The following is a 264,906-nucleotide window of genomic DNA, read 5'->3' as shown; positions in this document are numbered from 1 at the left end:
CTACATATTCTTATACGATTTCTAGGGTCACTATATTTATAATAATACTCGTGACTTCCGGTAACAATGAAAGTGAAAGTAACGTACAATTAATCAAAAGATGCCGGTAAGAAAACAGACGTTTTCTATCGTTCTGGAACATACAATATTAAAACGATTAAACAATATATAGGTAATAATGAAACAGAATACACACATTAACTGCTTTAATAAAATAATACAAAGTACGGTTGGCAGAAATATAGAGAAAACTATGTAGACAATATCAATAAAAATCCAGGCACTGCTATTTGTCAAAAACGTCACATTACCCCCTCCTTACAAACAGAGGTCGCCCCGACCGCGGGTTATACACAACCAAATACGGTAACTGTCGCTACCTGATTTCACATAGACAAGTGGTTCCAAGTTATACATACATTATTATTAGTACTTATAACTATTAAATGACAATATCCATTATAGATAATAAAACAACACTATTTGAGCTTTAAAGTTGTAATGGTGTCCAAAATAAATTATACCCACACATTTACCCGTAATCATTTTAACAACCCATATACATGTAAACTACAATTTTCTTTCTTATTCCCTCCCCTGTTTTAAATTTAGTTTTACAATTCCGAACAATAAATAATAGGTATACACAGAGACATATAATACTAGTATACATTAAGTCCATAGTGGTTTCATGATAACATATCACTACTAGAGAGTCCACTAAATATCTTCTTCGTTGCCGGTCATCAGGATTATTTATGTAGACGAGATCTTGAAAGTTCTTGTGACTGACTTACATACATTAAACATGATGTACTAGTATACAAATAAAATATTACATGTACCTATACTGTTCCACTTGCATATTTTCAAATTTGGATATAAAGTTAATACTTAAACAATTACAATTTTATAATATGAACTATACTTAAAAGAAAAACATTTGAATTCTAAATTCTAAACATCTATTTTAAAAATACCATTTAAAAAAACGTACTACCTATCGTTGCTATCTTACCAAATGTTACTAGATAATTGTAAGCTTGGCATACAACCAACACCAATATCACACGTACAGGTGAGCAAGATACAGACCAAACGGGAGACATGACAGGAACTAAACAGGATACAGTCGGCACTAGAGATGACAGGAACAAAACAGGATACAGTCGACACGAGAGAAATGCCAGGAACTTGACAAGATACATACATGACAGGAACTAAACAGGATACAGACGGAACATCGTCAAAATAACAAATTTTATTTATTTCATCCTCGTGAGAGTAAATAGAACCTACATACTCGTACACGGCTGCAAGCACATTGTATTCTGTAAAACTTGCTAACTTATATATCAATAAGTCTTAGAGGAACAAAAACCTTTTTTTTTCGACTTAGCTATATAAAAATAGTACAAGCCAAAAAGAGACCTTGTTCCATGAGAACGAGACAATTAATAAATGAATCCGTCTCTTAAAAAGATTTAATAACAATCTTGTTCAGAATCCGCTGGAACAAAAACATATTCAGCAACTCCGATTCTGCAAACCTACTGCTCTGCACTTTCGCTATTAGATTTAATTTACTTGCTTCCAACAGGTAAAACTTCCCTTTCCAAGTCTAAACTACATTTATACTTGGACAAAATAAAATAAAAATCAAATCTTAATATTACTTGTGACTCAATATCAGCCACAATCATCTCATGCTTTATAATTTAAAACCAATATCAAAAATAAATTCAGCATTTCCCAGGGGCGGAAAATACTACTATCGGTCATGTTTCACCGACTTGTAAATTCAGGTCTATCTGTCTCAGGAATCTGATGAAATTTCCAAGAGTTACAATTAATATAGTAGATCCTGTATCGATCACACAAGTAGGAGGAATACTTGCCGCCTGAGCATATAAAAATAGAAAACATTATAAAATTTATTACTTTTCTATGAGAAATTATTGTTAAAGTGGTTATATTCATTAAAATGAGGAGGAGGTTCACAATTCGGCACTGATGTAAATTTCACTGCCACTATCTGACAAAATCTGGTACCTGCCCCGTAGCCCCGCCGGCTCCTGCAGAAGCGCGGTCGAAGTCTCACCCCTTGGATGCACAGGCCCAGGTACACTCCCGGGTTACTGGAACTCCTCTGTGGACCCCTCAGCAGCATTAGCACAACCCTGATCTGAGTAGGGTCCAAAGATCAGTACTACTAATGTGGTGTAGCCCCTTGTTGCCCGATGCCGCCAGTTCGCGATTACTCCGCCCCTGCACCTGCCTAGGATGTGAAGGCGGATATAGAATATCCACAGAGTCCGAACCATCTGTCTCTACCCTAAACTCCTCGCTCAGCATTTAAATATCTGACGTAAGTCTGCATTGTCCCTTAATTGAATATCCCCTTAATCTCATGAGAGGGGTTGAGTTCCAGTCGTCCCTACCACCAGCACCGGTATAACGTTAAAGCCGCTGAGGTGTTCTGCTAGTCATCTCTCTACCGCACTGTCACTGCCCTCTCACCAATTAAATCATAAAAATAAAAATAAAACAACATATTTATAAAGGATCTTTTAATTCCACTTTGAAACTGTAGAATCCTGTCGACGACGCCAAATGTAACGTTTTCGCTAACCGGTGAGAGAACCTTTCTAACCAACCAAACCAAACCAACCAACAGACCAGACAGACACCAACAACAAACCAAAAGAAATAAACAGGAAATATGAATGCTCAGAATTACTACTGCTACCGCTACTGCATACTGCATATCACACAAATATAGTTTCTAGGTCGGCAAACGGTCTCCTTTTTATGTGTGTGTGTAAAACGATGGTATTTTTATATGTATTGTAATTAAGTATCAGATCAGTCTTAGTTTGATGTTCTGAATGTAAACACAAAGTCGCTTCAAATGTATAACAAGTTTTATTCACCAGACATAATATAAAAAAACAACAGGAACAAGAATGGACAGATATAAATCTCTTAAAGCAGCGATCAATAATTAACAATATTTCGTATAGATTAGACAAACAGAGAATTCTTTAAAACAGCTACACCAAAATCAGCATTCAACAAACACAGATACTATCAGCAACTCTCTATGTAAAACAAGTAAAATACTACGCAAATAAATAAGTCACAATGTTCCTAACCCCTTAACAACAACCCTGACTATTTAAAACAAACGGACACTATTGCCGACTTTACGCACCTTTCTCCTATTTAAAGTTAAAATTCATTATCAAACTTTATTCTCTTTAAAACTATTAAATTTCTGCCTCCGTTAAAAACTGGAAACTGGAACAATTAAATGAACTGCATAAATAATTATATTGCATAAATATTGCAATATTCTGGAACTTAAAAGATATTAAAACTTCTGCTTTAGAAAGACAACTGTACCTTGAAATTTATGAGAAAGTAAATAAAGCTGCTAACCGGCGGCAGGGACAAGCTGGAACTGACGTAAAATATTATAAATCTTACGCTAGTGTTGTTATTTCGCGTGAGAAATATTCCAAATATGGGATGAAATCAATGACCTAATAAGGAGACTTCCTTATAAGGTACATATCTTTGCACTTAACGTCTGATCAAATGACGTCGATACAGCCCAATAACTACGAAAAGGTGCGCAACGTCGGTGCAAAAATAGTTCATAAGAACTTATTACAATAATCGAAATAAAGCTCTCTTCTAAATAAACTTTACATAAAATACTCTAACATGTGTCCGTAATTTGAAAAACATACAAAAATATAACTACAACATGTTCAGGACAGTCTACATATTCTTATACGATTTCTAGGGTCACTATATTTATAATAATACTCGTGACTTCCGGTAACAATGAAAGTGAAAGTAACGTACAATTAATCAAAAGATGCCGGTAAGAAAACAGACGTTTTCTATCGTTCTGGAACATACAATATTAAAACGATTAAACAATATATAGGTAATAATGAAACAGAATACACACATTAACTGCTTTAATAAAATAATACAAAGTACGGTTGGCAGAAATGAGGGCCCTCATGGGGTTTTTGATTATGTGATTACTTGGCCGTTTTTTTAATGATTATTTGATTATTAAGCCAAATATTTCATGATTATTTGATTACCTAGGACTGTATTTTTAGTTTATGATTATTTGATTACTAAAGATAAGCAAATATTTAATGATTATGTGATTATATTGGCAAAAAAATGGTGATTATGTGATTACTAGGACCCCCCCCCATGAGGGGCCTCACAACACAAAAACTTAACTATAACCACTGAACCATGAAAATGAGGTCAAGGTCAGATGTTACCTGCCAGTTGGACATGTACACCTTACAGTCCTTTCATACACTGAATATGCTAGACCTATTGCTTATAGTATATGAGATATGGACTTGACCATCAAAACTTCATTGTTAACTGAACCATGAAATGAGGTCAAGGTCAAGTGAAAACTGTCTGACGGACATGAAAACCTTGCAAGGTACTCACATGCCAAATATAATTATCCTATTACTTATAATAAGAGAGAATTATTTAACATTACAAAAAATCTTAATTTTTTTTTCAAGTAGTTACTGAACCATAAGGCAACAACCATTTTCTTATCTGGGGGGGGGGGGGGCTGGGATTTTTTTGAAAAAAATATTTTGATGGCCTAGCTGACCGAAAAAAAAATTATATTTTTCACTGAAGCTGAAAAAAAATTTATGCTGTCACCTGCTTGAAATTTTTTTTTTGCACTGCTGAATTTGAGAATGGTGAAACTAACATCAGACGAGACAGTGAAACAGCAGATTATAAACATATGTCCAGTATACAAATTAAGCTAAGATTTCTATTTATAGATCTTTATACCTTATAACTTTTTGTATGTTCCTATACTGTGTTTTATAAGAATTCCAAATCTCCCGCATATATATGTTACTACTGTAAGCATGGTAAGACCATACTTAAAACTGCAACTATTATAAACATGAAATGGTCATTTTATAACAGGAATAGATATGGTATCATAAGCAGTCTTTTAAGATAGCCCTGATTGTGTATGACAGACTTGTATACTGGTAGTATTTTCCGTTTGTATCATTCTTTATACCACTTTTTTCAATGGAATGTCAATTATCATAGTTGGAAACAGTGGATTTTATAAGTTGGAGCTACTCACTATTTGCCATTACATATGGCAATGGTGGCCACTTCAATAGCAGTATTAAAATTTAAGGATAGTTTACCTGTATGACGGACTCCGAGAATATCATAATATAGAAAGTGGGCTAAAAAAAACAACTGAGACAACAGCCAATGCAAGGATATAGACAGAGCCATGCACTTTACATTTTACATCAATTAAAAAATTAAAATGAATTTTATGTTAATTTTATGGTTTTGTGAAAAAAAAATTGTATTTCTGTGTTCCACATTATAGGGAAAAAAATTTTGCTTTCCTTCTCATAAGAAAAAAAATATTTTGTCGGAGGAAGGTTCTGAAAAAAAAATTATGAACACAATAAAAATCCCAGGCCCCCCCCCCCCCAGATAAGAAAATGGTTGTTGCCTAAACATAAACAGGTCAAAGACATTGGACATGTGACTGACAGAAACTTTGTAACACATTAGACATCCATCTACAAAGTATGAAGCATCCAGGTCTTCCACCTTCTAAAACATAAAGCTTTAAAGAAGTTAGCTAACATGGCCGCCAGATCACTATCCCTATGACGAGCTTTGTGCAACAAAAGTCGCAGGCTCGACAAAAACAAGAATGTGTCCAAAGTACACAGATGCCCCACTCGTACTATCATTTTCCATCTTCAGTGGACGGTGAACTAGGGATCAAAACTTTAATTTGGCATTAAATATAATATCAAAGGGAACATGTGTAGTAAGTTTCATTAGTTGATTGGACTTCAAATCCATCAAAAACTACCTTGACCAAAACTTTAACCTGACAGATGGACGGATGAACGGATGGACAAATAGACCGACAAGCGAACAGACGGATGAACAATCTGACAAGACTAATAAACGAACAATCGGACGAACTAAAACGGAGGCACAGACTAGAAATCATAATGCCCCTCTTTTATTGTAGGTGGCGCATAAAATAATTAACAAATATAATTATATTTATCAAAGTTGTACATATATCGATGCTAGTTTGTTTTGTTTGGTAAGGAGCATGTGTTTATGCTATTTATAGAAAGTTCTGTTTGATTGGATATATAAAGTATGCAGGAAGAATTTCATGCACGGGTGGTTTGATAGTAGTTAAATTTAGTCATTCGAGTCATTGCAGTGCTCTAGATGCTTTTTTCCAAATAAATAATTAGGAAAATTATTTATTTACAGGTTGATAGTCCAAGAAGAGTCGCAAATATTGATGTTGCAGTGCTAGTTAGAGACAAGACAATTTTCATAATTCTCATTGATATAAAATGAATTTCGTGTACTTATTACCTGAATAAAAATGCACTTGACTTTTGCAAGTGGCTACTCCCATGTGAGAGTTTTGTATTATATTGATAAATGTTTTATGTTCGGTTGAGGTTACCAATTAGAACATAATAGTATCATTGCGGTACCACTCCAATGCATTGCACTGCCATCATTGGGATTCGCTCTTCATCCATGTTAAATTGTCATCAAGACATTGAAAAATCTACCAAATTATTGGGAGGTGTCAGTGCTTATTGTGCCAAATTGTGGTCTTCCACAAAGCACTTTAAAGATATCACATTATCAGTCTGATTAAAATTTTGGTTTTATAATTTGAGGACGCAGGTTTCTTTTATAAAAAAAAGTACTTTTTTTCTGCACAGAAACTCCAGCTGTGTAAATAAGTTTACTCTATTATTGAAATTCAAGAGGTTTATATTATCAGACAAAAAGACTTTTTTTTTCGGGAAAGTGTTTACTTTTGTTAAATATAAAATAATTTGAGTTTTAATAAGGCAAGAATTTTTAACTTATTGGTTTATTGACAGACTTAATTCTTTGAAATTTTCATGCTGAAATTTAATTCTTTTTTTATTTTCCAGTGTGGATTAGCTGAAGTAAAAGATGAAATACACTTGGTCTTCCATTGCACCAAATTAAACAAGGAAAATGTTTAAAACTTTCTCTCATGAAGTCATGTAAAATAAACTTATCTAGTTCTCCTGAAAAGTTATTTTTTTTGATGACCTGTGCCTTGACATTTTAGTAATTAATGTTCCTTTTCATTAGTTAAATTTATAATTTAATAACTATAGCTTGCTTGACATTTTTACAGAGAGAGCATATAAGGGAAAAAAAACATGCCAATTTTATTAATTCAAAATAATTCTTAGCTTACCTTACATATTGTGCATGTAGCACATTTCCATAGTGACCATAAAATATGATTTTGTTGTATCATTCATGTTTTTGGCAGGACCTACACAAATGTATATACAGGTTGCAACCCCCAGGTGGAGATATCCTTAAATTAGGGACTGTCCATCAGTCAATGGGGTGACATTTTACTGTTGTAGAAAAACTGTTTTTTTAACTTAAAAGGGGAAAAAATCTTGGACATGTTTTGACCACATACTACCAGATAGATGTAGAGTTCTTAGTGGCAGATCCAGAACTTTTCATAAGGGGGGCCCGCTGATTGTCCTAAGGGGGATCTTGCTTCAGTGACTATATAATCAACCTATCTTTTCCAAAGAAATGCCCCCCCCCCCCCCTTTGGATCCACCTATGGTTCTTTGGGTATAGTTTCCTCAAATAATATAATAATATAAATATGTGCTCATTTGTACTTAGTGGTTTTTACAAAACAAATTTTTTTTTTATATCACTTGAAGTGTACCTCTCATAATAGGGATAGTCATTACATTGAGAGGTTATCCCTCATTTGAGGGGTTGTTGGGGTTGTTCCCGACCTGAAATGATGTCAGTACAACAAAAATGATAGACTCAACTATACAATCCTGTAAAGCATTACATATGGTTTATACTACATAATACTTTATAGACCTTTCTTTCATTTCTATTTATTAATATTATGGTATGTTATTTTAAATTGATTTACACAAAAAAAAAGCATGCATGCGGCGTGCGGTCGAGTAGACCCGCCGGGGAAAATATAGTAGTGTAACATATTCAAAGCAGATTACTGAATTATGAAATTTGAATGTTCTTTTTGGATTGTCTTTTTATAAATACTTTTTCGACAGCCACCAAAATAAACTTGACATTCATTTTGTGCAACTCCATTAATTATTTGCTATCATGTTATCATTAAAGAAAGAATAAAAGCTACCTTCTGCAAGAGACTTTCCAACCAAAGTGATATTTAACCTAAGTGAACAGGCAGTTCAGTGAAACTAGTTATTCGAAATAAATTCCCTCTTGATAAAAGTGTTCACAAATTAGAACAAAAGAAATCATAGTGCCCAATAAATAGCCGTGAGGTATTTTGTCCAATGAACCATGAAGCCTAAATACAGTGTTGTAAAATCTGTTCAAGTTCAAAACACAAGTTTAACCTTTCTAAAGCCATATGAAAAAAATACGCCAACTTCTGTTTTATTGTGATTTTCTAGGTGCAAAGACACTAGAAAAATTAAATGAGGATTTTTTTTTTCATCATTATCAATTTGTTTTTTAGTTTGCAGAACAATAGCATTTTGCATGGGCGGGTCCAGGTAAGGGCGTAAGTGACGTACGCCCCCCTTTTCAAACAATTTAAATAAAAAATAATATTGGCATCTGCTATTGAATTTGACAATACATCATCTATACTATTAAACGAGAAGACCCAGTGGCGGATCCAGAGCCCTCTACGCCCCCCTTTGCTTGGACTTTTTTCTTTTTTTTTTGAAAAATGATTTATCAGAAAAGATTTCGTGAACTTTGCCATTTCCGAGGGCCCTCATGGGGTTTTTGATTATGTGATTACTTGGCCGTTTTTTTAATGATTATTTGATTATTAAGCCAAATATTTCATGATTATTTGATTACCTAGGACTGTATTTTTAGTTTATGATTATTTGATTACTAAAGATAAGCAAATATTTAATGATTATGTGATTATATTGGCAAAAAAATGGTGATTATGTGATTACTAGGACCCCCCCATGAGGGGCCTCAGAAATATAGAGAAAACTATGTAGACAATATCAATAAAAATCCAGGCACTGCTATTTGTCAAAAACGTCACAATATTTTCAATATATTCCAGGCGCTTATTTATTGAAATATTATATAAATTTAACAACAGGTGAATTCTGGGGAAGTACATTGCATTTTCTGCATAAAAAGGTCCACAAAATTTTTCGCCTCGCTCCGCTCGGCAAACCTCAACTGCCTCCCCTTAAAGGGAAGGCAATTTACGGCCCTGACTGGGTCTCATTTGGCTTGATTATAAAATAAATTTCTAGTATGTGCAGGTCTCGAGGTGCAAGTAAATAACTTTAATTAAGCTTGATTGCATATAGTGTTCATTATTCTCTCTCTAAAAAAAAGATGAATTCGTTTACGCTACAAACTTTACCTTTGTTGACGACCGTTTTGAATTTCCTATCTCTTCAAAAAGTGAAAAGTTAAACTCTAAGGTTGTCGTTATCATAGCGGTCCAAGTCTGTAATTCGGTGGTTGTCGTTTGTTGCTATGTTACATATTTGTTTTTCGATCTTTGTTTGTACATTATTAAAACCGTTATTTTTCTGGTTTGAATTAAATTGTTAAACATCTGTCATTTTGGGGACTCTCCCTCTGGTATATTTCGTCCCTCTTTTATAGCTGACTATGCGGGGGGGGGGGGTGTCTTATTATTGAAGGCATTATGATGACCTATAGCTCTTACGACATAGTTTTTTTGGAATGGCCCTTATCGGCTTCCGTATGTGTGTATCCTGTGGGTTGAATTCGAATAGGAAAATAAAATTGGACGTAATTAAGAGTTATCTTTCGGTTATTCCTGGGCAAACAGCTTCATGTAAACTAAAACGCACAACTATTAGTACTCCAGAAGGCGATTGGAAGAAGTTCTGTCTGGCGCGTATGGTGGGCTTATGTCCGGGCGAATATGCATGTACATGAATTGAGGAGATTATTTTTTTCAAATCTCTCTATATATATATATATAATTTTTTTTTTTTTAAAGTTGGGTCGATTAAAAGCGCGTGATCATTATAATTCTTTCTTCACTGACTTGTAATATGTCATATATTTGTTCCTTTTTTGTCAAAGTCTGAATCTACCGTCAAATTCACGCAAAAACAGGTAACTGCTGTACTTTTACTGACTATTATTATGTGCTTCAAATACATTCAGGTTTTTTTTCTTAATTATTGACTGTCGATTTTCATGTTCTTTGGGATCTAACATTACAATATATACATGCAGAGAATTATACAATTCTGGTAGCTTTTATTCACAGTCCTTCACAATGGGAATGGTTGTAGTGCATTGGCGGATCCAGGGGTTGGGGGGGTCGGGGTTGGACCCCCTTTTTTTGGCCGATCAATGCATTCGAATGGGACATATAGTTGGAACCCCCCCCCCTTTTTTGGTCCTGGGTTGGGAACCCCCTTTTTAAAATGGCTGATTCCGCCCATATAGTGTACAACCCTTTCCTTTTGATTATTTGATGAATAAAAATATTTGGACTGAAGTTTTCTTTAATATATAAATTTGGACGCTGAGATATGATATACATGTATGTTGTTTTAATTTTTATGTTACATCTGAACATCTCTGAAAATCAATAAGTTCATATGTCCATTAAAAAATTTGCGCAGAAATAGGGGAGTAGATAATAGATACATTTAATATGGTTAATAGAACAACACTAAAATTATATTACTAAAGTTTGCATTTTTTGTCGACAGATTATTTACCCCACATTATTAAACATATTTTACTAGTAGTAAGATAACTGGTTTCGGCATTTTCTTTAAAACAAATTGCCAATTCAACACAATGAGTGAATCAAACATAAAAATGAACAAATTAGTATGTTGCTGTTTTAATTTGTATTGATGTTATTAATTTACAGAAATGGTATCTATATTCAATAAAGCCGTGGTCAACTCCCAGGAACAATTAAGACGGTCGACCTAAGCGAAAAATGTGAAACTCAGTACAAGTGGACGTCGTTAGCCTATATATATATATAAGAAGATGTGATATGTCGAGTGCCTATATGACACAACTCTCCATCCAAGTCACAATTAGCCCATTTTAGAGAACCGATGATTATTTCGCTCTCCTGCATTTTTTCATAGTCCATTTAAGGACCAAAAACAAAAAATGCGCTATCGGCTTAAAGTATAAAAAAAATTAACGCCAGGTTTTATTTAATAAGTCCATTTTAATAGCGAAAAGCAAAAACGTCAATGCCCATTTAAAAATAGCGCTATTTTTTTAAACGTCGATCCAATAAATTTCTAATTTATGATTTCTTTTATGCCTTAAATTCCCATCAATGGCATCATCCGGAGGGCTTCGGTCGCCTTCTACAATCCTCTACCTCAAAAAAAGAATGTAAAAAAACACACAACAAAGACTTAAAATATTCCTTTTTTTAAAATTATATCAGATATATGAGATTATGTTTAAAAATAGAACATATTATTGCGCGAAGTCTAACTTTAGTATAATTATAATAATTATGACGTAATGTCCAGAACTTTCCAATCACAAAGGATGAAAATAGTCACATGACCCATACCTATAAATACCTAAATCCCGCCATCTTGCTGCCTAGACGCAACTAACGACAAAGAGAAAACAGAACTTATTACACAAGAAATAACTCAATTATAAGAATTGGTAAGTGTAAATTAAAACAATATATTTAATTTATTAACCAAGATGTGTATAGGTAAGGCAATACCATTATTATTCCTATTTGTTTTATTATCGCAGAACTTTGTTTGGAAAAAAAATATTCATTCTGACATTCAGTCGCCATATTGAAAATTTTTCATAATTTTATATTTCTTCTGGGTTCTTTTCTCTAAACAAAACCAAATCCATTAATTTCGCCTGGATCCTGTCACATTTAATTCATGTTCCAAACAATTTCATTTCGTTTTGATGAACTAGAGGATGGTTTCTTCGTCATCATCTTTGTTTACCCGTTGAACTTGAACTCCCCTTTTTGTTTTGAAATATAATGAGAATATATAAGAAATATTTTTCAACCATTCAATTTTAAACGGGTTGGAAACGGGAAATGTTTTCTTAGTCATGCTTTTTCCTATTTTGTAAAATAATGATGGTTCTGTTGATGTGTTTAAACCGGATCTCAGTGTTTAGGTTTAACCAGTTGAAATCTTTCCTGGTCTGCTTCAAGAAGGAATGATTACTATGACAAATCAATATATATTTATACACACCCTGGAAATGTTGTCTTGGGAACAAGTCAATTTGGCACCCTATTTTATCATATTTACATTTCTAAAAATCACAAGTCTTGAAACTATTATTTTGACTGGGTATTATATATTTCTAGGATATAAAAAAGCAGGATACAACTACTTGAAGGAATTTTTTATTGCGTCTTTATTCACAACAAAAATCTACAACTGGAAACGCAAAACTTGAGCATTTTATATCCAACCAACACAACAATTTAAAGTTGTTTTGTATGATTATGGTACACCAGGTGACCTGAAGTCTATTAGCTTGATAGACCTGATTTGACAATCTTCCCGTTTTATTGGCTTAATTTTGTCAAAATACCTTTTCCATGATTTTTAATAAGAAAATCCTTATGCAATCAGCATCTGTACAGTTGGTATTTTTGAGAGCTTTTTCTGATCTTTATCATACTTCCTGAATTCCAACTTCATAGAAGAGCATACTGGGGGTTCTGATCCTGGATCCCGCTTGCTGTTTTGCCTGAATCCTGTATCCTGCTTACACTATGTATGAAAGTAATTCTCATTTTTTGTAATTTCCTGTTTTCTCGACAAAAATTCAAAATTTTTACAAAATTACATCTAAAAGTTGTATTGTTTGTACAGAAATGTGTAATAAATAAATTTGGTGTATTTACTGTCTTCTGATTGGTTAAAATTACTAGTTTTATTTTCAATGTTGTCAATTTTTATGGCGAGGCACCTACTCTGACGTTGTGTATCCGTATATGTGTGTGCGTTGTTATTGTTGATATAAATAATATAAAAAGTTCTTTGAGCTTTATTTTTGATAGAATTTTATAATGAATGGCAAAAATTTATTTTGAATTTATTGAACCATAAAAGTGGATTATTCAATGTGAAGAGTCAAAAATTAATTAAAGATGGTTCCTTGCTTAAAAATCAAACCTTAATGATGCTTTATCAATTGACAATTTTCTTAAATCATTAAATTTTATTTTTCAGACAATGCAGATCTTCGTTAAAACACTAACTGGTAAAACCATCACCCTAGAGGTTGAACCATCAGATACCATTGAGAATGTCAAAGCTAAGATTCAAGACAAAGAAGGTATCCCACCAGATCAACAGAGATTAATCTTTGCAGGAAAGCAACTTGAAGATGGCAGAACCCTATCAGACTACAACATTCAAAAGGAGTCAACACTCCATCTTGTACTCCGTCTGAGAGGAGGTATGCAGATCTTTGTCAAAACATTAACTGGCAAAACAATCACTCTAGAGGTTGAACCATCAGATACCATTGAGAATGTCAAAGCTAAGATTCAAGACAAAGAAGGTATCCCACCAGATCAACAAAGATTGATCTTTGCCGGAAAACAACTTGAAGATGGCAGGACACTATCCGACTACAACATTCAAAAGGAATCAACACTCCATCTTGTGCTCCGTCTGAGAGGAGGTATGCAAATTTTTGTCAAAACATTAACTGGTAAAACCATCACCCTAGAGGTTGAACCATCAGATACCATTGAGAATGTCAAAGCTAAAATCCAAGATAAAGAAGGTATTCCACCAGATCAACAGAGATTAATCTTCGCAGGAAAGCAACTTGAAGATGGCAGAACCCTGTCAGACTACAACATTCAAAAGGAGTCAACACTCCATCTTGTGCTCCGTCTGAGAGGAGGTATGCAGATCTTTGTCAAAACATTAACTGGTAAAACCATCACCCTAGAGGTTGAACCATCAGATACAATTGAGAATGTCAAAGCTAAGATCCAAGATAAAGAAGGTATTCCACCAGATCAACAGAGATTAATCTTCGCAGGAAAGCAACTTGAAGATGGCAGAACCCTGTCGGACTACAACATTCAAAAGGAATCAACACTCCATCTTGTGCTCCGTCTGAGAGGAGGTATGCAGATCTTTGTCAAAACACTTACTGGCAAAACAATCACTCTAGAAGTTGAACCATCAGATACTATTGAGAATGTCAAAGCTAAGATTCAAGACAAAGAAGGTATCCCACCAGATCAACAGAGATTGATCTTTGCTGGAAAACAACTTGAAGATGGCAGGACACTATCCGACTACAACATTCAAAAGGAATCAACACTCCATCTTGTGCTCCGTCTGAGAGGAGGTATGCAGATCTTTGTCAAAACATTAACTGGTAAAACCATCACCTTAGAGGTTGAACCATCAGATACCATTGAGAATGTCAAAGCTAAGATCCAAGATAAAGAAGGTATCCCACCAGATCAACAGAGATTAATCTTCGCAGGAAAGCAACTTGAAGATGGCAGAACCCTGTCAGACTACAACATTCAAAAAGAGTCAACACTCCATCTTGTGCTCCGTCTGAGAGGAGGTATGCAGATCTTTGTCAAAACACTTACTGGCAAAACAATCACTCTAGAGGTTGAACCATCGGATACCATTGAGAATGTTAAAGCTAAGATCCAAGACAAGGAAGGTATTCCACCAGATCAACAGAGATTAATCTTCGCAGGAAAACAACTTGAAGATGGCAGGACTCTTTCAGATTACAACATTCAAAAGGAATCCACACTCCATCTGGTTTTGCGTCTACGTGGTGGAAATTAAACTGAACAAACATTTTACCTTTTAAACACAACACTTACAAGAACGAAACTTTTGTGCAATTGATCAATAAAGTTAACTACACTTAATCTTCCTCCATTGCAATTTACAAAAAAAAGTATTCCGAAAAATTTGCCAACACAGGTATATATTTGGTTTGATATAACTTGTCCATGACCTTTTCCAATGATCGTCAATGAGACAACTCTCCACAAGAGACCAAAGACATATAAATTAACATCTATAGGGCAACATACCAAATTTTGTTAATAATTATCCAATGGCAGCTGCAGGAATACCAAAACATTGTATTTTGGAAGGTAGACCTGGATGTTTCATACTTTGTTTATAGATGCCTTATGTTATTAAGTTTCTGTCTGTCATTTGTCCATTGTCCTTGACCTCATTTTCATGGTTCAGTGACTACTTGAGAAAAAGTTCAGATTTTTTTGTGATGTTAATTTCTAGTAATGGGTAACTATATTTGGTATGTGCGTACCTTGCAAGGTCCTCATGACAGTTTTCACATGACCTCAACCGTATTTCATGAATTAAGAAGTTTTGGTGGTCATTATTAAAAAGACGTATGATCGCCAATGAGAACTCAACAAGAGACCATATGACAAAGAAATTAATAACTAATGGTTGCTGTTTGGCCTTGACAATGAGCAAAGCCCATACTGCTTAGTTGGCTATAAAAGGCCATTAAATAAATGTAAATCAATTCTAACAAGAATACTAACAGCCTAATTAATATTCAATATCAAAACAAATATCAAACATGACAACCACTGAATTATAGGCTCCTGACTTGGGGACAGGCACATGCATACATACATACATAATGTGGCAGGATTAAACATATTAGAAGGATCCTCACCTTGGACAGATCAAGAGGTGTAACCGTACAACATATTAAAGAACGAGCTATAAAAATCAGTTTTAAAAGGCTAGATACAATACAGTACTTGGGTCAGTTACTTATATATCACAAAGTACAGATCTGAGAGTACTTGCAGTTACTGTAACTAACAGCTGGTCCAAAGCCACGAACTAATTCAATATAACTATAAAATATAAGTCCATATATCTGATACTATAACAATATGTCTTGTAAATTTGGTTTATGGAAGGATTGTAAGGTGTCATCTGACCTTCACCTCATTTTCATGGTTCAGCGATTATAGTTAAGTTTTTATACGACCGCAAAAAATTGTGGGTTCCGACGTACATTAATATCATGTTGGTGTCATCCGAAGACTTTAGTTTCCGGACAATAATTTAGTTAAAGTGAATGGATCTCTATGAAATTTAAAACAAGGTTTGAAACCACAAAAGTAAGGTTTTGCATTTGGCAGTTATGGTCCCTGCAGTTTAGGAACAAGGGGATAAAATAAGTATTTTTCTAGTTTCCAGACAATAACTTGTGTGTATGAATCTTTTGGAAATTGTACAAGGTTCCATACCAAAAAAGAAAGGTTGTGATTGATTTTTATACGACCGCAAAAATTGAGTATGATGTTGGCGTCGTCATCATCCGAACACTTTTAGTTTTCGCACTCCTAACTTTAGTAAAAGTGAATAGAAATTTTAACACCAGGTTTATGACCACAAAAGGAAGTTTGGGATTGATTTTGGGAGTTTTGGTCCCAACATTTTAGGAATTGGGGGCCAAAAAGGGCCCAAATAAGCATTTTCTTGGTTTTCGCACTATAACTTTTAGTTTAAGCGAATAGAAATCTATGAAATTTTGACACAAGGTTTATGACCATAAAAGAAAGGTTGGGATTGATTTTGGGAGTTTTGGTTCCAATAGTTTAGGAATTAGGGACCAAAAAAGGTCCCAAATAAGCATTATTCTTGGTTTTTGCACAATAACTTTAGTAAAAGTAAAAAGAAGTCAATGAAATTTAAACACAAGGTTTATGACCACAAAAGGAAGGTTGGGATTGATTTTGGTATTTGAGGTCCCAACAGTTTAGGAATTAGGGGCCCAAATAAGCATTATTCTTGGTTTTCGCACCATAACTTTAGTATAAGTAAATAGAAATCTATGAAATTTAAACACAAGGTTTATGACCATAAAAAGAAGGTTGGGTTTGATTTTGGGAGTTTTGGTCCCAACAGTTTAGGAATAAGGTGCCCAAAGGGTCCAAAATTGAACTTTGTTTGATTTCATCAATAATTGAATAACTGGGGTTCTTTGATATGCCGCTTCTAACTGTGTGTGTAGATTCTTAATTTTTGGTCCCGTTTTCAAATTGGTCTACATTAAGGTCCAAAGGGTCCAAAATTAAACGTAGTTTGATTTTAACAAAAATTGAATCCTTAGGGTTCTTTGATATGCTGAATCTAAAAATAAACTTAGATTTTTGATTATTGGCCCAGTTTTCAAGTTGGTCCAAATCAGGGTCCAAAATTAAACTGTTTGATTTCATCAAAAATTGAATAATTGGGGTTCTTTGATATGCCAAATCTAACTGTGTATGTAGATTCTTAATTTTTGGTCCTGTTTTCAAATTGGTCTACAAAGTCCAAAGGGTCCAAAATTTTTGATCCTGTTTTCAAATTGGTCTACAAAGTCCAAAGGGTCCAAAATTAAACTAAGTTTGATTTTAACAAAAATTGAATTCTTGGGCTTTTTTTATATGCTGAATCTAAACATGTACTTAGATTTTTATACGACCCCAAAAAAAACTTGGGTTCGTATAATGGTATGATGTCGTCGTCTGCGTCGCCGTCATTGAAGAGACTTTGGTTTCCGGATAATAACTTTAGTTTAAGTGAATAATTCTTAATGAAATTTTTTCAGAAGGTTCAATACCACTAAAGGAAGGTTGGGATTTATTTTGGGGATGATGGTCCGAACCGTTTAGGAATTAGGGGCCAAAACAAGCATTTTTCTAGATTCAGGATAATAACTTGTTTACCAGTATTTCAATTGCTCTGAAAGTATACTGCAATGTTTAAAATCACAAGTAGAAGGTTTGGATTCATTTAAGGGGTTATGGGGCCAAAGTTTAGGAATTAAGGGCCAAAACAAGCATTTTTCTAGTTTCCAGACAATAACTTGTGTGTAATTGCATGGATCTCTCTGAAATTGTACCACAATGTACCATATAACAAAGGGGGGCTGGGATTAAGTTTTGGGTTAATTGCTCAAAATATGTAGGAAAAAAGGGCCAAAAAGAAGCATGTTTCTAGTTTCCAAACAATTATGACAATAACTTGTGTTAAAGTGTATGGATCTCTCTGAAATCGTACTTCAAGGTTCAATATTACAATGAAAGCATGGGATTGAGTTTAAGGTTTATTGCTCTAAGGGGGGGGTTTCAATAAATCGGGGGGGGGGGGGGGATCTCAGTTTACCATTTTTTAAGGGATTTTTTTTTTTTCAAATTTCAAATTTTGAAAAGTTTCAATAAGAAATATTCAATTGCATAATATTGTGCAATAGATGTGTTAGGTCTTGAACCACATTAATTTTGTGGCAAAAACCTATATTATGTCAAAAGTTTGATCACAATCAAAATTCAGACGGTATGAAGCTTGAATATTGTGACCAAATTTGCCCCAACTGTTCAGGGTTCGACCACTGGGGTCGTATAAAGCTGCGCCCTGCGGAGCACCTGGTTGATTATGGGCCCAGTTTTCAAGTTGGTTCAAATCAGGATCCAAAATTAATATATTAAGTATTGTGCAATAGCAAGAAATTTTCAATTACAGAGTATTCAGCAATAGCAAGAAATCTTCAATTGCACAGTATTGTGCAATAGCAAGAAATTTTCAATTGCACAGTATTGCGCAATAGCAAGAAATCTTCAATTGCACAATATTGTGTAATAGCAAATATTTTCAATTGCACAGTATTGCACAATAGCAAGAAATATCTAATTGCACAATATTGTGCAATAGCAAGAAATTTTCAATTGGAGTTATCTTTCTTTGTCCAGAATAGTAGTTGAATCAACTTAAACCATTGTTTTATACAATATACAATGTATATTCACTTTTACTACCAACTGATAAATTAAAACAATCTTTACCATTCAGTGATAACAAGCACTTTATTTTACATTTTAATATTTTATGATGTATTTAAATGAGTAGTTATTGTTGCAAACTCCATTAGAAATTTGAATTGAGATCAGTTTTGGAAAAAGGGAAAGGGGGATGTGAAAAAAAATTGGGGGGGGGGGGGGGGTGAGAGGTAAACTTGTCTCATTTCAGATTTCATAAAAAAAAGAAAATTTCTTCAAACATTTTTTTGAGAGGATTAATATTCAACAGCATAGTGAATTGCTCAAAGGCAAAAAAAATATTTTAGACCACATTCATTCTGTGTCAGAAATCTATGCTGTGTCAACTATTTAATCACAATCCAAATTTAGAGCTGAATCCAGCTTGAATGTTGTGTCCATACTTGCCCCAACCGTTCAGGGTTCAACCTTTGCGGTCGTATAAAGCTGCGCCCTGCGGAGCATCTGGTTAGGGTTATGGCCTAAACTGTTTACGAATAAGGGACTAAAAACCATTCTCTTCTAATACTCTGTATATTTTTTTATTTCTTGACCAATTTCAATGGGGTCTTAATTATTTGTGTTCTTTGATATGCTGAATCTAACCGTGTATGTAGATTTTTAATTTTGGGTCCTGTATTCAAATTGGTCTACATTCAGGGCCAAAGGGTCCAAAATGATTGAAGTTCATTGAAATACTGAATCTAAGCATGTACTAGTATTTAGATTTTTGTTGAGCCTGCGACTTTTGGCTTAGAAAGCTCGACATAGCGATAGTGATCCGGTGACGGCGTTAGCAATATTTATCAGATAGATGAAGCAGGGCTAGCACGTTTTAGCTCACCTGGCCTAAAAGGCCAAGTGAGCTTTTTTCATCACTTGGCGTCCGTTAACTGTCGTTAACTTTTACAAAAATCTTCTCCTCGGAAACTACCGTGCCAAATTTAACCAAACTTGGCCACAATCATCATTGTGGTATCTAGTTTAAAAAATGTGTGCAGCCGCGGTGACCCAGACAACCAACCAAATGGCCACCATGGCTAAAAATAGAACATAGGGGGTAAAATTATAACTATGAAACCAACGCATTAAGAGCAAATCTGACATGTTTAATTTTTATACGACCACAAAAATTGAAAATTTTTTGATAGTATATTGGTATAACGTTGGCGTCAGCGTCGTCGTCGTCCGAATACTTTTGGTTTTCGCACTATAACTTTAAGTAAATAAAAATGTATGAAATTAAAACACAAGGTTTGTGACCATGAAAGGAAGGTTGGGATTGATTTTGGAAGTTTTGGTCCCAACAGTTTAGGAATTAGGGGCCAAAAAGGGCCCAAATAAACATTTTCTAGGTTTTCGCACTATAACTTTAGTTTAAGTATATAGAAATCAATGATATTTTGACACAAAGTTTATGACCACAAAAGGAAGGTTGGGATTGATTTTGGGTGTTTTGGTTCCAACTGTTAAGGAATTAGGGATCAAAAAGGGCCCAAATAAGCATTATTCTTTGTTTTTGCACAATAACTTAAGTATAAGTAAATAGAAATCAATGAAATTTAAATACAAGGTTTATGACCACAAAAGGAAGGTTGGGATTGATTTTGGAATTAGAGGTCCCAAACGTTTAGGAATTAGGGGCCAAAAAGGGGTCCAAATAAGCATTTTTCTTGGTTTTCGCACCATAACTTTACTATAAGTAAATAGAAATCTATGAAATTTAAACACAAGGTTTATGACCATACAAGGAAGGTTGGGATTGATTTTGGGAGTTTTGGTCCCAACAGTTCAGAAATAAGGGACCCAAAGGGTCCAAAATGAAACTTTGTTTGATTTCATCAAAAATTGAATAATTGGGGTTCTTTGATATGCCGAATCTAACTGTGTATGTAGATTCTTAATTTTTGGTCCAGTTTTCAAACTGGTCTACATTAAGGTCCAAAGGGTCCAAACTTAAACTTAGTTTGATTTTAACAAAAATTGAATCCTTGGGATTCTTTGATATGCTGAATCTAAAAATGAACTTAGATTTTTATACGACCGCAAAAATTGAAAATTTTTTGGTCCTATATTGGTATCACGGCGTCGTCGTTGTCATCCGAATAATTTTAGTTTTCGCACTCTAACTTTAGTAAAAGTGAATAGAAATCTATGAAATTTTAACACAAGGTTTATGACTACAAAAGGAAGGTTGGGATTTGAAGTCCCTACAGTTTAGGAATTAGGGGCCAAAAAGGGGCCCAAATAAGCATTTTTCTTGGTTTTCGCACAATAACTTTAGTATAAGTCAATAGAAATCAATGAAATTTAAACACATGGTTTATGACCATAAAAGGAAGGTTGGGTTTGATTTTGGGAGTTTTGGTCCCTACAGTTTAGGAATAAGGGGTCCAAAGGGTCCAAAATTGAACTTTGTTTGATTTCATCAAAAATTGAATAATTGGGGTTCTTTGATATGCCGAATCTAACTGTGTATGTAGATTCTTAATTTTTGGTCCCATTTTCAAATTGGTCTACATTAAGGTCCAAAGGGTCCAAAATTAAACTTAGTTTGATTTTAACAAAAATTGAATCCTTGGGGTTCTTTGATATGCTGAATCTAAAAATGTACTTAGATTTTTGATTATTGGCCCAGTTTTCAAGTTGGTCCAAACCTGGGTCCAAAATTAAACTTTGTTTGATTTCATCAAAAATTGAATAATTGGGGTTCTTTGATATGCCAAATCTAACTGTGTATGTAGATTCTTAATTTTTGGTCCCGTTTTCAAATTGGTCTACAATAAAGTCCAAAGGGTCCAAAATTAAACTAAGTTTGATTTTAACAAAAATTGAATCCTTGGGCTTTTTTGGTATGCTTAATCTAAACATGTACTTAGATTTTTGATTATGGGCCCAGTTTTCAAGTTGGTTCAAATCAGGATCCAAAATTATTATATTAAGTATTGTGCAATAGCAAGAAATTTTCAATTACAGAGTATTCAGCAATAGCCAGAAATTTTCAATTGCACAGTATTGTGCAATAGCAAAAAATTTTCAATTGCAGAGTATTGCGCAATAGCAAGAAATCTTCAATTGCACTGTATTGTGCAATAGCAAATATTTTCAATTGTAAGTATTGCACAATAGCAAGAAATATCTAATTGCACAATATTGCGCATAGCAAGAAATTTTCAATTGGAGTTATCTTTCTTTGTCCAGAATAGTAGTTGAATCAACTTAAATCATTGTTTTATACAATATAAAATGTATATTCACTTTTACTACCAACTGATAAAGTACAACAATCTTTACCATTCAGTGATAATAAGCACCTTATTTTATATTTTAATATTTTATGATGTATTTAAATGAGTAGTTATTGTTGCAAACTCCATTAGAAATTTGAATTGAGATCAGTTTTGGAAAAAGGGAAAGAGGGATGTGATAAAGGGAGGGGGGGGGTTAAATTTTTCTCATTTCAGATTTCAAAATAAAAAAGAAAATTTCTTCAAACATTTTTTTGAGAGGATTAATAATATTCAACAGCATAGTGAATTGCTCAAAGGCAAAAAAAATATTTTAAGTTCATGAGACAACATTCATTCTGTGTCAGAAACCTATGCTGTGTCAACTATTTAATCACAATCCAAATTTAGAGCTGAATCCAGCTTGAATGGTGTGTCCATACTTGCCCCAACCGTTCAGGGTTCAACCTCTGCGGTCGTATAAAGCTGCGCCCTGCGGAGCATCTGGTTGATTAATAGCCCAGTTTTCAAGTTGGTCCAAATCGGGGTCCAAAATTAAACTTTGTTTGATTTCATCAAAAATTGAATAATTGGGGTTCTTTGATATGCCAAATCTAACTGTGTATGTAGATTCTTAATATTTGGTCCCGTTTTTAAATTGGTCTACATTAAAAGCCAAAGGGTCCAAAATTAAACTTAGTTTGATTTTAACAAAAATTGAATCCTTGGGGTTCTTTGATATGCTGAATCTAAAAATGTACTTAGATTTTTGATTATTGGCCCAGATTTCAAGTTGGTCCAAATCTGGGTCCAAAATTAAACTTTGTTTGATTTCATCAAAAATTGAATAATTGGGGTTCTTTGATATGCCAAATCTAACTGTGTATGTAGATTCTTAATTTTTGGTCCCGTTTTCAAATTGGTCTACAATAAAGTCCAAAGGGTCCAAAATTAAACTAAGTTTGATTTTAACAAAAATTGAATCCTTGGGCTTTTTTGGTATGCTGAATCTAAACATGTACTTAGATTTTTGATTATGGGCCCAGTTTTCAAGTTGGTTCAAATCAGGATCCAAAATTATTATATTAAGTATTGTGCAATAGCAAGAAATTTTCAATTACAGAGTATTCAGCAATAGCCAGAAATTTTCAATTGCACAGTATTGTGCAATAGCAAAAAAATTTCAATTGCAGAGTATTGCGCAATAGCAAGAAATCTTCAATTGCACAGTATTGTGCAATAGCAAATATTTTCAATTGTAAGTATTGCACAATAGCAAGAAATATCTAATTGCACAATATTGTGCATAGCAAGAATTTTTCAATTGGGGTTATCTTTCTTTGTCCAGAATAGTAGTTGAATCAACTTAAATCATTGTTTTATACAATATACAATGTATATTCACTTTTACTACCAACTGATAAAGTACAACAATCTTTACCATTCAGTGATAATAAGCACTTTATTTTATATTTTAATATTTTATGATGTATTTAAATGAGTAGTTATTGTTGCAAACTCCATTAGAAATGTGAATTGAGATCAGTTTTGGAAAAAGGGAAAGAGGGATGTGATAAAGGGGGGGGGGGTAAATTTTTCTCATTTCAGATTTCAAAATAAAAAAGAAAATTTCTTCAAACATTTTTTTGAGAGGATTAATAATATTCAACAGCATAGTGAATTGCTCAAAGGCAAAAAAAATATTTTAAGTTCATGAGACAACATTCATTCTGTGTCAGAAACCTATGCTGTGTCAACTATTTAATCACAATCCAAATTTAGAGCTGAATCCAGCTTGAATGGTGTGTCCATACTTGCCCCAACCGTTCAGGGTTCAACCTCTGCGGTCGTATAAAGCTGCGCCCTGCGGAGCATCTGGTTGATTAATAGCCCAGTTTTCAAGTTGGTCCAAATCGGGGTCCAAAATTAAACTTTGTTTGATTTCATCAAAAATTGAATAATTGGGGTTCTTTGATATGCCAAATCTAACTGTGTATGTAGATTCTTAATATTTGGTCCCGTTTTTAAATTGGTCTACATTAAAAGCCAAAGGATCCAAAATTAAACTAAGTTTGAATTTAACAAAAATTGAATTTTTGGGCTTCTTTGATATGCTGAATCTAAACATGTACTTAGATTTTTGATTATGGGCCCAGTTTTCAAGTTGGTCCAAATCAGGATCCAAAATTATTATATTAAGCATTGTGCAATAGCAAGAAATTTTCAATTGCAGAGTATTCAGCAATAGCTAGAAATCTTCAATTGCACAGTATTGTGCAATAGCAAGTATTTTCAATTGCACAGTATTGCGCAATAGCAAGAAATATCTAATTACACAATATTGCGCAATAGCAAGGAATTTTCAATTGGAGTTATCTTTCTTTGTCCAGAATAGTAGTCGAATCAACTTAAATCATTGTTTTACACAATATACAATGTATATTCACTTTTACTACCAACTGATATATTTAAAACAATCTTTACCATTCAGTGATAACAAGCACTTCTTTTACATTTTAATATTTTATGATGTATTTAAATGAGTAGTTATTGTTGCAAACTCCATTAGAAATTTGAATTGAGATCAGTTTTGGAATAAGGGAAAGGGGGATGTAAAAAAAAATTGGGAGGAGGGGGTTAAATTTTTCTCATTTCAGATTTCATAAATAAAAAGAAAATTTCTTCAAACATTTTTTTGAGAGGATTTATATTCAACAGCATAGTGAATTGCTCAAAGGCAAAAAACAAATTTTATAAGTTTATTAGACCACATTCATTCTGTGTCAGAAACCTATGCTGTGTCAACTATTTAATCACAATCCAAATTTAGAGCTGAATCCAGCTTGAATGTTGTGTCTATACTTGCCCCAACCGTTTAGGGTTCAACCTCTGCGGTCGTATAAAGCTGCGCCCTGCAGAGCATCTGGTTGATTATTGGCCCAGTTTTCAAGTTGGTCCAAATCGGGGTCCAAAATTAAACTTTGTTTGATTTCATCAAAAATTGAATAATTGGGGTTATTTGATATGCCAAATCTAACTGTGTATGTAGATTCTTAATATTTGGTCCCGTTTTTAAATACTTTAGTTCAGGGAAACAAGGCGCATGTGCAAGATCGATCGTGATTTTGCGTTATCGAATAATTAGATACGAGATTTGATAAACTGGGGGCATTATCAGTTTATTGATTTATCAGATCGGCATCGTTATTACTGTAGTCAGATCAATGCATACTTTATTTTCACATGCTATGGCAAACGAAAATATATACAACATATGACAAACAAAAGGCAGCAGGTAACAGAAGTTACAGAGTATACAATAATATTATGACATTATATGTGATCTAATTTTCCAAGCGGCTGCATTTGAATAAATGCATAGTTTTACTGTCAGAGATTTAGAATAAATTATCTAACTTGTGCCGATTTGGCCAAGAATAGTAGAATAGATATAAAATTCTATACGCACAGATCTATACGTTGGACATGATAAAACAAAATGATATTCGTCCTCCAAAACATTCATATTGCAACATATACAAATTCTATTTTCTCTTTGAATATTCAGATAACGACCAACTTCAACATTTAATCTAAGTGTGCCGCTACGCAACTTTTTAATATAGATACATTACAATGAAAATCTAAGTATCGTTCAAAACCAAATACTACTTTATATCGTTTATAAATACAAAGTTTGTTACATTCTTCTAAAGCTGAAGATTCCACTGACATATTAAAACAGGCTATTTTGACCGTTATGTTAATTAATCTTAATTACAAAAGGAACAGTTTGATAAATGTCACCTGACTTTGAGTGTTACCTTCACGCAAAAATGGAGAGATTCATGCTGTGATGTTCACTTACAGATCGTCTGTATATTCAAGAAGGTACTGGTGCTATTTCATTACCATATCTGAGGAACTGATCTTAGGTCATAAAAATAAAAGTCAATCAACACCTAGACCATATGGTATAAAGTTTTACCTTAAACTATTAATCTCACCAGGCGACAGTTAGAGACAATTAATATACCCTTAATAATCGTAATCATGTTCTCATATCCATGCAGGTCAAGATCATGATAATGATATATGAATGTTGAAACTATTTTGTTCTACATTGCGCTGGACTTTCACTCGTTTGTTCAAAATGCAACAGTCAGAGTAAAGACATTGTATATATCTTATAAGTGGGTGCGGCTTTTTTGCTAAGATTTTAATTCCATCTGACGATCTGTAGCTGTCTGATTTTATGGGAACTTAACTTATTATGGTTTGAACAAGGAACGTATATATACTGTACCAAGGTTTAACGGTCAGATTATTTATACAATATTGAAAACATAACATTTATGAAGCAATGATGTTTATTTTTTATTGAATACATCGCATAATATCATTCATTACGACTATGTGTTATGACCAGCAACAACTTTTCAAAAAGCTCCGTCTTACATGACAATCATATATGGTTTAGGTTGTTTATCTATATTCTCCCGAAAAAAAGCTAAAGAGAATAAATTATGTAGTGTCACCATTGTATGATATACTGTTTTGGCAATTAATGCCATTACGCCAGCATGTTTCTGGAAATTATTCTCAATCGACAAAAAATTATATTTCTGCACATAAACTTCTTCAAAGTTCTTAACAGCTTCCAGGGACTTGAAGGACCTCGTTCCTTCTTTATCAAACATTTCGTTTTGGCTGTTTGCAAGCAGTAATTTCAAATTTCTTTTCCAATTTTTTCCCGTAATTTTTAAACACTATGTCCCGAAATTTTTCAAAATATTATTTATTTTACTTTATTACACATAAACATAAACAAACAAAAAACAGATGACACTCAACGACTTCACAGGTAAACGGGAAAGTGGCAGGCGTCCTAATAAACGCCTATTAAACACCGAATATTGATGTGTACCATATATGACTTTGCTCCCAGTTCATCCAGATCTCGCATAGTCTCGCATGAATTTTAATTAAACGCTTGACCCACTCAGAATTCTAGGTCGCGAACAAGCTTTCCCTGAACTAGAGTATTGGTCTACATTAAAAGCCAAAGGGTCCAAAATTAAACTAAGTTTGAATTTAACAAAAATTGAATTCTTGGGCTTCTTTGATATGCTGAATCTAAACATGTACTTAGATTTTTTTATTATGGGCCCAGTTTTCAAGTTGGTCCAAATCAGGATCCAAAATTATTATATTAAGTATTGTACAATAGCAAGAAATTTTCAATTGCACAGTAATGCACAATAGCAAGAAATCTTCAATTGCACAGTATTGTGCAATAGCAAGTATTTTCAATTGCACAGTATTGCGCAATAGCAAGAAATATCTAATTGCACAATATTGCGCAATAGCAAGAAATTTTCAATTGGAGTTATCTTTCTTTGTCCAGAATAGTAGTTGAATCAACTTAAATCATTGTTTTACACAATATACAATGTATATTCACTTTTACTACCAACTGATATATTTAAAACAATCTTTACCATTCAGTGATAACAAGAACTTCTTTTACATTTTAATATTTTATGATGTATTTAAATGAGTAGAAATTTGAATTGAGATCAGTTTTGGAATAAGGGAAAGGGGGATGTAAAAAAAAATTGGGGGAGGGGGTTAAATTTTTCTCATTTCAGATTTCATAAATAAAAAGAAAATTTCTTCAAACATTTTTTTGAGAGGATTTATATTCAACAGCATAGTGAATTGCTCAAAGGCAAAAAACAAATTTTATAAGTTTATTAGACCACATTCATTCTGTGTCAGAAACCTATGCTGTGTTAACTATTTAATCACAATTCAAATTTAGAGATGAATCCAGCTTGAATGTTGTGTCTATACTTGCCCCAACCGTTCAGGGTTCAACCTCTGCGGTCGTATAAAGCTGCGCCCTGCGGAGCATCTAGTTTATCAAGTCAAGATCTATCTGCCCTGAAATTTTCAGATGAATTGGACAACTAGTTGTTGTGTTGCTTCCCCTGAATTGGTAATTTTTAAGGAAATTTTGCCGTTTTTGGTTAGTATTTTGAATATTATTATAGATAGAGATAAACTGTAAACAGCAATAATGTTCAGCAAAGTAAGATCTCTAAAGAAGTCAATATGACCAAATTGGTCAGTTGACCCCTTAAGGAGTTATTGCTCTTCACAGTCAATTTTTAACAATTTTCCTGAATACAGTATTGTAAATTTTACAAAAAAAAATTCCTCTGTAACTAATGGGCCAAGTTCATTATAGATAGATATAATTATAAGTAGCAAGAATGTTCAGTAATTATAGATTATCGTTGATCATCTCAACGAGATTGATTTTCTCGCTTGAGCTGGTACAGCGAAAGTGAGAAAAGCAATCGAGTTGAGATGACCAATGATAATCTGTTTATCGCTATTTTACCTATGACGACGTTGTCAATTTCATGTCAATTTCGTTAGCAACGCCACGTGGCCTCCTTAGTTTCTAGCGATAATTTTTCCATCTCAAGCGAGAAGCATGATATGAAAATTATCACAAAAAAAGATCAAAAGAAAAATGCACAAAATAGCGATAAAGTAAGATCTACAAACAGGTCACCATCATCAAAACACAATGTTGTCATTAATCCATCTATGTCTTTTGTTTAATATGCACATAGACCAAGATGAGCGACACAGGCTCTTAAAAGCCTCTAGTTTTGTAGAAATATTTGGATGGGCCAGAAAATATTTTATAGGAAATTTTGCTATCAACTTTATCGGTGTTCAGGCACTCAAAACGGGTGATGCTAAACGGCTGAAACGGAACGGAAACGGAAAGAAATACTTATATGGACAGAATTTAAGGGGGGAATTGGAGGAAATACGAAAATCAATAACGACTGATGAAGTAACGAAATTACACAACAATTATGTTGACAATAGTAACCCACTCAAAACATTAGTCTCAACAATATTTTTTAGCTAAGGCTACATCCAGATAGTCATCTTTAATTTTTGTCATAACTTTTTCAAATTAACTTGGATTTTCATAAAACTCTACATCTATCTCATTGATATATTTAACTTACAAAATTCAAGATTGTTTAGAACATTGGTTTATTAAACTTTGCGTAAAACTTTACTTTAAGAAGCGTTCAAGAGAGGGACATATAATGGATTCCTCTCAGTAAAAATACGTTGTTACTGTTTCAAAAAGTTATTTTTTTACAGTTACGTAGGATCAATAGATTAGCACAAAATACAATGATATAGGAAATGAGAAAAAAAAGTCAGAAAACTTTATTACTCCGAGCACTGGCTTGTTGTACCTTTTTCATGCACTTATATTTATGGAATTAAGAGGCGTCATGGAAAAACCCTATTCCAAGTTAATTTTCCCTTAAATATGTTTTTGAATTAAATTCACTGAGAACATTTCATTTTCAATATTTTCGTAATGTTTTGAAGGATAAAATTTTGTTTAATAGAGGGCCGGGGATTAAATTTGTTTAATGATTTTAGTGGGGGGATCAAATAAAAATAGTGAAACATTATGGGGGATCAAAAAATTTCGTATGTTTGATTTCAAAATGACCAGTCAGTGTTTCACTTTGGATCTCTCTGACATTGTACCACAAGGTTTCATATCTCAGTATAAAAAGGAAGATTTCAATTGATTTTGGGGTTATTTCCCCAAACACGCAGGAAAAGGGGTGAAAAACAAGCAAATTTCTAGTCCAGAGAGTTTAGTAACTTGTGTTTTCGTGTATGGATCTCTCTAAGATTGTAATACAAGGTTCCGTATTACAAAGGAAAAGCTGCGATGAATTTTGGGAGTAATTGCTCCAAGGGGGGATTCAAAACGTTGCCGTTTTTATTGAGGGGTTCATATTTTTTTCAACTGAATTAAATTTTTTCGGAAAGTTTCAAGAAGCACAGTATTGCACAATAAATTTGTAAGATCCTTGGTCACGTTTATCTTGTGTCAGACACATACTATCATCTTCGCTAGCCAAGGGTTACGATCCACTCCCACTCTCGCGAGAGTGGATCGTAACCCTTGGCTAGCGAAGATGCCTATATATAGATACCGGTATTATGTCAAAAATGTATCACAATTAAGTTCAGACAGTATCAAGCTTGAAAATTGTGTCCAAATTTGCCCCTTTGTTCATTGTTCGACCTCTGTGGTCGTATCAGGCTGCGCTCATTGAAGCACTTGATCTTATACTGTATGCAATAGGTTTACTATATTGGTTTATGAAATGTTTGTAGGGTGTATTTTATAGTCACTCGCATATATTATTAACTTCCTTAAATCAAACTTTTTATTCGCTAAGATATACCCAAATATTCATTTCGGGTTTGAAATTATTGTAAGCTTTGGGTGTATCAAATTGGTCCGATTTATGATGGTTTTATGGTTCACGTAAACTTTGAGTACGTTAGTATCTTTTATTTTTCGGTTCTAAGCTGCAAGGCGGAAGTAAGTGCAAGATCAACTTCCGGGGAAACAAAAAGTAGCGTGAAAATCTTGCGTTTCAAAATCGACGTTTAAAATGTCAAGTCGTAGACGACACGACTCTTATAGTGACGAAGAAGATGGTGAGTAATATATCTTTCCATATGTAGTTGTCTTTACGTGCACGAAATAAAACTTAAAACAAATACGACCAAATAATGTGAGAGCAGAGCGGTTTTTATTAGGCAATGGCTATTTGACCGGCACCGGCTAAACTGCTAAATAGCAAATTTGCTATTTGACCGGCACCGGCATAATAGCAAATTTGCTATTTAGCCGTCACTGAAAAAAATTGTTCATTGATGTGATTAGTCATGTTAATAGAGAATAAAAAGCTTAAAGGGGCTCTAGCTACGAGGTATATAAAAAATCTAAAGTTTGATTTTTTTCTGTTCAATCAATAATGAAAGTGAAATAGTGAAATAACAATTCACTTTTTGCAGCCAAAAAGGTTCAATTTTGTCAAATTACGCTAAGTAAAATTGATAATTAGTTATTCACTTGCAAGTGAATGAGTCGACCTCTTTAAATCTGTATTCATGTGAACTTCAAGTTAACCCCTAGCTAGAGATTGACAACTATGCATTGTACGTGTACTGGTTATTCAAAGAAAAAGAATGTCAACAATGAAAGTGTAACTACGGTAAATCATTTGATTACTAATTTGATGCACATAAAATCATTCTTATATGGTTAAAAACAATGAGAAACATCTATTTTTAATCTTATAAAATAAAATCAAACAGACCTATATAAATCCAATTGCATGTGTTGGTTTAACTATTCATATCTTTATTTTTGTTTACATCGCTTATATGGTCATCTGAGGTCAAATCGATAGTTAATTAGATGGCGTCTGGACTAAAATACACACGAAACGAACCTGTATATTATTTAGCCCATGCTCTGTAAACTGTTTATTTTAGACTTTTGATAGTTTGGATAAATGTTTTACATTGTTATAAACCAAATATGAGAATTTGAGTCAAATCGGTTACCATGAATTTGACAGCTAGTGCCCCTTTAGTAATAATTTAAAATCATTTTATCACAATATCAAGCATTAAAAATACAGTACAATCAAAACTTAAATATTGAATGATTGACGATGTTCATATAAATAAATAATTTATAACTTAATAATATTAATTACAAGCATGGAAACACCATCAAAAGATCAAAGAACTAGCTGCAAACTGCAGTTCAACCGAGGAGCTCTGGTTAGCCTTTAAGACCAACTTAAACCAGAGTGTGGCAAATCACATCCCGCACAAAACCGCAAAACAAAAAGACAGCCTGCCTTGGCTCACACCATCAGTGCGCAAACTAATAAAACGCCGTGACAGATTGTACAAAAAACATAAAAAGTCAGCTGATCTTACAATAACATCCAAACTTAAAGAAACAAAGAGAATGGTACAAAGAGAGCTCCATCGTGATGAGAAAAGCTCACTTGACCTTTCAAGTAGATGTCTAAATCTGTGTAAAATCTATGGTTTAAATATCCTGCCATGCGATTAAAATAGTGTTATGTTAAACTACGCACATCATAAAAAAGACAATATTAAAAGTTGTTTGCTACGAATTTCAAAAGGACACATGATTTAACATTTGCAATTGTTAAAAAAAACAATTCTTTGCCTTAAGAAGTTGTTTTAATCTAGCACAAGATAAATTTTGCCACTCCAAACAGGAACTACACATAACACTGGCTTCCTTTGAATCTGCACCATATGTTGCATATGAAGATAGGGTTCTTCTCTTTATATAGTTTTACGCTCTTAATAGCTTCCCATGCATCTTTTTGCGATACTTTTTGATTAAATCAATGTTTACAATTGAGTCCAAACAAGAGGCAGTTAAAAGTTCAGATCTTGCTCCAACTTGTTCCTCAGATGTATTTGTATTTTAATTTTTAAAATATATTTAATTTGATATTTAAAAGTTAAAGTGTTTATATGAGTAACAGTTACAAAAGTTTTTAAATATAAAATTTTGATATTTAATTATTATTCTTACATTTTAATTCCATTGAGATATAAATTATTAAGTGCCGGCTAAATAGCAAATTTGCTATTTTGCCGGTGCCGGTCAAATAGCAAATTTGCTATTTTGCTGGTGCCGGTCAAATAGCCACTGCCTTTTATTTATATTTAAATTATCCACCCCTGCTTCGCATAAAGAACGGGTTATGGTGCAAATTGAAATTTATTTATCAATTAGAATAAGAATTAGGAAAATTGTTATCTGCACTTGAGGATTTAATATTGTGAAATCAGAATTATACAGTGCACCTTTTTGGTTGAAATGAATGTTTTAAATACAAACCACTCTGCTCTCAACTTATTTCTTCGTACTTGTTATTCCCACAGTTGGTTTCTGTTCTCTACCTTTAATTTGCTTCAACCAAATGTTATGAAACTTATACAAAATGCTTATTAACACAAAACACAGATCAAGTTTGGTGGTGTTACATTTACCTTTGTTGAGTTATGCCCATTTACAAATGAAAAAAAATGATGATTTTTTTATTTCCGTTCTCTAACTGTAGTTTGCCTCAACCAAATGTTATTAAACTTATACATAATGATAAGAATTCCAAAATACAGATCAAGTTTGAATTTTTGTGAGGTCACTTCATCCTTCTAGATTCATGCTCCTTTACAAATGGAAAAATAGGAATTTAATTTTAACCAACTACAATTACGGAAACAGGAAATAACTTCCAATTTGCAAAATTTATTTTAACAATTACATCAACTACAACCAATGCTAATATACAACGCAATGTTCAATGAAAAAAATAAATCAATCTTTGCCTTCGGTGCTTACAAGCACTTTGAATAATGTTGTTCAGTTTTGTCCCTTTATAACCTTACTTGATATTTTTTTTCCGTTCTCTTACTTAAGTTTGTCTAAACTAAATTGAATGAAATGTTTATATTTATAATGCTTATTACCACTTATCTCAGTTTAGGTTCAAATTTTGGAAGCGTCACTTTTACAGTTTTTGAGTTATGTTCCTTTATAATGTTATATGCAAGCTGGGGCATCATTCTCCATTTATTTTAAGTGTTTTTTGTTAAAATGTAGTGGCTCAAAAATAAGACTACACTGCAGTGTTCATGCAAGGATTTCAAAAGGGCAGGGATCCAATCATGAATAGATACTTAAGAATGCTGATTGATAATTCAAAAAGGGCATGCCAAACATTGTATTTTACCCCCAAATTGAAAGGCTATGCAGAAATACAGAAAATTGCTAATGAAAAGCAATGACAATCATTATTTTTGGGACAAGATTAATTTGATTGATAATTTTCTTTCTGGAAATTAGCTTTCTCAAGTCTGCATCTCTACTTTTATCATCTTTCGGTTCAAGCAACTGTACTTTTCAATCTGCAGGTGTACATAGTACTTACCCATGTTGACAGTTATAATAAGTGTTCAGACATTTGTTTTTGTGTAAAAAATAAAGTTATGTGATTTTATGTTTAGGTTCTTCCTCAGCAAGAAAGAGAAGACGAGTATCAGAAAATGTTGACATTGAAGACAGACTTGAATCACTTATAACTAGAGTTGGAGAAAAGGTAAACAAGAATAAAACAAAAATAAATCAAAAAGCACAACTTAAATCTATTTAAATCATGGTAGATATAGAAAGTAATAACTGAAAAATAATTCTTTTCATGCCATGTCCTTTACTCATTTTAACATGGGTAGTCATTTTATTTGTAAATATTTACATTGAGTGTTATTCTAATTTGGTTTATTCTCATGAAACTATAGCAGTGGAATAGAATGATGGCGATGTTTATACTAAGTTATAAAATGGATAAGTTAACCATAACTACCATAAACATAGAATAGCATAATCATGATAATAGGCCACACCAACATTTGACTCATCCAAAATTCAGTTATACAACTAATAGACAAAAACAACCAATACCACATGGTCCAGGGAGACAGACTTGGTTCAAATGTAAAATGTGGTGGTGTTACATGCTTGCAAACTGTACCCAAATGTCTTAAGGAAACACAAAAAAAAAAACTTCCATGCTCTAGCTAAAATGTTTACTAAGCTTAAAACTTTATCATGTTTATAATATTATCTTTTGAATGATATTCAATACTTTTGTCTTGCAGAGTACATCCTCTTTAGAAAGTAACCTTGAAGGCTTAGCTAGTGTCCTGGAGGCAGACTTGCAGAATTACAAGACAAAAATCCTAAAAATTTTAGTAGAATGGTAAGTGATGAAGTTAACTTGAATCATGTTTGATGCAACTCTGAATAATTGTGTATTTATAAAATTTGATAGATTCCTTGTAAAAAATATTTAAAAATGTAAGTTATTGAAAAGGATCTTGACAAACACAAACGGAATTCTTTATTAGTAATAAACAATGTGTTTACACTTACAGGATTCTCTTTGGATAGGAATATACCAGTGGGACATTATTATAGAACTAAATTAATGAATGTAAAATATTCATATCTTATAAACATGATAAAGCACCTGATTTCTTAAAGCTCTTCTATAAAAGCATGCAAAAACTAACCTTTGATCAACTTGCTTGTTTCATTATGTTTGCTTGGATGTTAGCAAACAATAGATACATGTAGGCGTAGTTTCAATCTGTTTAATATATACTTGGATTTGATTGGACAAGAAAAATTGACATGAAATGAAGTTAAGGTTTGTTGTCCAATTAAATTCCAGTATATAGTAAACAGACTGAAACAGACTACCTACCTGTTGTTTACAAACATCCAAACAAAAGGACGCCTCTGGGTGCGGGAATTTCTCGCTACATTGAAGACCTGTTGGTGACCTTCTGCTGTTGTTTTTTTCTATGGTCGGGTTGTTGTTGAAAATAGGTTTTGGAACAAGGTTTTATTTTTTTACATTAAATAAGAAAGTCTATTTGAATTTTAACGAGAAATGTCCTGTTTAAAGCATAAGTGTAAAACGATGGGAGGTCCATTTTGTAAATTGTTACCACCCAGTAAAAGATAGGGACTGGACTTGGATCCACACTAATCTAACCCTGGTGTTACACCAACTACATTGAATATACTGATGCCTGAATTAAGACAAAATTGTGATACGAAACAATTTGTTTTATTACTTGTTGGATTTTAATGAGAATTGATTGCCTCCAATTTAAGAAATGTCCAGCTAAATACCTAGTGGTATGATTTAAACAAAACTTTGTAGTTATTGAGAGTTCTGAACATTCTGAATGCATTTTTGGTGTCCAAATTCATGAAAATGACAAAGAACTCTAAGAATTTGCTTATACATCAGTTTTTCTGTATTACACAAAAATCAACAATCAGAGCCAGTGCTAACATGTCAGTTTTTTGTAGAGCCTGCGACTTTTGTCGCAGAAAGCTCGACATAGGGATATTGATCAGGCGGTGTTAGCTTACTTCTTAAAAGCTTTATAGTTTAGAAGGTGGAAGACCTGTATGCTTCATACTTTGTATATGGATGCCTCATGTTATGAAGTTTTCCATCAGTCACATGTCCAATGTCATTGACCTCATTTTCATGGTTCAGTGACTACTTGAAAAAAAAAATTTGTAATGTTAAAATTCTCTCCTATGATAAGTAATAGGATAACTATATTTGGTATGTGCATACCTTGCAAGGTCCTCATGCCCTTCAGACAGTTTTCACCTGACCTTGACCTCACTTCATTGATCAGTGAACAAGGTTAAGTTTTGGTGGTCAAGTCCATATCTCAGATACTATAAGCAATAGGTCTAGTATATTCGGTGTATGGAAGAACTGTAAGGTGTACATGTCCAACTGGCAGGTGTCATCTGGCCTTGAACTCATTTTCATGGTTCAGTGGTTATAGTTAAGTTTTTATACGACCGCAAAAATTTTAATTTTTTGGTCGTATATTGCTATCACGTTGGCGTCGTCGTCGTCGTCCGAATACTTTTAGTTTTCGCACTCTAACTTAAGTAAAAGTGAATAGAAATCAATGAAATTTTAACACAAGGTTTATGACCACCAAAGGAAGGTTGGGATTGATTTTGGGAGTTTTGGTCCCAACATTTTAGGAATTAGGGGCCAAAAAGGGCCCAAATAAGCATTTTCTTGGTTTTTGCACTATAACTTTAGTTTAAGTGAATAGAAATCTATAAAATTTTGACACAAGGTTTATGACCACAAAAGGAAGGTTGGGATTGATTTTGGGAGTTTTGGTTCCAACAGTTTAGGAATTAAGGGCCAAAAAAGGGCCCAAATAAGCATTATTCTTGGTTTTCGCACAATAACTTTAGTATAAGTAAATAGAAATCAATGAAATTTTAACACAAGGTTTATGACCACAAAAGGAAGGTTGGGATTGATTTTTGGAGTTGAGGTCACAACAGTTTATGAATTAGGGGCCAAAAAGGGGCCCAAATAAGCATTATTTTTGGTTTTTGCACCATAACTTTAGTATAAGTAAATAGAAATCTATGAAATTTAAACACAAGGTTTATGACCATAAAAGGAAGGTTGGGTTTGATTTTGGGAGTTTTGGTCCTAACAGTTTAGGAATAAGGGGCCCAAAGGGTCCAAAATTGAACTTTGTGTGATTTCATCAAAAATTGAATAATTGGGGTTCTTTGATATGCCGAATCTAACTATGTATGTAGATTCTTAATTTTTGGTCCCGTTTTCAAATTGGTCTACATTAAGGTCCAAAGGGTCCAAAATTAAACTTAGTTTGATTTTAACAAAAATTGAATCCTTGGGGTTCTTTGATATGCTGAATTTAAAAATGTATTTAGATTTTTAATTATTGGCCTAGTTTTCAAGTTGGTCCAAATGGGGGTCCAAAATTAAACTTTGTTTGATTTCATCAAAAATTGAATAAATTGGTTCTTTGATATGCCAAATCTAACTGTGTATGTAGATTCTTAATTTTTGGTCCAGTTTTCAAATTGGTCTACATTAAGGTCCAAAGGGTCCAAAATTAAACTAAGTTTGATTTTAACAAAAATTAAATTCTTGGGCTTATTTGATATGCTTTATCTAAATATGTACTTTGATTTTTGATTATGGGCCCAGTTTTCAAGTTGGTCCAAATCAGGATTCCATATCAAGTATTGTGCGATAGCAAGAAATTTTCAATTTGCACAGTATTGCACAATAGCAAGAAATATCTAATTGCACAATATTGTGCAATAGCAATTAATTTTCAATTGGAGTTATCTTTCTTTGTATAGAATAGTAATTGATAATATATGTTGGAAATTTGCCAGACATGACTATGATGTCATTTTCTATTTTTATTTGCCAATAACTTTATGTAAATAACTTCATTGGAAATTTGCCAATATAAAATGTTGCTGATGAAGCTTTTTTTCCTTATCTTATCTAAAATGTTTTTAGATAATGTATGTTGGACATTTGCCAGACATGACTATGATGTCATTTTCTATTTTTATTTGCCAATAACTTTATGTAAATAACTTCAATTTGCCAATATAAAATGTTGCTGATGAAGTTTTTTTTTTATTGTTTTATACAATGTATATTCACTTTTACTACCACCCAATCTTTACCATTCAGTGATAACAAGCACTTTATTTTACATTTTAATATTTTATGATGTATTTAAAAGAGTAGTTAATGTTGCAAACTCCATTAGAAATTTGAATTGATATCAGTTTTGGAAAAAGGGAAACGGGGATGTGAAAAAAAGAGGATTAATATTCAACAGCATAGTGAATTGCTCAAAGGCAAAAAAAAACTTTTAAGTTCATTAGACCACATTCATTCTGTGTCAGAAACCTATGCTGTGTCAAATATTTAATTTTAGATTTAAAAAGTTTGAAGAAATCTTTAATTGATTTGTAAAATCTTGACATTTGTTTTGTGTAAAAAAAACCCATGTAATGTCAAAAATTTGATCACAATCCAAATTCAGAGCTGTATCACGCTTGAATGTTTTGTCCATACTTGCCCCAACTGTTCAGGGTTCGACCTCTGCGGTCGTATAAAGCTGCGCCCTGCGGAGCACCTGGTTGTGTTTTGGTCTGTTTTTCTTATACTGTATACAATAGGTCTACTATATTTGGTGTATGGAATGAATGTAAGGTGTACATGTCTAGCTGGCAGGTGTCTGACATTGACCTCATTTTCATGGTTCAGTGATCAAAGTTAAGTTTTTGAGTTTTGGTCTTTTTTTTTTTAATACTATATGCAATAGGTCAACTATATTTGGTGTATGGAAATATTTTATGATCTATATGTCAGACCAGATGGTTTTATTTGACCTTGACCTCATTTTCATGGTTCATTGCTCAGTGTTAAGTGTTTGTGTTTTGGTCTGTTTTTATACGACCGCAAAAATTTTAATTTTTCGTCGTATATTGCTATCACGTTGGCGTCGTCGTCCGAATACTTTTAGTTTTCGCACTCTAACTTTAGTAAAAGTGAATAGAAATCTATGAAATTTTAACACAAGGTTTATGACCACAAAAGGAAGGTTGGGATTGATTTGGGGAGTTTTGATCCCAACATTTTAGGAATTAGGGGCCAAAAAGGGCCCAAATAAGCATTTTCTTGGTTTTCGCACAATAATAGGTACTTATATGTTATATAAGTTATGTTTATACATAATTTGATTTTAATTACTCAGTAGTTATTATTTTAGGATTTTCCCAGGATGTGTATTTTCTTTGCTGTTGAGAAGAAAATTTGAGACTTTTATGTTATTGAATGGTTTTCAATTTTCTAATTTACCTCCTATTTCTGAGGATATTTTAATTTATTTCATAGCCCACTGCTTTAAAATTCTGAGTTTACATTCTCTACCATTAAATTATATTTATGTGGAATTAGGTATAAATATGTACAGGGTAATCAAAATGATCCCTTACAATCTGCTCATAATACACCTTTAATCAGACTTGATTATGTTTTAAATTCTGTAAAAAGACTGCAAAAAACAAAAAATCACATAAGATTACCAATAACTTTCGAAATTTTGGAAAAAATTGTAAATTGTTTGAGAAAAGGTTTTTGTTCCAAGTTTACTGATTTAATGTTAAGAACTGCATGCATTGTCGCATTTTATGGATTTTTGAGATGTGGCAAGTTTACAGTGTCAAAGGCCTCACAGTTTGATCCACATATTAATTTATGTATTGAAGATGTTGTATTTCACTCAGACTTAGTAGTTTTGAAATTAAAACAATCAAAAACAGATCCTTTTAGAAAAGGCATAAATATACAGCTACATAAATTAGGTCAGCTTATCTGCCCTTACACAATTTTGTTAGAATATATACAAATAAGGAAAGAATTTTCTCCTACTAAGCAAACTGATCCACTTTTCATAACCATTGATAAGAAACCTTTGGAGAGACAATATTTCATCACTTGTATCAAAAAAGTACTGGATATATGTGGTTTCAACTCAAGTCATTATAAGGGTCATAGTTTTAGAATTGGGGCAGCTACAAGTGCTGGTAAGGCAAAAATAGAAGATCACTTGATAAAAACATTAGGGCGCTGGACTTCAGATAGTTACATCAGATACATTAGGGTAACGCCAGCATCTATTAAAACAGCTCAAAGTAGGTTAGGTAGAATTTAAGGGCATGCTCATTTTCAAATATTCCATACGCATGTTTTTTACAGAGATTCTAGATGATATTGTTTTTGTTTGACAATTGATTTTGATATTGTGTATTATTATGTGATAACATTTATTATTTTTATTATTTTTTTATTTTTTTTTTATTTCATGGCTTTATTGAAGGTACCCCCTCCCTAACCTCACAAATCCTTGGGGACACTCAGCTGTTACCATCTGTGTTATGGCCATTTATGAAATTTTATCACTGGTTGTTTCAAAAATTTCACTCATCCCCCAAGAATTTCTGGGGATAAACTGTCAAATTTCATACAAATTCATTCCAACACCAATTCAACATCAACACTACTAGGCTTCCTCATAGCCTCCTTACAGGCTTCCTCATTGTCTCATTATAGGCTTCCTCATAGCCTCATAGGCATGATAGCCTCTAGGAATGATAGCCTCATAGGCTTCCTGATAGCCTCATGCATTTATTTTGAACCATCGTTCCAATTGGATTGGTGTGATGTCAAGCCAGGGGTCTATACTTTGCTACTTTTCAGTATGCACATAGCTAGGCTCTTGGTTTAGGCATGGAGCAAAAAATTAAATTTTTTAGCTGAGTAGTTTCCCCAAGGGCCAAATTATAATTGTGATGTATATATATAAAATAAAAGTTGCAATTAAATTATGATTTATGTTTAATTCAAACATGGATACCAATGGCATTGCTACACAGTATTTCCCAGGAGTTTATTTACAAGATAGGTGATAGCAGGAAAAATTAGGTTGATAATAATGTGAGCACTAAATCCTTAATTTTACATATCATGAGTTCAAACAGTGTGTTCTGAAAGAAATCAGGGGTAATTAAATTATTTAAATTACTATGAAATTAATATGAACTCATTATGTGTGACTTTGAGGATTTTGTTCACTGACACATTTATTAGCAAAATTAAAATATAGGGCCGAAAGTTAGATCAGGATGGTTTAATTGTCAGGTCAAAGAATTTGCAAGAAGATATGAGGTTGGATGTTTGCTCAGGTGTTAACACACATTTCCCTATTACATAACAGATTACCACAGAAAAGATACAGTATAAACAAAAGACAATTAAAATAAGATTAGAACAGCATCACATCAAACAGAAATAAATTTACCCTAAAAAATATTTACAAAGAATCAGAACACAATGCAAACATGGAACAAATGACAATTAAACATATTCAGGATCATTTCTGAGAATTTTGTATAAATAGGTACTTATATGTTATATAAGTTATGTTTATACATAATTTGATTTTAATTACTCAGTAGTTATTATTTTAGGATTTTCCCAGGATGTGTATTTTCTTTGCTGTTGAGATGAAACAGATTTATTATCATATGTCAATCAGTTAGATATGAAGTTTATCACATGTTCTTAGCAGGAGGTCTAATTTCATCAGTTCCAATACAAATATACATGTCTTGTTAATTAGTGACCACTTGTGGCATTTGGCTTCCTTTGTCCTTTGTTTCTTGATACATTAATCTGGGTGCAGTTTTAACTCCTCCCACTTAGGAGTATCCCATTAAGAAGTTATGTATTAAAAACCTGTGTATGCTGCCTTGAGTATTCATTTATCTAAATGCAGATTAAGCAGTTATAGAATAATCTTGGCTAATAGTGCTAATAGTGTTTTAGCTAAAAACTTGCCTCCCACCGACCCCTCCTTTCACCTTCAATATTGCCATGACAGGGGAAGCAATCTCAGCATTATGTTTATTGATTTCATTTATGAAATTTTATCACTGGTTGTTTCAAAAATTTCACTCATCCCCCAAGAATTTCTGGGGATAAACTGTCAAATTTCATACAAATTCATTCCAACACCAATTCAACATCAACACTACTAGGCTTCCTCATAGCCTCCTTACAGGCTTCCTCATTGTCTCATTATAGGCTTCCTCATAGCCTCATAGGCATGATAGCCTCTAGGAATGATAGCCTCATAGGCTTCCTGATAGCCTCATGCATTTATTTTGAACCATCGTTCCAATTGGATTGGTGTGATGTCAAGCCAGGGGTCTATACTTTGCTACTTTTCAGTATGCACATAGCTAGGCTCTTGGTTTAGGCATGGAGCAAAAAATTAAATTTTTTAGCTGAGTAGTTTCCCCAAGGGCCAAATTATAATTGTGATGTATATATATAAAATAAAAGTTGCAATTAAATTATGATTTATGTTTAATTCAAACATGGATACCAATGGCATTGCTACACAGTATTTCCCAGGAGTTTATTTACAAGATAGGTGATAGCAGGAAAAATTAGGTTGATAATAATGTGAGCACTAAATCCTTAATTTTACATATCATGAGTTCAAACAGTGTGTTCTGAAAGAAATCAGGGGTAATTAAATTATTTAAATTACTATGAAATTAATATGAACTCATTATGTGTGACTTTGAGGATTTTGTTCACTGACACATTTATTAGCAAAATTAAAATATAGGGCCGAAAGTTAGATCAGGATGGTTTAATTGTCAGGTCAAAGAATTTGCAAGAAGATATGAGGTTGGATGTTTGCTCAGGTGTTAACACACATTTCCCTATTACATAACAGATTACCACAGAAAAGATACAGTATAAACAAAAGACAATTAAAATAAGATTAGAACAGCATCACATCAAACAGAAATAAATTTACCCTAAAAAATATTTACAAAGAATCAGAACACAATGCAAACATGGAACAAATGACAATTAAACATATTCAGGATCATTTCTGAGAATTTTGTATAAACTTAAGTTTAAGTAAATAGAAATCTATGAAATTTTGACACAAGGTTTATGACCACAAAAGGAAGGTTGGGATTGATTTTGGGAGTTTTGGTTCTAACAGTTTAGGAATTAGGGCCCAAATAAGCATTATTCTTGGTTTTCGCACAATAACTTTAGTTTAAGTAAATAGAAATCAATGAAATTTAAACACAGGGTTTATGACCACAAAAGGAAGATTGGTATTGATTTTGGGAGTTGAGGTCTGAACAGTTTAGGAATTAGGGGCCAAAAAGGGGCCCAAGTAAGCATTATTCTTGGTTTTTGCACTATAACTTTAGTTTAAGTAAATAGAAATCTATGAAATTTAAACACAAGGTTTATTACCACTAAAGGAAGGTTGGGTTTGATTTTGGGAGTTTTGGTCCCAACAGTTTAGGAATAAGGGGCCCAAAGGGTCCAAAATTGAACTTAGTTTGATTTCATCAAAAATTGAATAATTTCTTATAGAAGTTCTTTGATATGCCGAATCTAACTGTGTATGTAGATTCTTAATTTTTGGTCCCGTTTTCAAATTGGTCTACATTAAGGTCCAAAGGGTCCAAAATTAAACTTAGTTTGATTTTGACAAAAATTGAATCCTTGGGGTTCTTTGATATGCTGAATCTAAAAATGTACTTAGATTTTTGATTTTTGGCTCAGTTTTCAAGTTGGTCCAAAACGGGTCCAAATTAAACTTTGTTTGATTTCATCAAAAATTGAATAATTGGGGTTCTTTGATATGCCAAATCTTACTGTGTAAGTAGATTCTTAATTTTTAGTCCCGTTTTCAAATTGGTCTACATTAAAGTCCAAAGGGTCCAAAATTAAACTAAGTTTGATTTTAACAAAAATTGAATTCTTGGGCTTTTTTGATATGCTGAATCTAAACATGTTCTTAGATTTTTGATTATGGGCCCAGTTTTCAAGTTGGTTCAAATCAGGATCCAAAATTATTATATTAAGTATTGTGCAATAGCAAGAAATCTTCAATTGCACAGTATTGTGCAAAAGCAAGTAATTTTCAATTGCACAGTATTGTGCAATAGCAAGAAATCTTCAATTGCACAGTATTGTGCAATAGCAAATATTTTCAATTGCACAGTATTGCGCAATAGCAAGAAATATCTAATTGCACAATATTGTGCAATAGCAAGAAATTTTCAATTGATTGGAGTTATCTTTCTTTGTCCAGAATAGTAGTTGAATCAACTTAAATCATTGTTTTATACAATATACAATGTATATTCACTTTTACTACCAACTGATAAATTAAAACAATCCTTACCATTCAGTGATAACAAGCACCTTTTGTTACATTTTGATATTTTATGATGTATTTAAATGAGTAGTTATTGTTGCAAACTCCATTAGAAATTTGAATTGAGATCAGTTTTGGAAAAAGGGAAAGGGGATGTAAAAAAAAAAATGGGGGGGGGGGTTAAATTTTTCAGATTTCATCAATAAAAAGAAAATTTCTTCAAACATTTTTTTGAGAGGATTAATATTCAACAGCATAGTGAATTGCTCAAAGGAAAAAAAAGTATTTTAAGTTCATTAGACCACATTCATTCTGTGTCAGAAACCTATGCTGTGTCAACTATTTAATCACAATCCAAATTTAGAGCTGAATCCAGCTTGAATGTTGTGTCCATACTTGCCCCAACCGTTCAGGGTTCAACCTCTGCTGTCGTATAAAGCTGTGTCCTGCGGAACATCTGGTTCTTATACTATAAGCAATAGGTCAAATTTATTTATTGTATGAAAGAATTGTTAGCTGTACATGCCTGTCTGGCATGGTTCATCTGACCTTGACCTCATTTTCATGGTTCGTTGGATATTGTTTAGTTTTCTTGGTTAATGTTAAGTTTATATGACAGTTGTTATAAAACTTTATATTTAGGACTATCAACATAATATCAATGATTAATAAAGACGGTGAGACATTTCAGCATGTGCATTTTTGTTTTCTGTAGTTGTTGACATCCTTTTCCTTTTGTGTTTAATTGGTAATTGTCTTTTTGGCAATCACAAAACATCCATTTGTTACTCTAGTTGTTGTCATTCTTGTCCTTTGTGCTGTGTTAATATAGGTTTCATTAGCAATCATCAGACATCTTTTTATTTTGATATTAATTATGTGATAACATTTTCAGTGTAGCAGCTTTACCAGAGAAGATGGCTGTGTATACCACATTAGTGGGTCTTCTTAATGCCAAAAACTACAACTGTGGAGGAGAGGTACGTTTAAATTTTTATCATATAAAAATGACATAAGTAATTACAAGTTAATGGGTTGAACTGGTTAAATTTGGCTTAGAATAATATACCGCACAGAAAAGATCTAACAAGTCGTTTCAAACTTCACCAATTTAGGAATTTTTTAATTAAATTTTAGCACCACTGTCAAAAATTATACATTGTGGTAAAATTCATTGTGGTAAAATTATACATTGTGGTAAAATTCATTGACAGTTGATAACTGATAGCACCACCCCAAAAAAAAATTATACAGCACGGTTCTTCAATGGCCTGGAAAGAACACTTGATTATTAAAAAAAAATCAGTTAAAAATCTACTAGAACAGATATAGGCCATTCATCCATCATCCATGACACAAAATCAGTACATGCACAGCAAAAAAAAAAGCAAAAGAATAATGCATGTATTGCTGTTCATCATATCAAGTCACAGTTAGGCCTTTAACACTGAGTAAAACCTCTCTCCTCACTACAAGTTTAAGATTACTCCTGACATTGGTTGGAACCAAATTCTTTGCAAATTGACAATCATGCCATGACTGTGAATTAAAGAACAAGGCCATAGATTAATATCAATAAAAGAAATTATTAAACATTTACTGTCATATAATATAGCCAGACAATTTCATTGAAAAACAATACAAACATTACAACAACCATGCTTGGGTATTGAGATATGTGTTAGATAACTTAGCAGGAACAAATATGTGTATAAGTTAAATAATTTGAGTAGACTTTGTAAGGGTTAACGCCACTAACTTGGGGCTGGTAAAAAAGATCATTCCAAAAAAAAGTACATATTTAAAACAATGCAGAATAGTTTAATTATGGTAAAGTATAAGAAATATGGAGATATTAATGATTTTGAATAATTTGAGTCTCTTTTCCATTTTTTATGCAACAAAAATGAAAATCTGGATTTTTTTGCAAGAACTTTTGTCCAATTTTTGCATTGCATACTGAATTTGGCAGGAGAAGTGATTGGTAACATTTTATGTATGCATGAAATGCAATGTGTTGGGTGTTGTTTCTTGAAAATATAAATAAACAAAGTTATGTTTTTGTCTTTCAGTTCACCGAACTATTAGTAAGACATTTAAAAGAAGCTCTGAAGACAGGAGAATTTGATAATGCTTTGTTAATTGTGAGTAAAATAAACATACCAAGGTAGTAATGTGTAATTATACTAACAAGTGTTTGGATATTCTCTTTCATTTTATGATGTTTTCTGAATAAATGACTTTTATTGATAATACTGTAGAATTTCACTATTAAGTTTGTATATGTTCCAGACCATACAAGTATCTGGACCGTACACATACACATACTGGTATGAAATTTACAGTACAGTGAGCCGGTTTATTCAGGTTTCCGTTTTGACCGGAAGTTAATGACTTCTGAAGTCCGATATTTTGCATGTAAAAGTTCTCTCTGTCAGATTGTAAATTATATCTGATAAATTAAAATACTTTCACTTCGTTTTTCATTGTTTGCATTTGCATCATAATACTTGCGTTGTTTGGATTGTGAGACGAGAATTTCGATTTTCCTCCATGATCGTTAATACGAAACGTTGGAATGCCATGGCCGATTAAAAAGCCAGAATTTTGTCAAACGTAATTTCATCACTATCGAAACGTTGTCGTACAGTGTACAATGCCCATTGATTGTTGCCATCCGGGTGTTTTTTCATTATCAAGGTCATGTGTTTAGGGGTTCACAACAGGGAACCCAGGATTTCGAAATCACGATGTAAATTTCTTACTCCGCGATTTTTAAAATTTGTTCATCCAAGTTACAACGTAAGTTCAATCCGAGATATATTCAGTGTGTCTTTTCGCTTAATTGACAGGTTTATAATGTTTTAATAAATAATACAGCTTACTTCTGTACGATTGTCAGTTCACAGTTTAACACCTGACTAATTGATTATCCTGAAAAGCCATATTGTATAAATAAATATGTTTTGATTGCATATCGATTTTGAAATTAATTAGACAAACCGGTTTTTACAGGTAATAATTAATGTAATTAAGAGTATTGGGACTGCATAATAAGACCGGAATTCGGAATTCACAGGGTCCTGTTTACAAAGGGTATTTTAACAAAGCCTTTGAAGGGGAAAATATGGGACTTTCATTTTCAGCCGGAATGGACAGGAAACCGGTTTATTCAGGGTCCAGTTTAATCAGGTTTGACTGTAGTTAACTAAAAAAGCATACAAAATAAAAAGAAATAAATAAAAATATTGTTCTTTTGATGTCTCGTGTATTTTTTTGAGTTTTTTTGTTTGTTTTAGCTGTGAAGTTGTGACTTTTATTGTGTTTTAATTTTTTCAGGTACGATTTTTATCTGACCTAGTCAACTGTCATGTGATTGTTGCTGGTTCACTGATTGCAATGTTTGATAACTTTATAGAAGTGACATTGGAAGACAACATACCTCAGGTACTTTAACAGGAAAAAATGGGTGTGGCTATTATGTGGGATCTGTTCTATAATAGTTAGTTAACATGATGTAAAGTGTACAAATAACTCATAAAACATGTGTCAAAAACAGGTTTTGAAACACTTAAAATGTTAGACTTGGCAGAGCTATATTAACTTGTAACCAAATACCAATAAAAAATTTGTTCTTTGCCTTTTACAAGAGGAGTAACATTGGAAAAAGACCCAACAAAATCGGGACAAAACTGCAAAAAGATCTAATTTTTTTTTTAAGTGATTGTGCTACCAACTATATGCAATCTAGAGCATATTCGAAAACCGTGATTCACTGTCGGAAAAGCTATTAATTTTAGATAGGATAATCTGAGGAAACTGTTTTAATGCATCAACTTATATATTTCATGTGAAAATTTTTGAAGTTTTTTATAGTAATGTTCTGAATTATCCCATGTTCATACCAAATGAAAAATGTTAGTTTGTTCATATCACATGTAAAATGTTAATTGCTCGTTACAGGTTAGGTCAGATTTTTATGTATATGCTGTCATGGCGTCATTACCGTGGGTAAGTAGCAATAAAGGTTATTACAATAAAAAAATGAATGCTGAATAAATTACTGCATCTAATGGCATAATTACTTGGGATTTTTTACTATTTTATTTCTATATAGATGTGGTTATGGCTTCATTCAAATGAATAAATTAGTTGTTATATAATTATATTAGAATTAAGTGTGTTTTCATCCTCCATTTCTATGAAACTTTACAATTCCTATGTTGACCTTTTCTTTGTTTTGTTTTAGGTTGGTAAGGAACTCCAAGAAAAGAAAGAGCAGGAATTTAATAAGCTATTGATGTCAATAGATAATTATATAAGGTAGATTGACTTTTCTATTGATGGGTTGAAGTGAAAACTGAGCAAATCGTGTTTGTTCAAGCTATATTCAATGCTGACAATAGTTCAGTTGACATTAATTTGGGACAATTTCAGACACAGCAGTAGTTTTGGATACTGTAAAATCAGAAATTTTTGCAATGTTTTTATTATTGCGAAAAATGTGACAGGTTTATAATTGCAATAATTTAAAGTCTCATTTTGAATTTTGGTATATGAATTCAACATGATTTATCTAAATCTCACAAAAATTTATCTAAAATGACAAAATTGCAATAATAAATGCCTGCAATAATTCTGAATTTACCGTAATCATTTATATACCATTGTTGTTTTGCCTAAATAAGAGATTTAGCATGCTGTTACAGGCAGCAATGTCAACAATGTTGTGAAATTTGTGATTTGAGTCAGTTTAATAAGAACCAATAATGGTAAGATGGCAAGTCAATATAAATTTGATATGCAGTTGTATTAGCATTGGCACATCCTATTGACATGGAGAGTATTTGGTCTGTCTCCTTCTGTCATGGCTCCTTACCTTTTAAAGTTTTGCATAGGTTTCATTTAAATTATTGTCATCTTAGAATCTAGAATTGGCATTTTACTATCAAAATAACATATAGACGAGACATATCTCTGTGTCAACAGTTCTATTTTGAAAATTTATTGTTATGATTCATGTTTGAATTTTTTTTTATGTTACTTGAATTTTTTTTAAATACTTATAATAATTTGAATGTTATCTTTGTAGCAAGAGACAGAAAATTCATGCCCCTACACTAAGAGTATGGACTTCAGATGATCCTCATCCACAAGAAGAGGTAATAGCTTTCATCTCAGAATGCAGATAGCAACAAAGGTTGCTAAAAAATGTTAATGCATCAACAAACAGCAGATCTAGATTTAATATGTGATTTTGCATAATATGAAATTTAGTATTTGGGCTTTTTTTTTAATGAAGTTTCAAAAAGTTTTAATCATTCATAATGAAAATTGATTACTATTCTCACTTTGGTATTTTTTTTATATCTTGATGGTATTAGAAGTATTTTTTCTGTATTTAAAGTATTATAATAAATTAATATATCCTAGAATTATTACTGAAGTTAATTAACATTAAATTCTAATTCGTAAACTCAAACGAACATAAAATATTTATCAAATAACCACAAACTCTTACATGGGAGACGCCACCTGCAGAGACAAGCGCACATTTTATTATAAATATGAGTATAATATTGTGGAAAGTTTATATAAATACACAGGTATAAAGCAGCTTGTACTGGTTTCTCCATGCTTGTGGTCAACAAATCTCAAAATAAATAATATAATTAATAATATTATTTATTTGGCAAAATGCTACTGTACACTTTGACTGCAATGCTCGAATGACTTTAAACCACCTGAGATCACTCGTGCATGAACTCAATTGAACCGACCTTACTATAATTAATCAAACACGTGTCAACTATGAAAAACAACATTTTACATGTTCAATTTTGTACAACTTTGATTAATACATGTGACTTGACTGTCAGTGTTGCTCTCCAACTATTGCAAACCATTCAAAATTCTGACCGTATTGCAATTTGTTTTATCAAACCAAACTGTTCAACTGGTCAGAATTTTAAACAAACTGTTGAATCAAAATGTGAAAGTGCAAGGTGGTATAAAATAAAACATACTTACAGTCCTATATGATTTTCATTCTCTTGAATGTGGTGAAAATCAGTCTAACAGTTTGTATAGATATTTTATAATCATTGTCATGCTAAGGGTGAACTGTTGTAATTTTGAATTGCTATAAAAATGTCGTAACTAAGCCTTCATACAGTTTTTCTTTTGATGAGTCTTCTATATTCATAAGAATCAAATATCATTTGAATTAAAACATCATATATTCAGTAAAATATGTGTGAAATAACAATACGTTATTGATATGTTTCCATGGGGAGATAACCTAAAACTTTATTCTTTTAGATAAAGACTTTTTTTGAAAGAAAAAATAATTATCCCCCCCCATGGAAACTTCTTACAAACATGTTGTAATTTCACGCATATTTTTCTGAATATGAAATGTTTTAATTCACATAATGTCTGATTCTATGAATATCGTTATTGGTTTTGTTACAGATATTTTATATTTTTATACAACCGCAAAAATTGAAAATTTTTTGGTCGTATATTGGTATCACGTTGGCGTCGTCGTCCGAATACTTTTAGTTTTCGCACTCTTACTTTAGTAAAAGTGGGAGTTTTGGTCCCAACATTTTAGGAATTCGAGACCAAAAAGTGCCCAAATAAGCATTTTCTTGGTTTTCGCACTATAACTTTAGTTTAAGTAAATAGAAATCTATGAAATTTTGACACAAGGTTTATGACCACAAAAGGAAGGTTGGGATTGATTTTGGGAGTTGAGGTCCCAACAGTTTAAGAATGAGGGGCCAAAAAGGGGCCCAAATAAGCATTATTCTTGGTTTTCGCACCATAACTTTAGTATAAGTATATAGAAATCTATGAAATTTAAACACAAGGTTTATGACCATAAAAGGAAGGTTGGGATTTTGGGAGTTTTGGTCCCAACAGTTTAGGAATAAGGGGCCCAAAGGGTCCAAAATTGAACTTTTTTAGCTCACCTGGCCTAAAAGGCCATGTGAGCTTTTCTCATCACTTGGCGTCCGTCGTCGTCGTCGTCGTCTGTCGTCGTTAACAATTTTTCAAACATCTTCTCCTCTGAAACTACTGAATAGATTTGAATGAAACTTAAAATGATTGTTCCTTAGATTATCCTGCACAAAGTGTACTTCGATTTTTGATCCGTCAAAAAACATGGCCGCCGTTACTTAAAATAGAACATAGGGGTCAAATGCAGTTTTTGGCTTATATCTCAAAAACGGAAGCATTTAGAGCAAATCTGACATGGGGTAAAAATGTTCATTAGGTCAAGATCTATCAGCCCAGAAATTTTCAGATGAATCAAACAAACCATTGTTGGGTTGCTGCCACTTAATTGGTAATTTTAAGGAAATTTTGCAGTTTTTGGTCATTATCTTGAATATTATTATAGATGAAGATAAACTGTAAACAGCAAAAATGATCAACAAAGTAAGATCTACAAATAGGTTAATATGACCAAAATTGTCAATTGACCCCTTAAGGGGTAAATGTCCTTTAATGACAATTTTTCACAATTTGTTCATCATATTTGCTAACTTTAAAAAATCTTCCCCTCTGAAACTACTGAATGGATTTGGATGAAACTTAGCATGATAGTTCCTTAGATTATCCTGCACAAAGTGTGTGCTTCGATTTTTGATCCGTCAAAAAACATGGCCGCCCTTACTTTAAATAGAACATAGGGGTCAAATGCAGTTTTTGGCTTATATCTCAAAAACGAAAGCATTTAGAGCAAATCTGACATGGTGTAAAAATGTTCATTAGGTCAAGATCTATCAGCCCTGAAATTTTCAGACGAATCAAACAAACCATTGTTGGGTTGCTGCCACTTAATTGGTAATTTTAAGGAAATTTTGCTGTTTTTGGTCATTATCTTGAATATCATTATAGATAAAGATAAACTGTAAACAGCAAAAATGATCAGCAAAGTAAGATCTACAAATAGGTTAATATGACCAAAATTGTCAATTGACCCCTTAAGGGGTAAATGTCCTTTAATGACAATTTTTCACAATTTGTTCATCATATTTGCTAACTTTAAAAAATCTTCTCCTCTGAAACTACTGAATGGATTTGGATGAAACTTAGCATGATAGTTCCTTAGATTATCCTGCACAAAGTGTGTGCTTCAATTTTTGATCCGTCAAAAAACATGGCCGCCCTTACTTTAAATAGAACATAGGGGTCAAATGCAGTTTTTGGCTTATATCTCAAAAACGAAAGCATTTAGAGCAAATCTGACATGGTGTAAAAATGTTCATTAGGTCAAGATCTATCAGCCCTGAAATTTTCAGACGAATCAAACAAACCATTGTTGGGTTGCTGCCACTTAATTGGTAATTTAAGGAAATTTTGCAGTTTTTGGTCATTATGTTGAATATCATTATAGATAAAGATAAACTGTAAACAGCAAAAATGATCAGCAAAGTAAGATCTACAAATAAGTTAAATATGACCAAAATTGTCAATTGACCCCTTAAGGGGTTATTGTCCTTTAATGACAATTTTTTCACAATTTGTTCATCATATTTGCTAACTTTAAAAAATCTTCTCCTCTAAAACTACTCAACCAAATTCAACCAAACTTCAACTGAATGATCAGTAGGGTGTATAAAATAAAGTTTGTGTTTTATTTTCTATTTTGGTCTATTTTTTTAATACTTTATGCAACAGGTCAACTATATTTGGTGTATGAAAATATTTTATGATCTATATGTCGGTTACGCAGGTTTTATTTGAACTTGACCTCATTTTCACAGTCCATTGCTAAGTTTTAAGTGTTTTGGTCTCATTTTCTTTATTTATAAACAGTAAGTCATATATATTTGTAATATTGAAGAATTGTTAGCTGTACATGTTTGCCTGGCATTGTTCAATATGTTCAATAAGGCATTGTTTACCAGGTGAGCGATTCAGGCTCTTGAGAGCCTCTTGTTTTGTTTGATTTCATCAAAAATTGAATAATTGGGGTTCTTTGATATGCCAAATCTAATTAGATTCTTAATTTTTGGTCCCGTTTTTAAATTGGTCTGCATTAAGGTCCAAAGGGTCCAAAATTAAACTTAGTTTGATTTTAACAAAAAATGAATCCTTGGGGTTCTTTGATATGCTGAATCTAAAAATGTACTTAGATTTTTGATCAAGTTGATCCAAATCGGGTCCAAAATTTAACTTTGTTTGATTTCATCAAAAATTGAATAATTGGGGGTTCTTTGATATGCCAAATCTAACTGTGTATGTAGATTCTTAATTTTTAGTCCCGTTTTCAAATTGGTCTACATTAAAGTCCAAAAAATTGAATTCTTGGGCTTTTTGATATGCTGAATCTTAACATGTACTTAGATTTTTGATTATGGGCCCAGTTTTCAAGTTGGTTCAAATCAGGATCCAAAATTATTATATTAAGTATTGTACAATAGCAAGAAATTTTCAATTGCACAGTATTCAGCAATAGCAAGAAATCTTCAATTGCACAGTATTGTGCAATAGCAAGAAATTTTCAATTGCACAGTATTGGGCAATAGCAAGAAATCTTCAATTGCACAGTATTGTGCAATAGCAAATATTTTCAATTGCACAGTATTGCACAATAGCAAGAAATATCTAATTGCACAATATTGTGCAATAGCAAGAAATTTTCAATTGGAGTTATCTTTCTTTGTCCAAAATAGTAGTTGAATCAACTTAAATCATTGTTTTATACAATATACAATGTATATTCACTTTTACTACCAACTGATAAATTAAAACAATCTTTACCATTCAGTGATAACAAGCACTTTATTTTACATTTTAATATTTTATGATGTATTTAAATGAGTAGTTATTGTTGCAAACTCCATTAGAAATTTGAATTGAGATCAGTTTTGGAAAAAGGGAAAGGGGGATGTGAAAAAAAATGGGGGGGGGGGGGGTAAATTTTTCTCATTTCAGATTTCATAAATAAAAAGAAAATTTCTTCAAACATTTTTTTGAGAGGATTAATATTCAACAGCATACTTGCCCCATCCGTTCAGGGTTCAACCTCTGCGGTTGTATAAAGCTGCGCCCTGTGGGGCATCTGGTTAATCATAAAATATTTTCAGTATTTGGACTGTTTGTGGTCACAGATAAAGAATCTCCGAGCCAATAAATGGGTAGAGAAACAGATAACGAGACCATACCTGGCTTTTGATGGTGTTTTATGTGAAGCATTACAACATACTTTACCACAGATTATACCACCATCACACAATGATGAAATGAGCTATCCATTGCCAAGAGTTATTTTTAGAATGTTTGATTATACTGATGTACCAGAGGTATGTGATTTATAACAGATATAGTAAAACAGCTGAACTCAAAGATTAACTCAAAAAGGCAAAATTTAATTTTGTATACAAAGAAAATGAATCCTAGGTTTTTGTTCATCATCTCTATAAAAGTTGTTAAGAAAGTATTTTACATACTTGAATATAGTTGTCACTTAAAATATTTGTAAAGAGGAATTAATGTAAATGAGATAATATCCCAGTAATATACAGACAAACAAAGCTGAGTTTTAAGTATTGAATGTTAACTCACAAGTAAAGTTGGTGTACACTTCAAGATCTGCTATCAATCAAGTGACAAATTCTATTATTGTAGTTGAAATATATATTTTTTAACCATATTTTTGTGACAAAAATGTCGGTTGTTGATTTTGGGATGTAGGGTGAGCTGCTGGGTGGCTAGGAAGCCGAGCGGCTGGGCAGCCAGGCAGTCAGTAGGATGGGCAACAACCAAATGTCAGCCATGCATTTACTCATGAACCTTTCAACCAAAGCTTTTAAAATTTTAATATGTTGTTACTGACAACAAAATGAAGGTCAAGTTCAATAATGACGATTTTGACTTTTACAGTTCAGGAGTTATGGTTTTTGAAAGATCGAAAAATGGCGTTTCCATTCATGTTGTTTTATTTACTCATGAACCATTCAACCTAAGCTTTTCAAATTTTAATATGTTGATGACAAAATGGAGGTCAAATTTGATATTGATGATTTTCACTTTCACCGTTCATCAGTTATGGTTCTTGTGATATTGCCAGGACAGAAATAAATGTTAATAAATCTGGTTTGCTGTCGTTGTGACAGCCTCTTGTTCTGAAGATTTTTTTGATAGGTAACAAAACTTGTAATAGATAAGTAAAAGGAGATGTGGATTTAGCATCAATGGGACAGCAAACCAACAACTTAAAGGTCAACATACAATACATTGAAAATTTCCCGAGTGTGAAAAGTCATGAATAAATTCAGAGACTACAATTCATGATTTATCAGACAAATCAAGTATTTAAAGTTAAAACCCTAAATACTAAAGTTGACAAGGGAATTTTAGAATACACAGTCATTTAAACTGAAGTTGTTACAGGATGATTTACTAATTTTAGGGACCAGTTTTACCAGGAAGTCATGCAATTGAAAGATACCTTATAGAAGAACAACTGAGAAGAATCATATTCAAACATGCATTTGATCGTAAAGACTGGTATGTAATTTACATAGAAGTTATTGACTGAAATAAGCTTTCAATATTGAAGACAGATATTTCACTGTTACTGAGTTGCTGTCCCGCTCTTTGACATTCATATTGTTTTCTTTTTTTGAAAGTTGTTATTTTATAATGAGAACATGTTAATATGATCTAAATATTAACCCTACTTGGTAAATGACTGACTGGATTTTAAAGTCTTTGGATTGACCTTGCTGTGGATTTAGCTTATGATTCCCTGTTCTAGAGACAAGCATACTGTCTTAAGACCAAAAAGGTGTTTCAATTGGAAATTTAAATGGACGGACTACTAAAAAGTTTGGAATTATAGTCGCCGTCACGTTAAATTGGCACAAAAAAAAATTAACTATCAGTTGCGTTTACTCGAGATGATGTTTTTCAATTAGTGGAAAAAAAGATACTATCCAAATATCCACTACTGTCCTACCTTTTATTGTGTTTGCACTGTATAATCCTGACCTTCACATTTTTCAAGATTATTTACATTGTAAAACTGCCATCTTGGTTTCTATGAGGATCTCTTATTTCATAACATTTGTTACTCTCCGATAATATCCTTGTGATTGATGATATATTTTCCCGCGCTTTTTTGAGTGAAGGAAGAACAGCTCAGAGAGACATGAGAAAATAGAAGGCATATGGAACTCCACCGCAACACTTTCGATAATAACAATGTGGGATTCCACCATTCAAACTAATTTTGAATTATGTGAAGGTCAGGATTATACAATGCAAACACAATAAAAGGTAGGACAGTTGTGGATTTTTGGAATGAATTTTTCTTCCGCTATTTGAAAAACATCATCTCTAGTGAATGCGACTGATATTTATTTTAAAAACACTAAAATCATGGTGCCAATTTTACGTGACGGCGACTATAGTCAATTGTAATCAGTTATACAAAGATTTTTATTTTTAAGACCTGAAATACTTTTACTGAAAATCACCTGAATATAATTTATCTTGTATAACCAAGTGAATTATACACAAGGGGCCTTTACATGTAAATACTATTCCTCAAAGCACAATATCAATATTATTGAATGGTGAGACATCAAGGGTTGATTTTTAAAGTAAATTTTTGATGCTCTTATTACAGTGCTGCTTCATTACTGAGTTATCCAATGAAGAACAAAGTGCCACTCAATTATATGATTGTAGAGGTTAGTGTTATATATAAATTACTATGTTCTTGTACTTATTACTATGTTCTTGTGATTATTGCTGTGTTCTTGTGTTTTTATACGACCGCAAAAATTGAAAATTTTTTGGTCATATATTGGTATCACGTTGGCGTTGGCGTCGTCGTCTGCGTCGTCGTCGTCCAAATACTTTTAGTTTTCGCATTCTAACTTTAGTAAAAGTGAATAGAAATCTATGAAATTTTAACACAAGGTTTATGACCACAAAAGGAAGGTTGGGATTGATTTTGGATGTTTTGGTTCCAACAGTTTAGGAATTAGGGGCCAAAAAAGGGCCCAAATAAGCATTATTCTTGGTTTTCGCACAATAACTTTAGTATAAGTAAATAGAAATCAATGAAAATTAAACACAAGGTTTATGACCACAACAGGAAGGTTGGGATTGATTTTGGAAGTTGAGGTCCCAACAGTTTAGGAATTAGGGGCCAAAAAGGAGCCCAAATAAGCATTATTCTTTGTTTTCCCACCATAACTTTAGTATAAGTGAATAGAAATTTATGAAATTTAAACACAAGGTTTATGACCATAAAAGGAAGGTTGGTTTTGATTTTGGGAGTTTTGGTTCCAACAGTTTAGGAATTAGGGGCCAAAAAAGGGACCAAATAAGCATTATTCTTGGTTTTCGCACAATAACTTTAGTATAAGTAAATAGAAATCAATGAAATTTAAACACATGGTTTATGACCTCAACAGGAAGGTTGGGGTTGATTTTGGGAGTTGAGGTCCCAACAGTTTAGGAATTAGGGGCCAAAAAAGGGACCAAATAAGCATTATTCTTGGTTTTTGCACCATACCTTTAGTATAAGTAAATAGAAATCTATGAAATTTAAACACAAGGTTTATGACCATAAAAGGAAGGTTGGGTTTGATTTTGGGAGTTTTGGTCCCAACAGTTTAGGAATAAGGGGCCTAAAAGGTCCAAAATTGAACTTTGTTTGATTTCATCAAAAATTGAATAATTCGGGTTCTTTGATATGCCGAATCTAACTGTGTATGTAGATTCTTAATTTTTGGTCCCGTTTTCAAATTGGTCTACATTAAGGTCCAAAGGGTCCAAAATTAAACTTAGTTTGATTTTAACAAAAATTGAATCCTTGGGGTTCTTTGATATGCTGAATCTAAAAATGTACTTAGATTTTTATACGACCGCCAAAATTTTAAGTTTTCGTCGTATATTGCTATCACCTTGGCGTCGTCGTCGTCGTCCGAATACTTTTAGTTTTCGCACTCTAACTTTAGTAAAAGTAAATAAAAATCTATGAAATTTTAACACAAGGTTTATGACCACAAAAGAAAGGTTGGGATTGGTTTTGGGAGTTTTGATCCCAACATTTTAGGAATTAGGGGCCAAAAAGGGCCCAAATAAGCATTTTCTTGGTTTTCGCACTATAACTTTAGTTTAAGTAAATGGAAATTTATGAAATTTTGACACAAGGTTTATGACCACAAAAGGAAGGTTGGGATTGATTTTGGGAGTTTTGGTTCCAACAGTTTAGGAATTAGGGGCCAAAAAAAGGCCCAAATAAGCATTATTCTTGGTTTTCGCACAATAACTTTAGTATTAGTAAATAGAAATCAATAAAATTTAAACACAAGGTTTATGACCACAAAAGGAAGGTTGGGATTGATTTTGGGGGTTGAGGTCCGAACAGTTTAGGAATTAGGGGCCAAAAAGGGGCCCAAATAAGCCTTTTTTTTGGTTTTTGCACCATAACTTTAGTATAAGTAAATAGAAATCTATGAAATTTAAACACAAGGTTTATGACCATAAAAGGAAGGTTGGGATTGATTTTGGAAGTTTTGGTCCCAACAGTTTAGGAATAAATGGCCCAAAGGGTCCAAAATTAAACTTTGTTTGATTTCATCAAAAATTGAATAATTGGGGTTCTTTGGTATGCCGAATCTAACTGTGTATGTAGATTCTTAATTTTTGGTCCCGTTTACAAATTGGTCTACATTAAGGTCGAAAGGGTCCAAAATTAAACTTTGTTTGATTTTGACAAAAATTGAATCCTTGGGGTTCTTTGATATGCTGAATCTAAAAATGTACTTAGATTTTTGATTATTGGCCCAGTTTTCAAGTTGGTCCATATCGGGGTCCAAAATTAAACTTTGTTTGATTTCATCAAAAATTGAATAATTGGGTTTCTTTGGTATGTAGATTCTTAATTTTTGGTCTCGTTTTCAAATTGGTCAACATAAAGGCTAAAGGGTCCAAAATTAAACTTAGCTTGATTTTAACAAAAATTGAATTCTTGGGCTTCTTTGATATGCTGAATCTAAACATGTACTTGGATTTTTTATTATGGGCCCAGTTTTCAAGTTGGTCCAAATCAGGATCCAAAATTATTATATTAAGTATTGTGCAATAGCAAGAAATTTTCAATTGCAGAGTATTCAGCAATAACAAGAAATCTTCAATTGCACAGTATTGTGCAATAGCAAGAAATTTTCAATTACACAGTATTGAGCAATAGCAAGAAATCTTCAATTGCACAGTATTGTGCAATAGCAAATATTTTCAATTGCACAGTATTGCGCAATAGCAAGAAATATCTAATTGCACAATATTGTGCAATAGCAAGACATTTTCAATTGGAGTTATCTTTCTTTGTCCAGAATAGTAGTTGAATCAACTTAAATCATTGTTTTATACAATATACAATGTATATTCACTTTTACTACCAACTGATAAATTAAAACAATCTTTACCATTCAGTGATAACAAGCACTTTATTTTACATTTTAATATTTTATGATGTATTTAAATAAGTAGTTATTGTTGCAAACTCCATTAGAAATTTGAATTGAGATCAGTTTTGGAAAAAGGGAAAAGGGGATGTGAAAAAAAAGGGGGGGGGTAAATTTTTCTCATTTCAGATTTCATAAATAAAAAGAAAATTTCTTCAAACATTTTTTTGAGAGGATTAATATTCAACAGAATAGTAAATTGCTCAAAGGCAAAAAAAGTATTTTAAGTTCATAAGACCACATTCATTCTGTGTCAGAAACCTATGCTGTGTCAACTATTTAATCACAATCCAAATTTAGAGCTGAATCCAGCTTGAATGTTGTGTCCATACTTGCCCCAACCGTTCAAGCTGTGCCCTGCGGAGCATCTGGTTTTTTTGTGTTGTTGGAATACTACCTCATTAATTTATGCCCTTCTTCTCCTTACATATTGTGACATATCAAATGTCCAAAAAACATTAGAATTGAGAAAAAATAATGATCAAGCATTTGTTTCTCATGTAACCATTAGTTGGAATTTTACTGATCATATTCAGTTTTGAATTTAAATTGGGAGGGGTTCAAAAGATTTACTGTTTTATGTGTTAATACTTGTATCGCAAATGTCACTCCTCGACACCATCCATCTGATTGACCTTTGGTAGAAAACGTTTGCCAAAGTTTTCTTGGCTTCTATAAAAAGGAATCATTTTATATTTGGTCTGCAGCTTGCTAATGTTGAGTTGAAGCTTGAAAGTAATTTTAAGATCTTCCCTCCTGTTTGGGAATGGTTTAAGATTTCAATGATGCACAAGAAAGCAGATCTAGACCCTGTATTGGTCTGGCATACTATTAATCTGATGAATCTTAGTAGCTAAATTTTACAGTCTTTGATAATTGCATTTGAGTAAGGACTTTAAAAGCCATTAGAGAATTTAAATTAAAATATTACGAGTAAATGTATTTTAAAAGGACTTACAAGAATCAGCCAGGATTTACCACTGAAAAAAGTGATGAGTCCAGAATCACCCTTGAATTATTTGAATGAAAAACCTGAAAGCAGTATTTAAAGAGATGTAGTGAAGGATAATTTTAAACTTGGAATTATATTTTATAACCTATCCCTACCACTTTAAATGATGTTTATTTTCATTATTTTATTACTAACATTGTACATTTCAGGTGATGTTTGGAGAGTTGTTTTTGTTACCACGGTGTCCGAGACTAGAGATTTATTATGGTTCTACATTTATAGAGTTATGTAAATTACAGCCTGGATCAATGCCCCAAGTTGTATCCTTATTGTCTGGATGATGATCATCATGTTTTTAAGTCGATATTTTATGCCAGTCCTTTTTGTCTGGCATTGTAATATGATTATAATAGGCTATTTTAAAACTGAAACTATTCAATTTATAGCTCTTAAAGGTTGTTAACTTCTACGTCATTTTATTTCTGGTAGAGAGTTCTCTATTTCGCAATCATACCATGTCTTCTCATTTTATATAAAGAAAACTTGTTATAATTGATTAATTAGGGGGAAAGAAAAGCAGTAGGTCTAGAATGCTCATTTAGCAAATTAACTCTTCATATACACTAAGATCTCGAGAAATTAGGTAAAAAGTCATCATTTCTTTGAGTTAAAATTAAATTGATATTTCTTCTAAATTATTACATATGTATCAAATACCCATAGCTTCTTTAGTTGTTGGCTTTGTTTTACTGTATTGAATAGTAGCTGCAATTGTACTATTTATTGAACCTTAACATTGATCAGTTAGCTCAAGCCACAGAACTTTTATTTGAAAGACTTGATTCAATGAATCTTTCCTGTATTGAAAGGTAAGAAGTAAACAATATGAAAAAAATAGCTGAAGTTAAATTACAATTTGGTTTTTGTATGTGAAAGAAGAAATAGTTTAGCCACAGATTAGGATTGCACAATGCTTCATTGTATTCAGTTTTTTTTTGTGTTAGATAAATGTTTCATGGGAATTATTTAGTATTCATTTAGACTTAAATAATGTTTCTAGTTAAAAAAAAAAAAAAAAAACCAGCTAATGTTTCTAGTTAAAAAAAAAAAAATAGCATTTAATCATATCTTCTGTATGTAGATATATATAAATTGTATAAGGAAATTATTTCTCATGAGAAATCTATTCTAAATCTTAAATATTACAAATGGCGTTAAAGTAAAGAATTTAATTTTGTATGATTCTATGTGTTTTCGCTTGTTACACATTTGTAACACAGATTTACCATAATATTGCATTGTTTTGTTTGTAACCCAGATTAACCAACTGGTTTGCCTATCACTTGAGTAATTTCCAGTTTCGATGGAGTTGGGATGATTGGAGTTCATGTTTACAAATGGATCCAGAATTACCCAAACCAAAGTTTATTAAAGAAGTTCTCATCAAATGTATGAGGTATGTATACAAATAAATTTATTGTTATCAACTTCTTTCCAGGTTAATAGTGAAATCGACCAGCCCTTAATTTTGGAATTAAAAGGTTATGTTAATAACAATACATTGAACTACATGACTGTAAATTAACTATGTGTAAATATCTGTTTTGATTGTATTGTAATTTGTATGTGAGGGCCTCAGGGAAGATTAGTTTATTGTAACTAACTGAGTGTACCCTCTTTAAGTAAAGAATTTATTATAATTATTAACAAAACAGGATTTATTGAAGGTAATTTCAAGTATATATATAATGAAGGAATATGAAAAGAACAACTCAAACATGATATTGTTTGAAAACAAATGTTCTTGGAATTTTAGAAATACATGTACAACACCTTTATATTTAAGACTGAACAGATATGAAAGAGCGGCTAAAGATACTGACAATGCCATTATACTTAAAAGATAACAAATAGCAGTACACGAAACCCAACATAGAAAACTAAAAACTGAACAACAAACACCCCACACTATTGTTTGATGTTGTAATAAAATACAAGTTGTTATTATACTGTACATTCAGGTTATCCTACCATCAAAGAATTGTGGAGACTTGTACTGAAGATTTTGCACCATTGATACCAGAGAAACCACTGTCTCATTTTAAATATGAGAAGGAAGGGTCAGGGTCATTACCAGGGACTATGACAGCTCATCAGCTGATCCAAGCCATCAAATCAAAATGTACTCCAGAGGAAACCATGGGGATATTAAAAGATTTACCCAACCCCCTGAAAGAAGATGATGAAAGTAAGTATAATGTGTTATCAGCTTATCCTATCCCAAGGTTTATTAACGGTATTCTATATATCTTTTGTTCTGACAGTCAATACAATCCTTTTTTCAAACATTTTTGTCAATGATAAATGTTGTATTTGTTATTACTCATCTGTTTTATTTTTTCAAGACCAAATGTATTTTTAACCCATACAAAAGAGGAAGAAAGATTTGAAAACAATAAGCTCATGTTTTATTTAAAATTTATATAACATCTTTTTTCAGCTGATCCAACATACCATCCTCTGAGAATTGATGTCTTTGTGTCTACATTGCTACATTTAGGAAACAAATCATTCAGTCACTCTTTTGCAGCTATTGCCAAGTATGTATTATTCTGTTAATTGCCATGAAAGATTTACCCTGTTAATAGCCATGTGTGTATTAAGATCTCTGGTGCGGACAATTTCACATAAATGTACATGTATAACATAGTCAGTAAAACAAGGATACCTTTCTATTTTGCGGTCGGATATTGGTATCACATAGGTGGCGTCGTCCGAAAACAGATGGTTTCTGGATAATAACTTTAGTATTAGGAAATAGAAATCAATAAAATTTTAACACAATGTTTATAACCACATAATGAAGGTTGGGATTGATTTTGGGGGTTATGGTTTCATCAGTTTAGAAATTTGGGGCACAAAAGGGCCCAAAACATACATTTATCTAGTTTCAGGACAATAAGTTGTGTATAAGTATTTCATTTACACTGCAATTGTACCACAATGTTCATACCATTAAGCAGATGGTTGGGATTTATTTTAAGGGTTATGGGGAAAACAATCTAGGAATTAAGGGCCAAAAAGGGGCCAAAAACAAGCATTTTTGAAGTTTCGGGACAATAACTTTTGTGTAACTGTATGGATCTCTCTGACATTTTACCACAAGGTTCCATATAATGAAGGGAAGGCTTGATGTCAGTTTGGGGTTAATATCCCTGAACAGATAGGAATAAGGGGCCAAAAAAGGGCCAAAAGAAGCATTTTTCTAGTTTAGGCCAACTAAAATTAATTAGTAGATTTTCATCCAAATTTTTGAAAAAAATGGGGCGGGTGGGAGGAATTTATTTTTTAATTTTTATTTCTTATGAAACCCTCTTGTGACGTGTTCTTCGAATATGCAAGTGTAATAATAAGCTTATATTATGTATATACATATATAAGGAATCGTACATAATATTTCAAATCTTAACATGAATAACAAGAATGTGTCCATAGTACACGGATGCCCCACTCGCACTATCATTTTCTATGTTCAGTGGACCGTGAAATTGGGGTCAAAATTATAATTTGGAATTATAATTAGAAAGATCATATCATAGGGAACATGTGTACTACGTTTCAAGTTGATGTAACTTTAACGTCATCAAAAACAACCTTGACCAAAAACTTTAACCTGAACTTCGCACTATTATTTTCTATGTTCAGTGGACCATGAAATTGGGGTCAAAACTATAATTTGTCATTAAAATCAGAAAGATCATATCATGGGGAACATGTGTACTAAGTTTCAAGTTGATTGGACTTCAACTTCTTCAAAAACTACCTTGACCAAAAACTTTAACCTGAAGCGAACGGACGGACGCACAGACGGACGCACGGACGAACGGAGGCACAGACCAGAAAACATAATGCCCCTCTACTATCGTAGGTGGGGCATAAAAATCTCTAATTGGCAACCACTGTTCTACATGTAATTGCTGCTTTAGAAACCTAATCAGCAAAAAGATAAAAGAAGAATGCTCTCTTCAGTTGGACTACCTTCACCAAATTTAGTGTCTTTTTAAGCGACCATTCTTTTGTCTCCATAAAATGAAACAAATATGCAACTAAAGAATTACGAGTTCAGAATAAAATGAAACCGTTTTGAAAACGAAAGGGTTGGCGCTTTTATGATTCTTCTTATAGATGCAAATATAATTAATATGTAAAACGTGAACTTAACCAAAAAGAAGAAGATGTTTAATGGCTCTATTGAGGTTATTGGGACAGAAGGTGTTTGTGCTGTTTGTCAACAAAAAAAGCCATGGGTAAATCTAAGTGTATGTTTGCCGACTTTTTGAACTCAATTATACTGTCATAAATCTAACAAATTCGTCCTTGCGTCATTTTATTTATACAGTTAAGGTTTTGTACGAATGTGTTCCACGATTCGTGCTCTTTGGGTATAATTCACAGTCCAAAATTCCTGCCACAAAGTCATTTTATCAATAAAAAAATCAACGGTTTTCTAAATCACAGAAATTTGTGTCATGCCGCGATTTGCCATCTTGGACACAGCCTATTACTTGTAACCCGATTATTTCATGCCCTTCTTGAAATCAATCTCTTTTCTCGGTAGACGATTTTGTCATCATAGAGCTGCAGAATCTCTTTTAATTACTCGAAGTAATACGAAAACCAAAATTTGAAACAGGAAGTTTGGAAGGAAACAAAATTTTTGACGGTTACCGGAAACGGAGATGAACAAATCCGGAAATCGAAAATTTTTCAAAATAAAAAAAATCAGGGCGGGACGATTTCAGAGGGGCGGGCGGGGATGAAAATCTATCAATTAATTTTAATTGGCCTTACAGACAATAACTTGTGTTTAAGTGTATTGGTCTCTCTAAAATTATACAACAAGGTTTCCTAATACAAAGGAAAGGCTGGATTTGAGTTTTGGGGTTCTTGCTCCAAGGGGGGGCTTCAATAAGTGAGGGGCCAAAAAAGGGGCCCAAATAAGCATTTATGTATTTTTCAGTCAATAACTTGTGTTTAAGTGTATAAATCTCTCGGAAATTATACCACAAGTTTCCATACATTTACTTCAAAGGGATTGTTATAGGGACCTCTGCGGTAGTATAAAGCTGTGCCCTGCAGAACATCTGGTTTTAAGTATTTTGATAAAAAGTTTCAATTTTACACCAGAATTGGTGATCGTCTTGGCTGAGAAGATTAAATAATGAAGTGATAATATTTATATCCCTGCTTTAAAAAGATGGGGTTATACTGTTTTACCTCTGATTGTCTGTCCATGAATATTTTATGTCACATCTTTCTCAGGAAATACATCAGAAGGGTTTTTGAAATTTTGCTGATGAATTTACAGGCTTAAATAACTCAAATTAATCAATTTTGTTTATAGATTCCACCACATTTTAAAGTTACTAGCAGACACAGAAGAAGGACAGATTTGGGTGTTACGGACAATGTTTGAAGTTTGGAGATCTCACCAACAAGTAAGCAACTGTCAGATTTAGAAGTAAAGATAAATTGGATGTTAGGGATGAATATTTCAGATTATTTTAATTCTAGTTAAACATGTCTCCTAGTAAATATAGGATGCGTTAAAAGGCTTGGAACTATGTGCTTGGTTGTATAAAATCTGATTTAGATGCAGCAGATCTTATGTCCAAGCTTTTCTTACAAAGATGAAAGATCTCACAATACTTTGATTTACTTTCTGTTAAGGTAATCAGCCAATGAAATTTCAGCCTTCTAATTTTTGAAGGTGTAAATTAATTTGATAAAATCAGAGGATCCTGTAAGGTCTTTCTAAACAGAAAGTGGAACTGAGCATTTTCAAACCCATGTAAACAAAGCTTGAACACAGGACTTGTACTTTAATCAGATTCGATTGTATAGTTCATATTCAGAATTTCTACAAGGCCAAAAATAAAATATTGTTTGTTTCCCCTCCCACTACCGACCCGGTAAAATCGCCGCGACTCGAAAAATTTTATTGGCCATTCTTGTCCAAATTTTTTTTTTTTTTGCTATGTTGGTTTTTGGTGATATCTTTCCGATGCTGTAGTAAACGTGCACATTTGTCTCAACTCGGCCGATTCCGTACCCTCATCTAACGGATAGAAAGAGATTAGCGGATTCTACCGAGGATTGCCGAATGTAAACGTGCATTGGTTTTTTGTCATACCTTTCCGATGCTGTAGTCAACAAGCGTTTTAAATCGAGGCATTTTTGCATTGAAGCGTCTATATGATTCGGAATCAAGGAAAACAAACATAATGCCTGCCCACACGATTTGTGTTGCATGCAAATGTGATATTTGAAAATAAAAATCTGAAGCATCTTTCAACCACTGAGTGCACCTTGATTTGCTTTGTCTTTTACCTCTGTTCCTGTTTAAAGGATAAAATCTTTAGTAAAAATGGTCTGAATCGTGCTTTGAAATCAATTTACTTTTGTCTTCGACTTCGAACATGTTTGGCACAAGTCAGAAAATGTTGGATACGTGAATTCCCTGCTTTCAGGGAACATCCCTGATTTCTGGTGTAAAAAAATCCAGTTAAATGTGTTTTTTTTTCTCCAATTTATGGCATGTCATTTACAAAAGGGCACGTTTTACGTTATAACTGCATCAGTTGAATTTGTAAATACTCATCAGTATTCTAGGTCTAGGAACAACAAAACATGAATAAGTGAAGCCTGTTTTTTTCTAGAACTCGAAAAAACATACAAATCTTTTGTTTAGAAATCAATTGACCAAGCTGCATGATCCAGGTGTAACTGAACATTACTGAATTATGTTCACTTCTACTGAGAATTTGTATTCATTGAATTTTAATTCCCAAGTCATTAACATATCTTTTTGTCATCTCATAATTGATGATCAAGGTATGAATTGGTGAACACAGGAATTGTTTTGTTCTGAGTTATGCATCAAGTTAGACTTGAAATAAGCTTGATTTTTAACTAATGAAACACTTGCTTTCATTAAATATTGTTATCACATGATGAATGTGTGCTTTTGTAGATTTCATACCATAAAATGAATAGAAAAAAGGAGGTCCCTGTATACTGTTTTTAACACCAGAAGACTGGGGTTTACAATGAATACAGGGAATACCCCACTTTTCTTGACTTATCTTACCTGTTGAATTTTATAAAAATTCATTATAGAAAAATTATATCAAGAAATAAAATAAAATAATTTGCCTACCTACCTACCCATACCCTGATAACCTCAGTCGGGGAGGGGAAACAAAGATATTTTTAATGTTGGCCCAATGCATAATTTTAAACATAAAATCTCTGTCAGAAGACTTTTAAAGTATTTTCATCTCTCTGCATGGTCTTCCTACTTTTAACAAAGGGAAAAAAGTGAATAATTTGAAACATATTTTGTGAGTTTGAATGACATGCAGCTTTATTTATTTCAGATGATGGTAGTTTTAGTGGATAAATTATTAAAGACACAAATCATTGAACCATCAGCTGTGGCTAACTGGTTGTTCTCAAGTGAAATGCAACCAGAATTTACTAAGTAAGTATTTAGGAAATAACCTAGTCTCAGGGCATTTGTATGTGGCATTTTGATGTTTTGTTGTAAGGGGTATGTGTCCATCTAACTTCACTAGATAGGGGGAAATCAGTCAAGTTTTAGACTACTACTTTCTGGCTGATGTTTGTGTGAGATTGTAAAAAAATGTAAGCTTTCCATATTTAAATAAATTTCATTACACTAAACTGTATATTTGTTGATCATGTTTTCAACTGGCTTTAAGTAAGTGTGTCTTGTGATGGTATGGAAATTTCTTGATGTATTATTTATTGAACATTTGATGTCTCAATTCCTTTAAAGTGGTCCCATTTAATTCATTGAGCATATAAGATACACTGCTGGTATTTTAATATATGTTGAAAGGATATCCTACAGCTCTTTTCACATATTCTACTCTGTTTATAATATCTAAATTATACAGGTCTTTAACTGTGACGGACATAGATCAACCTGAGCAGTTTTGGTTTCAGCATCTGCTATTTCCTAAAACTATAAATAGAATTGACTACTAATGGAAGACAATAATAAGTTGTAAATAAAATAAACAATTTGTTTGCAGATTTTATGTTTGGGAGATAATGCACAGTACAATAACAAAGATGAGTAAACATGTTGATAAACTACAGAAAGAAGTTGATGATGCTAAAGACAAATTGGATGCTTACAAAAGAAGGGTAGGTGGTTTTAAGGCAGATAATAATATTTTTTCAGTTAAAGGACTCCAAATGGGGTACTTTAGCCTGTAAATATTGAATCATCAATATGTCTGCTGTTGCTGAATGATATGTGACTAGGATTACTGTAAATTAGAGGGAACAATTATGATTTTCGCAAGAATAAAACACATGTTTTATATTTCGATAGCATTATTTTATTCAGTATTTCCTGAAATTGTAATAATTGATCTCACTTTTGTCCATTTATAATCAATAATAAATGCACACAGAAATTGCTGAAGTATATGAGTGTTGAGGTTTAAAGTATTACAACAGTAAACTGAATGACTATATACCTCCCCTGTTAATTGGTATGTAACTTGTATTTTTAGATAAATGATGGTTTAGAAGATGATGATGATGACGAAGTACCTACAGAATCTCTGATAGAGAGAATGGAGGAAAGATTAGATCTGGCACAAAATCAACAAAAGAGACTTTTTCTTATCATATTTCAGGTAATGTCTATGAAGGTTTGTCCTTCCTAAATCCAGTTATAATTTGTCTGACAATATTATATGAACACCATTGGTTTAAGATTGTATATTTGGTTAATTAGATATGTTGAGTTTTCTAAGAGGTGTAGGTGGGCAGTTGATTTTAACATATATATTTGTGAATTGAGGTTTAATATTTTTTCCAACTTTTTGACCAACTATAATTTTCATAACAGGGTTATCCTTTATTTATATATATAACATTGCCAGCTATGACGTTTTTATGTTTCAGAGATTTATAATGGTTTTATCTGACCATCTTGCCAACTGTGAATCGAATGGCATTGATTACAGCACACCCTGGTATAAATGGTGTATAGAAAGATTACAGCAAATATTCCTTTTAGTAAGTCATTAAAATCAATGGTCACATGACTTGTACTGCTAGAGATAATTTCCTAATGCTTGTAGAGTAAAATTGTGGTTGGCTTGCTTGATTTGTTTGTATAAATGTTTATTCATGCTTTGTAATTAAGATTGACACCTTCAAATAATATATATAGGCATAGTTAAACCTGTATATATTATATTTAAATTTGATTGGACATTATCTCAATTACAATAGTAAAATATACAAACAAAGCAAGCAAGTTAACCAAAGTTTTGCTCTGCATGCATTAGGAAATTATCTCTTAGGTCATATATAGTTTCTTTCAAGGTCATGCCATATATATGTGCCAGATATGTAACCTTGTAATAACCTGAAATGATATGCCAATTGTAAATAAAACCATACTGATCTATTACTATTTACCAGTAGAAAATCATATTTTTATGCTGCAGCTGCCACGGCTGAAGGGGAATTAAGATTTACCATTGTTTTCTTGACAGTCATGCTATATGTTGGTATTGTGAAAAAGATGAAAAGAAAATATGTGGAACAAACCATACACATTGTTGTTTCCTTGACCCAAAAAAAAGACAAATATTAACTGTCAAAATTTCCAATGAAAACAACAGCAATTTAACAAAACAAACTCAACTCAAACTGAGGGTTAATTTTTTTGAAGGGTAAACAAGTTCTGTTTCCACAGTGACACCCATAGTGTGGCTTATGGCATATATTTATTAAACTTTTATTTGTTTATACAGGTTATTGTGGCTTAAGAAATGTTTATCAATTTTTACAATTCAAAGATTTTTTTTTTATTTTAATCCACAAAATGGAATTAATTCACTGTTTGAAGAAAGTTAATGTTTATTTTTTATATGTAGATATATCATTGGTTGGTTTATACTATAATTTATGCAATATATTTTTTCTGTCTATAATTAGCATTATTTTGTTCTATTTCAGCACCATGAATTGGTTTACAGATACATCAGTACATTAGAGACATTGTTATTCACAAGTGACATTGATTTCCATATCTTGGAAATATTCCAACAGTTCTGTGCATTACGATCCTGAAGTTTATGTTCTCATTATCATCATTGTTATAGACAAGTCATTGAGTCATAGGATTTTTTTCTGTCATCATTAATTTTGTTTAAACTTGAGGTAATGTGTTGTTGTAATACATGATGAAATAAATGTATAACCATGTTATTTATGAGAACAAATGAAATAGTATGAAGACTGTACATATTTCATTTAGAAAAAAATCATTTTTTTTTTAAATAGGGAATGCAAAGATACAGTTACTGTATAACAACTTATTTTCGCAAACAATTTATTTTCATGAATTTCACGATCAGAAAAAATAGCACAAATATAAACCGTCACATATATGTAAAACTTAGATTTTTCCCTTTTTATCTCCATCACGTTGGTTTTGGAGGTGCAAAATTAAATCGCCACAAATTGGGCTAGATAGGGCTAAATACGAGATAAAGTACCCACGAAAATAAGTTGGTTTACAGTATGTAAGTAGTCATTGATGTTACCTTGTTAATGGTTATAGTCACAGATATAGAAGATAGGCAAAACATAAGGAAAGTTAGAACTAGATACATATGGCTTCAACATTTTACTGATTTTCTTGCAAGTACCAATTGTCAAATATATTTTTATTTTACTGAAAGCTTTTTATACGACTGCAAAATTAAAAAAGAATTTGGTTGTAAATTGGTATCACGTCATCGTCATCGTCAGCCTTGTCCAAAGACGGATGATTTCCAGATAATAACTTTAGTATAAGTATAAATCAACATTCATTCTGTGTCAGAAACCTATTCTGTGTCAACTATTTAATCACAATCCAAATTCAGAGCTGTATCAAGCTTGAATGTTGTGTCCATACTTGCCCCAACTGTTCAGGGTTTGACCTCTGCGGTCGTATTAAGCTGTGCCCTGGGGAGCATCTGGTTTAGTATTAAAACATTCTGAATGAAAAGTAAGTAAAACAACTACCTTATTTCTGAAGCATAATATATCAAAGATATTAAGTGATTCAGAAAGTTGCAGTGCTCATTTATTGAATCCATGCAACTTCAAGTTATGTATACTTTCAAAAAACTATTTTTTATGAAGAATATTCAGTTTGTACACCATGTCATTGTTACTGATTTTGATAAAATTGTAAATTAAAATATCAAATGTGAATTTTGTGTTAATTTGTCAACACTGTGAGGACATTGTTTTAGATAGGTGATATGAAATGTTCTATTATTCTTAAGGAATATCCTCCTTATTGAAATGTATGTATAGTGTCAATGGGCACAATCCTCATGTTATTATATAGAATCTCATAGATCTAATGGCATAGAAGTCAAAGTCACCTAGCATTTCAGTCATCATAGGTATGCTGTTGTCGGCGACGGTGGCGTCAACAATGTATTAGTTTGTGATTAGGTCTAGTTTATGGTGAACCACAAGTGGTAGGTCAATCATATTTGGTATGCAGTTGTGTAAGCATCGGCATACCTCATTTCCATGGAGATAATTTAGCTCCGCCCCCTTAGTCATGGTCTATTGACTTCGAAAAATTTTCTGAGTTATCATGTATTAGTTTATGATTAGGTCAATTCAAGGGGATCCATTAGTGGTACGCCAATGTTAATTGGTATTCATTTGTATAAGCATTGGCACATCTCATTTCCATGGAGAATTTTTAACCTTACCCTCAGTCAAAGTCTAATGACTGAAACTTATCTTAGTTTACATGTATTAGTTTGTGATTAGATCAGTTTAAAATGAACTGCTAATGTTAAGTCAATGATATTTGGTATGCAAATTTATTGGGGTTTGCAAGTATCGTTTCCATGGAGATTATATAGCCCCAACCCTTCTTATTGACTTTGAAACTTTTCTATAGTTTACTAGTTAATGTTTGTATTTAGATTTGGGAACAACTTGTGATAAGTCAATGGTCATGATGGTATTTGGTATGCAGTTGTATAAGCATTGGCACATCTCATTTACATGGAGATTGTTTAGCCATTGAAATAGACTTAATGCCACATAGGCGAGTTGGGCGTCAAGTTCATATGGAGAACGCAGCAACTGCCTCTACTGCAAAGCTGCATTGGCGAATTAAGTGAGCTTTTCTCATTACTTGGAATCGGTCGTCCGTCGTCGTTAACATTTACTAAAATCTTCTCTTCTGAAACTACTGGGCCAAATTAAACCAAACTTGGCCACAATCATTATTGGTGTATCTAGTTCAAAAAATGAGTCCGGTGACCTGGCCAACCAAGATGGCCGCCATGTTTAAAAATAGAACATAGGGGTAAAATGTAAATTTTGGCTTATATCTCTGAAACCAAAGCATTTAGAGCAAATCTGACATGGGGTACAATTGTGCATCAGGTCAAGATCTATTTGACCTGCAATTTTCAGACGAATCGGCGAACCCGTTGTTGGGTTGCTGCCCCTAAATTGGTAATTTTAAGGAAATTTTGCCATTTGTGTTTATTATCTTGAATATTATTATAGATAGAGATAAACTGTAAACAGCATTTATGTTCAGCAAAGTAAGATATACAAATAAGTCAACATGACCAAAATTGTCAGTTGACCCCTTAAGGAGTAATTGCCCTTTATAGTCAATGTTTAACAATTTTTTGTAAATTTCTGTTATCTTCTAAAAAAATCTTCTCCTCTGAAACTACTTAGACAAATTTATCCAAACTTGTCCACAATTAAGATAAAGCGAAACCCAACGTCCACGGCTTCCCTCTTCATCTTCACACAATTACTATCATTGTTTTCATAGAACATTGCAAGGTTCATGTTCGGAACCATATCGAAATATATTGGTTTTACTTATGTCCTGCAATAATTATATCACATGATCTATAATTATGTTTATAAAGAGATATATTCCTTCTGATAAGAAATTATCAAGTTTGTATTATATATGCTATTTATAAATTTTATATGTTTGCAATCAATCCTACACTAATATAGCGTTTCGGCGGTATTTTTTATGATAAATAAAATATTGTTATATAGGTCCGCCATCATCAGGGATTGTCCTATATATTTCAAAAATTATGTTTTTTTTTTTTTTTTTATAAGCATTTATCCGGGGAGAAGTAATTCGTTACAGAAGATCAACAAACAATGATAATGACCTTAGAGAAATTCTCTTAAAGTTCAAACAGAATTTGATAAATAGGGGTTACACTGACCATGAAATCATGACGTCTAGCTTCAATGAAGCCTTAACCAAAGAGAGAAAACATTTGTTTTCAACTAAGGAAGGGAAACGTAAAGAGGAAATTCCTCTTGTAATGGCTACTAAATATAATCCTTGCATAAGCAAATTACGAAAACACCTTTTAAAACATTGGCATCTCATAAGAGATAATGTGGTTTGCAATGAAGTATTCACAAAAACACCGATAATTGCTTATAAAAGGCACAGAAATTTATCAGATATTCTGACATCGACCAAGGTAAAGAAACCATAATTTTTGAAATATATAGGACAATCCCTGATGATGGCGGACCTATATAACAATATTTTATTTATCATAAAAAATACCGCCGAAACGCTATATTAGTGTAGGATTGATTGCAAACACATAAAATTTATAAATAGCATATATAATACAAACTTGATAATTTCTTATCAGAAGGAATATATCTCTTTATAAACATAATTATAGATCATGTGATATAATTATTGCAGGACATTAGTAAAACAAATATATTTCGATATGGTTCCAAACATGAACCTTGCAATGTTCTATTAAAACAATGATAGTAATTGTGTGAAGATGAAGAGGGAAGCCGTGGACGTTGGGTTTCGCTTTATCTTAAATGTTTTCATAATATTACAAGTACTTTTAACACTGCCTGTCACATCAGTCTGTTGTGAGAGATCGTTTTCACAATTAAGGCATTTGAAAACCTGGGAACGGGCTACAATGGGTGGTGACAGGCTTTGTGGGCTAGCCATGCTCCATGTGCATAGGAATGATACAGTTGACAAAGAACGTGTGTTGAAGCTTTTCGATAGTACAGGTCACAGGAGAATCGGAAAGCTTTGACAAATAGAGATTAACTTTAATATTAAACTTGTTTTGCTACTTACTAGGCTAGCTAATAAAAAAAAAACGCGTTTCCGTTATATTTTTTTTGTTTTTTTTTATTATGAATACATTGACCTCGCCCATAGTAATGCTGAAATAAGCTTCTCCCGTTTCAGGCTCGTTACGCTCGGCGAATTGCCTCAGTTGATTTGACATGCGCTACGGCCTTGAGATTACTATATTTGGTATGCGTGTACCTTGCAAGGTCTTCGTGCTAGTAATACAGTTTTCACTTGACTTTGACCTCAATTCATGGATCAGTGAATAAGGTTAAGTTTTTTGGTTAAGCCTATATCTAAGATACTATACACAATAGGTTTACTATATTTGAAGTATGGAATGATTATGAGGGGTACATGTCCAACTGGCAGGCTTCATCTGTCCGTGACCTACTTTTCATGGCTCAGTAGTCATAGTTAAGTTTTTATACGACCGCATAAAAAATTGTGGTCGTATATTGGTATCATGTCGACGTCGTCTGTGTCGTGAGAAGACAGTTTGTTTCCGGGAAATAACTTTAGTATAAGTAAATAGAAATGTATGAAATAAAATACAAGGTTTATAACCACAAAAGGAAGGTTGGGATTAATTTTGGGGGTTGTCGGGGCTGATCCAGCCATTTTAAAAAGGGGGTTTCCTTAACCCAGGACAAAAGGGGGGGGGGGGTGTTGCAACTACATGTCCCATTTCAAATGCATTGATCGTTCAAAAAAGGGGGTGTTCCAACCCCTGGAATCGCCACTGGTTATGGTTCTAACAGTTTAGGAATAAGGGACAAAAAAGAGGCCCAAAAAGGCATTTTTCTAGTTTTCAGACAAAACTTGTGTTTAAATTAGTGTTGTCAAATCGTACACTTTTGCCTAACCGGTTACTCGGATAATCGTTCGACCGATTAACCGGTTAACCGGTAGTTTAAATTCATTGGAATGCCTTACTATAGTACCCTACATATAGATATAAGAAGATGTGGTATGAGTGTCAATGTGACAACCTTCCATCCAAGTCTTACATTTACGTTTTTATGATACGATGAATTGAAGTTTGTCTTTTGGTATTATAAGGCTTGTCTGTGAAGATTCCACAGGCACTTGTCTAAAAAAAAAATTCCTATATACCTTAATATAACACTTATAGGTATATAGGGGAAAAAAATTGAGACAAGTGCCTGTGGAAGATTCCTTGGGAAATTTGACTTTTAATAATCAAATACACCGTATCAGCTATGGCGTTTGTACTAACTTCAGATTGAAAAAAAAAACCTTCTTGATCTCGTAGAATTTAATATATCTGAAACCAATTTTTTCATTTTCTCTTGTTGTCTCCAAAAATAATGTGGAGTGTTTCAAATTGAAATAATTAAGCCTGTTACTCGTACTATAGTTTCATAGTGTATTAAAGAAAACTCAGGCGAAGAAGACTGCGTAATAGGAGCATATTATACACAATATAAATTACAACATAGTTCATAATACATACAGTATACATAGTTCATAATACATACAGTATACATTTTTAAATTATACATCTTCAGAAATAAATCTTTGTTTATTGCAATTAAATCCGACAAGCATCTTTTCTACCTTTTGAATAAAAATTGACAGCTTAGACAGCACATAACTCAGTGGCGGAACCAGCCATTTTAAAAAGGGGGTTCCTAACCCAGGACAAAGGGGGCTTCCAACTACATGTCCCCATTCAAATGCATTGATCGTCCAAAAAAAGGGGGGTTCCAACCCTGGATCCGCCACTGTAACTATTACAATATTTAAGCATGCCCAGTGCTTTTTTAACATTTGGATATTTTAAATAATATGGAGGTATGAACTTCCCACTTAAATCCTTAACTTCACAATTGGTACATTTACATATATAGTGGTATACGTCCCCAAGACCAGCTTTACAAAGTGGACAAATTCTCTCGTTTCGTGGTACATTTCTCCATCTTTCTGTTTCGATGGGAAACTTTGTATTACATACCCTTGATTTACATATATTTACTCTATGACAATACTATCAATATACATTGGTTTGCATTTCACAACTTTTGAGTAATTACCACGACGACAATTTTTAAAGAAAACCTAACTATTTAATGATTATCAAGTCTATCAAAATTGAAAAAAAAGTCCGATTAACCGGTTAGCGTTTTTGGTATTCGGTATTCGGTCGTTCAAACGGTTAACCGGTTAAATTTTAACCCTTTATTATGAATGGGGTGATTTTTTTTTTAAAGTTGGGCAATTTGGAGTGAAGCGAGTTATAGTCCAAATTACTATATGATATCTTGGAAGGCTATTTTAAATTTTTGATTGGAGCCTAACGCCTTCCTGCGTAAGGCGTCAAAGTAAAAAAATATAAAAGCCTTTCAAGACATCATAATCATGTGGACTAGGGCGAGTTCAACTTGGTGAAAAAGTGGAACAATTTGGTGTGGGCGAGTTGTCTTTGTACATGGTACATAGCGGGCAAGTACAGTTTTTGTGTTAAATTATTGGTTTTTAGTTCTTCTATCAATTAATTTACACTTCTATTGTAATTTCATGGGCTATTTATTTTGGATCTTTATTTTATATATCGGAAGTTAAAACTGAGGCTTTGTAATCTTAAGGATCAGTTGGAAATAATGATATGTCTTTCTCTTATGAATTTGTATTTCAAAAGCAAAATTAACATTATACTTTTTTGCATCTTGCAAGTTCACAAAATAATCATAAATCTCTGTTTGTTGATGTTCTTTAGTAGATATGGCACAAAATGTGTACCTGAATAAAGGTATCTTGTTTTAAACTTTAAATGTATGGACCTCTTTGAAATTTTACCAAAAGTTTCCATACCACAAAGGGATGGTAAGGATTGGCTTTGGGGGTTGTGGCTCAACCCGTTTAGGTATTAGGGGAACAACGAGGGCTTCTTGGTTAATGGACAATTAAGATTATTTTAAAGCAGTGTAAGGGATGTAATCCAATCACAAAATTATACTTTAAGTAGAACATTGAATTACCTACCTTACACTGCTTTAAAATTATGTATAAAGACATTTTGTATCGTCTTCAGGTGATTAGCTGTCAATTTACTTTAAGAATTTACTATTAAACTTTTATGATGTATTTAAATGGTTAATTATGTTTGAATCTCCAATGGAAATTTGAATTTGGTTTATGACCATATCTTGAGGGAAAGAATTTTATTTTTGGAAAAAAGGGGGGGGGGGGGGTAAAAAAGATTTTTTTTCAGAAATTAAGACAATTTCTTCATATATTTTTTTTTTTTGCAAAACAAAGGGGGATACAATTTTCTTTTTTCGGGTAGGGAACAAAAATTAAAAGTGGGGTGTAGTTTTTTGTTATTTTTCGGTCAGGGGGTGGGGGCGGGCATTTCGCAACAGCAGTGTATTGCACAAAAGCAAAAAATTGAGTATAGACGATGATAGTGCGAGTAGGCCGTCTGTGTACTTGGGACACATTCTTGTTTTCAAATATTCAGAAAATGGCAGTTAGTTGGACTTGGTCATTACTTTTTTGGTTCTCGCTGCTTAAAGAGATTTATATGATTTGTCTGGCTATCTCCTCCTACAGTTACCACATCATAGATATAAGAAGATATTGTACGAGTGCCAATGAGACAACTCTCCATCCAAATCACAATTTGTAAAAGAAATCATTATAGGTCAAAGTAGGGTCTTCAACACGGCTCACACGGTCACCGAACAGCAAGCTATAAAGGGCTCCTAAAATGGCTAGTGTTAAACCAGTCAAATGGGAAAACCAACGAGCTAGTCTATATAAAAAATGAGAAACTTATGAACCACATCAACAAACGAAAAAATGCAGAGGGTTTCATAGTATTTAATTTATGATTTCCTATGGTCAGGGTGGGGACATCATTTGTGTCTTACAGATAGTGCAATAATTTCAAGTTGGTTGTCAACACAACTCCTTGTCAATCTAAAATATGTAGAACTATACTCAAGATATGATTTTGAAAAAGAGACTCATCAACAAGACAACATACGCATATAAACGATGCCCCCCCCCCCCCAAAAAAAAATAAAAAAAGAAGAAAAAAGGATTGATGTTCCTGTGGTAATAGGTATCGGGTTACTTGGACAGACAGACGGTATGCATTGATCACTATATATATATGTCCCTGTATAAATAAGCACATAGATGCGCAAACTATCCACACACAAGACACTATATAGTTTACGCTAAAAGAAATTCTCGGATTTGAATAGAGCCATTGTTATACATATTCATGTCATACATTATTTGTATATATCCTAACACGAAAGCTTACGGCTGGTGCATATTTTGTTTGAAAAGGAACAGTTAACTTTTTATGACGGAGTAGTGTTATCTAATGATATATCAGCAATAGTGATGTCTGGAAAAACTCTCTAAAAAAACTGTACCTCAAGAAGCGAGTTTTATAAATTTACAAAAGACTCATCAGTGACGCTCATTTCATAAAAGGCGAAATCATGAGCATTGCAAATCATTTAAAAGTTTTTGATTACAATTCTTTGATTGAAGTTGGGACTATCCCTTCCGAACATCATGCATACTCCGCTCTGAACATCGGGTGACTGAGAAATGAATTAGGATCGTGTTGCAAAAATAATGATCAATGATATCATGTTTTAAATATTCTGTTCAGAATCAGAAGCAAATATCAATGGACGAACCAAAGTGGACGTACGGAGCCGAGGACTAACGGACGGACATGTACCCCATCATCATACCACCGGTTATAAATGCAGAATCTCACATGTTAATAAATTGCTCTCAAATGGATTTCCTTAATGAATTCCCCGCATATAAGCACATTGAAATATTTTGTTCATAGCAAACTGAAAAGCCTGCCGACACTAATTAAATACAGCTACATAAAATAACAAAACTTCTATGTAAAAATAAATCGTTTATAATATTAAAAATTTGTAATTTTTCTCTTTACTGGTCGACGACCAGTTACCGTCAGTTTGCATTTTTTCCGCGAAACGTCGTGGTCAATCCGCTGACGTCATCGTGTTTTTTTAACGAACAACATCAAGAAGATGTTGACAAAGTTTAGTCCAGTAAGTATCAGTTTTTGGTTATTTATTTGTTAAAAAAACACTTTTTTTATAACCCCCGCATCTCATGTTCAGACGGGGGAATCCTTTGTAGCAAAAATAAATAGAAACTGACCTAAAAAAAGGTTTGTTACATATTTTCGAAAACCCTGTTCGTCATTTGGGAATCATTTTAGCCATTCATTTCACGATTTTGAATACTAAGTAATATATTTTATAAAAATTGTTGTCATCTCAGACTCTCATTGGGTGCCATTTTAGCCGATTTTCACCTGGTATGCAAACATGATGAATATCGTTGTATATTTGCTTTTTGTTGCTATATTTTCTGGTTGTCCCTACTTGTTATTGACATTGGAAGTATTATTTCGTATATTTATACCCATAATATAACATTCAGATTGAAAACATTAAAGAGATACCTGCTATATCCTATATTCTACATATTTCATTCATTGCATAACATAATTTGAAACACCATTACGCTTTCCGGCCATTCCAGAATACTGAGAGGTTTTTAAAATAATAAAATATAAATAACTTACATTTTGGAATTCACAAATTTTATTCCTAAATCGATAATCCAGACTGCCTTTGCAGGTCGTACAACACATGCACATTTGAGAATAAAAGCTTGCATTCCCAGCATTGTTTACAAAAGAGGGACGAAAGATACCAGAGGGACAGTCAAACTCATAAATCGAAAATAAACTGCATGACAACGCCATGGCTAAAAATGAAAAAGACACACAGACAAACAATAGTTCACATGACACACCATAGAAAACTAAAGAATAAGCAACACGAACCCCACCAAAAACCAAACTGCAACGCTTAATTTGCAAGCAAGCACTTGTAACTTTTAAGACCCCCCCCTCTTTTTTTAAGGAGTATGTAAATCAGACACTCAATAAATATTATTCTTGACAATGTGTGGCAACAAGGGAAGAACAATCGAGTATACTTATTTCTAGGAAGGAAGGTGCGTAATCCTCCATAACATCCAATAATCGCTATATATACGGATAACTGGATGCGATTTTTTTTTCAAAACGATTTTATTCCTAAATAAATATTTAAAAGATTTTTATCAAATGGAGGGATAATTGCATAAAATTTGGCTTCAATAAAAGCTTTTAATAATAAAGTATTAATGTAATATTATTGTCACAGTATAAATTCATCTATTTAATGTGTTTGGTTTTTTGTAGGAAATTATACCGTGATTGATCATGATGGTTGTTTCAGACTGAGTATGATATATCAGTATTATATATTTTAAATCCATGTGTAATTGTCTATACCATGGTTATAACTATTGATATTCTAACAAAGATATCATCTATCATGACCAAAACAGAGACATATACAACTAAAGTAAATATTTAAAATAGTATTTATAACGCTCATCTATGAGCATCTATGAATAAAGATCAATAACAAAGATCATCGAAAGCTAATTTACCGATTAGTGCTTGATTTTGTTACAGAAAGTTATATTAGTAAGTAACCTTGATATCTATAGGTGTAATACAACGCCCTACAGACATTTTGACAGAAGATCGTTTGAAAAGTGGTCCAAGAAAAATAACAAAAAAGTCAATACCTATCATGGACATGTAGTTTACTTATTCACGTGCTAATCGATCATTGAAGAAAGACGCGCAGGTGTTTTTAACAAAACTTTTATACAACAAAAATAATTTTAAAATGTCAACTTGATTTAGGGCGATTATTATCATTTTGTAATCGGCTTTCTTCATACACACTTGTTGATAATATAAAGGTCATGTACACATGTGATAAATCAATGACACAATAAGCCTCAGGTAATCGTACACATATCGAACTGTGTGATTAAATGCCGATCTACTTTCAGTGCAAAGCGTGTTTGTTGTGAGATAAGTCATACAGGCGAATCGATAAGGGTTTGTTTGTGCAGACGTGTATTTCCGATATATCGTCATCTGCGCATGTTCATGCCATTTTCAAAGAATGATGTCGATGAAACAAGAACAAGAAGTCGATATCCTGACATTAGACCCACAAATATATAAGTTTCCTGGACGATCCAAAAGCTCAGTGTGGAATCATTTTGGATTTCAGAAAGGCAGTGACGGAGAATTAGATAAATCTCGAGCCGTATGTAAAATATGTCGACAGGGGATCAGATACTCAGGTAATACAACGAACCTTCATTGTCATTTAACCAAACATCGTCGTGAAAATACTGGATTATTTGAAGATTTAGATGAAAGTTGGATGCACGCTTCACCGGACTTCAAATTTAAGTATGTGGATTCCGTTGTTCAGTCTACTGTGGAGGATATTAAAGCTGCAGGTAATATTCAAACTACTTCTAGTACTACCGATGATAATAAATCAGGTCAGCGATCAAAACATCAACAACTAAATGATACCATTGTTAACTTTTTTATTGAACATTTATTGCCTCTTTCGGTGGTAGAGAGCACTTCATTTTATTCCATGATAGCAGTAGCAGATCCTATGTATGTGGTCCCAGATAAGGAATATTTATTTGGCAATTTAATTCATCAGTTTTACATTGAAACAAAGAAATCGATCGCCTCGGAAATATCAGGGAATGAAGTGATTACGGTAGCAGAAGTCTGGGAATCGATTACCGGCGAGAAGTTTGTCTCGATATCAGTTCAGCTCATTAACACGCAATGGCAAATGAAAACATTCCTTTTGAAAACAGTCTCATTGAACAGTGTCATTAACGAAGATGTGTTTCTGAGACTATTTAAGGCTACGTGTGAGGAATGGGAGATTAAAAGTTCCACAACATTACTAAATGATGGGTCAAACGTAATACAGAAAGCTATTACATCGTTACGTCTGGTCAACATGCCGAGTTGTACTACTGGTCTCCTAACAGCTGGCGAAAATTTAATGAAAAACCAAACCGTGACCAAATCTGTCATCGAGCAGGTTATCTTGATAATAGGTCAAATTTTACAAGATAAATCTCCCGCTGATTTGTATGGGAAAATGTTCGAGATAATCAAGGATTACAAGGAAATTGAAGCAAAAACTTTCTCTTGGACAGCATTTAACTCCGTTATATCATGCATCATCGAAAATAAACAATCGTTTAAGACAACAGATATGGACTCAAAATTGAACCTTACAGATGAGAGATGGCAAGAGATTTCTGACATGGAAGCCGTGTTGTCGCCGATACAGAAAGCATACAAGTTACTTAGTGACAATTCGAGCGTAATATCTTCCATGATCTTACCAATACTGAGAAAGTTAGAAATGGCACTTGCTTCAAAGAAATCAGATTCAGAGTTCATTAAAGTTTTAAAGAAAGCAACGTGGTCATCTATTTCAACACCTTTTAATTCGACAGCTGTCAGAAAATTCCTCCTTATTAGCTCTTTGTTAGATCCCCGCTATAAGGACTTACAATTTGTAGAAACAACTGAGAAGACACAGGCAAGAGAGCTTCTCGGCACGGTAGCAACAGAAATGTACCGCGAACGAAATCGGACAAATGGTTCATATGACGGCGAAATCATCGTCGTGGAAGAATCTGGAGATGTGATCCGGATCGAACCGATGGAAAAGAGGCAAAAGCTGGACCATCAGGAAAATCGGAATGGGACAGATGATTGGCTAGCTGATGTCGTCTGCAAAGACAATCCGGTGGATAAAGGCAGCGACAAAGAAGAGAAAGTTTTGGTTGAAATAGACCATTACATATCCACACAACAAGTCTCTACACCTCCCCTACAGTGGTGGTCCAGCAGAGAAAATTTATATCCGACATTATCCCGCTTAGCCCGACGTTATCTTTGCATGAACAATTTCAGTGTTAGTGAAAACAATACAGTGAAAAATGCCAAATTATCTCCAGAAACGGTCGATAAACTATTGTTTCTCCATCACAATTATTACGGCCGGTAATCATGTTTAAGAAGTTCCTTACAGCAGTCGAATTTGACTCTCAGTACGCAATGTTTGGGTTCGGTTTATGAGTTTGAATTGTTATGTTGATTATGCATTTATTATTCACGTTATAAAAAAAATCTAAGAATCACACATTTTTGTTGTATTTTCCCATGTCAAAATGCATGTAGTGTTCGAACATAATTTAATTGTGTATAAATCTAATCAGATTATTTCATGTCAAGAAATACATACGTGTTCGGTAATTAAATACAATGTATATGTAAGTGTTGCTCGGTCGAAAATAATTTTTTAAGGACCAGGTGAGCTATTGACATTATTTGGTGTCTGTCGTCATCGTCCGTCATAAATTCTTTTCTCTAATATCTCGGGAACCAATGGACAAATTTAAATTAAACTTGAACGGGATGAGTATTCAGATATTTGAAATAAAATGTTTTTGATTTTTGTTCCTGCACTTAAAGCAACCAAAATGGCCCCATGGCTAAAAATAGTTCATATGGATAACATGTAATAGGCTTATGAATTGGAAACCATAGAAGATAACACTATGATCCGAATGTCGAGATCTAACTACTTAGTATCGGACGACTCATTGTTGCTTCTAAACGCCGATGTTTAGACTTTAACGTGTTGTTTTCATTTTTGTTTACCTTGGATAAATTGGCTTTATTATGGTCCCTTTAGGTTATATAGCTCATGTGTTTTAGTTTTATATATTCATGGCTTTCAAATGTTGTGGTTTGAGCTTCCCTGATAAAGGTTAATCTAATTTTGTTTGATTATCAAAGATAGGAGGAAACTATAAAAAAAGACAAATATCATCAAGAAATGATCTACGACGACCAAAATGTTCAGTCGACTCTTATAGTCATGATAGTAGCTATCGTCACTGAATAAAGAAATTTACCAATTTCATTGCGAGGAGGGAATAATGTTGAAACGAAGAATTGATATGCATAATATGGGAAACGGTAAGCAGCACACAAGTCAACATAACGGTAATCAAGATTGTCAAACGAATTCTGAAAGGAGTTATTGCCTTTGAATTACAAGATTAGAAATATTTTTGTTGATTGGTATTTTCTTGCATCTACAAAGAATCAAATGATTTCTTTTAAAAAAACTATACTAGATCGTGTAGATCGAGGCATCTGCAAACAATCAACATGATAAAAATTGTTAGTCGAATCCTTGCAGTAAATATTGACCTATACCTAAAATTGTTCTTTCATCCGTTTGGTACTAGCGTTTTAAGTTAGACAATTTTGACTTATTTGTATAAATCTATCTTGTCAATTAATTTTGCTGCTTTCAATATCTCGCTATTTAAAAAAAAAGCTGCCACGACTTGCTTGTATAAGTCAATACACCAGACATACAATAATAATAAGATGTGGTATAATAACCAATGAGACAACTCTCCACAAGAGACCAAATGACACAGAAATTTTCAACTATATATAAAAAAGAAGATGTGGTATGATTGCCAATGAGACAACTGTCCACAAGAGACCAAAATGACACAGACATTAACAACTATAGGTCACCATACAGCATTCAACAATGAGCAAAGCCCATATCATACAGTTATGATATGGGCTACAAAGATGAAAGGACCCTGTAATGACCAATGTTAAACTTGTGATAATTCAAGAAAACTAATGGCCCAATATATGTTCAAAATAATGATCGAAAAACAAATAGGTTACACGGCAACAAACGACAACTATTGAATTACAGGCTCCTGACTTGGGACAGTGGCAAACCGAATGTGGTGGCGCGAAAACCTTCATATTATCTGGAACAGTGGTGTAACGGTTCAACATAAAAATAAACTATGCAGAACAATAAAAGAAAAACAAATATTAGAAACAGCAAAAACTCGACAACCATCCAACTACATCCTTATCTGAACAGGCACACATAGATTGTGATGGGGTTAAAATAATTTGAAGGCGCCTACCCTCCCCTAACCTGGAACAGTGGTTTAGCAGTACACCATAAGAACAAACTATAAAAATCAGTCGAAAAGGGCTTAGCTCATCAGATGCTCGATACAAAGAAGAAACACACAGATTGTTGACCTACATTTTATAGTATCAGAAAAACAGCAAATCAAACCATGAAAATAATACCAATTAACACGCAGTGATCTGTGAACTGCAATTCACAGTTGTATCCTAATATTTGTCAAATAGTCCCGCACAACACAGTGCTGGGGCCGTCTTGAACACACAATGAGGTAAGATTATATGTTTGGTATTGAAGGTATCACTGTGACGTCCAAATTAGAACAGCTCCTTTACATTTTGTTTTTTCCTCAAGGCATTTTTATGGGTATCACTTGCGCTCCTTTAAAAACAAACTTGTTCCTGTATTGTTATACATCACACTTTATTACCAAACTCAGTAAAGATCCGTCTAAACTACATTTACTTGATAAACGACAACACAGACCGTTTTCTTGCTGTTTAGCTTTAAACAATTAAGAATTTTCCAATTGTACCCTGAAAATTCACGCAAGGAAACTTAAATTAAATACATCTAATACAAACACCAATAATTGTTCTTTTCTAGATTTCTATACATGTATTCCAATTTTACATATGAAATTGTATTCAAGAATTTTCGACAAGAGACGATTTTTCCGTCCTTAGAAATATCCAAAATCAAGAAAAGGACATTATTTCTGTATTATGAGACTTAATTAAAACGTTCCTTGTGATACATTTCCGCAGTATAATTGCAAGCACTTGTCTCTGAAACAAAAATTATCCATAAATTTTAATATGTTATTTATTGGGCTCACAAAGATTAGGCTGGCATAGGTAATTTGTTTCCAGAACTATTGTTCTTCTAGGAATTGTATACAAAAGATAAAAAATATATATATATTTTAATACTTTATTTTTCCCGAATAAGTTAATTTACCCTTTCTTCCATTTTATCTTAACTATACAGGATTAAGTTAGTTATTGGAATGTCTTAGCTTCTTTAGACAATCATGAATCCAGAAAATGCTGATCTACCGAATTCATCACTTTTTATCGCACCTTGTCCCGGTGAAGTCAGATGAGTCCGAATGAAAACAGCTTCACCTTGGGTAGCAGAGATGACAGCATGTCCAGTCACGGTATTGTAGCCACAGAAAACGTATGTACTGCCAAGAATCCTCGTGTTGATTACTAATTCAGTTGTGTGTGCCTTATGACATGCGACTCTAGTAGACCAGGTAAACGAGTAGAGACCTGAACGAGGAACTGTGAATATACCAGTAAAATTGTTATACGCATTTCCTACATTAGTCTTGACATTGTCGTATACGAGAAGATGGTGTCCTCCAGGTTCCGGTTCGTCACGTGACATAAACGCATAGAAAGCATACTGTCCATTTGATGGTCCATCTGCAACATATAAAAAGTAAATAGATGTACAAGTGAGTCAAATGTCTGTTCGAATGTTAAAATATCTTGAACTTTTAACGGAAAGCTAGAATACGGGATAATTCATGACACATAAAATTTCAAAATTGCACAGAAACCCTAAAGCACAGTGCGTTCACTGCTTTATCTTACCATTACTACATTTATTATTTTGCTTTGGAAATTCATAATTTTTCTGTAACACATTTGAAATTTTGTTATGATTTTACAAGATACAAGATAGTTTCTGTACCAATCTATCAGAGGGAAAAAAAGCATAAAGGGTCATTGATTACGCTGAATCAATAGTTTGTTGTATGAATAAGTCTTATAGATGCATGCTTTACATATTAGTATTTTTTTTTTGCGTGTGCTAGCTGTCAGTAGCTACGAGTACTCTCAGATCTGCACGTCGTCTTTTTCTTTTGGGGTGTATAAATACCCTCCTACGTCCGGTCTGAGTTGTTGTTAGATGTTTTTCTGCTTTGTATCGATGAGTTAAGGCCAGTTTTTTAACAGATTTTTATAGTTTGTTCTTGTGTTATACTGAAAAAACAATGTCCCAGGTAAGGGGGGATATGGCACCAGCAAACTTGTTTAACCCCACCATATTTTGTATGTGCCTGTCCTAAGTCCGAAGACTGTTATTCAGTAGTTGTTGTTTGATGCTGTATTTCATTTTTTGTTTCTTCCTGGTTATGTATCTTAGTCAGGCAGTTAGTTTTCTCGTTTGAATTGTTTTAAAAACTGCTATTTCGGGGTCTTTTATAGCTGACTTTGCGGTATACGTTTTGCTCATGGTTAAAGGCTTAGCCATACGATGACCCATAGTTGTTAACTTCTTTAACATATGGTCTCTTGTGGAATGTTGTTTCATTAGCAATCGTTTATCACATTTTCCTGTTTAAATATTAACTACGATTTTGACAAAAAAATGTTTCAAACATTAATTAAAGCGGAATATTGCATTACAAGAGTCTGCATTTAACGTCGAACTGATCCTGGTGTATATCCTCTTCTTGTTACAATAGTAGCGTTAATTTTGTTTGTACCGGTTTTCAATATTTTGTGGTTTTTTTTGTTAATGTTTTAGTGTTTATGTGTTATTAAATGGCATGAACTCCTACGTTGTATTCTCCCTTTTCTATTATATCACCGACAGAAAATTCCAACTTACCTAACAAGAGTCTCCGTGCATCTTTCGCATTTAACTGATCCCGAGCCCTTCTTTTAGTTAATAGGTGCGTGTTTTGGACCGACTGCAATTCACTGTTTTCTTTTTCAAGGTGTCTGACGGTATTTTCTAGGTGCCTGATGATATTTTCCAATGAAGTGGTCTTTTCGTTTTGAGAAGCTGCATATTGTTCTAGTTTCTGCAGCCTAGCCACTATGGTGTCTGAGTAAGTCGCATGTAATATCAAAATTAGAAGAAAAAGCTTATAATACACATACGAAGTGTCCATTTCTATAGGTAGTTTTGAATATGTAAGATTCTTAGTGCATTCAAGATAAAACACGTACTATTTGACAAATCTTATCTTCGAATCGAGATGGGAAAACATCCAAGCTTCATATGGGACCTTGCACAATTGTATTTCAAATTATGATCACCACTTAGAAAACTTTTCACAGGATACCTAATGACACAGAATTCAACAATTATAGGTCACCGTAAGGTGGCCTTCAACAATGTGCAAAGCCAATATCGCAATGACAGCTATAAAAGGCCCCGAAATGTCAAATGTAAAACCATTCAAACAAGAGAACTAACGGCCTAACTAATATACAAAATAATGAACGAAAAACAAATATATAAAACAGCAACAAATTACACCCTTGAGTGGTGGATGGAGCCTATATATACATTATATAGGGAAACAATAGTTAAAATTAAAACTTAATTTTCCTCAAGTGTCTCAAAGATAAGTATTCTATATTATGTAAAATGTTGTAGAATTTACGAACAGATTTTTTTTTGAAAGTTTTGTAAACATAGGTTGAAGTGACTAAATTTTTTTATGAATTGTTTCATTTTCTATTTATCATCGGCTTTAGTTGTCAACAATTATCTTTGGACGGTTGACAGAAGAAAGTTCCCATTCGATTTTGAAAATTGTGTTAATAGATAAGAAAGACGATTTTTTTTCTCAGATCCCAAACTAACGTGTGTTTGCTCTGATCTATTTACTTAGACTGTTTGCTATTTGTTGGGGTTGATAGACACTCTCTTGATTTTCTAAAACTTATTTTGAATACCGTTCCAGAGTAATGCGACTTTAGCCGTCATATATGTAGCCCTGATGTATACTGTGATGTTTTTAATTGTAACTGATTTATGCCCTTCGTGGGCCCTGCAATTTCGGGAAATAACAATATTCTATTCTATTCTGTAAGACTAGTTTTCACGTATTGCACATTTTTAGAGTATGCATACTATAAGTTTTCTCTAAACTTTACTAGCTCATTGGAATTTATTTTATTCCAGAGTTATGGGACTTTACCTTCAAATTTAAGATTTATGTTTTTTTTTTATAAATCACACGTCAAGTAAAATAGCTCCAGTATGTTTGGATGAACCATCTGCCCCTTCGTTTTGCGCTAACATATCTTTTTTGATACATTGCGATCGCGTTATTAAAACTATATAAACTGACATATTTTCTGCTCCAAGGCATGAATATGTCAGTTTATTTTTTATTTAAAGCGTTTGATTTTGTCATTTTCTTTTTATAAATTTCACCTTTTTAATTTTTCTTGGAGTTCGGTATTATTGTTATACTTTATTAAACAACTAGAACACACCCGCGAAATCGCGGGCATTCAGAGCGTAGTTTAAAGTATGTAAAGTGTTGTTGGAAGAATTTTGTAAAAAATTGAATGACTGGGGAATTTCAGCAAAAGTGTCATAATTAAGTCATAGCTTATTGGGGACAGAAAAATGTTTTTTTTTTATCCCTCCTCCTTTATTTCCAAATTCCCAATTTTTGGTTTTCTATCAATTTCAATATGAACATACATTTAGTATGTTATGGACATTTAAGTAAGGAGCCTGTAATTCAGTACTGGTTGTCGTTTGTTTATGTGTAACTTATTTGTTTTTCGTTCATTTTTTGTACATAAATAAGGCCGCTAGTTTTCTTTACATTGTCAGTTCATGGCCTTTTAAAGCTGAGTATGCGGTATGTGCTTTGCTCGTTGTTGAAGGTCGTACGGTGACCTATAATAGTTGTTAATTTCTGTGTCATATTGGTCTCTTGTGGAGAATTGTCTCGACATGGCAATCATACCACATCTTCTTTTTTTTGTAAAAGATTTAATGACTGGAGAATTTCAGAAAAGGTATCAAAAGTTCACATGAATATTTTTAGCGCTTATCTGTATATTATGAAAATTCATTCCTTGTAAATATAGTGTATTTACTTTCAATTCTAAGTTTACTAATCGATCCATGGTGGTGATTGATATAGTATACAGACCCTCTCTATTTAATAAACTCTGTGACCGCCGTTGATAGTAAACTTGAAAATGATAGCAGATAGAATTCTGAAAATACACTTTATTCTTTGTATATGTATGTTCAAAGTATATAGAAAAACGCAAACCGGAAGTCTAATCTGACTTAAAATTTCGTCCAATGGCGGGACAATATCCGGATACTTTTTCTCGTTTTTCTCCCGAAATAACTCAATTTGAATAATCATATGAATTTATGACAAATGCGACTATGCACTATACCTATAGGACACAGAGGCGTGTTGATTAATTTATTGTGGAAAGAGGAGAAGCGACACCCAAAATGAGGTCTTCTCGTTTAATAGTATAGAAGCGGTGTGCAATCTAAACGAAAACTGCTCCAACATATTTACGAGGAAGTTTGGCTTATATCTATCGACACTACAAAAGTGTTACCATCACGAATTGGTTGACAGTCACGATAAGTCTGTTTCAACTTACCAGCGACACATAGTCTTTGATCTCTACATAATATAATATTCGTCGGATCAGTAATTTCATTGAGTTTGTCTAAACAACTACAAACTTTACACTGTTGTTTGAATTGGTGAATGTTGTCTCACTTTCGATTTTGCAATATCAGTCTGGACTGATGTTTCAGAGTAATGGGACAATATATGTATATGAATATTCCAATGCTTATTTTATAAACAGTCACTTTACTGAATTCTGATTAAAATTGTGAAAACAACACTATAATGTAATGCGACCAAAGCACCTTTCTGGATTTAACTTCATAAGAAATACTTGTGTAAAACCGACTATTGTTTGGTCTATTTTGAAGCAATGTGTACATTTGTCCGTCTTGCAGGATTCATCTAACCTTGATCTCATTTCATGGTTCATTGGTCTACGTTATGATTTTATGTTTTTTTCTGTAATTTACCAAAAACTATCAGCAATATTTCAAATATGTTTGATGCATGGAACGATTGTGATGTGTACTTGTCAGTCTGACAGGGTTAATCTGACCCTAATATCATTTTCATGATTCATTGGTCTATGTTTTGTTTTCGTGGTTTTGTCTATTTACTATATAAATACTATAAGCAAGGATTTGTATAGTACTATACCTTGTTATAAGCAATATTTCAAAAATATTTGGTATTTGGAACGATTGTGATGTGCACTTGTCAGACTGACAGGGTTAATCTGACCCTGATCTCATTTTCATGATTCATTAGTGAATGTAAACTTTCACGGTTATGTCTGGTGTTTTTTCTCCGGATACTGTAAGCAATAGGTCAGCTTATTTGGTTATGGAATGATTGCATGGTGTATATGTTGTCTGGCAGGGTTCATCTGACATTGGCTTCAATTTTATGGTTCATTGATCAATGTTTAATTTTCATAATTGGGTATGTTTCTGGGATACCATAAGCAACCTATATTTGGTGTAAGGTGTACATGTTTGTCAGTCGGGGTCCAAGACTAATAGACCTTGACCTCATTTACAATGATAATTGATAATTCTAATTCTATTTGAAATTTAGTGTAAAACTTTATATTACAAAATTTCAACACAAATTTAATCATGATAAGTAAAGCAGGAGAGACATTTCAACGTGTGCATTCGTTTATCATTGAAATGAATAATATATATATAATATGTATAAAAAAAATATATCGCTAATCGAAATTTAGGGTAAAAAATTACCCAATCAAAAATCCTGAAAATGCAGACCGGCCTGAGTTATTACTCTTTATTGCCCCTTTACCTGGCGAAGAGTGGGTTCGAACAAACACAGCCTCGCCTTGTGAAGCATAAGTGACGACATGACCAGTCACTGTATTATAACCACACCAGATGTAAGTACTCCCAAGAACTCTCGTATTGAGAACAAGTTCTGTTGTATGTGCCTTGGAACACTGGACTCGAGTGGACCAGGTAAAAGAGTAGATTCCATTACGAGGGACTGTAAATGTCCCTGTGATGTTGTTATATGCATTTCCAATATTTGTCTTGACAGTGTCGTAAATTAAATGACGATTCCCTCCAGGCTCTGGTAAGTCATGTGACAAATACGCATAAAATGCATAATGAGAACTACTGGCTCCTGAAAATATTCATTGATAAATAATTTGTGAAATTTGCAATGTTAACAAGAGATTGGATTTAGGAATTCAATATTTTTTTGTCATTGTTTAGACTGAAAGACATCTTTGCTAGCCAAGGGTTAGAGGGAAGTGGGTCGTAACCCTTGGCTAGCGAAGATGACTGAAAGATAAATTAATGTCAACATACTTAACACTACGGTGCATTTTTTACCTAGTTTTGACTGAATTTATTAACTTTGATAAAATCCATTGTTTTACTATGCTTGTTGAAGTAAGTCCTCATATCTCAGGAGGAAGGAACTGACTCAACTTTGTTACACAGCTACTTTAGCATAGGTACAACTTCTGTACCAAAAATCTGTAGTACTGGAAATCTCCTTTTAATATTCAGTACTATTTTGTTCCTTTAAAATTCACGGTGTAGAATGGTAACGGACTTGTCGGTTTTTTTCGGTGTTTCCGCACTAATCGGGTTCAGCAACGGACTTATTCGCGTTTCGTTTTCAGACTGTGTGACACAAAATGAGCCAAATAGACGAAAATAAGTCGTTAGTGTTTATGTTTATATGATCACAGAAGGCACCGATGATCTAACTTTGCAAAATTTTTCATTTTGCTTCTGTTCCACTCTTGGCTTTTTCATAAAGCTCCACACTAAACAGGACAACTGGCCGAACACAGCTATTAATGGTGTGTTTCCGTTCAAATACACAGTATATTAATTAGAATGTGGACTTTTTGTGCTCCTTTATTTCATACAAAATACATATTAGAACCACTTGTGTGCATTCAAAAACTTAAAATATCGTATATAAAAGCTTTATCAAAATTGCTTGGCAGCGGACTAATCAGGTTTCCCTTAAAAGAGGTTTTTTGGCACCATACTGTTGAGGTTTATTTAGTACAGGACTTATTGTGTTTTTATTGTTTTATAAGGGTAAAAAATTATGTTTACGTATTGTTTGTTTGTTTGGGAAATGAAATATAAAAGATTTTTATAACCCCATGTATTTGACATCGTGTGCTAGAATTATACAAGTCTGGAACTTCTCACTGACAAGTGTTTTTCCGCAATCTTGATTTTTTTTCTTTGAGTAAATGTACATCGGTATGGGGCAAAATCACATGCAATGCCAAACAAAACACAAATGGTATATTTCTGCTCTATCCCAGATTAACACGTGAAGGTCTTTTGGCGGATGTTTCGAAAAGACACGTTCATTCCGGCGTAATAGAAATATTCACAATGATAAATAAAATTGAGAATGGAAATGGGGAATGTGTCAAAGAGACAACAAATGATGCATGTATGAGTGAAGCTTTATGTGTCAGTCCTGAAAAACAATTGTTGATGGAGCAGGTGAATAACTATGAAACCTTAATTATGAACCCATTTAGTGCATGTTAGATGCATGATTTTGTAATAGTTGTTAGTGACTTTAAACGAGTTGTCAAATAACTGCGAGTACTCGCAGATCTGTTCATTGTGTCTTTTGTTGTTGGGATGTACAAGTACCCAGCCACGTCCACTTGTATTTTTGTCCATCTGATGTGTTAATATAAAAAAGAAGATGTGGTATGATTGACAATGAGACAACTATCCACAAAAGACCAAAATGACACAGACATTAACAACTAGAGGTCACCGTACGGCCATCAACAATGAGCAAAGGCCATACCGCATAGTCAGCTATAATAGGCCCCAATAAGACAATGTAAAACAATTGAAACGAGAAAACCAACGGCCTTATTTATGTAAAAAAAAAATGAACGAAAAACAAATATGTAACACATAAACAAACGACAACCACTGAATTACAGGCTCCTGACTTGGGACAGGCACATACATAAATAATGTGGCGGGGTTAAACATGTTAGCGGGATCGCCACCCTCCCCCTAAGCCTTTTTCAACAGAAATGTAAAGTTTTTTCTTATGGTGTACTATTATACCACTGTCCCAACTAACATGTTTAACCCTGTCAGATTATGTATGTATGTATGTGCCTGTCCCAAGCCTGTAATTCAGATGTTGTCGTTTGTTTATGTGTCACACATTTGTGTTTTGTTCATTTTTTTATTTATAAATAAGGCCGTTTGTTATCTCGTTTCAATTGTTTTACATTGTCATTTCGGGGCCTTTTATAGCTGACTTTGCGGTATGGGCCTTGCTCATTGTTGAAGACCGTACGGTGACCTATAATTGATAATTACTGTGTCATTTCGGTCTCTTGTGGAGAGTTGTCTTATTGGCAATCATACCACATCTTCTTTTTATATACCTAATAGTTCAAATAAATATCACGTCTTGAAAGGCTTTCTTTGACGCCTTACATCGTCGCAGAAGGGCGTTAAAGCAAGCATTTAGAATAGCCTTCCCAGATGTCATAATTATTCGGACTAGAACCCTCCCTGCTATGAGGCCGAGATACTGATAGAATCCCACACATTTGCTTGTGGATAAATAAAGTATATCATTGTGTGATGTGTGATTAATGTATAAAGTAAGACTTGAAGTGTTGAACAACCATGCAGGCGGAGTAAACACTTAGACTGACTGAGAAGATATGAGTTTCCAGATTCATTTGCGAACAAAAAGTCCGGTGCCAAAAACGCAAAGAGTCCGGTGCCACAAGTTTTCCAAATTAACCATCATTTAAGACCTTAATAGTGCATGAAACAGTTCCGAAAGGGAAAATGTCTACATTTAATGAATGATAACCAAATATTTACTTGGAGAAGAAAACAACAAGCTTAAAACACGCTTGGACATCTTTCCATGAAAAATATTTGTTTTCAAGTTGGGGTACCACATTGGTGGAAACAATTTAAAATAAATCGTAGCTTCCCATGAATATATGACTATATATCCAGCAAAATAAATAATGTCCCCATTCCGTGACATCAAGCTTATTTGTAAATATCAATTCTGCTTTAATACAAATTGAAAGAAATAACCACTTAGTTATAGTTATTGACCAAGTAAGTCGGTATATGGGATTTAATCTGCACGGCTCGTGTGATCCTAATTAACCCGAACGACGTAGGAGTTCGGGTTAAAGGGTCACACGAGGTGTGCAAATGAAATCCAATATACCGATTTGATTGGTCAATAACTGTTTTAACCCATGACGCAATCAATTTACGTGAACATTTTAGAAATGTGGACGATATTCCGCAATCTACGAACCTAGGAAAGTTTCTTGTGGGGTAAAGATAGGGGGAAAATGCGACTTTGGTAAGTTTTAAATTAATAACTTTTTTTTAAATTTTAGACTTATTCTAAAATTGCGATATAATGGTAGTTTTTTTTTTATCGTTTCTGTTAAATTTATTCACAGTTTAATTTAATTAATGACGATTAAAACTTTGACAAAATTTATTACATGGGCGGATCCAGCCATTTTAAAAGGGGGTCCCAACCCAGAGTAACTATATGTTCCCATTCAAATAAAATTGAGAATGGAAATGGGGAATGTGTCAAAGAGACAACAACTCGACCATAAAACCGACAACAGCAGAAGGTCACCAACAGGTCTTCAATGCAATGAGAAATTCCCGCACCCGGAGGCGTCCATCAGCTGGCCACTAAACATATATATATACTAGATCTGTGATAATGAACGCCATACTAAACTGCATTGGTCGTCCAAACCCACCTTTGCTGTGCATTATCCAGATTATAGCACAGTAAGAACAAAGAGATTTTACCCTTGTCATGTGTTAACGCCAAATGTTGTCACCTGAAAACACGATAAACCCGTTGCTGAACCCGATTAGTGCGGAAACGTCGAAAAAAAACCGATAAGTCCGTTACCATTCTACACCGTGAAATTATTGTAATATTTAGGTATCTGTATTTTACAGTACTTGATTTGTAATTTGAAAATTAAGTACTACAGATTTTTGGTTACACTGTTACATTTGATTTTCAGCATTTTTATTACAAATACAGTACTGTAAAAGAAAAGGTACCTAAATATTACAATAATTTTAAAGTAAAGAAATAGTACTAAATATTAAAAGTAAATTTCCAGTACTACATGTTTTAGTACAGAAAAAGTACCTACACAAAAGTAGCAGTGTATCATATGAATTATGATCATCGATATTCAGAGATCTATAAATGAAGAATACTAAGAAAACTACCAATACTAGTATAAGTCAGTAAAGATTGTGCTAGTGACCAAATGTGATATATGGGGCCATTAATTGGACATGGGGTTCGAGCGACCTAATACGATATATATGGGGTCGGGAAATTGCATATGGGGTTCGAGCGACCTCATATACGGTACAAATGGGTCAGTAAATTTTAAATGAGGTTCGAGCGGCCTTATACGATATTTATGGGGTCAGTAAATTGCATATGGGGTTCGAGCGACCTAATACGATATAAATGGGGTCAGAAAATTTATAATGGGATTCGAGCGACCTCATATACGGTACATATGGGTCAGTAAATTTTAAATGAGGTTCGAGCGGCCTTATACGATATTTATGGGTATCATTATATTCCATGTTTGGTGAGAGCAAATCGTGACCCCATAAGCAATATTAACTGACTCCATATATAGAATCATTGTTATAACAGCGTGGACATCCGCAATAGTTGATCATAGTTATGTTGTTAACTTGTTTGTCATCTGCTATCGATAACAGAGATGTTACGCTCATTCAGTGGCAGATTCCAGATGGGAGGTTAATAGAATAAAAGAGTAAAGTACATGCAAATTTAATTATAAAATTATTGAACATTTAAATCAACACAAACTTTTACCTCAGCTGACCCAGTCAATTGATAACCGGAGCGCGATAAGAAATGGTCTTGTCCACGCTGTTATGTAAATGATCCTATAGTACTATGTCGCTAGCGCATTGTGTACCGAATGTATCTTACCGACTATCTTAGCACATGGCATTAAGACAAGTGGCCTATCAAAGTGATCAAGTCTTCAACACAAAAGAACCTACATCCATCTGTCTATACAAAACGATCGCCAGCAATAACAACTTGTAAACTGTAGAGTTTTTTTTGCATTTATTCCAATTGTTCAATATCAATTTCTTCATCTGTTGTTCGGGCAAAACGTTTCAAATTTTGCTTTGACGCCGTATTGTTTTTATAAAGGGACATAACACCACTACCAACAGTGTACTAACCACCCAACCACCAAGTACGGAGGCTGTATGTTTGATCACTATCCGGTTCAAAACAAAGACTCATACTTATTGGTATTTGTCAATTCTTTGATAAGCACACGACATTTAGGAGTATGAGCAAAGACGGGTCGGCTCGGAGTCACAATGAGATGTCCTAACAGTGTGACATATTAAATATGTCTTCCTGTTAACCTTTTGAACTAGCACGTAAATAAACCAATCAGTGGTTCTAATACATAAACAGTTTATTATTCATACCACATTGGCATTTTCTCGTCCGTATGCGCCACTGGACTTCAAATAGCCAACTGTTCATCCACCCTACACATTAATCTTAATATTCAATGAATATAAAGCAGTACAGTGAGCGAGTAAGATTCTTCAGCAATGTCAACACTATATCATTTTTGTCGAACTTTCGACTTTAGTCGAAAAAGCGAGACATAGCGATCCTACATTCCGTCTGCGTCGTCGTCGTCCACAAATATTCACTCTGGTAAAAGTTTTTTAAATTTTAATAACTTTCTTAAACTAAACTGGATTTCTACCAAACTTAGACAGAAGCTTGTTTATAATCATAAGAAAGTATCCTGAAGTAAATTTTGTAAAAATAAAATTCCCTTTTTCTGTATCCATCTACAGGGGCGGATGCAGGAATTTTCGAAAGGGGGGTGTGTCGTGGGCCTCAATCCTTTTTGTTGTCTGGGGGGACTATGGGATTGAAGTCACGCTTTTCGTTTTCCAAATTTTATTTTACTGCCATCTAACAAAACACATGGGTGACAGACGACACTAACTGTTCGCCGCCGACAAGCATAAAAAAGGTATACAGTCCCGTAAAATACAGTAAACAGTATAAATTATGTCCTACATTTCCGGTAACCAGAAATACCAAATAGAGGTATATAACATCCCCCGCCCAAATATAAAATTTGAAAAATTTTGGTCTGGTCACTGGAAATGCAGACATCAATAAAACAATACAATAAACAAAACAAAAATATATTTCAAATTTGTATACACCATTTCTCACTCTGGCATCACCAACTCCGTCTCAGACTCCGTACATGGACCCAGTTTTGTTTGTACTTGCATATATAATAAAAGATTAATAAACATTTTATACAGTTGACTTCACTCTTAAGTTTGCTATATATTGGTGACAATTTGTGCTCTAATCACAGTGCTGCTAGCAGAGACCAGAAACTCTTAATATAATTATTTTAAATAACACAATCTAGTATAACACTATCACACGCACACTTATAAAGTAGCCAAAAGTTTCATGAAAATAATTTTGATAGACATATATACATACACTCTCAGCCTCAATAAACAATGTTATAGAAAATATACAGGTTTTCACTCCAGCAGACACTAACACTCTGTACACCGTTATATATTCAACTGAGAAAAACTTTCGCAAGTATTTGAAAAACTTTTCAATTCTGTTGCATGTAACACATCTTGTTCAATTAATGCCTTATCTAGCTTTATGATATATATACCTTTTGAATGAAACATATGATAGAAATGCATATCTTTAAGAAAAAATCAAAACAATCAATCGTAATATCATACGAAAATAACAGTAAATAAAAGTACATTTACATTAGTACAATGCAATAATAGCGATGCTATCATCACCAAAAAACGTCACAAATTAAGAAGATTATATCCTTCTGTAGTCCATAGCTGAAAATCAGGGTATGGCTGTAACTGCTCACATCTCGCGATCTAAGGTATGTAAGTTTAGCGATGCAATCATCACCAAAACAGCAGAACAAAAGTCCAACCATAGGTATTGCTTAACGGAGTGTAAATAAATTGAGCGATGCAATCATCACCAAAAAAAAAGGTCACAAATCAAGAAGATTATGTCCTTCTGCATAGTTCATATAAACTGTGTAAATCCCGCAATCGAATGTTATGTTAGTTTAGCGATGCAATCATCACCAAAACAACAATATACATATATATTTATCTTCCTCAAAAGTCCAAACATAGGTATTGCTTAACGAAGTGTAAATAAATTGAGCGATGCAATCATCACTTTAAAAAGGTCGCAACTAAATTTTGTAAGACATCCAATCAATGCTATTTTTAAACGAAGTGTATAATTTCAGTTAAGCGATGCAATCATCACTTTACAACGCACGCATTTTCTGTTTAGCGATGCAATCATCACCAAAACAAGGAATTAAACCGATTTCTGAAATTTCATCTACGGCACTCTGATTGTTTCATTGGAATAACTTTTCAATATATGACATATTTGACTTGAGCTAATCGTTTGGCGATGCAATCATCACCATGCGAAATTTTACTAAAAATATAACTACTGAATCAACGGCGGTGGTCTTGAAAGTAGCAAGGTTTGTGCTTTGGGTGGTAATTTTGATAAAGGGAGCCAAATTGCATTCTGTGCTGGTTCTCCTACTTTCTGAATCAAGTAAACGAAATTTGCACCGTCTTTTCGCTTGGCAAGAATACGTTTTACTTTCAATTGATTGTTTTCGCATGAATCCACTATTTTATCGGGGTCTATATAGTTATCATCACGGTACCGCACAGGCTTCTGAATATTCCTTCTTGGTCTATTTAAATTTGTAGTATCATGTTGAGAAACCACATCTGTATCCGGGGCGTCACTTTCTGTCGTAACATTTGTAGAAATAGACTTAGAATTCTCCGAGGTGTCCCTGTCAACGGAGCTAGAACTATTATCCGACTTACTGCTAGTATTTTCACTTTCGTCGGTTTGTTGGTTAAAATAAGGTGCTGGTAAGGGCACCCGTATATGTGCAAGCTTTAATCTATTGATGTGCACGGGACGGCGAAAATTTCTCTTTCCTGTTGGATCTCTTAAAATAACTAGATGTGCACTCGGAAGACATGTTACAGTAAACGGTCCATCATAAATATGCTGAAATTTCCTGCCTTGTCCAACGGGCTCTCTGGATAAATAAACATTGTCGCCTACGGTCAAATCTAGTTCATGTGCATTTTTATTTTCGGTTTCTACCATTTTCCGTTGAGCAACAAGGGTATTCAATTTTACATGCTCTCGAATAATGTTCAAACGGGCATTCAAATTCTCAACATAGGTTTTTACATCTTTCGGAATATCTTTAAAATCAACTATGTAAGAAGGCGATAACGGAAAATTTGGCCTTTTTCCGTAGACAATTTCAAAAGCAGAGTATTTTGATCCTGAATTTACACAACTATTGATTGAGAATACTATTCCAGGAAGCATTTCTTCCCATTGTTTATTGTCTAAAACATAAGGCGTTAAACGCTCCGCTAAGGTACGATGTGTACGTTCACAGCGACCCAAACAGTGATGCATCATACTAGGTGTAAATTCTTGCTCTACATTCAACATTTTGCAAACTTCCATTGTACATTTGGCAATAAATTCTGATCCTTGGTCTGAAATAACCGTGCTACACACACCAAAATTACAGAAAAAATTGAAAATTGCCTGAGAAACTGATATTGCATCGTTATTTCTTAATGGCACAGCAAACAAGAAATTACTGAAAGCATCAACTGCTGTAAAAACGTATGTATTGGCATTATTTGATGAAACAAGTGGTCCAAAAATGTCCATTTGCCATACTTGAAATGGTTCACTAGGAGTAGGATATGCTACTATTTTTGCTTTCGTTTTTAAATTGCTAACTTTACGTGACTGGCACTCATGACAAGATTGCACGTATTCACTGATTATTTTACCCATTCGCGCAAAATAATAACGCTCTCTAACAGAGTCTAAAGTATTCTGAATTCCACTATGTCCACCTAATGGGGAGTCATGAGTAATTTTTAAAATTTGCGAAATCAATTGCTTAGGAATAACAAGTTGAAATTCACTCATGTTCTTTGTCCTTTCTGATTTTGCCTTTCTACAGTGATATAACACATCGTCAACTAAAATGAAATCACACGACTCCAATAAAATACGGCGAGATTCTTTTTGTGAATCTGGCAAAACATCATCTTCTAAATATGCAATGATTTTCTTTAAATCGCTATCTTTCCGTTGTAACTTTTTGATGTTAGAGGTATTTGCACCAACTTGAAAATCGCGCAAAGTATTAGCAAGTTGTTCAACGTTCTGATTATTTCTGCCAAATTTCTTTTTGCGATTATGTACATAAGAGTCTGACTCGTCCGTATCGGCATCATATGGATCATTTAGCGAGTCATGCTCGTCAGTTTCTACACTGTATAAATCGATGTGCTTGTCAGCTACTATGTCTATAGCCTGTACAACAACGTCGGTATTGTCATTCGATTCAAATAAATCAACAAATTTCACTCCACCGGGTAAACGTATTTCTCCTGTATTTTCTGTTACCAAGGGGAAAAACGGATCATCTTCTGCAGGGCTTTCGATCGGAATGTTTTGGGGATTTTCACATCTTGAGAGCGCATCAGCGACTTTCATTTGTTCTGCAGGCTTATATTGAATTTCAAATGTAAATTGCTGGAGAATGGCAAGCCAACGCTCATAAATAGCTCCTTTGAATTGCTTCATAAACAATGGTTGGAGTGCTTGGTGGTCGCACTCCACGATAAATTGTGTACCCCTTAAATAGTCCGCACAGTCAAGAATACTAGTGACCATTCCCAACAACTCTAATTTCGTAGGACCATACGACTGCTGCCATCGTGATAAAGACTTTGATCCGAAACGAATGATATTTGGTTTTTCCTTTGTTGGGTCCTTCTGATAAAGCATGTACCCTATTCCTTTTGATGAAGTATCCACAGCCAATATAAACGGTAAATCGAAACGGGGGAAACTGAGATTATCGGTATTTACAAGATGAGTTTTAAGATTTTGAAATGCTGTAGATTGTTCAATTTTCCATTCAAATTTTTGATTTTTCTTCAGAAGTTTAGTGAGTGGACTAATTATAGCACTGAAATTTGGTATAAACTTTTTAAACCAGTTAAATAATCCAATTGTGCGACGAAGTTGTTTTATATTCTGTGGTGCTGGAAAGTCGACAATAGCCTTCACTCGATCTTTTGGGGGTCTTATCCCATGTTTAGAAATCTCGTGTCCAAGAAAAATACACGTCTCACTTGCAAAATGGCATTTTTTCTGTCCAAGTTTTAGTCCTGCATCTCGAAATCGTTTAAAGATTTCTTTTATATCGTCTTAATGCTTTTCAAAGGTTTCAGAGCAGATCAATACGTCATCTAAATAGCACAAACAAGTTCTGAATTTTAGACCACGCAGTACCTTGTCCATTAGAAGCTGAAATGTGTTAGGTGCCGTCTTTAACCCCATTGGCAGCCTTAAAAACTTGTACGTTCCAAAACATGTGTTGAAAGCGGTATATCTTGAAGATTCGGCGGATATGCCCATCTGAAAAAATCCGGAAGATAAATCTATCGAAGTTATATAATTTGGTACTATTTCAGCAAAGGATTCCGTCAGTTCCTGTAAGTTTGGTATAACATATTTAAAATCTTCTGTTTGCGCGTTTAAATGTCTAAAATCACAAACAAACCTATAACTTTGAGTTGAAGTCTTACTATTCGACGTTTCATTTCGCTTTGTGACTAATACTATCGGACTTGTAATGGGTAGCTCCTCTTGTTCACTAACTGGCACAACTATTCCTTGTTCAAGCAAGTTATCCAGTTGCTCACGCAAAACCTCACGTTTGTAAGGGGGTAACCTGTACGGCTTATGATGTTTACCAACAGCATTCGGCTTCAGATGTATTTTATGCTCCACTAAATGTGTATATCCAAGGTTTGGATTTTCTTTCGTCACAAATAAATCAAGATTATCCAACAAACATTCAGCTAATTCTGATTTTTGATCGTGTGTTAAATGATCGGATAAATCAAAATCTGTCTTAATCTTGGTCAAAATTTCTTGCCTGTCGGGACTGTCTGTAATGTCACATTGCTGTTCGGAATTATCGGTCCGCAGTCCATTTTCATTAGCAACCAACTGAATATTCTGCACTTCGGGTATCTCGGGTTTTTCAGACATTGCAACATAGGTGTACTCATTCGATAATGTTGAAAATTCGGCAATATTTTTGCCTTTTGGAATCGTTATTTTCACATTACTAGCATTCAATAATTTAATCGGAACTTTGCGATTGACAGGAACGACAACTAAAGATTTGGCAACTAAAAACTTGTGGTTAACTGAAAATTTGCTGTTTACGCATATCCCTTGCAATCCGACTGTAACGTAATTTGGTAACTTCCCAAAAGTCAAGTATTCTGTATTCGGTTCAAGTTCTATCCTCTTAACTGTTTTAACTGGCACAGTCTTCTGATTACAACTAAAATCACTAAAATCTAAAACAATTTTATTTTCTCGTAAATATTCAGTACCGAGAATCAAAGGATGAGATGTTTTGGGAATGATATATGTTTCAATAATTTCATTTTTCTGATGAATTGTGGCTTGAAGTTTGGATATTCCGTTAATTCTGATTTTATCGTTGTTGGCTAATCGAATTTCCGATTCACTTAGTTGTTCAAAATAAAGTTTATGACGATCGGATATCGAATCATACAAAGATTTAGAAATGACATTGATAGAGCTCCCTGTATCAACTAATGCAGCTATTCTTAGATCACCAAATAAAACAGTTATGTACAAAAATTTATCTTTAGTTGAATTTTTATCAAAATCGGCACCAATAGACGAAGTTAACCCGGACGATTGTGCCCCACACCCGGGTTGGTTCTGTTTCCCTGTGCATAAAACTCCAGTTTGGTACAAGATTGAGCAATGTGGCCATTCTGATTACACAGTTGGCATTGATCAGACGGTTGAAATTGACCATACCCGTTCCAGTTACAAACTCTTTGAAAATGACCGAGACCTTTGCATCTCCTACATTCAGCTGAGTCAAAACGAGACGTATTTGCATTATTCGTGCTTGTATTTTCAGGTCTTTGTGGTTCTTTGTGGGGTACTTCCCTGACTGCCATACTAGTTATCAGACCGCTTAACTGTCCGATTTGATCCCTAATGTCATGAACATCAGAACGTGATGGTTCACTCTGAACATGCTCCTTGCGTTTACCCTGAACTAAGTCGGTAAGAATAGCAACCTGATTTTTTAAATCACGGATAACCTCGCTCTGGTTGGAATCAGTACTGTTTGATTTTCCTGGCAACTGCCGAGGTGCATGTTTATTTTCATGTTTAAGAGCATTTATAGAGTCTCCGTGTTGTCTATACCCACAGGCTTCCGCCATTTTTGCAGAAGTTAAGGCATGGTGTGCATCGACTGGTTGACCAGCACGTACAAAAAACGACATTTTTTCGGGCAACCCACTTATAAATTTTGCTACTAACTCGTGGTCATGCTTTCTTAATATTTGAGCTTTTTCCGACAGCTGACTGAAATAATCTTCTAACGACTGACCCGGAGATAATACCATGTTTTGGAAAATTTCACTTTCCATTATAACTGTTGCGCTTTGCCAACTAAAATTTATATATTTTTCCTTGAACAAAACACAAATTGTTATCCACGAACTTTTAGACTCGTCACTCAAAGAATTGTACCAAGTTAACGCAGGCCCCTTTAGATGTAAATGAAATGCTGCAATGCGTCTTTTGTCTGTTTCTGGCAATTCATGGAGAAGTGCGTAAGATTCAAATTCACTGAAAAATCCTTTCGCATTATCTTGGGGGTATCCTGAAAATTCACGACACCTGACTAATTTGCTCATTATTGAAGTAGTCTGAATCTTAATAGGTAGATCAACCGATTCTGTGGGGATTTCTGTTACATTTAACGGTTGTGGGGTAGATGTAATTGGACTTGCCTCGGCTAATAACACATTTATTTCTGGTTCAAAATTTGCAGTGTTGTCTGGAGAATTAACATCACCTACATTTTGTAAATCAAACTCTGTTAGTCCTACAATTTCGTTATCCTCAAGGAATCCGTCACTTAATAATGATCTAGAAGATAAACTTTGTATGTTACTGTCCGTTTCTGAATCGCTTTGATATTCGTTGTGTTCTATAGAAGGCTCGGAATTTTCATCTGACATAATCACCATTTACCGGTACAAAACTTTGTGTTCATGTTAATAGAATGGATACAATAGGCACTACTTGAAACTCATTGGCGATACAAATATCACCAAACAAGTATTAATTGGAACATCGAAAATATTATATGTCTACACACGTATTCAAAACTGTTTACTGCACATTTATTTAATTTGGAATGCAATATTATAATACTGGCGATACTATTATCACCCTGTCTATGCATGCATCATTTTTCCTTCCTAAATAAACGAAAACGGATAATATCGGATTGCTGAGTTGTTGAGACATGCACTGGCGATACTTTATCACCAAATAATTATGAGATACTAATCAAAATATGTAGCTGACTTGTCGCTGACAAAATTGTCCACTTCCACGTGTTCGCAAAGATAATGTTCACCAAAAATTATATCACAAATAAAAGCAATATTTACGCTAATAAGAGCCTTTTAAGTCCTCCACCATGTCGTGGGCCTCAATCCTTTTTGTTGTCTGGGGGGACTATGGGATTGAAGTCACGCTTTTCGTTTTCCAAATTTTATTTTACTGCCATCTAACAAAACACATGGGTGACAGACGACACTAACTGTTCGCCGCCGACAAGCATAAAAAAGGTATACAGTCCCGTAAAATACAGTAAACAGTATAAATTATGTCCTACATTTCCGGTAACCAGAAATACCAAATAGAGGTATATAACAGGTGCTAACCCAGGGCACCCAGGGCAAAAGGGGGGGGGGGTGCAAAACATATGTCCCGATACAAATGCATTGATCGGCAAAAATAAAGGGGGGGTGCGCACCCCCGGAACCCCCCCCCCCCCCCTGGATCCGCCACTGATCTATATATTACAAAATAACGAGGTCCAATTTGTCAGCCGTCATGAGTTAAAAACGACAAATCAAAGAATTCAACTTTATTTATAGCTAATATAGGACAATGCTGTTGATTAAAAAATACTCTATTCCAGGACCTTTTGTTTTCCAAATAATTGATATTACCAATTATTGATAAGTTCCAGGTCGACGGGTTCAAACAGAAAGATTTGAAAGCAAAGAAACTCTGTCTCTTATAATCGGCATGACTTTATCAGATGACAATACCAATACTAAAATAAGGCTTACGCAAAGTTATATACTTTAATTCAGTCACGGACACGCGATATCACGGGTGTGTTCTAGTTTTACTTATAAATGGACTTAGATTTTCTGCCAGGAAACAACACATTCACTCTGTGGTTAAAGTTTTTAAAATTTTAATAACTTTCTTATTCTATTTTGGTTTTGTTTCAAAATTGACAGAAGCTTGTTTATGATCAAAAGCTAGTATCCAGAAGGAAATTGTGTTTAAATTTTGTGCCTGTGTATCTAGATTTTACTTATAAATGGACTTAGTTTTTCTTCCATTTAATTAACATTACATACAGTCTGCAGTTAAAACATTTATTTTAGATTCATAAACTATCCTGAATTTTTAACGAAATTTGACAGAAGCTTCTTACAATTAAAAGATAGTACCAAGAGGAATAATTTTATTGATTTTTTTCCTCATTTTTGTTGAGCCTTCGATTAACAGCAAAAGTAGGCGAGACACTGGGTTCACTGACATGAATACATATTCAATGAGGTCGAATTATCCACTTGCAAGTGAATAATTAATAATCAATGTTTTTTTTTAGCTTATTTTGACAAAATTCTACCATATTGGCTGCGAAAAGCGAATGTTTATTTCACTATTTGCATTTCATTAATGATTGAGAAAAAAACAATTATTTACATTTGTATTAGATTTTTTTTATATATCTCGTAGCTAGTGCCCCTTTAAAACTTTAGTTATATTAATCTAAAGATCTGTATACTTTTTGATGATGATTCAAATTTTTATTTAAGAGTTATTGAGTTTTTTGTAAAAGAAAAAAGAGGGGGGTCACATGTCGCGCTGTATCTCAAAAACGATTTAGGATTATTCAATATTGCTTAAAACTTTACACACTACTTTTTTCTTTCATTTTATGTCTTTTCTATAGATTGAATGTATATTTTCTTTTGCATATGTTTATAATCATATTACGTGTTTGCTATATATATGCTCTAATGTAGCCTTAATTTGTTGGAGAAAAAATAAAAATCAGTAGCCGGTAAAAATGACAAGACTTCTTTCCGTTTTGTCGTTCATACACAACATATTTTGGTATAACAGGAAACTTGAATTGAAAATATTTTGATTTTCCTATACATGTTACCAGTTTACAGCATATACATTTGTAGATTATTAATCTGTTATCTATTAAATTTTTTACACAAAAATGAACTTTAAAGGAAAAAAGTCAGCCATACAAAAAAAATAGATTCATGATATTTCTCTCGTAACAACTCGTAATCTCCAATTGTGTATATGGGTTCAAACATCTTCTTTTTACAGCGGATTACCATTCAAGAGTTTTTCCGGTGTTATGTTGCCGCAGACATTTTTGCTGCGGAACCGTAGCTCTGAGGTCCTTATGTTATTTTTTTACTGTTTGCGGATGGTCCGCAAATTAAATAGTCAAAGACCTAAGAGCTACGGTTCCGCAGCTACAGACATTTCTACTTACTTCATACGTGACTTACGTTTTTGAATGATAACAGAACGTATTTCGTATAACTACGCAGATATTATCGATTGCAAAATAATATCAGATTATTACATGGCATTTTTCATATCGCATGTATTATCAGCCCTAGGTTCAATATCAGCCCAAGAGCCGCATGGCTCGAGGGCTGATATTGACCGAGGGCTGATAATACATGCGATATGAAAAATGACATGTTATGATCTTTTTATCATATGCTTCAACAGTAGAGAAAAATAACAGATTCATATATTGATCCTTCTACGTGGTTCCCGAAAAGAAGTTGAAAGAGTAAAAAGTTCACGGACGTCGAACCCAAAATTTGATTCATTCAATATGAAATTTTTCTATCATATGCCTCAATAGAGAAAAGAAAAACACATTTTAATATGGACAAATCGACAAAAAAATAATTCAACAATATACATAATGAACATTGTTTAGAAAAGTCAACTTTTTAGCTCACCTGTCCCGAAGGGACAAGTGAGCTTATGCCATCACTTGGCGTCCGTCGTCGTCCGTCGTCTGTCGTCCGTCGTCGTCTGTCGTCGTAAACTATTTCAAGAATCTTCTCCTCTGAAACTACTGGGCCAAATACTTTCAAACTTTAACTGAATGTTCCTTAGGGTATCTAATTTATAAATTGTATCCGAAGTTTTGATCTATCAACAAACATGGTCGTCATTGCTAAAAATAGAACATAGGGGTCAAATGCAGTTTTTGGCTTATAACTCAAAAACCAAAGCATTTAGAGCAAATCTGACATGGGGTAATATTGTTTATCAGGTCAAGATCTATCTGCCCTGAAATTTTGAGATGAATCAGACAACCCGTTGTTGGGTTGCTGCCCCTGAATTGGTAATTTTAAGGAAATTTTACTGTTTTTGGTTATTATCTTGAATATTATTATAGATAGAGATAAACTGTAAACAGGAATAATGTTCAGCAAAGTAAGATTTACAAATAAGTCAACATGACGGAAATGGTCAGTTGACCCCTTTAGGAGTTATTGCCCTTTATAGTCAATTTTTAACCATTTTTCGTAAATCTTAGTAATCTTTTACAAAAATCTTCTCCTCTGAAACTACTGGACCAAATACTTCCAAACTTTAACTGAATGTTCCTTAGGGTATCTAGTTTGTAAATTGTATCTGAAGTTGTGATCTATCAACAAACATGGTCGCCATTGCTAAAAATAGAACATAGGGGTCAAATGCAGTTTTTGGCTTATAACTCAAAAACCAAAGCATTTAGAGCAAATCTGACATGGGATAATATTGTTTATCAGGTCAAGATCTATCTGCCCTGAAATTTTCAGATGAATCAGACAACCTGTTGTTGGGTTACTGCCCCTGAATTGGTAATTTTAAAGAAATTTTGCTGTTTTTGGTTATTATCTTGAATATTATTATAGATAGAGATAAACTGTAAACAGCAATAATGTTCAGCAAAGTAAGATTTACAAATAAGTCAACATGACGGAAATGGTCAGTTGACCCCTTTAGGAGTTATTGCCCTTTATAGTCAATTTTTAACCATTTTTCGTAAATCTTAGTAATCTTTTACAAAAATCTTCTCCTCTGAAACTACTGGGCCAAATACTTCCAAACTTTAACTGAATGTTCCTTAGGGTATCTTGTTTGTAAATTGTATCCGAAGTTATGATCTATCAACAAACATGGTCGCCATTGCTAAAAATAGAACATAGGGGTCAAATGCAGTTTTTGGCTTATAACTCAAAAACCAAAGCATTTAGAGCAAATCTGACGTTTGGTAATATTGTTTATCAGGTCAAGATCTATCTGCCCTGAAATTTTCAGATGAATCAGACAACCTGTTGTTGGGTTGCTGCCCCTGAATTGATAATTTTAAGGAAATTTTGCTGTTTTTGTTTATTATCTTGAATATAATTATAGATAGAAATAAACTGTAAACAGCAATAATGTTCAGCAAAGTAAGATCTTCAATTAAGTCAAATTGACCAAAATTGTCAATTGACCACTTAAGGAGTTATTGCCCTTTAAAGACTTTTTTCACAATTTGTTCATCATGTTGACTTACTTTAAAAAATCTTCTCCTTTGAAACTGCTGTATCAATTTCAGCCAAACTTAGGCTAAATGAGTTTCAGAGTATCTAGTATAAATTTTATATTTTATTTCCTTGTATGTCAAGAAACATAGCTCCTATGGCTAAAATAGAACATAGGAGAAAATGATTATTTTTTTTGGCTTTTGAAGAAAATAGGACGATCCAAAAAACATTTAAATAAATTGAAAAGCCAAAATAATCATTGATGAGAGATTTAACCAAAAGAATTAAGGTGAGCGATTCAGGCTCTTGAGAGCCTCTTGTTTAAAGTAACTTTCTAAATAATGTTTCAGAAAAACTTCAAAATGCATTTATTCAATATTTTTTTTTCTTTTTTTTTTAATTTAATTTAATTATTTTACACAACATACTTTCCAGTATTCAAATAATTGTTTTGTACACTACTTTGTAATGTTTTTCACTGAAAACGTAGCATTGAGGTGTAGTTTCCGGAATTAGCCGAGTATCACCGGAATGCCATGTGATAACGTTACGGAAAGGCATGTGATAACAATAGAAGCATGTGATAAACTTTTCATATCAGCCCGCTAAGCACCAATTCGAAAAATATGGAAAATACTTTAATTTAATGCTATTATCATACGGTAAAAATCATATGTTATTTAGTCTAAGTATATGATAACATTCCTTATCACATACTTAGACTTGATAACATATTAATTTTATCGTATGATAATAGCATTAAATTGACGTAAATTCCATATTTTTCGAATTGGTGCTTAGCGGGCTGATATGAAAAGTTTATCACATGCTTCGATTGTTATCACATGCCTTTCCGTAACGTTATCACATGGCATTCCGGTAATACTCGGCCAATTCCGGAAAATACACCTCAATGCTACGTTTTCAGTGAAAAACATTACAAAGTAGTGTACAAAACAATTTTTTGAATACTGGAAAGTATATTGTTTAAAATAATAAAAAAATAAAAATGAAAAAAAAACAAACAAATTATTTAATAAATGCATTTTTTGAGTTTTTCTGAAACATAATTTAGAAAGTTTCTTTAAAAAGTTGACTTTTCCAAACAATGATCATTATGTATATTGTTGAATTATTTTTTTGTCGATTCGTCCATATTAAAATGTTTTTTTTCTCTCTCTGTTGAGGCATATGATAGAAAAATTTCATATTGAATGTATCAAATTTTGGGCCCGACGGCCGTGAACTTTTTTACTCTTTAAACTTCGGGAACCACGTAAAAGGATCAATATATGAATCTGTTATTTTTCTCTACTGTTGAAGCATATGATAAAAAGATCATAACATGTCATTGTTCATATCGCATGTATTATCAGCCCTCGGTCAATATCAGCCCTCGAGCCATGCGGCTCTTGGGCTGATATTGAACCTAGGGCTGATAATACATGCGATATGAAAAATGCCATGTAATAATCTGATATTATCGCTTGTAATATATATTAATTTCATCAGTAAATATTCATGAAAATAATTGATTGTGACCCTCCAGAACTTGCGGTCAACCGATTTCAGTACCTCAGTAAAAGAACGAAGGGTTTTTATGCAGTTTTTTTTCTCCTTTTGTTTTTTGTAAGTTAATTCTGTAATGAGCATCTTTTAAAAATGGTTATAACATAACGTTAATATCAATGCATTATATAGTATGTATGAAGTAAATATCTTTGATCATATGAGAAATAAGATATACAAAAAATATTAATCTGACTTATGAAATTATTCATTATAAGAATAGATTAAAAAAAGTGGAATGAAACATGTCCGACATTGAATTACCGATTTATAAAGATGTTCTTTGTTTTTATAATTCCTGCCCCCCCCCCCCCAAAAAAAAAAAAAAACAAACTAAAATTTATCAGATATAAAAAAAGAAAATATGATATGGCCTTTTCAATATATCAACCATATAAAAAGAGAGCCGAGAGATACAAAATAGATATTCAAACACAGAAACCAATAACAAACTGACAATGCCACGGCGAAAATAGAAAAATCAAATCAAGACACCAATATAAAAAAAGAGCTGTGTGATATTGAAAAAGTCATATAATATACCCGTTATTATATATCACTAATGGCTGATACGGAACGATTGCCATTGATTGTATCACATATTTGGAACGGTCCAAACAACTGCAAGTTCATATAAAAGGTCGGCAGGCGTCAGAGAATCTCGGACCATTTATATAAAATGTATATTATATATTTATCTTACCTCCTATGTATTTCTATGATTGAATATGATTTGTTAAAAGCAACTGCGTGGAGATTAAGTTTATTTCATTTTAGGTTAGTAGGATTTCATATTAGGTAAGTAGTTGGTGTTTATTTCAATATGAAAACAACACGGTGTTGAGGAAAATCTTAAAGGAGGGGCGTTTTAAAGGTACAGACGAAGGAATTGATGATGAACGATTGAAATAAAATTCATACGGCCTGAAACTATCAAGTTGTTATTGTTCTTAATACTAATGATATCGAAGACTTGTTCACTTTGATGGACATCGCTATCACCCCATATGAAACTTACTGACCCCATACCAATGATATCCGCCGTATTATGTCACTAGCACACTATGTAACTAATAATATTTACCATTTTAAAAGTGTATGATTAGAATTTGTAAGGTATTAAATATCTTTAAAATGAGACCAATTTTCTCATTTACAAGACGAAAACTTTTTTTTACTGTAATGTTATTCACTTTCGTTTTTGTTGTATCATTTTTTGTGTCTGTCTGATTTGTTTGCTGTTAAACAATAAGTTAGATATGAATAATTACCAGTGTCACATGACCTATTCATCACCAATAATGCACGAAGAACATCCTCTTGGATCGATACCAGCTTTCCTATTTATTGAAAATGAAATGAATTATATTCAGTTGATATCAGAATTGCTAATTAATTTAAAGTCTATGTACTATGAACAAGTAGACAGGGCCTGAGACTCGAAACGGTCTATTCATCCATGTATCATATCCATCAAATAAACCAAGAACTACACAATTTAAGAAATGGAAGATGACAATACCTCAATTCAATGAGAGAAAAATATCTATATAAAGCAAGTCACTTTTCTCGAGAGAAGCTTTTCTGCCTGACAAAAGACATGCTAAAAAATAATCTTGTTTAAATCCCCCTCCCCCGCCACCCCCCCCCCCCCTTTCAACTCAACAGAACCGGTGTTTAGCATTTGTACCGATAAGCATTTCATTTTCGCCGATTTTGACACTCCTCGGCTCGTTTCAGTGTGCAATATGTCCATCGTTTTACAATAAAATTAAACGTAAGTGATCACCGTTTATAACCAGATTTTACTAATATACCTTTTTAAAAGTAGATATAAGAAGATGTGGTATGAGGTCTAGTTAGTCCTATAATATGACTTTGGAGTTGTTTTTACTGTCAATGTTGAAACCCTGATAGCAAAAAAATTATGATAAATTGAATGTAAATGATATGAAACTCCAAAGTCACATATTATAGGACTTGAGGTATAGTACATGTACAAGTATTTACTCACCTGTGTCAAACTGTGCAATTAATAGAAAATATGAAATCGGCGCAAATGAAAAAATGAAATCGGCGCAAATAAAAGATTGACAATTTTAAAAATCGGCGCAAATATCATACGCCCAACAGAACACCCCCCTTTTCCCCAAAAAAATACATAAACAAAGTATTTACTATACCAGTAAATAAATGCAATAAAGACTGACTTACCGTAAGTCACAGGAAAATTTGCACATGCAATAACTAGTGTAACAAATACTGCAGAGTGTAAAATATTCATTGTGACCTTATGAGACTACTTAATTTATGTAAACCATGGTAGGCTATAAACTTGTACTTCCTGAATGAATTTGTATAATATGTGCGTAGTTAGTTAACTATTTGCCAATACAAATCGAAATGATAATCATATTGATCCAGTTATAAGCGTATGCACATGCATATGCATGTTAAAGTAACTTTTTATTCTTATTTATTTTTTTTTTATCTCATATTAGAATTACAATTTCCGATAATACATCAATGTTACATCACAGCTTAAACCGGTCCTTAATAGTTATTATTGTCAGACAGACATATTCAACTTACAATCATTCCATACAACAAATATAGTTGAGCTATTGCTATTATTATAAGAAAAACAGAAAAAAAATAAATAACATGAAGCAATAAACCGTAAAAATGAGGTCAAGGTCAAATAAAACATGCCAGACTGACACTGAACCATGAAAATTAGGTCAAGGTCAGAGAACACCGGCAAGATTGAAATGTACATCTTATAATCATTCCATACACCAAATAGAGTAGACCTATTGCTTATAGTACCTGAGATATGGACTTAACCATGAAAACTAACAGGCATGAGGCCCTTGCAAGGTACGCACATACCAAATATAGTTGTCCTGTTTCTCATAAGAGAGGAATTAAGCAAACCAGTACTAAAAATATCAACTTTTTTCAAGTAGTCACTGAACCATGAAAATGAGGTCAAGGACAATGGACATATGACAGACGGAAACTTCATAACAAGGCATCTATATACAAAGTACGAAGGATCCATGCAGGTATTCTACCTTCCTAAATATTAGCTTTTAATAGGTAAGCTAACGCCGCCGCCGGATTAATATCTCTATGTCGAGCTTTCTGTGACAGTAGTCGCAATCTTTACAAATAATTTAGGCATATAAAAATAAAACTGTAATTTGTGATTGGTGTTAGTTTTGGGAGTTATTTTTTTGCACAATCATTCTTGAACCAGTTGCTCTTTTCTTTCCATTTATCATAATTTTAAGTTGTTAATAGCGGTGTTCGTCGGACAAAGAGGCATAACTCTGAACTTAATAAACGAACGGTTGTGATGTTGACACATACAATTCAGTGCTGTTTAAGGCAGCTGTTAAACCGTATAAATTGAGTCAAGAACAAATGACATATTTTAGACGTCATCTCCAGAACACATGATATAATTTGTATACAAGAAATAATTAGCAAGGTCTACTACCTTTTGAAATAAAATGATTTATACAATAAATGGATACATTTAAATAAGAGCATTGCTCTTGTTTCCTAGTCCCATTTTTAGCTCATTGGCCCTGGCATCGTCCGTCGTCGTGAACTTTTACAAAAATCTTCTCCTCTGAAACTATTGGAACAAATTAAACCAAACTTGGCCACAATCATCATTGGGGTATCTAGTTTGAAAAATGTGTCCGGTAACCCGGCCAACCAACCAAGATGACCGCCATGTCTAAAAATAGAACATAGGGGTAAAATGTAGATTTTGGCTTATATCTCTGAAATCAAAGCATTCAGAGCAAATCTGACATGGGGGTTAAATTGTTTATCAGGTCAATATTTATTTGCCCTGAAATTTTCAGATGAATCGGACAACTCGTTGTTGGGTTGCTGCCCCTAAATTGGTAATTTTAAGGACATTTTGCTGTTTTTGGTTATAATCTTGAATATTATTATAGATAGAGATAAACTGTAAACAGCAATAATGTTCAGCAAAGTAAGCTCTACAAATAAGTTAAATGACCAAAATGTTCAGTTGACCCCTTAAGGAGTAATAGCCCTTTGTAGTCAATTTTGAACAATTTTTTTTAAATTTTTGTAATCTTTTACAAAAATCTTCTTCTCTGAAGCTACTAAGACAAATTTAACCAAACTTGTCCACAATCATCATTAGGGTATCTAGTTTAAAAAATGTGTCCAATGACCCTGCCCGTGAACCAAGATGGCCGACATGGCTGAAAATAGTACACAGGGTAAAATGCAGTTTTTGGCTCATATCTCTGAAACCATTTACAGTAAACCTGCTGTGGATAAATTGTTCATTGGGTCAAGATCTGTCTGCCCTGAAATTTTGTTGTTGGGCTGCTGCCTCTGAATTGGTAATTTAAAGAATATTTTGCAGCTTTTGGTTATTATCTTGAATATTAATACTATTATAGATAGAACTCTGCTTGAAACCTTCAGACCGGAACACAATTTAAATTTGGTCTGTAACTAGTCATGATAAAGCTATACACTAATTATCAAATCGATATCTTCAAGCAAAAAAAGTGTGTAAAACTGATTATTTAAGTGGACTTTTCTTTTCTAAGTCCAAGGACCGTATCTGTGCACAAAATCATCAGACCGGAACAAAAATCAAAAATTAAAATATCTTCAAGCATGAACGAAAAAAAGTATGGAAAACTGATATGCCGGACTGACTAATGAACTGACAGACGGACAGAGTGCAAACGTATAGTCCCCTTCTATTTCGTCTGAAGCGGGTGCCGTCATATTATTCAAAATCTCCGCAAGAGAAAATATTTCTAGTAGAATAGTCATTTACTAGTAATCTATTGATGCAGATATCTATTCCACACACTGTTTTATGCTATATTCATTTTTGAACTTTTGTAAAATAAGTTGAGCAGTAACTGGTAAAAGGTTCCATCGGATGATTGTCCTTTGATAGAATGAAAATTTATAGGCCTGGAGTCTTTTTTTGTCTGTATGTGCCTAAATGAGTGACTGTGAGTGTATTGTCTTGTTGTGTGAACCCCTGAGGATTCACGCATATTTATTAGTTAGCAATGATGGTCTAATGGAGGAATATTCGGAAACTTTCTTTTTATTCATTCGGAACATTTGTTCTTCTTATCTGTATTAGCTTCCTGCAATTAAGAGCACCTCCATACGGTGTATTCAATATATTTAAAACATGGCAATAAAGAACTTTACACTGATCGCTAACTCACTTAGGCCGTGTTCACATTGACCTAAACTCGGTGTTGTGTTACTGTAACTCACACATAAACTAAACATAATTACGTTCCCATTGATAAAACTCAATGTTTACATGTAGTTTAAAAATCATGTTTTGTCTACACGCAGTCGATAGTCGATGTAGGCCTTGCATAGGTTAAGTGTACACAAAACTAGGCATTCAGAACTTTAATTTTCCCATGTATATTTAAAAAGGAAACGATTTTTATATAAAATTGATACTTATAACACTTATTAATAAGGTTCTTTACAGAAATATTTGTCTAAACTTGATATATTTATTTGTTATAAAAACACTTTACGTGGCCTTATTAACCCCTTACAAAGACGCATCCATCATCATTGCCGAACACATAATTCATTTGAAAATGTCTTCCCGAATCGACTGGACGTACACATGGACAGAAATGTTTGCCACTGGTCTTTACTCAAACAACGATTCACTCATAAATGCATTACTGAAAAAGGGTGAGGTTAATTGTTTGTTTGTGTAGTATCTACAGGGCCGTAACTAAGGTTCGAATTCAGGGGAGGCAGGGGTTTGGGGGCCGCCGATTGAGGACCCCTTGAGAGGGGGGTTGGGGGCGCAGCTCCCCGCCGATTTTTTTCTCTCGGTAAAATGGCTAAAAATGACCCGTTTTCCTTCGATTTCCTTACTTTAAGAAACACCAGTATTGCTTTAACCTGAAAGCAATTTTTATGCAAAACAAGCTGAGATTGCTGTTCGGGTGAGTTAAGGCTCCGTCTTGAAGGCCGTACTTTGACCTATAATTATTAACATTAAATACATTGGGAGCGCTGATTTTTTTTCTGAATATAGCTAAAAATGACCCGTTTTCCTTCGATTTTCTTAATTTTAAGAAACATCAGCTCATTGCTGGATCCTGGAAGCGGTTTTTTATGCAAACAATTATTATCTGTATTTAAAGATATTTTTGTTAGAAATCAAACAGGTAAGTTAAAAAAACATATAAAGCAAAATCATAGAATGCAACATTTTGTTTTATATATATCTAGGACCTTGAATTAACGTAATTTTAAGTGTACTTTTTTTGTATATAACGACATGTATATAACTACAACCAGGGACCTATATATAATAGTATATACTTAGTATAGAAAGTCCCTGCTACAACGAATGGGAGTGTTTAACTACTAAGGCATTGACCAGATTGTTCTCGTACGATCGGGAGACGTTAAAACAAATTTAATAACCCAACAGCTCATTTAGCCGGTAACGAATTTCCGATATCATAAAAGATTCACAATACAATGGAAACTTCCTCTGCTTAATTGAGCACCTAAATAAAAATGAATAGTTAAGTTTTATTCAAAATTGTCGAAAGCAAAGTTTCATATGTGTTCTCGTACGAATACTGAATAAAAGACGGACGGCCACACGAAAAAAAATAAATAAAAATACTGAAACGGTTCACTTTCGATCAAAAATCCGGAAAATGACAGATATATCACGTATCATGATAACACTGTTAAAACTGTACAAACTTGTGTTGTTTTTTATATAAATTCAAGTTCTTCGTGTACATATTGTCAATATTTCATTATAAATAACTTAAAAAAAAAATGTTGTAGAAAATTCAGGGGAGGCATTTGCCTCCCCTGCCTCATAGGTAGTTACGGCCCTGATCTAGGATCCGTTAAAATACAATTAGCAATAAAAAAAAAAAACATTACCCCCTCCCTTTGCCAAATACTCCTTGGAGAAAAAATACCATTTGAAACATTTTTACAAACAGAAAAGATAGAAATGTAGTGATCCTTAACATTGCAATTATTTTTCTTCGTCTGTAAGCACGCTGATGCAGCCTACGTTTTTAATGCGTAATCGAGACATCTTTAAACTACTGCAAATCATCCAAAATTACTTTCTTTAAGGAGCAACCACTTTACTTAAAAAAAAAAGTGGGGGAGGGGGTTCTGAATTTTTTCTCGCGCGAAAGTTTATATTTATATTTTTGTTTCGATGGTACCAATTCAATATTTAACACTATAATGTATTGGGAAACTTTGGATTCAGAATATTTGTTTATTCTAATCATCTGTATGACCCGATTTTTTTTAATCAAATTGTGGAAAAATCCATCCCCCCCTTTTTTTTTTTTAAAGTCAAATGGTCGTTCCCTAACTGCTAGAAAAGTTGTCCGAAAATTTGAATTTGGTTCTACGTAATGAACATTTAAATGACATATAGTTTACAAGTGGAAACAAATCTTATGTACAGGTAACTAAACAAGGTGTATAGATGTGAACAAATTCAATGTGAAACTAGTGTACATTACATTATAAAACCAAATGTAAACATGTTTACTGTACACGGCGGTTGGTGTGAACACGGCCTTATATGCATATGATGTAACGTAAATGTACACAAATATGATCATTGTTAATTTAATAGAAACAGTTATCAATGCAATAGAATTAATTGATACACAAGAATACCCTTCAAAGATTTCCAACAAAAAAGGTTTAACTGCATTTGTAAAATTATTTCTAAGAAACAATGAATTTGGGCTTAATGGACAGTTATACAAACAAGTTATAAGAGCGCCCATGGGTGGTATATTTTCACCATTATGCACATATCTGCATCAAATTAATGGCAATTTTTTTATACTAAACAACGAAAAACAGACACTAAAATAAGCAACAACAAAAACAGGCTCCTGATTTCGGACAGGTATATTAAGTATACATGTGTAAGCAGCAAATTGAATGTATTAGCTTGATCCAACCCCATTTCTAATGTGGAACAGGGTTTTACGGCATGCACAAAACAAATGATTAGCAAGTAGCTTTTGTCTTATTGGTAGGAATAAACATTCCACAGTCTATGAAACAAAATAATCGTACTTAAACGTTTAATCCCGCTGTAAATGTTTGCACCTATCCTTAGTCAGGAATCTAATGTACAGTAGTTGTCGTCTGTTTATGTAGTTCATACGTGTTTCTCGTTTCTATATAGACCGGAGTTTCCCATTAGAATGGTTTTATACTAGTATTTTTTTGGGCCCTTTATAGCTTGCTGTTCACTGTGAGCCAAGGCTCTGTGTTTAATGCCATACCTTGATCTATAATGGTTTACTTTTATAAAGTGTTACTTGGATGGAAAATTGTCTCATTGGCACTCATACCACATCTTCCTATATCTATTTAATATGTTTTTTTTAACAGAAAAGTAAATAAAATGGCTGTTGGACTTAGGTGAAATATTACCTCTACCAATAAGAACCCTAGAAGTGTCATCCATTGGTAGCTAGTAGTTTGAACTTTCACGTTGGTAAAAATTAATATCGAAATAAAAACATTAATTATCTCCTCTTTATATTTAACACCACTCTCAACATACCCAAAGTGTCCTGATTTACAATAAAGAGAAAATATTATCCTCCACACACATGATAATGAAAACACTGAGATATAATTTACAATTCAGTTGAAATAAGATTTGCATAAAAAAAAGTTCTAAGGTTCACATATTGATTTTTTTTTTAAAAGCAACTTGTTCGACTGTCTAATGGTATTTTAAAACAATGTCGTACGGTATATTACTACTTGGTGGTGTATAATTTTAAGCAAAATATAAGTCTTGTTCTAATTCTTCTAAGTTCAAGCGTTGGCCAGTTGAGATGGTTAAGCATGTTTGTCACAGAGCTGGTGTTATGGTATCGATTGCATGTATACCTGGCTGCTCGTCTTTGAACCCGATTTCTATTTGTGATTTTTGTGATTTTGTGTGTGGGTCCCAGATGCAGCTGCCATACTCTTTCACATGTGAGATATAGGCTTTTTCTTTAACTGACTGTGAGCTGACTTGAAGGTTCGAAACTTCCTTTTGATTAAATTAAGCTGAAAGTCTTGCATTGAAAGAATGCACGAGTTTTATTTAAGTCTTTTTTAAAACGCCTTCTTATATTGAGCTGATTTTTAGTATGTGTATCGGAGGGTAAGAAATTGTGATGTAAAAAGAAGGATACAGGAGGTGCAGTCTGTTTGAGTTGTCAATTGTGTGTCTTGAATAAAAAAACACGGCAAGACGTATATATATATATATATCTAATATGTTAAACATACTTTTGATTAAAATATCATTTGATGATACAACATACACAATATTACAACATATATTCTTTTAACGTTTAAACGTTTGGTAAAACAACCAACAATATTCCTCATCCATTAGTATAGGTCAATACAACATGATTGTGTTATTACAAGAAAAAAACTTGAAATCCGTCTAGTAATTTGAAATTTAAAAGATATAAAAGTTTTTGCGGAAACCCGTGTCCTACTTTCGATAGCTGCTGTCGGTGTAAAGTATAATGTTGACTGTAATGATGACTTTTCATTAAAAGACAGAATGTTTTCTAAAAAATCATTTTTTTCTTCAGATTCTTTTTCTTGATCTCGAATATAAGATATATTGTCTCATTGGCACGCATACCAAATCTTCTTATATCTATGAAGTTTAAGTTTCATAACCATCAAAATGGTTTACAAATGTATCATGTCAAAAGAAATAAATCCTATCCAGATTACAGATATAAGAAGATGTGGTATGAGCCAGACTGTCTGTAAATGTGAACAGGATTAAATTAATCTGTTAGTAAAATACAAAAAAAAAAAGATCAAGAAAAACAAATTTTGCTCTGGTATAAAAAAATAAAAAAAGCTTTGAATAGAATTAATAAAATCCTTTGGAGGTTTGACAAATTAATTGATGTCTAAAAACAAATACAGACAAATCCTAAAAGATGACGGAATGATAGACCGCTATGTTTCGCTTCCTCAACAAAAACTGTTATACACCAAAATCAAAAGCCTTGCCAGTCACTCATAGCGTCAGAATCATATTCAGGGTCCACTTTAAAACATTTGATGCCATTCTTTAAAGCTGGTGTTCCCTTACCCCTACCTACAAATACAGTATAATGCAAAAATAGCAAGTATTCTTATAACAAATACAACATTATAAATGATTGCAGTAATTTTAATTTCTATTGTCAACAAAAATAGATTATCATCATTCATCTTTTTCGTAATTTGACTGGCGCAAAGAAATCAACATGTTTCAAGATTGTTTACCTCCAGTGGCTAATGTTTCACTTGTATTCAGGACACTGGACTAAACGGTAAAATTATTTATGTCACTTGAACATCGATCTTTAAAATATATATTATCTGCCTCTATGACGAAACTATGATTGATTAAATGTAGGTTACCTAACGTCCAGTGATAAATATTTCATGCATGTTCAGGATGAGACTTTGAAGCCTTTGTTGACCATGTCCTCTTTGTCACGTATGTGTCATGCTCTCTTTAAAATTACTTTTTAGCATCTTATATATGTATGAAATATTTGCAATTGAACGTAAACGTTGAAATAATTTTTAAATGCTCTATTATAAAGTCAACCAACATTAATTTACAATTTTCCTTTGACAAGTTTAGCAATGAACAAAGTAGATTAAACGACCTTTCGTATCGCCATAAATCTCCATTAAAGTTATACAGCGCTTTCTTATTCTCAATAGACAATGATTTTCCATAGATCTCGTTTCTCTCGAGAAACACCGCCATCTCCTTGTAATCTCTATGTCACCACATATCGACATTAGCCATTATCTCTATAATCCCTTATTACAAAGCTATAATTTATCATGACAATATTACTATACCTCGAGGTTATTCATTCAATATTCATATACGAAGCACCCACATCTATTGGAATGATAATGTTAACTTCGATACCAATATATTTTTCAATCATGATGTCTTCGTGAAGAAATAAAAATTCAAATGCTGTGTACTAGTATTTCATTTCACAAAAGAAGATAATAAAGATAAAATTAATGTAGGCGAAGTATCCATTAGCCTTTTATGGCAAAAAGACGTAGTAAGCAAAGGTCATGTTGAATATATTCTTATACATTCTGCCATCAGCATCAAATGGTTTTTTTTTATACCAAGATTATATAAAGACATTTTAATAAAGCTAATTTATTTTACGTCAAGAGTTACAACACTATAAATGAATAATATATACTGTCTGGTCTACATACCTAGTACCCTAGCGTGTAAAATCAATTTCACAGTCTTTTCTGGTTCACTACAACTTTTAAGGAATAGTATCTCCTTTAATAGCTTTTCTTTATGAGCATAAAAATGTAGCATGAGCGAATGACCATTTCCTGAAATATAAGAAACTGTTACAGTTGTTCCTTCAAAAAACCTACATATCATATTTTAGATCTTGCTATAAAAGGTTTTGCGAGTTGGGAAACTTTTCGGTCAGGTTTTTTAATACCTATCGGTTTGCATGGAGAACATTAAATATGAAAAAAATATGCATAATAAATTTGGCATAATATCATAAAAAACAATAATAGATAGATAAAAAGATAAATAAACAACAATGACTCCTTATTGGGGTTATTTTTCTTTAATGACAATCCTTACCACTGATTTTATGTCTTTTTGCCTGTAGCTTTATTGTAGAACTTTATCTTTCTATACACTTTTTTGTATTTACAAGTTTTACTTCAGGTGACGGACGATGTTTGTGGTGTCAAAAGCTTAGTCTATGTAAGATTATAACGGAAAAAGACTAAAAGACAAACAACGATCTATAAAACACAGCATATGGAAAACCAAAGACTGAGCAACAAGACCCTAAACTAGAGGATCCAAGGAGCCTGTGTCGCTCACATGATATTTTTATTTACAATTGATGCTTAATTATAATGCAACCGTCATACTACTTTTGCCCTAGTTTTAGAGAAAAAAAGTCAAAAACTGCATTTTCCCCCATTGTTCTATTTTTAGCGATGTTGGCCATGTTGGTTGGCAGGCAGGGTTATCGGACACATTTTTAAAAACTAAATACCGTTATGCTTATTTGTGACTAAGTTTATTTAAATTTGTCTCAGTTGTTCCAGGAGAAGACTTTTGTAAAGATTTAATTTACAAAAATTTATGAAAAATTGTCAAATTTGACTTTAAAGGGCAATAACTCCTTACGAGGTCAATAGATCATTTTGATCATGTTGACTTATTTGTAAATCTTACTTTGCTGAACATTATTGCTGTTTACAGTTTATCTTTATTTATACCAAAATTCGAAATAATAACCAAAAACAATAAATATTCCTTAAAATTACTAATTCAGGGGCCTAACAACAGTTTGTCTGATTCGTCAGAAAATTTTAGAACAAATATATCCTAGCCTGATGAACATTTTTATCTATGTAAAATTTGCTCTAAATGCTTTAGTCTCAGAGATATAAGCCAAAAAACTGCATTTTACCCACTATGTTCTATGTTTAGCTATGTCGACCATGTTGGTTGGCTAGTGGGTTCATCGGACACATTTTTAAACTAGATACCCTTATAATGATTTTGACCAAGTATGGCTTAATTTGTCTCAGTAGTTTCAGAGGAGAAGATTTTTGTAAGATAACAAAAATTTACCAAAAAATTGGTAAAAATTTACAACAACGGACAATCACACAATTGACCATTTTGGTCATGTTGACCTATTTGTAGATCTTACTTTGCTAAACATTATTGCTGTTTACAGTTTATCTCTATCTATAATAATATTCAAGATAATAACCAAAAACTGCAAAATTTCGTTAAGTTAACCAATTCAGGGACAGCAACCCAACAACGGATTGTCCGATTCGTCTGAAAATTTCAGGACAGATAGATCTTGACCTGATGAACAATTGTACCCCCATGTCAGATTTGCTCTTAATGCTTTGGTTTCAGAGATATAAGCCAAAATCTACATGTTACCCCTATGTTCTATTTTTAGCCATGGCGGCCATCTTGGTTGATTGGCCGGGTCATCGAACACTTCTTTTAAACTAGATACCCCAAAGATGATTGTGGCCAAGTTTGGATAAATTTGGTCTAGTGGTTTCAGAGGAGAAGATTTTTGTAAAAGTTAACAGACGACGACGGACGACGGACGCCAAGTGATAAGAAAAGCCCACTTGGCCCTTTGGGCCATGTGAGCTAATAAAAACGGGAGATTCGCCGGACCGGTAAGTACATTCTGCTCCACATGTGGCACCGTCTAGTTGTGTTACTTGTGTCAACAAATTTGAGGAAGGGAGGACGGGATTGTGGGTAATTCAGTTATAACAATTGAAAAAATATGTGAATTAGATGTTCCATAACAATCAACCAATTCGTAATAGTAATGTTGAATTTCGCTTCACCCCTTGGAACTCTTGGTTTCATAGTCTCTTTGTAAGTAACAACTTTTATCAAGGAAAACATGATCGGAAATGAGAAGTTCTGGAATATCATACCACCTTTGATATATTTACTTGTCATAATTCATACACATACAGGTGCTGCTTTTTGATCTACTTAATTTTACAATTCTTTTAAATGGTTATATTATTGCCATTTCGCTTTTTCTTCTTTGGAATGCTGTTTTGTTTTCTGTTTCAATAGTTTTGTATATCATTTTTATGTTTGCACAAAAAAGATAGATTTATTGTCAAATTTTTCCAGTTGTGTGCAAAAGAGACAACAGTTTAATTGTTCTTTAAAAGAAATACAGAAAACATGCGCCAAATGATTTTTCTAACTCCCAAATGGAAAACAAAACTCCATCAATGCCGGTTGTTTTATTTTTCTGTTGTTCTGGAAACTAGAGAGGATACTCCCAAACTGCTGATTATAAAACCTTCATTTCATCCCCATATGTTCTAAGTGAATGCAAGTTATCATTGAGTTACTGTTATGATATTTCTGTCTTTTTATTGTGTTTTAAAACGTAATTGTAAATGTTCTGTTTGCTGTATTGACCGATTTTTTGTTACTAATCCTAATACCCAACGGCGAATAAACAGATTAGATACAGGTAGTCACGTAATGGTTTTCTTTATCTCGTTTTTTTTTCATAATATAACGAAAACAACCGAGTTCACAAAATTGTTTGGCTTTGAATGGAATTAATAAGCTTAGAAGCTACAGTACTGGATTTATACCAAACGTTGCCTAATTTCTCTTCACTTGGACTCGTCTCTCATAATCAACAATACAACATCTCCTTATTGGTTACTATATATATTGGCATTAATCTAGACTCAAGAAGCTTTTAATATTACATCAATGCTCCAGAAGATTTAAATGTAGGCAGAGTATTTTCTTCTCTTTTGGGAGTACTATAAAGATGACGATAATGTTGAAAGAAAATAAAAATTCGAAAGATTAACACAAAGTGACGCACTAAAAGTGTAATGAAAAATTCGAAATATAACATATCATGTTGGTGTAATCTGTTGTATGGCTGCAACGACAGTTTACCTCCAATCTTCTGTTTGTGTAATATGTTGGGTGGTTTCAATTACATTTTACCTACCATCTTCTGTTTGTGTAATCTGTTGTGTGGTTTCAATTACATTTTACCTACCATCTTCTGTTTGTGTTCTGTTTGTGTAATCTGTTGTGTGGTTTCAATTACATTTTACCTACCATCTTCTGTTGGTGTAATCTGTTGTATAGCTACGACGACATTTTACTAACTATCTTCTATTGTTGTAATATATTGGGTGGTTTCAATTACATTTTACATACCACCTGTTGTTGGTGTAATCTGTAAGGCAGTGTCAATTTCATTTGACCTACCATCTCCTGTTGGTGTAATATGTTGTGTGGTTTATATTACATTTAACCTACCACTTCTGTTGATGGAATCTGTTGTATGGCTATAACGCAATTTTACTTATACTATCTTCTATTGGTGTAATATGTTGGGTGGTTTTAATTACATTTTACATACCACCTTTCGTTGGTGTAATCTGGTGTATGGCTACAACAACATTTTACTTACTTTTTTTTTATATTGGTGACGTGTATTATGTTGGGTGGTTTCAATTACATTTTACATACCATCTTTTGTTGATATAATCTGTTGCATGGCTACAACAACATTTTACTTACTATCTTCTATTGGTGTAATCTGTTGGGTGGTTTCAATTACATTTTACCTACCAGCTTCTGTTTGTGTAATCTATTGTATGGCTACGCTGACATTTTACCTACCATCTTCTGTTGGTGTGATATGTTGGGTGGTTTCAATTACATTTTACCTACCAGTTTCAGTTTAGATATGTTGGGTGGTTTCAATTACATTTTACCTACCAGCTTCTGTTTGTGTAATCTGTTGGGTAGTAACATGATATTTTACCTACCAGTTTCTGTCGGGGTTGTCTGTTGTATAGTCACATGGACATTTTGTAATGGATCCGTTTCAACATCTTCTCCCAACTTATCCTGAACACAGAAGGACACTTCATAGTAATGATGGACTTTTAGAAAACCTAAATGTATGTCTATTGTATCGTCGTTTATATTTTTCACTTGGATTTCCATGTTATGAGATTCCACTTGTTCTGGAGCGAAGTGGACATGTCCTTCGTGGCCACCATCAGTTGCTACAATTAAAATTTACAACTATATCAGTTTTTAATAAGATGTTTCAAATATATAAGTTTAGACGTCACACGTCTATCAGCATATTCACTAAAAGTGTTATTGCCTTTCAGACAAATAACGTCGTCTTGTAAAAAGAATAGATCAATGAAAATAAACAAATAAAACGGACGGACCGACGGATAAGGATAAAATTAAATGCCCTCTCTGCTGCGGCTACAATTATTTACGCCTACACCACATGCGACACCCGTCGTGCCGCTCATGTAAGTCTTAGTCAGTAGGCCACATTAGAAGGAAAGAAGAGTATTGCTGTCATGATAATTCGTCATATGTGACGAAAATATTTAAATATTTAATAGCGGTCAACCAACTCGTGATTTCGGCCGTAACATTTTCGAAGGGGTTTTGTTTAATAGCTTCCTTGTAAAGCAGCAACCCGCTATCAAAGAAATCTTTATAAGATATGCAAGTTATGGAATATCTTATCAACTTGGAGATATATATTTCATATGCAGGAATTGCTTAAATGTTGCTATACATGATAATTAAACTGAGATTATTGGGAAGATGAATCGTTTCTTTTGTCGTTAACTTTTGTTTTCAATCGTCCATCAATGCAATTTCTAGATGTAGGTCAAAATGTGAGACAAAAGCTGCATCTGTATCTTTCATTTTAAGTTCAATGGAATATATGCGTTCAACATAGTCACCTAACATTGAACTATTAAGTGATACGACACCATCTTTATTGTGGTACGTGAAGTTAAAGGAAAATGCTCAAATTCTATGAATTCTTCATAAGAGGCTCCGATATGAAGTCAACCTCATGTGGAAAATATTGACAAGAAGAGGAGCACATTTGGTTCCGTTGAGAATGCCGATTGTTTTTTGAAAAAAAAGACATGTGCTTCATCTATATAGCTAGGTACATGATTGTCTATCCGGGAAGTAAACTTGATTGGTCCACATTTAGCAATTCAAAATCAGTGTTATATTCTCCTTCAGATTTATTACATATAAATAAAAGATATATATATATATATATATACAACTCGTCTAAACATCAACCCAACAATGTTAGATCTGTAAATTTGCTTTCGCAAATTTTTTTTGGTTCTTCCCTCGCCGGGATTCGAACCCATGCTACTGTGATATCGTGACACCAAATCGCCTGCACTGCAGCCGTCCCGCTAGACCACACGACCACCTGGGCTCTCAATAAAAGAGCTTTCGCTGGCCGTGTGTTACCTTTCCCGGCGAGGGAAGAACCAAAAAAAATTTGCGAAAGCAAATTTACAGATCAAACATTGTTGGGTTGATGTTTAGACGAGTTGTATATACATTATGTACACAGCCATGTATCACCATCATTGATGGCGATCCGATGGATACATCTGTTGTAGAGTTGTCACTGACTCAGACGTACTTATATATATATATATATATATATATATATATATATATATATATATATATATATATATATATATATATATTATGTTATTTTACTACTAGTATCTTATTTAATGTTGCCTCTATTTTTTTCATCTTCGTTTTTCGTAATTGTAAACTACTAGTATATGTTTAGTCATCAAGTAACTTAGATAGCACATGTAAATTTATATACTAGTAATCACGGTGTAAAGTCGGGGACCTACGTCAAACAAAAATGAACTGCATGTAAAGGTTCGAGTGATCTATTTTTTGCTGCTACAATGTACGCTCTCCTATATAGACTCATCCGCCAAGCAGGGTACGCAACGGTGAGTCAACTATAATCCTAAATCCTAGCTCTCGGACCTTCTTTTAAGTTCACAGAGGCGGATTTAGGGGGGGGGGGGGGGCGGGCCCCCCCCTTTTTGAAAAAAAAAATGGTTGCTTATATAGGGAATCACTGAAGCGTGACTGGAGCGGGCCCCTTCTTAGGTCAGTCAGTGGGCCCCCACTTATGAAAATTTCTGGATCCGCCACTGGTTCATCAAAGTTGCACTCGCGACACATCATTACACTTGTAAATCACATATATAGTATATACTATAGTATATAACCAGATGCTCCGCAGGACGCAGCTTTATACGACCACAGAGGTCGAACCCTGAACAGTTGGGGAAGTATGGACACAATATTCAAGCTTGATACAGCTCTGAATTTTGATTGTGATTAAATAGTTGACACAGCATAGGTTTCTGAAACAGAATGAGTGTGGTCTAATGAACTTAAAATTATTTTTTTTTTGCTTTTGAGACTAAGCTGTTGAATATTAAATATTAATCCCCTCAACAACAAAATATTTGAAGAAATTTTATTTTAATCAAACATATGTATATAAACGTATTCTTTAAAAGGAATTGGATTACCTCCCTTAAACTGCTTTTAAAATGTCTAATTTGTCCTTTAACCAGAAAAACCCATGTTTTTCCACCAATTTTTGCCCCCAATTGCTAAATGATTTGAGCCAGAACCCCCCCCCCCTTCCTTTAAACCATCCCTTTGTAGTATGGAAACTTATTGTATAATTTCAGAGAGCTTTATACACTTAACTAGAGGCTCTCAAGAGCCTGTGTCGCTCACCTGTTACTGTATTTACTGATGTCGGCCATCTTGGTTGGTAGGCGAGGTCATTAGACACTTTTTTAAATAGATACCCTAGTAATGATTGTGGCCAAGTTTGGTTAAATTTGGCCCATAGTTTTAGAAAAGAAGATTTTTGTACAAGTTACAAAAATGATGAAAAGTTGTTCAATATTGACTATAAAGGGCAATAACTCCTTAAGGGGTCCTCTAACAATTTTGATCATGTTGACTTACTTGTAGATCTTACTTTGCTGAACATTATTGCTGTTTACAGTTTATCTCTATCTATAATAGTATTCAAGACAATAACCAAAAACTGCAAAATTTCCTTAAAATTACCAATTTTAGGGCAGCAACCCAACAACGGGTTGTCCGATTCGTCTGAAAATTTGTGAGGGGATAGATCTTATTCTGATGGACATTTAAATCTTGAAAGATTTGCCCTAAATGTCTTAGTTTCAAAGATATAAAGCAAAAACTGCAGTTTACCACTATGTTCTAAATTTAGCCATTTCGGCCATTTTGTTTGGTAGGCGGGGCATCGGACACATTTTTTAAACTTTATACCACAATGATAATTGTGGACAAGTTTGGTTAAATTTGGCCAAGTAGTTTCAGAGAAGAAGATTTTTTAAAAGAATACTAAAAATGACGAAAAGTTGTTAACAAGAGGCTGTCACAACGACATCAAACCGGATTTATTTATATTTATTTGTGTCCTGGCAATATCACAAGAACCATTACTGAAGAATGGTGAAAGTGAAAATCGTCAATATCAAATTTGACCTCCATTTTGTCATCAGTATCAACATATTAAAATTTGAAAAGCTTAGATTGAATGGTTCATGAGTAAATGCAACAACGTGAATGGAAATGCCATTTTACAATCTTTCAAGAACCATAACTCCTGAACGGTAAAAGTCAAAATCGTCATTATTAAACTTGACCTCTATTTTGTCATCAGTAACAACATATTAAAATTTGGGAAGCTTTGGTAGAACAGTTCATGAGTAAATGCACGGACACGACTGGAAACTCCATTTTTCAATCTTTCAAGAACCATAACTCCTGAACGGTAAAAGTCAAAATCGTCATTATTGAACTTGACCTCCACTTTGTCATCAGTAACAACATATTAAAATTTGGGAAGCTTTGGTAGAACAGTTCATTTGTAAATGCACGGACACGACTGGAAACTCCATTTTTCAATCTTTCAAGAACCATAACTCCTGATCGGTAAAAGTCAAAATCGTCATTATTGAACTTGACCTCTATTTTGTCATCAGTAACAACATATTAAAATTTGGGAAGCTTTGGTAGAACAGTTCATGAGTAAATGCACGGACACGACTGGAAACTCCATTTTTCAATGTTTCAAGAACCATAACTCCTGAACGGTAAAAGTCAAAATCGCCATTATTGAACCTTCATTTAGTTGTCAGTAACAACATATTAAAATTTTAAAAGCTTTGGTTGAACGGTTCATGAGTTAATGCACGGACAACATTTGATTGCCGCCCGCCCGACCGACCGACCGCCCGACCGGCCGCCCGCCGTACATCCCCAAATCAATAACCGACATTTTTGCCACAAAAATCCGGTTAAAAATTGACTATAAAGGGCAATAACTCCTTAAGGGGTTGATTGACAATTTTGGTCATGTTGACTTATTTGTAGATCTTACTTTGCTGAACATTATTGCTGTTTACAGTTTATCTCTATCTATAATAGTATTCAAGATAATAACCAAAAACTGCAAAATTTCCTTAAAATAACCAATTCAGGGGCAGCAACCCAACAACATGTTGTCCGATTCGTCTGAAAATTTCAGGGCAGATAGATCTTGACCTGATCAACAATTTTACCCCTATCAGATTTGCTCTAAATGATTTGGTTTCAAAGATATAAGCCAAAATATACATTTTACCCCCGTGTTCTATTTTTAGCCATGGCGGCCATCTTGGTTGGATGGCCAGGTCATCGGACACAATTTTAAACATAGATACCCCAAGGATGATTGTGGCCAAGTTTGGTTAAATTTGGCCCAGTAGTTTAAGAGGAGAAGATTTTTGTAAAAGTTTACGGACGACAGACGACGGACGCAGGACGCCGGACGACGGACGCCAAGTGATGAGAAAAGCTCACTTGACCTTTCAGGTCAGGTGAGCTAAAAACAAGTTATTGACTAGAAACTACAAAAAATGCTTATTTGGGCCCCTAATTCCTAAACTGTTGGGACCATAACCCCAAAAATCAATCCTAACATTTCTTTTGTGGTTATAAAAATTGTGTTAAAATTTTATTGATTTCTATTCATTTATACTAAATTTATTATCCGGAAACCATGTTTTCGGACGATGCTGACGACGACGACGACGTGATACAATATTTGACCAAATTTTTTTTAACTTTTGTGTTAGTTTAAAAACTAGTAAAGAAAATCAAATTTAATTTCAGTAAATGAAGCAGAGTCTTATATGTCGGTATCGAAGTTACATTTGGTGGAGGAATGCAGTTTTGCTTCTCGAGGTACATTTTTACAACTAGTTACACGGTGGTAGGTCTCTAAGCGTCTTGAGAATGTCCCTTTGTTGTGTTTAATCTCAGTAACTGTTATACTCGTCGAGTTGCATTATTTCACCGGTCTATCTAATAGTAGTTTAATAAGAATCGGAGGACTCTTTGCACCAAGTCATTTGATATTTCCAGGACATAAATCGGAAACTTAAAAAATATAGATCTGAGCCATCTTCAAACAATACAATGTTTTTGTGAGGTGATTCTCCTTTAGATACATCTGAACATCTTTATAGTCGTTTTCTAATCGTAGTGCATTTTTTCAAATTTTACATTAGTTTTTATTTATAAAAGCTATACAAATAAGAAGTTTGCAATCAGACAACTTTCCAACAAAGTCTAAGTGACATGGAAGTAATTTGCGTACTGATTTTTATGTTGGAAACTCGGTATCTTAGTAACGAAAATGTTATATCAGAGCCTTATATATATTGCTATGCTATATGTTTTGCTCATTATTGAAGACCGTATGGTCTACATCATGTTATTTGGTCCCTGGTGAATAGTTCTCTCGTTGGTTATATCAACTAAATAAAGTTGTTTTATTCCCCTCTCCCATTCGGTACTTTGCAACTCAACATTCACATTTTATAAAAGCCGAAACACAGGCACTTGTCTCAGAAATGTTTTTCCTGTATACCTTAAGTTATATTGGAATTTATTTTTCTGAGACCAACGCCTGTGGCCGAGACATTTAAAAGTGGGTCGATAGACACCAGAGGAACAGTTACACTAATAGATCAAAAATAAAGTTAAACTGACAAATTCATATATCTAAAAAATAAAAAGCCAAGGGACAAATAATAGTACATAAGACACAACACATAGAATGTCGATATTTTTAAGCTGCACGTACACTAAATAATGACTGTACTAATTCAAGTATACTGTTTGAAAACTGGCAGAAGACTAAAAATCAAAGCTTGAAAACTTATTATGGGTATACTTTATTTAGACTTGCTACATGCTCATTCCTCATTTTCTTTTCTTTTAATCCTTTAAATTAAATAGCAAATTCAGCGTCTTGGTGTCATCAGTATTATGAAAGTTTTCATGCAGCGTATTAGTTTGTGGGAAGATTATTTAATAATACCAAGGAATTGTATATTTTAATATACAATTCCCTGATAATACACTGAGGGGAAATCGACAAGAAAAAGAAATGTAGCAAGTCTTACTTTTACACATAGATATAATAGCTATTATATCTATGGTTTACATTTCTATCGGGATGTTATGTAATAAAGTCGATTGAAAAAGAACCGATATGATCGTTTACGAACAGTTTCTGGAGTGGTTTGATTAATTTGATTAGGACGTGTTTTGTAAAGATAAATAAGCACTATTCAGAAAAGATGAAGACAGTTCCTGAAACCTAACCATGTATAATTTTCGTGTTATCAGAGTTTAAATACTGATAACGAATTACTTCAATGAAAATTGTCATTTGTACTTCTCGTTTAACAGATATATGATATATATATATATATAATCCATCTCACGTTGACATCTTCCGCCAAAGGCATTCGTAATGTTAGATACAGCTGTATAAATAGTTACATTTCGCTACCAATTACCTTTATATAGAGAACTGTAAGCTTGAAATAATATATCTGTATACAAAATGTAACAAAATCGCAAACCCTGTGTCTCGCCGGTGATTGCTGCTGTAAGTGTAAAAGTGTTGTGGTGACTTAAAAAGTGAGTCCATTTATAAGTAAAATACAAAATTTAAAAAAAGGTATAGATGCTATTTCATCGTCTTGAAGATTCGCTTCTGTCCAAGTTTCATAACAATTCATGATGGTTTACTAAATTATCATGTCAAAAAAGTGTAATCCCAGACACTGTCGGTAAATGTTAAATGTAAAAAGTCCATCTATATCAGAAAACTACAGAAAACTGAGAAACATATAAATAAATATCAAAAGTTAGCTTCAGACATTATCTCTTAATTATAACTATAAATGTTCTGCCAAAGTTTAATAAAATTCTATATAGATTTGACAAAGGAATGGATGTGTAACAAACCGTTCAACATCAGACTGTATCTACTTGTTAAATGTTAAAAAAAAAGTCCTTTGATCAGTTAAATACGGACAATATGAAAATAAATATTTTCTAATTTTGGTGTGATTACTGTATCAATGTTCATAAACAAGCTTCTGTCTAAATTTCCTAACAACCGAAGGTTTCACCAAGTTATTGATGTATAAAAATATTAAACCTAAATGAGTCCGACGGAATCTAAGATAAATATGTCATGCTTTGCGACATAAATGTTACAGGCTCGGGAAAAATCACGTATTGTAAATTTAATATATATAGTAATGTTCTTACACATGTTCTATATATTTGTGAAATCACAATAATTTCCCGCGACAATATACCTACACATGAATAATTAATATTAATATGTTGAACTAAGGTCAAGTTTAGGTGAGATTTATAATCGTCTCAGTCTGTGCCAAACTGTTTTAGGGTTTTGTCTAACTTCAAAAGAAATTTGACGTTTTCGGCACACTATATATTCACATAAAAATACGAAAATTTCTATCTGACCAAATTAACTTTTGTCAGACATTTTGTCGGTCAGACAGAGTTTGGGATGCACTGTCGTCTGTTGTCTTTATTGCATCCTACTTTTTTTTACATAACGTGACAGTAATTATTCTGTATAAACATCTACCGGACGTTAAGCAACCAACAATCAACTTAACAGTATAAAAATCGAAATTGTACTTTGTAAATAAATGCATGTGCCATGTTACATTTCAAAATCATTACACCAGAGAAACATAAAATTTAGTTAGAAATTCTTAAATTTCGCAGGTATCGTTTCATAGGGTATCTCAATTTTCCTCTTAACTGAACTGGTTCAAAGTGAAAAGCCGGTCTGTTAACTTGTTCATATCTCTTTACGTTTGTCACTCGTTGAGTTTATTACAATTTCTTCTTGGTGATTGTGATTACTTGAGTAGTGTATAAAAAGTCTTGGAATACGGGAAATTTATACAAAATACTTTAATGCGAAAATAATGTATGAAAAGTCCCAGGGCCCTTAAATTCCTAATTGCTTCTATGCAAAGGCAAACCTAGCCAACAGTAAGCTATGAACCAGAGACATATATTTATATGTCCTTGTATGAACATACAATATATTTCTAACCTGTATAGGAGTAATCATTATAAGACTAAATCGGTCTTCTAGATAACCATTCCGGAAACTAAAAAACTAAAAAACTAAGACTTGGCAATTCATGTGAGAAATAATGATGAGATTGTTGTTTCATTTTTGTTTAGCTTTTGAATTAATGAAAAAATAGTTAAATCTACAGAGAGATATGAAATCAATTTACTTCCTCATCAAAGGTCATATCAATTAATACACACAAATCAAATGTATATATGTGAGGCTTGTTTAGGGGGGTATCAATATCCCATATCCCATTAAGTTTTTATCCCAATATCCCGTATCCCTATAATGTTTACCCGTAATATCCCAATAATTATTTTTTACAAATATCCCATATCCCTAAAACTATTTTGAAATATCCTAAAAAATCATTATAAATTCATTCCCAAGCCCATTATTTTCCTCATCATCACAACGTCAACAATTTTGACTCTGGGAAAACAAACTGTGTTAAAAGAGATTTAGTGCATACTTCTAGTGTTAAATAAGAATATACAATGAGGGCCCTCATGGGGTTTTTGATTATGTGATTACTTGGCCATTTTTTTAATGATTATTTGATTATTAAGCCAAATATTTCATGATTATTTGATTACCTAGGACTGTATTTTTAGTTTATGATTATTTGATTACTAAAGATAAGCAAATATTTAATGATTATGTGATTATATTGGCAAAAAAATGGTGATTATGTGATTACTAGGACCCCCCCATGAGGGGCCTCTACAATGTATGTGTCCAAAAGAAAAAGTGTTCCATCTTAGAGCCTTGTATTACAATCTCTTTTATGTGATGTTAAACGATAAAAGTGTAAGGGGTCTAATTTCAGACTTTTTTTTTAATTGTTCAAACCGTGATGCATATGACTGTAAAATATAATTTTGATAGCATTCTTCTTTCATTGATAAGAAACTTCATCCTACACGTTAACCTATGTTGGAAAGAACAGAAAGGCGCAACCCTGTCTCTTGTCCAAGGTTGCTCTGACATCCAACGGCTGTTTTGCCAGACAAGCTGAGACTGTGGGACGTCAGAGCACGTCCATATCAAAAAGTGGATATTTAGCATGCAAGTTCAATAACTCAAAATTTAACACAAGAAAGCTTTCTTCTAATGTACCTACATTACACTTAATTGTTGCAATATTTTTACAGCAGGCAAAATTTGCACAGCCCTTGTTTTGCAAAGAAATAACACAACATTTGACTCTGTGATCTTGAACTTTATGAATTACATAGATCCCAATATTTTTGTTACTTTTTTTTAATTTCCTTCCTCACAACACCAGTAATAGAAAGAAAATATATTAATTTACATTGATTATTTGTAATTATTCGTTATTAACATAGTTTATACAGCGAAATATCTACTTTTTGATATGGGACGTGCTCTGACGTCCCCCGGCCCAGCTTGTCTGGCAAAACAGCCGTTGCACATCAGAACAATCTGTAAAACGTGGAGACCTCTGAAGATCCTCGCCACGCCACGTAAAAAATAAGAGGTAAAACACTATAAAATATCCTGTAATCATATAAAGCATTAAAACAAATGAAAACATTGACAACAATAAGGCTTAACTCATCAGATGGATACATCTAACAAAAATCTATGATTATTTCAAGAAAATTATCAATGCATATGAGCATATAATATAAAAAAAAGATGTGGTATGATTGCCAATGAGACAACTCTTCACAAGAGACCACGAGACACAGAAATTAACAACTATAGGTCACCGTACGACCTTCAACAATGAGCAAAGCCCATACCTCATAGTTAGCTATAAAAAGACCTGAAATGACAAATGTAGAAGAAAACTAACGGCCTAATTTATGTATAAAAAAAATGAACAAAAACAAATATGTAACACAGCAACAAACGACAACCACTGAATTAAAGACTCCTGAATTTGGACAGGCACATACATACAGAATGTGGCGAGGCTAAACATGTTAGCGGGATCCCAACCCTCCCCTTAACCTGGGACAGTGGTGCAACATAAGAACGAACTATACAAATCAGTTGAAAAAGGCTTAACTCATCAGATGGATACAAATAGAAATACATCTAACAAAAACAGAGAGTGGACGTGACCGAGTACTTGTACATCCCATCAACAAAAAGACACTAAGTACATATCTGAGAGTACTTGCAGTTATTGACAGCTAGTTCAAAGCCAATTACAACTAATAAAAAGTAATGCATCTGAGACTAAATTATCAATCATTACACATCCAACATCCAATGGCACGGTAAACAACATCTCCGTAAAAATGAGGATGTGCTATCCCGTTTGAAATAAAAAATTTTACAGGTAGAACCAAACTTCAAAACCAAATCTAGAATTTAGTAAAGATTTTAAGTGATTTGTGGTAACTAAATCCCTGACTTAATATTATTTACCAGTAATACATAGATTTCGTTCATTAAAATCCAAAACGTTACAACAGACACGGGCATAGCGGAGGTGTTGTGATATACAAACACTGTAAGATAGTGCCAAAGGAACATCACCATCCAAAAAAGGAAAATTAACAATAAGGAACGAAGTATGGAAAGCAAAACAAATACTTTTAAAATTATCAGTACACATAAACATATAAATATCGAAAATAAATCAATACTTTTCGCTTGGGTTTGGATGACTTTTAAATAAAACGACCATTAACTCAATTAAAATCAACAAAGCACTAAAATGACCTTTAATATTAAACTTTTTGGGGCAATTTTATCAAGTGAGATGTAAATATTTCTGTACTTAACTTTTAAATTCAACTTATTTTTGTTCATGTTAAAAAATCAATATCCTTATAAATGCACCAATATCCCATATCCAATTTACTTTTAGGACAAATATCCCGTATCCCTAAAATTAAAATGGCAAATATCCCGTATCCCAATATACCCTATACAAGCCTCATATGTGTAGCATCACATCAAAGTGGTCTGTTAAGTCCTCACTAAGATGTATATGTGTAGCATCACATCAAAGTGGTCTGTTAAGTCCTCACTAAGATGTATATGTGTAGCATCACATCAAAGTGGTCTGTTAAGTCCTCACTAAGATGTATATGTGTGGCATCACATCAAAGTGGTCTGTTAAGCCCTCACTAAGATGTATATGTGTAGCATCACATCAAAGTGGTCTGTTAAGTCCTCACTAAGATGTATATGTGTAGCATCACATCAAAGTGGTCTGTTAAGTCCTCACTAAGATGTATATGTTAGCATCACATCAAAGTGGTCTGTTAAGCCCTCACTAAGATGTATATGTGTAGCATCACATCAAAGTGGTCTGTTAAGTCCTCACTAAGATGTATATGTTAGCATCACATCAAAGTGGTCTGTTAAGTCCTCACTAAGATGTATATGTGTAGCATCACATCAAAGTGGTCTGTTAAGCCCTCACTAAGATGTATATGTTAGCATCACATCAAAGTGGTCTGTTAAGTCCTCACTAAGATGTATATGTGTGGCATCACATCAAAGTGGTCTGTTAAGTCCTCACTAAGATGTATATGTTAGCATCACATCAAAGTGGTCTGTTAAGTCCTCACTAAGATGGTTATGTGTGGCATCACATCAAAGTGGTCTGTTAAGTCCTCACTAAGATGTATATGAGTAGCATCACATCAAAGTGGTCTGTTAAGTCCTCACTAAGATGTATATGTGTAGCATCACATCAAAGTGGTCTGTTAAGTCCTCACTAAGATTGTTTTTTTTACCAATATGTTGATCTTTAAATATGTCATCATAGGGTTGTCATCAATTTATGGTTTATATATGCACCCTTGGCATAAGCTATGATCATATATATGACAGAAGGCCAAGATGTGCATTTAATCATGAAGTTGTGACAACGGGAATGGATATGGTGGTTTCAGTCCTTTTCCAACCCATGACAAGGATAAGCTTCTCACATTTAACAAGGCCATAAAAAAAGAATAGGTTTGTTTGCCCAAACCCTACCTACCCAGAAAAAAGCTGCCTACTCTAATTCTTTTATTGTCCTGATTTGAAGAAGTATTTTAATCAGATAGGCATGAAGACTATTAAATAAACACCTGATACTTCAATTTTTTTTTTTGAAAAAAAGAAAAGAAAATGCCTACCTACCTACCTTCCCACTGTCTCAACCTTTGGGCAAACCAAAATATTTTTAATTGTGGCCCAGTTCAACATGTTAATATGTAAAACAGAAACAACTAGCATGTGACATGTAGTAAACTGTAAAAATGATCTTCAATTTGTATAACTGGAACTTATACATCTACTGTCTTAATTATCATTTAAGCCTGTCCTATATTCATTCTTATCCTGGTATCTGGGACATAAACACAAATTTACTAGTATACGTCATATTTACATAAAATGTATTTTTATACAGTTGGTATAATTCAGATATTTAGTTTCATAATTGGTTTACATTGGGCAAGTTTTTTAATTTTTATAACTGAAGCTAGTTTTTGTGTTGCTAAATAACATGCAAAATTCTGACTTTTTAAATTTGCATAAAATTTGACATACGGTTATATCGCTGATGGCCAAGCCGGATCCAATGAATGGACCTACCAACATACTACTGGCACTGCATGTATATGGTTATGTACGGAAGCCGATAAGGGCCATTAAAAAAAAAAATTTTATGTCGTAATTACGACATAGCATGTCGTAATTTCGACATAACATGTCGTTATTACGACATCGCGATGTCGTTATTTCGACATAACATGTCGTTATAACGACATCGCTATGTCGTAATTACGACATAACATGTCGTTATTAACATGTCGTAATAACGACATCAGTATGTCGTAATAACGACATCGCCATATATGTAAAAGAATATGTATTATGATTGCCAAGAGACTAAATGACACAGAAATTAACAACTATAGGTCATCATAATGCCCTCAATAATTAGAAAAAGCCCCCGCATAGTCAGCTATAAAAGAGGGACGAAAGATACCAGAGGGAGAGTCCCCGAAATGCTGTGTGGCAGACAGTGTTATTTATAAATTATTAGCTCCCTTGGTAAAACTCCAAATTTCATATTTAATGTATTTCATTGTTAAATAATTTACATGAAGCTTAATAAGTATATATTTGTTAATTGCATAGCTTTTACTATTTGAATCCATTGGTTAAAGATATTTATTTATATTGTAAAATTTAATATTTGCATCGTCGCAAAATCTTTGGTTACCTTCTTTGGTTTCCTTCTGTGAGAAACTTATATATTTTATAGAACCCATTAAAGTTCATTAAACTACCGACGTATCGTGAAAGGCTACATAGCCAGTCAAGGACGTTAAAAACTTCAACTTTGTGGAAGAATAATAAGTAGAACTATACGTTGACTGATATTCAGTCCTACCAAGGCAAACTAAGCCTTCCACATCCCAATCAATAAGCGCAAACTACATGGATTCTTGTAATAAGGGTGAATTGAAGTATTGATTGCTCTATTTCTACTTTCAAACGTTGGGCACGATGTTCCTACAACACCACGTTACACTTAAAATGCGGCGTCGAAGAGGGTTTTTGAGTTCGATTAATTTTTGCAAGTTTTATTCGGTTTTTTATATGTTGGTTGATTCTGGTTCTGTTCGTTTTGTGATATCATTTTATCATAAGTTACCTCAAGTTGTGGAAATGATTCGATTTAAGAATGTTTATCCTTTAAGTTATTTCAACAAAAAATGCAGAACTGTCGCAAGTAATGTAGGAAGGAAAGATGGGAGGAAGTACATGTATACGGTTTTCAATAAAAAAAATTTTTTTTAGATGTACAAAACTTTTATCATAGGATGTTTAACTTTCAAGGTGCATATCATCTGTCATTGTAAAATTTCTATATCTTAATTCAACTCCAATTCAAATATATCTGACACTGCAAGTAAATCGGACATTTTTACCCTTGGTTAAATTTGAATAGAATTGTATTTTCCCTGGCACACAAGTTGTCGAAATACACCCCTTCAATTACTTGAACCTTGGCTTGAGAATTATTTCCCAAGTCATCTATAGTGTTCAACTTCTGATATACATTTTAAAATATAGTAATCTACTCCTGGATCGTCCGCGAAAACGGCTAATATAATCCCGGGTTTTTATTAATTCGATGAAACAGTTTTCGTCGCTGTTTGGGATTCGTCTTTCAATTACCTCCATTTCATGCACAAGTTTATATTGACGAAAAGTTCCGGCTTCGATAGTACAGGAATTACTTTCATCACGACAGTTATAACATGAATAGCAGGACAAATCACGAATTAAAACATTCCGTGAACTGGTATTAAGTCTTTTATTATTGGTGATTGCACCTTACTGAAGTGACGACTTTAAATTGTCTATTTCAGAGTACTTCCGCAACATAAATTTCAATTCGCATTTTACATTTAGAGGACTGTCTTGGTGTCTCCAATTTGTCTTTGAAAAAGTTGGACGATGATCATGTGATTTTTCCCCCATTTCCCCATTCTATTAAATAAATCGTTAAAAGCTATAAACGATTAATAAAAATTGCAAAATTTAACCTGTGTCGAACATATGTCCCCGGGCGGAGTCTATAGCAACATGTACTATTCTTTTTTTCGGCAGCAATCATCAACCTCTTTTTCCAAATTTCATAACACGATTTGTTGTTAATTATCATGAACATTTAATTGAAACTTTAGCACATGTAGCGTCGGAAATTAGCGTCTTTCGGATTTTAGACGTTTTCAGACGTTTGGACAAATTGGCTACCGTTTTGTAATGCGTGGAATCATTTTATTCCTTGAAGACCCAAATATGTAGTTAATAAGAAAAGAATCTTGGCATTTTTTACTCTTCGTGTATCTAACTTTTGTTTTGATCAATTACAAAAAATACGCGTTAACTGCTTTGAAAATGAAATATCAACTTGGACAAAATGGCTACCGTTAGAAAAACGACTGTGAAGAGAAGATTTTATTGAATCAGCAATATTTGAACTCACGAACAATGAGGCAAATATTTGTACTTTTGTTAGATATTATTAGTGTCTTACTCTTTTTATTCATTTTCTGCTATATCTACTTATAAAATTCACTTTCAGTCGTTGAGTTAACGAAATACGTCGTTGGACATTTTTAGCTCACCTGGCCCAAAGGGCCAAGTGAGCTTTTCTCATCACTTGGCGTCCGGCGTCCGTCGTCGTCGTCGTCCGTCGTCGTCGTCCTGCGTCCGGCGTTAACTTTTACAAAAATCTTCTCCTCTGAAACTACTAGGCCAAATTTAACCAAACTTGGCCACAATCATCATTGGGGTATCTAGTTTAAAAATTGTGTCCGGTGACCCCGCCAACTAACCAAGATGGCCGCCATGGCTATAAATAGAACATAGGGGTAAAATGCAGTTTTTGGCTTATAACTCAAAAACCAAAGCATTTAGGGCAAATCTGACATGGGGTAATATTGTTAATCAGGTTAAGATCTATCTGCCCTGAAATTTTCAGATGAATCTGACATTCCGTTGTTAGGTTGCTGCCCCTGAATTGGTAATTTTAAGGAAATTTTGTTGTTTTTGGTTATTATCTTGAATATTATTTCAGATAGAGATAAACTGTAAAAGGCAATAATGTTCAGCAAAGTAAGATCTACAAATAAGTCAACATGACCAAAATGATCAGTTGACCACTTTAGGAGTTATTGCCCTTTATAGTCAATTTTTAACCATTTTTCGTAAATCTTAGTAATCTTTTAGAAAAATCTTCTCCTCTGAAACTGCTGGGCCAAATTATTTGAAACTTGGCCACAATCATCATTGGGGTATCTAGTTTAAAAATTGTGTCCGGTGACCCCGCCAACTAACCGAGATGACCGCCATGGCTATAAATAGAACATAGGGGTAAAATGCAGTTTTTGGCTTATAACTCAAAAACCAAAGCATTTAGAGCAAATCTGACATGGGTAAAATTGTTAATCAGGTGAAGATCTATCTGCCCTGAAATTTTCAGATGAATTGGACAACCTGTTTTTGGGTTGCGGCCCCTGAATTGGTAATTTTAAGGAAATTTTGCTGTTTTTGGTTATTATATTGAATATTATTATAGATATAGGTAAACTGTAAACAGCAATAATGTTCAGCAAGGTCAGATTTACAAATAAGTCAGCATGACCAAAATGGTCAGTTGACCTCTTTAGGAGTTATTGCCCTTTAAAGTCAATTTTTAACCATTTTTCGTAAATTTTATATATCTTTTACTAAAATCTTCTTCTCTGAAACTGCTGTGCCAAATTGATTCAAACTATGCCACAATCATCTTTGGGGTTTCTTGTTTAAAAAATGTGTCCAGTGACCTGGCCATCAAACCAAGATGGCTGCCACGGCTAAAAATAGAACATAGGGGTAAAATGCAGTTTTTGGCTTATAACTCAAAAACCAAATAATTTAGAGAAAATCTGACATAAAGTAAAATTGTTAATCAGGTGAAGATCTATCTGCCCTGAAATTTTCAGATGAATTGGACAACCTGTTTTTGGGTTGCGGCCCCTGAATTGGTAATTTTAGGGAAATTTTGCTGTTTTTGGTTATTATATTGAATATTATTATAAATATAGGTAAACTGTAAACAGCAATAATGTTCAGCAAAGTAAGATCTACAAATAAGTCAACATGAACGAAATGGTCAATTGACCCCTGTAGGAGTTATTGACCTTTGTAGTCAATTTTCAATCTGCTTCCTTTGTTTAATATTCACATAGACCAAGGTGAGCGACACAGGCTCTTTAGAGCCTCTAGTTCTTATTCCAGCTTAATATGCAGCCACCGAGTCAATGAAATTTGGCAAAATAACGGCTTTAACGCCACAAAGAACCGACACATGTCGCTGTTCCTGCCAAGAATAAAAAAGATCAGAGAATAAGAAATAGGATCACTTTACATAAGAGTTAAAACAGTTTTTCATAAATGTAACGTTGGACATCCGTTTTTTTTCACATAGCTTTGTTATTTTAATCTTTAAAATAAACTAGGTATTAGTTACTAAATGATGAAGAGCTGTAAAAACATAATTTAAAACATATATTGATTTTGTTTTAATATTGGTTCGTGTTTTCTAACATTTTTATTTTGTTTTGCGGATGAAATTTTGAAGATTCTGTTTTAAATCCTAGGGGATGTAGGAACATCGTGCCCACCGTTTGAAAGTAGATATAGAGCAATCAATACTTCAGTTCACCCTTATTACAAGAAGCCATGTAGTTTGCGCTTATTTACAGGGAGGTGGACAGCTTGGCTTGCCTTGGTAGGACTGAAACAAATAGAAGTATATATTGATCTTGACAGGCTATATAGCCCTTCCACGATTGGATATTTGTTTAACTTCAATGGGATCTATAAAATATATAATTTTATTACAGAAGGTAACCAAAGAAAGTACCAGAGATTTTGCGACGATGCAAAAATTAAACTTTACAATATAAATAAATATCTTTAACCAATGAATTCAAATAGCAAAAGCTATGCAATTAACAAATATATACTTATTACGCTTCATGTAATTATTTAAAAATGAAATACATTAAATATGAAATTTGGAGTTTTACCAAGGGAGCTAATAATTTATAAATAACACTGTCTGTCACACAGCATTTCGTGGACTCTCCCTCTGGTATCTTTCGACCGTCCATCTTTTATAGCTGACTATGCGGGGGCTTTTCTAATTATTGGGGGCATTATGATGACCTATAGTTGTTAATTTCTGTGTCATTTAGTCTCTTGGCAATCATAATACATATTCTTTTAAATATATAGCGATGTCGTTATTACGACATAGCTATGTCGTTAAAACGACATAGTGTATGTCGTTATTACGACATGTTATGTCGAAATTACGACATAGCGATGTCGTTATAACGACATGTTATGTCGAAATTACGACATAGCGATGTCGTAATAACGACATGTTATGTCGAAATTACGACATAATTTATTTTTTTTGAATGGCCCTTATCGGCTTCCGTAGTTATGATATCATAAACCAGCATTCACACAAAAATTATAAAGCAGCATACATGCATATGTACGTGCTTGACATATTTTATATATATATATATATAGTCCCTAGTATATAGAGTATCAACACTAATTCTAAAAATACAGTACAACATTTCAAGACCTCGTTGTCGTATCCTATTATATGATTCATTGTGTATAAATCAATAAGACAGTAACCCAACAGCATAAAAATCAAAAGATCTTTAACAGTTTATAGTTCATAAAATGATGATTTAGATGATACAAGTGACCTCAACAATAATATAGATCACAGGTACTTACTGTTGGAATTCTCCGATATTGTTTCCATTCTCTAACGTTGTCAGATCGATGAATAACCTGAGTTTATACCCCAAGATCACTTTGTTCTGAACATGGCAAATATGTTATCGTTAGTACAACAAACGGGAGGCAACTCTTCCTAATAAAATATTTTAAAATTAAGCTAGACAATCCCGTGCAAACACCCGTTCTCGTTAAAACTATTTTTAAAAAGTCAAAAGAAATGGAACTTATATAAAAATAAAATATTAAAAACGTTCAAAACAAAAACTTAGACTGAGTGTGTATTATATAAGGATAGGTGTTTTGTTGTTTTACTTGGACTTGATGTACACTTGAGATTTCCCAATTACATTCCACTATGAACTGCTTATTCAAAAATATAAACTAGTCAACAAAAGAAACAATACACAATAGATATAGGAAGATGTGGTATGAGTGTCAATGAGACAACTTTCAATCCAAATAACAATTTATAAAAGTAAACCATTATAGGTCAAGGTATACAGCCTTCAACACGGAGCCTTGGCTTTCACCGAACAGCAAGCTATAAAGGGCCCCAAAAAAATTAGTAATGTCAAACCATTAAACTTTCGGGAAAACCAACGGTCTAATCTATATAAAAACGAGAAACGAGAAACACGTATGAACTACATAAACAAACGACAACTACTGTACATCAGATTCCTGACTTAGGACAGGTGCAAACATTTGCAGCGGGATTAAACGTTTTAATGGTACCAAACCTTCTCCCTTTTCTGAAACTATAGTATAACATCACAACATAGAAAAACACACTATAAAATATCAATTGGAAGGCTTAACTCAACCAAAAAAACGCAAATTAACACACAATGAACGAATAATTTGATCTTTTAAAAGTTTAAATTAAAATTAATCATAAAATATAATGAATAGGAAAAACTGTTTAAATATCCAATGCAACACATTCATTAACAAAGCAAACTCATGTGATTTAAAGAATTTTACTAAATTGGAAAGTTAGAAAATTCCGAGTTATTGAAAACTGGGGTCAAATTTATTTTGCGGAATAAGAAAAAGTATTCAAATATCTGCAAAGGCTTTCAAAATTTTCAGCAGACCATGTTTAAATTTAAAAGTGTTTTAAGTTCTGATATCAATTTTTCAATAATATTTTTCTTGGCTTTTTTCCCCTTAAATCAATGGTTTTGATGAGAAAATAACACTCTGTAAAAATTATACCAATAGGACAATTATTAACCTTGGTACAGTTTATCCAATTTCATTATATATAGAAAATACATGGCCTTGCATCGTTTCTTTTGTTGACTAGTATATTTTATCACCAAATGCCTTTTTAAATAGAACATCATCATATAAGCTTAATGCCGGGAGCATACTGTTTTACCCGTGTCCATTTGACTCCCCGATTCTCACTTCGTATATAGCTAAGGGTTTATACGTCAACTTATTTCTTAGTGTTATATTTCTTTTTTTAGCTTCAACTTTTTATTATGTACCTGGTTTTAGTATATATATATATGGCTGCATTAAAAATGTGTCTTAGACACAACTCTTTTCAGATTGTATTGTTTCGTCCTGAACATGCCTGAAATATTTGCCACCAGACATTTTGCAGCCTCAAATCAATCAATACAAATTGTACATGAAAATGACTGTTTACTTAATCAAATTTTTAAAGCAATTCACCGCATGGCAGGTGTGGTGGCATTATCTTTGTCTAGTTTGGTAGGATTAAGTTTAGATATGTTTTTTTTTCTAGTAGAATAAATAGGAAATTTAGGAAACCAGACAGGGGAAATGAAAACAAAATAACAAACACCATACAGATCCCGAACTACATATTGTTCAATGCCTCCGAGTAAAAATAACGTTTCTCTATATTCAGTAACGTCAGCTTTTTTTTGCCAAATTCTATGCATATCGGTCAACTTTGAAGCATTTTATTTAAGAAACAAGGATGGTGATATGTGTCTATGAGTGGCCGTTCATGTCAAAATAGTGATGGTTCCATCTAGATACTTTGCATAACCATCTAGTATCTAGATAGTTCGTGTTAATACCTAGATGTTTCGTTGAAGTATCTAGATGGTCAAGAACTCTAGATATTTTTAAGCAAATGGAAAAGTATTTGTATTCAGTTTAACTATTTCCATCTAGATAGTTAGTCATATTAACTAGATGCTTATTAAAACTATCAAGATACTTGTGCGAAGCATCAAGATACTTTTGCGTAGCATCGATATACTTGAGGAAGCATCTAGTTACTTGTGCGAAGCATCTAGATACTTGTGCGAAGCATCTAGATACTTGTGCGAAGCATCTAGATACTTGTACGAAGCATCTAGATACTTATACGAAGCATCCAGATACTTGTACGAACCATCTTCTACACAATAAAATGCCTGTACAAAGTCAGGAATATAAATGTTTGCAGCAGGACTGCAGCAAACAATCATTTGCATGATAAATTGTTTGCAGCAGACCTGCAGCTTATTTGCAGCAAACATGTCGCAACTACAGACTCTGTGTTCACTGCAAGTCTGCAGAAAGTTTGCTGCAAACATGCAGCAACTATTTGCAGGAGGCTGATTTTATCAGTAAGGGTATGACAGTTGTTATCCATTTGTTTGATTTGTATGTGCTTTTTATTTTGCCATTTGACTTTCTTTTTTAAATTTTCCTCGGAGTTATTATTTTTTGTAAATTAACGTTTTATTAACACTTTCTTGAAGCTTTTTGTAACTAATTTAATAAAATAATTTTTTTCCAGCTAAATTAAAAAAAAATATATATATATACATTTGTGTCTCTCTTTCCTCCTTTCTTCTGTCCCTTCTCTCCTTTCTCCCGCCCCTCTCTCTCCTTTCTCCCACCCCTCTCTCCCTGTCACCCTTTACCCTGTTCCCTCTCCGATTTGGGCGCAAATGTTAACCGTAGTTTACTTTCGACAAAACCTCGACCGATTATGGACCATTACGATACCCTACATCTAGATCTGTCATGGTGACCCGATTTCAAGAATGTCATTGAATAAGCGTACTTTTCCGGATACTATTGGATTGGAGTTATTGACTGATTGGTCGGTGATATCTTAACTTTACGCCGCATTATTATAAAAAGATTCTTAAAAAGCTATAGCGCGGAGATGTATGCATTAGCTAAATATATACATGCAGATCTATTAGTTGTTTCCTAAAGGTACACACACGCTTCTTAACCACAATTAACATGATTTATAATATATCAATCTTTCAGTTTTTATGCCCCCCCCCCCCTTACGATAGTAGAGGAGCATTATGTTTTCCGGTCTGTGCGTCCGTTCGTCCGTCCGTCTTGCTTCAGGTTAAAGTTTTTGGTCAAGGCAGTTTTTGATGAAGATGAAGTCCAACCAACTTAAAACATAGTACACTATGATATGATCTTTCTAATTTTGATGCCAACTTAGAGTTTTTATCCCAATTTCATGGTCCACTGAACATAGAAAATGATAGTGCGAGATCCGTGTTCTGGGGACACATTCTTGTTTAAAGTAGAGTCGAGTGCTCTAGTTACTTATAAGATGAATTAAGGTTATATTTGCTTGAGTGACTGTGTTTTAATATAAGCTTGTAATCTTATGTCTGTACATAACGCTAAGAAGATATATATTTTTTTACCGCAGGTTATTTCAGCCCATATTTTTAAAGACGGTGTGTTGAACCGGTGAAGGTGGGCGCGGAAACTGTCTTAATTGTACCCTTATGATCCTTAATCGTACATGCCTGTGAAAATAAAAAAAAAGTAATTATATAGTAAAAACAATATTTTATTGTGAAAATAATTTCATAAAAATTACAATATGACAGTTTAATTATGATAGGAAAACAAGTGAATTTTCACTTTTGACAAATTAAAGGTTTTGTTAGCTTTTGATGTGAATGTCGACATTTTTGTGCTTTGTAAATAATATTACCATAAAAAAATTGGATGTGACTGAAATACCTGAACGTATAAGATGGTTGCATGTTAAATTATATTTACGAATGATGTCCTTGTACCGATGAGAAAATAAGTAAATGTTTTGACTAGTTTGTGATATCGAAAACCCTGGTGTAATAATTTTTTCAGTAATACACAAATTTCTCTCGCTGAAATCTAATAGGTTGTTATACGCACGAGCAAATCTTCCAAGTTCAGATATATAAACACAACACCATAAGATGGCGACAAGGGAAGGGTAGTGTTCATTATTAGTATTAGCTTTATTTAAAGTTAGTTCAACAGGATAAATTTCTTTAGTATATACATACTGACGTAGTCATAATTGAGAGCCAATATATCATCCAAATAGTATTGTTAAATATTTGTATCAGATGTTGTTTCGATAGGTCTTTGCTGATTTTAGTCTTAAATTGTAACTCATAACAATACAGAAACAGGTCCGCAATAAGTGGTGCACAGTTAGTCCCCATTGGAATTCTGATAACTTGACCACAAACGGGATCTCCAAAGCGAACAAAAAATAGCAAAATTTTCCTAGTCTACTACCATTGTAAAAATATTTATGGCTTCACGAATTTTCTAAAAATAAAAGGAAAGGTATAATTTCTAATATGAATCGGTAGCGTGTCTGCGACAAAGAGGGGCAGTAGTAGGAAGAACACTGTCATACTATGTTATTTTTTCGTTCGTGCAGGTATATATGAGGTAACTTTCTTGGCAGGTGGTCGGCCATATTTGGGATAAAATTTGAAAAATAGGCTGGGGAGTTATTGTTAACTAACTGCAGTGATGAAGCAAAATAAGAAGTTTGGTTATAGTTATTGATCAAGCAAGTCGGTATATGTCATTTAATCTGCACAGCACGAGATGACCCAATAACCCGAACGACGTAGGAGTTCGGGTTATTGGGTCATCTCGTGCTGTGCAGATTAAATTACATATACCGATTTGATTGGCCAATAACTGTTTTAACACATGACGCAATCAATTTACGTGAACGTTTTAGAAATGTGGACGTTATTCTCCAATCCACGGGTCCTAGGAAAGTTTCTTGTAGGGTAAAGAAAGGGGGAAATACGACTTTGGTAAGTTTTAAATTAATCTTTTTTTATATTTAGACTCATTCTAAAATAGCGATTTAATGGTATATGTTTTTAAATCGTTTCCGTTAATTTATTCCCCATTTTTATTTAATTGGTGACGATTAAGACTTTGATAAATTGTGTACTTTCAAATCGGTGTATGAAAAAAAAACATAACTGCAAGGGTTGTTGAGTTTGAATAAGATTAATTTCTTTTGAATATCTTTCCCTCAATGATATGCTTAAAAGAACCGAGGAAGATGTTGTAATACCTAAATTTAAAAGGTTAAATAAACAGAAAATATGTTTCTCTTTCAAAACCTTTTACTCCCCGCAATCCCCCCCCCCCCCCCCCCCATTTTTTTTAATCTACTGTATTACTTTTTAAGACACGTCCATCTAAATGAAGTCTGATTGATCTCCAGCTAATCACCCAGTTTTAAAACAAACTTTAATATGGTCCTCATTAAATCCGATCCAAATATAGTCTCTTTATAGGAATAATTATTCAAAAAGTCGTTCAGATGGCGGATTCGGGGGTGGGGGCGAACGGGTCGTTTACCCTTGGATTGGACAAAGTACGGTGTTTTAGCTTAAAATCGTCAATATTGTCTTTAGTCTCGCTACACTCGGTGATATTTATGCCCCACCTACGATAGTAGAGGGGAATTATGTTTTCTGGTCTGTGCCTCCGTTCTTCCGTCCGTCCGTCCGTCCGTCCGTCTGTGCCTCCGTTTGTCCGTCCGCTTCAGGTTAAAGTTTTTGGTCAAGGTAGTTTTTAAAGAAGTTGAAGTCCAATCAACTTGAAACTTAGTACACATGTTCCCCATGATATTATCTTTCTAATTTTACTGCCAAATTATAGTTTTGACCCCAATTTCATGGTCCACTGAATATAGAAAATAATAGTGCGAAGTTCAGGTTAAAGTTTTTGGTCAAGGTAGTTTTTGATGAAGTTAAAGTTACATCAACTTGAAACTTAGTACACATGTTCCCTATGATATGATCTTTCTAATTTTAATTCCAAATTAAAGTTTTGACTCCAATTTCACGGTCCACTTAACATAGAAAATGATAGTGCGAGTGGGGCATTCGTGTACTATGGACACATTCTTGTTTTTTTTTTAATTTGATAGAATAACGCCCCTTTCAAAATCCGGGAACCGCCCCTAAAGGTAAAAATAGATTTGAACTATGCGGTATATCTGAGGTAGTTAATGCACACCTTTGCTGTGCATTATCTAGATTATAGCACAGTAAGAACAAAGAAATTTTACTCTTGCCATGTGTTAATGATTTTTTTTGCCTTTTCCTGAAGTTTTCCACCGGTCTCTATCAGAAGAATCGGTAGACTTCAGCTGCTAACTCATTAGCCCCAGTATACATACTTCTTTTTTGTATTTGCATGGATCTTTATTCGGCTAATGGATAGAAAATCACACTGGTTGGGATAAAAAGCCGTTTCCATGTGTTTCCAAATCCCTGATAGATAAATTATATTACAAAATATGAAATGGTGTCATCTGCAAATAGACGTATAGTGGAATTCAAGCCAACTGGTATGTCATTAGCAACCTCTCCATATACATGTATAAGTTTATTCCGAGGAAAAATAAGTCTTTCAATCTAGTAAGTTTAAGTTTTATAAATCCGAAAATCCGTCTTTTTAAAGATTAATGAAAGTAAGCAAACTTTCAAACCAAATTAGTATCTATAAAACAATTGAACAATCGATAAATATTTTTTAAAGTGGTTGGTTTTCCGATATTTACAATCGAGAAATGTTCCCCCGTATTCGAATTAGTTCATCTACTTTCTTCAAGGGTTTCGATACAGTCCCCTTTCGGAGGAACCTAATGATGTTGGTTGGTCTGGTCTGGTCTGGTGTACCGTCTAATATTTATGTTTCGGAGGAATTGAATGAAGTTGGTTGGTTTTGTCTGATGTACCGTCCAATATTTATGTTTCGGAGGAATTGCATGATGTTGGTTGGTCTGGTTTGCTGTACCGTCCAATATTTATGTTTCGGAGGAATTGAATGATGTTGGTTGGTTTTGTCTGGTGTACCGTCCAATATTTATGTTTCGGAGGAATTGAATGATGTTGGTTGGTTTTGTCTGATGTACCGTCCAATATTTATTGAATGATGTTGGTTGGTTTTGGTATGGTGTATCATCGGAATAATTGAGTGTTGGTTGGTTGGTTCGGTTTGGTGTATCATCGGAATAATTGAATGATATTGGTTGGTTTGGTATGGTGAACCATCGGAAGAATTGAGTGTTGTTGGTTGGTTGGATCTGGTGTACCGTGGGAAGAGATTGGATTGTGCTGGTTTGTTTGGACTGGTGTACAGTCCAAAATTTTTCTGATTCTAGTTATCCTTGACGTATTTTTCCAACATGAATTTCTTTTCCTCGAATAACCTCTTCAGTTGAGAGATGGTATTTAAATAAATAAAAAATAGAAATAGATCAGTAAAGGTTTTTATGCCCCACCTACGATAGTAGAGGGGCATTATGTTTTCTGGTCTTTGCGTCCGTTCGTTCGTTCGTCCGTTCGTTAGTTCGTTCGTCCGTCTGTCCCGCTTCAGGTTAAAGTTTTTGGTCGAGGTAGTTTTTGATGAAGTTGAAGTCCAATCGACTTCAAACTTGGTACACATGTTCCCTATGATATGATCTTTCTAATTTTAATACCAAATTAGAGATTTTACCCCAATTTCACGGTCCACTGAACATAGAAAATTATAGTGCGAGTGGGGCATTCGTGTACTGAGGACACATTCTTGTTTTTTATTATTATTTATGATTGGCACCAATTCTGTCTGACAATGTTCAGTAATTCTTGTGGTTGGTTCTTCTTCCACCTGGAATGAACAAAAAGAAACATTTTAAAAAAATGAGACATAAAATTTGTATGATTACACGAAACAATAAAAAAAAGTACGGATACACAAGATGAATAACCTCATATCTATTTAATATACCAGTGACCGCTGTGGATAGTCAAATTTGGAATTGATAGTAAATACAAAATACACAAAATAGAGAATGGAATTGGGGAATGTGTCATGATCAATGAGACAACAATCGCACCAAAGAGTAGAAAACAGCCAAAAGCCACTAACGAGTCTTCAAAGCAGCGATAAAACTCCACAATCAGAGGCGGGCTTTAGCTGGCCCCTAAAAAAATGGGTACTAAAGATCATTTCTAGTATATTTATGTTCATATGACAGAGAGCTCTCCATGCATATATAGTATATCAGTGACCATATATATCATACAGAAACACGCGTAAATAATTGAAATTAATAGAAAAAAAATAAAAATAATACGGATTTTAGAAAAGAAAAAAAAATGCTTCGCTGAGCGCAGCCTGATACGAGCGCAGTGGTCGAACCCTGATTCCTAAATGGTTTGAGCCATAACCCCCCAAATTCAATCATAACCACTTCTTTGAATAATGGAAACTTGTGGTATTATTTCAGAGAGATTCATACACTTTAACACAAGTTCTTGTCTGGAAACTACAAAAAATGCTTATTTGGGCCCCTTTTTTGGCCCCTAATTCCTAAACCCCCAAAATCAATTCTAACCTTCCTTTATTGGTTATAAACCTTGTGTTTAAATTTTCTTGATTTCTCTTCACTTATACTAAAGTTATTATCCGGAAATCATCTGTCTTCGGACGACGCTGACGACGACGACGACGACGACATGATACCAATATATACGACCAATTTATTTTTTAAATTTTTGCGGTCGAATAAAAAGGGGATTAAAAAATTGTTTTGCCAGCAAGTACCTGTGGTAGCATCGAAATATACAAATTAGAAACAGGTTAATTGACATTCAATCATAGAAAACAGTGGCGGATCCAGAAATTCTCATAAGTGGGGGCCCACTGACTGACCTAAGAGGGGGCCCGCTCCAGTCACGCTTCAGTGATTCCCTATATAAGCAACCAAATGTTTTCCCAAAAAGGGGGGGCCAGGGCCCCCTGCCCCCCCCCTAAATCCGCCTCTGGAAAATCCTCCTGCGTTTACTATAAGAAATGGAAGCATTCTTAAATTCTGTACGTTTAAAGACTGGTCTAACCCCACCGCATTGTGTGGCTGTACCAAGTCTGTCTGTATGAAAACATATATACTGTTCGGTGTTAACACGACTATTCAAGTTTCTCTCGGAAAAGTTGAATGTTCTAGTACTAGTGGTTGTACTTTTATACTATGATTCAATATGTATGTTGACTTTTGTTACCCTTTTGACGTATTATATGTAAATTTATAAAACTTACATAAATTTGTATTTAAAGCCTCGTTGACTTTATTATATACAAGGTGATGGATTATATGAATCTTTACCTAGTTTTTTTTACTCTCTTGACATACACCTATTTAAAATATGATACACTGCGTGCTTCTGAGATGCATGCAGGAAAGTCAATACATTATATGAGCATCAAACACCTCAAAATATGTAACGTTTAAAGACGAACGCACCGCAAAAGTGTTTGCATATAGTTTGTGTAATACTCTAATGTTATATATAGTACCATAATTTAATTTTTTTGTGACATTTTCACTTTTACTCCTATGCGGTGCAATCAATCAAAAACTACATATATATAATATCGTAAAAAACGTCAAAAGTAACGTCGAGCTTAAAAAATGCATGGAGCGGATAAACATTTTTTTTTAGTATGAATGACGACATCCTTTCCTAGAAAGTTATAGAACTTTATTTTTTACTACAACTAATTTTTCAATCATGAATAAAAGTGGCGAAACAATAATACTTAAAAATCAAATACAGACATTCTATAGCAATTATATATTATATATCTTTGAAAGTCAATTTGTCTGCAAAAACCAGGAATTAGTTTGTTTGACTATATTTCCAGATGTGTTCAGTACTTCATAAAATATGTATCATAGCAATATGTTGCACAGTTGTATACACCAGCTTTCGATGCTGAAATAGTTTTGATAATACGTATGTATTACAAAATGTTTCCAACAAAGGAGTAAGTTCAGTAAGACCCCTTTTTGGCCCCAAAATATTGCAGTTTTACAAAATTGTGAAAATGTAATCTTTTAGCTATTTATTGGGAAGTAGAATACTTCTGCTACACAAATATGGGCTGTTTTTTGACAATATAATTCACATATATCGGGTACTAACATCATTAAGTCGTGCTAAATTACTGAAATCTTCAAAATTTTAGCATTTTAGTTGAACTTGAGACGGTTTCCGTCTTAAGTGAAAGTGTTCGCATTCGTGTTCATTCATAATATTGAAATGTAAGTTGTATTTAATGATAATACATATCATATATAAAGGTTAAGGATGAACTTTCATTTTTGACAAAAACCATCTCAAAAGTGACGTTTGTTTGCATATTTTGATAGATTTTTCATATTTAAGCTTGAATCGGAGAGTGTTTAATGACTTAATCAGTTAAAATCTTTCACATTAACTAATTAAATCAATTGAAATAGACATTTAAGTGCTTAAAAAAGTGTCCAAAATATTTCGTTAGATGAACCTGAAATTTGAGGCTAAAATCGGCCCTTACCGGACCTACTCCTTTTCAATTGAAGTAATCCAAAGCAAAAATGAAACAAATATTTGAAATCTGGAAATTTTCTTTGATTTGAAATGTTCTGTTGTTTCCAATAGAGATAATTACTATGCCAAACTGAATTGATCAAAAGTGCAGTTTAAACACAGAGAGTCAAATACATGTATTGAATAATCATGTCACTACCACAGCTGTGTTTAAGACCTCCTCGATAAATTTTAAAGTTCCTAACATGTAGTATGTAACTACACAAACACTCGTTCAAATTTAGTTTCAACTCAGCTTCTATTTACTGTTCTACTTCTTATCTGTGTGTTGTTAAGTTCCCTTACTCCCATTAACTACAAAATGTACCTCGTTAATAATTGTTGTAATTAAGCATATGAAAATAATGCTATTTTTGGAGTGCCGAAACTCTGGATGTTTTTGAGGTGTAATACCACCATTGATTTTCCCATTTTAGTCTTTCTTTATTTAATTGTGGCACCCTCAACGGAGTTGGGGTGACATATTGTTATTGTTCGTTTCTTTAACATTGGCCCTATGGGAAAACACATTGAAGCTGTATTTCTTGCAAGAATATTAGATCAAACCTTGTACAACTTAATAGATGTGTAACGTGACATGTCGCAAAGTGACATCTGTCTTTGGAATTTTGGAAATGGTACCCGTTACCATGGAAATAACAAACTAGAGGCTCTTAAGAGCCTGTGTCGCTCACCTTGGTCTAAGTGCACAAATGTATTAAACAAAGGACACATGCAGATAGATTCATGACAAAATTGTGTTTTGATGATGGTGATGTGTTTGTAGATCTTATATACTTTACTGAACATTCTTGCTACTTGCAATTTTCTCTATCTATAATAAACTTGGCCCTTTAGTTACACAGAGGAAAATATTTTGTAAAAATTTACAAAAATTTATAAAATTAATGAAAATTATTAAAAAATTGACTATAAAGGGCAATAACTCTTTGAGAGGGATCAACTGACCATTTGGGTCAACTGACCATTTAGGTCATGTTGACTTATTTGTAGATCTTACTTTTCTGAACATTATTGCTGTTGACAGTTTATCTCTATCTATAGGCCTACCAATATTCAAGATAATAACAAAAACCAGCAAAATTTCTTTAAAAATTACCAATTGAGGGGCAGCAACCTAACAACCTATTGTCCAATTCATCTGAAAATTTCAGAGCAGATAAATATTGGCTAGATAAACAATGTAACCCCTTTTGAGATTTGCTCTAAATGCTTTGGTTTCAGAGTTTTAAGCCAAAATCTACATTTTACCCCTATGTTCTATTTTTAGCCTTGGCGGCCATCTTGGTTGGTAGGCCGGGTCACCGGACATAATTTTTAAACTAGATACTCCAATGATAATTGTTGCTAAGTTTGGTAAAATTTGGCTTAGCTGTTTCAGAGGAGAAGATTTTTGTAAAAGATTACAACATTTACGAAAAATTGGTGAAAAATAACTATAACGGGCAATAACTTCTTAAGGGGTCAACTGATCATTTTGATCATGTTGACTTATTTGTAGATCTTACTTTGCTGAACATTATTGCTGTTTACAGTTTATCTCTATCTATAATAGTATTCAAGATAATAACCCAAAACGACAAAATTTCCTTAAAATTACCAATTCATGGGCAGCAACCCAACAAGCAACCCAACAACGAGTTGTCCGATTCATCTGAAAATTTCAGGGCAGATAGACATTGACCTGATGAACAATTTTTCCATGTCAGATTTGCTCTAAATGCTTTGGTTTCAGAGTTATAAGCCAAAATCTACATTTTGCCCGATGTTCTATTTTTAGCCATGGCGGCCATCTTGGTTGGTTGGCCGGGTCACCGGACACATTTTTTGAACTAGATACTCCAATGATGATTGTGGCTAAGTTTGGTAAAATTTGGCTTAGTAGTTTCAGAGGAGAAGATTTTTGTAAGAGTTAACAGACGACGCCGGACGACGACGACGGACGACGGACGCAAAGTGATGAGAAAAGCTCAATTGGCCCTACGGGCCAGGTGAGCTAAAAATTAAAAAAATTCAAAATGCTCAAAAATTCATGAAACTTTACAAAAATGTTAATAGACATCTGTTGATGCGGTCTTTGACTTTGGAATTTTCAAAATGGCTGCCGCTCACCTGGCAATGAGTAAGTAAGCCAATCAAATGTTCACTTTTTTTTTCTTTGTACAAGCTTTAAAAACCATGTAACCTCAAGTTTTCAAAATGTTCTAAAGAAACACAAAATAAAAAAATATTAGTGCTTTGAAACACCTAAGATATATGTTTATGACTTATATATGACCGTTTTTTTTATACAATTAAATGTAGGATTAATTTCCTAATCTATCAATTTCAAGAGAATATTTTTCAACCCTTTTACACTTTAACGAAGTCGTGACATTTAAAATACTGTTTTTATTGGTATTAACATTGATTTTGCTTTTGAAAAACTAAAATCATATCTAAATATCCTTCATTTATTCGATAATGTTAACGTTTACTTATATTTTTTGGCATTGCACAAAGACGTGTATTTTGCTGTCTCTTAATTAAACAAGAGACATATATACGTCTCTGTTTAAACTAAACCCGATGGTTTTTGGATGTAAACTTGATGATTGATACTTAAGTTTGCAAGAACATGATCTATTTGTTAATTGTTATTGGCCTTGAATAAGCTATCAGAATCTGCGGTGAGTACTGTCTATTATACTTACGAATTAGGCCGTTGGTTTTCTCAATTGAATTGTTTCAGTGTCGGGGCATCTTACAACCAACTGTACATATTCTGTATGTTCACAATGTTGAAGGCCATACGGTTACCTTTAATTGCTTACACCGCTATGTAATTTGAAGTTTGGTGGATAAATGCCTCGTTTGCAAACAATCCATATCTCTTTTTTCTTTATACAGAAGCAAAAAGACATGATCGTAACTTGAGACAAAGGGCCAGGACCGGTCTTATGACAGAAATGATGTTTTTTTCAGTCAAAATTCTGATATTTTTCAGCAGTAAGACAAAGTTTGAAGTAGAGCAGGTAAACAGTTTGAATTAACTATAGTTTAGCTCTATATGAGGGCATCCCCGCCCCCTTAATCCGGTATGTTGCAAAATGGTCCACAGACTTATTTTCGAACTTTTTGTGTACTTTTAAAATGGTATTCAGAAGATATTTTTTACACAAAGAGTGGCTGTACAATATACCTGTCTTTAACCGTTATATTGTACATAACCTGTCTTTAACCGTTATATTGTATATGCAAACTTTGTAAAAAAAGTCTATAAAATAACACTCTTGAAAGTCAATACTGCGTATTAAACTACGATTTCAATATATATTTATATTACGGACGATTCCCGTCACACAAAATCACAGTTGATAAATACTATTATATATCTGAGATCACTGAATAGTCTCAGTATATTTCTTAAATCCAAACTCTAAAATCAAATCTATAATAACTCGCGTGCTCGTTTGTATGTGTTGAAAAAGGCCGTACTTTTACCTATAATTGTTCACTTTTAACACATTAGAAATTGGATTGAGAGTTGTCTCATTTGCAATCGTCTCATTTGCAATCATGCATACCATATCTTCTTATTTCTATATACGAGGATAACGAAATCAGAGATCTATATTATAATTAGATTGACCTTAAATTATTATTTTAAATTCATTAATTAAATCTTACCGAAAAAACTTCCAAATTTGTACACGTGATTTGGTTCACTCAATACAGAATATCCGAAGTATGGTGCCAAGTGAAAGATATCCCCAGTGCCGTCAGGTTTTCCAGGTTTTACGTGTCTAATAAGGCTGCCATAGGCCGTCAAAGGTGGGTGATGTACTATGTCCAACCCAGAATTAATATTTCCATTCAACACTTGTCCAGTCTCAACATGGTGATTAACAGTCAGATAATGACCATATGCAGTCGACAAGAGACTAGCAAATATTAGCAGTGGGTGCATCCTGTTCAAAGAAGTTTACATAAATAATGATTTTATTTTTAGCATATAATTATTTCGTTTCTATTTGTCACTTCAGAAGTTCAGTACACTACATCAACTACCTAATCCGTCAAAATATACAGAAAAAAAATATGAAATACTCTATTACTTTTTTATACGACCGCAAAAATTTTAATTTTTCGTCGTATATTGCTATCACGTTGGCGTCGTCGTCGTCGTCTTGTGTCTTGCGTCGTCGTCGTCTTGTGTCTTGCGTCGTCGTCTTGCGTCGTCGTCGTCCGAATACTTTTAGTTTTCGCACTCTAACTTTAGTAAAAGTGAATAGAAATCTATGAAATTTTAACACAAGGTTTATGACCACAAAAGGAAGGTTGGGATTGATTTTGGGAGTTTTGGTCCCAACAGTTTAGGAATTAGGGGCCAAAAAGGGCCCAAATAAGCATTTTCTTGGTTTTCGCACTATAACTTTAGTTTAAGAAAATTGAAATCTATGAAATTTTGACACAAGGTTTATGACCACAAAAGGAAGGTTGGGATTGATTTTGGGAGTTTTGGTGCTAACAGTTTAAAATTAGAGGCTAAAAAGGGGCCCAAAATAAGCATTATTCTTGGTTTTCGTACAATAACTTTAGTATAAGTAAATAGAAATCAATGAAATTTAAACACAAGGTTTATGAACACAAAAGGTAGGTTGGGATTGATTTTGGGAGTTTTGGTCCCAACAGTTTAGGAATTAGGGGCTAAAAAGGGGCCCAAATAAGCATTATTCTTGGGTTTCGCACCATAACTTTAGTATAAGTAAAAAGAAATCTATGAATTTTAAACACAAGGTTTATGACCATAAAAGGAAGGTTAGGTTTGATTTTGGGAGGTTTGGTCCCAACAGTTTAGGAATAAGGGGCCCAAAGGATCCAAAATTGAACTTTGTTTGATTTCATCAAAAATTGAATAATTGAGGTTCTTTGATATGCCGAATCTAACTGTGTATGTAGATTCTTAATTTTTGATCCCGTTTTCAAATTGGTCTACATTAAGGCCAAATTAAACTTAGTTTGATTTTAACAAAAATTGAATCCTTGGGGTTCTTTGATATGCTGAATCTAAAAATGTACTTAGATTTTTGATTATTGGCCCAGTTTTCAAGTTGGTCCAAATCGGGGTCCAAAATTAAACTTTGTTTGATTTCATAAAAAATTGAATAATTGGGGTGTTTTGATATGCCAAATCTAACTGTGCATGTAGATTCTTAATTTTTGGTCCGGTTTTCAAATTGGTCTACATTAAAGTCCAAAGGGTCCAAAATTAAACTAAGTTCGATTTTAACAAAAATTGAATTCTTGGGCTTTTTTGATATACTGAATCTAAACATATACTTAGATTTTTGATTATGGGCCCAGTTTTCAAGTTGGTTCAAATCAGGATCCAAAATTATTATATTAAGTATTGTGCAATAGCAAGACATTTTCAATTGCACAGTATTCAGCAATAGCAAGAAATCTTCAATTGCACACAGTATTGTGCAATAGCAAGCAATTTTCAATTGTACAGTATTGTGCAATAGCAAGAAATCTTCAATTGCACAGTATTGTGCAATAGCAAATATTTTCAATTGCACAGTATTGCGCAATAGCAAGAAATATCTAATTGCACAATATTGTGCAATAGCAAGAAATTTTCAATTGGAGTTATCTTTCTTTGTCCAGAATAGTCGTTGAGTCAACTTAAATCATTGTTTTATACAATATACAATGTATATTCACTTTTACTACCAACTGATAAATTAAAACAATCTTTACCATTCAGTGATAACAAGCACTTTATTTTACATTTTAATATTTTATGATGTATTTAAATGAGTAGTTATTGTTGCAAACTCCATTAGGAATTTGAATTGAGATCAGTTTGGGAAAAAGGGAAAGGGGGATGTGAAAAAAAATGGGGGGGGGGGGTTAAATTTTTCTCATTTCAGATTTCATAAATAAAAAGAAAATTTCTTCAAACATTTTTTTGAGAGGATTAATATTCAACAGCATAGTGAATTGCTCAAAGGCAAAAAAAAATATTTTAAGTTCATTAGACCACATTCATTCTGTGTCAGAAACCTATGATGTGTCAACTATTTAATCACAATCCAAATTTAGAGCTGAATCCAGCTTAAATGTTGTGTCCATACTTGCCCCAACTGTTCAGGGTTCAACCACTGCGGTCGTATATAGCTGCGCCCTGTGGAGCATCTGGTTTAACCTTTAAACTTCCTATTTATGTGGAAATTATAAATGTAGAAAAATACACGTGAATGTCATTCTTTATCGTAAACATATTCCAAATTCTATGAAAAAAATATTTTTTTTATTTTGTAATTAAGTAATAAATTATAAAAAAAGTGAAATTGTTTGGTTTGTTTTATCGTTATTTTATGTAATATATTCTTCTGTGTTCCATTTGGTAATACACTGATTGAAAAGGGAGGTTGAAATAATTAAAAAAAAAAAGTTTTAGATAATAAAAGTCCATCATTAAACACACACACACACACACAAAAATATAATAAGAAATCTGTTAAGAAAGATATTGACATAAACTTTGAGTAATTTAAGAGACAGTTGTGGCATTTCAGCTGCTATAATGCACTTTTATGTTAAAGTTTATATAGCTTAGATAAAGTAGAGAGGGAAGACAGACACGACACTTATTTGTTGACTGATATGTCTTCATTATAAATAAAACAAGACTACAATAGACTAAAGAATATCTTTCTTTTTGCAAATCATAACTACATGATTTATTATCTTGATTTATACATCTTAATGTTTCGTCTCTGACAATAAAAAACACACATGTAATACGATGGCCGAAGTAAGCCGACAAAAATACTATTTAAACTTTATATAGTACTGTACAGAAAGTTTGTACATAGTACTTTCTTGTTGTTTTACTTCCTGGTTAAAAGATAGTACTCTGTACAGAAAGTTGGTACATAGTACTATCTTGTCGTTTTACTTCCTGGTTAAAAGATAGTACTCTGTACAGAAAGTTTGTACATAGTACTATCTTGTTGTTTTACTTCCGGGTAAAAAGATAGTACTCTGTACAGAAAGTTGGTACAGTGTACTATCTCGTGTTTTACTTCCGGGTAAAAAGATAGTACTCTGTACAGACAAGTTTGTACAGTGTACTATCTTTTTATGGACTCAGGAAGTACATAACCACCATTTTTACATTAGTTGAACTTCCTTTTAAAAATGTCTTGAACTGTACAGAATGTTTGTGTTCCTAGTTATCATTGTTTTTTTTATGAATGAAACCAAAAGCATTTGATTTATTATTAAAAACAAAAAGAAATGATATGTGTAATTGGAAAAAATATGTATAAATTGAAAAAAGTCAATGTTTTTTCTCCGGAAAGTGACAAATAACATTTATACATATGCTATTTGTTTTTAAATAGCCCATCCGAGCTCACCCATGAGCATGAATGTTAGGCCCGGTGTTTCTGCCGTGTTTTGGGAAAAGATCCCTGAGTCCGGCTTCATCAGTGGTCGACTCAATAAGTTGTATATTGGCGTATTATTTATGTTTTTTGTTTTATTTCGTATATTATATTGGACCATACACCGGTTGTCTTTGAATAACATATTAGTTAATTATGATTTATTTTTTGTGAGATCAGTATCATATTGTGTTGTGAAAGGTTAAGCAAACTATACCCACTAATGCTTTGATAATAGTTCTTGTAAATTTGTATGTCTTTTATAAGCTATAATAGGCTGGCGATTAAATATGTTCAAACAATTAGGTTTTAATGAAATAAGGTTCCAGTGTTTTGTAATTATATTTTTCAGTTTCTGTATAGATGGGTTGAATTTTGTTTACATAACTAGTGGTTGTTCCCGTTTCGTTTGGCGTTGTATAAGCAGGTTTTTCCTTTCTATATTTTGTGTTTGATTAAAAATTTCGTTGATTTCAGATATTTTATATCCTCGTTTGAGGAGACGTGTTTTAAAAGATTCTAACTGTTTTTTAAGTTCCGTTTTGCTACTGGTGTTTCTGATGTATCTCAATACTTCACCCTTGATAAATCCTTTGAAAACACTTTTCGGGTGTGAGCTGTATCTGTGTAGATATTGAAATGTTTCAGTTGGTTTGAAATAGGTTTGAATGTCTAGTACGCCTTCGTTAAAGAATCTTTCTCCTTTATATATGACAGTGTCCAAGAATATTGTTTCATTACGGGAAAATTCGTAGGTGAACTTCAAGTGCGGGTGTGCAGTATTAGCTATTGTAAATAGTTCGTGTATTTCTTCTATAGGTCTAGAATATATAATCCAGCCATCATCCCTAAATCTGGAAGTCATTATCATTTTGTTTCTGTGCTTAAAGCGTTGTAAAACGTTTTCAAGAATGACGAACATTGTAAGATCTGCCAATTCAGCAGACGCCGATCCGCCCATCGGCACGCCCAAGGTTTCACGGTAAAGTTTATTGTTAAAAATAAATTCATTGTTTTCTAGAATAAGCATTAATAGGCGAAGTATATACTGTCCTTTGGTGGAACTTTGATTTCATACTCACTTGGATCAATATTGGTCAGTGCCGCGTTAGTGGCTTCTAGTATTTCATTAAATGTAAAGCAAGTGTACATGTTTTTTGCATCGAATGTTACTAGATAGCAGTCTCTTTGGGGTTTTATATTTTCAATCGAATTAATAAAACTTGACGTATCTTTTATATATGTATATTGTTTTTTAACGAGTGGAACAAGAAAATAATCGATATAGTGCCCAATATTGTGTAGGGGCGTACCACACAGTGATACAATTGGTCTGCCTGGGATTAAATTTTCTCGTCTAGCTGTTTCATTTCTCTCCATTTCTGATAGTATATTTTGGGATAGTTTATGTATTTTAGGCAACAGATAGAATTTTCCTACTTTAGTTGTATTGATGTTTTCTTTCAAATATTTGAATGTTATATTATCAATATAATTATCATTATGTAGGTCTCTGATTATACTAAATTCCGTTTCAGCTACCTCCTTTACGTTGGATTCAACAATTTCTTCGTAATATATATTATGTAATTGTCTTAACCTTTCACGTAAATAGTTGTCTTTGTCAAGAAAACATAGTGTTGAGTTTTTGTCTGCTTTACGTATTATAATGTTATTATTTTTCTTTAGATTCCGAATAGCTGACAATTTCTCGGCGGATATATTTCTGGGGCATAATGTATTGTATGGAGTGGAGTGTTAGAGTGGAGTATTGGAGTGGAGTGTTGGAGTGAACTTTTGGAGTGAGATTTTGGAGTGAAATTTTTGGAGTGAGATTTTGGAGTGAAATTTTTGGAGTGAGATTTTGGAGTGAAATTTGATGAAAAATTTTGTAGTGAATAATTTAAAAACAAACTATACTGAAATAGAAATAAAAAAATGCATGCAGTGAAGTATTCGAATAATAATGTGAACGACCTCATATCAACAGTCCTTTATAAACAATTTCAAATTACCCTGATCTACTGATGCATAACTAAGAGTTATATAATTATTTAGTATTGTGATTTCCCAATCTCTTAAGAATCTTGCAGCATCCTCATTAGGAGAATTTTACATGCTCGTGTATTAGGTTTAGTCCCCATTTCCATTCTTTATCATATTATATTATTTTGTAAAATGAACAAAAAATCTTCACATTATCATGTTTAAAAGTATCATATTTATTGTTTTTGCACTGTTGTTTTTAGTTTTTTAAATGATTTACAAATTAATTGACTTGAGCTTCAATCTGTTTAAATAAAAAAGAATGTTTAAATGTTTTCAACAATGATGAAAGTATTTTCATTTTCTGAATTTAATTTAGATGAAATTTGGATTGATGAAAAAATAAGTTATTAATTGGTATTACCTAGCTATCATTTCGGTATCAATAGAACACAATAATAAAAGATGAACTGCAATTACAGTGTTATTTCCTGGATTTACATTGAGAAAATATTGTTACACCTGGGGTGTGTGGTTAAACCTTCATAGCAGGCTGAGCTATAAATATAAATATAAAACATAGGTAATATGGTAATTTTTAATACAGGCACTGGTATAGATACATCAATAGTAATATAATATCATATATATATATGATAAATCTCCAATATGTGGATACATATTAACAAGAGAGATTGGTCAAATTTCAACATTTACAAAACTATTTAGTTGTAGTTATAAGGCATATAATAATTATGGTCTCAATATAATATATAAGTCTTGAGATTCATTACGTATGTTGGTTGAAGGAACCGCATTTAATAAAAGTTGAAAATAAATGAACCTTGTTGTCAAATCTATAAAAGATATTGTTGAAAATCTATATAGGAAAAAAGAAATAGATTCACAAACTTATAATTTATTGAGGAATAATAATGAATCAAAACACGGACACATGTACCTTCTTCCAAAAGTTCATAAAATTAATCTAGAAATAATTAATGAGGCATTCCGAACTGGTCAAATAGTTAGAAACATAAACATTCCTTACCGACCAATCATCAATAAGTGTAACTCTCCCACCAGACGCATTGAAAGATTACTGGGTCTAATCTTAAAACCATTATTGAAGAGGCATAACTTTTACATTCAAGATACAAAAGACTTCATTAATAAAATAGAGTCACACGAGGTCACAAAAGAATGCATCCTTATTGCCTATGATGTAACGTCGATGTACACAACTATGAACATTGATAACTTAGAAGAAACAGTTATCTTTTTACTTTTTTTTTGTGATTTTACTTTTCATTAGAATCAATTGACACACAAGAAGTGTTCTTCATCGTCTATTTTATTTAAAAAACAATGTTGACATAAACGTTCCTCTTTTTTTATATTTCTGTATCTGCCCCTTTCGATTTCCAAAATATGGTCACTTACCCTTAATTTAGTAAAACATTTCCTGATTTCAGAGTTATTTTTTATTAAATAAGGCTCAATTTAATATTTCTTTTTAACTTTACTATAAATAAATAATTTATTATTTTCTGTTAACGAATTCAATATAATATAGTTTCAGCAGATTTTACTATAGTCTTGAACTGGGTTATCACAGGTTTCAGGTTATAATATATCATGCAAATCATTTGCGGGTTGTACCAATATAAAAAATAATTTAAAAATATGTGATATTGAAAATTTTTACTTTTTAAAAGAAAAAAAAGAAATTGAATATACAGATAAAAGAAATTATGCAAGAAAATTATAAAAAACTGTTTTTAAAAAAATTGAATTCGTTAACAGAAAATAATAAATTATTTATTTATAGTAAAGTTAAAAAGAAATATGAAATTGAGCCTTATTTAATAAAAAATAACTCTGAAATCAGGAAATGTTTTACTAAATAAAGGGTAAGTGACCATATTTTGGAAATCGAAAGGGGCAGATACAGAAATATAAGAAAGAGGAACGTTTATGTCAACATTTTTTTTTTAAATAAAATAGACGATGAAGAACACGTTCTGTTTGTATGTAAAAAAAAAATGAAAAATTGAGACTTGAATTTTTACAGAAAGTTAAAAATACTAATTCTTATATAGATAATATGGAGAATTTTGATAAATTGATTTTATGTCTTTCGTGTCCGTTAATTATGCAGTATGCTGCTCCATTTGTTAAAAAGTCATGGTCACTGAGGAGGGTGGACTCGACAGCTGCATGATATGTACATATGTATATAATGTCTTATTAATTTGTTCTTCTTTGTTTTTTATGATGTACTGTTTTAGTAATTGTTAATTTGTATGTCATGCCTACAACCCCATTGGGGTATAACTGCATTTTTTTGTTTAATAAAGTTAAATATATCTTTAGGTAAGGTGTTGAGTCAATGGGGGCTGGTTTCATTCAGTATCTGAAAATAGGGTTAGAAAGGTTCATATGCCCTTGTCTCGGGCCCACAATCTAACAGACACTTCGTGAAAAGCCCTTTATATACTAAAGGTCCCACCAAAATCGTTGAGATTCCAAGGGCAATGATTGGTCCCACCGTTACGATTGGTCCGCTCCAGTTTCAGAAGGTCGTCTTTTATGCTTCTATACACAATTGGGTCAAAATTCATAATCGGGCCCACACCATAGCCCACTGGGCAGTTACAAAATATATCCCTTAGTTGAACGGCAAATTACAAAATATGAGAAGGGGTTTATGACAATGTTTTTATCCAACTAAAGACTGGCACTCTTACATCTGGGGAAAAACAATGAGAACGAACTCTGTATTACCCTTAAAATCCCAAAATACGGCATAATAACAATTCAATGTGCACTTTGTCACCACAAGTCAAATGACACTCCCACAAGGTGAGTTAATGAGAGGAGCATATTTCATACTTTTAAATGAACATGACCAAATAATTATTCATGATTATCTGTGATCAAAATTTTAATCAATACATGTATTTAGTACTGTAATTTTATTTCTTTTTTTTTAATGAATACTTGTTCAAAATTAAACAAAACATTTAACCCCCTGACATTCTACTAATAATATACTATATATTCTAAAATTTCACCAAAAAAAAATCACTCCAAAATCTCACTCCAAAAATTTCACTCCAAAATCTCACTCCAAAATCTCACTCCAACACTCCACTCCAATACTCCACTCCAACACTCCACTCCATAAAATACATTATGCCTATTTCTGGTGTGTTTGTTTATTTTCATTCTACTAAGTTCAGTCCTACACACAGCCCTCAAATTGAAAAGTTTTACAAAACTACTGTTTAGATAAAAACAACATAAAACCTAAGTGGCTGTCAACATTCATTAAATGAAATTTGTCAAATTTGTAATATTATCAATAAAATTAACATTACACAGGTTGGGTCGGTTCAAATATCTTGCTAGCTACAGTGATAATTTCTACCTCCTTTTGCATGTTTGTGATAAAACTGGTGTACACATAAATGGCATTATTTTTGTGCAAAACATGAAATATAATTTCAAGGAATAAACAATTTCATGACTCTTTGTATGGATGAAAAAAAATCAACAGAAAGAAGCTGTTTAGTATAAACATTTCAACAAGTTATAATAAATAAGAACATTTTAAATAGATAGAATTTTACATTAAAAAATGCATGACAATTGGCATTTTCAAAGTTCATCTTATCAGTTAATTTGCACTTTACATGTATCACACAATTCAAGTTAATAAAATAAAGAACAAAAAAGAGGGGTTGAAAAATTAGAATAAAATTTTCATTTAAATTTTACTAATGAAAAATCAATAAATGAGGATTCACAATTTATTCTTTTAGTAAATTTCACTAAGGCTCTAGCAGAATCCAGAGGTGGATTTAGTCGGGGGCCAGGGGAAACCCCCCCCCCTATTTTTTTGGGAAAAAATGGTTGCTTATTTAGGGAATCACTGAAGCATGACTGGAGCGGGAGCCCCTCTTAGACAATCAGTGGGGCCCCCACTTATGAAAATTTCTGGATCCGCCACTGGAATCTCCTCCCACTCCACACACACATCCCTGAATAATGATCAATAATATTTCAGGAAAAATGTAACTTATTTTATCATTTAGTCATCTGAGAAACAACATTCCAATTCTAAGCTGACCACACTTTGCAGTTACTCTTTAAGGATTTGTGCTTCACCATTCTTGTTTTGCATGTCTTAAGCACCTCCTACGCTATTTAAAGTCACAACGTCCAGACTATAAAATTCATAGGGTTCCGTGGAACCCAGTGTCTCGCCTACTTTTGCTGTTTATCACAGACTCAACAAAAATGACGAAAAAAATCAATAAAAATATTCCTCTCAATACTATCTGTTAATTTTTAGAAGCTTCTGTCCAACATGTCCAAGTTTGGTAAAATTCCTGGATATTGTCTCGCCTACTTTTGCTGTTTATCACAGACTCAACAAAAATGACGAAAAAAATCAATAAAATATTCCTCTCAATACTATCTGTTAATTTTAAGAAGCTTCTGTCCAACATGTCCAAGTTTGGTAAAATTCCTGGATAGTGTATGAATCTAATAAATGTTTTAAAAACTGCAGACTGTGTGTAATGTTAACTTGAAGAAAATCTAAGTCCATTTATAAATATCATACAGAAAAACAGGTACAATTTTTTTCTTAAATTTACTTCTAGATACTAGCTTTTGATCATAAACAAGCTTCTGTCCAAGTTTGGTGCAAATCCAGGATAGTATTAGAAAGTTATCAAAATATTTAAAACTTCAACCTCAGAGTGAATATTTTGTACTTGGTTTTGGTGTTGTTTGGGGTTAGACTTTACTCAGCTTGGTTTAGAGAGAGGTTGGATGAAACTTGTATGTCACGTATGCAGATGACAAGTAATTTGTATGCTGTTCGTGTTTTAGGACTTTATCCTACCGCTAGGGTTTCGGAATTGTCCGGTTACCTTTAAATAAAAGCACAAAGTTCTGTCCAGTTGGAATACACAGATAGTACACCAACTGAACAAACTTGTTTATATAGTACCTGGAGAAAGTATCCAATTAATCAATAAGGTAATAAACGTCGGTATTAAACTTTTGCATCTTTGACGTGACCGTGACCGTTGAATTACTCTTATTTAAACTCTTAACTTCCCCAATTTTTATGCACGGTTATTTATCTGGACAAATGCAACTAAACTTTGAATACAGTAAGTAAAATATGGAATTTCATTTTTACAAAATTTACTTCTAGTCTAGATACTATCTTATGATCAGAAACAAGCTTCTGTCCAAGTTTGGTACAAATCCAGAATAGTTTTATAAGAAAGTTATTAAAATTTTAAAAACTTTAACCACAGAGTGAATGTTATGTTTCCTGGCAGAAAAACTAAGTCCATTAATAAGTAAAATACAGAAAAATGGAATTTCAATTTTACAAAATTTACTTCTGGATACTATATGATCATAAACAAGCTCCTGTCCAAGTTTGGTACAAATCCAGGATAGTTTAAGAAAGTTATTAAAATTTCAAAAAAATTAACCACAAAATGAATATTTGTGGCCGCCCCTGCCGACAAACCCCCCCCCCCCTTTTTGCCGCCGCCGACGGAATGTAGGGTCACTATGTCCCTATTTTTCGACTAAAGTCGAAAGGCTCGACTAAAATCAATGATTTTAAAAAATGATTAAAAAGGGGGATTTTCCAGTTTTCGGACAGTTACTCAAAAATGCCTTCAGCAATTCTCATGAAACTTTGGTAAATTGTTAATATCCATTGATGTAAGCTCCCTTTTGATTTTCATAAATTTCTTATATGACATTGAAAAGCAATTGAACTTTACTCAATGAAAATGTGAAGGGCGTATCATGTGCTCATGGCGCAGCTATTTATTCATAATGTAAAATCTTCATTTATGACAAAACTGTAGTCAGGTAGTGTTTACATTGTTGGGAATCATATTACCCCATCTTGTACATAGTTAAACTTTTTACAGATAAAAATTGAAACAATAATATATTTAATTGAAAGTGACAAGTACTTAGATAATACTAGCTTATCTGACATTTAATACCAGATGAAAGAGCGCTCAAGAAGAGCGAAAAATAGAGGGCTGTGTGGTGGACTGAGTTCTATTTTTGTTGAGAATATGTAATTTTCAATTGCTGGACAAGAATCCAGCGGTTTATATCCCGAATTTATGTAAAAAGGGTGTCTCTTGTAAATTCTACCATCATTACAGAGATATCGACATCTAAGTTTTCTTGAGAATTCGTCGAAGTCGTCCATAACGTTTCGTATGGCATTTTTGTTCGAAGGATTAATTATGAACTTTACACCTTTTGCAAGTAATAAGGTTTCATGATCCGTGAAATTATGTCCCGACAAATTTTTTACAAATAATTTGGCATTTTTTACTAACTTGGTATGTAATTTACTCCTTTTATTGTTGTTATTTTCTACAAGTTTATGTCGTACTTTTTTGTTTTTAATAGTTCGTTTAAAGCGTCTGGCCATGTTGATTGTAAAGTAGTGAACTGATTCTGTGCACGTGCTATGTTAACCTCATTTCTCGTGTTACATAGCGATCACCTGCAGATAATGTTTGGGTCAGATTTGTGATAAAAATAGAATGACTTGCAGAAGGTTAATTAGCTGAATAGTTATGAATGGAATATATGACCTCCTAAAATCTTCCCATAGCGTAAATAATTGTAGTTTGTGGTTTTGTTCAATGTTTTTTTTTTTTTTTTTTTTTTTTTTTTTTTTTTTTTTTTTTTTTTATGAATTTTACATTTTTCTGTACATCCCTGAATATTAGATTATAATACAATTGATATCGTTGATTTTGTTACATTGTATAGTGTATAGATATTTGATTGTTTTAATCGATACTGTTTATCTGTCCTAACTGGTATACTCTGCATTTAATTTAATGTGTGCCGGGTTGAGAGATATTATATCCTTATCGTTTCGTTTTAGGGGTAATAAATAAGGTTTAATTATAATATGTACAGTGGTAGTTGATATGGCCAATATTAATATAATTTTCATCGTAAGTTTACTAACCAGTCGTAGAAAATTTAAAATAGAAATAAATAAATACCAACATCTATCATAACATACAAGTTTAATGCTTTAATCTTAGGTAGACTTACATTTGTATAGTAATATAATTGTCCAAAAATTAAGTAGGAAAATAGCGTTATTAATATATTCAGATGCGCAGTTTATCTTCTTCTATTTAATTTGCCGGTAGAATCGTGCCTGCTGTAATAAGGGCGATTTCGATCCCTATTAAACTTGTTGGTGTTTACCGATGTTGAGTTCATTCTGTTCACACTTGTTCTATATTCTTCCGTCCACTTGTTTTTAAGTTTAAGCAGTTCATCATTGAACTCACTTATAGCCTTGTTACCACTTTCGGAAGGTGCTGAACTGTTCGACGGTGGTCGCCTAGATGCTAAAATACAACAAAAAAAAATTAACAAATTGTCAATCCAAACTAGCCTACTATGAAGCTATGCAAGCTCAAGATCAGTGAATTACAACAATAATGTATGCTTGACCATTTGAAGCTTATTTTATGCATTTAGCATCGGTCATCCTTTTATAATGACCCCTGCGGATCACATAGAGCGTTCCAAATTTGTAGATTTTTCGTGTCATAAATCTTGTACAAAAGTAAGCAAATTCATACTTTTGTTATAAACATGTATATTCGATTGCATATATACACTGTGAATATAGTGTAAGCAAGTTCTGCTCCGCTTTTAGTGTGACTGTCGTATTACGTTACCATGCACACAGGAAAATAAGACCGGGTGTCAATTCCGGATATATTTGGAATATGAATAGAATTCTTATTTTTGATGTTTCGTCATATATATTTGAGAAGATAAAATCATCACAATAATCGTTATAAGTAAAACTATAGATCCCCCCCCCCCCCCCCCGAATTACCTTTTATATATGTTGTACTTCTTCCTCACAATCAAGGAAATATCTTTAAATGGTACATCTGTATAACGAAATTCTTCTAGAAAATCCATTCTACAATAAAAAATGTTTTGAACTCTTTATGTGAATCTTTATTACCAAAGTCTATATGCTACTGAGATATCGTGGCACCAATATATATATATAAGTACGTCTGAGTCAGTGACAACTCTACAACAAATTTATCCATCGGAGCACCAGCAATGATGGTGATACATGGCTGTGTACATTACTAGTATGTATATACAACTCGTCTAAACATCAACCCAACAATGTTAGATCTGTAAATTGTTCGAATCCCGGAGAGGGAAGAACAAAAAATTTGCGAAAGCAAATTTACAGATCTAACATTGTTGTGTTGATATATAGACTGAAGGTACACATTTGATTTACATCAACATCAATAACACATTCAATACATGTATACATACATAGAGTTGTCTCATTGGCACTCATACCACATGTGCATCTTCCTAGTTTATCTATAAACACAAACTATGTGACAGAATAGCAGAAGTTGTTGTAGTAACACATAAACATTATATGGTTCGATTTGATGTATCCAATCTACATCCAAAATTGATGGTGTACACAATGAAAGATTTCAATATTCTATCTTATATATGTTCCATTCCATTTATACGAAATGACATCTAAGTTAACGTTTATAAAGAAATAATTTTAGAATTTAATATAAAAACATATTATATTATAATATATTATATTATTATGTTGAAAAAAACGAGTGTGGAAATAAGGTACTTACATGTCTAGTTTTTACAATATATCCATTCCTACTTCAAAATAATGCGTCCCAGCGTTTTCAAGCTAATAAACCTGCGTATATTATTATGTTTGTTTCAAGTACATAAAAGTTATCAGTTTCATTTCTACGTGTGTGACTTTCAACACAAAACGCTGAAGAATTTGACATTATTTATTTGCAGACTGTTTTATATCTAACATTCCCTTTCAATTTATCATGAAAGTCAATGAACATGATAAAAAAAAAACCAGATAAAAATACGTCGATAAATCAAATAGCTAGTCTCCACAAACTCTGCTCTTGTACTTTCTGATCCCATAAAAAGATAGTACACTGTACCAACTTTCTGTACAGAGTACTATCTTTTTACCCGGAAGTAAAACAACAAGATAGTACAATGTACAAACTTGCCTGTACAGAGTACTATCTTTTTACCCGGAAGTAAAACAACAAGATAGTACAATGTACAAACTTTCTGTACAGAGTACTATCTTTTAACCAGGAAGTAAAACGACAAGATAGTACTATGTACCAACTTTCTGTACAGAGGACTATCTTTTAACCAGGAAGTAAAACGACAAGAAAGTACTATGTGCAAACTTTCTGTACAGTACTATACAAAGTTAAAATTGTATTTTTGTCGGCTTACTTCGGCCATCGTATTACAATACAGGAGCGGAGTAACTCAGGCCATGGGTACATATATATGCGGTTCACGTCGGCCAAATCGAGACAGTCTCTACCTACAGTATTTGATTGTTAATTTGTTCTATAGTCATGTACCTGAATGCAATGTTTGCCACTGGGCATTAAGCAAAACATTATTGAACGTATCAAGTTGATCTGTAGAAATTATATGAAAATTTAAAAGATCTACTAAAGATAATTCAAAATCCAAGGAAAGTTGAGGAGCACCTGTTGTATTAAAAAGCAATATATTTAAAATACCAAACTCCAAGGAAAATTCGGAAAGTTCCCTATTATATGGCAAAATCAAAAGCCTTAACCTATCAAACGAATGGAAAACAACTGTCATATTCCTGACTTTGTACAAACATTTTCTTATGTAGAAAATGATTGGTTGAACATCGTTTTATATCTAGCTTATAAACCTCTTACCTGTATGACAGTTGGATCGGACCCCTTTTGAAGATAGCTAGATCCGCCCCTGGTATAAGCAAATTCTTTGGTCGTGAATCAAGTTTGTTCATAGTGATAGGTATATCGTAAACGGTTTCTCTTCCAGTTCTCTCTCCATTGTATCTGCTCTCTGCATGATTGTTTTATATCCTATTGGTCTGCTTACTATACAGCAACATGTGTCACAAGGTACTGTTTGGTTAGCCTAGTATTCTGGCTCACTGTTTGACACTGACGTGAAGAAGAGATTGGGCCAGGATGTCAGGCTATTATTTGGTAAAATAAAATGGAAAAGTCCGTGGGAGTCACTCACTGGTCAGTAAATCATTTGATTCGGTTTTATTCGGAAATAGAAATAGTTCACAAGTTGTAAAGATATAATATATAAAATAGTTTCATATTGGCAACTTTAAAATCGACATCCAGCCCTTTTGCTACATGTATAACACAGTAAATTTACAAAGGGCAAGCAGATCCTGCTCCACCAGTTTTTGCTCAAGCAGGTTAGTACAAACTCAGTAACAAGTCTCATTCAGGGTACATCCATTCAGTGATGTCACAATCGAAGAAAAGAGACAGGATAGTGGATATCACAATTGGGGCATATCCGTAGTCATATCCCATTAAAGTCAAACAACTCGTGATGGCATCCGTAAAACTTTGAAAAAGGTGTATTTAACTTTACCACTCAGATCACTTGGTTCACTGGATAGCTCCATTGTAAGCAGAAACCCGCTATCAAAGAAACAATGACAGATCATGCAATCTCTGGAATATTGTATCAACGGGGGATAAATACTTTAAATGTGCATGTTTGAACTGTTTTTTTGAAAAACAATTAGGTTCTTTACATCATAGTATGAGAGAAAGGCCTTCTCACTCTCTCATAATGTTAAGAGAATAAGGCACAAAGGCACTTGTTTCTGTCAATAGGAGGTTTACTATCCACATCCATACGAAAAATCAAGTTTGGATAGTAAACCCTCCATTGACAAAAACAAGTCACTTTAGTGCTTGTGCTTTATAGGTGACATTTTTTGGTGTACTTTACCATGACTAGAGGAGGCTCTCAAGTGCATGTGTTGCTAACCTGTATTATCTACAAGGGTTTTGGAAATGTGTTTGGTATGAAAACCTTTAGATCCTGATAGTGATAGTTATCTTTACTTGTTCTTTCTCATTATTTTATTATGAATTTTAGAGACAGTTCAGTGGTAAAATCTATTTCTAGTAAAAGTGTAGTGGTAATATTGAGTTCTAGCGACAGTGCAGTGGTAAAATCAATTTCTAGTGAAAGCGTAGTGGTAAAATTGAGTTCAAGTGACAGTGCAGTGGTAAAATCAATTTCTAGTGAAAGTGTAGTGCTAAAATTGAGTTCGAGTGACAGTACAGTGGTATAATAAATTTCTAGTAAAAGTGAAGAGGTAAAATTGAGTTCAAGTGACAGTGCAGTGGTAAAATCAATTTCTAGTGAAAGTGTAGCGCTAAAATTGAGTTCGAGTGACAGTACAGTGGTAAAATAAATTTTATTAAATCTTGTATTATTTTAATTTTAGTTTCTTGTGTACAATTTGGAAATTAGTATGGCGTTCATTATCACTGGACTAGTATATATTTGTTTAGGGGCCAGCTGAAGGACGCCTCCGGGTGCGGGAATTTCTCGCTACATTGAAGACCTGTTGGTGACCCTCTGCTGTTGTTTTTTATTTGGTCGGGTTGTTGTCTCTTTGACACATTCCCCATTTCCATTCTCAATTTTATTCTAGTGAAAGCGTAGTGGTAAAATCAATTTCTGGTGAAAGTGTGGTGCTAAAATTGAGTTTGAGTGACAGTACAGTGGTAAAATAAATTTCTAGTGAAAGTGTAGAGGTAAAATTGAGTTCTAGCGAGTGCAGTGGTATCTGAATCTGAATCTGAATTAATACGTTGCAGGGCCAGGATATGGCATCAATGGCAACGGGAGAGAGGCGCTGGAAAATTAGTCCAACGTTGTGAGAGCAACCGAAGTTTTAAAGCTCTCAATTGTCTTAGCACACACGAGATTGTCTGGTAGTCTTTTCCAATCAGGTATTGTTCTTACAAAGAATGACTGTTTGTATTGTTCTGATTTGCTAGGTGGAATTTTGAAGCAACGGCTGTTGTTTTGAGCAAATTTGTCTACAATGTTTATTGTTTTAAAGTCACTAAATTGTTTTGGTTTAACTTGTCGTTTTGGTCTCTCTTTGACTAATACTGAGTCTTGTGGTATGGCTGGTACCAACTCCCCGGCCACCTTGTAGAGAAAAGTAAGTCTACTGTGACGACGTCTGTTTTCCAGTGTTGGAAGTTTTAATTCAATCATTAGTCTCCTTATGCTACCTTCCTCTCTGAGTTGAGTTGGCTTTCTTCACGGTTTTGGCGATGTGGGCGCCCCACCTCAGATCATCTGAGATAATTACACCTAGATACGGATTTTGTTGTACCTGTTGCAGTATGTGATTGTCCAGTTTATAAAAATGAGATGATTTGTTGTTGACACTCATCACGTAACATTTTTTGGCATTAAATCTCATACCCCATTTTGTAGCCCATTCTTCCAACGATACAAGGTCGTTTTGTAGTAGTTGGTGGTCCTGTTGTGTTTGGACTTTCCTATACAGTAGGCAATCATCTGCGAATAATCTGACTTGAGATTTAACAGTTTCGGGTAAGTCATTAATATAATATAGGAACAGCAGCGGTCCTAATACCGTGCCTTGAGGTACTCCTGATGCTACCCCTACAGAGTCAGAATTTTTGCCATCCACCAAGACTCTCATGGATCGTTTTGTCAGGAACATGTTGAGCCAATCTAGTATTGGACTATGGAAAGCCATGCTGGAGTGATGTAAGTATGTTGTTCCTTTCAAGGTGTGTCAGGATGTGTTTACATATAATATGCTCAAGCAGCTTGCAGGTAACGCAGGTAAGAGAAACCGGTCTATAGTTCTCTGGTGTGTTTATATTTCCTTTTTTAAATACAGGAGTGATATTTGCATTTAACCAGTTATAATATAGTAGGTAGAGTGCCAGAGTTTATGGATTGCTGGAAGATGTGTCGCAGCCCAGGTGCTAGTTGTTTAGAGCAGTTTTTAAGGACAATGTTTGGTAGATTGTCTGGCCCAATGGCTTTAAATGGCTTTATGTTTTTCAAAAGTTTTTCGACTCCGTCTGTTGTTATTTTCAGTGGTGGTATTGATTTTCCAACTTTCTTATCTAACTTTGGTGTTGCATTTAAAGTGTCTTTTGTAAAAACCGATTCAAATTGGTTTAAAAGTATATTGGCTTTCTCCTTGTTGTCGTTTACAAGTGCTCCATTCTGTTTCATTGCAGGTATGCCAATGTTTTCCTGTCGTCTGGATTTGACATAACGCCAGAATGGTTTGGTGTTGTTATCTTGTAGACCTTGGTAAATGGTGTTATTGATATAGTTGATCTCTGCTTTCTTAAATTCTTTTTTGCACTTTTTCTGGAAGCTCTTGTAGTCATTCCACTGCTTAGATCTCTTAGCATGCTTGTAGTCTTATTTTGCGTTTTAACATCCGGCTTAGATTTCTGTTGAGCCACGGCAGCGATTTTCTAGATGTGCATACATGTACCTTTGACGGGGTGTATTTGTCAATAATTGTGAATACTGTGGTGGTGAAGGTTGACCATAGTTCCTCTACTGGAGTGGCAGTTTGGGATTCCATAGTTGTTGACAGTTGTTCCATTTCTTTGTAGATTGAGTCCCAGTCGGCTTTGTTGAACATGCATTTCTTACGCTTTGACTGTTTTACCATAGCATGATCACTGATGCCAGGAATGCTGGTTGAAGATTTACATAGTGATGGGTTATTTGTGAAAACAAGGTCTAGTAAGTTATTCAATCTAGTTGGTTCTCTCTGTACTTGAGTAAGCCCCAGATCTATGGCGGTGTCTAAAAGTGCTTGTTGTACTTCACGATCTTGAGCACCTGGTTTAACTACGAGGGTGTCCCAATCAATGTCAGGGCAGTTGAAGTCCCCTGCTATGATCATTTGTTTATATTTATTACCGTCAGCAAGTTTGTTTATTGACTCTTTGAGTTTGATGATGTCTTTGATATTACGGTGTGGCATATAAAATGATGCCAAGTATAAGTCCTTCATACTCTGTAGTTTTACTTTTGTCCAAATAATTTCACATTCAGTGACAAGCTCAACTTTTTCATCGGATACCAAGTTTGATTTAATACCTGTAAATACGCCTCCTCCAAGGGAGTCTCGGTCATTACGGTGAAATATGTAATTCTCTGGAAAAACTTCACAAGATTTAATACAGTTTTTCTCTGGGTCCCTACCCGGTTTAATGCCTTTCAGCCATGATTCAGTGCCACATATTAGATCTGGTTTTACATATTCAACAGCTGCCTTAAATTCAGATTTGTTAGTGTTTATGCTGCAACAGTTCACTGTTAATAGCCTAAAGTTTGTACTTTTAGTAAATACTGTGGACTTGGAGCTAGTTCTAGTACTATTTGTGTTTGCCTTATCACTGTTTCCTATACTTGACTTTTGGCTGTGTGTTGATTTTGTTGACAAGCGTTTTCTCGTTTTGGGGCTACTGGTATGCAGTGGACTAAAGTGATCGCATGACGTGAACGAGTCAAAAGACTGAGTCAGTGCCTGATAGAGGTGCATACATGTTTGTTGTATGTAGTATAAAACTATTGTATGTAAAGCTGTCTACGTTAATACTGTTGCATTTACAGCAATGCCAGACGACGTGACTTCTCAAGATATGACATATTCCTAGAACTGATGTCACCACATGTTTTGTGGTACCATATGCTACAATTGTTACAACAGACTCCTACCTGACTCCATGATACAAGTACTTCACATACTCCGCAAGGAAAAACTGATCTATTTCCAGGTCCTGGGTTTTGTTGGATGTCGTTTGCTAACAGGATGAGCAGTATTAGTAGAGTTTTATGCTTTGTTGACATTATTTGTTTGGATTTTTCTGCATTGTTCCTTCTAAGTTGAAACGTACTCGAGCACCCTAATATGCTGGTTCTCGCGAGATTCGCACTCAATTAAGTTAAAGTTATGTTGTAAAATAAATTTCTAGTAAAAGTGTTGTGATAAAATTGAGTTCAAGTGATAGTGCAGTGGAAAAATAAATTTCTAGTGAAAGTGTAGTGGTAAAAATGAGTTCAGGTGACAGTGCAGTGGTGAAATCAACGTCTAGTAAAAGTGTAGTGGTAAAATTGAGATCTAGCGACAGTGCAGTGGTAAAATAAATTTCTAGTGAAAGCTTAGTGGTAAAATTGAGTTCAAGTGACAGTGCAAGGTAAAATCAATTTTTAGTGAAAGTGTAGTGCTAAAATTGAGTTTAGTGACAGTACAGTGGTAAAATAAATTTCTAGTAAAAGTGTAGAGGTAAAATTGAGTTCTAGCGACAGTGCAGTGGTAAAATAAATTTCTAGTAAAAGTGTTGTGATAAAATTGAGTTCAAGTGATAGTGCAGTGGAAAAATAAATTTTTAGTGAAAGTGTAGTGGTAAAATTGAGTTCAGGTGACATTGCAGTGGTAAAATCAATATCTAGTAAAAGTGTTGGTGAAATTGAGTTCAAGTGAGTTTTAGAGATGGACAGAAGAACAAACAAAATCCCAGGTTAGGGGAGGGTTGGAGTCGGTTGAACACTAACAAACATGTTTTACCTGCAACAATCTTTATATGTCTGTTCCAAGTCAATTGCATGTAGTTCAGTGGTTGTTGTTAGTTCAAGTGTCATATTTGTTTTTATTAAAATGTTTTGTTTTAAATTATGACATTATTTTCTCAATTGAATTTGTTTCATATTTTTTTTGTCAGGGCCTTTCAAAGTAGACTATACTGTATTGGTTTTTTTTTCATTAATGAAGGCACAACTGTTGCCTATAATTGCTTACATCCACTTCATTTGAACTTTGGTGGTTAGTTGGATGGATCATTGGCAATCATACCACATCTCCTTATTTTTATAAAGATCATTGCACTATACTACACACTTCATGAATATAAATTACCTACTAGATGGTGTTTATCTTTGTTTTACTGGCAATTCAAAATCTCTCAACAGCTTTTTCAATATATTGTGTCAACAGTGTGGGCCAAAAAACATATATCTACTTAAAAAAAAATGTAGAATGTGTCCCCATGGACACAGATGATATTCCTGCTTGCATACAACTTTATAAAGGGACATAACTCAAAAACAATAAAGTGATGCTACCCAAATTTGTATTCGATCTGAGTTTTTTGGTAATAAGTGTTGTGTATAGGTTTCATGTTTATATGTAGCAAACTTAAGTTACAGAACAGAAACTATTTGCAATTTTTCTATTTATAAAGGAGCAGAACTTGAAGATTGTTAAATTGACACCACCAGAATTCCACTTGATCTGTGTTTTTTGTGGTAATAAGCATAAAGTATAAGTTTCATAACATTTGGTTGAGGCAACTCAAGTTAAAGAACGAAAACTAAATATTTTGCATTTTTTCCCCATTTATAAATGGGCATGACTCGAGAATGGTTACAGTGACCCCATCAAAATTCAAATTTAATCTGTATTTTGTGGTAATAAGCATTGTGTATCAGTTTCATAACATTTGGTTGAGGCAAACTCAAGTAACGGAAACCAATTATGGGACGTACAGACAGACAAGGGTAAAACTTAATGCCCCCTCCGCTATGGCTCGGGCATAAAAAGTTCTATATGAGAATTGATAAAATATTCAATATCACTTGTTTTAATCATCAAATCCAGTTGATTCATAAACAAACAAACTATTTAAGAAATATTATAAAGTGAATAACACAATGACAAATCTCATGTAAAATATTACATTAAAAACATGTGTCAGTCTTTATTCATCTCTAATACTGATTTACAGTGTAGTTAAAATGTTCTGTCCTCAATCACAACATTGTAGGACTAATAAAATGTCTATCATTAGTTAAGATACTTTATGGATTCATATGGCTTATTCTTTTAAAGAAAATTGATCAATTTAAAATTAAAAAGCACTGCTATCCAAATCTGCTATTAAACAACAATTATTTCATTTAATAAATGATCACAGATATCCTTTTAGTACCAGTTCAAGTAATAAGACTCAAAAGATAATTGCTTTAGGTCATTTAAGCAGTAGACCGTTAGATTACAAGTACATAAACTTGTTGGCCAACTATGATATAATAACTAAAAATGCTTTAACAAAAACAAAATCATGAAACAGTTAATCTCAACATTTCAACATCAATAACAATGTCCTCTTCATAATGTGTGCTTTAAAAAAAAGGTTAAGATTGAGGACATTGTCCAGTCTCTGGGTGTATCACAATACAACCCCCAACTAAAATCAGCTGAGCATCATACAGCATCATCAGACTCTGTTTTATCATGCTTTCTCTTGGGTCTGTATCTGAAACATGAAAGAATTCAATAAAAACAAAATAATGAGAACCTTTGTTATAGTGCAGCTAATCATCCCTCTCGATCTCACACACCATCTGCCATAACAGATATGAATATGAACTAGAGGCTCTAAAGAGCCTGTGTTGCTCACCTTGATCTATCTACATCAACAAAGGCCACTCTTCAGTTTTGTAGACTAGAGTACTGTAAATTCAGAAATTATTGCGATGTTTTTATTATTGTGAAAAATGCAACAGGGTTTATAATGGCAATAATTTGAACTCGCATTTATTCATTTTTTTTATATGAATTAAACAGGATTTTTAACAATACCGCAAAAATTAAAATCGCATTTCATTCTTAATGACAAAATCGCAATAATAAATGCACGCAATAATTTCTTAATTTACAGTATAATGTTTTTTTTCTTCCGAATAATTTTTACTGTTTTCCATTTCTTTCTATCTTCTACAATTTTATAATTTAAAAAATCAACACTACAGAGCATTAACTCTTATAAAGAGTTGATTGGAAGATTACAGCCATGCAGACATATATGTAGATCTTGTCTTGCTAATAATGTTTGCTTCTAAAGGTTCTGTGTATCTATCACAGTTTTCATAATACATGTATGTCAAATAAAAGGCAAAAGCACAAAAATTGGCAAATTTTTTTTTTTATTCAAGGGCAATAACGCCTATAAGATGGCTTCTTACCATAGGGACTAAATTAACCGATATCTTACCTTTCCCAATATTTGTGGTTTAATTCTGTAAAATCTTCTACATTTGAGATATCTTTTAGATATTTTGATAATTTTAAAAGCTCTGTGTCTTTGTGTCGATTCATATGTGCCTCTCTAAAAGCTCTAATCTGAAAATCCAAATGATTTAATTCAGTAATGATATTTAAAAATAGAAATATTTGAAGAAAAAACTTAAAACATTGGATGCATCAAAGACTTACCATCCTTTAATCCTACTTTTTTTCTGTAATTATAGTTTACTCTAGGCTTTGATGAATTTAAAATGTAGAAATTGGATCAACTACATACAAAACAAACTTGCTAATGTCTGCTTTGGACTGACATGTTATTACCCTCACTTTTTAGGTGCATTTTGCCTGTCAAGGCTCAAGCTTGATATAAGTTTATCCAAAAGCACATTGCACATAGAGAAACAAACATCCCCTACATTACTGAACAATTTTTTTAGATTGATTCATTTTTGCATTTTGTCAGTTGTTCTTTCACTGTGGAATATAGGAATATCATGTGAAATGTAGCTATTTCAAAAGCTATTGGTTTTTTTTTCAACTCTGTATAAAATAATCTTTTTCTACTGACTTACTCTGAGTCCTGTTTTAGGATTCATTATAAAATTTCTTCTGATATCATCAAACATTATAGTGTTGGATGCATTCCATTGCTTATATTTGCCCCATATAACACCTAATGGCTTTACCTGAAAAAATATGCAAGAGAGAAATATGATTCAATAAAAAAAGTTAGAATACTGTACATTTAGAAATATTAAAAAGTGCCTTTGTTTTCACAATTGATTTATCAGTTGGCAAATATGTTTAATAAATTTATGTGATGGCAGGAAATGCAGCATCCATAAATTGCAATCTGAAAATAATTTTTTATCAAAGTGATACGAATAATTTTTTTTAAATAATAAACAAAATCCCTGAACAAATGTCTAAAACTTTCAGTGCATAAATATAGTTATAGATGTCTATACTTCGTGTCTGAATATCTGACAAAAGCAGTGATCAATCAGTTATCTTCCCTTTAATCTGAACCTAAAAATGAAATTTAAATACATTTCACTGTTAAAACATCCTGTTGATCTAAGGGCAACTGAATATACACAAGAGGAACTCCCAACACCTGTAAAAAGAAGCATCCCTAACTCATGTCAAAAGGGGCAGCACTTTCCCTTGCAAGAGGAATTCCTTTGCTCCTGTTACAAGAGGTACCCTAACTCTTGTCAAAAGGGGCAGCACTTTTCCTTCCAAGAGGTATCCCTTTACTCCTGCTACAAGAGGCACCCTAACTCATGCCAAAAGGGGCAGCACTTTTCCTTGCAAGAGGCATCCCTTTACTTCTGCTACAAGAGGCACCCTAACTCATGCCAAAAGGGGCAGCACTTTTCCTTGCAAGAGGCATCCCTTTACTTCTGCTACAAGAGGCACCCTAACTCAAGTCACAAGAGGCATCTCTCTACCTTTCCTTACCAGATACATCCTGTTACTCCTGCTACAAGGGTCAACCCTAGTTCATGTTACAGGCTGACTTCTGTTGAGAGAAATACCTGCTTCAAGAGGCATAGCATGGAATTCATAACAAATCCATCATACAAAGTTCAGCACGGGAAAACATATTTTTTGCTGTGCATGTACTAGTTTTGTGTCATGGATGGAAACCCATATATACTTTGTTTTTCTACTTTTATAAACTTCAGAATACAATTTTGTTTATAACTAAACTAACAGCAAAATGCCATTAGTGTGTAGATATAGGTAATATCTTGGGTTAGCTTGCTTGCTAGCTGAACTGTGAAGTCATCATTAGGTTAGGTATTCTACTCTCCTTTAAGAGTAGACACCAATCTATCTGTCTGTAGGACTAGACTTCTCCAAGCAAGCTAGCTAAAGATATTACTTACATGCTCAAGGCATTCTGCTGTAATTGTAAAATACTCACCTCTATGACTCCATATTTTGGTGTGTGTACACTTATCATTGCTGACGAGTCTAACATAAAACATAGTTTATAATTAGGATTACTAGTACAACCCAGCTCTTTCATTTTCACTTCAATCCATTTCATGGATGTTGCAGCTGAAATACACATGAAAGATATTCTAAAATTTGTGGAAATGTGCAACATAACTTTTGTTTTCTACCCCTATTTAATTAATATTACCAATAATAAACAAGTTCCAGTTGAAAAGGATATTGATACCAATAGTTATTGTTACCCGTTACTTAATCTGAAAGAACCGCCTCTGACAGACGCACAACAAAATGGTATATTTTGGATTTACTATATAACCAGTCATAATCACACCTGAACTTCGTCATAATATAGGGATTGCTACTACAAGTACTGAGTACTACAAAGTTCAATCATTGACCAACAAGAATGTATTCATAATACATGGATGACCCACTTACACTATCAATGTCATGTTCAGCGGACCTTGACATGGGTCAAAACTCTTAATTTGGCTTTAAAATTAGAAAGATCATATCATATGGGAACATTATCCTCCTTAAATCTGCATGACTTTATCATACGAGAATAACAAGACTAAAAATAGTTTACATGCCGAAAAATAAGGTGTAGGTGCTGTAATTCAGTCCTGTGACAGGTGTGTTCTAGTACTTCTTAATGTTACAAACTTACACCATATAACAATATCATAATGCTCATAAGCAGACTGTAAAAACTCATGTAAAAACGGTCTGATCAACTCATTAAATTGTTCAGCCACAGATCTGTGATCTAAAAATATAAGGATATTATATTTCAAGTGAAGAAAATTTTACAATTCGTTATCAAGATGGAACTAAAACTGTGAGCAACATCAAAATACCCAAATGTAACTTAGACTGATAAACAAAATTCCATTAACAATTTAAAATTTCTAATGGCTAAGTGTAATATAATATTGGTATCCCGGTTATTTAAAATCTTGCATTGTACAGAGAAGAATCAAGAAATTTTTGACTTATTAATACAAAAGACCCAGATGCTCCGCAGGGCGCAGCTTTATACGACCGTAGAGGTTGAACCCTGAACGGTTGGGGCAAGTATGGACACAACATTCAAGCTGGACTCAGCTCTAAATTTGGATTGTGATTAAATAGTTGACACAGCATAGGTTTCTGACACAGAATGAATGTGGTCTAATGAACTTAAAAATTTTGTTTTGCCTTTGAGCAATTCACTATGCTGTTGAATATTAATCCTCTCAAAAAAATGTTTGAAGAAATTTCTTTTTTATTGATGAAATCTGAAATGAGAATAATTGACCCCCCCCCCCCCCCCCCCAATTTTTTTTTTCACATTCCCCTTTCCCTTATTCCAAAACTGATCTCAATTCAAATTTCTAATGGAGTTTGCAACAATAACTACTCATTAAATACATCATAAAATATTAAAATGTAAAAAAAGTGCTTGTTATCACTGAATGGTATAAAAGATTGTTTTAATTTATCAGTTGGTAGTAAAAGTGAATATACATTGTATATTGTATAAAACAATGATTTAAGTTGATTCAACTACTATTCTGGACAAAGAAAGATAACTCCAATTGAAAATTAATTTCTTGCTATTGTGCAATATTGTGCAATTAGATATTTCTTGCTATTGCACAATACTGTCGGTTGAAAATACTTGCTATTGCACAATACTGTGCAATTGAAGATTTCTTGCTATTGTGCAATATTGTGCAATTGAAAATTTCTTGCTATTGCACAATACAGTGCAATTGAAGATTTCTTGCTATTGCTGAATACTGTGCAATTGAAAATATCTTGCTATTGCACAATACTTAATATAATAATTTTGGATCCTGATTTGAACCAACTTGAAAACTGGGCCCATAATCAAAAATCTAAGTACATGTTTAGATTCAGCATATCAAAGAAGCCCAAGAATTCAATTTTTGTTAAAATCGAACTTAGTTTAATTTTGGACCCTTTGGACCTTAATGTAGACCAATTTGAAAACGGGACCAAAAATTAAGAATCTACATACACAGTTAGATTTGGCGTATCAAAGAACCCCAATTATTCAATTTTTAATGAAATCAAACAAAGTTTAATTTTGGACCCCGATTTGGACAAACTTGAAAACTGGGCCAATAAAAAAAAATCTAAGTACATTTTTAGATTCAGTATATCAAAGAACCCCAAGGATTCAATTTTTGTTAAAATCAAACTAAGTTTAATTTTGGACGCTTTGGACCTTAATGGAGACCAATTTGAAAACAAGACCAAAAAATAAGACTCTACATACACAGTTAGATTCGGCATATCAAAGAACCCCATTTATTCAATTTTTGATGAAATCAAACAAAGTTTAATTTTGGACCCTTTGGGCCCTTATTCCTCAACTGTTGGGACTAAAAGTCCGAAAATCAATCCCAACCTTCCTCTTGTGGTCATAAACCTTGTGTCAAAATTTCATAGATTTCTATTTACTTAAACTAAAGTTATAGTGCGAAAACCAAGAAAATGCTTATTTGGGCCCTTTTTGGACCCTATTTCCTAAACTGTTAGGACCAAAACTCCCAAAATCAATCCCAACCTGCCTTTTGTGGTCATAAACCTTGTGTTTAAATTTCATAGATTTCAATTACTTATACTAAAGTTATAAAGCGAAAAACCAAATGTCTTCGGAAGATGACGCCGACGACGCCGCCATCGTGATACCAATATACGACCAAAAATTTTTTTAATTTTTGCGGTCGTATAATAAGACCATCAAGGTTTTATACCACCTAAAAAATTGAACTTAGATTAATTAGGCCACACCAATTTAATTTCTTGTTCTACGGATTTTTGGACTCCAAAATTTGGGGCGAGCGAGCGATTTGAAAATTTTAATAAAAAAATATTTAATTTGCAAATTTTTGAGGCGAAGCCTGAAAAGTAAAGGCGAGTGATTATAATTTTTTTTTGTAAACATAAAATAGTAGGTTTTGACAATATTAAAACTTGATTTATCACTTGTACTTTGACATTTCTTTAATTTCTGAAGTATTTTTTCCCTGTTCACCAAGAAATAATTAAATCTAGTCTATGTATATGTGACTGACAATGAGACAATTCTCCATCCAAGTCATAATCAGTTTTGGGGCAACCCCTTAATGTTATAAGTATCCCTTTTACATGTTTTATGAGGGATCAATATAAGTAATAATATATTTGTTTGTACAAAAGGGCTCATATTTTCTCAAAGAACTATATATCTATCTGGTATTAAATGGTCAAAACATGTCCAAGAATTTTGTAATATTCCTGGACTTTTCACCATGTTAAATTAACACATTTACTTTAACAGTTTAATATTATTAAAAATAAGTCATGTAAGTGGACTCCTCTTTTAGAAAGAGTTGTTTAAAATATGATGAGTACAAGTTTTCAAAGGTTTTGTATAGAAGAACTATACAAATCCTTGGTATTTCTATTTTCTTTTCTACAGCAGTAAAATGACCCCTCGTCTGAGGGAGGGTTGTTCTCAACCTGATAATAACAAACACAGGTCAAAGTACGACCTTTTACACAGGGCTTTGATACAAACCAAACAGTAAGCTATAAAGGACACTAAAATTATTAGCGTACACAATTCGAACAGGAAAACCAACGATCTAATTTATATATCCAAACGGGAAAATACCAATGTACAACATCAACAAACGATAACTGCTGAACGACAGGCCCCTGAATCAATCAGGACAGGTGCATAAACATGCAGCGGCTATGGATAGTTTTGTTTTGCCAGCATACAATATAATTGCAGTTGAAGGCAAATCCTTCAGAAGTTCTTTGTACTTTATTCTAACAACGAACATTTTTTTTTAATAGGGAATATAAGTAAGGGGGAAAGAAACCAATTTTTTGTTCTTTACAGGTAATCCAGCTGTTATAAATTCATATCGGAGCACTCCCATTTGGATAAATTAATAGGTTTCATGCTGAAACAAATATTCTCACATATATTTACACAGTGTGGTGGGGTGCTTTTATGTTTGAAATCGTTATATACAGGTTAGACTGTGATTTTAAAACAAATGTTGATATCTTTTTATAATAATTACAAAAAAAAACGGTGCGGGAAATGGACAAGATTTCATTTCCGGATGCGGGAAGCGGGAATATAAAAAAAATAAAAAAAATCTGTTTTGAAAAAAATAGGTGCGGGCGGGTCCGTCGAACAAGGAATCAAATTGGTGTGGCCTTATATATAAATTTCAACAAAATAGACCCTTTTTTCTCCCCGCTGTTCATTTCAACCATTTTGACAGCATCCAAAGTATGATATTTTACAGCTTTGCCAGTCTTATGCATTTGTCATTTGTTTGTAAGGTATAAATCCTTTTGATAAAACTTGGGCCACACCTTTCAACCAAAAAACAAATTTGATATGCAAAGATAAATTTAGATCAGATACACATTCTAACAACAAATTATGGTGCTCCTTGCAAATGGCTAATGTACTAAAAGTGCATATTTTTGAAGTCATAACACATCATAACTTGTTCATTTTCTGTTAGTCAGATATTTCTGGATATCAGATGTTTACTATTATTACTAAATTAAATTTCACTAAATTATTGAACCTTCATGAACACCCACCTTTCAAACAGAACAATACTAATACTATATACTTACCAAACACAAACAGAACAATACTAATACTATATACTTACCAAACAATGTGTAATCTATGTCTAAAACTAAGAGCTTTTTCCCTGGTCTTGGTTCATTCATAAATTCAATTTTATAATCTTTTACTCTTCTTTCAATCTTTGCTAAATATTCTTCTCTAGAAAAAAATCATCATTGTTATAAAAAATAGATGATTAAATTTACAAAGTAAAATCTATAACAGAACTGACACTTAAAACTTCCAATGTAAAGACATGCATGTTTACTAATTTGTGGCCCACAGTCTTTGTTGTACGTGAATTTGTTAACATGTTTGCTTATTCCAAGTGCTTGTAAGCATTGAAGGATTACAATTGCTGTTATTTTGAAATTTTTGTGCTGTACTGCATTTAAAATAAAATATTGAATTGTATATAACTAGGCAAATCATAAATTTGAGATAGAGTTACCTTTGTTTGTTCATAATTGTACATTTGTAGTTAAAACTATTTTTATCACAGATTCATACACCATGCATTACTTACTTTTTTTAACTTTAAAGTATAGTAATTCAAGTACAAATCATGATGTAACTTAAGTACCAAAGTATAACATATCATCAATAAATTACATAACAATGATTGGATCTAAAGAATTATCACTTCATTGCACTTCTTTGTTTGAACTATGAAAGGTATGATAAACCTTTAAAGATAGATATCAAGACAGTACCATAGCCAAGGGTTCTGATTGCATTTTATGCAATCTTTACACCAAAACCATCACTATTCAAAAATTGTAATTACAAACCTGTTCTCTATAGCAATTTCATCTTCTTCAATATCAAAGTCATTTATAACTTCTGGCAAGTCTGGGGGAGGTTCTTTCACTTTATCCTGTAATAAACAAAATTGTTGTTAATATTTTACCTGTCTCATTGATTCATTCTCATTCATATGTAATATAAATCTTTTAAAAAAATTGTTTTTGTTATTTAGAGAATATGATGTTGATGTCAGATATTTGGTGGTCGCTGTAAGCCAAAGATTGAATTCTACTATTATTCTATATTTCCCCCAAATGTCTTTTTTGGTTATTAATGTTTTTGTTGCTGTCTCATTGATATAAGCACCAGATATTCATATGTAAATTGTGTCTCTTTAAAGTCATTTAGATGTGAGCAAGTCAATACTCATACTACAGACAGCTTCTATTTAATATACCTTCTCATTAATTATTTCATTTACTAACTGGGAATGAAGTGATTTTTTTTGTTGGTCTCATGAAATTTAATACAGGTCGGCAGGCCAACAATGTATGGTCAAATAAGAATATACACAATAATAAAGGATTATCACAGTGCCATGATTGATTCAAAATATTAATCTGACTTTGATCTAGAACAATACCAGCTTCAGATTTGTCTGGTTTAGTTTTGGCATCTTCACCAAAAATATCCCCAAGGATATCTCTACTGACATTTTCAGTATCAAGAGAATCCTTATCAACTACCGAATATCTCTGAAAACAGTTATGTGTACTGTTTTTCACAGAAGATTGTTGGGATTCATTGTCAAAATCTATATCTAAATCAAGACCCCTTCTTTCGTCTCTATCCGGTTGAAGGGAAATTGCATCATCAATGTCATTGTCATGATTTGCAACACTAGCATGTCTGAGAGAATTCTGCTCACCTGACGTGGCAATTTCCCTAGAATCCTGAGAAATATTCTGCCCACCTGAAGTGGCAATTTCTCTGTCCGTTTCTTGATGTCCACCTGAAGTGACAGTTGAGAAATGAACTTTTCAAAAAGATGTAGAAAAATGTCCATTCAAGAATTCACCGAAATTAACGGTCTCTTTGACACTAGAAATTTCTGCTCTCAATTCATTTCCTACATTTAAAGACAAACCTGTAGTTGATATTGTCTCAGGTTCCGCTGATACTTCTTTAGCACATGTGCTGCTAGCAGATTTACAAGACTTACTTGTCGTCTTTTTACGACTTCTGGTCTGTTTGACTGACGATTTCTCGTTTTTATTAGAGCAAGACGGAGTAGCTTTAGGAGAATTTGCCTCTTCACCTGCCAAATTTATGGCCGTAATTAAAGCTTCTGCCATGTTGACAATGAAAAGCGTCTTTCTCAAAACTTATCAACTATGAAAATACACGAGATATAAATAAAAAAAGTAACTTTTTCCAAGAGGAAAAAATAAAACGTGTGAACACTTTTCGTCGAAGAAGAAGACTGAGGAATCATGCATGCATGGTGGGAGTCGATATACCTGAGCGCTTTATTGATATTTTACAGCGCAATCAGTGGTGTGAATACTAATTAGGGGGAGATAATCCTAATTTTATTTACAATAGCGTAAGTATTATGAATTAATATAAAATTCTTTAATGTCTCAAGTATCTGGCAGTGGTAGGAATCTGATCAGGATGATTGACGCCTCTGTTTTTTAAATGGTCTGTAACTTACAAGTTCCTCTTCTCTTGTCCCCATCATCATTAATTTTGTGTTAGGTTTCAATTTCATATCTGTCAGTAAGACAGTATCATCTGGTGGCTTTCCTAAAATAGAAAATGAATTTAAACTGAGTCTCATAAAAAATAAATTTACAAAAAATAACCTTAAATAGTTTATGAAGCAGACATTTTTAATAACATAGTAAGCAAGGGTAAATAGTTTCCATTCTGAATCAGAGTAAACTGCTCAGTTTATTAAATCTACAATGAATTGGTTTCTATGAAAAAATTATGATTGTATAAATATCAACTTGAGTTGTCTAATATATCTTATAAATTTAGTAGGGACTAGAGTTATCTCCTATTACATACAGACATGATGTATATATATATACTTTGTTATAATGAAAGGATGATTTCAACAACATGGACATACACCATTACCGGACATAACAGTGGTTTCTTAAAATTTAGACATCACATGAAATATGTCTGACTCCACCACAGAAAAGTGACTGTTGTATGATGTCAATAGTTCAAGTGTAGCCAGATATAATTTCTTTCAATTAGTCTTTAGAGTGAAAAGGTCATAATACAGCAAGATTAAACTCCTTTTAATTAATGGTTGGAGTGCAGCAGGTATAAATCCTTTTGATAAAGAGGCAAGTAGGCTTTCCTGTATTTCAAGATGGATTTGCTCCCACTAAAAAGTATTTGATAATTCAGATAATCATGCCATCTGCTGTCAGTGCTGAGGGTATTCTTTGAATTTATTGTTATCTCTCATTGAAGAAATGCAACAAATTAAAAAAATAAACAGATGTAATGATTATCTGGACTAGACAAGTTGGCAGCAATTTGGTCGACATTAATAGACCACTTTCCAGTTAAGTCCTTCAGCAGAATAATCGTCAATTATACGGCCTTAATGATGTCATTTAACAGATAGAATTGAAGGCCTCTTTCCCTGCTCTATTTATTGCGTTTATCTAGCATCTTAGAACTTGAAATGATATTTGTTCCGTTGGTACTTAATCACAATTATCTAATGACATCAGTGCTGATTGGGAATTATAAGAATTTGTTTGCCAAAATTATTTCATAAAAGCATCATATTTTCTAACCATTTGCTCAACATGGGAACAGAGGTGACAATGTCCCTTTTTCATGTATTAAACCACAAGAATGATGTTCATTAAAACCAAAGTTGTCTATTAGGTAAGATATTACTTCTTTTCGAAAGTAGGTAGGTCTATATACAAAGGGATTAAACTCCTTCAAAAGTGGGTCAAGGTGCGAGTATACATTTAGCGGGATTAAGGATTATGTACCCTTGCATTGATTCAATGCTAAACATATGGAAATTTTATAGAAAATCCACACCCTTTCCCCTTGTACTCTCATATTTGGCAATTCAATGCTTGATAGAAAGAGGATTATTGTATGCAGTGCTAGCAATGATTTCCTTAAAACAAGTTTATAAATTTAGATATCGCTTAAAACAAATATAATTATGGACCAAGTACATCTCTTACTAGTAGGGTGCGCTCGACTTAGTGACTCAGCACGAGGTGTTTTAAGATGAAAGGTTGTTTAGGACTTTTTGAAAAAAATAAACTCTAGCTGATCATAGATAAACAAGTGAGTAATCTGTGTTTAAAATTTTATGACTGAAATCTGTATTAAAGTCTGTGGATTTTCTACCAAAAACTTGGTTTTATTTCCACCAAATTCTCCTTTTCTACTAGCTAAATGCAGTTAAAGGGAAACTCCGCAAAAAAATGAAAAATTGATATTTTGTTCTTGAAGCATAATTAACCACATGTTCATCAATAAAAAAGTTTAATTCTGTATGTAAAGAGATCAAAATCGATTTTTGAAATTAATTATCAGTTCTTGGAAATCGCCATCTTGTCGGCATGTCCTATAAAATGTCACGTGACTTCTGGTGATATCTATAAACCACAAAGAACAAACAGAATCGGGGATTACCGACCGTGCGTTATCATCAATCAATCGGGTATTGCCGTAGACATCACAGATTGTTAAAATGTCTTGCTAAGTGTAGGGTTGTTCTGTCAAACAAGGTTGTGACAAAAGTGTACATAGTTTTCCCGATCCCACAACACAAGAAAGACATGCATTGCATGGTTGTGCAGCCTTAAAGTAATAGCAAAAAGTTTCATCTATAGCAAGCTAAGTTGGTGTGTGACGACCATTTTGAACAACCTTCTTTCGAGAGAGATTGGTAATTATATTCTTTTAATAACAAAATAACCTAGCTCTAGTTATCAAATCCTTATATGATAAGATCTCGTTGATAAACACATATATAGATTTGATGAGGAAGAAAAGTTTCATTTATAAGAAAGACAAAATTAATGCAGTGTTCTTGTAACAATCAATGATATACAAAAGATTTATTAGTATGCCTCTTTTATTTAAAGTACATTGATTTATATCAAGAATATTTCCGTATATAGACAAGGTAATTTTTCAAATTAATAAAGTTATACTATTATAAATAACATTTTTTTTTAATTATGTTATTCAACGGCTATTGACAAGGAGCGATGTTAGGAAGAGCTTTAGCTTGGACATAATATGTTGATATACAAATGTAATATAATATTTCCAATGCCAGGTTATAGAAATGTAAATATCGAAATATCGTACATTTCAATTTCTTTATTAAAAGAGTTATTTTTTTGAACTAATCTTTGAATGATATACGGAATCAATTCAGAACGGTCATTTGTAAAGACACTTTACAGTAAAATGTGTGACCCTATCTGGTATATTCGGTGAAAAATGTATAGGTTTTGTTTCCTTTTTAAATTTTATTTCGTTATCTTATTAAATATATTTTGGCTTCCTCCCGAATTGACAAAAGGTATGTCAGAATTATTGTTAGATGTAACGTCAGAGTGACAAATTCAGCTAGGTATTCCAAGGACGTATATTCAATACATGTCCCTGTGTATTCCAGTGACATCCTATCGACTAAAATTCGTATGACACAATTAAACAATACAGGTTCATGCATGGTCTCCTTACTGATGTGATGTACCCGGTGTGCACAGGTAACATTTATTGAACCACATATTTATGTCCAATAATAAGTTTAAAAAAAATCATAACCATGATCTTTGAAATTTTTGAGAAATAGATAATGTTTTGTCATGATAATGAAGCCTTTTTGTGAAAAAAAAAAAAAATCTTCATGCAAATACAAGCTTTTGTCGATTGACAAAGATGCAGATATATAGTAATGCAACACTTATAGTCACTTGAAGATAAGCTGAGAATCCCTTCTATGTCTGTCCGTTTTTTTTTTTTTTGGTCTTATGTCCCCTATATCTTTATAAGGATTAGGATGACACGGGAATTTGTCATTGTATTAAAATTAAGAAGTGTAGATGGAGTGGCATATTGAAAACAATTTATAACCGAATAGAGAAAAAATAAAGAGAATGATCTACGAAAATGGGAACTAGTTATTGCACAGAAGCGGATATAAAAAGAGAGGCACATTGGGAAACAAATGTTTGCATGACACAGTTATTGCTCGCTTTGATATTTTTAGTTATACAAAATCACACATCGTGTTCCTAATTGATATTCACGTGCACTTTACTTGATGTCTGCATAGCGGCATGGTTATTACTTAAAAATAATTAAGTTTTCCATTTGTTATATCGTAGTGTTGCTGTGTTTCTTAATTAATGATTGTGTAAACTGTATAAAAAATTTTCATACCCGTTTAGTTATTGCCTATAGACGTTTGATTATTGTTACATACGATATATATATATATAGAGAGAGAGAACCTTTCATACATCTTAAAGTAAAATGACATAAGAACCCTGTAATACTAGCTACTCAATATGGTTGCATTGGAATAGAATACAGATTGACAACTAGGCATGGTCCGAGATCATGTAATATTTGCCACATGACGCTCATATTTCTTTCTACCATCATCATTTTATTCATTAAGTATTGCTGTAAACATCGATGTTTTTACACCTAAACAAAATGGGAGTAGTATATACCTTCAGAGCTTCTTCGTGGTATATATTTGTGAAATATATACTTTTTTTGAGAGAACACTCACCAAACCAAAACGAACGATATAACCATGCAGACATTTAGTTTTCGTCAGACACAAGATAAATAATCACTCTCAAAAACGTATATATGCATGCAGTTTCAAATATCAAGAACAATTAGCGGTCGATGTCTATAGGTCACTGTTTAGTCCGTATACAAACTGTTTAGAGTCAGACATGCCACTTGCACATTCTTGGAAGCCTTCATGTACCACATTCGACGATGGGAACTCTTCTCTGATGGTGTTGACAACATAAGCTTATATGGTAATTCTGGTTATTTGTATACAAGTAGTTAATGTTTGCCTCGTCTGTCCCAACAATCATATTAACGAAATGCTACTAGTCTGCTTTTTCTGATAGGGAGGACCTCTGAAACTCATCCTCAATGGCACTTATACGTCAGAAAACTTACAAGTGTACAAGTAAAGATTGTTTCAAGAACAACAAAACGAATTAATCTATATAAAATCGTCAATATAATCGTCAGTTATACATTAATTACTAAGATATGCCTTTCATTTCAACTACTGTACTACTAATTTGGATAATTGACCGCTATCCTGTTCAACATTGCACGCAATTATCATGCATAGAATATAAAACAAACTTGTAAAAAAAAAATCCTCAAACAAAATAATGTATTAGATAAGATTTATAACATGTATATCCATTAATGAAATAAACGATAATTTATTAGCATTCTTTTCACAAATAATTTAGTTAGTGATTGTCAGATTAATTTAAATAAGTAAGAACTAAATGTTAAAAAGAAAAAAAATCATGCTAGTTGCACTGTTGTATTTTTTTCAATTAATCACTTTAAAATTGCGAAAGATTTGCGATACTTAGCCTTTAAAAATCGCCAGATTTAAACACAAGTTAAAAAATTCCGGTAAAGTAAATCAGATGCAGTCTGCACCAAAAACTTTTGAGGGTACTAGTCCACTAGTCCACTGGACTAGTAATTATTTTAATTTACTGGTCCTAAATAATTTCCACTAGTCCGACACTGGTGAGGGTCGCAAAGCGACCCGAACCAGCTAGGGGTGTTTGGGGGCATGCCCCCCCCCCCAAAAAAAATTTAAATCTTAGATGCAAAATCCTGCATTTTGAGCACACCTGAAAGGGTTTAAGCTGGTTGAAAATTATTTTTTTTTAGCTAATTTTAAGGATTTTACATTTGCAAAAAATTATTAAACAAGGAAAACTTCCTACACTATTTATTTTTAGTCATGACAAGTAAAGTTCATAACAAAAACAATGTCAGAGTTTCCAAGTAATTTATAGTTTTTTTTATTCCTCATAGTCTCTTAATAATTGCTTCAGTTTTAATTTAGACATCCCTTTAGCAAAATTGGTTTTGCTATTTTCTTTGCAGTACGTGCAAAACATTAAGAATTCAGTTAAATTCAAAGTTTTATTGCCATATAAACTTTACAGTTTGTGACATATAACAACAACAAAAACAAATAAAGACAATAACTAAGTTACTCAATATATATATACAAATTCAGGTAAATATTAAAGGGTCCCCTGTCCTCAGTTCCATTGACTTTTTTTTATAAAGGATACGTAAGTTTATTCACTTGTGTTGGTGTTGATGGGTTAAGTTATTAAAGTATATATATAAATATGTCATTGTCAGTGAGATTAGCAAATGAATTATTTTCTCTGTTAATGCAATTAAAATATGTTAATCTAATATTTGAATTGTGAGAACAATTTATTAATAAATGTTTTTCATCATCTAGTACTTTGAATTTTTTGCAAAGTGAGGAATTTGTAAATGCCTTCCTTTTTCAATTAATAATGAATGGTCACTGATTCTAAGTTTTGTAATTAATTTTATAAATTTAAAGTTTGAGTTAGAGAGGTAAGGTTTGAACAATAGATTTGGGTCAAGTCCTTTATAGAAATTTAATTTACTTTTATCATCAATATATCTCAACTTATCCATCAACAGGTTGTTGTAGTATGAGTTTATTTATTAAGGATGACGGCCATTCTTCCAACTACAGGAGATCCGAAACCCTCTGGTCCTGGTTACCTCGGATTTTTTGTTTGTTCAGAAACGTCATCATTTGATCTCTTTCGTTTTATAGCCTTTCCTGGCTTTGCCCCGTCGGTACATTGAAGAATTTTTACGTTCTCCGGTCTTTCTAATTACCAAAAAAATCGAAGTGTACCAACACGATGTTGTTAAGATAACTCATAACATGACATAAATCTATTTTAATAACTTTATTGATGATGTGAAGTAAACTAAAACATTTTTATAACATTAAAGATATATAATTAATCGGAGGAAAACTTGTTAGTCTTTTCGTTAATATAAACAATTGCCGTCATTATTAGAAAATTTAATGTATCCGTGTTGGTCCACTTTCTACTGGTTATAAGACAGATCGAGTTACCGGAACTATTGCGACTGGTTTTCGTTTCTGTTTCACTTCCTCGGGAAATGTACAATTATCGATCTCGATAGTTTAGACTTTGCAACACATTGATTTGACGATCTTTTCTGCATTACTTATCAATTTGAACTTCAAATATGTTCAAATTTCAAATAACATAGAAAGGACATTATATTTCTTACTAGTCCGGTCGGGCTAGCGATAAATAAAATTTACTAGTCCGAGGTGAAAATTACTAGTCTGGGGCATCGGGCTAGTGGTTAACGTCGCAGACTGCAGATGTGCAATAATTTTTATTTGGGAAACGCAACATTTAATTTTTAAGGTTCTTTCAACTTAATATTTTCATTGGATGCTAACTGCATAGAACATTATCGGAAATTATTCCATTTTTTTATGTTGCATACACTTCCGAAATTAAAAATTTATTTTCAATAAATTTATACAATTAAATTATTGTTTCTCTATTGTCATCGGTGTATTATACTCGCTATACCCTTTCTGTTAATTCATTCGAAATGACAACATTCACAGCTGTGTACACTTGAATTCACACCTGTGTACACCTGAGGCTAAATTGCTGCAAGGTAAAGTTCAAACCAATTCTACGCAAATCGAGAAATATACAATGACTCTACAAAATAATATACACACTCTTTCCACACATATTTTTTATTGAAATGGTTATCAAAGTTATAACGGTAAATAAAACGTAAAATATTTTCAGTTCAGGATCAGTAAAAATGTTCAACAGATATTTTATGAAAAAATCTGAACCATTGTTTTTGAAATTAATTCGAAAATATTTCTATTTATATAATTATATAGGAAGTTTTATTCAATAATACACAAGAGTGCACACGCTGAAATGTCTCGCCTTCTATACTAATCATTGATATTATATTGATAGTTCTAAGTATAAAGCTTAGTTTTATTACAACTGTCTCATAAACTTAACATTAACCAAGATAACTAAACAAAGACCAATGAACCTTGAAAATGAGGTCAAGGTCAGATGAACCATGCCAGGCAACATGTACAGCTAACAATGCTTCCATACAACATATATAGTTGACCCATTACTTATAGTTTAAGAAAAATAGACCAAAACACAAAAACTTAACACTGTGCAATGAACCGTGAAAATGAGGTCACCGTCAAATAAAACCTGCGCGACTGACATAAAGATCATAAAATATTTCCATACACCAAATATAGTTGACCTATGGCATACAGTATTAGATAAAAAGACCAAAACTCAAAAACTTATTTTTGACCACTGAACCATGAAAATGAGGTCAAGGTCACATGACATCTGCCCGCTAGACATGTACACCTTACCATCATTCCATACAACAAATAAAGTAGACCTATTGCATATAGTATGAGAAAAACAGACCAAAACACAAAAATTTAACTATAACCACTGAACCATGAAAATGAAGTCAAGGTCAGATGACACCTGCCAGTTGGACATGTACACCTTACAGTCCTTCCATATACCGAATATATACTAGCCCTATTGCATATAGTATCTGAGATATGGACTTGACCACCAAAACTTAACCTTGATCACTGATCCATGAAATGAGGTCGAGGTCAAGTGAAAACTGTCTGACAGACATGAGGACCTTGCAAGGTACGCACATACCAAATATAGTTATCCTATTACTTATAATAAGAGAGAATACAACATTACAAAAAAATTGAACTTTTTTTTCAAGTGGTCACTGAACCATGAAAATGAGGTCAAGGACATTGGACATGTGACTGACGGAAACTTCGTAACATGAAGCATCTATATACAAAGTATGAAGCATCCAGGTCTTCCACCTTCTGAAATATAAAGCTTTTAAGAAGTGAGCTAACACCGCCGCCGCCGCCGGATCACTATCCCTATGTCGAGCTTTCTGCAACGAAAGTTGCAGGCTCGACAAAAACGGTACACGCACGTTTATTTTGATATTGTGGTTATTAACTACGACCAACGATCATCTGTGCGCTTTTAATTACGTAGTATTGTGAGAAGAAATTAAGACTTTAACAGATTTTATTTTTTCCCATGATTCAACAAATCGGGCTAAAACGTCGCAACCCACTCTCGTAGGTCAAGCAAAAAAGTTACAAATACTTGATTTTCTCCGTTATTAGAAGGAATATAAATATAAAACTTTGTGATTGTGTTTTTTATGTTAAGACGAACATATTAAGATGATAAGTAAAAAATCACGGAATTTCCCTTTAAACTATAAATAATAATGCTTTGCACAAAGTCTCCCCTTGGTATTTGTACAAAATGGTCCATCAGTATTATTCATTATCTTTGCTGTTATAATACTTTTGCAGTTTGAAAATTTCGTAATTGACAGGTCACAGAAGGGGTTATAAATCTTAAACTTCTTTTCATAAACAGATAAGTGGTGCCAATTGGTAATCATCTGTGAGGTGAGTTGGTAGAGTTAATGGCGGCTGATGAAATGGCAACTGAGTGAGTTGTCCTGATTCCGTCATGCATTTATGTAACAGTAAATTTGGTCCGGTAGTAAAATTTGTCCTCCAGACTTTTTTTCCTAGTTAATCAAGTCCATGTCCATGATTTTACTAGTAATATAAGTCCTAGGACAAATGTTCCTAGGAAAATAAGTCCATAGCTAGTAAATTATGTCTGGCACTTGTTTTCCTAGGAAAAATTGTCCCAAGACTTGTTTTTCTTATAGTTTTATTAAATCATAAAATATATTTAAAATAGATGAAAAAAATGTTAGATAAGATTGGAAAATTTCCTTATTTTTTTCCAATTAAAATGAAGGACATTTCCTTTATAACCTAATTAAAACATGAATATTGAGTTCCCATTGCTTATAACATTTTCCTTTTATAATAAAAGACATGGACATTTTTATAATTTTTTACCTAGGAATACTAATGACATAGACATGATTTCCTAGGAAAATTAGTCTGGGGACATGAATTTTATTTAAAAAATTGAGATACATACTACTCTTTAACAATATTAAAACATATTACATTTATATTCACCTTTTAAAATTACGGGCATAGACATTTTAACCTAAAACTATTAATGACATGGACATGATTTCCTAGGAAAATTAGTCTGGGGACATGAATTTTATCAAAAATATAACTATGCAATTCTTAAACATTACTAAAACATAACATTTAAATTTCCATAGTTTAAATGTAATTGAATTGATTATATGATTTTAAAGGACATGATTACCTAGGAAAATTAGTCTGGGGACATCGGACTAAATATACTAGTAAATTCTGTAACCATGGACTTTTTATACTAGTAATGTTTGTCCGCCCAGACTTATTTTACCAGGACAAATTTATCACTTACATTTACACCAGTATCAGTGACAGTGTTACATTACTAATTTACAAAGATAATTTGAAAGCACCAGTCACAAGATAAATTATTTGTACCTTTAAATTTCATGCCCATTATTTTTTGTCTTTCAGGTAAAACCCCGGTCACATTTTTTATTTCTTTCTTTAAGTCTAACACAGTAAAACTGTCGTCTACATTAACACTGTACTCATTTCCACTCCATTTAACAACCAGACAGGATTTGTGTATGTCTTCTCCCGCCATCTTTCAACAAACATGTAAAATTTGGTATTTAGTTTCGAATTAATAATAATCTTTTTTCAATAACTAAGCCAAAAAGTTATTTTAAATAAGATTTTGAGTTTTATATATATAAATATATATATTGACAATCGTCTTTTGTTTGAATTCGCAAAGTTTAATGGAAAAAATTATTTAAGAATGCGTTTGGATAACCATCTAGAATTACCTTACATTTATAAAGTGGATACACAAGCTTTCGGGTCGATCCGGCCCAAGTCGATCCGTCCACAACACCAAGTACTTTGATTTTTTTTACCACCACATTTATTGTATATCAATCATATATATCAAACCAAGCATTTGTACTATACCAAGGATGAATAACTAACATAAAATTATGTCCATGATCAACTATATATTGAATTTGAATTAGATCCACATACGAGAGATCGAATAGCCAGAAATAGTAACACCACTATTGCTGATGAGTGACAAATAAAAATGAGAGCAATTAAAGAATATTATTGAAATTAATTACAAATATATAAATATATACCTGAGAGTGAAACTTTGGGGTTTGTGTTGCTTATTCTTTAGTTTTCTATGTTGTGTCATTTGTACTATTGTTTGTCTGTTTGTCTTTTTTCATTTTTAGCCAAGGAGTTGTCAGTTTATTTTCGATTTATGAGTTTGACTGTCCCTCTGGTATGATATATCTGGTATCTTTCGTCCCTCTTTTATATGTGCAACTATTTTTTAATCTTGAACATAACATATTGACGAGACTTGACACAATAGTATCAATTACATTCGTTGATTGTCAACTGTCATTTAATTACCAATAGGATGCAGAAATGGAATAAGCTAACTAGTCAAAGATTTTAAATAACTAGTCATTTATACAAAAATAATTTTAGTCACGATTTTTTTTTTTTTTTTATTACAAGTTAATTTCAAATAAATTTGATCAAATCATCAGTGTCTAATTTTTTCATTAATTGGTATGATTGAAAAAAAAAATCAGTGCTGAAATCTTATTCAGTGTAGAAAGGGAGGGTGGGTGAAAATAGGTGGCGAGAAAATGAGAGGCGACATGTCCTACTCCCGAAATGACAATAACTCAAATCACCCATAGATCGTTATCTGAACACACCCTTTGTTTATCAATGGCGGAAAAACAGGTATCCAAGTTAAAATATGTTAAAATTTGTTTAATTTGCTTAGGCTTATGTACTGCCATTTATAACTGTTTGATGAAAACAAATCATGGCTTATTGTTAGATTCTAAAGCAGCAGAGCTTTACTCATGTCCATAATGATAAATGAAAAAAAAGAAAAATAACTTTTTTTTTATCAAACTTATTTTGTACATTTAAGGAATGACTGTAATATTTTTTCTATCTATTCGAAATAACATAAAAAATATGGTGCACACTGAATAACGCGCTTAGCGGGTTATTTAACAGTGTGCACCACATTTTTTATGTTATTTCAAATAGACAGAAAAAATATTTATACAGTCATTTCTTATAATATAATTCTAAATTCCATTTAAACCGTAGAAAACCATGAAAAAACATTGATGACGTCACGGTCACATGACAAAATTATGTCTATGAGCTAATAACAAAATAACGTCAGCCAATCAGAAGACGCGTTACATCCAAAATTAAATTATTTTGATATGGTTCATGTGGACCTTTTGGCTTAAATGGCTGCATTTTCACCTTAAAAATTTACTCTGAGTAAGGACAAACTTGGACATCTGGAGAAGTTTTAAGGCAAATCATGTTTTAAATTGACAACTTTCAAATCAAGCCCTTCGGGCTTTCCCGTTAATTTCCTTGTGTACATGCTTTGATATATGACACAAAATGTGCACCTGAATATAGTGTTAATGGGGGTTACAAAACAAGGTAACTGAATTATGGTGCACACTGTGCCTTATATATATGTACATGCTATGCTGTATAGTATAGTTATTATGTCATCAACACCTATTCTTATACATAGATATAGGAAGATGTGGTATGATTGCCAAGGAGACAACTCTCCATCCAAATAACAATTTATAAAAGTAAACCATTATAGGTCAATGTACGGCCTTCAACATGGAGCCTTGGCTTACACCAAACAACAAGGTATAAAAGGCCCCCAAATTACTAGTGTAAAACCATTCAAACAGGAAAACCAAGGTCTAATCTATATAAAAAAAAACAAGAAACGAGAAACAAGTATAAATTACATAAACAAACAACAACTACTGTACATCAGATTCCTGTTCACAAAGATTAACTTGGTGCAACAATAAAGGTTAATTTGACTTTTACTAAGAGATGAAATAACTCATGGTTTGATAAATTTTTATTGAACATGAGATATAAAAAAAAACATAGACAAATATTTAAAGATCACAAAACTTGACCTGACAACCATGGCTCTTTGTGTCATCTTTTAGTCTAGGACTCCATATACTTTAGGGTTATTTGTTTTTATCATTACTTTTAGTTCAAAGAAAACTTTTTATGAATTATATCCCCTGAAGCTATATGGCTAAGAAAGATTAAATAAAAAAAATCATTCTATTTCTTTAAAAAAAAGTCTTCATAATAAGATAAAACACATCATTTTATTAATTTAGAGTCTTTTAAATGAATTATTTCTCTCTCAAAAAATGCATATTAAAGCATTGTAAAGATCAAGGCTGATTGTTTTTCGCTATTTTATAAGACAGTTGTTATACTTTATCTACAAAGTAAATGATGATTATTTTAATCAACTTTCAGATTTCTGATCGAGAAAAAAATACATTGGCATGGAAATCCAAAACAGAGCAAGCAAAGAAAGGGGAAACCTTGAGGGAACTTCAGAAGTTAAATGTGCAGTTTGTATCATTAAATGTTGATATTAACAATGTGTTTTAAATCTTATATAAAAAAAATAAAATCAATTTCTTATCGTTTTTGAAAAAAAGAAGTTTGGTATTGTGTTTTACCAAAATGACATTTTTTTTACATCAATGAACTCTCCTTGTAGGATTGCTGCATTAGAAAGAGAGAAGGCAACTCATTTGTACAGTAGAAGATGTGATTTTAGGGGAGACTTTAGTCAACTAGAAGAAATAGATTCAAAGAGCAATGATGAGAAAAAGACTGAAAGTAAGAACATTTGTAATTTACTAATTTTAATCTTGCCTTGATGGGGTTGAAAAGTGAGACATAGGTATGTTATTTCTGGCAGTAGATGCTGCGGCTATATTTAACAAAGTATTAGTTTATGATTGGGTCAGTTTATGTGGAACTACTGGTATGTCAATGATATTTGATATGCAGTTCTATTAGCAATGGCACATCTCATTTCCATGTAGATTGTTTGACTCGCCCCTCTGTCAGTATATATTGCTTTTGAAACTTTTGCTTAGTTTGAATTTTTAATTTGAGTTAGGTCAGTTTACCGGGAACCACTAGCAGTAGGTCAATTTTTGGTATGCAGTTGAATTGGCATTAGCACATCTCATTTCCCTGGAGATTGTGTGGCCCTGAGCCATCAGTCATGGCTCATTGACTGAATATTTTGTATTCTGTTACACCGTTCCGTAATTTATATAGTTCGTTTGATTATATTCTTTATCTATTTATGTGTTCCACTCTAGGAGGGTTATTCATCTTTAACCTTATAAGAACGTTAAGACATCGTACCGTCGCTACTTTTCCCTCTCTCACGTATCTAAAACTGAAAATTGCAAGGTCATACCAGTACTGGAGAACATTCAAAGGACAAACGTCATTTTGGACACAATTTCGTGGCTAACCACAGAGTGAGTTAATTTTACAACATTGTATTTGAACCTGAACCCCCCCCCCCCAAGGGTGACTGGGGAATAGAAATATGGTCACTTGGTCTTCTTCCGACCGGCAGTAAAACGCTTGAAAAAGTGGGGCGTCCATTGGCTGTGCGGGATGTATCAAGTTCGCAGTCATGTCCGGTCAGATTGGGGACGTTAAATCTGATGCCTCGTGTAAAGAGAGTGCCACGCTCTTTGCACGTTAAGAACCCTTGCAACAACTCTTTGAGGGGTTCGTAGGTGATCTGTTGCAAGGCAAAATTTCTGTCCCTATCCAATATACCCTCATTTTCCAGTGGCAGTCCAAATTTCCCCGACTATCATCCCAAATGGCCTCTATTATGACAAGACCTACCTATTGTATTTATTGTTAACTTGTTCTCGTCCTGAATATGCATGAAATATTTGCCACTGGACATTAAGCAACCAACAATCAATCATTGTATTTGAACCCTTCAAATTGTTCTGCATATTTGAACCTTTTCTCCGTAAAATACCTGGAATTTATCTGTTCTTGAAAATACAACATTTTCTCGCATTCAACGGACTGTGCTATCAATTACCTTTGACATTTCGTTATAAAAACATTAATTGAACACATTGTAAAATTGTATTTTATTTTTATTTTTTAGCTTTTTACCATTTGTTAGATTGACTCTTCATTAAAGTATCAGCACCTGATAGTCTTTTCTGCTTGAGCCCAATCGTCAGTTATACTTAGTGGTCAGGCCATTACATTTTGCATAACTAACATGTTAAAGTATTGCTATTTTAATTTCTGCATTTGCATTTTACTATTGAAATATGAATTCAGATCTATATCTGTGTTAAGGGGGCTCGCGGGTCTAAATCAATTTTTTTTATTTAATATAAGATTTCACTATATTTTTCTATAAATGAACTTTATCTTATACTTAATAGAAAAATGAAATAAAAAAATGGGGTCACCGTCCATTTACGCTCACAATCTGCCTTCGAAAAAAACATACATTTTTGTTAATGTCCTTTTTTTCATGTTGAACTATTAGGAGAAATAGCAGTAATATCGAAATAAAAAAAGAACCAAATTACAGAAATCGCTTAAATTTGACCATTATTTAGTTTATGTAAAGCTTATTCGAAAACAACAATAAAAAAAAAATAGGTCACCGATGAGTTAAAAAGATATTTCAATTTTAATGCCAAAAAATGGCATTCTTTTCACCAAAGGGAGATAATTTTGGAGCTTTTTCAATGATATCTACATTTCAAAAGTCACCTGGGGCCAACACCAATTGATTTTTTGGAATGATTTTTGTACCATATGATAAAGTAACAACTACTAAAGGTAATTAATAAAATTTGTAATGAAAAATAAATGTTTATTTTTTTTCTGAAAATCTTATACCTGCGAGCCTCCTTAACAGTTTATTAATTTGCTATGTATATTTTTAATGACAATTCTTGTTGTTTTTACAGAAATAAAACTGAAGCAACAGTTAGAGAAGATAAGCCACATGGTTAAGAGATTTCATATGGAGCTAAGAGATATCAAGCCTACCCCTGAATGTAAGAAATATCAAACTAGTAGAACCATATTAACAAAAAAAATTGTTGTCTTTCATAATGTGATTGATAATACAATTTCTAGCAATCTTATTTACCTTTAATCAAGTTTTACCTGAATCATATTTTAAATCCTTTAAAAGAAGCTTTAGCAATTCTAGACCATTAATGAAATTCAACCCAAACTTGATAAGTTGATAACTCTATTATGACTCTTAAACCAACTGTTTTATGGTGGTTTTTTTCCAACTTGGAGAACATAGCTATATAATTTAATTTTGGATGTAACGCGTCTTCTGATTGGCTGACGTTATTTTGTTATGAGCCCATAGACATAATTTAGTCATGTGACCGTGACGTCATCAACGTTTTTTCATGGTTTTCTACGCTTTAAAATGGAATTTTGAATTAAATTATAAGAAATGACTGTAATATTTTTTCTGTCTATTCGAAATAACATAAAAAATGTGGTGCACACTGTTACATAACCCGCTATGCGCGTTATTCAGTGTGCACCCAATTTTTTATGTTATTTCGAATAGACAGAAAAAATATTACAGTCATTCCTTAAATAGTTTATCATTGTCTTTCTGTATCTTTTTTTCTGTGAATCTCCATTTATAATAAAAGAAAACTTCTAGTAATATATAAATATCATTTTATAGTTCACAACAGTCCTCCTGTATTGTACAGCGCAGTTAAGAAACATTCAAGTCACTGTGTAATTCATTTGATAATTGTATAACTTAAGTGGGTATGCATTACATGAAAGGTTATATCATCAGCATCAGTTAGGACCAGTTTGAAAATACATGTGGATGAATCATTTGGGTAGTAAAAGAAATCAGGCTAGATTAATTATTTTTGTAGAGTTGTTTTACCACATGGGAATATAAATGATGTGGAAAATTGAAGTAAATTGGAAGGAGACATTGACTACTCTTCAGAAATATTGATTCTAGTGTTAATTTAATGTTTTAGACTTTGTCTGAATTGAAAAATAATCATAAAACCAGTTAGGTTGTTCTTTGGTGCTGTACTGATCTTATAGAAAAATAATCATAAAACCAGTTAGGCTGTTCTTTGGTGCTGTACTGATCTTATAGAAAAATAATCATAAAACCAGTTAGGCTGTTCTTTGGTGCTGTACTGATCTTATAGAAAAATAATCATATAAAAACCAGTTAGGCTGTTCTTTGGTGCTGTACTGATCTTATAGAAAAATAATCATATAACCAGTTAGGCTGTTCTTTGGTGCTGTACTGATCTTATAGAAAAATAATCATAAAACCAGTTAGGCTGTTCTTTGGTGCTGTACTGATCTTATAGAAAAATAATCATAAAACCAGTTAGGCTGTTCTTTGGTGCTGTACTGATCTTATAGAAAAATAATCATAAAACCAGTTAGGCTGTTCTTTGGTGCTGTACTGATCTTATAGAAAAATAATCATAAAACCAGTTAGGCTGTTCTTTGGTGCTGTACTGATCTTATAGAAAAATAATCATATAACCAGTTAGGCTGTTCTTTGGTGCTGTACTGATCTTATAGAAAAATAATCATAAAACCAGTTAGGCTGTTCTTTGGTGCTGTACTGATCTTATAGAAAAATAATCATAAAACCAGTTAGGCTGTTCTTTGGTGCTGTACTGATCTTATAGAAAAATAATCATAAAACCAGTTAGGCTGTTCTTTGGTGCTGTACTGATCTTATAGAAAAATAATCATAAAACCAGTTAGGCTGTTCTTTGGTGCTGTACTGATCTTATAGAAAAATAATCATATAAAAACCAGTTAGGCTGTTCTTTGGTGCTGTACTGATCTTATAGAAAAATAATCATATAACCAGTTAGGCTGTTCTTTGGTGCTGTACTGATCTTATAGAAAAATAATCATAAAACCAGTTAGGCTGTTCTTTGGTGCTGTACTGATCTTATAGAAAAATAATCATAAAACCAGTTAGGCTGTTCTTTGGTGCTGTACTGATCTTATAGAAAAATAATCATAAAACCAGTTAGGCTGTTCTTTGGTGCTGTACTGATCTTATAGAAAAATAATCATAAAACCAGTTAGGCTGTTCTTTGGTGCTGTACTGATCTTATAGAAAAATAATCATATAAAAACCAGTTAGGCTGTTCTTTGGTGCTGTACTGATCTTATAGAAAAATAATCATATAACCAGTTAGGCTGTTCTTTGGTGCTGTACTGATCTTATAGAAAAATAATCATAAAACCAGTTAGGCTGTTCTTTGGTGCTGTACTGATCTTATAGAAAAATAATCATAAAACCAGTTAGGCTGTTCTTTGGTGCTGTACTGATCTTATAGAAAAAAAATAATCATAAAACCAGTTAGGCTGTTCTTTGGTGCTGTACTGATCTTATAGAAAAATAATCATAAAACCAGTTAGGCTGTTCTTTGGTGCTGTACTGATCTTATAGAAAAATAATCATAAAACCAGTTAGGCTGTTCTTTGGTGCTGTACTGATCTTATAGAAAAATAATCATAAAACCAGTTAGGCTGTTCTTTGGTGCTGTACTGATCTTATAGAAAAATAATCATAAAACCAGTTAGGCTGTTCTTTGGTGCTGTACTGATCTTATAGAAAAATAATCATAAAACCAGTTAGGCTGTTCTTTGGTGCTGTACTGATCTTATAGAAAAATAATCATAAAACCAGTTAGGCTGTTCTTTGGTGCTGTACTGATCTTATAGAAAAATAATCATATAAAAACCAGTTAGGCTGTTCTTTGGTGCTGTACTGATCTTATAGAAAAATAATCATATAACCAGTTAGGCTGTTCTTTGGTGCTGTACTGATCTTATAGAAAAATAATCATAAAACCAGTTAGGCTGTTCTTTGGTGCTGTACTGATCTTATAGAAAAATAATCATAAAACCAGTTAGGCTGTTCTTTGGTGCTGTACTGATCTTATAGAAAAATAATCATAAAACCAGTTAGGCTGTTCTTTGGTGCTGTACTGATCTTATAGAAAAATAATCATAAAACCAGTTAGGCTGTTCTTTGGTGCTGTACTGATCTTATAGAAAAATAATCATATAAAAACCAGTTAGGCTGTTCTTTGGTGCTGTACTGATCTTATAGAAAAATAATCATATAACCAGTTAGGCTGTTCTTTGGTGCTGTACTGATCTTATAGAAAAATAATCATAAAACCAGTTAGGCTGTTCTTTGGTGCTGTACTGATCTTATAGAAAAATAATCATAAAACCAGTTAGGCTGTTCTTTGGTGCTGTACTGATCTTATAGAAAAAAAATAATCATAAAACCAGTTAGGCTGTTCTTTGGTGCTGTACTGATCTTATAGAAAAATAATCATAAAACCAGTTAGGCTGTTCTTTGGTGCTGTACTGATCTTATAGAAAAATAATCATAAAACCAGTTAGGCTGTTCTTTGGTGCTGTACTGATCTTATAGAAAAATAATCATAAAACCAGTTAGGCTGTTCTTTGGTGCTGTACTGATCTTATAGAAAAATAATCATAAAACCAGTTAGGCTGTTCTTTGGTGCTGTACTGATCTTATAGAAAAATAATCATAAAACCAGTTAGGCTGTTCTTTGGTGCTGTACTGATCTTATAGAAAAATAATCATAAAACCAGTTAGGCTGTTCTTTGGTGCTGTACTGATCTTTAATATAGAAAAATAATCATAAAACCAGTTAGGCTGTTCTTTGGTGCTGTACTGATCTTATAGAAAAATAATCATAAAACCAGTTAGGCTGTTCTTTGGTGCTGTACTGATCTTAATATAGAAAAAATAATCATAAAACCAGTTAGGCTGTTCTTTGGTGCTGTACTGATCTTATAGAAAAATAATCATAAAACCAGTTAGGCTGTTCTTTGGTGCTGTACTGATCTTATAGAAAAATAATCATAAAACCAGTTAGGCTGTTCTTTGGTGCTGTACTGATCTTATAGAAAAATAATCATAAAACCAGTTAGGCTGTTCTTTGGTGCTGTACTGATCTTATAGAAAAATAATCATAAAACCAGTTAGGCTGTTCTTTGGTGCTGTACTGATCTTATAGAAAAATAATCATAAAACCAGTTAGGCTGTTCTTTGGTGCTGTACTGATCTTATAGAAAAATAATCATAAAACCAGTTAGGCTGTTCTTTGGTGCTGTACTGATCTTATAGAAAAATAATCATAAAACCAGTTAGGCTGTTCTTTGGTGCTGTACTGATCTTATAGAAAAATAATCATAAAACCAGTTAGGCTGTTCTTTGGTGCTGTACTGATCTTATAGAAAAATAATCATAAAACCAGTTAGGCTGTTCTTTGGTGCTGTACTGATCTTTAATATAGAAAAAATGATTGTTGGCTGTTAAATGTATAATGAATGATTTCAACATTGATTCGTACTTGGATCTTGTGAAGGAAAAATGATTGTACTACAAATTATTTTAATACTTTAATGTCTTACTATTTATATAGATTTATTCCAGGGATTGTTATATTTTATAGTTGTTGAAAAGTTAAAGATAACCATGGAAGAAATAGAAGGCACTATCAATGCATTCAAAGAACAACAAAGAAAACAGTATGTACTTTAATTAATTAAATAATACACATCAAACTTAGTTATGCCTGTAGGTTTTATCTGATTTGAGGGTTTATAAATGTATAATAAATATAGTAACAGATTCTGTTAGCATTTACTTTGGATGACCTTTGTTTCAGATAGATTTTTAAATTTGTACAAAAGAGGGGTGAAAGATACCTGAGGAACAGTCAAAAAAATATATATACAAAATAAACTGACATACAAAATAAACTGACATTGTCATGGCTTAAAAAAGAAAAAGACAGACACACAATAGTACACAAAATACAACATAGAAATATTAAAACTATAAATCCATCAACATTGAAGTGTCACATTTTAAGAATTTTCAATAAAGAATTGATAAGGTAGGTAATTGATATAATGTTTCACACTTTTATAGTAAACACATGAAGCTGTTATACTTTGAATTTTAATTGAGAAATATCTTTTTCTATATAACTTAGCCAGTTAAAAAATAAATTATAAATTAATGGGTGAAAATAAGACCTAGCTCTTTACAAAAATAATCGTATGTTTTCAGATATGAAGAATTGATGAGAGAAGAAAAAACAACTGCACAAGAAATTCAGGCATTGGAGAGAAAATTTGAAAGTTGGAACCAATTGTCAGAACCAGTTGTTTCCAAGAAACCACAACAGAAACCATTAGCCAGTGCCAGAGATATAACTAAAGACTTACCACAGGAAGTGGCACAATTTGAGGTTAATCTTAGTTTAAATATTGTTATGTATAGTGCATTGGGAAACAAGCTATTACAACTTATATTAATCCTTTTCCACTTTGCAGGTATGAGTGCTGCTTTCTAGCAGCATTAGCTGCTCTTTTTCGAAATGTACATGGGTGTCTTTTAAGAGCAAGAGATATTGCTCTCTTAACATGGGTCAGCCATTTATCGTTCCCTTCCGACGGGCTATCATCGTTTCTCAAGACCATACTCGCATGATTTTAAGTCTTAAAATAAACAAGATATTTTAACATTAAATACACTATTTTTTTTTAATAACATGGTGAAAAGAAATTCTGATACCGGAAACTTGAATTTATTTAGCAGAAACTATCATGTAAAAATTTCATTTTTGAATTTTTTAGAAATTTTTGGAAGAGACTGGAGGAGTAAGAGGAGGTTGGGATGAATATGATCATCAGACATTCTTAAAATTCAGACAGAGACATAACGTAAGATATTTATTTCTCTAATTTTGTGCTATTTTCACATTTCCTGACAGGTGTCAGAAAATTATTTCTCATCACTTGTGAAATATCTATGCTTAGCAAGTGATTAGTGGAAATTGAATTATGTCGTTTAATTTTCTTGATTTTTTCCTGAATTTCCTATTGTGAAGTCATGAAAAAAGGCAACCATGCCTGATGACGTCATATATAAAGAACACAAATTTCTGCAAAGGTTTGAAAAGGAAAGATAAAAATCATTAGAGAAACAGATTCCACCACTTTAACTTGTGTATTACATTATTTCTTTACTTTTAACAGTTAATTTTTTTATTATTTAAAAAGCTCAGCAAGCCTCACACTTTAAATATCAAAATTTAACTGTCTCAAGAGGAGAAATATTGTAACACATTTGTTGCAGACCAGTAATGGAATCTATGTATCATTGGTAAATTTTGACATGTATTTGTCTTTTTGAAATTTGTATAAGTGATTTAACATCAATTCTGATTCATTAACATTTGTAGCACATGTGTAGATTGTTCCTTCCTAAATACATGTTTTTTTTTGTATAATTTTCATTTTATTGTCTATGTTACTTAGGGATTCAACCTATTTAATGTAGGTTATATAAGTATTAATTAGATTCAATATCCATCTTGCAATGCCTCTTATTGTCAACAGGAGTAAGATCCGATTTGATTCCTGTAGAGTTTGTTGTTATTGTTTCATGACTTCAGAAAATGTATCTTTCCAGGGTAAAGAAATATTCATTCAGCATTCCTTGGTAGCCATTCCAACCAGAACTGAAGAAGAAATTAGGGACCACGAGGACTGGTATCAATCTTATCTCTCATTAAATGAAAAGAAGAAAGAAAGTATAAAGAAATGGAGGAAAAAGAAGGAGGTTATTACATTGTAGTTGTTTTCCCCCAGACTTCAGCAATTTTCGCTCTCTAAAAGATGTATTAATACATAAATCTGTTATTAAAAATGTGTTGCTGGGTACTATCGTGATGTTTATTTCAGGGATTGAAAATTTTCAGCAATTATGTATTTCGGTCTGTGCCTCCATCTGTTTGTCCGTCCAACCGTCTGTCTGTTCTGCCTCAGTTTTAAATTTTGGTCAAGGTAGTTTATTAGGAAGTCCTATAAACTTGAAACTTACTACACATGTTCTCTATGATATGATCTTTCTTATTTTAATGACAAATTAGTGTTTTGACCCCAATTTCATGGTCCACTGAAAATGATAGTGTGAGTAGGGCATCTTTGTACTATGGACACATTCTTTTTTGTAATGATATAAAATTCTATTGACAGGAAGATAAGGATGATGTTATATCTAAAGTTGATCAACAACTGGAAGACGAGGAAGCAAAGAAAGAGGAAAAGAAGAAAAAGAAAGAGGAAATAATTCAGGCTGAAAAAAGGGAACGTTATAAACAGTTAAATTCATACAGGGTAAGTATAAAATTTATTCAATATTTTACGGAGAAAGGATTCTGTTGCTAAAAAATCTATTTATGTGCCAAGAAATATTTTGCAGGTTGTAAACTCTTATTGATGTGCAGCATGTTTTTTCACATCTTTACTGCTTGAATATAAAAAAGAAGATGTGGTTTATCACCGATGAGACAGCTCTCCACAAGAGATCTAAATGACACAGAAATCTGACCCTTATCTTACATCAATATTTGTAAACCAAACAATAAAATAGTTGTGGCCTAAGTTATACACATTTAAAATATAATATCTTTATAAAAAAATCATATTTCATAAATCAGTGGATAAATATTGTATTAGATTTATCTTTAAATTCAAGGTCCAAAAAGAACTTGAAAGGGCACAAGCTGAAGAGAGGAAGTTAAGAGAAGAACTAGAGAAAGCCAGGAAAAAAGAGGAAGAAAGAAAAAGACAGGTAGCAATAAGCTCTGTCACATATGAGGGTGGTAATGCCCTTTACAGTAAGGCTTCAAACGGTATTTTTGGCTACCGTTAGCGTCAAATTGGTTAAAATTTTACTGAGATTCATCAAAATATCCTTATCGATATTTGTCAGATGTCTCAAATAAATATTGTTACCGTTATTTTTTTGAAAAATACAAATAGAAATAACTTTTGACCATGTTTTTGTTATGACAAGAGCTTGAACTTTTTAGTGGTGATGATTAGTGATAAGACATTACTATTCATTTTCTGCATAGAAATTTGAAGTCTATAAGATTATTTTAGTTAGTTAGGTTATGTTGAAATAAGATACTCTGATTTGTCCATTGGTATTCATTTGAAGACAAAAACAGATATACTGTCAGTCCAACAATCAGCTTTGGCAATTTTTTTGTTATTAGGAACCAATAGCATCCTCACATCTTTCAAACTGGAAGGACTTTATTTGTATATGCAATTAGTAGAAAAGAAAAACTTAAATTATATAACTAAGTTGATCTTAGTGTTGCTGTTTATGAAGCTGACAGTAGTTAAACCTTACAAAAATGATAATATGGTGATGAAAAAAGTATTCCATGTGAATATTCTATAGATATAACTATTACTATTTTAAGCTTGGAAATAGTTTACAGGAAATTTTCCAGGTGAAAAGATTAAGTGAATTGTTGTTATCTTTGCAGATTGAGGCAAGAGAAAGGGTAGAAGAATTTAAAACACAGAAGAAAGAAGAAGAAAGTCTACGTAAATTAGAGGACGAAGTGTGGGAAAGGGCTCAGAAGGATCAACAAAAAGAGATAGCAGCCAGGGAACTTGTTAAATTTAGGGAAAGGGTAGGTTTCTGGTATTTATGAACATATAATCAGATCACCAAAGGTCAAATCTCATTCCATATATGAATCAATAATCCATTTGGTTTATCCTGTATTTTAGTGTTTGACCTTTTCATTAATCTGTTCATTTTAATACTAACCAAATTGAATGAATATTTTTTGAAACATTTTTTGCAATACTGTTTTTCAATCAGCTAGTTGCTTAAAAATCAATGCCATGAGCTGTCATAATTGCAGGCACAGTCTCATCACAATTCGCAAATTGATTTTTTTGTCAATCACGATTCACAGAAAATAAAATTCCATGATCACAGATCACGAAAATGTAAAAAAAAAAATCTGTAGAAAAAACAGATCACAATTGCGAAAATGTGCCGATCACGAAGAGTAAAAATAACCCATCAGGCCCCTCAAGGGAGGGAAGGTTGAGGTTGGCAAGTGAACCGAATGTATTTACTGATTATTAAATTTATGAGTTCAACTTGACAATGCTATTGATTTTAGTAATGTATAGATGGTTAACTATGTTTTAAAGGATAAGAAGACTGTTCTGCAGAGACTAGCCAATCAAAAAGCCAAAGAAGAGGAACAGAAAGAAAAAGAAAAGCGATTAGAAAAGCTCAAAGGACAGGTGTGTAAAAGAATTGACCATAGTTCATTTTGTATGAAGTGCGAAAGCTTTTGATGTTTGGAATGGAAGTAATGCAGACAACTTAATAATTCCCCTGCTAAGATGGGGAGGACATACTTATTCACCCTTGCCCATCCCATGATACTTTTCTATAGACAATAATAGTGCAAGAGACTTGACATATCAACGATATAAGGATGAGGCTTAGAAACAGGGAAATGCAAGGCTGTGCCGAGCATTTTCCCCGTTTCGGGCCGATCCTTATATCGTTGATATGTCAAGTCAATGCACTATTATTGTCTTTATACTGCAATCTAAAAAAAACATTTTCAATTGTTGTTTATTGTGTTAATGTTATTTTTTTTAATTTAAATATTGGGAAAAATCCTCCTTTAAAAAGGCCTCATATCACACAGACGGAGAAATATAAAACACGATGAAATGTACATCATTACCGCAATCAATGGTGAACGAATTCGTTGCAGACTAAAATATCAACAATAAACATAAAACATAATGATTTATAGGTTGCAAATAAAAAAATATTAAAAAGTGAAATATGTTTTCCCGAAAATTGCAAAAGAAACAAGTTTGAGTCGTTAAACGCATCATTGTTTACATTGAAAACAAGGACAGGTTGAAGAGGTCGTATGAATAATTAAACATAATTTCGACAATTTCTATTTAAATATTCATGAGGAAAAGTGATATCAGGTCAGTGACTGTATATGACATAGAAATATACGGTCAACACATTTTGACTGCTCAAATAGAACGAGTGCGGTATAAACCATTTTATACGACCACAAAAAAAATTTGTGGTCGTTTATTGGTATCATGTCGTTGTCATCGTCGGAAGACACTTAGTTTATGGACAGTAACTTCAGTTTAAGTGAATGGATCTCTATGAAATTTAAAAACAAGGTTTGAAACCACAAAAGGAAGGTTGGGATTGATTTTGGGGATTATAGTCCCAACAGTTCAGGAATTAAGGGCCTAGAAAGGGGTCCAAATAAGCATTTTTCTAGTTTCCAGATAATAACTTGTGCGCAAGTGCATGGATCTTTCTGAAATTGTACCACAAGGTCCCATACCAAAAAAGGAAGGTTGGGATTGATTTTCAGGGTTATGGCCCTAACTGTTTAGGAATTAGAGGCCAAAAACTGGTCTAATACTTCATATAAATTGCTTATTTCTTGACCAATTTCAATGGGGTTTTATTCTTGAATTCTTGGGGTTTTTTAATATGCTGAATATAACCGTGTACTAAGTTTTTGGATTTTAAGTCCCCTTTTTGAATTGCTCCACATTGAGGTCCAAAGGGGTCCAAAATTAGACTTTGTTTGAGTTCATCAAAAATTGAATTATTGTGGTTCTTTGATATGCCACATCCTATGGTGTATTCAGTTTTTTAAATTTTGATTCAGTTTTCAAATTGGTCTACATTAAGGTCCAAAAGTTCAAAAATTAAACTTATTTTGATTTTGACAAAAATTGAATTCTTGGGGTGATTGATATGCTGAATCTTAACATGTACTTAGATTTTTTATTATGGGCCCAGTTTTCAAGTTGGTCCAAATCGGGGTCCATAATTAAATTTTGTTTGATTTCAACTAAAATTGAATATTTGGGATTCTTTGATATGCTAAATCTAACCTTGGATTTAGATTTTTGTTTCGATTTGTGAAACTTCATGTCAGTGGGCAGCAAAGTTGAACTTGTTTTTACAGAATATTTTTGGTTTAAAATGAAAAACAGTCTACAAGAAATCATCAATTTATAATTGATATGATTTAGTACTTACACTAAAAAAACATTAGCAAATCAGTTTTATAGGTAGTCAGACGGCTATAAAGTATTTCCTTTAGATATACTAAGTTTTGATAAAAGGTTTTATTTTACAGGTTGAAATAGAAGTTAGTAGAGATCCTAACAGACTGTTACAGCCAACAGCTGGATGGACTTCACGGACCAAAGATAAGGGATCATCTGGGACTGGACCTTTACTACACATACCACACAGGTATCTATAAAATCATTAAACAATACCAAGTTTACTACACTATATGTGGTTCTCAAAAATGTAAGACTTTTCATGGATGGTAGAGGCCAAAAATGGCTTTAACCTAAAATAAACATTCACAAGCAGATATTGTCTGTCCGTCATCAACATTGTCTGACAATTACTCAATAATGCATTTACTAATTTGCATGAAACTTAATCAAATTGTTTATATCTATTTATGTAAGCTCCTTTAAAATTTTATAAATTTTAGATTTTACTTTCCCATGAAATATGGGGTTTTATTCATTAAAAAAGGGGGATTGGAGGCACAGGCTTTATATTTGGTGTTTAAAATGTTTTATACAAAAAGATAATGTTTGAAATCTCTGATTTTTTTTTATACCCTTTGAGTTATTTTGTGTCTAGCCAGTATAAAAGTTGTGGAAGCCAAGTTTCCATCAATGACAGGATCACAAACTGATAAAGTTTTTTATTATGTTTGTTTAAAAGGAACCACAAACCACAAGTCAATGATATTTGGTATGCAGTTGTTTTAGCATTACAACACCTGATATCTGTTGGTATCATTCAGCCATACCTTGTAATTATGGTCTATTAACTGAAACTTTTGCATATGAATACAATTTATAGAAATATTTATATTTTTATCTTTATAGAGCTGTACCGTCTTGGCGACAAGGACCATGAGCCTCAAACATATGGTTTCTGGATGAAGTTACTTATCAGGACCTGTTCTGTAGCACACAGAAATATGGGCTTTCATTTTCTAGTCAGTGGTGTTGTAGGCAAGATATACGAGCCAACCCCTGATGCAGGTGCTGGACGTGTACAACACATAGATTGTGATAATCAGCCATAATACATTACCAGTCAAATAAAGAAAAAAAAACACTTCATTTGTGTGTCATTATTGCCACTTTTTCTTGAAGCAGAGTTATATAAATTAATGTTTATTGGTATAAGATGTGGTATGAGTGCCAATGAGACAACTCTCCATCCAAGTAACAATTGGTAAAAAAACAACAACATTATAGATAAAAGTATGGTCTGCAACATATGACATGATTATTAACAGTTCTCCTCAGATTTTGATACAATTTATGGTAATGGTAAAGATTTCTCATTTAAGTTGATTATTTTTATGTCGAAGAACATCAACCTATTGAGGATTAGTTTGATACTCATTGGTCTGTAAGTAGTATTGGTTTACCAGCTATTAAACCAGGATTAATCCACCATTTTCTACTTAAAAAAATAGAAAAAGTCTGTATCAAGTCAGGAATATGACAGTTGTACATTCGTTTGATGTGTTTGAGCTTTTGATTTTGCCATTTGATTAGGGACTTTTCCATTTTGATTTTCTTTGGAGTTCAGTATTTTTGTGATTTGACTTTTTACATCAATATTATCTTTGACCAGTTTGACAATATATGTTTTGGCCCTTTGAAATGTTAATGATACTGACCTCAGAATGAAAAACTTAACCTGACCACTGGATTGTGAAATTGAGGTAAAGTTCTTATAAGAAAGAATTTTATGCTCCATACAACAAACCCATATGTTAAAGATGATTATTAACCTATCATGCATGATTAACTGAAAAATTACTTCACCCTGAACTCATTCAGGAAATTGATGTTGTGACAATGTAACATATATTACACAGGCTAATCCTTCTTGCTACCTATTACTTAAAAAATCATGTTGACTTGTGTATAAATATACTGTGGAACAACCCTCTACCTTCAAACAGAGAATGAACATTATTAATTTATTAGTTGTTATTGTTTGAATTAGCTTTCAGTCAGTGTGAATACTCTTAAATCAGTATTTCGTGTCTTTGAGCTTTATGTTACTTGTTTTTTGTGCATTTGGTTAATCTAATGAGTCTAGTCATTTCGATTTTTGTCAAGCCTGTAACATTTATGTAGTGGAAGCAAGACAAAGTGAACCCTCATTCCAATATCGACGTCAACGACATTTAAGTTTAGTCTAACAAAAAATAGACATCAGAAACTTTGTCTGAAATTTACTGATCCAAAGTTCCTGCTTTCACAACATAAATTGTCCTCAATATAAAATCAACAAAAAAAGAGATTATATTTATGAATTATGTTGTAGTCTACACCGTTGGGGTGTGTCCCTAGCGATGATCAACATACTAGGCTTTTTAAGAACATCTAGTTTAATATCTCCACTGACTTAATCAACTTATAAAAAAAAATTGTTGATCTATCATGTTAAGTGTGTATACAGATCACATACTGGAGTCAGCTTCACAAAAAAACTTATGACTAAGATTTATCGCAAGTACATGTATACTGAATTGTTCATAACTTATGATGAATCTTAATCTTAAGGTTTTTTTTTGTGAAACCAACTTCTGATACTTAAACTTACCACTGGAACATGAAGATGAAGATGTCACATTACCTCCATAAAAGTTTTTGAAATCATCGGTAAAAGTGGTGATATAAAAATTAGAAGATGTGGTATGATTGCCAAAAAACAACTCTTATCCTGAGATCAAATGACATATAAGTTTTATCAACTCACCTGTATTTATGTGCATCTTCAACAATGTCACTCTTTTTAACAGTGTAGAATAGAATAACTCATAACTGTAGATTACTGTCATATAATCATTTTCCTGACCTCATTTTCATGGTTCAGTATCTGCTTAAAAAATCTTTTTTGTCTTGTGTGATTTCCTCACTTATTATGAGTAATAGGATAACTTTTTACAGCATCTATACAATGTTTGTCATCAGGCTTATTCTGACCTTGACCTGAACTCATGGATCAATGATCAAGTTTTCATGGTAAACTGTATCCTAGATACTACAAGCAGTAGGTCACTCAACTATATCTGGTGTATGGATGATTAATTGTTAGGTGTTAAAGTCTGTCAGGCAAGGTTCATTTGACCTTGACCTGAACTTATGGATAAGTGATCAAGTTTTCATGGTAGACTGTATCCTAGATACTACAAGCAGTAGGTCACTCAACTATATCTGGTGAATGGATGATTAATTGTAAGGTGTTAAAGTCTGTCAGGCAAGGTTCATTTGACCTTGACCTGAACTTATGGATAAGTGATCAAGTTTTCATGGTAGTCTGTATTCTACAAGCAGTAGGTCAACTTTATCATGTGAATGGAATGATTATTATGTGTAAAAGTCTGTTTGGCAAATTGAACTCATTTTCATGGTTTATGGGTTAATATGTTTTCATCGACAAGTGAATTTCTCAGATACTAGAAGCAATAGTTTATTTTAGGTATAATTTATTTTTCAAATGTAAAAAATTAACTGAGACTGAAGACAGACCAAAAGTGATGGTAATAGCACATCTGGCATATACCCAGGTAAGCTAAAGCCTCCTCTTCTGAGAAGACAAAAAAACCACCAACTTTTATCTTTTATACATATATTAATAATAGTATTTACAAATTATATGAGCTAAAGTTTTAAGGCTTTCCAAATTTGCTTTCAAGGAAATCCACCCATTCTTGTAATGTCTGTATATCTGATTGTGGCTGAAAAGAAAAGATATATTTGTTGATATACATTTATTAATTTAGGCAAGTGTCAGTTAATATCATAACTTATTATTGACAGTATCCTTATTTCCAATTTTGTTTTTATATTTCTACCTTACAAGTTACATTTTTTCCAAAGTAAACAGTTTCAAAGAAATCTGTTGATGCAAATTGATACAATAAGTAACAGTAGCAGTTTCTTCATCTAAAAACCTGTGAAAGTAAATCTAATTTTTTTAGCTTTCAGCAAGGTTTTCAACATTACTGCTGAACTTTTGATAATCATGCACATTAGCATATGAAAGACAAGATGACTACGATTCCCTACTGGTCTGACTAATTAGAATATTGAGAGGTGTCACACTATCCCAATATATTATGGACTCTGAATTAAAAACTGGTGAAAGCTATTATTGAATTAAATATGTTTTTTTAAATCTTCTGACGTTCTGTTTAAGCATGATGTAAATTAAACCCTTGTCCTTATGTGACAAGATGAGCATACCACCATGAAACCACCAAGGTTTAATAACAATGTTTTATTTACTGACTGTTTGAATTAAGTTAAAAGATAACATACCTTGCAATCTTCTACATATACATTAGCTGGTAATCCACTGGTATTGGTTATAGTTATCTCCCCTTTAAATGGGTAACCAGGGGGCATCTTCAATGTAAACATTATAGTGCCACCTTTACCAACTAACACTCTCACTAGGCCTTCATCTTGTATCCAATCAACAGCATGACTACAAGTAAAATTTTCAACATCAATAATACAATAGAAACATGACAAAGATAATTTCAAATAGACATGAATGTAAAGAATTTCAAAAGTTTGATAAAACAAGTGCCAAGCGTGAAACTGACCTTTCTGAGACTTGATCAATTTCTGTCATGATAGGATAGTACATGTTCCATCTTTCTCTGAGCTGTGTGATGAGTGATCTGACATCATTTTTCCTTACTGCTTCCTCTATCAGGTCAGAACAATGTAAGGTTTCTATATTTACCTGTAACATATATAAAGAATTATACCTCGCACCTGTACAATGTAATATTTCTATATTCACCTGTAACATATATTTAGAATTGTACCTCACACCTTTTAAAATAAAAGAACAAGAGTTACAATGTCCCTCGCTTTGTAATTATTTCATATTTTCAAAGGACATAACTCATTTAAAAAGAGTTCAATTGTCCACCATTATAGAACTCGTCCTAGATATTATGAATAGTAACTTATAGTATAAGTTTTAAAAAAATCTGGCAAGAATTGTACCTGTGAGAGTGATAATGAAGGCATTTTTCATAAATTAGATATTTCAAAGGGACATAACTCCTTTTTATAAAAGTCAATTGTCCTGTTTTATGTGGTTAATGTTGCAAAGTCTTTATTTTTTTCAATAGCGATTTGGGCAGAATTGCTGACCCTTCCAGAGCATCTGAGATCACCCTGTTTTATACGGTCAATTTTGCTCAGTCTATATTTTTCTGTATAGTGTTGAGTGAACATGTTTCTTTCTTTTTGCCAAGGAACTAAGTCTGTCAGTTTCTCTTTGACTTATGAGTTTCCCCCTGGTATCTTCAGTCATTTTTTTATCGTTGAGATAAAAACACTATAGAAATGGTACAGGTCATCTAAAGGCTACTTACATCAGCATAACTAATTTTAACATGGCCATACTCGTCCTGTCTCAGTGTCATTGTAAGGTATAGTGTAGCTTCTGTCTGGGATGTGTTTACAAATTTTATTTTGATTTGATTGTTATCTGCAGGACACTCTTCAATTCCTCCAAGTCTTTGCATTTCTTGTAGCAGTTTTCTGAAACTGAAATCACAGGTATGGATAATAAAATCAACTGATCTGTATGTTATAATGTATGTTCTGACTGAGATAAAAAATTCGATAACTATCTTTTAAATTCCATGATCATTAGAAAGAGAATGCTCTAGTATAAATAAAAATAAAAATAAAATTTAGCAATTTCAGAATATCAGACTACCTTTTTCTGATATGTAACAATAAATCTAATTCATGAATTCCAATCTTTTATAATTCAGTTATAATATATATAAATATATTAAATTAAATTTATTCATACTTAGCTAACTCCTCTTTTGCAAGAAAATTCTTGACTTGATGTTCCTTCTGCATTTTAAGCTTTCCTTCTTTTTCATTCTTCATTCTCCTTGACACTGTTTGTACTAAATCTCTGTAATTCTGTATCTGTTTTATCATAGCCTCTTGAGTTTTTCTTCCATCTTGAATTTCCTTATCTAATTAGGGCCCCGCCGACGGCGGGTCGCCCTATAGTGATCAGTCTGTCCGTCCGTCTGTCCGTCCGTCTGTCCGTCCGTCCGTCTGTCCGTCCGTAACACTTTCGTGTCCGCTCCATATCTAGAGAACCGTTATGATTTCATACTTAATACTTAACATGATTATTAACCAACACCAGAGGGTGTGTCATGTTGTATGTACAAGTTCCTAGGTCAAAGGTCAAGGTCAAAAACTTTGGTTTCAGTTGACAACCCCGTGTCCTGTGGTGAAGATCGTGTCCGCTCCATATCTAGATAACCATTATGATTTCAAAGTTTATACTTGACATCCATTTTAACAACCACCAGAGGGTGTGTCATGATGTATGTACAACTTCCTAGGTCAAAGGTCAAGGTCAAAAACTTTGGTTTCGAGTTGACAATCCTGTGTCCTGTGGTGAAGATCGTGTCCGCTCCATATCTAGATAATCGTTATGATTTCAAAGTATATACTTGTCATACATTTTAACCACCACCAGAGGGCGTGTCATGATGTATGTACAACTTCCTAGGTCAAAGGTCAACATCAAAAAAACTTTGGTTTCAGTTGACAACCCTGTGTCCTGTGGTGAAGATTGTGTCCGCTCTATATCTTAAAAACCGTTATGATTTCAAATATTATACTTGACATCTATTTTAACCAACACCAGAGGGTGTGTCATGATATATGTACCACTTCCTAGGTCAAAGGTCTGTCTGTCTGTTGGTCTGTCCATCGCTAACAAATTTGATCCACATTATATTTTGAGAGGACAGCTGTTATTATTTCATACTTTATACCTGACAAACATTTTCAACTTAACATATATATTAACCAACACAAGAGAATGTGTCATAATGTATGCATCCTAGGTCTAAGATCAGTCTGTCGGTCTGTCCATCTGTTCGTTGTTCTTAACAAATTGTGTCCGCTCTACCTCTCGAGAACCATTAATATTTCATACTTTATACTTGGTGGGTCATAATATATTGAAGGCATAATTTTAAAAATATGTGACAAATATCAATTGGGCAGCACCTTTAAACATATTGTTCAAACATCAATCCATATATCCAGAAGTCACCTTAGAGTAGTAATCAATGAGTTCACATCATGCAGTCATATCACTATTATCCTATGAAAGTAAGATGAGAATATTTATCAGTTTTAACTTAAAATCTTAGATCAAAATCACACATGAGACTATGTAATAACTTCAAATAATGCTTCATATCAGATTATCCATACAACTTATTTACCCCATGTTATTGACAGCGGGGCCCACAGAGATGGCTCCCATCTCAATGATATCTAGTTTATCTATTTGCTCTCTCTGGAAAAAATATATTGATAAAGAGTTTTGTCAGTAGTGAATAACACACAAATCTTCTAGCCTACTAATTCTTAAGTGGAATTATTGAGATATCAAAAGTTCTAAAACTATTGAACTATAAATTGTAAATCATAAGAGAGCTTGTTCTAATGAAACACTTTAAACATTTTTTCTTATTCCCTCTAAGGCAAGCTTTATTAAAGCAGCTACTATAGAAGAATAACTTGAAAGTTTGAAAACCTTTAAAATCAAATCACAGATTAATGCATCTCTTCATCAAATGAACCACAGGGTAAACATTCCAAAAGATGAATGTTATCAGAAAACATACAATACTTAGAATTGTTGAAGTTTAAATAATTTTTTATGGAAATCAAATTGTCAAAAAATTCAAAATCAAAACTAAGTTTAGATAATTTTTATGGAAATCAAATTGTCAAAAAATTCAAAATCAAAACCTGACATGTCTTTATGGAATGAAAACTTGCCAAGACTACATTGTTTATTTTCAGAATCCAATTTTTCCTGAAAAATATGTAACATGTCATTGGTCTATGAAACATAGGTTAAAGAGAGACACTTGATAAGAAACACTCAAATCTTGCATTGCTTATAAACGTGAGGCAGAGTTATCTTCCATTGCTTGAAGGCTACAAGCTTTTAAGGAAGTAGACCTAGGTTAAGGGAGATAACTCTTAAAATCTTCAGTACATTTGTGTTAACCATTTTCATGAATATATTCCAAGCTTCTAGGTTACATAGATTATGTCCAATCTGTTACAGGTAAATGCTTAAACTACATTGATCATTACAATTGCATTACTGATTTAAAAAGTTATCTCCTTCAACCAAGGTCTATCAACCAAGGTCTACCCCTTAAAAAACTCCCTTAGATATATGACCGGATCACCTGAAGATTCATATTTTAAAAAACTAAACTGAGATATAAAACTTAACCAAAGTAAATAAATAATAAAATCATGGCTAGAGCTTTTGCTAGGAAGCTGAGTCTCTAGTAGGCGCATCCTTACCAACCGGGCTGCAGAACTATATTCAAAATCGGATAAAACTTTGACCAAAGTCTATTGAAGACAAATTTAGGTCAGTATGATCCAATTCTATTGGATGCTGACAGATTTCCCTTTTCTAAATGTCTCTTCATGCAAAAAAAAGTTTAACTATGACCTTATTATACCCCTGCTAAATACAAAATGTATATATGATAAATAGCATCACATGGTGTCACGATATCTCAGTAGCATGGGTTCGAATCCCGGCATGGGAAGAACAAAAAATTTGCGAAAGCAAATTTACAGATCTAACATTGTTGGGTTGATGTTTAGACGAGTTGCATATACATAATGTACACAGCCATGTATCACCATCATTGCTGGTGATCCGATGGATAAATCTGTTGTAGAGTTGTCACTGACTCAAACGTACTTATAAATATTATTATTTTCTGTGACTGTATCTTGCATTAATTTGTAGGATCCTTTACTATAGATAATTCAGCTGATCTGTAACAATAACATCTCCATGCCTCATGGTGTCACGATATCTCAGTAGCATCGGTTTAAATCCCCGCGTGGGAAGAACAAAAAAAAAATTTGCGAAAGCAAATTTACAGATCTAACATTGTTGGGTTGATGTTTAAGACGAGTTGTATATATATATTGTTGGGGCGATGTTTAGACGAGTTATATATATAAATATACAACTTGTCTTAAACATCAACCCAACAATGTTAGATCTGTAAATTTGCTTTCGCAAATTTTTTGTTCTTCCCTCGCCGGGATTCAAACCCATGCTGCTGAGATATCGTGACACCAAATCGCCTGCACAGTAGCTGTCCCGCTAGACTACAGGACCACCTGGGCTTCACTAAATACATATATATATATAGTATGTTCATATGAAGCTTGATACCAAATTTCATGAAACTCTGATTTGTAGTTTCCTACACGAAAATTTTATGGAAGGAAACACTTACAGATGTAAACCAGTATATCCTTCTAAATACACTTTAAAATAGTAAACTTGATAATTGTATAGTGGGCTAGAGACCTTTTCTATAAAATAGTCTTCATTTTATTTGTAACACACCTTTTTAATTTTGACTTCTTCTATAGAACCATCTACAGAACAAGTTCCACCAAAGGCTTTCATTCTGTCCTCATACTGTTTTTTTATTTGTTCTGCCTGTGTAAGCTAAAAGTAAATAATCCAAACATTACTATATACTAAATACAGTTTCACAATAAACATACTAACTACTAAGATCTTACTATGATATTATTATTGATACTTTACTTTTCTATAATTATAGTATATGACAAGTGTACTTATATACTTTGTATTCATTATGCAATATTGTTTGTAGGGTTCTATTTTTCATTGATTTTATAAGTATTAGTGAACTAGGAAAATATGTGATTAAGGAAAAAATCCTCTTGTCTTTAAAGTAAAATTGTAAAAATATGAAGTCAAGTATTCTAGAAATAACAATTTTTTCAGAAACAAAGAATGATATTCAATCATAATCAGTTTTATCCCCAAACTCCATAGGATATTATAAAGTTAAAGAAAGGAATTTGTTTTTGTTCGTATGCACAACTAAGATTAAATTAGTTTTACCATGACTTTGGATTTACAGTTTTCTTCTGCATACATGATATTCTATTTAAGGTGAATAAGGAAGTTAATAAGTTTCATCCCAGAACTCCAAGGGATTTTACAAAGGGCAGAAACTATTTTTCCTAATTAAAGATTGTTGCCAAAATTTTGTGAAATAAGTGATCAGAATAGTATTATACACTATTTTTATCATAAATACCTTTTTTTCAACTTCCGATATTTTATTCTCAAGATCTTCAATGTTCTTCAGTAAAAGGTTGTGACCTAAATATATAGTTACATTAAAATCACTACAAGCTCATCAGCTCTCTATTTAGCTTTTCTTCCATTGTGTAACAGAAATTAGATGGATCAGGACCATTAAAATTCCCCCATTTGTTGTCAAATTCAGAGGACCATAATTCTGTGCAAAACTAGTTATTTGATTGGTTGATCATTGGTGTACAATGCCAATTTTAGCACTATAAGCTTTTATATCATGCAAGATAAATTTTATTGGTAGAGGAAGCCTGTTTGCAAGGAGAGAACCACAGACCTTTGGTTTAAAAACTGAAAATCTGAGTTATTTGAAACAAAACATGCACTTATTTGTATTATTAATGTTAACTGACAATTAAATACCAGGATTTGTAAATTAGAAAACTTGCATGTCAGCATGAGCCTTCTTGTTCTGTTTTGTGTGCAGTACAGAAAGAAATAATGTAGACTGATTCAAACAAATCAAATGTTCATGGAGTCACTTATTGTACAGTTTGACTAAAAAATAAATTTAGAATCTGTTCTACTTAGATACTAAGTTTTAGTAATTAAAATCTGAGTACTATGATTTTTTTTAAGTATTTCAACATCTGTTTAAATCAAAGAGCTGAATAGCTCTGAGGGGAAAGACGGCCCTTGTTTCTTTTTCTTTTTTTTTTTTTTTGGGGGGGGGGGGGGGGGAGAGTATCTTTTGATAGTCTTCATATAAAGAATGAAAAAAAGAACAGCTAGAACATGTAGAAAGGTTGACAATAGTGAAGTCAATTGTTGTTTAATCTAATTTTGTTTCCTTAGTTTAAGATTTTATTTGGACCAATGGAAGAGATCTGCCTCTTTCTAAATCAAAACATTCGATTAAAGTTGAGAGTTAATTATATGTTAAATTCAACTGAATTCTGTCATTTAACAACAACTACAATGTTTTCTGTAATCTTAATTGTGTACCACTGAACTGCAGGCTAGGCCATTTTCCATTTTTTTGTGACAGTACCAGTCTGCACCAAAAACTTTTTCAACTACTAGTCCGAAGACCAATATTCTGACATTTTTCTTATTTGGCCAAAGTGTTGCAAAAACTTACTAGTCCGAATGAAATTTTACTAGTCTGGGGCATCGGACTCATACCTGCCAACTTTTGAAAATGGTCATGGGGGTTTTTGTGCGCGGCACCATTTTTAAGGGTAGAATTTTTCGCGGCATTTTTTCGTGTGATGATTTGGCTCCTAAAAGTGTCTGACATACTTCTTTTTTGGGGGGTGATAGTTGAAGATGCTATTATAACCTATCTTTTTTTAAATTGTTTGATTGTTGTATTCTTTTTGTTGAGATAAACACCAGTAAGATGACTTTATGTTTGTCTGATACATTGTCAAGAAATAAAAAAAAAGTAATAATTTTAATAATTTAATAACAAAAAAACCAACAATATATGAGGGTCTGGAAATGGGGGGGGGTCTGTTGTTCTGTAAACATTTAATTTTCACCCCTTTTTTCTCTAATCTTCAAAAAATTAACCTCTTTTTTTTCTAATCTTCAAAAAATTTGACCACGCATTTCTCCAATTTTCATTTTTTTTTGCCCGTTTTTCCCTTATCTTCATTTTTTAAGGGCATTATATTCTTTAATCATTTAACCCCATCCAAACCCTCATATATTATATAGATCAATATCACAAGCAGTACTAGAATGTTTGGAGACATCATTAAGGCCACCGTGGTCAACTTTAAAGTCTCTGTTGCAAACTTTACAAAAGGCATGTGACAATCCTAACGTTGATTTAGACAACCAGCCTCTGTACTTGACATCATTCTCCCATTTCTCTAAGTATTTGCACGAAGCAACACGCTTTTTTTTCTTAGGCGGTGACAGAACTATTTTGCAAGTGATAACTCGCCCATCATGATTCCAATTTTTATAAATTTAACACCCAAGCTAAAAAAAACAACTCAAAATTTCGATTCTTTGATTGTTTACTATGCCGACATTAATCAACTGGTGAATGCGTGATCACTAAATTTTGATTGGATGAAATTTGTCAGACACGATTTGTCTCCCTTGGGAAAACTTTCAAAAGTTCAAAATCGGGAACAAAAATATTTTTCGTGTAAATTTTACTAAAATTGTGTTTTTTGGCTATTTTCCCGATCACGATCGTGTTATCGGGACAGAGGGTCAAAATCGTGTAGTACACGGCTAAATCGTGAAAGTTGGCAGGTATGCGAACTAGTGGCTAACCGTGCAGACTGCAGTACTCTAAGATTTTTAATTATTTTCTTAAGAATTTAGTTAGGACTGAAAAATCCATTCAGTTTTAAATTTCCATTGATAAAGTTCCCAGTTACAACTCTCATCACAGGGATACAGGTACTAATAAAAAAAACTATATGATTGATTTAAACTGTGTGAAGCTTGTTTCCAGATCCTACATTTTGAAATATTTGTAAATTTCATGAATTAATAGGTTTAAACTATAAAATGCAACATTTTTTTTTTAATTTTTTTTTTTTACCATTTCAATGATTTATTTGTTGGTACACATAATTTAGTTTTAATGGAAGACTACTAATCATATACTAAATGTCACATTTTAAGTTTTATTTTAGTGGATAATTACTCATCAATTGAGGTGCTCCTGATTTGGAGGAAGATTCACAAAACAAAATTTTACAGAAAAAATGAAAAAAATCATTTCTCTCTCCAATCTCTTGTATCTCCACGAACTTTGTTTACTTTGAAAGTTGTTGACCTACAAATTAAAGTATTGCATGTTGATGTTTGAATCATCTACAGCAAACATAATTATGTTAAAATTAACAAATACCAATCTATAACTAGTGCACGAACTCTGAGAATGATTTAAATAACCAGTGAAGGATATCCCTGCTTCTGCATAGTGTGGCATTCCAACAATGACGTCATTATAAAATATAATTTAGGTTGGATATATTTAGAATATCTCGTCATACTGATTTTTCCGGATTGTAAAAGAAACATAAATAGTGTAAAGGAGAGCTCAAAATACGACAATTTCGCTAGAAACAGAAGGGAAATGTGTAGAAAAGTGATTAAAGTCAATTTATTCATTTGTGTGTTTCCTTCTCATCAATCTCAGTAAGATTTGTTGGGGGGTTTTCCACACTATAAAAACAAAATGAATGATGTGAGGGGATGTCACTCTGGTCAACCCCATAGGGGATTGACGGCTGGAAGCCGTCTTTCCCCAAAAATGAAGGACTTTTTTTAAAAGGTAGCATATTGATACACCTATATTTATCAAAATGCTTCTATCCATTACATAAACAATTAAAGCACCTTAGTGAACGGGCTCAAATACCGCACACCCCAACATTGTCACTGGAGAAATAAAATAAGAATAAAATTGAATAAGACAAAAAATTGAATCCTAATTTCCTGTCGATATGCACATCTACATAGTATGTTCTTATTATCTACACAGTTTCCTGAAATTCTGTTGTGTGGTTTCAGAGGAGTTGCGATGACAAACTGTTGCAGCGGTATATTAAAAAAAAATAAGTTCAAAGGGGTGTAACTCCTAGAAAAAAAATTGAATCATAATTTCCTGTGGATATGCACATCTACGTAGTATGTCCTTATTATCTACAAAGTTTCATGAAATTCTGTTGTGTGGTTTGAGAGAAGTTGCGATGACAAGAAACAGGACTGATGAACTGACAGGTCAAAAACATTATACCCTCCGCAACTTCGTTGCGTTGGGTATAAATATAATTTATTTTCTTTGGGGTGCAATAGTGACTGACATTTAATTTTTTTATGTGTTCAAAGTAATACAATAGTGTCCCTACAGTATCTTTCGTCTCTCTTTTACCTGTAAATGACCTGTAAACTAAAACAAGGTTGCCCTTGAGTGAAATGTCATTTTCTGCTGGAAAAACATTAAAAAACAAGACTGTGTCCATAGTACACGGATGCCCCACTTGCACTATCATTTTCTGTGTTGAGTGGACCTTAAAATAGTGGGTAAAAACTCTAATTTGGCATTTAAATTAGAAAGATCATATCACAGGGAACATGTACACTAAGTTTTAAGTTGATTTGACTTCAACTTCATCAAAACCTACCTTGACCAAAAACTTTAACCTGAAATTTGCACTATCATTTTCTATGTTCAGTGAACCGTGAAATTGGGGTCAAAACACTAATTTTGGCATTAAAATTAGAAAGATCATATAATAGGGCAAATGTGTACTGAGTTTCAAGTTGATTGGACTACAACTTCATCAAAAACTACCTTGACCAAAAACTTTAACCTGAAGCGGGACAAACGGATGGAAGGACAGGCGGAGGGAAGGACGAACGAACGGACGCACAGACCAGAAAACATAATGCCCCTCTACTATCGTAGGTGGGGCATAAAAATCAGCTACATTGTTTTTACAGAAAAATTTGCTCAGATGGGAGATAACTTCAATTTTAATATAAAAATACTGAATTTGCATACATGTACTAAAATGCTTTACCTCCTTCTGCAAACTCTAACAATTCATCAATCTGTAATCTTTCTTCCATAATTTTCTCTTTTATTTCACTACATTTCTGTGCTGTCTCTTTATACTGTTTAACTAATAAAATTAGAGTATACACAATTATAACATGTGAAATACTAATACAATGAAAGTAATAGGATAATCATATTGTACAATGTTATCTGAAGGTCTACATGGAAACTAGCATAATAGTGGTCAAAGTTAAGTCTTGTATTATAAATCATTGTACATTAACTTTACCTTCATAATATATGTATAGAAATCATGCTATTGACACAGAATTTACTTTTATTTCAGAGAGCTATTATAATATGATGGCCAGATGTGTTTTAATAATGAAAGATAACTTATCTGTCCATACATCTGTAAAAAGTTAGTTATTCTTACTTGATAAAAGAGCGAGTAATAAAGAGCAGACTGAAAAACAGAATTATTGTATATGGGGCATACAATATTGTTGTTTAAGATTAATATATTCATTTTGATAATTTTGGTACAGATTAAAAGAGTAGGTAGTAATTTACATTTCAAACATTTTTGCACTATTAAATTTTCTGTAGCTATTGTGGTTTACAAGATACAAATGTATTTCACAAATACCTACATTTTAGCTATTTGTCCTACATGTAATACAATGTATTAGACATGACTGCCATGGACAGGAAGTAAAAAAGAATAAAGTAAAAACACTTTTGTACAATTTGATAATTAAACATACTGATATTTGAAAAGAATCAATACAAATTTCCACATATCTTAATAAATATGTATATAAACAGTATATAATTATGGATATAAATATGTATACCAATTTCTTGTTCTTGTTGTTCTGTTGGCCATGTGTCTTGGTCCTGTACAAAATACTTATAAAACAAAAGCTTCTTTTCTTCTGAAGTGCAGTTAACCTTTAATTCTGGCTTAATCTGAAAATGGATATCACAATTTACAATTCACCATGGTCACTGTCCAGCTGCTGACCATATACATGTATGAAGTAATTCTGTTCAGCAGTTTCTGAGAAAATGTTGTAATGAAAATATATGTTGGGTGGATAGTCAACAAGGTCAAGGTGGTTACAATACAGCCCTAACTCCTAGGTATAATATTTTAAAAACACTCAGATCTACATTCATATTGGAAATGTTACAGCTTAATGAATTGACTAAGATTAACCACTTAATTAAGTGCTTTTTTAACAGTACATGTACTGAGGATCATAGAATAATTTAGAGATGAAAAACTTGAGTAATTAAACTTCTACTTAATATTGCCAGAATGGTGTAAGCTGTGACATGTGTGATGTTATATAAAAAATAAGTTATTGCTCTCAGCTTGGAAGGTTAATAATATAGACAAATGAAGATTCAGATTCAGATTCAATAGTTTATTAAAGTCTCACCACATACAACATGATTAAAACAAGATACAATTATAAAATTAATTATACAGTAAACATAGTTAAAACAATTAAATATATGTATGTGCCATTCTTAAAAGAACTATGAGAGACTATTAAAATACATATAATACTTATTCATTTTATAAAATACTACAAATACACTGTAGTTAATATTATAAAATACTGTTTATAGACGAATGAATTAAAAGAAAATGTTACTATTACAGCTTAACCTGAATTAAAAATATAAACTCACAACTTAATGATTTTCTTCTTGATATTGTATCTTAACTCAAGCCTCAATAGAAGCAGGTAAACAAACTCTAGCAATCAGGCAACGTTATATACATGTAGACCAATTTGTATTTATGAAGAATTAGAATTAAAGAGTAAACAGCACTTAAAAATATTTAATGAATGGCTATTATCTATTTTGAATTTATGGAACCATAAAACTAATTTTTGACTCTTCACATTGAATAATCCATTGAATAATCCGCGAAGCGGATTATGTAAAATGTGAAGAGTCAAAAATTAGTTTTAAGGTTCAATAAAATCAAAATAAATTATTGCCATTCATCATAAATAAATTTCTATCAAAAATAAGGCTCAAAGAACTTTTTATATTATTTATATTAACAATAACAACGTACACACATGTTGGCGTATGAATACACAACGTCAGAGTGGGCGTGTCGCCATCAAAATTGACAACATTGAAAATAAAACTAATAACTTTAACCAATCAGAAGACAGTAAAAACACCAAATTTATTTATTAACAACATATGGAGAAAAGTACAAAATGTAAGAAAACCAAAAACCTCAAGAAATCTACATGTACCAGAACATGTTTTGTGTCTGGTTAACTTGTAGACAACTCCTGGATGTTCCAGCATACTAACTTTACAGTGGTGGTTACTGGTATGTTACAATACTTTCTGTTGAAACTAAAAAAAAACATTTAATTTGTTGTTTGTAGCATATTACAATGCTTATACTTATGCAAACATATTAAACCACAAGAGCCTACAACTCAAGGATTGTCTATGTAGCTGTCTGCTTTATTTAATTTTGTTTATTGTTTATAGTATAAATATGCGTTTTGCCAAACTTTAAAGACTATACAAAGACCTATATTATATATCCTGTCCTTTGGTCTCTGGTGAATAGAATGGCAAACATACTATGTTCATGTATTATCTCAACACAATTGTGTGTAAATACATGTATGAATTATACTTATTCTTTACTTGTATTAGTGTATCTTTTGTCATGACCTGATGTGTAATGTAAAGTAGCTATATCTTACCATCTGTAATCCCATGAGCTGTTCAGATAAACTGGACAATTTATTTTCATTTGGAGTATCCAAGATCTTTTTTGTCATGTGTTCCTCAAGAATCCTAAATAAAAACAGAAAAGTATCAAATAGATATATGAAGATGTGGTATGAGTGCCAATGAGACAACTATACATGTACATCCGAATCACAATTTTTAAATGTTAACCATTATTAAATTGGCATTATAGGTCAAAGTGCGGTCTTCAACACAGAGCCTTGGCTAACACAAAACAGCAAGTTTGCAAGGGCCCCAAAAAATTACTAGAGTAAAACCATTCAAATGAGAAAACCAACAGTCTAAGCTACATTTATATTTAAAAAAAAAGAATAAAAAAACACTTATGAACCAAATCAACAAACGACAACTACTGAACATCAGATTCCTGACTTAGGACAGGTGAAAACAATTGCAGCAGTTTAAACGTTTTAATGGTTCCAAACCTTCACCCTTATCTGAAACAATAGTGTTACATCACAACATAGAAAGACACACTTTTGAAAAGTTTGTTCTGGTCATGATAATGAACAAATTTAAAAGTCACATTGCTTTCATTATTGCAGAAAAATAAAAGATTGACAGAACCTATTTTCAGTCAATATTGTTATCTTTGAAGAAGGATCGAGATTGTTGAACCAATCACATGATCTTATTTCAGTTTCCTTTGCTCACATTTATCCAAAATTCAAAGATTTTTTTTGATTACTCTATATGCCATCCATCATGTCTATGTGAGGAAAAATGTTTGTGTAAATAACAAATCATATATATTCATTGATATTTAGAGAATTGTTTGATCAAATTCAAATTTTGTGTATATTTAGAGTTGGTCATACTACAATGTATTAAGACATTTTACTTATGAGATCAATAATCATTATTTAAAAGTAAACAAAGTAACTTTTTCTTCAATTTCAGGTTTTATTTATTTGGTACATGTATTATAGTATCATCCGATTAATGTATGATAAACATGTAAGTAAACAATTGTTTACAGAATGTAATCATAAATGCATGGGGATTCTAATTTTTTCATGTAAATAATTTACACCTGAGGCTGAAAAACATTGAAGATAGATATGTCAGCATGTTATTTAACAGAGTTTACAAAAAGAACTGAATTATTAAATAACCAGTCGAGTTTTTCCTAGAAACTCATTTTAGTTCATATCTAATAAATTGTATGAAGAAAAACCTTTAATAAAAGATTCATTTCATTACATTAACAAACTGAAGAAATTCAAAATTTTTAAATTTCTAATTCTTTTAAGCCTTGTACAATATCATTTAAATTTGCTAAGATTAGCAAGACCATAGGTTTAAAACGTGCAGAAAGAAACATTATCAATTATTTATTATTTCAAAGAGGGTCATAAAAGATGTATGTGCAAGGTCGAAGGGAAATAAAATGGAAATTTCAAGATGAAAAAAAAATAGTTTACACATTACTTTTCTACCATCATGACCATCTTGCCCCAAACAAAATAACGAGCCATAAACCCATAAAAACATGTAGTACATACATAAACAACCCATAGGTTGGCTTAACCACCACTTCAAAACCAGATTTCTCAAATATTTCAGCGTATTTCATACAAATATGATGATGTCCAAAAAAAATATCAAGAAATGCTGGTTGGGAAGTACAAATGTGGAGAACGTTGGTGTATTAACAACTTGAAACAAGACTACATAAAGAGTTCTGGACTTTCTAAATGACAAGGACTAGTGAGAACTTTGCTAAAAAATAAAACTGTATGTTTTCAAATCAACCTCATCTCATGTTTTTTTTTCATGCCATTAAGAATACATTGTGACGTCATAATTTTTAAATGGGTTACGTACATTAAATCCATTTTTGATGAATGTGGTCTTACTTTTATATTGAATGATCAAATACATATGAATAGAGAAATATTGAAATCTCTTGTCAAACAAAAACTTGTTGATCAGTTTATACAACAATGGTTCTCTGTAATTAATAATTCTTCAAGAGGAGAATTCTATGGTAAATTCAAAAGTATATTTGAATTAGAACCCTATCTACTTCGATTGGTAAATACTGATAGATTGTATATGGCTAAATCTAGATGTTCAAATCTTAAATTCCCAATTGAAACGGGAAAATGGAAAAATATTTTAAAAGAAAATAGGATATGTCATCTATGTAATCATAATATTGGCAACGAATATCACTGTTTGTTCACATCCTAGTGTATCACTTCTTGGACAAAATCTTGTACCTAATTATTACTTACAATAACCTTCAAGACAGAAATTAATCGGTTTACCTTCATTTTGCAACATAAAGGTGTATACAATGTACGAAAGTATGTACCTTCCTTAGAAAGATTACTTATTTGTTGAAGATGCAATTTTATACATTTATATATAGATTCCTACACTGCAACAAGTGTATTACAATATTTCTCCACTCGAGACAATTAAATTTTATTATTTAAAGCGCGAGGCTTGCCGAGCTCTTTAAATAACAAAATTTAACTGTTGAGAGTGGAGAAATATCGTAATACACGAGTTATAGTGTTGGAATCTGTTTCTCTAATGATTTTTATCCTTCTTTTTCAAAGATTTTCAGAAATTTGTATTCTTTATATGCAACATCATCAGACATTGCTGCCTTTTTTCATGGCGTCACAATAGGAAAATTCAGAAGAAAACAAAACATTTAGACGTCATAATCAAATTTCGACTAATCATTTGCCGAGAACAGATTTTTCACTAGTGAGGAGAAATATTTTTCTCCCACCGGTCAGGAAATGTGAAAACATCACAAAAATTAGAGAAATATATTTATGTACTCACAATCACTGAATAATAAGAAAGAATTCTGTACATATGTAATCCTTTAAACTCAGTAGGTAATATATATAATGAATATATCGAATCCATGACAAATCGCCCCACTGGCAAATCGCCCCACTTTTTCACAAACTCGCCCCACTTTCTAAAATATCGCCCCACTCTTGTTTACCAACTCGCCCCACTTATGAAAAAGGCTAAAATCCCATTGCAAATAGGTTGGATAACATGCCCCACTTATGAAAAGGATTAAAATCCCGCAAACATAAGGTCTGTCAACTCGCCCCACTCTTGACAAAGAGATAAAACCACAATGATTTTTTTAGTACATACTCGACCCACTTAGGAAAAAAGATGCAATCCCGTTGTAAATCTATGTCCTTGCCCCACCTTACTACCCATGAAAACCTTAGTGAAGTGCTATAAATCAAATTGCTGTTAATTGAAATCCTTCAATTGTATGATTATGATTCAATTAACCATGTTAACAGGTTTATTTTCAATTGTTAAACAAATAACTAAGCTAACAAGTATAAAGTTATTCTCCAATAATGATACAAAAATGTACTTGCAATTATATTCTAAGAATGTTAAACATCATTTAATCAAAAAAAAAAAAAAAATGGTTCAATAAATTTCGTTTTTTTTGGGGTATTCTGTGACAGTGTAGACTAGTTTTCATTTAAAGTGAAAATTATATATTGAAGTAGATTTTACTTTATTCAATAAGTTGGGCGAGTTGACAGGGGAAACATTAACGGGATTTAACCCTTTTCACAAGTGAGGCGATTTTTTAAAAAGTGGGGCGAGTTGGTAAACCAGTTTGGGGCAATTTTTTAATAGTGGGGCGATTTGGTGTGGGGCGTTTTGCCAGTGGGGCGATTTGTCCTGCTTCCTATATATCTCAATGTCATGAAAATCACGTGCTATTATCGTACACTACTCTGATGTCGATTTATATGTATACTTTATTATGTTTTGAACTCGTACACGTTTGTGTCTGAGCATGGAAGTAATATTGAAAGGAATAACATCGTCGTCACTTCAAAGGTTTCATCTGCGTTACCGCTCATCTTTCGATAACTCGTTAATTGGTTCAATAGCTGGCATGGAAGTTGAATCTCTGCATGTGATCGATCAAATCACTGACAATTATCGGTCATTTTCGTGTTCACGGAGAATTACGAACAGACAAGTTTTTGTCGTATATACGTGCAAGGTAACCCGAATAGTCCATTAGTTACATTCTGTTGATGTACTCTGCCGAACAGAGTCATTCGTTCAATTTTTATTTTAGTCCAATTTTTTCCTATTTTTGGTTAGTTTGAGTCTTAATAGTTTAAACCGACACCTATCACATACGAAATTGGACAACAAGGATGGGTCATTTTCAATTTTAATATTTACATACAGTTAAAAAAAAACATTTCCGTAAGTGAAAAAGATGATTGTACAAAAAATACGTTTGGACCCCCTTTATTAAATACGAAAAATCTAAGTCTTTCGTGTATTAGTCAATTAAAATATTCACAATTCTAAACAATTCTATCCTTCAATTTAAGTTCTTGATACATAAACTAATTTGCGTAAAAATGAATTTGCTGTAAGACAGATAGATTCAAGCCCATTTCGTCTGTTTGTTATAATTTTTGCTGTAGCTTGTTATATTAATACAAGCATTCCACAATAAACAATTAAAAAAAATATATATATTTATCATATGTTTAGTAGTAAATACAGTAGTTTTGCATATTTGATAAATAGCCTGCTGTTTAATCCATATCGCGCAACTTTGATGCGCACCCTTTATCGCATACCCTTTATCACACCCCTACTTTTTTTTTTTTTTTTTTTTTTTTTCCTCAAAATAGGTCAGTTTTTTTAATGATGTCATTGTTTGGTATGTGACGTCACGAACGTCAAGTTTTCATATTGTATGTGACGTCATGAACGTCAAGTTTTCATATTTTTTGGCACACTAAATGCAACTGTAAAAAATACAAAACACACAAATAAATACAATAATAAACAAATATTTTTAAAACAACAGCACGCAAATTGTAAGGTAACCCAGGTGCTTCGGATAAGTAATTGAGCAGTTCTTTTAAGGCCTTTTAAACAAGACAAAAGTAGAACTGAAGGTAACCCAGTGCTATGGATCAGCCTAAAGGCCCTTGGGCTGATATTGATGTCTCGGGATGATACGACATATGATACGGATTTGGCCATGTATTATTCTCTATTTACGAAAATATTATCCCCATCTTAGTTGTCCAGTTTCAATAATGTAATCAATGACATTTATGATATATACATAAATTTAGAATACTTGAAAGTAAATATCCTTCTTTTTCAATCTTGATAAACTTTTCACATTTCAACAGTAAACAAATCTATGTCTAGATTTGCCTACATTATTTTGTTAAACATCATGTGAAACCTGATCGATTCATCAGTATTTAACTGTTTAACTCAGGATCCGCTTTTAACCGGAAAATACTTTTAGAACAGTTTAGAACAAACGGTAAAAAGCAAAAATATGCTAAATTAAATACAATTTTCCATGATAAACTGTTGTAGTTTGAACAATTCTCGTCCGTTTTTCAAGTTTTTTACATCATAAGACTTCATCTGAAGGTAGAGATTTTATATGATACAGTGCCACCTTCTTATTAATAAACCTCGGATTTCACACAGGTACTTTATAATTACCGGACTCGATAAAATCATGTGACTGATAAGAAATTCCAGATGCCATTTTACAACCGCGGTATCACAGATAGTAATCAAAGGGGTCTTACCGCTGAGACTATAATTGGATAAAATCATATGACTTTAGTACAGGGCTCTGCAGGGCGTTAATACATGCTAATTAGTTGATGTTATTCCTTTTAAATATTACTTCCATGGTCTGAGGAAATAAAATATTTTGTCTTGTCTTGTCATAATTACCATACACCTTTATATCAATATTAAATTGGAAATCTGAACCATTGTATCATTGATTCTGTTTGACCATACAACGATCACTTTTCAATTGTGGGGTCAGATATTTTTTATTATGTCGTCAATTTGCAATAAGGTGTATTGTAAAGCATGCTTCAAAATATTTATCTGTTTATATGACGTCCAAAAACATATATGACCATATAGCAGTATAGCGGGCAAGTACAGTTATTGCGTCAAATGACAGGTTTTTAGTTCTCCTATCAGTCACACTTTTATTGCGTATTATATAATCATGAGCTATTTACTTTGGATCTTATATAAAAAGTTGAAAATGAAGCTTTGTTCTTCTTCTTCTTCTTTAGGTTTTCAGTAGTCCTTCAATGATCTGAAGATTATTTACTGTTTGCGCGCGCAGCGTGGCCTATATATATATTTACAAAGACAAAGACAAAAATATTTGGAAATAAATTTGAGGTGCGTAATTTAACTTTTTTAAAAAAGGTGATTAAAACTATGTACATAGGCTAATAATGAGTTAGATGAATTTGTGGAGAACAGCTGGTGTGAGCTGTTCTCTAAAAGTGTCGACTGTGGCGACAGCGACTGTTTGCATTGGCAATAAGTTCCACCGAGTTATGGTATATGGAAAAAATGAATATTTATATGTATCTTTTTTGGTTGAAATGTGTCTAAAAGTATAATTATGGTTTTTGCGGGTTCTACTGTCTGATGGTATGAGAATAGCAGATGGTATAGCTACGATTTGATGTATTATTTTGTAGAACATTATTAATCTTGTGCGTGTTCTTCTTTCCTGTAGAGTTGGCCAGTTTAGGGTGTTTATCATATCTGTCGGGCTACTGATGTTATGGTATCTGTTACAGACATATCTGGCAGCTCGCCTTTGGACCATCTCGATTTTGGAGGTTTGTTCAACTGTGTGAGGGTCCCACACTGAACATGAATATTCCAGTTTTGGACGGACTAGTGCCAGATATGCCTGAGTTTTGATGTTCTGACATGATGTTTTTAAGTTTCTTTTTAAGAAGCCCAGAGATTTGTTGCCATTAGCTATGATATTGTCTGTATGTTTTGACCATTTTAGGTTCGATTGAAGTGTAATGCCCAGATATTTAGCTGAAGAGACAAGTTCCAGTTTGTGATCGTGGAGGATATAGTCATGTTTGAATGGGTTTTTCTTCTGTAAGACTGTAAGAACTGTGCATTTGTCTGGATGGAAAGCCATCAACCAGTCTTGCTCCCACCTAGCAGCTGCATCTAAATCTAACTGGAGTGCATCACAGTCACTTTGAGATTTGATGGCTTTGTAGATGATACTGTCGTCGGCAAACAGTCTGAGCTTACTGGATGATAGGTATTCTGGTAGGTCGTTGATATATACCAAGAATAATACTGGGCCCAGGACTGTGCCTTGAGGGACACCTGAGGTGACTGGAGCCAGGTCAGATGACTCTCCATCCAGGACAACTGTTTGTGTTCTGTCATTTAAAAAGGCAGCGACCCAGTTGAGTGTTTCTTTTTGAATACCATAATATCTAAGTTTGTATAGAAGTCTTTTATGAGGAACTTTGTCAAATGCTTTGGCAAAGTCCATTATAATTAAGTCTATTTGTGTGTTATTGTTGTTATTTGCTGCAAGCTCTTGTATGAATGAAATGAGTTGAGTTTCACATGATCGTGACTGACGGAAGCCATGCTGGAGGTCATACAGTATATTGTTCTTTTCAAGGTGGTTGATGATGTGTTTGGTGATGATATGCTCCATAAGTTTACAGGAAATACATGTTAATGATATTGGGCGGTAATTTTCTGGCTTGTATTTTTCCCCTTTTTTAAATGCTGGTGCTACATTGGCATGTTTCCAGTCTGTTGGTGTTATGCCAGTTTCAAATGATGTTTTGAAGATTAGTGTAAGAATTGGAGCTGTTTGATCTTTGAGTTCTTTTAATATTCTACCACTGATGTTGTTATCTTGAATCATTGAAAAAGTTATATATGCCAAAATGTTTATGTCCTTCGACTCGGTCCTTTAATTGAAAACAAACATATTTCTTCCCCTTCTGTATTTGTATTTAAAAAGTAAAATTAATGCTATACTTTTTTGCATCTTGCAAGTTCACAAAATAATCGGAAATCTCTGTTTGTTGATGTTCTTTTACTTTTGGGTCCATATCTGTGAGGGGAAAATCGTATCTGGCGCTTTCAACAGTTCAAGGGAAGATAATAATATTGAGAATCCTTGTCTTAAAGACGCTTGTCAGAAGAAATGGTCAAACTTGATTCTAAATAAACAGCGTATATCCATTTGTCTCTAATAGCGACCCCCCCCCCCTTTTTATACTAATTTAAGCAAGGATTTGTATAGCATCACTATACAAATCCTTGATTTGAGTTAACACATTTAAAATCTCTGCTTTTTTTTTATATTCGGTCAAAAGTTCTTTCAAGTTTATCTTGTATACACCTTATCGCTATTTGTCCGCCATTACTGGATATCACAGAGGTTCCCGTAAAATTTTGACGTCATAAAACAAAATATCTGACGCCACAATGGAAAAGTGATTGTTGTATGAGTCAAAAGTTCAAGCGGCCGGGTCAGCCGGGATTAGCGATAAGGTGTATTTATAAAATGCCAAATCAAAATATTTTTTTTTTATCTTATAGTTAAATCCGACTTGACTTTATTATTAACAAATATTGTGCCGCTTGCTTGCTGGTATCCGAGAGCTTCCTCATGTTTTTTTTTTTTTTTTTTTTTTTCATTCTGTGATTTATTATACAAATCCTTGTTTATACTTGGCCGTTTTAATGGTGATTATTTGATAACCAGACAAAATTTTTCATGATTATTGATTATTTGATAATTCAGGACTATATTTTTCATTATTTGATTATCTTGTTTTAAAAAAAAATGTGATTATGTGATTACTTGGACAGCCCCTTGAGGGGGCCTCGCGATTAGCCCCGGTCTTACGCGTACGCTTATTTGTTGAAACAAGTTCTTCCTATGTTTACATCATTTTTCCTGAAAAACATCTAAACAAAAAGGTGAACAAAGACCAGAGTAACTCAATACATCTTAAAACACATCAAAATATACAAATATAAAGTAACTAACAACAAGACACCATTAGACAATTTGAAATTTGATCTTATCAAGGCAAAATATAATCGGATTATTTCAGTCATATGATGGTTACACATTTCAAAATATGTACTTTTAAATCATTGCAGTGTAGTATCAAACTGATTGGAATGAACTGTAAACATCACTTCTGCTTAATTGACCCTTTGTCTATTGTCATGAAAATAATATTGTTTTTTTACAGTGTTTTGGTTCAGAATTCTATTTTCTAGTATCTAAATAAAGGGGGGGGGACTTAAAAGCACTTTCACCAAAGCACGTTCACCCTGACATGCAACAAGTCAGTCTGGTGACAACTGAGACCAAGAAGACAACTTGCACAGTCAATAAGTCAATTCAGAATATGTATAAAGTCAACTCAGAATATGTATAAAGTCAACTTGGACCGTCGGGCGTCTTTAATTAAAATTGGGGGTTGACATCGGTATCAGGTCAGTTTGTACACAATATACTTTCACAACCTACACATTCGCACGTTCGCACCCAAGGTCGGTTTGCACCCTACACATTCGCAATTTTAATAGTTGAATAATAAGAAAATTATGATTGTTGTTTTAAATTGCTTTGATGTAAATACTGCATGTGTTAAGCTTGGTATGAGCAAAAAATTGAAGATTTTAAATGAAAACACAAAAGATAATTGTTTTAACATCTTGGCCCCTTTGATTTGAAACCATGAAACAAAAAATTATAGCAATACACTAACCAAAACCAGAGCTCCAGATGAGCTGCGTATTTGCGTGATCACGCAATACAAATAATTAAAAACCCAATGCAAATGCCAATTGCAGGGTTCAATAACCCAATTAATTCAAAGGAAAACCCAATTATATGCCAAAACTAAGAGTTCTCAACACTTTTATTCGCTATCGTTTGCGTTATTTACCCTTATTTTTTTACAGTCGGTAAATCTATTTTTATAATATTTACAATTGGAAATGTCCTTTCCTTCTTAAAATAGAGCCTTGCATCACGTGGCTGAAATGATCACTGTTGGAATTTTTCGTTGCTCTAAAGGTTCACATGTTTCCGATTAGCGTGTCATGTGTCATGTTGTCATATTTTTATTATTCGAATTGCTCGAGATTTATCATAACATACAATGAATTAAAACGAAAGCTTATAAATGTCCGGTAAAAATATTGAATAGAAGCATGTTTTCAGCTTCTTTTGAATAGCTCAGGGAAAGTTATGATGATAACAAGACTCGGCTAGTGTTTTTAGGAAGCGCCCATCGAACGCATGGGCGTGTTTGTGTACCTTAACGAGAACATTGCTAATAAACACTGGGTTTCGTCAAAACCGAAATCATTTGGAAAAAGTGAATGGCCAAATCAATTATGACATGATTATGTAGTTGGAAAGCATCGGAAACCGAAAGTTCTATTTAGGTACAACTTAACCCAGATTTATGTAAATTGAATTAAACAAAAATATTCAAGTATAATTTTAGTTTATATATATACTATTTTTTTTCATTTTAGTTGATGAGTGAATACACATATCCGTTTTTTACAGTTTATCTAAGTTGTGACAAAATACAAAACTGGCAGAACGTTTGAAACGGGACACAAATTAAACGTACAATTTCTCGTCAGTAAATAAGCCAAATAAAACAGCTAGCTCATATACAAAGAAAGAACCATATTCAGTAAGATGGAAAAACATCTGGGGTTGATATTGCCTAAATATTCAATATTGTGTTGATGAAAAAACCCAATACATTAAGGATCTTGGTGGTGAAAAACTCAATTTGATATTTGCTTGAGGGGTGAATTGGAATTGATAATGCAATTAAAAAACTTAATCACCCAATTACATAAGAAAATGGATGGGTAAAAACCCCAATTGGTGAATCTTATCTGGAGCTCTGCAAAACATGATTAAAATGTATTCAACACACACAAAAAAAGTTGTCAGAAACTCACTTTATTTTGAAACAATGAAACAAAGTTATAGTAAAACACTAACCAAAACATGATTAAGATTTATTCAACACATCAAACAAAAAAATGTTGACAGAATCTCACTTTATTTAGAAACTGATTAATTAATTTTTTTAACAATACACTATCCAAAACATGATTAAAACTTATTCAACACAAAAAAACTTTATTTTGAGACAATGACAACAAATTATACTAGTAGGAATACACTTGCCAAAACTTGATTACAAAGTCAAACACAAAACCAATAAAAACGGACTTTGGGTGGGAACGTGTAGGGTGTGAAAGTGAAAGGGTGCGAAAGTGAATGGGCGTGAACGGACCCAGATTCATTGACATCAATATGTACACATGAACAGTTTGCAAGGCTACAAAAGGCTGCAGCAACAAACAACAACTGATACATAATTTGGCGGGGTTTAGTAAACCCTCACCTAACCTGGACTGTGGTGTATCAGTAAGAACAAACAATAAAAATCTGATGAAAAGGGTTTAACTTATCAGATCAATATAAAGCAAAAAAGCATTTACAAAAAGCAGACTGGACATTGAAGGGTAATTATACATTCATTTTCACAACAAAAAGTCTAGGTAAAGATTTGAGAGTACAAATGTAGTAGTTCTCTCAGTTATTAACAACTAGTTCAAGCCAATTACAACTAATTAAAAAAATCATGCATATACATGTAACAGTCTTCACGTTTTACCACAGGCCAGCAGCCCAGGCTGGTAAAAATGCTTTAGGTCCTGTAAAAATCATCTCTACAGGCAAACAGAATCTAGTAGAAAAATTCTTAAACTTGACCTGCAGGATTTAAGTAATTTGTGGTAATGAAATCCCTTACTTAGTAATTTATCAGTAATACATGTACACAAATTAAATTCATTGAAATCTTAAATGTCACTAAACATTGTCATGGCAGACAAGTTATCTTCTTAATATCCAGTTCACAAGTAGTAAACAGACGCCCTGAATATCTTATGATCTGGAATTTTTTCTACTTTCTAGTTCAGTGCATATGAATTTTATTTCTAGAAGCAGAATTTCATTAGTACTAGGGAACCACCTATTCCCTTTGTTATCAAGGGTCTAGATTCCTGATAAAGTTGTATCAAGAAAACACTTCAAATATAACACTTTTCTAAAGTGTTTTTTGAATTTTTATGTAAAAACAGAATTCTAAGAAAAGTCCTAGATGAAACTGTACTTAAAGTCATATGAAACTTCAAATTAAAAAAAAATGATGCATATGTTTTTTATAACAAAATTATGCATATGTTTTTTTATAACAAAATGGATAGTTTTTATTATTAAACTAAGTACATATACTTTTTCCTGAAGAAAATTCTTTAATTTGTCCACATTTAGAAGAAGTTTACTTTTTTAATTGCTTGCTTCCAGGAAGCAATTCACCAACATATTTTCCGTATGCAAGTAACCTTAGCGTGACCCTTCTCGTAAATATCAGGTGATTGCAATACGCATGGATCTGTCACTAAAATAAACTATTATCTGATTGTACATGTTATACATGTGCTCAATAGCCATGCTTCTTTGTTGATTGTTTACTATAAGGTGACAATCGTTAAACTACAGCTTCAAAACACGACAATAAATGAGCTGCCATATTTTCACATCATAACAGACAGAGAAAAAAAAATTGTCGATTATACCTTATGCTTGCGTAAAAAATGATAAAATAGTGCACAGAAGACTAAGTTCATGATATATACATGCGTTGGTTCAAGAATTAGATAAACATTATTTTTCAACCAGTCACTCGTTTCATATGACTTAAATAAAGATTTTCTATAAAGTGGTAAGAAATGCTTTTGAACAGAAAAATAGTTAATACTTTGACTATAATGCTTTATCTTCAATGTAGACAATATTTTATAACGAAATAAAAACAATACATCTTATAATCTTATGAAATCTAAATTAATCTTTTAATTAATTATATTTTATCTTTATTTCCTTTCAAATTTGTAGAATGTTTGAGGCCTATAATGAAATGATCAATGAACCTTAATTATAAAGATGTATAGTTATGAACGTGCAATGATGGAAGACACTTGTCAAATGGACAGTTTAGAGGACTGGGTACCAGTTAAACCAGGTCTCTTTAATACTGATGCAGAATCTTTCAAACGTTTTATATTCATGGTCAGTTGGAATGATGTATATAGAAAAGTTGCCATCACATGTCGCCAACACAACCGAGTGGCGAGTGACATAGAGGACAGTCAGAGTAGAAGTGGCATGTTTTCGTTCAGTGAACTCAAGGCAATTAATGAGATATTGTGTCTGATTCAACCATCCCTCTCATCATATCTTCCTCCATTACCCGATGAACCTCATTCCTTATGGGCGTATCTAGGATACACAGGCCCTGATTATGACTATGAAGAAATTTGTCTCCAATTGGAGAAATACTTTGTCAGAGCATTAGAAATATGTAAAGAGCATCTGCTAATGACTACATTATTTGAAGAACCTGACACCAGGGAATATTTTGACAATATGAGTGAACTAAAAAGACAAAATCTTGAAGATGATGTCTTAAAATGTGAAGAAAGGTTGAAAAATGTGATATTTTTAAGGACAAATGCCAGTAATATGCATGACATGAAAGATGTATATGAAAGTGAAGATGATGCTGTGATGAAGCTGCATGAGTGTCTAGCTGTGTTGTATAATTATCAGCAACAGCCATTTCTGGACCTGAGAGCCATATCTCGTTATAAAGTAGCAGAGGCAAAAGAACAGTTAGAGAATTCTGATCTTGGTGAAAGGTTTAAAAGACAATATGCTACTATATTTTCTGAATGGCAAACACAATTAGAACAGGCCATGGAAAATATTCAACAATTATACATAAAGTATTATAGTACAAGTTGCCAAATATATCAAGGTAATTAAAATTGCCTTAAATAGACAAGTACATGTAGAATTTTAAATGGACAGCAAATATTTGGGAATTGTACAAAAGTTTCTCATTAGTGGTAATCAATTTAAAAAAAAATGTATTCAATGAAGTATATCATCATGCAGAAGATGATATAATATGAAAACATACATGAAGGATCCAGTTACGCTGCTTATTTTTATCTGTCTCCCAAAATGGTAATCTATTGAGGTATAACTTCATCTCAATTTATTCATACATGTATGCATATAGATAAAATCTTAATCTATGTTGTTTGGCTTCCAATTAAGATAATTTTATAAAAATAGAAGATTTGGTATATATGATTGCTAAATGCTAATGACTCTCCACAAGAGACCAAATGACACAGAAATTAACAGCTATAGGTTGCTGCACAGCCTTCAACAGTGAGCAAAGACCATACCACATAGTCAGCTATTAAAGGCCAGAAATCACATATGTAAAACCATTCAAATGAGAGAAAACTAAAGACCCAATTTATGTACCAAAAAATGAATGAAAAACAAGTATGTAACATTTTGACCATTTCAAATGATTTGTAATTTTCTTGGCTGTTTTACAATTTTTTCTGCCCTCGCTGTAGCGGAGGGGCATTAAATTTTACCTTTATCCGTCCGTACATACATCCCAAAGTTGGTTTCCATTCTCTAACTTTAGTTTTCCTCAATCAACTGGTATGAAACATACATACAATGCTTATTACCACTATATATAGATCAGGTTTGAATTTTGGTTGTGACACTTTTACCGTTTTAGAGTTATGCCCCTTTACAAATGGAAAAAATTGCTAAATTTTTCGTTTCCGTTTTCTAACTTAAGTTTGCCTCAACCAAATGTTATGAAACTTCTACACAATGCTTATTACTTCAATATACATATCAAGTTTGAATTTTGGTGCTGTCACTTTTACTTTTATAGAGTTATGCCATTTTCAAATGGAAAAATTGCTGAAAAATTTCAAAAATATCAATCAAGTAATTTTTTTTTTATAAATTGGAGTTATCTTCCTTTGTCCATAGTTATAGCTGATTCAACTACAATCAATGCTTTCTAAAATATTCTTTGAAAATTGGAGTTATCTTTCTTTGTCTGGAATAGTAGTTGAATCAACTTAAACCAATGCTTTATACAATGCAATATTCAATTTTACTACCAACTGATAAATTAAAGCAATCTTTACTATTCAGTGCTTACAAGCACTTGGAATACTGTTCTAGGGTTTTGCCCCTTAACAAATGGAAAAAATGCTAAAAAATTTCGGTTCCGTTCTCTTAACTTAAGCATGTCTCAACTAAATTTGTTTTACATACCACTAAACTTAGTTTAAGTTCAAATTTTGGCAGCTTCACTTTTACAGTTCTTGAGTTATGTCCCTTTATAAAGTTATATGCTAGCGGTGGCATGACACATTCCCCATATATTTTATTTTTCATTTCTCTATTTCAAAATTACTTAAAAAATATCACCTTGATCTCTTCATGAATTGATACATTACATAATATCTACTGGCTTATTTGATGTTCAGATTTATTATAAGATTATTAGAATGAGTTAATGTCATAGGAGTCATTCAATTAGACAAATATACTTTTTTACAAGGAAACAGTATACAAGATGACAAGCCATTCCCATTAGTATAGAAGAAAAATTTCACATTCTTGATGTTTTTCCTTTAAACCAGCTTAGGTTCATGCATTCAAGGTTAACACACCACCATGAGACCATTAAGACTGTTATACCTACAAATGTAATATAATGTTATATTCCCTCATTTAGCCATGCTCAGTAGAATGTTAGAAGATAAGAAGTCGTATGGAAAAACTGCTTTTGAATTGATAGGATCTGAACGACTACTCAGGTTAGTTTTCCTGCTTTTAACCTATGAATTAGACCTAATATGAGACACTTTTGCATTTGTGTATGTTAAGTCTTTACTAAAAAGTATTATTGTAAAATAATGGAAATAAATACCAGTAGATTTAAAATAGATGTATGATATTTGAGAATAAAAATAAAAAATTTCAGAACAACAAGAAAAATTTGAAATGGAAAGTCCTTTGGATTTTTCTGTGCAAAGTAGAAATGATTCAGATAGGTGTAATAAAATAACCAGGATATTTATTATAGATTTTTCTAAAAGAATTTGTCAAAAAAACATTATTCATATATTTGACATGATAAGTGTATTTGTTTCTATTGTAAATAACATTATGGACTTACAAAAATGTAATATTTTTCTTTCAAAAAGAGATAGATTAGAATTTCTTTTGCTTTATTCACCACTTTTATATTCTAGGATACAAGAAGAATTGAGTACAGAGAGACTGCATTTACTGAATAGTGAAAAGAAGTTATTGGTTCTAGAAAAAGATAAGGTTTTTGAAGAGGTAACTTTGTCCTTGTATCACAGAAAGTACATTACATCCTGTAGATGCTAGGACACTTTTTATAATTTTTGTAAACAAATACCCATTTTGAATGGGAATGATGATGCTGCTTGCTTAGGGCTGTCCCATGATTTAATATTAATGTTTATGAGATTGGTACTTTTTTTTAACCTCAAGCACCTACAAATAGGTTTGTTTAGCTTTCATATGGGAAAATAATGCAGGTACACGTTTTCCGTTAGGAAGTTGGTATGAGTTGTAATTACTGTATAAACAAGTTCTAATTCTGCATCATTTGGTCTCTTGTGGAGGGTTGTCTCATTGGCAATCATACCAAATCTTCTTATTTTATATCTGTTGTCAAAGTTTTTGTAGTTGTATGATAGACAGTCACAGCGTATGTATGTTTGTTTTTTTGAGAATATACAGGCAAGGTAAATTGTTTCAATTTAAATTATAGACATTTGAAGTTATTGATCATACATGTTTGAGATGTAACTTCGTATGAATGATGTAAGTTTTCAGGTTTTGATTGGGAAATGGGAACGCATAAGTGATCTTAAAAGTTTAAGTCAGATTTGTTAATGCTAATTTTGAAAAGATCTATCTATCTGTGATAGAAATCCTTGCCAAGAAATCTCAATGGTTGCCACAAATGCCTGCAGTCAAAAAACATTAAAATGTAAAAAAAAAAATGAATTAAAGTTTCTCCAATTTGCTTAATAAATAAGATTGGACCCTTTTTCATTTGCTTTTGTTGTAAAAAGAGGAGTATATCTTGGAATATGATGTAGTATCCCTAAATATGCCCTACAATAAAAAGAGGAACCTATCTTGGAATATGATGTACTATCCCTAAATATGCCCTACAATAAAAAGAGGAACCTATCTTGGAATATGACCTTATAAGCATTTTAAATAAATGCCCACTTGTATTATATGTTTTACAGATAGCAAGTTTAGATGAAACTCCTAATGTACAGAAACAGTTGGAAAAGTTAGAAACCAAGGCGTATGAATGGCATATCAAGATCTGCCAACAACAAATGAAAATTCTAGATGAAGAAGAGAAGATCTGTCAAGCAAAAATGGAGGCATTAAAGAAAAATCTGAAAGGTAAATGAATGAAAGGTTTCAGGAAAGGAGGCTTATAAGAAAAGAAAGGATATGGGGTAACCTTCAATGCCTCAATTATCCTTGGCCCTCTGTTGGTCAGATAAACTATAAATGAAGTTAATATAAATACAAATTGTAACTGACATTACTGACTGATAACATTATATCTAAAACTTATTTTATCAAGGAAGATAAAAGCACCAAAAAAAAGTATAAAGATAAATACTGATTTTCCACGGAAAAGAAAAAAAAAAAAGAAAAAAAAAAGGAAAGTCCATAAAACCTGACAAAATCAAACATTAGACTGTAGAAACTAGCGCAAGGAAGGGTAAACAAATGGTCATGAGATTAATCCATGCATTTATTATTGCAATTTTTTCATTTTAGACTAAAACGCGATTTCAATGTTTGCAATATTGAGAAAAATCCTGTTTAATATATAAAAAATTTCAAAATGTGATTTTAAATCATTGCAATTATAATCCTGTCGCATTTTTTCAAATAATAAAAATATCGCAATAATTCCTGAATTTACAGACTACAGTATATATTCCTGACTTGATACAGTCATATTCAGAAGAATATGTATTCTGACTTATTTATAACAGTAGTTGCATAAAATATTTTAGCCAAGGAAGATGAGATTGTATTTTATGATGCTGTTGAGGACAGTTCACAGATAAGCCCTGATGAAGACCAAGAACAAATATCATCTTTTAACAGTAATAGTGATTTAAATACCATTAGGAGAAAAATGACAGCTATCAATAAAAAGAGGGCTACTTTGAGGAATAAGAAGGTAAGTTGGGGTTTTTTCAGCAGTACGAGGGTTGTACGTAAAGTTTGAGGACAATCTCAATAAAATATTATTTACCCATCCGAAATAATTAAAACAAGTATGTAACAAATTTTCATGATTTACTGATTAAGTGTACAAAATTTTATTTCAGTACCTGCTAGAATAATCATATTTTCATCAATTCAAAAATCATAAGCAACTCTCACCTGATGCACCAAAACAAATATTTCCGACGTTCTGACGTTTGACGACTTCAACATTTTAACTTTTCTCAACGTAGTCTCCTTTCAAAGCAACACATTTTTTACTTCTTTTTACTCAGTCATCAAATATTTTCTCAAACTGTTCTGTTTTCATATTAAAGATTATGTTCATTACTTCCTGTCTTCGTTCAGATAAATCATCGAACCTTTGTCCACGGAGAAAAGATTTGATATGCGGGAATACTGCAAAATCCATTGGCGCTAAGTCAGGGCTATACGGAGGATGTTTCAGACATTCGAATCCAAGTAAATCAATTTTTAGACTAGGTTTTTAAGAAGTGTGGTTTAATATCACTGATCTTTGTTGGCTGCTAAATAAGGGCGTTTCTTTCTCAAAGCTTGGACCAAATCTCGCCTCAGTACCTGAAAGTACAAAATAAACAGACTTTTAATTGAATGCATCTTAATTAAAATAAAATTTTTATTCCTTGATATATACCTTCTCAAACTATATTTCTTTTTATCAAGGTTTAATTATAAATATTAAATCATTCAATATTTTTAAAAGGAAATATTATGTTAAATACTTGGAGTAGTAATCAGATTATTAACAGTTTGGCCACAAGGTACAGCATGTGTCAGTGTTATTCCTTTCCGGTCCATGAAGAGAATGAATATATTCTTTTCCATTGATTTGGTTATCTTTGCCTTCTTTGGTGGTGGTGAGTTACAGTTTTTCTTTGACTTGACTGTTGGTCAGTTTCCAGATCGTAGTAATGAAACCAGCTTTCGTCGGTTGTAATTATTCTGTCTAAAAGTCGTATGCCACCACGAGAAACTTTTTTAATGAATTGATTTGATAATTCCATTCTTTTTGTTTAATGTTCTGCTGTAAGAAGTCGTGGTACCCATCTAGCACATACTCGATTCATATTTAAATCATTTGCTAAAATGTGGTGCGCTGTAGTCTTAGAAATGTCAAATTTGTCTGCAACTTCGTGAACTGTTAGTTGCCGGTCACTGTTAATGACGTTCCAAACTTCATCTGTAATTGCATCTGATTTTCTGAAAGATGGCCTTCCTTCCCGCTCAATGTCTTCCAAATTGTCTCTTCTGTCCCCAAACCTTTTGTGCCACTTGAATACCAATGAACGACTAACTTTGCTATGTTTCACAGACTGTTTTAAGAACTTGTGTGTTTCTGTTGGCGTTTTTCTGATGTCTACACAAAACTTGATTACTGCCCGCTGCTCCACCTTTTCCGTAAACGTCCGTTTTTTCAGTGATGCCGATTCTGGATTCAATGCTTCAAATTGAGATTTCGCCGCCATTTCGAAATTTAGACCATTCAAATTTATCAGGTGTATCATCAAGACTATTGCCGACGTCACAATGCAAGTGTCATGTATTTTTGGCTGATTTTTAAACTAAAAATATAAAAAATATTAAAACACAGGCCTGCATGTTATGTGATATTTTCACCGTGCTCCGGTTCCCCATTGCTAATATTTATATGAAGTAAGTGTTATTATTTCGCTTTTAAAATTGGACAAATATTGATATAACCGAACTAGGATATAGTACAGGATTACAAATATGCAAAAAGAATTCCCCTTAAATGCTATTTTTAAGCAGACTGTAGCTTGTCCACGAACTTTACAGACAGCCCTGGTATGTATGAGGGTCGTAATGGTGGTACCTCCATGATGAATAACAGTAAAAATTCATGGCAAATTAAGTTAATAGTAATACTCAGTGCAAGATGACAAAATATACACTTTCTTTTAGACGATAAAAAATTACTGATTTTGACAATTCACATATTTCCAAAAATTACGGTAATGATAATTATTTGAGACCTTTGACGAATCACGATAAGGATATTTTGACGAATCATGCTAAAATATTAACCAATTTGACGATAACCATAGACAAAAATGACCATTATTCGCCTGACATTAAAGTGCATTACTGCCCTCATGTATTTATGTGTTCTGCTTGTTTAAAAAAAATGTTTTGGATGGATGACTGAAATAAGAAAATTCAACAAAAAAACAGCAGAAAAAGAATCAATTGAACAATAGAAATCGAAACTTTGTTGGAATGTTTCTTGGAATATTTTCCTTCAGAAATACATCCAGGCTTGTCTATTACCAAGATAGTTTACCATGACTAAAGCATTAGATAATGAAAAAATCAGATAAATTTGATAAATGAAATTAGATGTTTTGCATGTATACATGTATATGGAAAAAAAGAATATTTCTAATTGCTTTTATTAAAAGGATTTAATGTAATAGATTTTGTTTTGTTTTTATAGACTGCACTAGAAAGGCAAAGAAAATCGAAGAAAGAAAAGAAAATTGAAGAAGAAGAAAAATTTCGACAACACCATGCAGTACAAACTGTATGTTACTGATTGTTTTTATTAATGTCAGTGAAAAATGTTGCTAGGAATGAGAAATAATTGTTTTTCACTGGGGAATATTTAGATGACCCTAAATTATTCATGCAGCCTTTATTAGTCTTATTGAGTACATATGAACTGTACAAAAATATAATCTAATTTAATTTTCCTTGTGTAGTTTAATTTTAATAGAATTACTAGTACAACAACGAAAAAGATTTTACAATTGCTTTTGAAAACCTTTTAAAATGATATTGGAGAATTTTTTTTTGCAAGACTATATCAGATAATCACTAATGTGTCTACTAACCAATCACTAACCTTTGAAGCATGTACATCATGTATTGTTTAAGGGACATTATCTACAAATTATCCAAAAGCAGTTTGGTTCAATTTTTTAAAACAATATCAATAGTGTATTATTAACTTGCAAGACAATGATTCAAATATTTGAATCCTTGTTCATGTAACCTTTTTAATTTGACCTTTAGAAGAGATGGGTGTTTATGTGTTTATCATGTGGCTAATTCATTAAAAAGACAAGAATGTCAACATGGAAAAGTTTATGTTGGGTTGTATGACCATTGGCAGTCTTTAGAGGTCATCTTGATATATAATTGAATGGTGTCTGGTCTAATATATATACGAAATTCTAATACTTTATAAAAAATTATCTGTCAATGAGACTGCGTAACCCAACAACACAACTTTATAAAAAAAGGGTCATTGTATAACCATCAAAGATGGAAAACCAACAACAAAATTAATCAGTGCCCTTTGACTTTGAATCAGGAAAAAACAAGTGAATTATGTTTGAAATTAAAACCCAATGTCAGTGAGACAGGGGTCACCAACCATGATAATAGTTTAGTGGACATTAAAATTCATTAGTACTATAAAAGTTGAAATGAAAGATAAAAAAGATAAATTTTCTTAGAAGTGGCAAAACATGTTTTTCATCATGATAGAGCTTTAACAACTCATTTTTGTTCATTATACAATTATAATGATCTTTTGTCCTTGGTGTCATTATCGTAAAGTACTTAAGAGGGTGTCCATGGAAAAACCAGGCAGTGGATTGCACATGACATATTTTGTTTTCAAAATTTTTTCATTTATTTCATATCACAAATTCATTCTTTTTCAAAGTTGAATTTTGTTTTTTTTATTAACTGCAATAAATAAGAAAAAGAGAAAAAAAATACATAGAAAGCACTGAAAATCCATTGAAAAGGGGAGATAACTCTTCATTTTGTACAAAATTTTGTTGCGTTGTTAGTGAACTTTAAAATCATTTTCTGAGCCATCCACTGTTGATTCAAAAATATCTTTGACATATATATTCTTTGTATGATATAAACATTGCATTGGAACCAAAATTCAGTGGGAAAAAATTTATGTTGTGCCACCCATATCATAGGATTTGCCTGATATTTAGTTGGACAGCCTCTTAATTTCAACAAATTATGATACATTTATTTCAGGTCTATATTTTCATTTTATGTTTTTTGTAAGTTTTGCTAACGTACATCATATTAGTTTTACTTTAATTCCATTTCTAGAAAATTAATCAGAAAAAGGAAGACACGTCAAGGAAGGCTGATTTTATTGTAGAAGAGAGAATGAAAGCAATAGACAGAATAAAAATGCACAAAGTTGTAAGATTTTGATTCTCATAATTTACTTCTGTGAAATGCAATGGCGTGAATGTAGTATGAATTCAGCAGTTTGAAAAAAGGATCACAACTTTCAAGTCACCTGAAAATGACTTGAGATTCTGTGAACCAAACTTTGGATCCTTGTTCAGATCCCATCCCTTAACAAAATCTGTTCTAAATAACCTTCATAACCCTTTCAAGTTCAGCATAGATTTTGTTCCCAGAGGACATACGTAGCTCCTCCTAATTAATTATTTTGAAAAATTTTCATAGCCCCCAATTAAACTTTTATATTGTCATGGCCACCCTTTTATATTACATTATAGGTTTTATCTCTGGGATAATTATCTGCCTCTTTAGAATGCACTTTATTTTAAAAATTTCAATACATGCTACAAATAAAGGGGATACATTATGTTTTAGTCCACTTACAAATTTCCACCTAGTTTTTGTCTCCCTTACAAGAAGTTGAAACAGTGAAACTTGGAAGGGCCTTTTTCTGGCGGCAGCGTGAATGTCAATAATTTTTAAAGTTTGAGATAAGATTAGTTAAAGGAAATTAACTAGTGGAACTGCAGAAGATTTTTTTTAATGCAGTTTTTTTTATCATTGGCATTTTATTTTTTTAATCTCATAATTTCAGCAATGTTTTATTTTTATTGAAATCAGTATTGTGGTCAAAATATCAAATTTAATCTTATTGAGAGAAATATATAAGAAATAACAATAAATTGTATAAATACTATTTTTTTCAGAAATTCCCAACACCTGAAACCATTAAACCTCCAAGATATCAACCACCAAGTCAAAAGAAGTCTCCCTCCTCAGAAAAGGCTGAAAAAACAGAGACACCAGTTAAAAAACAGAAACCACTTACAAACACTCAAAAGACAATTAAAATACCTGTCAAATCCAAGACAACAAATAGTGATAAGCCTGCTCCAAAACCCAGGTATTCATTAGAGAAGAAGAGGAATGGATCATCATCCAGTGAAAAAAGTGCTTCTCCGCCGACATCAGCTAATTCAGTACAATCACAACCTACTGCTTCTGTACCACCTCCTCCTCCGCCTCCTGGTGCACCTCCTCCTCCTCCTCCCCCTCCACCACCACCACCACCACCTCCTCCTCCAATGGTGCCATCACCTTTGTCATCTGCAGGATCAGTTACAAAGAAGAGTTCTAAGGAAGGGAGACAACCAGAAACATCATCTAATGGAATGCCTGACTTGAAAACACTGTTATCTAAAAAGTCACTTTTAAAGCCTGTTGAAATTCAGGAAAAGCCACAAGGTATGTTTATGTAATCTGCAAGGAATTTTTATATTCATATATTATTTTTTCCTCTAAATGTCACACAGTAATTTTTTTATGAAATTTTTTTTCATTTACAATGCATCACATTGATTTGCAGTAGGAATGAAGCAATATCTTGGTAACTTTTGAATACATATAACTAGAACACACCCGCAAAATCGCGGGCATTCAGAGCGTAGTTTAAAGTATGTAAATTGTTGTTGGAAGAATTTTGTAAAATACAGAATGACTGGAGAATTTCAGCATAAATATCATAAGTCATAGGTTATTGGGGACAGGAAATTTTTTTTTTATCCTCCAACTTTATTTCCAAAGTTGCCAATTTTTGGTTTTCTATCAATTTCAATATGAACATACATTTAGTATGTTATGAACATTTAAGTAAGGCGCCTGTAATTCAGTGGTTGTCGTTTGTTTATGTGTTACATATTTGTTTTTCGTTTATTTTTTGTACATAAATAAGGCCGCTAGTTTTCTCGTTTGCATTGTTTTACATTGTCATTTCGGAGCCTTTTGAAGCTGAGTATGCGGTATGGGCTTTACTCTTTGTTGAAGGCCGTACAGTGACCTATAGTTGTTAATTTCTGTGTCATTTTGGTCTCTTGTGGAGAGTTGTCTCAACATGGCAATCATACCACATCTTCTTTTTTTTTGTAATCAATGAATTTTGTAAAAGATTTAATGACTGGAGAATTTCAGAAAAGGTATCAAAAGTTCATATGAATAATTTTAGCGCTTATCTGTATATTATGAACATTCATTACTATATAAATAAAGCGTATTTACTTTCAATTCAAATAAAAAAAGTTTACTAATCCAGATCGATCCATGGTGATCATTGATATAGTATACAGACCCTCTCTATTTAACAAACTCTGTGACCGCCGTGGATAGTAAACTTGAAAATGATAGCAGATAAAATTCTGAAAATACACTTTATTCGTAGTATATGTATATTCAAAGTATACAGAAAAACGCAAATCAAAGTCTAATCTGACTTAAAATTTCGTCCAATAACAGGACAATATCCGGATGCCTTTTTTCTAGTTTTTCTCCTTAAATAACTCAATCTGAATAATCATGAATGGATGACAAATGTGACTATGCACTGTACCTATAGGACACAGAGGCGTGTTGATTAATTTATTTTGGAAAGAAGAGAAGCGACATTCAAAATGAGGTCTTCTCGTTGAATAGTATATATAAGATATGGTATGAGTGCCAATGAGACAACTCTCCATCAAAGTCACAATTTGTAAAAGTTAACTCATTAAGTTTACCCTTTCCTGCATAATGACGCCTTTTGACACCACCCCCTTTACTCCATAATGACGCCTTTTGATGCCTAAGTAGTACCTCAGTTGAAACGCTATGTCTCCAAAATGTCTGCATCAGACTTAAAAAAAATTGTATCCAATATGAAAAGGAGATTCATGAGAATATCTGACTGGAATTTCATTGATGAAATATTTGTTTTCACAGTGCATTAACACTTTAAACCTGATGATTTTTTTTACTGAAAAAAATCCTATGCGAATCAAGTATTAAAAAAAATATATCCATGGAGTAAAGGGTTAAAGGAGTTTATAAAAAAGTTAAAGAATAGCTTCATCTGAACTACATGCAAATTTTTAAGTCAGTTACCTAGCAATTTTAATGATTTTCTGTGTTTTGATTGAATAATCATGTGTATTAGGTTAATAAATCATGTCTGCTTTTTAGCTCATATGGTCTGAAGAGTCAGTATGACCGGTTGCCATCACTTTAATAAATCAAAGTAAAGATAAACTCTTAAGTAGCAAAATCAATCAACAAAATAGCAACAATAGCTGAAATTATCAGTTGACTCCCTACCTAGAGGAGTTATTGTTATTCAGAATAATGATTTTATACTGATATGGGGGTTTTATGCAAAATTTGTAGAAGACCTTCATTACATACATTGAATATTATTACTTTAAATTGAATATTATTACTTACATTGAATATTATTACTTACATTGAATATTATTATGCCTAGATCACATGTACATTTAATTCAAATTGAATGTGAATCGAATTCGCTAAACGCGTTCACACACTCTTCCTTTTAATTCGAATTGATTCAAATTGGCTTATTTGCATTAGAAACCCGTTTTTGTTGATACGAAGTAAAAGTTAACGTCATTTGGACAGTAAAGCAAATTTGACGCGCATTGCAATTCCAATTAGAATTTACATTTGGAGGTAAAATATTTTGAATGCAAATTAAACTAATTCAAATTTGAATTACATGTGAATGCAGCATAACTTTACATTAAATATTATTAATTTACCTTGACTATTATCACTTACATTGAATATTATTACTTACATTAAATAGCTATTACTTTACCTTGAATATTCATTACTTTACATTGCATATTATTACGTTACATTTTTCAGCTGTTGATCCAATGGATAACATATTAAAAATGGTGAGAAATGGTATAAAACTGAGACCAGTAAAACATAAAGAAGACACAGATTCTGAGTCAGCTGACAATTCAAAGTTTACTACTCCCAGTGATTCACATTTGAAACTTCTTCACGATAGACTCAATCATATCAACAAGTTCACAAGAGAAAGTTCACCAGAATCGGACAGCAGTGATGATGGAGAATTTGATTAAATGTGTGTGTACATATTTTTTTTCCTTTTTGGCTTTTCCAATAATGATTTGCATTCAATTTTGCTGAAATTTGCAATGGAAATCATGCCTTGGTGTAAGGAAGGCACTCTGCTCTATCAAATTCTTGGTATTTTGTGTTACTGGACTATTTCACATAAAACTGAAAAATAAGTATATTTAGAAAGTACAATGCCATTGGTTAAGATATGTCCATGGAGATTTATGTTTCAATTTCTGTTCA

The 264,906-nt window shown here is 32.9% G+C and overlaps 10 protein-coding genes across 12 annotated transcripts; 5 read left to right on the top strand and 5 right to left on the bottom strand.

Annotated features, from left to right (window-relative positions):
* The first annotated feature begins 11,677 nt into the window (after nt 1–11,677).
* On the top strand, nt 11,678–15,061 carry LOC143071855 (polyubiquitin-C). Its single transcript, XM_076246468.1, has 2 exons — nt 11,678–11,811; nt 13,371–15,061. The coding sequence occupies exon 2, from the start codon at nt 13,374–13,376 to the stop codon at nt 14,973–14,975; it is 1,602 nt and encodes a 533-aa protein (XP_076102583.1). The 5' UTR covers nt 11,678–11,811; nt 13,371–13,373; the 3' UTR covers nt 14,976–15,061.
* A 15,589-nt stretch (nt 15,062–30,650) lies between these two features.
* On the top strand, nt 30,651–72,144 carry LOC143071854 (nuclear cap-binding protein subunit 1-like). Its single transcript, XM_076246467.1, has 23 exons — nt 30,651–30,792; nt 34,207–34,298; nt 34,858–34,958; nt 45,266–45,350; nt 46,443–46,514; nt 47,710–47,817; nt 48,334–48,381; nt 48,620–48,693; nt 49,463–49,532; nt 54,474–54,689; nt 55,799–55,896; nt 57,020–57,083; nt 61,035–61,145; nt 61,630–61,694; nt 62,144–62,281; nt 62,847–63,073; nt 63,326–63,425; nt 66,230–66,323; nt 68,265–68,368; nt 68,946–69,060; nt 69,435–69,560; nt 69,832–69,945; nt 70,897–72,144. Exons 1-23 carry the CDS (start codon nt 30,747–30,749, stop codon nt 71,008–71,010), a joined length of 2,382 nt encoding a protein of 793 aa, XP_076102582.1. The 5' UTR covers nt 30,651–30,746; the 3' UTR covers nt 71,011–72,144.
* A 9,438-nt stretch (nt 72,145–81,582) lies between these two features.
* LOC143071853 (E3 SUMO-protein ligase ZBED1-like) lies at nt 81,583–84,223 on the top strand. The gene has a single exon (XM_076246466.1). The coding sequence runs from the start codon at nt 82,150–82,152 to the stop codon at nt 84,088–84,090; it is 1,941 nt and encodes a 646-aa protein (XP_076102581.1). The 5' UTR covers nt 81,583–82,149; the 3' UTR covers nt 84,091–84,223.
* A 2,763-nt stretch (nt 84,224–86,986) lies between these two features.
* LOC143071859 (uncharacterized) lies at nt 86,987–89,016 on the bottom strand. The gene is made up of 2 exons (XM_076246473.1): nt 88,696–89,016; nt 86,987–87,500 (listed from the first exon to the last, which is right to left on the bottom strand). The coding sequence occupies exons 1-2, from the start codon at nt 88,979–88,981 to the stop codon at nt 87,091–87,093; spliced, it is 696 nt and encodes a 231-aa protein (XP_076102588.1). The 5' UTR covers nt 88,982–89,016; the 3' UTR covers nt 86,987–87,090.
* A 3,573-nt stretch (nt 89,017–92,589) lies between these two features.
* On the bottom strand, nt 92,590–114,987 carry LOC143071858 (complement C1q-like protein 3). Its single transcript, XM_076246472.1, has 3 exons — nt 114,742–114,987; nt 113,799–113,867; nt 92,590–93,088 (listed from the first exon to the last, which is right to left on the bottom strand). Exons 1-3 carry the CDS (start codon nt 114,809–114,811, stop codon nt 92,685–92,687), a joined length of 543 nt encoding a protein of 180 aa, XP_076102587.1. The 5' UTR covers nt 114,812–114,987; the 3' UTR covers nt 92,590–92,684.
* Nucleotides 114,988–121,871: 6,884 nt separating this feature from the next.
* On the bottom strand, nt 121,872–147,075 carry LOC143071852 (adipose-secreted signaling protein-like). The gene is made up of 4 exons (XM_076246465.1): nt 146,937–147,075; nt 128,041–128,283; nt 123,892–124,020; nt 121,872–122,743 (listed from the first exon to the last, which is right to left on the bottom strand). Exons 1-4 carry the CDS (start codon nt 146,962–146,964, stop codon nt 122,643–122,645), a joined length of 501 nt encoding a protein of 166 aa, XP_076102580.1. The 5' UTR covers nt 146,965–147,075; the 3' UTR covers nt 121,872–122,642.
* A 36,631-nt stretch (nt 147,076–183,706) lies between these two features.
* On the bottom strand, nt 183,707–204,416 carry LOC143071851 (ubiquitin-like domain-containing CTD phosphatase 1). 2 transcript variants are annotated; one of them, XM_076246462.1, is made up of 10 exons: nt 204,226–204,416; nt 194,260–194,351; nt 193,471–193,554; nt 192,587–192,672; nt 191,839–191,954; nt 187,806–187,904; nt 187,101–187,237; nt 185,740–185,853; nt 185,136–185,263; nt 183,707–184,397 (listed from the first exon to the last, which is right to left on the bottom strand). In XM_076246462.1, the coding sequence occupies exons 1-10, from the start codon at nt 204,392–204,394 to the stop codon at nt 184,346–184,348; spliced, it is 1,077 nt and encodes a 358-aa protein (XP_076102577.1). In that variant the 5' UTR covers nt 204,395–204,416; the 3' UTR covers nt 183,707–184,345. The 2 variants fall into 2 exon arrangements, with proteins under 2 accessions (XP_076102577.1, XP_076102579.1); XM_076246464.1 differs by lacking the exon at nt 193,471–193,554.
* Nucleotides 204,417–205,507: 1,091 nt separating this feature from the next.
* Nucleotides 205,508–221,854, top strand: LOC143071850 (coiled-coil domain-containing protein 112-like). The gene is made up of 14 exons (XM_076246461.1): nt 205,508–205,554; nt 207,160–207,257; nt 207,410–207,531; nt 209,676–209,765; nt 214,251–214,326; nt 214,874–215,054; nt 215,443–215,529; nt 216,281–216,430; nt 216,847–216,987; nt 217,349–217,444; nt 218,154–218,303; nt 218,839–218,934; nt 220,839–220,957; nt 221,617–221,854. The coding sequence occupies exons 1-14, from the start codon at nt 205,540–205,542 to the stop codon at nt 221,645–221,647; spliced, it is 1,452 nt and encodes a 483-aa protein (XP_076102576.1). The 5' UTR covers nt 205,508–205,539; the 3' UTR covers nt 221,648–221,854.
* Nucleotides 221,855–224,229: 2,375 nt separating this feature from the next.
* On the bottom strand, nt 224,230–246,302 carry LOC143071849 (uncharacterized). The gene is made up of 12 exons (XM_076246460.1): nt 246,183–246,302; nt 238,265–238,358; nt 236,363–236,477; nt 235,528–235,629; nt 230,970–231,034; nt 230,240–230,344; nt 228,118–228,133; nt 226,607–226,787; nt 226,158–226,332; nt 225,372–225,514; nt 225,082–225,250; nt 224,230–224,498 (listed from the first exon to the last, which is right to left on the bottom strand). The coding sequence occupies exons 1-12, from the start codon at nt 246,254–246,256 to the stop codon at nt 224,430–224,432; spliced, it is 1,308 nt and encodes a 435-aa protein (XP_076102575.1). The 5' UTR covers nt 246,257–246,302; the 3' UTR covers nt 224,230–224,429.
* Nucleotides 246,303–247,065: 763 nt separating this feature from the next.
* Nucleotides 247,066–264,678, top strand: LOC143071848 (junction-mediating and -regulatory protein-like). Of its 2 annotated transcripts, none has more exons than XM_076246458.1 (10): nt 247,066–247,133; nt 251,170–252,091; nt 253,904–253,985; nt 254,424–254,514; nt 255,465–255,630; nt 256,260–256,429; nt 258,953–259,039; nt 260,602–260,697; nt 261,453–261,990; nt 264,439–264,678. In XM_076246458.1, the coding sequence occupies exons 2-10, from the start codon at nt 251,218–251,220 to the stop codon at nt 264,663–264,665; spliced, it is 2,331 nt and encodes a 776-aa protein (XP_076102573.1). In that variant the 5' UTR covers nt 247,066–247,133; nt 251,170–251,217; the 3' UTR covers nt 264,666–264,678. The 2 variants fall into 2 exon arrangements, with proteins under 2 accessions (XP_076102573.1, XP_076102574.1); XM_076246459.1 differs by having other exon boundaries at nt 247,131–247,194.
* Nucleotides 264,679–264,906: the final 228 nt, after the last annotated feature.

The sequence above is a fragment of the Mytilus galloprovincialis genome, chromosome 4 (assembly GCF_965363235.1).
Source record: "Mytilus galloprovincialis chromosome 4, xbMytGall1.hap1.1, whole genome shotgun sequence".
In the NCBI taxonomy this organism is placed as follows: Eukaryota; Metazoa; Mollusca; class Bivalvia; order Mytilida; family Mytilidae; genus Mytilus; species Mytilus galloprovincialis.
This window is presented reverse-complemented; position numbering and strand designations above follow the sequence as displayed.

Bases quoted from the DNA above. Each gene is read 5' to 3' on its own strand.
- LOC143071850 (XM_076246461.1), top strand. The intron at 207,258-207,409 runs GTTTGTATCATT...CTCTCCTTGTAG, and splicing joins CTTCAGAAGTTAAATGTGCA to GATTGCTGCATTAGAAAGAG. The intron at 220,958-221,616 runs GTATCTATAAAA...TTATCTTTATAG, and splicing joins TTACTACACATACCACACAG to AGCTGTACCGTCTTGGCGAC.
- LOC143071848 (XM_076246458.1), top strand. From the start codon at position 251,218: ATGTATAGTTATGAACGTGCAATGATGGAAGACACTTGTCAAATGGAC. The intron at 252,092-253,903 runs GTAATTAAAATT...TCCCTCATTTAG, and splicing joins AAGTTGCCAAATATATCAAG to CCATGCTCAGTAGAATGTTA. The intron at 253,986-254,423 runs GTTAGTTTTCCT...TTTATATTCTAG, and splicing joins GGATCTGAACGACTACTCAG to GATACAAGAAGAATTGAGTA.
- LOC143071858 (XM_076246472.1), bottom strand. From the start codon at position 114,811: ATGAATATTTTACACTCTGCAGTATTTGTTACACTAGTTATTGCATGT. The intron at 113,868-114,741 runs GTAAGTCAGTCT...TTCAATAAATAG, and splicing joins AAATTTTCCTGTGACTTACG to GAAAGCTGGTATCGATCCAA. The intron at 93,089-113,798 runs GTAATTATTCAT...GAATATTTTCAG, and splicing joins GAATAGGTCATGTGACACTG to GAGCCAGTAGTTCTCATTAT.
- LOC143071853 (XM_076246466.1), top strand. From the start codon at position 82,150: ATGATGTCGATGAAACAAGAACAAGAAGTCGATATCCTGACATTAGAC.
- LOC143071855 (XM_076246468.1), top strand. From the start codon at position 13,374: ATGCAGATCTTCGTTAAAACACTAACTGGTAAAACCATCACCCTAGAG.
- LOC143071851 (XM_076246462.1), bottom strand. From the start codon at position 204,394: ATGGCGGGAGAAGACATACACAAATCCTGTCTGGTTGTTAAATGGAGT. The intron at 191,955-192,586 runs GTTTGTAATTAC...ATTTTTTTCTAG, and splicing joins GAAATTGCTATAGAGAACAG to AGAAGAATATTTAGCAAAGA. The intron at 187,905-191,838 runs GTAAGTATATAG...TTATATTTTTAG, and splicing joins CATAGATTACACATTGTTTG to ATCACAGATCTGTGGCTGAA.
- LOC143071849 (XM_076246460.1), bottom strand. From the start codon at position 246,256: ATGGACCCAAAAGTAAAAGAACATCAACAAACAGAGATTTCCGATTAT. The intron at 226,333-226,606 runs GTATGAATAAAT...CTGTGATTTCAG, and splicing joins GCAAAAGAGGAGTTAGCTAA to TTTCAGAAAACTGCTACAAG. The intron at 224,499-225,081 runs GTATGTTATCTT...TTTTCTTTTCAG, and splicing joins TATATGTAGAAGATTGCAAG to CCACAATCAGATATACAGAC.
- LOC143071854 (XM_076246467.1), top strand. From the start codon at position 30,747: ATGTCAAGTCGTAGACGACACGACTCTTATAGTGACGAAGAAGATG. The intron at 54,690-55,798 runs GTATGTGATTTA...TACTAATTTTAG, and splicing joins ATTATACTGATGTACCAGAG to GGACCAGTTTTACCAGGAAG. The intron at 68,369-68,945 runs GTAAGTATTTAG...ATTTGTTTGCAG, and splicing joins ATGCAACCAGAATTTACTAA to ATTTTATGTTTGGGAGATAA.
- LOC143071852 (XM_076246465.1), bottom strand. From the start codon at position 146,964: ATGGAAACAATATCGGAGAATTCCAACA. The intron at 128,284-146,936 runs GTAAGTACCTGT...TTTTAATTGTAG, and splicing joins AATATCGGAGAATTCCAACA to CAACTGATGGTGGCCACGAA. The intron at 124,021-128,040 runs GTAGGTAAAATA...CTTATATTTCAG, and splicing joins GACAACCCCGACAGAAACTG to GAAATGGTCATTCGCTCATG.
- LOC143071859 (XM_076246473.1), bottom strand. From the start codon at position 88,981: ATGGACACTTCGTATGTGTATTATAAGCTTTTTCTTCTAATTTTGATA. The intron at 87,501-88,695 runs GTAAGTTGGAAT...TATATGTTGCAG, and splicing joins TGCACGGAGACTCTTGTTAG to ATGGACCATCAAATGGACAG.